Source organism: Tamandua tetradactyla, chromosome X (assembly GCF_023851605.1).
Source record: "Tamandua tetradactyla isolate mTamTet1 chromosome X, mTamTet1.pri, whole genome shotgun sequence".
Classification (NCBI taxonomy): Eukaryota; Metazoa; Chordata; class Mammalia; order Pilosa; family Myrmecophagidae; genus Tamandua; species Tamandua tetradactyla.
This window is the reverse complement of record NC_135353.1, coordinates 48,781,735-49,070,092: the sequence shown is the minus strand read 5'-3', so window position 1 is coordinate 49,070,092 and position 288,358 is coordinate 48,781,735. Positions and strand designations below refer to the sequence as shown.

The 288,358-nt window shown below is 37.6% G+C and overlaps 1 protein-coding gene, 1 non-coding gene and 1 pseudogene across 3 annotated transcripts; all 3 read left to right on the top strand.

Moving 5' to 3' along the window:
- Positions 1 to 54,048: 54,048 nt before the first annotated feature.
- Positions 54,049 to 273,036, top strand: DOCK11 (dedicator of cytokinesis 11). 2 transcript variants are annotated; one of them, XM_077146575.1, is made up of 54 exons: positions 54,049 to 54,460; positions 101,983 to 102,099; positions 102,178 to 102,267; positions 111,511 to 111,593; positions 113,379 to 113,448; positions 115,291 to 115,386; positions 141,386 to 141,520; positions 143,697 to 143,874; positions 144,264 to 144,343; positions 145,605 to 145,688; positions 149,354 to 149,494; positions 150,713 to 150,925; positions 156,159 to 156,281; positions 157,595 to 157,677; positions 159,940 to 160,062; positions 160,241 to 160,317; positions 170,133 to 170,317; positions 170,406 to 170,471; positions 172,121 to 172,213; positions 174,157 to 174,280; positions 177,640 to 177,761; positions 178,400 to 178,486; positions 179,721 to 179,810; positions 184,807 to 184,925; positions 186,457 to 186,526; positions 186,607 to 186,732; positions 187,651 to 187,722; positions 188,824 to 188,970; positions 192,568 to 192,651; positions 194,278 to 194,389; positions 194,987 to 195,025; positions 196,676 to 196,854; positions 202,003 to 202,119; positions 203,719 to 203,794; positions 204,523 to 204,632; positions 206,630 to 206,741; positions 212,373 to 212,439; positions 214,442 to 214,489; positions 216,507 to 216,649; positions 218,320 to 218,435; positions 219,840 to 219,977; positions 223,589 to 223,771; positions 227,012 to 227,125; positions 229,821 to 230,036; positions 230,123 to 230,180; positions 235,675 to 235,781; positions 252,848 to 252,970; positions 255,601 to 255,714; positions 256,255 to 256,401; positions 260,931 to 261,141; positions 261,515 to 261,705; positions 262,151 to 262,251; positions 263,665 to 263,803; positions 268,908 to 273,036. In XM_077146575.1, the coding sequence occupies exons 1-54, from the start codon at positions 54,359 to 54,361 to the stop codon at positions 269,028 to 269,030; spliced, it is 6,264 nt and encodes a 2,087-aa protein (XP_077002690.1). In that variant the 5' UTR covers positions 54,049 to 54,358; the 3' UTR covers positions 269,031 to 273,036. The 2 variants fall into 2 exon arrangements, with proteins under 2 accessions (XP_077002690.1, XP_077002691.1); XM_077146576.1 differs by lacking the exon at positions 194,987 to 195,025.
- Positions 129,788 to 129,858, top strand: TRNAG-CCC (transfer RNA glycine (anticodon CCC)). The gene has a single exon. It is a non-coding gene; the product is annotated as a tRNA-Gly (tRNA).
- On the top strand, positions 239,691 to 245,378 carry LOC143670470 (ferry endosomal RAB5 effector complex subunit 3 pseudogene; annotated as a pseudogene).
- Positions 273,037 to 288,358: the final 15,322 nt, after the last annotated feature.

Below are 288,358 nucleotides of genomic sequence, written 5' to 3'. Positions count from 1 at the left end.
CTGTATGTCTGGCAGGAAGCAAGCTTGGAATAAGAAAGGTGAGTGCAGCGAGGTCACTGGAGATGAGGCCATGTAACCTTTTAACCACTTTGGCTTTCACTGAATGAAATGAGGAGCTATTGAAGAATTTAAAACTACATATGTGACTTGCATTATGTTTCTATTGAATGTTGCTGGCATAGAAGCTATATAAAGTTATGACACTGGATGTTCTAGTTTGCTAGCTGCTGGAATGCAACACACCAGAGACGGATTGGCTTTTAATAAAAGGGGATTTATTTTGTTGGTTCTTCAGAGGAAAGGCAGCTAACTTTCCACTGAGGTTCTTTCTTACCTGGAAGGCACAGGATGGTCTCTGCTGGTCTTCTCTCCAGGCCCCTGGGTTCCAACAACTTTCCCCGGGGTGACTTCTTTCTGCATCTCCAAGGGCCTGGGCTGAGCTGCGAGTGCAGAGATGAGCAATACTGAGCTGCTAGCAGTGCTAGGTTGCAATCTCCCATTTAAGCACCAGCCAATTAAGTCAGACATCACTCATTGCAGCAGACACGCCTCCTAACTGACTGCAGATGTAATTGGCAACAGATGAGGTTCACGCACCATTGGCTTATGTCCTCAGCAACAAGACTTGGTATGCTCACCTGGCCAAGTTGACAACTGAATCTAACTAACACATGTCCACCCCTTGTCAACTTGGCAACTTCAAGCATCACCTTAAACAGATGTAAAAAATTCTCTTGCTGTGGACCTGTGAATCTCAAAACAAGTCCGGTGCCAATAAGCAAAGGAGGATATTCACACTGGATAATATTGCAACTGAGAAATTAGGAATCAAGGATTTTGATTACTGAATCATTATATAGATGTTCTTTTTTGCTTTCTGGTATGTTGGAGTAGACAGGGAAATACCTGAAATCTTTAGATTATATCCAGCTGCCACGATCTCTGTAATGTTTGTATAGCGCTTATCTTCTGCCCTTGTGATTGTAAAACCTTGTGACTAACCTTCACTTGTATTCTTTTGTCCAGTTTTTTTAACTTCAGAGTGTCATCATCACTAAAGACAGGACCTAATGTTTATTAATGAAGGGTCTTGGGTCAGTCCAGAACTAACCCACCCAAGTTCAAAGTTATCTTTTTTTTTAATTATTACTACATAGGCAGGCACCAGGAATCGAACCCGGGTCCTCTGGCATTCCAGGCAAGTGTTCTTGCCTGCTGAGCCACCGTGGCCCGCCCCAAAGTTATCTTGATAACCAAGACTGAATCTAACCAGTAGGCCTGCTTAACATGCACAATAGCTTAGACTTTAACCTACAAGTCACCTATACCTCATTCTGCCATTTTCTTACACATTTTCTCTAAGCATGTAATTGATCTCTGCATGCTTAATAATTAGATTCCCTCTAATTATATCATCTGGGGCCACTGTGCTCATTATCCTAAACCCTGCCTACCCTTTCTTTGCCTCTAATAAAAGTAACAGAATTACTGCATTTAGGGAGACAGATTTTGGGCTGATAGGCCAGCTGCTCTCCTGCTATGCACCTAGTAATAAGTTTTTTCTCTCTCTGAAACCCCAGTGTCCCAGGAATTGGTCTTTTGAGTGCATCAGACATAAGAATCCACCTCCTTTGTCTGATGGCAACATGATCAAGGGAGTGAGGGGAATAGCTAAAGAGGAGATCCAAAAATCGAGCCCTGGGGCATGCCAACAGTGATGAAAAATATTTTTAGATATAATATATATCATATATATATATATATATTCAACTTTATTGAGCTGTATTCATCCCAAGAATAGTGCACCCATTTTAGCTGTATATTTCAATGAGTTTGCAGATATTTATATCTATCTACCACCCCAGTATATTTGTTTTAATTTCAGCTTAATATGAAGAAACCATTTTGAATAGATTCATTGGAGCAAAAAGAGGGACACAAATACCCAGTGTTCTGAGTTAAATAGTGTCCCCTGAAATTCATGTCCACCTGAAACCCATGAATATGACCTTATATGGAAATGGAGTCTTGGCAGATTAACCAAATTAAGATGAAGTCGTACTGAATCAAGGTGGGCCCTAAATCCAGTATGACTGGTGTCCTTATAAGAAGGGGGAAATTTGGACACAGATACATGCTCAAAGGGTGGTCCTGTGAAGATGGAGGCAGACATTGGTTTTATGCTGCCAGAAGTCAAAGAATGTCAAGGACTGTCAGCAAATACCAGAAGCTAAAGAGCAAGGAGATATTCTTTCCTAGAGGTTTCAAAGAAAGCGTGGCCATGCTCATCTTGATTTCAAGTTTATAGCCTCCAGAATGGTGAGAACAAATTTCTGTTATTTTAAGCAATCACTTATGGTACTTTGTTATGACAACCCTAGGAAAAAAAATATACCATTTTTTTTTACAGTATTTAGGTACTCCTCTTTTAAATTAATGAACTTTATTTTTTAGAATAATTTTAGATTAATGTAAACAAATGAGCAGTTAGTAGGGAAAATTCCCACAATCTTCCTCCTCCCCTCACCCCCACTGTCCTACTTTCCTGGCAAAAGATTTTCCTATTAACATATTCTGTTAGTGCGGTACCTTTGTTCATATTGATGAAGCAATATTGATACTATAATAGTTTACATTAAGGTGCACACTATGTGTTTTACAGCTCTATGGGTTTTGACAAATGCATAATATCATGTGTCCACCATACAGTACCATACGAAATAGTTTCACTGATATAAAAGTTCTCTGCTGTTCCCATGTTAATCTTCTCTCCCTCCCCCAGCAAACCTAGCAGCCACTGATTTTCTTTTACTATTTCCATAGGTTTATCTTTTCCAGAATATCATATAGTTGGCATCATAGAGTATGTAGCTTTTTCAAAAGGTATTATTTCTCTTTAGCAATATGCAATTCAAGTTTCTCCATACATTTTTCATGACTTTATACCTTGATTCTTGTGATATTAAATAATATTACCTTCTGTGGATATACCAAAGTTTGTTAATATATTGACCTATTAAAAGACATCTTTATGGCTTCTAGTTTTCAGCAATCAGGAAATTAAGGTGCTACAAACATTCCTGTGCAGGTTTATTTTTAATTTTAGAAGTTGTGACTTTATAAAAAAATCATGCATAAAATACAGGGTTCCACTTACTACCATATAATTAATACCTTGCATTGGTGTGGTACATTGGTTAGTATTATTAACTATAGGCCATGGTTTAACTTAGGCTTCACTGTTTGTGTTGTGCAGTTCCATGGACTTTTTAAAAAGCAGTTTTATTGAGATATAGTCACATACCATATGTGCTAGTTTGAAAGGATTATGCACCATAGAAAAGCCATGTTTCAATCCTGATCCCATCATGTAGAAGCAGCTTTTCTTTTAATTTCTATTCAGCACTTCAGGTTGGAGACTTGATTAGGTTATCTCCATGGAGGTGTGACATGCCCAAAGTGGGTATTAACTTTTGATTAGATGGCTTCTATGGAGTTGTGACTCCACCCATTCCATGTGGGTCTTGATTAGTTTACTAGAATTCTTTAAAAGAGGAAGATTTTGGAGACAGTCCCTTTTTAGAGCCCAGGAGAGCCTTGAAAACCATGAGAGCCCATGCAGCCAGAGACCTTCGGATTTGAAGGGAAACATCCCCAGGGGAGTTTCATGAAGCAAGAAGCCTGGAGAGAAAGCTAGTAGACATCACCGCATTTGCCATGTGCCTTTCCAGTTGACAGAGAAACCCCGAACTCGATTGGCCTTTCTTGAGTGAAGGTAACCTCTTGTTGGTGACTTAATTTAGGCATTTTTATAGCCTTGCTTTAATTGGGACATTTTCACAGCCTTAGAACTGTAAACCAGAGACTTAATAAATTCCCCTTTTAAAAAGCTGCTATATTGCATTCCAGTAGCAATCAAACTAGAACAGCCTAAATCCAACCAAAGTGTACATACAATGGCTTTTAGTATAATCACAGAGTTGTGCATTCATCATGACAATCCATTTTAGAATGTTTATATCATTTTACTCTGAAAAGAAAAATGCTTTTCTCAGCAGTCACCTCTAAATTCCTCTATCTTTCCAGAACCCTACATAACCACTAATCCAATTCTATAACCATAAATTTATTTATATATATATTTTATATAAATGGAATCATACAATATGTAGTACTTTGTGTGTGGTTTCTTTCACCTAGAATAACAGTTTTTAAATTATTGTACTTTTTTATTGGAAAATTTGTAGATTAACAGAAAAGTGTAAAAAATATAACTTTCCCATATATCCCCTTTTTATTGACACCTTGCATTTGTGTGGTACTTCATCATAATTGATGAAAGAATATTAAAATATCACTGATAACTATACTCCATGGGTTATATTAAGTGCATTTTCCCATATACAACCCTATTAACATCTTGTAATAGCATCAAACCTTTGTTATAATACATGAAACAACATTACATTATTTGTGCTATTATCCACAGTCTATCTTCCACAACAAGATTCACATTATCGTCTAACTTTCCTTCCAGTAACATACATGACCCAAAACTTCCCCTCTCAATCAACTTGCAAACATAATTCAGTGCTACTAATTACACTCACAATAATATGCTACAATCACCACTATCCATTTCCAAACATTTACAAATAAACCAAAATAGAAATTTTGCACAATTAAACATCAACCTATTCTCTACCCTATTTTGTTCTCTAAATTATAATTCTTTGTGTTTGCTCATTATAATTAGTTCATATCATTGAAATCATACAATATCTGTCCTTTTGTGTCTGACTTACTTCAATCATCACAATGTTCTCAAGGTTCACCCATTTTGTTACATGCACTAGGACTTTATTCTTTTCTTACAAGTAATAAATTACATCATATATATATACCATGTTTTGCTTATCTATTCATTGGTTTTAGTTTGCAGAAGCTGCCAGAATGTGATATACCAGAAATGGAATGGTTTTTAAAAAGGGGAATTTATTAAGTTGTAAGTTTAAATTTCTAAGGCCATGAAAATGTCCAAATTGAGGCATCCAGGAAAAGATACTTTGGTACAAGAAGGCTTGATGATGTTTGGGATTTCTCTCTCAGCTGGAAAGGCACAAGGTGTCACCTGCTAACTTTCTCTCCATGCTTATTCAGTGGCTCCCCTGGGGCCCTGTCCATTCTTTGATTCTGTTGACTCTGGAGTTTCTAAAGCTTTTTCCAAATGGTTCCTTCTTAAAGGGCTCCTGTAAGCAACCCTGCCTTGAATGTGTGGAGACACATCTCCACAGAGACCATCTAATCAAAAGTTACCACCCACAATTGGGAGGGTATTATCTCCATGGATACAATAAAAAAGATTTCACCCAGCCATATGGAATGAGGATTAAAGGACATGGCTTTTCTGGGGTACATAATAGCTTCAAACTGGCACACTTGGGTAACTTCCATCTTTTGGCAATTGTGAGTAATGATGTTATGAACCATGGTTTACAAATGTCTGTTTGAATCCCTGCATTCAGTAGTTCTGGGTATATACCTAATAACAGGATTCCTGGATCATATTGCAATTCTATACTTAGATTCCTAAGGAATCACCAAACTGTCTTACACAGCAGCTGTACCATTTTACATTTCCACCAACAATGAATGAGTATTCCTATTTCTCCACATCCTCCCCAATACTTGTAGTTTTCTATATTTATAATAGTGGCCAATCCAGTAGGTGTGACATGAAATCTCAATGTGCTTTTTTTCAATGTAGTTTTAATTTGCATTTTCCTAACAGCTAGTGATGTTGAGAATCTTTTCATTTTTTTTTTTTTGGCCATTTGTATATTGTCTTTAAAGATATGTCTATTTAAGTCTTTTGCCCATTTTCAAATTGAGTTGTTTTAACTGTGATTCAGTTGCAGGATTTCTTTATGTATTCTAGATATTAAATGTTTATTGGATATGTGGTTTCCAAATATTTTCTCTTGTGTATATGATAGTCTTTGTGTCAGTTCACGTTATTTTGATTACTGCGGCTTTGGAATAAGTTTTAAGATCAAGGACTGTGAGTCCTCCAGTCTTCTTTTTCAAAATGACTTTGGTTATTCAGAGCACCTTAATGTATTACATAAATTTGATGATTGACTTTTCTATTTCTGCAAAGTAGGTTCTTGGAATTTTTATTGGGATTGCATTGAATTGCTAAATATCTTTGTGTACAATTGGCACCTGTGCTGATTTGAAAATATTATGTACCCCCAGAAAACCCATGATTTAATCTTGATCCAATTTTGTGGGAGCAGCCATTTCTTTTAATCCCTACTGGGTACTGTAGGTTGGAATCTTTTGATTAGATCATCTTCATGGAGATGTATCCCACCCAATTAGGGTGGGCCTTTGATTAGAAGAAGATGTGATTCCACCTTTTCCAAGTGGGTCTTGATTAGCTTAATGGAAGCTTTTAAAAGAGGAAACATTTTGGAGAAACCTCAGAAGTGACAGAAAGAACAGAAGCCTCAGAGCTGACAGAAGCTTCACAGCAGAGCTGACACAAATGTGGACATGTGGAGAACAGAGACATAGATGACTGGAGATGCTTGGAGTCCAGCAGATGTCACCATGAGTTGTTAAATAAGCCAGAACCTGGAGAGAGCCAAGGGAAGCCAAGAGATGGAAGCCAGCCCCAGAGAAGCAAAGTGAGGAGCCCCACAGGAACAGATGCTGAAGGCAGCAGAGCCCAGGAGCAGGGGACCAGCAGATGCCAGCCACATGACTGCCCAGCCTGACCCATCAGCCTTCCTTCAATTAAGGTATCTTTCCCAGGATGCCTTAATTTGTATACTTTCACTTCCTTAGAACTGTAAATTTCTAAGTTCCTGAGGTGTTCCTGACCCATCGCCTCCCTTCAATTAAGGTATCTTTCCCAGGATGCCTTAATTTGTATACTTTCACTTCCCTAGAACTGTAAACTTGGAGCTTATGAAATTCTCCTTTTTAAAAACTGTTACAGTTCTGATATACAGCATTCTGGCAGTTTGCAAATTAACACAGCATCTTAACCATATTTAGTCTTGCAAAGCATGGACACAGAATGTCCATTCATTTAGGTATTTGATTTCTATTAGTAATATTTTATACTTTTCTGCATTCAAGACCTTTGCATTGTTGGTGAGATTTCTTCCTAGATATTTGATACTTTTAGTTGCTGTTGTAAATGGATTTTTTTCTTGATTTCTTCTGATTTTGGGTCACAGATCTTGTACATTGTCACTTTGCTGAATTCATTTATTGGCTCTCAGAGCTCTCTAGTGAAATTTTCAGGATTTTCTTTACATTGTAGCATGTCCTCTTCAATTAGGGAAAGTTTTACTACTTCCTTTCCAATATCGATTACTTTAATTTCTTCTTGGTTAATTGCTCTGGCAAGGACTTTCAGTAAAAATGTTGAAAAAGAGAGGTGATAGTAGGCTTCTTTGTCTTGTTCCTAATCTTAGATGGAAAGATTTCACTCTTTCATCGTTAAGTATGATGTTTGTTGTGGGCTTTTCATATATGCCCTTTATCATTTTGAAGATATGAACAATGGAAGGTGTTTCCTTCTATTCCTAGCATTCTGAGTTTTTTTTTTTTTTTTACCAAGAAGGGGTGCTGGATTTCATCAAATGCCTTTTCTCCATCAAAGCTGACATGTCAAGTGAACTCACTGCCCTCGCCCCCCTATGTGGGGCATGATTCCCAGGGGTATAAACTTCCCAGGCAACATGGGACAGAAATCCTAGGCTGAGCTGGGACTCAACATCAAGGGATTGAGAAAAACTTCCCAACCAAAAGGGGGAAGAGAGAAATGGGACAAAATAAAGTGTCAGTGGCTGAGAGATTTCAAACAGAGTCAAGAGTTATCCTGGAGGTTATTCTTATGCATTATATAGATGTCTTTTTTTAGTTAATGGTGTATTAGAGTGGCCTGAAACTGTAGAGCTGTGTTCCATTAGTCACGTTTCTTGAAGATGATTGTATAATGATATACCTTTTGCAATGTGACTGCTTAATTATGAAAACCTTGTGTCTGATGCTCCTTTTATCTATGGTATGGGCAGATGAGTAAAAAATATGAATAAGAAATAAACAATTAATAAGGGGAACAAAGGTTAAAATACATTGAGTAGACTTAAATACTAGTGGTCAATGAGAGGGATGGGTAAGTGGTATGGCATGTATGAGTTTTTCTTTTTTATTTCCTTTGCTGGAGAGATGCAAATATTCAAAAAAGATGAACATGGTGATGACTACACAATGATGTGGTGATATTGTGAGCCATTGATAGTAACCATGTTGAGAATGTTTGTATGTCAAGAACGTTTGTTGTTTACCATAAAAACTTTTTAAAAATTACTTTATATTGACATATATATTATATATGTCAATATAAAATATATCAAAACAAAATGTGAATTATATATTCACATATCACATAGTGAACCAAAGTGTACAACCAATGGTTCACAATATCATCATATAGCTGTGTATTTATCATCACAATCGACTTTTTTTCTTTTTTGTGAAAAATAATACATAAGCAATAAATTTCAAAGCACATCACAACAGCTAGTTGTAGAATAGATTTCAGAGTTTGGTATGGGTTACAATTCCACAATTTTAGGTTTTTATTTATAGCTGCCTTAAGACTAAAAGAAATATCAATATAATGATTCAGCAATCATACTCATTTGTTAAACATTACATTCTCTATATAACTCCACCACCAACTTTCATCTTTCTCCCACTCTTTAGGGGTATTTAAGCTATACCCATTCTAACTTTTTCATTTTGGAAGGGGCTGTCAATAATATGGGATAGGGGAATGGAACTAGTTGATGCACTGGAGGCTAGAAGGAATACACACACATACATGCATACCATCACAATTGACTTTTTTTCTCTTTTCTTTAACACTTTTTATTGTGAAAACATAAGCAAAAATAAATAAATTTCCAAGTAAATTTTAAACAAGTAGTTATACAACAGATTTTAAAGTTTGGTATGGGTTACTGCTCCTCAATTTTTCATTTTTTCTTCTAGTTGCTCCAAGGCACTGGAGACCAAAGAAATATCAATATATTGATTCAGCAATCATATCATTTGTTAAATCCTATCTTCTCTATTTTACGCCTCCTTCTCTTTTTTGTGAAAAATACACATATACAGAAAAGCAATAAATTTCAAACTACATCACAGCAATTAGTGTAGAACAGATTTCATAGTTTAGTATGGGTCACAATTCCAAAATTTTAGGTTTTTACTTCCAGCTGCTCTAAGGTACTAAGAAGACTAAAAGAAATATCAATACAATGATTAAGCAATGATGTTCATTTGTTAAACCTGACCTTCTCTATATAACTCCACCATCATCTTTGATCTTTCCCCCACTCTTTAGGGGTATTTGGGCGATGACCATTCTAGCTTTTTCATATTGGAAGGGGTGTCAATAATATGGGATGGGGGGATGGAACTATGTGATGTTCTGGAAAGGCTAGCTCCTCTGCATTTCAGGACTTACCTGGTCCAGGGACCCATCTGGAGGGTGTAGGTTTCGGGAAAGTTACCATAATGCATGGAACCTTTGTAGAATCTTATATATTGCCCTAGGTGTTCCTTACAATGGGCTGGAATGGTTTTGGTTGGGATTTGGAAAGTTATGATAGGTAGCAATGTCTAGCTGAAGCTTGCATAAGAGTGACCTTCAGAGTAGCCTCTTGACTCTATTTGAACTCTCTCAGCCACTGATACCTTATTTGTTATAATTCTTTCCCACCTTTTGGTCAGAATGGCATTGTTGATACCATGGCACCAGGGGCAGACTCATCCCTGGGATTCCTCTCGCATGCCACCAGGAAGACTTTCACCCCTGGATGTCGTGTCCCATGTAGAGGAGAGGGCAATGATTTCACTTGCAGAGTTGGGCTTAGAGAGAGTGAGGCCACATCTGAACAACAAAATGGGTCCTCCAGAAGTAACTCTTAGGCATACCTATAGGCACGCTAAGTTTCTCCACTACATTCATAAGCTTCACAAGAGCAAGCCTCAAGATCAAGGGCTTGGCCTATTGATTTGGATGTCCCTAATGTTTGAAACAGTATCAGGGGTTTAGTTTACTACTGGGACATAGTAAAGTTTAATAGTTCCATAATTTTTCTCCCATTCCTCAAGGGACTTTGCAGATACTTTTTTTATTAGCTGCTTAATATATTCTAGTATGTATCCAGGCATTACATTAAGCTATACAGGATTAAAGACTCTCATTCTTATTCTGAGCTCCCTGTTTCAGTTGTTTAAATGAACTGTCTGGACAATTTGAATTAGATTATGTGTTACAGAAAATTTAGATCTTGGACAAAATAAATCTTTCTTCCTTTGGTCTCAAAGAGTAGGTGAGGTTCTAAAATATAGACAATGTCTTCCTTACCCCTGTATTCTGAATTACCTTAATCCCCCACCTGATTGGCTTCATTCTTATCTCTAAATACCAGGTTATATATATATATATATAAGAGCTTCTCAAAATCCAGAAATGATAATTACCACTCTGGACTAAATGTGACTGTTATAAGAGCTTACAATGTAGGTCCCTGTTTTCTTACAAGCATTCTATAAAAGAGAACATACAATAGTTGCTGTTTTGTTTCTGGCTGATTTTCCCTCACCAAATGTCCCACAAGTTCATTTGCAATATTGCATACCTTGAAACTTCGTTCCTTTTTGTACCACCACGATGTTCAATCATATGTATACACCATCATTCACCAATCTACTTCTCAGTCAGTGCATCCTCCAGCCACCTGCATTCATTAGGGATCATGAATAATGTCCAAAGTCCACAGTCCATCAGCATTCTCAATTTTAGACAATTTCATTGTTCCCAAGAGAAAGATAACCAATAAACACACCCTCACCAAATAGGAAATCTAAACCTCCTCTAAACTCTTGTCCCTCCCCCCATTATTTACCCCTGGTTTGCTATGGTACTGTTGATATTTACTTGTTAAACAGCCCATAGCATGCAATAGCAGTTTTCCCCCTATACCCTGAACTTAAAGACTTTTTGTACAAGAATCATACCTTTATAGTAGTTCATGCAAGAACTCATTTATATTTGTAGTGTTAATCAGTGAGGCACATGGGTCTATACAACCCCTTTCAATCATGTTCACTTTCAATATGGTAATATTACTTATAGACTCACTAGTGAACTGCCTTCACTTCTATCTATCCCCTTACATTTGACTTCAATCTCATTAGCTAACCATTCACCCATCTCTAGCTTTTATGTGTCCCTAGGTCCCCTATATTCTGCATTATAAGCCTAGAAATTTACCTTTACCATGGTCATAAAAGTGGAGTCATACAATATCTATCCTTTTGTGTCTGGCTTATTTCACTCAGCATTATGTCCTCAAGGTTCATCCATCTTGTCATGTGCTTCAGGGACATCTTTTCATTTTACTGCTGCATAATATTCTGTCATATGAACATACCACATTTTTTTAATCCACTCGTCTGTTGATGGGCACTTGGATTGTTTCCATCTTTTGGCAATTGTGAATAATACTGCTATGAACATCGATATGCAAATGTCTGTTTGTCACTGCTTTCAACTCTTCTGGGTATATACCAAGTAGTGCTATTGCCAGGTCATAGGGCAACTTGATATTTAGTTTCATAAGGAACCGCCAAATTGTCTTCCATAGCAGTTGTACCATTATACACTCCCACCAGCAGTGCATAAGTGTCCCAATTTCTCCACATTCTCTCTAACATTTGTAATTTCCTGTTTGCTTTTATAAGTGTGAGTTGGCATCTCATTGTAGTCTTGATCTGCATTTCCCTTAAAGCTAATGAAAATGAGCATCTCTTCTTGTGCTTTTGAGCCATGTGTTTATTTGCTCTTAAGAAAAATGCCTACCCATATGTTTAGCCCATTTTATAATTGGGTTGTTTGTTCTTTTGTTGCTGAGTTGTATGATTTCTTTATGCATACAGGATATCAAACGTTTGTCCGAAGTGTGATTTCCAAATATTTTCTCCCGTTGAGTTGGCTGCCTCTTCACTTTTTTGACAAAGTGTTTTGAGGTGCAGAAGCATTTGATTTTGAGTTCTCATTTAACTAATTTTTCTTTTGTTGCTTGTGCTTTGGGTGTAAAGTTTAGGAATCTACCTCCTATTACTAGGTCTTGAAGATGTTTCCCTACATTTTATTCTAGGAGTTTTATAGTACTGGTCCTTATATTTAGGTATTTTATCCACTTTGAGTTAATTTTTGTATGGGGTATAAGGTGAGGGTCTTGTTTCATTCTTTTGGCTGTCAATAGCCAGTTCTCCCATGCCCATCTATTGAAAAGGCTATTTTGTCCCAGTTCAGTGGATTTGGGGGCCTTGTCAAAAATCAGTTGACCACAGATTTAGTGGTCTATTTCTGCACTTTCTATTCAATTCCATCGGTCAGTACTTCTGTCTTTGTGCCAGTACCATGCTGTTTTGACCACTGTGGCTTTATAATAAGTTTTAAAATCAGGAAGAATTAATCCTCCCATTTCATTTTCCTTTTTTAGGATGCTTTCAGCTATTCAGCATCTCTTTCCCTAATTGACTCCTCAGTTATTTCATTGCTTGTGCATAGAAACATTACTGAATTTTTGAATATTAATTTTATAGCTCGCCACCTGTTAAATTTGTTCATTAGTTCAAGTAGCTTTGTTGTAGACTTCTCAGGATTTTCCAAGTATAGTATCATGTCATTTGCAAATAATGAAGGTTTTACTTCTTCCTTTTCTAATTGGATGCCCTTTTATTTCAGTTACCTGCCTGATTGCTCTAGGTAGAACTTCTAGTACAATGTTGAATAGTAGTGTTGACAGAGGGCATCCTTGTCTCATTCCTGTTCTTAGGGGGAAAGCTTTCATCATGTCTCAATTGATTATGATACTAGCTATGGGTTTGTCATATATGGCTTTTATCATATTGAAGAAGTTACCTTTGATTCCTGCCCTTTGAAGTGTTCTTATCAGAAAAGGATGTTGAATTTTGTTGAATGATTTTTCAGTATTAATCTAGATGATCATGTGATTTTTTCCTTTCGATTTTTTAATGTGCTGTATTACATTAATTGATTTTCTTGTATTGCACCAACCTTACATTCCTGGTATAAAGTCCACTTGGTCATGATATATAATTCTTTTAATGGTTTGTTGGATCAATTTGCTAGTATTGTGTTGAGTTTTTTGCATCTTTGTTCATTAGGGAGATTGGCCTGTAGTTTTCCTTTCTTATAGCATCTTTACCTAGTTTTGGTAATAAAGTGATGTTAGCTTCATAAAATAATTTAAGTAGTGCTCCTTTTTCCCACATTTTTTTGAAAAAGTTTGATCAGGATTGGTGTTAGTTCTTTTGGAATGTTTGATAAAATTCCCCTTTGAAGCCCTCTGGTTCTGGGCTTTTCTTTGTAGGAAGATTTTTGATGTCTGATTGAATCTCTTTACTTGCGATTGGTTTGTTGAGATCTCCTATTTCTTCTTGCATTGGTGTAGCTTGTTCATGGTGTTTCCAGGAATTTGTCCATTTCATCTAAGTTGCCTAGTTTTTGGCTTATATTTGTTCATAGTATCCTCTTATGATGTTTTTTTTATTTCTTCAGGGTCTGTGGTTATGACCTCCCTCTCATTTCTGATTTTGTTTATTTGCATCCTCTCTCATTTTTTCTTTGTCAGGCTAGCAATTTCTTCTTTGACCCACTGGTTGTTGAAGAGTGTGTTATTTAATCTCCATATATTTGTAAAAGTTCTTGTTCTTTCATGGTTATTGATTTCCAGCTTGATTCCATTGTGATCAGAGAAAGTACTTTGAATAATTTTAATGCTTTCAAATTTATGAAGATCTGTTTTGTGCCCCAGCATATGATCTACCCTGAAGAACGTTCCTGAGAAGAATGTATACCCTGGTATTTGGGGGATGTAACAACCTATATATGTCTGCTAGGTTTGTTCATTTATCAATTGTTTAAGTTCTGTTTCCTTGTTGATCCTCTCTCTGGTTTTTCTATCTATAGAAGAGAGTGTATTGAAGTGTCCTACTATTATAGTTGAAACATCTATTGCTCCCTTCAGTTTTGTTGATGTCTGTCTCATGTACTTTGGAGCTCCTTGATTGGAAGTATAAACATTTATGATTGTTATTTTTTCTTGCTGAACTGCCACTTTAGTTAATACATAGTGTACTTCCTTGTCTCTTATGATGTCTTTACATTTAAAGTCTATTTTGTCTGATATTAGTATAGCTATTCTTGGTGTTTTGATTGTTTGTTTGGTTTTTTTTCTTTCTTTTTTTTTCTTCTTTGGTTACAGTTTATGGAACATCTTTTCCATGCTTCCACTTTCAATCTATTTGTAGCCTTGTGTCTAAGATAAGTCTCTTGTAAGCAGCATATAGCTGGATTATATTTCTTTATCCTTTCTGCCAATCTATATCTTATAATTGGTAAGTTTAATCCAGTAACATTCAAAATTATTAGTGTAAAGGCGTTTCTTCAAACCACCATCTTATCCTAAGGATTTTGTCAGATCTATGTACTCGTTTCCGTATTTCTATTTGTATCCTTTAAGTTACCCTTACTAGTACTCTTCAGTTCTGTGCCCTCCTCCAGAGTTCCCTCTCTTGTCTTTTTTTTTCTGCCAGGAGAACTCCTTTTAGTATTTCTTGTAGGGCCAGTCTCTTGTTGACATATTCTTTCAAAATTGTGCATCCGTGAAAATTTTAATCTCTCTCTGTTTTGAAGGACAATTTGGCTGGGTACAGAATTTTGACTGAAAGTCTTTCTCTTTCAGAATCTTAAATATATGATAACACTACCTTCTTGCCTCCATAGTGCCAATTAAGCAGTCTGAACTCAGGCTGATGTGGTTTCCCTTGTATGTAGTAGATTGTTTCTCTCTTCCATTTTCAGGATTTTCTGCTTCTCTTCAACATTTGAGGAAGATTAGTATGTGTCTTGGGGAAGGCCTATTTGGAGTTATTTGGAGTTCATTGGGCTTCTTTGATTTGCATATTTATATCCTTTATAAGGGTTAGGAAGTTTCCCCCCATTATATTCTCAACCCATCTTTCTAGCCCTTTATGCTTCTCTTCTCCTTCTAGGATACCAATGATTCTTATATTTGTGTACTTGTTTTGACCATCATTTCCCTGAGATCCAATTCAAAGTTTTCCATCTTTTTGCCATTTGCTTTTTTGTATGTTTGAAATCAGTGTACTGTCCTCTAGTTTGCTTATTGTTTGTTCTGCCTCTTCGAAGTTGTGCATCTCTAGTATATTTTTTACTTGATCTACAGCATCTTTAATCTCTGTGATATCTGCTATTTTTCTATTTATTCTTTCAAATTCCTCTTTATGCTCTTCTAATGTCTTCTTGATCTCCTTTATGTCATTAGCCATCCCACTGATTTTATTTAGTAGAGTTATATGAACACCTTTGATTATTGTTCCAATGTCTGTGTCTCCTTTGGTGTTTTAATTTGGCCATTAGGCTGGGGTATATCTGTCTGTATCTTGATATGCTTAGGGATCTTCTGTTGCTTTCGAGACATGTAAACATCTTGATAGAGTTACTTTGGAAGTTAATTTCCTTCAGTAGTCTAAAGCTTTGTATTTGCAGGATGAATGTGGAGCAGGATGCGCAGTGTGGTACGGGGCACAACTTTGCAGTGACAGGTTGCAACGTAGTTATAGGTCTGTTTTAGAGACACTATGCTGGTGCCTGTGAGCATGGGGTACAGGTTACAGAGGTGTGGAGGTGTGGGGTGGGAGATGTGAGAGCAGAGTGCAGCTCAAGCAGACCTTGGAGCACAGGATCAGTGTGTGGCATTGGGGACACAGAAGTTGGGGGATGGTAGGAAGCAGATGGGGCTGGGTGGATGCATGAGGACTGGTGTGCAGGCAGGATGTGGGTGGGCGCCTGGATTGGGGGGGCGTGCGTATCAGGGTGTGGGGTATGGAACACAGAGGTTGGGACACAGGGAGGACAGAGCACGTGTCCTTGTGCAGGTGCGTGTCTTTGGGCAGGATGTGTCCTTGTGCAGGGGGAAATGTCCAGTTGGGCCAAGATGCAGATGCTTGAGTGCATAAGGGCAGGACAGAGGTTGTGGGGGTTGCAGGATGTGGGTTAGGGGCTGCTGATGTTGGGTGGATGGGGCCCAGGCTTGAGTATACAGGTGTGGGAGATGGGGTGAAGTTGGTACATGCATGTGCTGGGCATGGTCTATGTATCACAAATGTGCACGTGAGCACCTGCCAGGTGTGGGAGCAGGGCGCTTGTGCTGGGGTATGGGGTAAGGGTGTGCACGTATATAGGCAGGAAATTCAGGTGCAGGGGTCAAGAGGTCGGTGCACAGATACATGGGCCATGTGTGTGCACGGGTCTGGGAGGCAGGGCCCTCATGTGCACAGGTCTGGAGAGTGGGACCCTAGTGAGCAAGTGCACAGAATTCATGGGCAGTGGGCAGGAGTTCTGCCTGTGTGAGCTGGGGATGGGTGTGACCTGGATGCACAGGTCAGTGCTTTCCCAGAGCTGGGGTGTATGGCAGGGGCCAAATGCTGATGTAAGCCTGCACAGAGCTGGGGCGGGGGGCATGGCGAATTTCATGACTGTATGATCTGGGGGCGGGTGTGGTTCCGGCATGAAGGCGAGTGCCGGAAGCCCTGGATGTGCAGGCAACCACCTACAGGGGGCAGGGAGGGGGAGGTGGGGTTCGAGGGGCTGGGTGCAGGGTCGTGGGTCTCAGGAGGGGCATGATGAAACTGTGTGCTTGTGTGAATAGGTGGTTCGGGTGGGGCAGGTGGGCAAGCTGCTCAGGGCAAGGGTGTCGAGTTGGGATGCCCAGTGGTGGTGGCATTTTGAGCAGGTGGGGAGGGTGGTTATGGGCTTCAAGTGTGTGGGGTGGGGGTAGTCTTGGGGTGGGGGTGGGGCGCATGAGGGTAGCACATTCAAGGAACACGGCTTGGCTTACTTACTTGCCAAGTAAGAGATGGGGATCTCCCTGTCCATGCATCATGAGGGTTCTGGGCTTCTGTTTCCAAAGGAGTGCTTTAGGCTGTTTGCACTAGCTGAACAGTCTCCAGTTCTCTGCATCTCAATTCTTCAACTTTTCAACCAGGGCCTCCCTATGTGGTATAGAAGACTCTCCCAGGTCACTTACAGCTGGAATCACCATCTCAGTCACCTTCCTGTCACTTCTCTAGCTATTCCTTGGAGCAGGAGAAGTCAGCCTATCATATTCTGCCATCTTACCAGAACTCCAGTCATATAGTTTTTTCCCTCTAATTTTTTAATATGGTGCATTACATTAAGTGATTTTCTTTTGATGGCCCACCCTTGCATTTCTGTGATAAATCCCTCTTGATCATTTTTGCATCTATAGTCATAAGAGATATTGGTCTTTAGCTTCCTTTTTGTGTGGTATCTTTATCTCAATTTGGTATGATGGGGGTATTGGCCTTGAAGAATGAATTGGGTACTCTTGCCTGCTCTTCAAATTTTTGGAGGAGATTGAGCAGAATTGGAGTTAAGTGTTCTTGGAATGTTTGGTAGAATTCCCCTATGAAGTCATCTTATTCTGGGCTTTGTAGATTTTTTATTACTGGTTCAATCTCTTCATTAGTAATTCATTTATTGAGACCTTCCATTTCTTCTTGAGTCAAGGTCAGTTGTGTGTTTCTAAGAATTTGTCCATTGCTTCTAGGTTCTCTAATTTATTGGGTACAGTTTTTCACAGTATCTTTTTTTTTAGATGAAATGTTTTTACTTTATTTTTTATCCATTTAGCTCCAAACAGGCTTATCAATTTAATATTTCCTTTCTTCTTTCTTTGCAGCTCTTTCTGGGGAAGGCTGAAAATATTTCTTGTTCTAGTTTGCTAAAGTTGCCAGAATGCAATATACCAGAAATGGGATGGCTTTTATAAAGGGAATTTATTACAATGCAAATTTACAGTTGTAAGCCATAGAAATATCCAAACTAAGGCACCCAGAAAAAGATAACTTAGCTCCAAGGAAAGGCCAATGTCTGTCACATGGGAAGGCATGTGACTGGCATCTCCTGGCCCTTGCTTCAGATTCCATTGCTTCCAGCTTCTGACGCCAGTGGTTTCCTCTCTAAACATCTGTGGGCCTTTATTTAGCTCCTCCAGGACACAGCTCTGGGTTCTGGCTTGCTAATCATCTTATGGGAAGGCACATGGCAATGTCCGCTGGTCTCCAAACATCCCTGTCTAGGCATCTGCTTTCTCTGTCTGCTCTCCAAGCATCCCCAAGCATCACTGTCAACTCTGAAGGAACTATTCTTCAAGCATCTGCATCTGAGGTTTCTCAAAAATGTTTCCCCTTTTAAAGGACTTTAGTAAATGAATTAAGACCCACCTTGAATGGGTGGAGTCACATCTCCATCTAATCAAAATATCACACCCACACTTGGGTCTGTCACATCTCCATGGAAGTAATACAATCAAAAGGCCTCACCCACAACTGGGAGCACCACATTTCCTTGGAGATAATCTAAGCAAAAAGGTTTCCACCTGACAATATTGAATCAGGTTTAAAGGCAGTGGCTTTTTTGGGGTATACAACACTTTCAAACTAGCACAATTTCTTATAAATTATATATCATATAAAAAATTCCACTGCCTCCTGACTCTGTTTTCAAATATCCATGAGTTAATTTCTTGTATAAAAGCCAAAGCAAGAATAAGCAATAAAGAGGTAAACACCAGTGGGAAAAACATCATCAATTCATGAGTACCAGACAAGAGGAAAAATTCTTCTCTCCATCTGGGAAATTTCTACCCCAATTCCCATACACTCCTGAATTAGTGGGATTCAGACTAAAGTAAGAGAAAGGGAGGACTAGCTCTTTTATTTTCTGCCACCACAGGGAAATGGCTATGCCTTTTTTGAGGCTATAAATGACTAAGTTCTACCTGCTACTCATCAGAATAGGAGAAAAAGGTTCTCATGAAAGACAGAAGCTAGATATCATAAATGGTCATGAGATATAGTCTGCCTTGTAAAAAACAGGTACACAATAAATTTTTGGGGGGTGGGTGCATGGTCCGGGAATCGAACCCAGGTCTCCCACAAGGAAGGCAGGCATTCTAACCACTGAACTATCCGTGCACTCAATAATTTTTTGTTTAAGCAATTTCAGATTTCCATTCATGTTTTCACCCTTATTAGCCTCTTAAAATAAACATTACACATGGTAACCACAGTATCCTTTTATAGTCCTCTTTATTTCATTAGGTTTGGTAGTAATGACCACCCTTTCAGTTCTTATTTTAGTTATTTGTATCCTCTTTCTGTTTTCTTTGTCAGTCTAGCTAAAGGTTTGTCAATTTTATTGATCTTTTCAAAGGAACAACTTTTTATTTTGTTGAATTTTTTTGTTTTCTATTTCATTTATCTCTGCTCTGAACTTTGCTATTTCCTTCTTTCTGCTTGCTTTGTGTTTACTTTCCTCTTCTTTTTCTATTTCTTCCAGATTTGAAGTTAGTCCTCTGATTTGTATTTTTTCTTTTTTCTTTCTTTTTTTCAAAGGATGGGGCAGGAGATCTTCCTTCTTTGTTAATGTAAGCATTTAGAACTATAAATCATACTTTGTATGATTATATGGTATATGAATATATCAATAAAATTGCATAAAAACAGTTACAATGGAGAAATTCAGATTTAACAAATGATTAGGACTACTGACTCATGAAATCCGAATTTCTCCATTGTAAGTGTTTTTTATGCAATTTTATTGAAATACATTCACATGCCAAATAATCATAGAAAGTACACAATCATTGGCTCACAATATCATCATATAGTTGTGCATTCATCAGCACAATATATTTTAGAACATTTTCATTACTTCGAAAAATACATATAAGAATAAGAATAAAAATGACAAAGAACAACAAAACATCCTATACCATTATGCCCCTTGGATTTATTCTTTTGTCCTTATTTTCTAATTCATATGCCCATACACTGGATAAAGGCACTGTTAGTCACAAGGTTTTTAAAACATTTTTGTTTAAGTTTTTATTTCATAATCACAAACTTAGCTCTGCAAGCCAGCTTGACTTGAAAGGGGAGGATAATGTAGAACCCAAGAACTGTAGTGAGAGCACAATGATAGGATACTGAGGCAGACCAGGGGAGGTGGGTTGCTCTCCTGAGCTACAGAAGGAATGGGATGGTAGTTAAGACAAAACACAAATCAAATTTATTAGATTTGTCCACAGTCAGCAATGGTGATCTTGTTACTTGTCTTGCCATTCCTGGACCCAAAGGGCTCCATGGCTTCCACAATATTCATGCCCTCTTTCACCTTGCCAAAGACCACATGCTTGCCATCCAACACTCAGTCTTAGCAGTGCAGATGAAAAACTGGGAACCATTTGTGTTGGGTCCAGCAGTGGCCATGGACAAGATCCAAGTTCTCATCATCAAACTTCTCCTTGTAGATGGGCTTGTGACCAATGCCATTATGGCATGTGAAGTCACCAAACTGGCACATAAACCCAGGCATAATTCTGTGAATGCAGGAACCCTTATAACTGAATCCTTTCTCCCAAGTGCTCAGAGGATGAAAAGTTTCTACAGTCTTTGGAACTTTGTCTGCAAACAGCTCAAAGGAAACAGCCCAAGGGTTTGTCATCGATGAAGTCAAAGAACACAGTGAGGTTGACCACGACTGTGGGTGGGGAACTGTGGTGGTGGGCAGCAGTTTCTACAAAACTAGTCACAAAGCTTTAACAATCCAACTGTCACACTGTAAAAGCTATAGAGTTATACAACCATCATCAAGAATTAAGACTACTGGAATACTGTTCAACAGTTTCGGGTATTTTCTTCTAGCTATTAGAATACATTAGAAACTAAAAAGGAATATCTATATTATGCACAAGATTAACCACCTAGAATGATCTTGACTCTATTTGAAATCTCTTAACCACAGAAACTTTACTTTGTTTCATTTCTTTTCACCCTTTTGGTCAAGAAGCCTTTCTCAAACCCATCCCTGAGAGTTATGTCCCACATTGCCAGAGAGATTTTTACTCCTTGGAGTTATGTCTTGCATAGGGTGATGGTAGTGAGTTTATTTGCAGAATTGGCTTAGAGAAAGAGTTCACATCTGAGCAACAAAAGAGGCTCTCGATTATTGGGCTTAGCAAGCCAAAGGGCAGATTAGCGAGGTGTGGGATCTAGTTCATCCTCCAGAACAGCTACTAAATAGCCACGAATATTTGGCTGGGGCCATGTCAGTGACCAGTCACAGAGCATACCCTAGTCTGGATCAGCTGACCTGGTTGCAAGCCCCCTCCCAGAACCATGAGTACCCCAAGCCATGGTGGCCGGTGTCCCTCCCCCACAGGCTGCCTCACAGAGGGGAAAGGAAAGGGAATTTAGAGTAGCAGGGGCTGAGCACAACTAAGCTCCAATTGTGGAATTAATACACAAATTCTTACTACTAAAAATAGGCCCCCCAGCTCAGCTGAACCTTGTCAAGGCAGAGGTTGCTGATTTTTGCTGTGGTGCTGAGGGGGCAGTGCTGATGGAAAAAAGAAAAAGAAAAAAAGAAACAGAGGCTTTCTGGATGAGATAGCACATAATACCTGAAAGGGTCTGGGCCCTGAAGGAAAGGAGGGGGCACATAGGATCTGAAGGTACACAAAGCAACATACCAACTTATGCCCTTGATTGGCAAACCCAAGGAATGGGGGTACTGCTCTGAGAAGGATTTTTCTCTTTCTTTTTTGTGGATGTGTTTCTACAAGGGCTTGAATGCCTTTGGATACAGTGACAGGGCTTCTCAGGCTGCAACTGCCCCAGGCATAGGCAGAGACAAGCTTGTTTGAGAGCTTGTCTGGAGCCTGTGCCTTCCCCAGGAGAGGGGTGGGGCCCAGCTCAGGTGGAATACCTCCCTCAATGAGTTCAGACCCTAGGGTCTGGAAAAGTGAAGCAATTAAAATGAGACTACATTCTCTCCTCTGTCTTCACCACGCCCCCAGCAGGGAGAGTCTGCTGAAGTTAAAGGGACCACATGACCTTATGCTGGTGGGACCTGCAGGCAGAAAAGTGCCACATACTGTGCAGGATAGGAAAAACAGAGTCCAGAGACTTCATAGAAAAGTCTCTCAACCTGCTGGGTCTCACTCTCAGGTAAAACTGATGCAGGTGACTCTTTCCTCCTGACAGGAGGGAGGTTGACCTGGGAAAATCTGGCTGGGGTCTATGATACCTAAGTAGACCCTACTAAGGGTGGCGGTGGGGGGAAAGGCACCAGACAGGCAGGGCAAGAAACAAAAAATCTGAAAAATTCTGTTCTGTTAAACAAAACCTAAGATAGAGGTCCAGAATAAGCTGAACTGCATGTCGAAGAACAGATAGACAACAAAGTCATCCAGCAAGAAAATCCTAGGTAAAAAAAGTGAAAACAATCTCCAGAATAAGCTAATTAAGGTAATTAAATGCCTAGACGCCAGCAAAAACTAATGAATCACACTAGGAAGATTGAAGATATGGCCCTGTCAAAGGGACAAGCCAACAATTCAAATGAGATACAAGAGTTAAAACAATGAATGCAGGATGTTCAAACAGACATGGAAAACTTCATCAAAAATCAAATCAATGTGTTCATATGAAACTTAACCCCACAGGGAATAGGTCAAGCATACTTAAAATTAGGACTAAGAGTCACCCCCAGGAGAACCTGTTTTGTTGCTCAGATGTGGCCTTTCTCCCCAGCCAACACAGCAAGCAAACTCACCAACCTTCCCCTGTCTACGTGGGACATGACTCCCAGGGGTGTGGATCTTCCTGGCAACGTGGGACAGAAATCCCAGAATGAGCTGGGATTCAGCATCAAGGGATTGAGAAAAACTCTAGAATGAGCTGAGACCCAGCATCAAGAGATTGAGAAAACCTTCTCGACCAAAAGGGGGAAGAGTGAAAGAGACAAAGTGTCAATGGCTGAGGGATTCCAAACAGAGTTGAGAGGTTATCCTGGAGGTTATTCTTACACATTAAGTAGATATCACCTTGTTAACCAAGATGTAATGGAGAGGCTGGAGGGAACTGCCTGAAAACGTAGAGCTGTGTTCCAGTAGCCATGTTTCTTGATGATGATTGAATAATGATATAGCTTTCACAATGTGACTGTGTGATTGTGAAAACCTTGTGTCTGATGCTCCTTTTATCCACCTTATCAACAGATGAGTAGAACATATGGAATAAAAATAAATAATAGGGAGAACAAATGTTAAAATAAATTTAGTTTGAAATGCTAGTGATCAATGAAAGGGAGGGGTAAGGGGTATGGTATGTATAATCTTTTTTTTCTCTGTTATCTTTTTTTTCTTTTTCTGTTGTCTTTTTATTTCTTTTTCTGAATTGATGCAAATGTTCTAAGAAACGATGAATATGCAACTATGTGATGATATTGAGAATTACTGATTGTATATTTAGAACAGAATGATATGTTAATGTTTTTGTTTGTTTGTTCTTAATATTTTTAATTAATAAATAAATTTAAAAATAAAAAATAAAAAAATTAAATCAATGAATTGAGGGAGGATATAAGCAGGACAAGGAATGAACAAAAAGAAGAAATTGAAAGTCTGAAAAAACAAATTACAGAACTTATGGGGATGAAAAGCGCAGTAGAAGAGATGAAAAAAACAATGGAAACCTACAATGGTAGATTTCAAGAGGCAGAAGGTAGAATTAGTGAACTGGAGGACGGGATATCTGAAATCCGACAACCAAAAGAAAATATAGGGAAAAGAATGGAAAAATATGAGCAGAGACTCAGGGAATTGAATGACAACATGAAGTGCACAAATATACATGTTGTGGGTGTCCAAGAAGGAGAAGAGAAGGTTAAAGGAGGTGAAAAACTAATGGAGGGAATTATCACTGAAAAATTTCCCAACTCCTATGAAAGACTTAAAATTACAGATCCAAGAAGTGCAGTGTACCCCAAGTAGAACTGATCCAAATAGATGTACTCCAAGACACTTACTAATCAGAATGTCAGATGTCAAAGAAAAAGAGAGAATCTTGAAAGCAGCAAGAGAAAAGTAATCCTTCACGTAAATGGGAAGCCCAATAAGACTATGCATATATGTCGCAGCAGAAACCATGGAGGCAAGAAGACAGTGGGATGATATATTTAAATTACTAAAAGACAAAAACTGCCAACCAAGAATTCTATATCCAGCAAAATTGTCCTTCGAAAATGAAGGGGAAATTAAAACATTTTCAGTCAAAAAATCACTGAGAGAATTTGTGATCAAGAGACTAGCTCTGCAAGAAATACTAAAGGGAGCACTAAAGACTGATACAAAAAGACAGGAGAGAGAGGTGTGGAGAAGAGTGTAGAAATGAAGACTATCAGTAAAGGTAAAAGGAGGATTATTAGACGTGACATATAAAATCCTAAAAACAAAATGGTAGAAAAAATTACTGCCCATACAAAAATAACACTAAATGTTAATGGATTAAATTCCCCAATCAAAAGACATAGACTGGCAGAATGGATTGAAAAACAGGACCCATCTGTATGCTGTCTGCAGGAAATGCATCTTAGACCAAAGGATAAACATAGATTGAAAGTGAAAGGTTTGGAAAAGATATTTCATGCAAATAACAATCAGAAAGGAGCAGGAGTAGCTATATTAATATCCAACAAATTAGACTTCAAATGTAAACAATTAAAAGAAACAAAGAGGGACACTATATATTAATAAAAGGAACAATTCAACAAGAAGACATAACAATTATAAATATTTATGCACTGAGCCAGAATGCTCTAAAATACATGAAGCAAACATTGATAACACTGAAAAGAGAAAGAGCTATGTCTACCATAATAGTTGGAGATCTCAATTCCCTGCTCTCATCAATGGACAGAACATCTAAACAGAGGATCAATAAAGAAACAGAGAATTTCAATAATACAATAAAAGAGCTAGACTTAACAGACATTTATAGAACATTACACCCCACAACAGCAGGGTACACCTTTTTCTCAAGTGCTTATGGATCATTCTCAAGAATAGACCATATGCTGGGTCACAAAGCAAGTCTCAATAAATTTAAAAAGATTGAAATCATACAAAACACTTTCTCAGATCATAAAGCAATGAAGCTGGAAATCAATAATAGGCAGAGTGCCAGAAAATTCACAAATATTTAGAGGCTCAACAACACACTCTTAAACAACCAGTGGGTCAAGGAAGAAATTACAAGAAACATCAGTAAATATCTTGAGGCAATTGGAAATGAAAACACAAAATATTAAAATTTATGGGATGCAGCAAATGGTAAGAGGGAAATTTATTGCCCTAAATGCCTGTATCAAAAAAAAAGAAGAAAGGGAAAAAATCAAGGAATTAAGTGTCCACTTGGAAGAACTAAATAAAGAACAGCAAACTAACCCCAAGGCAAGCAAAAGGAAAGAAACAATGAAGATTAGAGCAGACATAAATGAAATTGAGAACATGAAAACAATCGAGAAAATCAACAAAACCATTTTGGTTCTATGAGAAAATCAATAAGATTGATCAACCCTTAGCGAGGTTAACAAAAAGAAGAAGAGAGAGGATGCAAATAAATATAATCAGAAATGGAAGAGGAGACATGACCACTGACCGCACAGCTTTAAAGTAAGTAATGAGAGGATACTATGGACAACTTTATGCTAATAAACTCGACAATGTAGATGAAATGGACAACTTTCTAGAAAAGCATGAACAACCAACATTGACCCGAGAAGAAATAGACGACCTCAACAAATCAATCACAAGTAAAGAAATTGAATCAGTCATTAAGAATCTTCCCAAAAAGAAAAGTCCAGCAACAGATGGCTTCACTGTGAATTCTACCAAACATTCCAGAAAGAATTAGTACCAATCCTGCTCAAACTCTTCAAAAAAATTGAAGAGGAGGGAAAGCTACCTAATTCATTCTTTGAAGCCAACATCACCCTCATACCAAAGCCAGACACAGATATTACAAAAAAGGAAGACTACAGACCAATTTCTCTAATGAATATACATGCAAAAATCCTCAATAAAATTCTAGCAAATCGTATCCAGCAGCACAGTAGAAGAATTACACACCATGACCAAGTAGGATTCATCCCAGGTATGCAAGGATGGTTCAACATTAGAAAATCAAGTAATGTAATACACCATACCAATAAATTAAAGCAGAAAAACCACACAATCATCTCAATTGATGCAGAAAAGGCATTTGACAAAATTCAACATCCTTTCCTGTTGAAAACACTTCAAAGGATAGGAATAGAAGGGAACTTCCTCAATATGATAAAGGAAATATTTGAAAAACCCACAGCTAATATCATCCTCAATGGGGAAAAACTGAAAACTTTCCCCAAAAGATCAGGAACAAGACAAGGATGTCCACTATCACACTGTTATTCAATGTTGTGTTGGAAGTTCTAGCCAGAGCAATTAGACAAGAAAAAGAAATACAAGGCATTAAAATTGTAAAGGAAGAAGTAAAACTCTCACTGTTTGCAGATGATATGATACTATATGTCAAAAACCCAAAAAAATCCACAGCAAAACTACTAGAGCTAATAAAGGAGTACAGCAAAGTGGCAGGTTACAAGATCAACACTCAAAAATCTGTAGTAATGTAGGAGCCAAAGGGTTAATAGAAAACCTGCGGAATTTATTGGGAGTGACTGGCTTCAAAGTGGCCTTGAGGAGGTCTGCTGCAAACAGCAAGCTCCCAGCCATGAGCCTTATTTGGGGACAAAGGGGAAGAACATGGTCTGCAAACAGACTTGCTTTGTTCCTACTTTTGCACACGAAGTATGGAATGTTCCCTTTTTGCTACCCAGATATCCAGGAGGCTAGATTGAAAGTAACAAGAGAACAAGGGAGTAATATACTGAAAAAACAGACTTGGTCAGCAAAAGAGCTATGAGAAATGTTATAAAATAAAGCAGCTGGAGCTCTTCGGGGCTGCAGTCATCTTGTCTGTCTTCTGTGTGTCTGTGTGACTCATTCCGCAGGAAGTGTCCACGTCTGTTTCTTATTTCGCAGGGGTTGCTGAAAGACTGCAACATAGTGTTTCTATACACTAGTAATGAACAATCTGGGGGGGGGGGAATCAAGAAAACAATTCCATTTACATTTTCAGTCAAAATAATAAAATATTGGGTGGGCCACAGTGGCTCAGCAGGTAGAGTTCTCACCTGCCATGCCGGAGACCCGGGTTCGATTGCTGGTGCCTGCCCATGTCAAAAAAAAAAAAAAAAAGAATAAAATATTTAGGAATAAATTTAACTAAAGAGACAAAAGACCTATACAAAGAAAACTACAAGAAATTGTTAAAAGAAGTCACAGAAGACCTAAACAAATGGAAGGGCATACTATGTTCATGGATAGGAAGACTAAATATAGTTAAGATGTCAATTCTACTCAAATTGATTTACAGATTCAATGCAATACCAGTTAAAATCCCAAAAACTTACTTTTCAGAAATAGAAAATTTATTGGAAGGGCAGGGTGCCCCAAATAGCTAAAAGTATCCTCGGAAAGAAAAATGAAGTCAGAGGTCTCACACTACCTGACTTTAAAGCGTATTACGAGGCCACAGTGGTCAAACCAGCGTGGTACTGGCATAAAGATAGATATACTGACCAATGGAATCGAATAGAGTGTTCAGATATAGACCCTCTCATCTATGGACAATTGGTCTTTGATAAGGCAGTCAAAGCAACTCACCTGGGACAGAACAGTCTCTTCAATAAAAGGAGCTTAGAGAACTGGATATCCACATGCAAAGAATGAAGAAGGATCCATATCTCACACCCTATACAAAAACTAACTCAAAATGGATCAAAGACCTAAACATTAGATCTAAGACCATAAAACTGTTAGGAGAAAATGTAGGGAAATATCTTATAATAGGAGGTGGTTTCTTAGAATTTACACCCAAATAATGAGCATTGAAGAAAGAAAGAAAGAAGTGGGAACTCCTCAAAATTAAACACTTTTGTGCATCAAAGAACTTCATCAGGAAAGTAAAAAGACAGCCTACACAATGGGTTTGGATACGATATATCAGATAAAGGTCTAGTATCCAGAATATATAAAGAGATTGTTCAACTCAACAACAAAAAGACAGACAACCCAATTACAAAACGGACAAAAGACTTGAACAGACACTTCTCAGAAGAGGAAATACATATGACCAAAAGGCACATGAAAAGATGCTCAACTTTCCTGTCTGTTAGGGAAATGCAAATCAAAGCCACAATGAGATATCATCTCACACCCACCAGAATGGCTATTATCAATAAAACAAAATGACAAGTGCTGGAGAGGATCTGGAGAAATAGGCACACTTATCCACTGTTGGTGGAATGTCAAATTGTACAGCTGCTGTGGAAGGCAGTGTGGCAGTTTCTCAGAAAGCTAAGTATAGAATTGCCATACGACCTGGCAATACAATTGCTAGGTATCTACTCAGAGGACATGAAGGGAAGGACACAAATGGACATTTGCATACCAGTGTTTATAGCAGCATTATTTACATTTGCCAAGAGATGGAAACAGCCTAACTGTCCATCAACAAACGAGAGGCTAAGCAAGCTGTGATACACTCATACAGTTGAATATTATGCAGCAGTAAGACAGAATAAAGTTATGAAGTATGCAACAACATGGATGGACCTTAAAGACATTCTGAGTGAGATTAGCCAGAACACTGTATGGTCTCACTGATATCAACTGGCATTAGTGAATAAAGTTGGAATATTTCCTTGGTAACAGAGACCATCAGGAGATAGAAATAGGGTAAGATATTGGGTGATTGGAGCTGAAGGGATACAGATTGTGCAACAGGATTGATCGTGAAAATTCAGAAATGGATAGCGCAATACTTCCTAACTGTGATACAATAATGTTAGAACACTGAATGAAGCTGAATGTGAGAATGATAGAGGGAGGAGGCCTGGGGGCATAAATGAAATCAGAAAGAAAGATAGACGATAAAGATTGAGATGGTATAATCTAGGAATGCCTAGAGTGTATAATAATAGTGACTAAATGTACAAATTTTAAAAATGTTTTTGCATCAGGAAAAACAAAGGAATGTCATTATTGCAGGGTGCTGAAAATAGATGGTAATCAATATTTTAAAATGTCACCTCATGTGTGAGACTAAAGCAAAAATGTTTGTTACAAAATTTATATTTTGACTAGTGCATTTCCTAATATAACTTATGTAGATAGTTTGATTGAACACCATAAATACTTGGAATCTCAGGTAGGACATGAGATTTTGTTGGTTTGTCCAGAGTGATGCCCCAATGAATCCCAGAGTGATTCGATCAGTGAGTGGAAAAGTATTTGCAAAGCCCCCTCTGGGGAATGGTGAGAACAGGGAGAAATTCAACTTCCCCAAGTTGAATTCTTGATATTCTCACAAGCAGTGGGGACAACCAAAACAATAAGATGAGCCCCCAATCTTTGGGTTTGTTCATATGAACTTAACCCCACAAAGGAGTGGCTAAGCCTACTTAAAATTAGGCCTAAGAGTCACCCCCCAGAGAACCTCTTTTGTTGCTCAGATGTGACCTCTCTTTCTCAGCCAACACAACAAGCAAACTCACTGCTTTCCCCCTCTCTATGTGGGACATGACTCCCAGGGGTGTGAACCTTCCTGGCAATGGGGGACAGAAATCCTAGAATGAGCTGGAACTCAGCATCAAGGGATTGAGAAAACCATCTCAACTACAAGGGGGAAGAGCAAAATGAGACAAAATAAAGTGTCAATGGCTGAGATTGCAAACAGAGTTGAGATATTATCCTGGAGTTTATTTTTATGCATTAAATAGATACCACTTGTTTAGTTGGGGTGTAATGGAGAGGCTGGAGGGAACTGCCTGGAGATGTGGAGCTGTGTTCCAGCAGCCATGCTTCTTGAGGATGGTTGTGTAATGATGTAGCTTTCACAGTGTGACTGTGTGGTTGTGAAAACCTTGTGTCTGATGCTCCTTTTGTCTAACTTGTTGACAGATGAGTAAAGCATATGGATTAAAAATAGATGAATAATAGGGGGAACAAATGTTGAAATGGGTTTGGTGGATTGAAATGCTGGTGATCGGTGAGGGGGAGGGTTAAGGGGTATGGTATGTATGAATTTTTTTCTGTTTTCTTTTTTGTTTCTCTTTCTGAATTGATGCAAATGTTCTGGGTGGTGATCATGGTGATGAATATACAACTATGTGATGATATTGTGAGTTATTGATTGTATAACAAGAACAGAATGATCAAATGGTGGGATGTTTGTGTTTGTATGTGGTTATGTATCATAAACTTAAAAAATGATAGTCTAGTACAGTTCACTGAAATAATAGCATGAAAATAATTTTGGCATTTCAGATGTTAGAAATTTATTTCCTACTGTCTTATGTGATAAACTATTGAATTTAAAGATTTTATAAAGGGCTATGTGATTTATATTTCTTACCATGTTTACATATATTTAAAAATTTTAATGTTAAAATAAAAATATATATAAGAAAAATAAATAATCAATAATAGGGGAGACAAATGTTAAAATAAGTTTAGTAGATTGAAATGCAAGTGACTGATGAAAGGGAGGGCTAAGGGGTATGGTATGTATGAATTTTTTTCTGTTTTCTTTTTATTTATTTTTCTGAATTGATGCTAATGTTCTAATAAATGATCATGATGATGAATATACAACTATGTGATGATATTGCAAGTTATTGATTATATGCCAAGAATGAAATGATCATATGGTAAGAATGTCTGTGCTTGTATGTTGTTTAAAAAAATTTAAAATTTTAAAAAAAGAAAGAGTCAACAGGAGTGATGTAGGTTGTGTTTTAACAAACCATAGCAATTAACACTGTCTAACTGAAGCTTGCATCAGAGTAGCCTACAGAAGAGCCTGTTGACTCCATTAAAAAAAAAGAAGGATATCAAATAAAATGATGATTTTCTACAGATGTGGGGAAGCTACAAAATGTCCCAGAGATGGATGGAAGATACACTGTATCTTATTTTTCAGATTTTACTCTGAAGTCATGTAAATATTTTACATAATAATTCAAAAAATTCAGCTAAGATAAAAAACCCTAAAAATGACAAGACAAAACAAAGAAATCTAACATTATATACCATTTAGGGGTTAAATAGTAAAGGAACTATTTTAAATGCTTTCCTACTACAGTACTGCAATGGATATTTCCAATAGGATAAATCATAGAACAAGATAAAATGGAATATTTGGAAAGAATATTCAGAAACAAAATAAATAATGCAAAACTAAACAAAAATATGATTACCTTTGATGCCTCAATGAACTTTATTTCAGCATGAACCAATAATAGATGAAAAATTATCAATTATAGAAAACTTCTAGCAAAATATCTAAAAAGAATGAAAATATTTCAATATTTTTAGATTGCTGTCTCAATAATCATCAATAGCTCAGAAAAATTTTCAGTGAAATGTTAACGTGGAATTTTATAATGGATGGAAAAGATTTAAAACCCTTGACCATAATGATTAAACTTACCATCAGTAATAAAAAGACAATTGTATTTTATGGACCTCTTGTGATTACGTAATAGAAAGAGCAATGTTTCTCCTGCATTCTATTCTCCTTCAAAAGAATAGAACCAGAATTCAATAAAATATTCAAAGCAAATGAGAGAGGGGAACAAGTTCCATGACTATAAGACTGTCATAAAGGTAGAAAATTTGGGAAATTATATAAGATAGAAAGCTTGTTTTTATCAATAAATGAATGAAAAGAAAATAATGCAAGGAGGGAAGTTGGTTATTTTTTAAAACACAAAAACAACTTATAGAGCAACCAAATGCGGGGCCCTTGTTTGAATTCTAATTGGGGGAAAATGTAACAAAAAAGTATATATGGTCCCACAGGAGTAATTTGAAACATGATAGTTATTTAGCACTACTGAGGAATTACTATTAATATTATATTTAAATATAACAATCAAATATTTATTCTATAAATTAAAGTCCTCATTTTATTGAGAGGCATACTGAAATAACAATCCAGCTGGGATGTGGGGAATTGTTATTGTTAGGTTGGGAGAGCTTCTATGACAAATGCAACAAGCTAGTTGGCTTGAACAACAGGAATTAATTGTCTCACAGTTTTGGTGTCTAGCAGTCCAAAAGCAAGCCTTCAACAACACCAAGCCTTCTCCCAGATCTGTAGCATTCTGGTAGTGGGATCTCTCTCCCTGAGTCTCCTCTGATTTCTTTGTCCATGTCCAATTCCTTTTGCTTATAAGAACTTAACATATTGAATTAAGATACAGCCTGCCTCAAAGAACCCATTTTCAAATGAGTTCACACTCATAAGACCAGGGTTTAGGGCTTGAACATATATATATGGGAGACATGATGCAATCTTTAACAGGTACTTTGAATGAACCAAGATTGGGCATATTTTTTATGATTTTTAAGTTAGGTAATAAATATATAAAGGACCACTAAAAAATCTATATGAGGACATTTCAATTTCTTCCACAAAGGAAGAGGAAGAGAAAGAAAAAAAAAATGAAGAATAAAAATCAAATCAAATAAAAAGAAACACCAACACCAAAGAATCCCATACCCCTTCCTTATGTCCTCTTCTTATTGACACTTAACTTTGGTATATTGCCTTTGTTACATTTACTGGAGGCATATTACAATGTTACTGTTATCTATAGACTCTAGTTTGCATTGATTGTATTTTTCCATATACCATCCCATTTTCAACACCTTGCAATGTTGACATTCATTTGTTCTCCATCATGTAAAAGCATTCTTATATTTGTACATTTAATTACCATCATTGTATACTCTAGGTTTCATTAGGTTATATAATCTCAGGCTCTATCTTTTGTCTTTCCTTGTGGTATCATACATGACCCTTACCACCTTCTTTCAACCACACTCACAGTCATCTTTGTTCAGTATACATTCAATATTATGCTGCCATATAATAAAATTGTACTATCCATTTCTGAATCTATACAATCAATCCTGTTGAACATTCTGTACTCCTTCAGCATCAAATGCCTGATTTCTATCCTCTTTTTATCTCCTGACACCTGTTTTCTCAACATTAACTTTCAAAGTTTGCTTTTTTTATGTTAGTCCATATTAATGAGACCATACAGTATAGGTCCTTTTGTTTCAGGCTAAATTCACTCAACATAATGTCTTCAAGGTTCATCCTCATTATTGCGTGCTTCATGACATTATTCTGCCTTACAACTGTGTAATATTCCAGTGTGTGTATATACCATAGCTTGTTTAGCCACTCATCCATTGATGGACATTTGGGCTGTTTCTATCTCTTGGCAATCATAAATAAAGCTGCTATAAATATTGGTGTGCAAATGTCCATTTGTGTCCTTGCCTTCAGTTCCTCTGAATATAAATCTAGTAATGGGATTACTGGATCATGTGGCAATTCTGTACTTAGCTTCCTGAGGAACTGCCAAACTGCCTTCCAGAGCAGTTGTACCATTCTACATTCCCACCAACAGTGGATAAAGGTGCCTCTTTCTCTATATCCTCTCCAGCACTTGCTGTCTTCTGTTTTTGTTTGTTTTTGATGATGACTATACTAGTAGGTGTAAGATGATATCTCATTGTGGTTTTTATTTGCATTTCCCTAACAGCCAATGAAGTTGAGCATCTTTCGTATGTTTTGGGTCATTTGTATTTCCTCTTTGCAAAAGTGTTTGTTCACATATTTTGCCCAATTTTAAATTGGGTTGTTTGTGTTTTGTTGTTGAGTTATAGGATCTCTTTATATATTATGGATATTAAATCCTTATCTGATATATGGTTTCCAAATATTGTCTCCCATTGCATAGACTGACATTATACTTTCATGAAAGTTCTTTTGTTGTACAAAAGTGTTCAATTTTGAGGAAATCCCACTTATCTATTTCTTCTTTCATTGCTCATGCTTTAGGTGTAAGGTCTAGGAAACCACCTCTTATCACAAGATCTATAAGATATTTCCCTACATTTTCTTCCAAAAATTTTATGTTTTTAGCTCTAATGTTTAGGTTTTTGATCCATTTTGAGTTAATTTTTGTATAAGGTGTGATAGAGGGTTCTTCTTTTATTCTTTTGGATATGGATATCCAGTTCTCCAAAAACCATTTATTGAAGAGACTGTTCTGTCCCAATTGAGTTGACTTGATTGCCTTATCAAAGAATCATCTGTCAATAGATGAGGTCTATTTCTGAGCACTCAATTTGATATCGCTGGCCTGTATATCTATCTTTATGCCAGTATCCTGCTGTTTTAACCAATGTAGTTTTGTAATATGGTTGACATCAGGTAGTGTGAGACCTCTCACTGCATTCCACTATCTCAATATATTTTTAGCTATTTGGGGCACCTGTCCTTCCAAATAAATTTGCTTATAGGTTTTTCTATTTCAGCAAAGTAAGTTGTTGGGATTTTAATTGGTATTGCATTTAATCTATAAATCAATTTCTGTAGAACTGACATCTTGACTATATTTATTCTTTCAATCCATGAGCACGGTATGTCCTTCCATTTATTTATGTCTACTTTCATTTCTTTTAACAATTTCTTTTAGTTTTCTGTGGATAAGTCTTTTGTAGCCTCAGTTAAATTTATTCAAATATTTTATTCTTTTGTTTGCTATTGTAAATGGAATTGTTTTCTTGATTTCTTCCTCAGATTGCTCACTACTAGTGTATAGAAATACTACTGACTTTTAGGTGTTGCTCTTGTATCCTGCCACATCGCTGTGCTCATTTATTAGCTTCTGTAACTTTGCTGTAGGTATTTTGGGATTTTTGACATCTAGTATCATGTCATCTGTAAACAGTGAAATTTTTACTTCGTTCCAATTTGGATGCCTTTTATATAAAAGTGGTGACAGTGGGCATACTTGTCTTTTTATTGATCTTAGAGCAAATGCTTTCCATCTTTCCACATTGATTATGATGTTAGCTCTGTGTTTTTCATGTATTCTCCCTTATCATGTTGTGGAAGTTCCCTTCTATTCATATACTTTGGAGTGTTTTCATCAAGAAAGGATGTTCAATTTTGTCAAATGCCTTTTCTGCATCAGTCAAGATGATCATATATTTTTTCCACTTTGTTTTATTAATGCAGTATATTACATCAATTTTTCTTGTGTTGAATCAGCCTTGCATACCTGGAATAAATCCCACTTGGTCATGGTGTATAATTCTTTTAATGTGCTGCTGGATTCAATTTACTAGTATTTTGTTGAGGATTTTTGCATCTATAATCATTAAAGAGATTGATCTGTAATTTTCTTTTCTTGTAGTATCTTTGTCCAGGCTTGGTATTAGGGTGATGTTGACTACATAGAATGATTTGGGTAGCTTTCCATCCTTGTATCAATGTGTTAAAGCTGCTGGAATGCTATATACCAGAAACAGAACAGCTTTTAAAAAGGGAATTTATTAAGTTGCTAGTTTACAGTTCTAAGGCTATAAAAATCTCCAAGCTAAGGCATCCAGAGAAAGACACCTTGGTATAAGAAAGGCCAATGGGTCCAGAACACCTCTGTCAACTGGGAAGGCATGTGGCTGGCATCTGCTGGGGTCTCTGGATTCTCAATTCAAACATCTTTCCTGGGGGCATTTTCTTTCTTCATCTCCAAAGGTCTCTGGCTGTGTGGGCTCTGACAGCACTTTTTCCAAAATGATTCCCTCTTAAAGGGCTCCAGTAAGCAACCCGACCTTGAATGGGTAGAAACACATCTCCAAGGAAGCATTAAAAAAGATCCCACCCAGCAAAATTGAATGAGGAGTAAAGAACATGACTTTTCTGGGGTACATGACAATTTCAAACCTGCACACTCCTCTTCAAGTTTTTTGAAGAATTTGAGCAGAATTGGTACTAATTCTTTCTTGAATGCTTGGTAGAATTCACATGTAAAGCCTTCTGGTCCTGGACTTTTCTATTTTGGGCACTTTTGGATGACTGATTCTGTCTCTTCACTGGTGATTGGTTTGTTGAGGTCATTTATTTCTTCTCAAGTCAATGCTGGTTGCTCATGCTTTTCAAGTAAGTTGTATATTTCATCTATGTTATCTAGTTTATTTGCATATAATTGCTCATAGTATCCTTCCCATATCTCCTTCATTCATATAGGGCCAATATTTATTTCCCCTCTCCCATTTCTGATTTTATTTATTTGCATCCTCCCCGCCCCCCGATAAGGGCCCATTGGTTTTATTGATTTTCTCAAAAGAACCAACTCCTGGTTTTCTTGATCCTCTCTAATGTCTTAATGTTCTCAATTTCATTTATTTCTGCTCTAATCTGTTATTGTTTTCCTTCTGTTTGCTTGGGGTTAGTTTGCTGTTTTTTCTCTAGTTCATCCAGGAAAACAGTTAATTCCTGAATTTTTGGTCTTTCCTCTTCTTAAATGTATGCAATAATTTCCCCTGTCAGCACCATGTTTGCTGCATGCCACAAGTTTTAATATGTTGTGTTTTCATTTTCGTTTCCCTTGAGATATTTACTGATTTCTCTTGTAATTTCTTCCTTGACCCACTGGTTGTTTAAGAGTGTGTTATTGAGCCTCCATATATTTGTGAATTTTCTGGCCTTCTGCCTGTTAATGATTTCCAACATAATGGAATGCTTCATTCTATTATAATCTGAGAAAGTGTTTTGTATATTTTCAGCCTTTTTAAGTCTTTTAAGATTTGCTTCGTGACCCAACACTTTGTCTATCCTAGAAAATGATCCATGAGCACTTGAGAAAAAAGTGTATTCTAAAAAAAAAAATGTATATCCTGTTGTTGTGGGGTGTAATGTCCTGTAAATGTCTGTTAAGTCTAGTTCATTTATTGTACTATTCTAAATCTCTGCTTTCTTATTGATTCTCTGTCTAGATATTCTATCTATTGATGAGAGTGGTGTATTTAAGTCTCCAACAGTTATTGTAAAGGTGTCTACTCCTCCCTTCAGTGTTATCAGGGTTTGCCTCATGTATTTTTGGGCACTCTGGCTCAGTGCCTAAATATTTACAGTTGTTTTATCTTCTTGAAGAATTCTCCCTTTCATAAATACATAATGTCCTCTTTTGTCTCTTTTAATTGTTTTACATTTGAAGTCTAATTTGTCTGATATTAGTATAGCTACCCCTGCTCTTTTCTGGTTGTTGTTTGTGTGAAATATCTTTTTCTAGCCTTTCACTTTCAACCTGTTTTTGCCCTTGAGTCCAATGTGTAGACAGTGTATACATGGGTCTTATTTTGTAGTCCATTCTGCCAGTCTATTCTTTTCTTAAAAATGTTTTTATTGTTAAATACAACATATATACAAAGAAAAGAAAGAAAAAGCAATGATTTCCAAAGTACACATCAACAAGTAGACACAGAACAGATTTCAGAGATGATTATGGCTTACCATTCCACTATTTCAGATTTTTCCTTCTGAAAAATTCAAGACACTGGAGGCTAGAAGAGACTGGAGGCTCTAAGACACTGGAGGCCAGAAGAAATATATATATTTTCTTTTTGTGAAAAATAACATATATACAAAAAAGCAATAAATATCAAAGCACCTAGCAACAATTAGTTGTAGAACAGATTTCAGAGTTTGGTATGAGATACAATTCCACCATTTTAGGTTTTTACTTCTAGCTGCTCTATGATACTGGGGACTAAAAAAAAATCTATATAATAATTCAGCAATCATATTCATTTGTTAAACACTACCTTCTCTGTATAACTCCACCATCACCTTTGGTCTTGCTCCCACTCTTTAGGAGTATTTGGGCTATGCCCATTCCAACTTTTTCACATTGGAAGGGGCTGTGGATAATATGGGATAGGGGGATGGAACTATTTGATGTTCTGGAGAGGCAAGCCCCTCTGCATTTCAGAACTTATCTGGTCCAGAGACCCATCTTGAGGTTGTAGGTTTCTGGAATGTTACCCTAATATATGGAACCTTTGTAGAATCTTATATATTGCCCTAGGTGTTCTCTAGGATAGGCTGGAATGGTTTTGGTTGGGGGTTGGCAAGTTATGGTAGATAGCAATGTCTAACTGAAACTTGTGTAAGAGTGACCTCCAGAGTAGCCTTTTGACTCTATTTGAACTCTCTCAGCCACTGATACCTTATTTGTTATACTTCTTTCCCCCCTTTTGGTCAGGATGGCATTGTTGATCCTACGGTGCCAGGGATGGACTCATTCCTGGAAGTCATCAGTTTATTCCTTTTGATTGGGGAGTTTAAACAATTAATGTTTAATGTTATTACTGTAAAAGCAGTAGTTTCTTCTACCATTTTGTATTTTAGATTTTATATGTCATATCTTATTTCTCTCTCATCTTTACTGATAGTCTTCATCTCTCCACTCTTTTCCAAACCTCCCTTTCCTGTCTTTTCTTATCTATCTGTGGTGCTACCTTTGGAATTTCTTGTACAGAAGTTTGCTTGTTTACATACTCTCCCAGTGTCTGTTTTCTGCAAATATTTTAAAGTCTCCCTCATTTTTTATGTTCTTTTTTTACATTTTTAATATGAAAAATAACATATGTACAAAAAACTGATAAATTTCAAACTACAATTTAACCCGTAGTTTTAGAACAAATTTCAATGTATCATTTGTTTTAAAGTTCCATTATTTCAGATGTTTGCTTCTAGCTACTCTAAGACACTGAAGACTAAAAAGAAATATCAATATAATGATTCAGTAGTCAAACTCATTTGTTAAATCCTGTCTTCTCGAATACAACTTCTCTTTCTCCTTTGATTTTCTCCCACTCTTTAGTGATATTTGGGCAATGGCCATTCTAATCTCTTCATGTTAAAGGGGGTGCCAAAACCATTGGGTGTGGGATGCAACTGGCTGATTCTCTTGGAGAAACTGGTAACTGTAGGTTTCAGGGCTTATCTGGCCTAGGAACTATCTGGAGGTTTTAGGTTTCTGAAAAATAAACTTAGTGAGTGAAATTTTTAGAGAGTCTCTGATAGAGCCCTAGGTATTCTTTAGGTTTTACAGGAATACTGTTGGCTGGGGCATGATATACCATGGCAATTAGTAGTATCTACCTGAAGCTTGTGTGAGAATAAACTCCAAAGTGAACTCTTGATAGTATTTGAAAACAGATTCCTTATTTTGTTACATTTCTTTTCCCCCTTTTGGTCACATAGGCATTGTAGATACTATGGTGCCAGAGCCAGACTCATCACTAGGAGTCATGTCCCACGTTGCCAGGGAGTCTTACATCCCTGGACATCATGTCTCACATGGGGGGAGGGTAATGACTTTACTTGCAGAGTTGGGCTTAGAGAGAGAGAAGCTACATCTGAGCAACAAAAGAGGTTCTCTGAAAGTAATTCTTAGGCATTATTATAGGGAGTCTTAGCTTCTCCATTAAGATATAAGTCTCATAAGAGCAAGTCTCAATGTCAAGGGCTTGGTCTACTAACTTGGGGGTCCCTAATGTTTGAGAGAGTATGAGGGATATCTCAGGTGGGAATGTTGAAGAGTTTCATATTTTTTCTTCAGTTCCTCAAGGGATTTTTCCAATACTTTTAACCTATCTGCCAAACATACTCTGGAATGTATCCAGGTATTACATTAAGCTATTCAGAATTGCAAGATCTCATTCCCAAATATAGGCACCATGTGTTTAGGTTGTTTAACTGAACTGGCCAGACAGGTTAAGTTAGATTTTGTGCTACAGAAAATTTAGTTTTTGCGTAATATAAACCTCTCTTCCTTTGGTCTCATATAATAGGTGAAGTGCTAAAATACGAACAATATCATCCTTTACCCTGTATTCTGATTTACCTTATTCTGAACCAGATTAGTTTTGTTCTTATCTCTAATTAAAGCCTGATCACTTTTTCATCTTCTTTAACAGTTGTATGTCGGAATGCTGACCTTCAGAGCTACAAAACTTTCCTTCTTTTTTTAGCATGGACAGGCACCAGGAATTAAACCCAGGTCTCCGGAGTACAGGCGAGAACTCTGCCTGCTGAGCCTCCATGGCCTGCCCACTTTCCCTCATTTTTAAAGGACACTTTTTCCAGATATAGAATTCTTGGTTGGCAGCGTTTCTCTTTCAGTATCTTAAATATATAATACTACTGTATTCTTGCCCCCATGAGTTCTGCTAAGAAATCCACACACTCTTTTTTTTTATATTCTTTGTGATTTTTATTTCCATGAAAAGCAAATTTCCATTGTCAGTTTAGATAGTTAAAAGTGTTTTTTAAAACTTTTTTTTATTGTATAATATAACATATATACAAAGCAAAGAAATAAAAAAGCAATAGTTTTCAAAGCACTCTTCAACAAGTGGTTACAGGACATATCTCAGAGTTTGTCATGAGCGATCCTCTCATACTTTTTCTTCTAGCTGCTCCAAAATATAGGAGGCTAGAGGGCTTAAATATTCTTTTATCATCACAATAGACTTTTTTCCTTCTTTTTGTGAAAAATAACACATATTCAGAAAAGCTACAAAATTGCAAAGCACAGCACCACAAGTAGTTGTAGAACATATTTCCGACCTTGACATGGGTTACAATTTCACAGTCTTAGATTTTTACTTCTAGCTGCTCTAAAATACTGGAGACTAGAAGAGATATCAATTTAATGATTCAGCATTCATATCCATTTGTTAAATCCTATCTTCTGTGGATAACTCCACCATCAGCTTCGATCTTTCCATATCTCTCTTTAGGGTTGTTTGTACTATGGCAATTCTAAATTTTTCACTTTGGAAGGAGCTGTCAATAATATGGGGTAGGGAGATGGAACTATCTGATGTTCTGGAGAGGCTGGGCTAGGTTTCAGGACTTATCTGGACCAGGGACCCTTCTGGAGGTTGTAGGTTTCTGGCAATTTACTCTAGTGCCTAGAACCCTTGAGGAATCTTATATATTGCTCTAGGTGTTCTTTAGGATTGGTTGGAATGGTCCTGTTTCAGGGTTGGCAGATTATGATAGACAGCAAGGTCTAACTGAAGCTTGCATAAGAGCAACCTCCAGAGTAGCCTCTAGATTCTATTTGAACTTTCTCTGCCACTGATACTTTATTAATTACACTTCTTTTCCCCCTTTTGGTCAGGATGGAATTGGTGATCCCACCTTGCCAGGTCTGGATTCATCCTTCGGAGTCATCTCCCATGTCACCAGGGAAAGTTTCACCCCTGGATGTCATGTCCCACGTAGGGGTAGGGCAATGATTTCACTTGCAGAGTTGGGCTTAGAGAGACTGAGACCACATCTGAGCAACAATAGAGGTAACTCTTAGGCATGCCTATAGATAGTGTAAGCTTCCATGCTACCTACATAAGATTCACAAGAGTAAGCATCATAATTGAGGGCATGGCCTATTGATTTGGGTGTCTCTAAAGGGGATTCCGTGATGGTAAGGTTTAATAGTTCCATATTCTTTCTCCCCTCCCTCAGGGGACTTTGCCAATACCTTTTGATTATCTGCTTAATATACTCTAGGATGTTTCCAGGCATTACAATAATCTATACAGGATTAAAGGACCTCTTTCTCATTATGTGCTCCCTCTGTTTCAATTGTTCAAATGAGATATACAGATAGATTAGATTACGTACTACAGAAATTTTCAGTCTAGATCAAATAAATCTTTCTTCCATTGGTCTCATAGAGTATGTGTGGTTCTAAAATATAAACACTGTCTTCCTTACCCATATGTTCTGAATTACTTTAACCCCAACCTGTTGGCTTCCTTCTTATCTCTAAATATCAAGTTATATATATAAAACAGCCTCTCAAAATACAGAAATACTAATCACCACTCCAGACTTAATGTATCTGCTGTAAAAGCTTACAATTTAGGCCCCTGTTTTCTTATAAACATTTTCTAAAGGTGACCATACCACTGTTGTTTTTTTATTTCTGTTTATTTTTTATACCATTTTATTCACACAACATTCAATCCATCCTAAAAGAACAATCAATGGCTCTCTTTATAAATGCATAGTTATGCATTCACTACCATAATCTATATGAGAACATTTCCATTTTCTGTGCAAAGAAGGAAGAAGAAAAATTTTTTAAAAAATGAAAATTAAAAAAGAAAAAAGAAAGAATTAAAAAAAATTTAAAGGAAAAACAACAACAACAAGAATCTCATATCCTTCCCTTATATCCCCCTCTTACTAGCATTAAGCTTTGGTATATTGCCTTTGTATAATTGATGGAAGAATATTACAATGTTACTGTAAAATATAGACCCTAGTTTGCATTGATTGTATTTTCCCACATATACCATCCCATTTTCAACACCATGCAATGGTGACATTTATTTGTTCTCCCTCATATAAAAACTTTCTTGTGTTTGTACATTTAATTACCCTCCTTGTTCAATCTAGGTTTTGCTAAGTTATACAGTCCCAGTTTTTATCCTCTGTCTTTCCTTCTACTCTTCATTACTTTTGAAAAGCTATTTCAGATCACAGGGTCCCGGCTCTGAGGCTGACCGTTTTTCCAACCCACCTCAGACAAAATCAGTGGAAGAGTCTTAAGGACTGCAAGCCTCCTCAGAGCTGCAGAGGACAGTTAGTTGAAAGACTGCATTTTCTGGGCAGGTCAAGAAAACGCATCTTTGGGGAGCCACGGAAAAAACTTCTAGAGCTCTTCTTGGCCCCTCTCTCAGCCCCTCCCCAGAGCTGTCTGGGGCTACCAGTGCTCCTTTTATGGGATTCTGGCCTTGTTCCAGCTGGGAAAGACTGACTTGGAAATCTACTCTCCAGAGTAATACCCCTCCAAGAATTTTTACCGTCCAGGCAAAATCAGCTTGAGACTATGAAAGCAGTGTAAGAAACAATTGAGGTGGTCTACATGGGACAAAGACTTATCTGCTTTAAGTCCTACAGTGGAACAATCAGGAAAGGCAGATGTTCTCTTTCCTGGGAAATAGAGAGGGCATTCAAACTTCTATAAACAGGGAGGCCCTGAAAAGACAGCAAGGACCCTGAATTTTGCATTTGCCTTTGGCTGACTTCTTGATAGGGTGGATGAACTCTGACAAAGAGTATGTGGATTTCTAAATATAAGAACTAGCACCACAAAGCTTCTAGAAGAAAATGTGGGGAAATATCTTCAAAACCTAGTAATAGGAGTTAGCTTCCTAAACTTTATACCCAAAGCATAAACAACAAAAGAAAAAACAGATAAATGGGAACTCCTCAAAATCAAGTACTTCTGTACCTCAAAAGACTTTGTCAAAAAGGTGAAGAGGCAGCCAACTCAATGGGAGAAAATAATTGGAAATCACATATCGGACAAAGTTTTATTTCCTATATATACAAAGAAATCATACAACTCAACAACCAAAGAACAAACAACCTAATTATAAAAAGGGCTAAAGATATGAATCAGCATTTTTCTGAAGAGCAAATACAGATGGCTCAAAAGCACATGAAGAGATGCTCATTTTCATTGGCTATAAGGGAAATGCAGATCAAGACTACAATGAGATACCACCTCACACCTATGAGAATGGCTGCAATTAAACAGACAGGAAACTATAAATGTTGGAGAGGATGTGGAGAAACTGGGACACTTATGCGCTGCTGGTGGGACTGAATAATGGTGCAGCCACTATGGAAGATTAGCGTTTCCTTAGGAAACTAAATATTGAATTGTCCTATGATCCAGCAATAGCACTACTTGGTATACACCCAGAAAAGCTGAAAGCAATGACACAAACAGACATTTGCACACCTATTATCACAGCAACATTATTCACGATCGCCAAAAGATGGAAACAAACCAAATGCCCATCAACAGACGAGTGGATCAACAAAATGTGGTATATACATATGATGGAATATTATGCAGTAGTAAGACAAAAAGATGTCCTGAAGCACATGACAAGATGGGTGAGCCTTGAGGACATAATGCTGAGCAAAATTAGCCAGACACAAAAGGATAAATACACAGTATGATTCCACTTTTATGACCAGCATAAAGGTATAATCAGAGACTTATAATACAGAATACAGGGGACTTAGAGATACACAGAAGCTAGAGGTGGGTGAATGGTCAGCTAATGAGGTTGAACTCCAATGTAAGGAAATAGATAGGAGCGAAGGTGATTCTATAGTGGGTCTAGAAGTAATATTACCATATTGAAGATGAACAAGATTGAAAGGGGTTCTATAGACCTACGTGTCCCAATGACTCACACTAGAAATATGAATGAGTTCTTGTAAGACTTACTTCAAAGATATGATTCTTGTATAAAGAATGTTTAAGTCCAGGGTATGGGGGGAAACTGCTATTGCATGCTATGAACTATGCTCAAAAGGAAACCATCGGAACTACCACAGCAACAGCAGGGGTAAATAACGGCGTGAGGGACAAGAGGTAAGAGTGTGTGTTTATTGGTTTTCTTTCTCTTGGGAACAATGAAATTATCTAAAATTGAGAATGTTGATGGACTGTGGACTTTGGGCCCTCTGCACGATGAATGCTGGTGGCTGCATTCATGATGAGTACATGATGAATGCCCGATGAATGCAGGTGGCTGAAGGATGCACTGACAGAAGTCGATTGGTGAGCAATGGTGTATACTTATGAACAAAGTTGTACTGCTACAAAAAGGAACAGAGTTGTGAGGCATGCAACAATGTGAATGAACATGTGGGACATTTAGTGATCTCATTGTAATCTCATTGTAAGAAGCACATGTGGTATTGGGAAATATTGTTGCCACCATCTTTGGAAAACACAATCTGTCACAGATGGCCAATGCTTGTGTGCTTACTGTACACCAGGCACTTTTTCTGATTACGTTTTCACAGTCATGCAAATGAGGTACTATTTTATTCCCACTTTGCATATGGGGAATATGACCTGCTCCATGCTTACTCTTTTAGAGAGTAGGGGAACCAGGATTTGAATTCTGTTCAGTTTGATTTTTGTACCCTAGTGTTTATCCACTATATTAACCTGCTCATGTTGCCAGGGACCTCGTAGACCTTGACCATTTGGGTTGTGTTCCTGTTAGTTCTTCGAGGTGGTCAGATACCAGAAGTTATCATAGTGCCTGGCCCATAGTAGGAGCTTAATAAATTTTTGTTCCCCTCCTTTTTTTCTCCTTACCATGACCCACACACTCAGTCTTGGTTGTATTTAATTCCATTAGATTCTCTTTCTGGTATCAGTAACAGGATGACCTTTTTATTTAATAAATGCTGATTATACTCCTACTAGGTCAGGCTCAGTGCTTTCCACCCACTTTCTCTGGCCTGTGACATGGCCCCATCTCCACAGTGATTCCTTTTCCTGTGTTTGAATTAAACTCAGTCTTGCCTTCAGTATAATGAAGCAGTCTGAACTAGAATCTAGTCACTTGATTTCTAAGGTCTGCTCCCGCTCCAAGTGTATGTCCTTTTTGTCCCCGTTCCTGCTCTGATCCTAGTTTGTGCAATTTCCTGGGCACAACCTATCGGTCCTTGAAAGTTCCTGAAGGTCTTCCTTGGCTCATCAGCTCTGCCCCAGGGACAGCTACCACTCAACTTGCTCAGTGACAGTACTCATTCCCTCTTATCAGCCTGGGCTATTTGATATCTTTATGAGTTTCCCATTCAGGAATATACATTTACAAAGGGAAAAGTAACACCCTAATGCTTTCTACAACTTTCGAAATACCTTTACATTTGTATTTTCACAAACATAACATCAGCCTCCTGTGGGAAAATGGTCATCCTTAAATCCACAAAGACTTTCTGGGTAGAGAATATTTTTTATAATACTCTTTGAAGGAGGTGAGTTTAAAAAATATAAAACAGAGTGACGTGTAGCTTTTCCAGAAATAAGAAACCTCTCATTATTCCAAGCAGTGTAATAGGCTGTCAATATATACTCAGTAAGATTTATTATGTAATTACAATAGGGATTTTAAATTTTTCAAATACTCATATATTGCATATATTATTGTATCCAGTCTTATGACATCACTATAAGTTTCATGGATGGTTGATTCACAATAAGATAAAGCAAAGTGGAGTTTCCCTTAAGGCCATTCAACTTACTTGACACTATCTGTTGCATCTAAAGACCTGAGTTCTATTCTTGGCTCTGTGAATTACCGTGTGACTTACCTCTCTCATTTTCTTCAACTGTAAAATGGGAAGCATAAATGCTGCTCTGCCTAACTCTCAAGACTGTTTTGAGGATTGAAAGAGACAATGCATAAAATGTGCCTTGGGGACTATACAGCTCTCCACAATTACACAGGCTTAGCATCCCCAACCCTATTATAAAGGCCTTGACAACACACAGAAATGGTCATGGCATCACGATTGCTCTTGCTTTATTTATCCAAGTACTAGTGAATATATTCTCTTTGGAAAAGTCTCACACAATACATTTTTATATGTTAATTCATTGCCGAATGAATCCTATGTGCAGGGCACCGATCTAGGCCTGCCCAGTTCAGTACAGTAGCCATGAATTCCATGTGACCATGGAGTCCTTGAAATGTGTCTAGTGCTAATGACGAGGTGAATTTGTAATTTTATCTACTATTAATTAATATTTATACATAAAAACTGATACTCAGTGCAGTTATTGGAAAACTTTCAAGTATGTTTGGAACAATGTGGATATGTAGATCTACTCTTTCCAACAGTAATTTTATGATATATAAATACAGATTCAAGATTTCCAAAGAAAACGTAGCATATTGTAAGGGCAAAATACATATCAGCTTTCAAAGACTTACTATGAAAAAAAACAAAGTAAAATGCTCATTATTAATTATTTACATTTCTTACATTTAAATGATAGTATTTTGGATATATTTGATTAAAGAACATATATTATTAAAATTAATTACACCTATTTCTTTTTTTTTAATTTTAATGTGGCTGCTAGTAAAGTTTAAATTACATCTGTGGCTCCTATCAGGCAGTGCTATTCTAGGCATTGAAAATACAGCACAGAACAAAGCAGACAGAAAGTCCTTTCCTCATGGAACTTAAATTTTAGTGTGGAAGACAGATGACAAGCAAGATAAATATATAAACATATATAGTACATCAAATGGTGCTAAGGGCTTTGGAGAAAAATAAAGGGTAAGTAAGATAGGGAAGGCCTCACTGAGGCCATATTGGGGAAAGGTCTGAAGGAGGTGAGGGAGTGAGCCATGACACTGTCTTTCAGATAGAGGAAGAGCAAGTGAAGAGGCCCTGATGCTGGAAAATTCCTGGCATTTCAAGAAACCACAAGGAAGCCTGCATGGCTAGCAGCTTCATGCTCATTCCTAAGATTGTGAGATTGCATAGCCTGTGAGCAAGGGGGCGGATATTAGGAGATGAGATCGGAGAGGTAATGGACAAGGGGATGTAGTGGGGCAGATCACGTAGACTGTGGTAGGCAGCTTCTGACATGGCTCCCAATGATTCCCACCACCAGGTATTAACGCCCTTGTGTAATCCCTTCACTTTGTGTGTGGGCTGGACCTAGAGAATCCTGAAAAAGTGATGGGATGTCACTTCCAAGGTTGAGTTCTAAAAGACTGTGACTTCTACTTGCTCATTTTGATGAAGCCAGCTTCCATTTTGTGAATTGCCCTAAGGAGAAACTCATGTGGCAAGGAACGAAGGGCAGCCGCTGGCCAACAGCCAGCGGGGGAACTGAGTCCCTTAATTCAACAACTATAAGAATAGGAATCCTGCCAACAGCCAATGAATGAGCTTGGAAGAAGATCCTGTCTTCCCCTGTCCCCCAGGAGAACTTTAAGATGAATGAGGCCTCGGCCAACACCTCAACTGCAGTCCTGTACGAGTCTCTGAATCAGAGGACCCAGCTAAACCATGCTCAGATTCCTGAGCCACCGATATTGTGAGATAATACATGTTGTTGTTTTAAGCCAGTATGTTTTGAGGGCATCTGGTTATTCATCAAAATATAACTAAAAGATCGGATTTTATACGTCACTGTCGTAAAACCTGGACAAAAGGGTTGATAAATCACTGGCCGGTTACAAATAGACAAATAGGACAAGGGCGAAAGCAGAGATGTCAGTGGCGAGGCCATTGAATTACGTAGACAAAAAAAGCTAGTGGCTGGCACTGGGGTGCTATTGTTAAAGATGGTGAGAATTGTTTGGATTTTGGATGTATGTTGAAGGCAGAGGCAACAGGATTTCCATGTGGCTGTGAGAGAAATAAAAGAAGCAGAGGTGACTCATAGGTTTTTGGGCTGAGCAACTACAGTTGCCATAAACCAAGATAGGGGAAACTATAGAAGGAGGTTTGGGGAGAAAGATAGGAATTAGGCTTTAGATGTGCTTAATTTGAAGTACCTATTAGACATCCAAATGATGATGTTGAATTGGATACATGAGTCTGGTGTTTGGAGCTGGAAATAAGAATTTGAGATGATAAAATGTAAAAGTCCCCTTGCTCCCCACTATTAGATCTCATTCCAGAGCCCCCCCTCCACTATTAGCTCATACATAGGAACATACATACAGACACATATTATTTTTCCAATAAATAGAATTGCTTATCAATGATCTTTCAGAGCTTTTTCCATGTAAGTACACATATATCTATCCCATTCTCTCTCTCTCTCTTTTTTTTTTTTTGTATGCTGTGTGGCGGGAGTCACATTTCATTCTTTTTCCATGTGAATATCCTGTTATTGCAGCACCATTTGTTGAATTTTTGTTTGTTTGTTTGTTTTGGGAAGTGCATGGGCTGGGAATCAAATCTGGGTCTCCCACATGGCAGGCGAGAATTCTACCATGGAACTACCCTTGCACCCCCATCCCATTCTTTTTTTCTTTGACATAGACAGGCTCTGGGAACCGAATCTGGGTCTCCGGCACAGAAGGCAAGAATTCTGCCACTTTATCCACTGTTGGTGGGACTGTCAAATGGTGCAACCACTGTGGAAGGCAGTTTGGCGGTTCCTCAAAAAGCTGAATATAGAATTGCCATGCGACCCAGCAATACCATTGCTGGGAATCTACTCAAAGGACTTAAGGGCAAAGACACAAACGGACATTTGCACACCAATGTTTATAGCAGCGTTATTTACAATTGCGAAGAGATGGAAACAGCCAAAATGTCCATCAACAGACGAGTGGCTAAACAAACTGTGGTATATACATACGATGGAATATTATGCAGCTTTAAGACAGGATAAAATTATGAAGCACGTAATAACATGGATGGACCTAGAGAACATTATGCTGAGTGAGTCTAGCCAAAAACTAAAGGACAAATACTGTATGGTCCCACTGACGTGAACCGACATTCGAGAATAAACTTGGAATATGTCATTGGTAACAGAGTCCAGCAGGAGTTAGAAACAAGGTAAGATAATGGGTAATTGGAGCTGAAGGGATACAGACTGTGCAATAGGACTAGATACAAAATCTCAAAAATGGACAGCACAATAATACGTAATTGTAAAGTAGTCATGTTAAAACACTGAATGAAGCTGCATCTGAGGTATAGGTTTTTTTGTTTGTTTGTTTGTTTTGTTTTTTTGTTTTTTTGTTTTTGTCTGTCTGGTTATTTGTTTGTCTTTTTTTTTTACTATTGTTATTACTTTTATTTTTTTTCTCTATATTAACATTCTATATCTTTTTCTGTTGTGTTGCTAGTTCTTCTAAACCGATGCAAATGTACTAAGAAACGATGATCATGCATCTATGTGATGATGTTAAGAATTACTGATTGCATATGTAGAATGGTATGATTTCTAAATGTTGGGTTAATTTCTTTTTTTTCTTTTTTTTCTGTTAATTAATAAAAAAAAAGAGTGGTTGTTAAGCTGGATTAGGTGACGACATGTCACCCATTTGGGTGGGTCTTGATAAGTTTCTGGAGTCCTATAAAAGAGGAACCATTTTGGAGAATGAAAGAGATTCAAGAAAGCAGAGAATGCTGCAGCACCAGGAAGCAGAGAGTCCACCAGCCAGCAGCCTTTGGAGACGAAGAAGGAAAACGCCTTCCTGGGAGCTTCATGAAACAGGAAGCCAGGAGAAGAAGCTAGCAAATGATGCCTTGTCTGCCATGTGTCCTTCAGATGACAGAGGAACCCTGACTGTGTTCACCATGTGCCTTTCCAGATGACAGAGGAACTCTGACTGTGTTTACCATGTGCCTTCTCACTTGAAAGAGAAACCCTGAACTTCATCGGCCTTCTTGAACCAAGGTATCTTTCCCTGGATGCCTTAGATTTGACATTTCTGTAGACTTGTTTTAATTGGGACATTTTCTCAGCCTTGGAACTGTAAACTAGCAACTGATTAAATTCCCCTTTTTAAAAGCCAAAAAAAAAAAAAGAATTCTGCCACTGAGCCACCAGTGCATGGCCCCATTCCATTTTTTTTTAACTGTCGAGAATTCTTTAGTATGAATCATGTGTTTTCACTTATTCATTCATTCACTCAGCATGTACTTTTTGAGCACCAATTATGTATCAGGCACTATCAAGAGGTTGGGGATAAAGCAGACCCTTATTGATGGACATTTCAGTTGTTTCTAATATTTTGCTATTTCACACACTGATATGATGAACATCCTTATCCATGCATCTTGGGGTACATGTGAAAGTTTTTATTTGGCATTGGTTCGTAGGCATTTAACAGATAATTTAATTTCCACATTTGTTATATAGAACCTCTTTCTATAGTTTCCCCTATCTTGGTTTATGGCAATTCTAGTTGCTCAGCCCGAAAACCTGGGACTCATCTCTGCCTCTTTTATTTCTCTCACAGCCACATCCAAATCCAACAGCAAATCCTGTTGCCTCTGCCTTCAACATACATCCAAAATCCAACCAATTCTCACCATCTCTAACAATAGCACCCCAGTGCCAGCCACTACTTACATGGAAAAAGCTCTGAAAGATCATTGATAAGCAATTCTATTTATGGGAAAAAAAATATGTGTATGTATGTATGTTCCTATATATGAGCTAATAGTGTGTGTGTGGGGGGGTGCCTCTGGAATGAGATCTAATAGTGTGGAGCGGGAGGTGCAACCACAGCGAGTTCCCACTTCTTGAAGCTGGCCCCCATCCCCGGGGTTGGCCCCGCGAGGAAGACTGAGTGGGTAAGAAAATGGTGTGCACGGAGAGGGAACCCAGGCTAGCCTCTCCGGCCAGAAAAACACGGTCGCTCCTTCAGCACCCGCGCTCTCTTCCCAGGCGGAGCACACAATAGGCAAAAATATGCCCTGTTGGGAGCTGCAAGATAGTCCCTACACTTTCCCCCTTGCTATGTGAGGTTAGTAATGTCCAAATCTTACTCATTCTCAAGTTCAGCTTAAACACCCACTCCTTAGGAAGATTTCCATAGACTCCAGTTGTTTATGAACTTGCCTGCATATTTCCCTCAAATATGGTGCTTATTGCTTACTCCTTCTATCATAAATACATTCTTTATTAGACTTTTTCCTCAATGAAAAGGGCAGTGTCTTTAATTAATCCTATATCCTCAATGCATAACACAATGCTCAATGTTTATGTAATCAACATAGAAGTCCTAAAGTGAAAAAGTGAAACCTACCATCTCAGGAATGATTGTGGAGCCTACACTATGGCCAGACGGTGTTTGCACACCATCAGTGTGACATATTCTCTCCATGGCTCACAAGGCTCTGCATAAATTGCTTGCTTCTCTGACTTCATCTCACATGAAGATGTGCCATGACTCCTGCTCTAGCCACAATGGACTTGTTTCTGTTCTTGGAGCATACCAATTCTGCTCCCAAATCCATTTAGGCTTTTGTTACTGCCATTCCTTCTTCCTGGAATGCTCTACCTCCTGATCTATGCTGGCTGCTGCTTTTAATTCAAGACTCAATTCAATTTCCACCTCCTCAAAGAGGCCTTCCTTGATCATCTATTCTAAGTAAGATCCCCAACTCCAGTTACTTTCTTATCATATCGCTTGGATTCTCCACATAGTATTTATCCCCTTCTGAAATTAATTTGTTCAATTGTCTGCACTAGAATGTAATCTCCAGGAGCAGAGGGACTTTGCCTCTCTTGTTCAATGGTGTACCTTCAGACCCTACCATAGTGCCTGCAGTAAGGATACTTTTGGTTCAAAGTAACAGAATACTTGACTAAAGGTGGCATAAACCACAAGGGTTTACTTTTATTACATAAAAAAGGGACTCAGTACAAAGCAGTACCAGGGTTACTTCGATAGTTCAATAATATCCAGACTCTGGCTTGGCTTCTCTGGGATTCTCTTGGCCTTCACTTGCAGTTGAAATATGGCTGCTAAAGGCCTCAGCATCACACAAAAAAATCATCCCTCTCAGGAAGAAATGTGGACAGTGGTCTCTCTGCGCTTGTCTTTTTATCAAGGTTGAAAATTTTTCCCAGGAGCCCTCGTCCCACACGTCCCTCTTTTATCACACTGGCCAAAACTGAGTGGGAGTCCAGGCCATCTCACTAGTAAAGGAGAATGAGGTTATCGTGATTTATTTATTAAATCAGTCATGATTCATCACCTGGAACTGGGCCAACCTTCCCTAAACCTCTTGGAGCTGCCCCATACCTGGAGCAAATCTGTGTTCTCTTAGCAAGGAAGAAACATTATGGCTGTTGTGGAGGTAACCAACAGGTCAGGCCACACAGGCATTCATGGAACAGAGGGTATGAATTCACTTACATTTTAAAACTCAACAAATTCCCTCTTTCTCTCTCTATATTCTGTCCAAGGGCAAGATATGTGATACATTGATTCTGCCTTCAGAGGCCTTCCAGGTCCCAGACCCTTGAGGAGCCTCCATCTGTGCTTTTTTGGAACTGATGTGATGGCTGCTGATGGCCTTTTCTGGGTTCACAAAGATCATCATCCATGCCCTTGTTTCCATAACAAAGTCACATATGCAGGTGTGACTGACTGCTTGGTCTTTGAAGTTGGTTTGAAAAGTGGGGAAGGCTACATGTTTCCTCAGAAATTATGAGCCATGAGCCACTTTAAAGCTCTAAACAAATGAAGAAACCAGAAGGAATACTAACCCCCCCCATCCCCGCCCGTCAGTGGAGCCACAGACTTCGCACTGGGGGGAGATTTCACAGTATCACTAGTACTTCCAGGTTCTCATTCTTATTTCTGTCTCAAGCACGTTTGTTTTACGTCTAGTTAGAAGATGTTCTTTGATTCTTGGAAAACAATTTCTTGGAAGGTGAGGATAGGGAAAGGATTAGGAAACGGAGAAACCTCTAGAAGACTGGTAAATCCTCCTGACCCCGGACTCCCCCACCCCCACCCCACCCCTTCACGCACAGTCATCGCTGAAGTAGACAACCTGCCCCAGGCTCGGGGCCCACCACTCAGTTCTCCCCCAGCCCGAGCGGGAGGTGCAACCACAGCGAGTTCCCACTTCTTGAAGCCGGACCCCCTCCCCGGGGTTGGCCCCGCGAGGAAGACCGAGTGGGTAAGAAAATGGTGTGCGCGGAGAGGGAACCCAGGCTAGCCTCTCCGGCCAGAAAAACACGGTCGCTCCTTCAGCACCCGCGCTCTCTTCCCAGGCGGAGCACACAATAGGCGGCCGCTCCACGTTGTTTCCCAGCGCCTCGTCGCCCCGGCTCTGTGGCTTGCGGGGTGGAGGACGCGAGAATTCTCCAGACACCCTGCAGGTACTGCAGCCTCTGGGGCAGGAGAGGAGCCGCGCTCTTAGAGACATTTCACCACCAGCTCCCATACACAGGCGCGCGCGAGAAAAAAAGCAGCAGCCAGCTCTCTCCTCCCGGATGCGGCTGCACCAGCAACATCAACTGCGGGCGGAGCCCAAGCGGTTGCCACTTCCCCCCTCCTCCCTCGTGACCCTCGCCCCCCCTCCAGCTCTCCCTCCCCTTCCCCCCTCCACACACCCTTCCTCTCCAGACACACCCTCCTTCTCTGGCTCCTCGCGCGGCGAGCTCTGGCCCTCCGGAGCAGAGCGGGGGTGGAGCCGGAGAGGGAGCTGCAGCCGCCGCCGCCGCCACCACCTCTGGGCAGGACAGTGAGCGTGCAAAGCGAGCGATAAAAGGAGGGAAAGGAGGAAGGAGGAGCAGCAGCAGGCGGGAGAGAGGAACAGCTTGAGCCGCGCCGCCGCCGAGTTGCGATGTGGCGGGCCCGCCAGCCTGTAAACAGAGGGAGCAGCAGTGGTCGCGGCCGTCCCGGCCCGGGGCAGTGAGGGCTCCTGCTGAGACCTCACCACCGCTGCCATGTCCGAAGTGCGCAAATTCACCAAGCGGCTCAGCAAGCCCGGCACGGCGGCCGAACTCCGCCAGAGCGTATCAGAGGCCGTGCGGGGCTCCGTGGTGCTGGTGAGTGGCCCGGGGACCCAGGCGCCCCGAGGGACGCGCTCTAGGCGGGAGCGAGGGGGATAGCTTCCCGCGCGCGGGGTCCGGGGCAGGAACTGCGCCCCAGGAGGAGGCCAGGTTCGCGGCGCGCTTTCTCTTTCTCCGCTCCAGTAAGTTTTCGCCCAGGCAGCGGCTTGCCGGGTCCGAGTCCCAGGCGCCCGCTGACAGCGCTGGGGTTTCAGGGCACGGAGGAGGTAAGCGTGGGGCTGGACGCCGACGCGCAAACAAGGGCTTGGGAGGCTGCGGGGGAAGCTGGAGCTCCGAGCCCGGGCCGGGAGTATGAGCTAATGAGCGGACCTCGCGCTGCCCTAAACTGGGCACAAAGAGCTGGGGACCAGGGCACGCCGGAGATCCCCATTCCCTCTTGTGGGCATCTGAGGCAGTCTAGGCGGAAGGATGCGATGGGTCTTTTGCACATACACACTCGCGCGCGCGCGCACATACACACACACCGTGTACACACAAAAAAGAGCCCCACCCAAAAAGCCCCGGGCGCCCAAGCTCTGGGCGGTGAGAACAGAGGAAGCAGAGCGACTTCCTCCTGCTACTGGGGAGAATGGTGATGGGTGTTGAAGGGGTGCCGCTGCTCCCATGGAGGGACTGGTTTGGAAACAACGGGGTTATGGGAGGGAGGGGGCGCGAAGCCGGCCGTCGCAGCAGAGGGTGTCCCCTGGGACCACGGTAGGCTTAGAGGAAAGGACTTGGGGCCCTGGTGGGTTGGAGGGGGACTTGGCGTGCCAGTCTGGTGATGGAAGACTTGGAGTCAGAACCCTTAGCTCAGGGCTGGGGGGTACCTTCGAAGCCGCTAGGCCTGGAGGATGGGGATTCAAAAACGCCGCTGATCCCCCTGGGAACACTCCCATTGCACCCTCAGCCTGGGGATTGTCTGACTAAGGAGGGAGGCGGACGGGTGCTAACGGGCAGTACGCCTTCGCTTGTTTTCGAGATACTCGTTGCCAGTTTCCTGGACTAAGGAACAAACCCTAAATAAGCAGTCGGCCAGTATCATTAGTGTTTGTTTTGCTAGTTTGTTTTTTTTTCCTTTATTTTGTTTTTTGTTTCTCTTCACTCCCCCTGCTTTACACTGTGTTGTTTGCTCCGTTTAAATTTCAGCGTTTAAGAGTGGGCTGTTTTTGTTAAAACAACTTGTTCTCGAAAAGGAACTTCACAGCTTTTCCTTGTAATTTTTCTCTTGATCTTGTAGAATCAGCAATAAAACCAACATTAAAGGGAGACTAGGGGCCTGCTCCCAATAGTGGAGAAAGTTGACATTAGTGAGAGTTCTGGAGGAGGAAGATCAAAGGTAAAATATGTACCTTTGAGATAAAGATCTGATCCCTAATAGCTACAACCCTGCAAAACTGAGTGATTGTAAAGAAATATCTCTATCTGGCTGGACCCTTGAGAGTCTAATCCTGCTGTTTAGCAGAGCTAAACCCACACCTTTAATGTTGTTTTAATGGACTTGGCTTATTGAGTGCTTCATTCTGATTTTGAAGCGAGGTCCTGTGGAGGTCAGATTGGAACCTGGCTTGTCATCACAGCTTGTTAAGAGAGAAAGGCAAACTGCACAGGGCATTTATACCAAGGCTCTCATCTTGGGTGATTGTTAGCAAGTGATTCTGTCTGCATAGCACAGGGAACACTTTTCTAAATTCAGGAAAAAAGAAAGCCTTCCTTGAGTCCTGGTGGCTGGCCTTCTACCACATCATGTGATGGGAGCTTTGAGGTGGACAGATGGTCTCAAGAGAATAAATAAGTCTTAGCAAACCTCCACTGGGATTTGACCAGCATTTGACCTGCCACGCTCCTCAGCGACATAAAATTAACGTTAGTATTCCTGCCAGGTTTTTGTTTTATTTTTTTATTGTGAAATATAACATATGTACAAAAAAGCCATAAATTTCCAAGTACATATTGTTTTTTTTTTTCGCATGGACAGAGCTCTGGGAATCGAACCCAGGTCTCTGACATTGCAGGTGAGAACGCTGCCACTGAGCCACCATTGCCCACCCTCCAAGTGCATTTTAACAAGTAGTTATAGAACAGATTTTAAAGTTTGGTATGGTCATAGTTCCAGAATTTTTTTGTTTTTTCTTCTAGCTGCTCCAAGACACTGGAGACAGAAATATCAATATAATGATTCAGCAGTCGTACTCATTTGTTAAATCCCATCTCCTCTGTTATACTCCTCTTTTATTCTTTTTTTTGGTGAACAAATAGCATATATACAAAAAATCAATAAATTTCAAAGTATATCACAGCAATTAATTGTAGAACAGATTTCACAGTTTGGTGTGGGTTACAATTCCACAATTTTAGGTTTTTGCTTCTGCTCTAAGATACTGAAGACTAAAAGAGGTATCAATTTAATGATTCAGCAATCATACTCATTTGTTAAACCCTGCCTTCACTGTATAACTCCACCATCACCTTTGATCTTTCTCCTAATCTTTAGAGGTATTTTGGGCTATGCCTATTCTAACTTTTCATGTTGGAAGGGTCTGTCGATAATATGGGATAGGGAAATGGAACTTGCTGATGCTCTGGAGAGGCTGCGTCCTTTCGGTTTCAGGACTTATCTGGTCCAGGGACACATCTGGAAGTTGTGGTTTTCTGGAAAGTTATCCTAGTGCATGGAACCTTTGTAGAATCTTATATAGTATCTGAGGTCTTCTTTAGGATTGCCTGCCCAGGTTTTTTAGGTTTAAAAAAGAATTCTGTGCAGCGCAGGTGCAGCTGTCCCCTCCTAACCATTGACCACAAGTGGCAAAGCTAGAAAAACTTACTGGGAAGACACTCTTTAGGAGCTACTGACAGCAGCCACTGTTCCCTTGTCAGCCTAGCCTGTTGGGGTCAAGGCCACTTATTTTTTAGTTTTTACATTATGCAGTGCAGAGGAATTAGATTTACGCATTACTTTAGTATGTAATCCACATTGAGATGTTGGGGGTGGGGTAGAACAACTTAAAAAATCAAGTCATCTAAATCAATCAATGCTGAGCTCCATCTGCTAGATGTCCTTTAATAAGTGATAAATAAGTGAATGTGGATGATTTTTTCTTTATTTTCATTATCTCCAACTTGTGTTGGGTCTTTGTATGTCAATAGGACCCCCAGAATATGCAAAAAATCAATTTTAGATAGTTCATTTCACTTTAGCTAATGCTATGCTTAAACAGTTCAGTAGATCAAGAGTTAAAGGCCCAGTCTTCAATGGAGTGTACTTTCCTAAATGACTCTCTTTCTTGGCCCCTACTTTTCTGACACAGGGCTGTTAACCAAAGCTAGCAAAGCCATGGGTGGCTGGAGAGCAAGTGAACTACGTGCAGCTGTTGCCTTAACGTGATTCTTTTCTGACTGAAGCTCTAAAGTGTTTATTAGGGACTGCTGAAGTAGGATTTTCACTGGCTGCGATTAACCTAAGACCAACATATTAGGGCTTCCATAAGAGATGGATTCATTCCTCCAGCAGGTTAAACTTTCCTGTGGTATATCTTTTACCAGAACTTGGAAAAACCACCAAGCTAAACAAATACCCGTTATTTCCTGTTTGGGATTTTTTTTTTTTTTTGGTCAATTATTCCCTTGTTGATATGTTACTAACATCATTCAGTTTTGTTCCTGGGCTATATATAGCACATAGTTGTGTATTCAAACGTCCATTCAGTTAATAATACTTCCATGAATCTATTAACTGCATATTGAAGCAGATGGAGAAAGACTGTTTCCTTGCCACATTTTCCTTCTAAGTTCGGGTTTTTTTTTTTTTTTTTTTTTAAGGGTCAGTTTTAAAACCAAGGAAAGGATTACTACAGAATTACCATTGGCAGATATTTCTTAAGAGGGGCATGGGGAGGAATATCATAACCTGAGAGTGCATGTGATTACCTGAGAAGTGTTTACAGATATTCCTATTTAAAAATGTAGAGTCTTAACATTTGTGCTAAATTCAGGATATGGTTATTTGCCTCAGGGAAAACAAACGCATTGATAAAATTGTATTAATGTCTATCCTTAAGAGAAGCCACCATGTTAGCCTGGGAAGGTCACCTAATAAATGTTTAAATATGAATTGTTACAGCCTTGGCCTCAAAGCCTTATGTGCCAAAAGATCAGGAAAGAGTTGCTAGATATTACCGGTTGTAGCCCCTTGAGGCAAGGTAATGCATGCAGAGTCCCCTGGCTGGCATTGCCCAGATTTAATATAATAACTGCGGTAGAGAAAAGCTCTCCAAAAGCCAACCATAGCTGAAAAGCATCAGCAGATGTTGACTGCCGCCACTGCCTGCCCCCTGCCCCGCCCCCCCCAAACCTGCTGCACACAATTACCTTTGTTTATGTCGCATTTAGGGAAGGATTGAAAAATGAATCAGCTGCCCTGCAGTGTCCTCCCAGGGGAATCTGTGGGAAGTACTTAATATAGGAGAAAACCCACAGCTTGATCTGTAAGGAGGCGTGAATTTCCACCGTGGAATAAAGCCAGTTTCAACTTGGGTTTCTTGAACAAGTGTTTCCAGTTCAGAGACTTAGTTGGTCTGTGAATGAACTAAGAGTCAGGAGAGTTAACCAGAATGTGGGTGTCTAAATACAAAATAGTCTCACTATTCCTATTAGCTTCTCTGGGTTAGGATGACCCAGAGTGAGCCACTGCTCAAGGATGCGTCCTAGAGACCAATGTATATTTTGCTTTGAAACCAGAGAGGCCTCTTTGCTGAACTGTCTTTAAGCAGCACACAGAATTTGTTTCCTAAGAATAACTTGTTAAAAAAAGAACTCCAAAACTTTTGGATTGATTTTTTTTTTTTTCTGTTCTAATTATCAGTAAGTCTCCTTTCTTTAAGCTTTTATTGCCTTACTACACAAGAAATGCATGTTTATTGTAGAAAAGTTAGAAAAACAGCAGAATAATCATCACCATCTCATCACCCACAGGAAGCTATGGTTAATATGATGCATATGCTTCAAGACTATTCTCTATATATGTATATACATGCACAGAAATATATGTATTGAAATACATCAAACTTTTAAAATAATTTTTCCGCTTCTCAAGATATTGTGAACATCTCTTCATGTAGACAAATTTAAATCTACGTAATCATGTTAAATGACAGCCAGAAATTCCATTAGTGTGTAGTACAGGTAATTATCCTTTATTTGATATTTTGATAGTTTCTAAATTTGTGCTGTTATAAATATGAGCTGTCCAGTACAGTTGCCACTAGCCACATGTAGCTAGTTACATTTACATATAAATTAATTTAAAATAAAAAGTCAGTGCCTTGGATACACTTGCCGCACTTCAAGTACCCAATAACCATGTGTAGCTGATGACTACCGTATTGGGCAGTTCAGACACAGGACTTTTCCATCACTGCAGCAAGTTATCTTGGGTAGTGCTGTTATAAACACTGGTTGAAGGAGCATCTTTGAGCAGGCATTTTCATACTTGCTAAATTGTCTCCTTAGGATAAATTCCTAGCAATGAAATTGTTTGCCCAAAGACTACAGACATTTTTAGTATTAAAAATTCCTATTAAAAATACTGTTAAATTGCTCTCAGGAAGTTGTTCCAATTTATTCTTTTACCAGAAGAGTAGGGGTGTTCATTTCCCCTCTCCCTTGCCAACAGTGGGTATTTATATCTTTTTCATCTTTGCAGTCTGATAGTAGATAAATGGTACATCACTGTCCTAATTTGCATTTCTTTGATTACTGTTGAACAGTTTTTTGGAGCTTGATTGCCCATTGTGTGTCTTTTGAGGATTTGAATGACACTTCTTACAGACTAGTTTCCTTGTTTGTAATTCTCTCAATAACAGTCTCTGCCCGCTAGATTCTGTTTCACTAAGTCTGGGGTGGGGCCAGGCATCTGTAGTTTTAAAAACCACCCCATTTGGGGATGCAAGGGTAGTTCTGTGGTAGAATTCTCGCCTGCCATGCAGGAGATCTGGTTCAATTCCTGGCCCATGCATCTCCCAAAGCAAACAAAGGAACCAACAGTACAAAACAAGCAAACAAACAAAAGAAAGAAAAAACAGACAAACAAAAATTCAAAAATGGTGCTGCAATTTTGGGACACTCACATGGAAGAAGAATGAAATGTGGCCCCACCAAACAGCATACAAAAACAAACAAAAAAACCCACCCCAGTTGATTCTGATGTGCACAGAACCATTAATCTAGACCAATTGCCCATTCAGGGCAGGAAGGAGCCTACATATACCTAGGAAAAATGATCATTTAGCTTCTGATTAAGCACTCCCTCCTGATAAAGACTTCTATTCAAAAACGTTCTTGAGCTGGAATTTACTCTAAGTTCTACCACAGGCTAGGCATCGCTCTGCTGCTAGGAGCCACACGGAATATGTCTGTTTCCTCTTTCACATTATAACCCTTCCAGTATTTGGGAAAAGCTACCATGCCATTTTATTGGAGGGAGAGATTTGTATGAATTTCTTTATGAAGTGCTGAGGATGTGAAATTTTTTTTTAACTTTTTATTGTGGTAGTATATATGCAAGTCAAAACTTCCCATTTTAACCTCTTTCAAGTGTACAAGTCTGTGGTATTAGTTACAGTCAACAGTATTGTGCTACTATCACCAACATCTTTTACCCCAACTTTTCATCACCTTGAACAAAAACTCTGCACCCATTATGCAATATCCCCTTACCCTTAACCCCCACCCCATCCCACCCCTGGTATCCTGTAATCTCTCTCTCTGAAGTCACATAATCTAGGTATTTCATATAAGTAAGATCATCCAATATTTGTCCTTTTGTGCCTGGCTTATTTCACTCAACATGGGGTCTTCAAAATTCATCCACGTTGTTTGTAGCATGCGTCAAAACTTCATTCCTTTTTACAGCCGAGTAATATTCCATTTGAGTATATATACCACATTTTGTTTATCTGTTCATCTGTTCATGGACTCTTGGGTTGCTTTCATTACCACGCCATTTTTAAAATTCACTCTTCACAGTGCCAAGTAGCCTTCAGTGCTGTCCTTCATACTCACATGATTTGGTTTCAAGATTCTTCACCATCATGGCCATCCTATTTGGGCTGCTTTCCAGTGATGTAAAATGTGAGAGGTGGAGTGCTGGCCCTCGAGTCAGACCAGTCCTTGAACCTGACCTCTGCCACCTGCTTGCACTGTGAGCTGAGGCAAGTGACCTGATCTCCTTTTCCTCATCTGTGAAATGGGGATAAATAGTATACCCACCCCATGGGGTTGTTATGGGGATTAAAGGTAACATGAAAAATGCCTGAAGTATAAGTAAGTAATAAAGATTAAAATGATACGGTGAAGTGAAAAACAGTACTCTAAAGAGTGAGTATTCTTTAAATGAGGCAATGACAGTGAAGATAAGGGGAAAGATGTAAGAGACATCTCAGTGTGGAAATCAACAGCATTTGGTGACCCTTGAAGGGGGAGGGGGAGAGAAGGAGGGTGGAATCAAGATGACTGAAGTTTCTCAGCTTGGGTGAACCAGAGGAAAAGCATGTTTGGTGATAGGGGAAGGGAAAAGAAAATGAGTAACCTCCACTTGAGAGTTGGCGGGGCAGAGCCAGGTTTCAGTTAAGGAAGACTGTGGAGGGAACATGTAGAGTTTTATTTTGATAAAAGACTAGGTTTCTCAAGGGCAAAGAGGAAAGTGTTTCAAGTGGGATCAGAAAAGGGAGGAAGAGCCAAAAGAGAGCCGAGGGTGAACGGACAGAGATGAGATTATACGTGAGAAAAAAACACTTATCACCTAACCCTCCTGAAAATCGGAATGCACGGTCACATGTGTAATTCACTTTGGCTTTCTCCTACTTGACGTCTGTGGACCATAAAAAGTGGCTGCTGCCTGCCAGAAATCTTGGCGCACCAATTCAGGATCCATTCTGCTTGTTCGTAGAATTCAGTTCGGAGGAGCAATTCACTTACTTGATTTTGCTCTCTCCTGAGACATAGAATTGTCAGCAAGGCATGTTGAGAATTTATGAGAGCTTTTGTTTTTCACAAAGGGGAGGCCAGAAACCACAGGAGGGAGAAGGAGGTAATGCCATTTCCCCTTTTTTGTAAATCCTAACGGTAATTTTATAGTGCATTTCTCTTTGGGATTTAGATCTCTTGGTTTCTAATCGTTATGGTCAGGAGCATAGAGAAGTCCATGGTAACACTGGCCTGTCGTTTATATCAGCCTAGAGCCAGATGCCTTTTTTATTTTGTCGGGGCCTCACCCTGGAGTCTCCCAGAAAATTAACTGGAGTGGAACAAAGGGACAGTCTTATTTAATGCCACTGCTTATGAGTGTGTACTTGTTAGAGCAGAGTGGTTTAGAATGTGGGCTCTAGAAGTGTACTGCTGAAGTTCAAAATTCAGCTTTGCTACTTACTGTGCAACTTTGGGCCAGTTATTTAACCTTCCTAGGCCTGAGCTATGATAACCCCCTCAGACTTGTTTTTTTTTTTTTTTGACATGTACAAGAATGTTCATAGAAGTTTATTTAAAACAGCCCCAAATTGCAAACAACCCCGATGCCCATCAACAGTAGAATGGAGAAATTAAGGAATGCTTGTGCAATAGAAAAATAGACACCAATAAAAGATAACTACTGTACACACAGGATAGAAGACTCTCACAAAGATAAGCAAACGAAGCCAACACTAAAGAATACATATTGTACATATGAATTTCAAGAACAGGCCAAGCTAACCCATAGTGAGAAAAGTCATCAGAAGAGGTTACCTCTGGAAGACAGGTTGATATTGACTGGCAAAGGGCATTAGGATGCATGAGAAAGACTTGGAATATTGGAAATACCTTGTATCTTGATCTGGGAGGTCAGGTATATACATATCTATATGTGTGTTTATGTGTGTGCATAGAAATTCACTGAGTTGTACACTTGAAATTTGTGTTTTTTGCTATGTATATGTTGTGCCTCAAAAAAAAATACAAAATAAGCTATTTTGAGATAAGACTCGATCTCACCCTTGTTGCTACATGGAGGGAAGAGTTGTTCTATTCTGGACCTGGATTAGTGGGAAGAAAAAAGTAAAAAACAGTTTCTGGGGAAAATGTGGTGGGCCCAAGAACTACAAAAAAATCATTTTTTAAATTTCATTCATATAATTTGTCTCTGGCAGACTTCCACACGAGTGCAGCTACAGTTTTTTGGGGAGAATTCTCATAATCCACACACTCTTTGGTACAGTTAGATAGTGAAGTTCCAGCTCATTAAGACTAAACTTAGTTCCAAAGGAAAATGAACATCTGAGTGGAGAAATTTGAAGTCACCTAGAATCTGGGGTCCACCCTCCTCCCTGGACTGCTGGAGCCAAGGCCTTGGCTGGAGGCATTGATGGGCATTCCCAGGGAGTTGGGTGTGATCTCCATCTTGCAGTGACATGTGCATTTGAGCTAAATAGGAAAACAGATGGCAAGAAAATAGATATAAAGGTATTGAATTCTGTGCAGGAAAGAGAAAGCCTTTTTTTTTTTGCTGGAGAATCTGAACATTCTCTGCAGTAAGCATGTTAGCATATCATAATAGAATATGTACTAGTGTGGGCAAAGAACCCAAGAGAAGTAATAATGAGGATCTAGTCTAAGACCAAGACAGGGCTCCCACCTGACTCCCTTTAACTAAAATTCTCCAAATTCCCTGGTGCGGTAGGATTGAGAGATCATCATCATTATAATCATCTAACTATACTAAATGTCTACATATACTTCTTACTTAGTCTGCAGTAGTCCTAGTCCTATACATATGAAGTAGTGCTCTTATTGTCCCTGTTTTAGAAAGGAGGAAACTGATGTTCACTCAGGGTCAACACAGCTAGTTAGCACTAGAGCAACCTCCTGGTTATTTATACCTGTCTGATCTGTGGCATCCCACTTGCAGCAGCTACAGTGGAGGTCCTGTCCAGTGGAGGAGCTGACACTGTCGCTGTGGCCAAGACAGGATCCTGGTACTGAGGCAAGAAGGGTAACAGGTCTGAGGGTGAAGGAATGATAATGTTTGAAGGGGAAGGTTAAGTGCATTGTAATAAGTAGTTATAGAAGAGATTTCAGAGTTTGGTGTGGGTCACAGTTCCACAATTTCAGGTTTTTCCTTCTAGCTGCCCCAAACCACTGGAGACTAAAAGAAATAACAACATAATCATTCTACCATATTCATTTGTTAAATCCTGTCTTCTCAGTTATTACTCCTCCTTCTCCTTTGATCCTTTCCCCAATCTTCAAGGATATTTGGACAATGCCCATTCTAACTTTTTCATGATGGAAAGGGGTGTTGATATTATGGGATGGGGGGTGGAACTAGTTGATGTTCTGGAGAGGCTGGCCCCTCTGGGTTTCAGGATTTACCTGTCCTGGGATTACCTGGAGGTTGTAGGTTTCTGGGAAGTAATCTTAGTAGGTGAAACTTTTGTAGAATCCTAGATAGAGCCCTAGGTGTTCTTTAGGGTCAACAGTAATGGTTTTCGTAAACCATGGTAATTAGTAATATCTAACTGAAGCTTGTGTAAGAGTAGCCTCGTCTTGATTCTGTGTGAACTCTCTCAGCCACCGACATCTTATTTTGTTCCGTTTCTTTTCCCCCTTTTGGTCTGGAAGGTGTTGTCAATCCCACTATGTGGGGGCCAGGCTCATCCCTGACAGTCACGTCCCATGTTGCCCCTCAGGCTTGTTGAAAGGCTCACATGAGTTAGTGCATGTAAAACACTTCGAGCCTGGCTTCTCATGTGGGAAGCTCTCAGTGACTGTTGGCTCTCATTATTCTTCTCAGGCCTTTATGTTGGGCAAGTGAAGTTTTGTGTATGTGTTAAAAGTCAACAGTATGGAAAGTAAGCTGGCAGAAGGGAAGCAAGTGCCGTGCTTTTTCATTTCCTTGTTCAAAATCATGCCCCAAAGGGAAAGCTGAGTGACTGAGCCAAGAATCATTCCCTTCTCACAAAAATCAGCTGGCAGACCCCTGTCCAATAGATTCTTGGTAATACTTGTTCTCAGTCTGACTTAGTCATTGAGAAAAGCTGGGTAGATGTTAAATAGGGCTGCTGGCCTTTGGCAGTTCCCGCCTTCAGACTGGTCTGACAAGTGAGTGGAAGGATAGTCTCCAAGTGGAGAGGAGTACCCAGTCCCATTACCTGGGTACCAAGCCCTCCAGCCTGGGAAACTATGCGTGTGGCCTTTGGCAGGAGCTTCCTGACCGTCTTGATTGTTCAGTGTGGTCTATGCAAAAGGAATGGGTTAGTGGAGAATTGGGTACTGTTTAGAAAAACAAGACTTCCGCACTCCTTCCTTTCCCTCTGAAAACTTTGATATTCCTTTCACTCATTAATCCCCACTTTTAAAAGTTAAATGAACATTAGAATTCAAATTCCTTTTAAAAAATCTATTCTGGAAAAATGTTCTTTTTTTTGTGGAAAATGTTAAAGCTTAAAGGCCACCTAAGAAATTAAGACACTTCTATATTGAGTTATTCTGGCTTTATGGTAGCATATGATCTATTTAGGCATATTGTGCCTAAAAGTTCCCAGCACAGTAGATACAGTGGAAAATGTGGAAAACATGCCAGCCGTTCCAGCTACACGTGGGTTACCCATTGTCTGTGCACAACCTTGCACAATCACACCTAATTTTATTGTTAATGATTTCCTGCAATTCTTCACCACCTTATTTTTATTGCTTATCAAGTTAATCGTTCATAGGAAGTTATGTGTTTGTTTACCTTTCTTGACAGCTAATGTTGGACTGCATGTGTTTCAAGCTGCTGAGAAACGTTTGAAAATATTCTGACACTTCAGCTTTCCCATGATGTTGTTGTTACCTAATGATTGAAATATTTTACTGGGTGAAATTTAACTAAGAAGTCAAGTGCTTTTCAAAGTCCCTGAGACAGAAGATCTTTATTGGAAGTGTTTCATTGAGGATCAAGCATTCATTTTCAGGAGGGTGAGGGATTCATTTGTATAGGATATCTTTGAAAAGATAGCGATCACTTGTATTTTTATAGCCCCACATCTTCTGAGGAAGTAAAGATGCAGCTTTGTCTAAGACCTCTTGTGTCCTTACACGGCCACTATTAAACATATACCACATTGTTGTAAAGAAATACTAGATCCTCTATCAGGTTCCACAATAAGTCAGAAAGGAGGGAAAAGAGGAAACTCTTCATATGATTTCCATGATGATCTCCTTTCTATTGGGAAGCAGTATTTATGTCTGAACAATCTGAGCACTCATTAGTAGGAAAGTAGGAGGTGGGGACAAAAAGAGAGGAGTGGGGTTGTTATTGCAAAACGTGGGAAAGATCAGTATAGATTTTTCCTTTCCAAAGTAAGCCTAAGGATTTTGAGAACTGTTTGCAGTTGGCCATTCATCCTTCCTTTGCTCTATGAATAAATGTATGGAAAAAAAATCACAAGACTGGCTATGCAGAGGTACCTGGAATCATTTTCATGGAACTGTTTTTATGATTTTTTTTTGTCAAGCGGGTTTAGTGCTGTCCAAAAATAACAACACATATATTTCTTTCTGTTATATTAGTAGCTGAGTTTTCTCACTTGAGAAACTGCCAACTTTTTGCCTTGCAGGACCCATTGCTACTGTGTTCATAGTATGAATAGAAGAATGCTGTTGGCGTAACCAGTTTATTTTCATGGGTCAAGAAGTTCCTAATTCATCAGTACATTAAATGGCTTCCTAGAGAACTAAGCGAGGCAATGCCACCTTCTAAAGTGTGTAACTTACTACCAAAAAAATAACTTAAGTCCTGGAAGGCTCTGAATAAAAACTTGAGCTATATCATTATTTAGAAGCTCCTGGGGGCTAATAGGTCTTCTTGTGTCTAACAGAGTGTTTATGACATGCTGTGATGCTTGTGGAGCAAATAAGGTGCTCCCTGCTAATTTGACCCCAGGGACACTTGCTCCTCTACCACTGGTGACCCAAGTGACTGCTTGAAGAGGAGCTTTGCCTCTGTCTGCCTCTTCAAACCTGTCTGGCAGAATTCACACCAGGAGAGCCAGAAGAGAATTCCATAAGGCTGTTCACTTGAATTCTATAATAACAATCCCAGCCCTCTCTCCCTGCCTCCCTCCCTTCGTCTCTGCGTGTAGCTAGAGCCACTCACATGTCCACTGCTGGCTCAGCACTGCCCCAGGCTCAGAGACCAGCCTGGGCCTAGGCACAGGGAATCAGGTCTCTTACATTCAGAGCTGGTTTTGCCTTTTTTTTTTTTAAACATGTATACAAAAAAGTCATAGAAGAGATTTCAGAGTTTGGGATGGGTTACAGCTCCACAATTTCAGGTTTTTACTTCTAGCTGCTCCAAGACACTGGAGACTAAAAGAAATAGCAATATAGTGATTTAGTAGTCAGACTCATTTGTTAAATCCTATCTTCTCTGTTATAACTCCTCCTTCTCCTTTGATCCTTCTCCCAGTCTTTAGGGGTATTTGGGCTATGCCCATTCTAACTTTATCATGTTGGAAAGGGTGTCGATAATATGGGATAGGAGAGTGGAACTAGTTGATGTTCTAGAGAGGCTGGCCCCTCTGGGTTTCAGGACTTATCTGGCCTAGGAACTCATCTGGAAGTCGTAGGTTTCGGGGAAGTAGTAATAGTGCATGAAACTTTTGTAGAATCTCAGAGAGAGGCCTAGGTGTTCTTTAGGGTTGCGGTTTGACACACCATGGTAATTAGTAATATCTAGCCAAAGCTTGCATAAAAATAGCCTCCAGAATGGCCTTTTGATTCTGTTTGAATTCTCTTAGCACTGATACCTTATTACATTTCCCCCCACCCCTTTTGTTCAGGAAAGCATTGCTGATCCCATGGTGTCAGGGCCAGGCTCATCCCTGGGAGTCATCTCCCTTTTTGCCAAAGAGACTTTTTCTCCTGGATGTCATGTCCCATATAGAGGGGAGGGTAATGATTTTACTTGCAGAGGTGGGCTTAGAGAAAGAGAGAGGCCACATCTGAGCAACAAGAGGTTTTCTGAAAGTAACTCTTAGGCATAACTATAGGTAGACTTAGCTTCTCTGCTACAGAAATAGCTTCATAAGAGCAAGCCTAAAGATCAAAAGCTTGGCCTATCAACCTGGGAGTCTCTAATGTTTGAGACAGTATCAGGGGTTTCCCCAATGGTAAAGTTTAATAGTTCCATATTTCTTCTGTGGTCCTTCAAGGGACCTTGCCAATACTGTTTAATTATCTGCCCAACATTCTCTGGGATGCATCTGGGTGTTTTATTATGCTGTACAGAATTACAAGCCCTCATTCCCATTCTGGGCTCCATGTGTTTGGTTTGTTTAAATGAGCTATCCAGGTAGGTTGAGTTAGATTATATGCTATAGAAAATTAAGGTTTTGGTAAAAATAAACTTTTCTTCATTTGGTCTCATACATTACGTAAAGTTTTAAAATACAGACAATGTCCTCCTTATTCCTGTGTTCTGATATACCTTAGTTCCAACCAGATCAGTTTCATTTTTCTCTCTATTTGAAGCTTGGTCACTTTTTTGGTTTCTTTAACTGTTGCTGTATGTAGCATTGCTGACTTTCAGAGCTGCAGAACTCCAACTCTGAGTCTTAGGTGTTGTATAGGTACCCAAAGTTTCAGGGAAATGCCAGATTATACATATATAGCACAGCATCTCAAAATCTAGAAATAACATGTATAGCTTCGTACCATATGTGACTGTTAAAAGAGCTTACAATCTGGGTCCCAATTTTCTTATAAGTATTTTCTAAAAGAGATCATGTAATATTTGTTCTTTTGTTTCTGGCTTATGGTGCACCACATAATGTCCCCCAGGTTCATTCACTTTGTTGCACACCTCACGACTTCATTCCTTTCTGTAGCCACACAATCTTTGATCATATGTACACCCCACAGTTCGCCATTCTACTTCTCAGTCAGTGCATCCTTCAGGTACCTCCATCCATTGGGTATTGTATATAATGTCCAAAGTCAACAATCCATGTCTCACAATATCCTTACGTAGTTGTATAGTCATCAACACTCCCAATTTTAGGCAATTTTTGCTCTCAAGACAAAAATAACCTATAAACACACCCTCACCAAATAAAAAAATTTAAATCTCCCTATAACTCTTGTCGTCCCCATCCCCCATTATTTACCCCTGGTATTGCAGTAGTATTGATGATGTCTTCCTGTTAAATACAGGCTATAGCTTGCAATGGTAGTTTTCCCCCATACCCCTCTGTTGTTGACTCTTTATAAAGGATTCATGCCTTTGAAGTAGTTCATGCAAGAACTTATTTATATTTGTAGTGTTGTTGGTGGGATACATGGCTCTATAAAGCCCCTTTCAAACGTGTTCACCTCAATGTGGCAGTATTACTCATAAAACCACTAATGCACTGCCGTCGCTTTTATCCATTCCCTTACATTTAAATTCAACCTCATTAGCAAATCATTCACCTGTTTCCAACTGCTGTGTATCTCTAGGTCCCTATATGCAATGTTATAAGCCCTGAGTTTACGCTTACCAAGGTCGTAATAGTGAAACCATATAGAATCTCTGCTTTTGTATCTGGTTTATTTCATTCAGCATTGTGGCCTCAAGGTTCATCCATGTTGCCGTAAGCTTCAGGACCTCATTTCATTTTACTGCTACATAATGTTCCATTATATTTATATACCATATTTTGTTTATCCACTCATCTATGGAAGGGCACTTGGATTGTTTCCATCTTTTGGCGATTGTGAATAATACTGCTATGAACATCGGTGTACAAATGTCTGTTTATGTCACTGCTTTCAGCTTTCTAGTTGTGTGGTATTGCCAGAGCATAGGGCAAACCAATATTTAGTTTTCTAAGGAATTACCAAAATGTCTTCCACAGCAGCTGTAGCAGTATATATTCCCATCAGCAGTGAATAAGTGTTCCAATTTCTCCACATCCTCTCCAACCTTTGTAGTTTCCTGTTTGTTTAATAGCAGACATTCTTATAGGTGTGAGGCTTATAGGTGTGAGGAGATATCTCATTGTAGTCTTGATTTTCATTTCCCTTAGAGCTAAAGAAAATGAGCATCTCTTGATGTGCTTAGTAGCCATCTGTAAATGTCTATTCATATCTTTAGCCCATTTCATAATTGGTTTGTTCTTTTGGTGTTGAGTTGTATAACTTCTTTATGTATACAGGATATCAAACCTTTATCCTATATGTGATTTCCAAATATTTTCCCCCATTGAGTGGCTGCCTCTTCACTTTTTTTGACAAAGTCTTTTGTGGTGTAGAAGCATTTGATTTTGAGGAGTTCCCTTAATCTATTTTTTTCTTTCATTGCCTATGCTTTGGGTGTAAAGTTTAAGAAGGTACCTCCTATTACTAGGTCTTGAAGATGTTTCCCGATATTTTCTTTTAGAAGTTTTATGGTACTAGCTCTTATATTGTCTTTGATCCATGTTGAGCTAATTTTGTATAGGGTGTAACGTAAGGGTCCTCTTTCATTCTTTTGGCTATTGGTATCCAGTTCTCCCATGCCCATTTATTGAAAAGACTGTTTTGTCCCAGTTCAGTGGATCTGGGGGCCTTGTCGCAGATCGGTTTACCATAGATTTGATGGTCTATTTTTGCACTCTCGATTCAATTGCACTGGTCAGTGCTTCTATCTTTGTGCTAGTACCATGCTTTTTTGACCACTGTGGCTTTAAATAATTTTTAAAATCAGAAAGTGTAACTCCTCCCAGTTCATTCTTCTTTTTTAGGATATTTTCAGCTATTTGAGGTCGGTTTCCCTTCCAAATGAGTTTGATAACGGACTTTTCCAAGTCTTCAAAGTAGGTTGTCAGAATTTTGATTGGTATTACATTGACTCTGTAGATCAATATGGGCAGAATTGACATCTTAACTACATTTAACCTTCCTATCCATGAGCAGGGAATGTCTTTACACCTATTTAGATCTTTCATTCCTTTTAGAAATGTTATGTAATTTTCTGTGTACCAGTCCTTTACATCCCTAGTTAAGTTCATTCCTATATACTTCATTCTTTTACTTGTTATTTTGAATGGATTTTTTCCATAGTTGCTGTTCAGGTCATTGCTTGTTTATAGAAACACTACTGATTTTTGCACTTTCGTCTTGTATCTCACCACTTAGCTGAATTTGTTATTTTCTCAAGAGGCTTTGTCATAGATTTCTCAGGATTTTCCAAGTATAGCATCATGTCATCTGCAGATAATGAAAGTTTCAGTTCTTCCTGTCCTATTTGGATGCCTTTTCTTTTTCCTGCCTGATTGCTCTAGCTAGAACTTCTAGTACAATGTTGAACAGTAGTGGTGACAGAGGGCATCTTTGTCTTGTTCCTGATCTGGTGGGGGGGGCAGGGGGCTTTCAACCTCTCGTCATTGAGTATGATGCTAGCTATGGGTTTTTCATCTATACTATTTGTTATATTGAGAAAGTTTCCTTTGATTCCTACGTTTGAAGTGTTCTTATCAGAAAAGAATGCTGAATTTTATCAAATGCTTTATCAGCATCAATTGAGATGATCATGTGATTTTTCCCTTTCAGTTTGTTAATGTGCTGTATAATATTTTCTTGTGTTGAACTGCCCTCGCATTCCTTGTATAAACCCCACTTGGTCGTGGTGTATAATGCTTTTAATTTGTAAAAGAATTTGCTAGTTTTTGTTGAAAAATTTTCCATCTATATACATTAGGGAGATTGGCCTGTAGTTTTCCTTTCTTGTAGTGTCTTTACCTGGTTTGGGTATTACAGTGATGTTGCCTTCATAAAATGAGTTAGGTAGTGTTCCTTTTTCCTCGATTTTTTGAAAGAGTTTGAGCAGGGTTGCTGTTGATTCTTTTTGGAATGTTTAATATAATTCCCCTCTGAAGCCATCTGGCCCTGGGCTTTTCTTTGTAGGAAGCTTTTTGATGACTGAATCTCTTTACTTGTGATTGGTTTGTTAAGATCTTCTATTTCTTCTCCAGTCGGTGTAACTTATCTGTGTGTTTCCAGGAATGTGTCCATTTCCTCTAAGTTGTCTAGTTTTTTGGTGTATAGTTCATAGTCTCCTCTTGTGATTTTTTCTTATTTCGTCAGGGTCCATAGTAATAACCTCCCCCTCTCATTTCTGATTTTGGTTATTTCTATCATCTCCCTTTTTTACTTTGTCAGCATAGCTAGGGGTCCTAGCTATTGATTCTTTCGTTCTCCAGTGCATTTTTTTCTGCTTTAATCTTTTGTTATTTCTCTTTTTCTATTTGCTTTGGGGTTAGTTTGCTGTTCTTTCTCAAGTTCCTCCAGGTGAGCAGTTAAGTCCTCAATTTTTGCTCTTTCTTCTTTTTAAATAAAGGCATTTAGTGCAATAAATTTCCGTCTCAGCACTGCCTTTGCTGCATCCCATAAATTCTGATATATTGATTCTTATTTTCATTTGTCTCCAGATATTCACCAATTTCTCTAGCAATTTCTGTTTTGACTGACTGATTAATAGTACGTTATTTAAACCCCATAAAATTGTGAAAATTCTGGTTCTTTGGTGGTTATTGATTTCCACCTTCGTTCTTTTGTGGTCAGAGAAAGTGCTTTGAATAATTTCAGTCTCTTTAAATTTATAAAGACCTGTTTTGTGTTCCAGCATATGATCCATCCTGGATAACTTCCATGAGCACTAGAGAAGAATGTATATCATGGTGTTTTGAGGATGTAATGATGTATTTATGTCTGTAAATCCTAATTCTATATTTCCTTGTTGATCCTCTGTCTGGTTGTTCTTTCTGTAGAGGGGAGTAGTGTATTGAAGTCTCCCACTTTTATTGTTGAGATATCTATTGCTTCCTTCAGTTTTGCCAGTGTTTGCCTCATGTACTTTGAAGCTCCTTGATTAGGAGCATAAATATTTATGATTATTATTTCTTTTTGGTGATTGTCCCTTTTATCAATATGTAGTGTACTTCCTCATCTCTTGTGACATCTTTACACTTAAAGTCTATTTTGTCTGATGTTAGTATAGCTACTCCTGCTTTCTTATGCTTACAGCTTGCAGGGAACATCTTTTCCATCCTTTCACTTTCAATTTATTTGTATCCTTGTGTCTAAGATGAGTCTCTTGTAAGCAGCATATAGATGGATTATATTTTAATCCATTCTGCCAATCTGTATCTTTTAATTGGTAAATTGAGTCCATTAAGAAAGTTATTGTTATACTGAATCTACCATCTTATCTATTGGCTTTTATTTGTCAGATCTGTATATTCCTTTCCTCTCTCTCTCTCTCTCTTTTTTTTTTTTTTTGGCATGGGCAGGCTCTGGGAATTGAACCCAGGTCTCTGGCATGGCAGGCAAGAATTCTGCCACTGAGCCACCATTGCACCGCCCTTCCTTCCTTCTCTTTTTATCCTTTAAGTTACCCTTACTGGTACTGTTCAGTTCTGTCCCCTCCTCCAGTCCTTCCTCTCCTGTCTTTTTTTTTCCCAGCTAACAGTTCTCCCTTTAGTATTTTTTCTAGTGCAGGTCTCTTGTTGACGAATACTTTCAGGAATGTTTGTCTGTGAAAATTTTAATCTCTTCCTCAGTTTTGAAGGGCTGTTTACTGGGTACAGAATTCTTGGCTGGAAGTCTTTCTTTTTCAGGATCTTAAATATATCATGGCACTGCCTTCTCACCTCCATTGTGCCAGTTGAGTAGTCTGAACTCAGTCTTATGTGGTTACCCTTGTATGTAATAGATTGTTTTTCTCTTACTGCTTTCAGGACTTTCTTCTTCTCTTCAACATTTGACAGATTGAATAGTATGTATCTTGGAGTGGCCCTATTTGGATTTATTCTATTTGGGGTTCATTGTGCTTCTTTAATTTGTACATTTGTGTCCTTTATAAGGGTTGGGAAGTTTTCCCCCATTATATCCTCAACTAAGCTTCCTAGTCCTTCACTTTTCTCTTCTCCTTCTGGGACAACAATAATTCTTCCATTTGCATGCCTCATATTGCCCATGCTTTATTTCCCTGAGTTCTAATTCCAATTTTGCCATCTTTTTTGCTGTTTGTTCTTTTGTGCATTTGAATTCAATTGTTGTGTCCTCTAATTTGCCTCTTCTTTCTTCTGCCTCTTCAAATCTGCTATTGTGTGTGTCTAGTATATTTTAAATTTTGTCTACTGTATCTGTCATCTGTGTGAGATATGCTGTTTTTCTCTTTATTCTTTTAAATGCTTGTTAATGCTCTTCATGCTCTTCAAGTGTGTTCTTGATCTCCTTTATGTCATTAGCCAACCCATTAAATTTATTTAGGAGATTTGTATGAACATCTTTCATTAGTTGTTCCAAATTCTGTGTCTCCTTTGGTGTTTTAATTTGTCATTTGGCTGGGCCCTGTCTGCCTGAGTGTTCATATGCTTTGTGATTTTCTGTTGCCTTCGAGGCTTTTGATTATCTTCACAGAGTTAATTTGAAAGTTGATTTTCATCAGTTGTCTGAGGTTCAGTATTTGTTGAAGGTCTCTTTTTGTACTTGATTTGTCAGTAATTCCCCTGCAAACCAAGGCTCAGACCTCACAGTTCTGGAGGTTGAAAGTTTCAAATGGGTTTTACTGGGCTAAAGTCAAGGTGTCTGCATGTTCCTTCTGGAGGCTCAAGGGAAGACTCCATTATCTTAGCTTTTCCAGCTTCTGGAGGCTCAGGTCTCCTTCGTTTTTCAAGTCAGCAGTGGATAGTTGAGTCTTTCTTACACTGCTTCTGTCATCACATCACTTCTCTTCTTATTCTTGCTCTCCTGCCTATGTCCATTTTTGAGATTCCTTGTGATTACCTTGGTTCTACCAGATAATTAGGATAATCAGTTCATGCTAGGGGTTGAAGAATCCTGGAATCCCAGGGTCAGGTGGCTTCCCAACATGGGTACTTACATCATGGTAGAAGAGAAACAGGGATCCGATAGACTGGCAAACTATGAGCCAGATACGGAAGTCTTGATAGAATTAGAATGAGGAAGCATAATCCCTTTTGAGCACTTTGGCTGAAAGAAAGCAATCAGGTTTGCAATCTGTAATTTCAATTTGGATATATTCTTCAATCCTTCATAATTAAAATTGTTCTCTCAGTCTGGAGTGCTTGTAGGTGGGCCACTGCTTTCAGACTTGAGTTATTTTAGAATACAAACTGGCCAGACACTTAGCTGGCATTTAGCCAGCCCAGGCCTATGGAATTTTCCACCTTCAGCTAAAGGAAAGAGTAAAGAGTTCTCTATGTATGTATCTCTGTGGGTGTGGCTGTGGATGTCTGTGGGCATACCTGTGCACACATCTGTGTGTACATTTCTCTCTCTGTCTCTCTCTGCCTGTGTGTGTGTGTCTCACACTCATTCTCGCTCTTTTATTCTCTAGCTCTCTTGCATGGTCCTCCTGCATCTTCAAGGTAATCACAGGACTCCTGCCCAGAAATGGCTTTCTAAAATACATGGTTGGAGATGCAGAGAAATGTACTGAAAAATTTCTCTGAGTTCCTTCTGGCTTATTATTTCAATTAAGAGATAAAATTGAAACTTTCCCTATCAAATCCATTCACGGCCATCTTATAGACACATACCACAAAAGCTTCCTGCTGATCACATTTACACTAGCCTTCCTCATACTGGCTGATATATTGTCCATGATGACCTGTCTGATGGCAGAGAGCTTTATTGCCCTGAATAAACATTCTATTGTAAATATGGATTGCATTTTCTAATGTTTACAGCAATTCGAATTGGCCCTGACTATATTTCTCATAGGTCCAACTTATCTTTTCTCGGGTCTTTAGGTAATTGGCCTGACTATAATGTACTAAAAATCATTATGTAAAGGGTAGAAGAAATTCTCAGATTTTGTTTAAAAATCTGTAGAGACAAAATATGTAATTAACTATCATCACTTTCTCCTATTTGAGTTTTACTTTATTTTTTAATAGGAAAACAGTTCCAATTCTCCTTATACGCCACCTCAATTTTTAAATTCAGATATCTTCAGTGTAATTATGTTAATTTTTCTAATATATTTATGGCCTACTAATCTCTACTAATTTATAAAATGTGAAAAGGTATTAACAGTAGTTTTATTTAAACCTTCCTTAGAAGCTAGCATTCATTTTATCCAAATTATAATCTTTCTCTTCAACCTGGTGTTTTTTTGTGTGTTTGTATGTGTATATATTCTTGATTTACTACTTTCTGTTTTGGGATTTTCCTTTTTCTACTGCCCTTCAGCTGAACTTCATGGTTTATGGATAATGTGTATTTATTTGATCAATGAGCTTCAAGATTATGGGTGCCTTAGAATGCTGGAATATCTGGGACTGTGGTATAACAGGAGAAAGAACAAGAAAGCAAGTGTGTTGTTAGAGAGCAAGCTGAAGAGGGAGAGGGACATGCTGAGATGTGGAAGATAGCTGCCTTGGCCAAGGGAGAAGATGGATCTTTCCTTTATTTCATGCTAAATTCCAAAATGCTTTTAGAACTGCTTGAAGATAAGCAGATGATCTATTTCCACTGTTTTTTTTTAAAGATAAATTAAGTCTAACTTGGGTAAGGTGTGGGGAGTAGGGATGGGGCAAGGTAAGACAAGAACTTAATCTGAGGGAGCTGAAGGATTAAAAGAAGGCAAAAAATGGGATTTTATTGCATTATAATAGACCAGGGGGGCAGAGATGAAAATATTAACAATATTCAATGAAGGAAGCAGCATAATTTTAACTCAGACTGGAAACCTGAGTTTTGAATTGGCCCTGACCATATTTCTCATTGGTCCAACTTATCTTTTATCAGGTCTTTGGGTAATTGGCCAAAGACCTGTTAAAAAACCTTTAGGAATTGGTGAAAACCTTTAGGAATTGATCTAGGTAAAATGGAACCATTTTGTCTCAAACTAAAGGGGTGAATAGACATTTATTCAGTGGCAGGAGGCAGTGCACACTTTAAATTTGTATAATTCAAGGCCCCAAATCAATTGATGTAAGAATTTAGGAAATACTTATACACAGTTCATTGTATATGATATTTGAAATCTGATTCTCCAACTTAGAGATCAGTGACTCAAGACCATCAGACACTTAGAAAGGCCAGTTTTCTTCTGGGGCCAAGCATGGAGGGGTTCATGTGCCAGATCTGCCTGCCCTCCCCACCTCCATCCTAGTCTCCTCTGGATCAGAAGAGTGCCAAGGGCTCACATCATACCAAATCCATATTTCTCATGGCTGCAAAATCCTGCTTGGTCAGAAAGATAGCAGTGGAGGCTGTGGTAGTTAGATTCAGGTGTCAACATGGCTAGGTGAAGGTGCCTAGTTCTGTTGCTGTGGACATGAGCCAATGGCATGTGAACCTCATCTGTTGCTGATTACATCTACAGTCGGCTAGGAGGTGTGCCTGCTGCAGTGAATGCTGTTTGATTTAATTGGCTGGTGCTTAAATGAGAGAGCTCAATGTAGCACAGCCCAAGCAGCTCAGCATACCTCGTCTCAGCGCTCGCAGCTCAGCCCAGGCCTTTGGAGATGGAGAAAGGAATCACCCTGGGGAAAGTTGTTGGAACCTAGAGGCCTGGAGAGAAGGCCAGTAGAGATTGCCCTGTGACTTCCCACATAAGAAAGAAACTCAGTTGAAAATTAGCTGCCTTTCCTCTGAAGAACTTTAGTTAACTAAATAAATCCCCTTTTATTGAAAGCCAATCCATCTCTGATGTGTTGCATTCTGGCAGCTAACAAACTAGAAGGGGTTTGCCCCTCTGAGCCCTTAACCTCTCTATGAGTGGTTCTAAGCTTCTCACTGAGTACATTCTCTCACCGCCAAGCTGCTTTCTTCCCCTTTCCACCTTCTACTACCCATATGACTGTGTGTCCCTCATTCTGGTTTTCCTCAACTGCTGCTTCTAGTGGCCATCTCTCTATACTGCCATCTTCCAGGAAAATCATCTGTATATCTGGTTCCCTAGCCTAACCCTACCACCACATAGCCAGCACCTTGGCTTCTCATTTCCACTGTGTCCTGGGGATCTTCATTCTACTGTGGGCAAACTCCTACTCTTCACATCTTATCTTTTCCTCACCTCTTGCATCCTCTCTCCTCAGCATTTGGCTAAAAATTGTTCTCCATGGAACAGAGCAATCACTTTTATTATTTTTAAACCTTTTCTTTAGCCAAGGATGGAAAATTCCAAAGGCCTGAGCTAATGATGGCTGAGTGCCTTTTCTGGAAATCCAGTGGCTTGGGTGCCAAGGGAATGTTGTGGAGCTATGTGTCTGGCAAGGTTGTCCCCTAAAATGTCCTGGCTTTGGATTTAGTTCACACTAAACGAAGGAAAAGTTCTAGCTACAGGATAATGGAATAAGCATGAAGAGTTTGAGAGATGGTATATCATAACTACAGAGCCCAATTTATGTCAATTTAATTTTTTCTACTGGGTTTAATTAGAAAAGAGTAGCCTTTGGCTTAGTAGACCTTTCAAAAGTGAAACCTTTCACATGAGTGTTAAATGAAATTCCTGCAGCTCAGTTTAATGGAGGATTTTTCTTTGTTGGGATAGTTATTTGAGGGGGTCAAGTACTTTTCAGAGTAACATGAGTGGGTCCTTTGGGAAGCAAGTGCATCTTCCCAGTTGGGATATAGATAGGGAATCCTATCTATCCTACAAGGCTCAGGTCAAATGGCCACCTCCTCCACAATCCCCCTATTTGGAGCAAATAGCTCTTACTTCTACAGGCTTATGGCCTTATACTAGTAGTTGTATTTGTTTCCTAGGGCTGCCATAACAAATTACCACAAACTTGGTTGCTTAAAACAGCAGAAGTTTATTCTCCACATTCTGGAGGCCAGAGGTCCAAAATCAGTTTCACCGGGCTGCACCCCATCTTGGAGACTCTGGGGAAGAATCTGTTCCTTGCCTCTTTCTTCTCTGATGGCTGCCGACATACCTTGGCTTTTGGCCTGTTACTTCAATTTCTGACTTCATGGTCGCGCTGCCTTCTCCTCTCTAGTCTGTGTCAAATCTTTCTAAAAGGACACTTATGATGGCGTTTAGGGCCCACCGGATAATCTATGATCATCTCCTTATCTGAAGATTCTTAATTCAATCATACCTATAAAGCCCCTTTTGCTGCCATATAAGATAATATTTGCAGTTTCCGGGGATTAAGGCGTGGACATACCTTTTGGGGGCCGTTTTTTCAGCCTACCATACGTCTTCTTCACTTTTAGAGAGGATTGATTCCATTCTGCCTCATGTTATGGTTGTTGACAGCCTTTCTTGTCCATTAGAATGTAAATGCCTTAAGGAGCTGGTAGGAGAATAGAAACTGCTAATGCTTAGTAGTCAGAGTGCCAGAAGGGCTCAGCAGTTTTGTGGACAATCTGTGTTGACTTGAACAGGCTATTTAACTTTTTGCAACCTCCTCGTGCTCATTTGTAAAATGGAAATAGTAATATCTACCTTGATGGGTCTTGTATAGTTGTTTATAATAGCATAATTTAAATAACCTCAAGTTTTGAAAGTAGGGACATATGTACATCTATATAACAGAAAATCACCCAGTCATTAAAATGAGATCTAATTTATTGCCATGGGGAAATATTTAGGTTATGAGACAATATGTAAACTATGATCCTGTGTTTTGTAAAACATGCATATGTGGTATGTGTGAATTTAGTTATTTAATCACTCTGTGCTCCAGTTACATATCTGTAAAATGGAGTCAATAGTACTGACCTCATACGGTGATTGTAAAGATTGAGTGAAATAATGTACCTGGCACATAATAAACACTGAATAAATGTTAGCTATTTGTATTATTATTACATTCAAAGAAAATATTCCAAAAGGGTTTGTGTGCAACAGATATGTATATATTAAGCTATATATAATGTGTGTGGATGTAACTTTGTTCACAGAGCTTATCTCTGGATGATGGGATTATGAGTGAGTTTTATTCTTTATACCTTCGGTTTTAAGAATATTAATTTGTTTTACTATTGAGTAGATAGTATTTTTATACTCAGAAAAATAAGCGCTCAAGACATCTTTACCTTTCAGGGTTAATTTATTAACATGACATGTAGTGTCTGTATAGTAATTAGCGCAGAGCTGGTATTATTAGGATAATAATCTCCTGTAGTCCTGAAGCTTCTTGCTCAGTGCTTTGTACATTCCAGATTATCTCTGTTGAATAAATAAAATTTTCTAATAGACATTACAGATGTCTGTTCTCATTTGCTTTCCATTTCTGTCTGCTTAAGTAGTCCCCAAATTTTTATCACAGTATGTTCTCTATAAAGTGAAGTTTTGAAGTGTGTGTGTGAGTGTGCATATATGCATATATAATACATATTTATATTTATATGTATTATTATATATACACACATACATATTACATATAAGCCTATACAGCTACATATATCTATATAATGTTTCATATAATCTTTGCAATTTTGAGAGGCAGAAAGCCCACCCAGAATTTTCTGGAATATAAATTAAAATAGGTCTCCTTTTTCTTACATGTAAAACGTGTCTCAAGTTGTTGACACTGCAGTCCTCCTTTGCTACCATTAGTAAGATGAATCATTAGAGGTACTTAAATTTCAGGTAGAGCTAATAAATGTGTTATATGCATCGATACTGCATGGATTTTTGGTCGTGATTTTCCTCATTTTGAAATACATTATCTTTATTACTAAAAACAAATCCTTGGACTTGTGGGTTTAAAAACAGAAATGGATGGGAGAATTTCTGATGAAGTAAGAACTTTGAAATGAGAGGTCTTGCCTTTGACATTTCAGATGATTGGATTACAGTGCCTGTCTTTGTAAACAGTGTCTCTTTTCCTCAGTGTACCTCTTTTTTTTTTTTTTGGTATTAGTATATGAATCTTTGAATTCATTTTTTCCTTCCTGCTTCTGTTATTCAGTCGTCTTCTTCCCACTACAGTTCTTACTCTCTTTCTTTCCAAGCCCCTCTCTGATCTTAATATTAAATGATATATATATAAATGATTTTTCATATTTAAACTGAGTTTTGGAGGCCTCTTCATAACCTTGTCAGATACATGAAATACTCTATTCTCTTTAAAAAAAAAAAACAGAAACTAAACTAAATGTAGTTCTTCTGTGTTTATGTGGCCCTTTTTCTGCTTGTCAATGTGTCCTAATCGTTTAAAAACAGTTTTTTCTTTACCCCTAGTGGTTTGAAAGGCTGTGCTCTCTCATCAACTTTTATGGCATAATTAAGCAGACTAGCAAATGTGGGTTGAACACTTTGGAGGCTTTGGATGAAAGGTGCTAGGTAAAAGCAAAGCAATTTTATAGGTAGAGTTGGAGGATTATGAGTCAGCAGTTTAAAAATTTATTCCTCACTGTGTGACCCTGGATGCAACACATGCATGAAATGGGCATGTGACCCATCTAATTAAGGCTTTGGTACAGCTGTGTAGTCTCAGTGCAGCCATACGTAAATCAAATTTGAGTAAATCAATCATTTAACAAACACCAGGTGAATCTGATTTTTAAAAATTGTGATAACATAGATAACACAAAACTTCCCATCTTTAACCATTTTTTAAATGTGTAGTTTAATGTAATTAGTTATATTTCCAGTGTTGTGCTACCATCACCATCATCCATTTCCAAGTCTTTTCCATCACCCCGAACAGAAGCTCTGTATTTATTAAGCAGTAACCCCCGCATTTCCCCAGCTCCATGCCTGCCTCTAACCTTTAATCTGCTTTCTACCTCTGAACTTGCTTAGAAATACGTGTTTTTTAAAATAAACTTTATAGGAATCCTTTGGCAAAGCAAAGAAGCCCTTTGTAATGCTAACCACTACCCCCTAATTTATATATTTTTGTAAGGTAGGATTGTATGATGTAGGTTCTTATTGCACCCAACACACCCATAACATTTAAAATCGGCGTTGTTTTAGTGCCTTAGAGAGAAGAGTCACTCTGGGAAGTTGTATTAACTCCTTCAGGCCTGAAAAAGCCATTTGGTCAGTAATTGTTTCTGGAAACTTAATAATACTCTTGTCACCTGAAAGATTGAAAAATCACCTTTGTAAATGGCTCCTTGGTCTCTGGGAGAACATGACTCATCCCTTCATTGTAACCTGAAAGCAAGCCAAGTGTCAGAAGACACTGAGAAATGGACTTGTTATACTTTTAAACATCAGTACAAGAAGTTTTAAGTATTAGGAAACCAATATGATATGGGTTAAAAGCAGATGGTTGGAGCCGCTATATTTGAATGTGGCTGAAAGGGCAAGGAGTGGACTTGCAGTCCTTTCTCAAATAGTCCTTGGGGAAATTCGTGCTGGCAGCCTTAATGGTCTTGTGCTCTGGCTGTACTCTGTGTACCATAAGTTGTCTTATTCTTTTGTCCAGTGAGCTTACCCCCCTATCCCCAACCCCATTTCTGACTGCCCTGTGTTTAAACATAGCCCTGTAATGTCTCTTCTGCCAGCTTCCCCCTTAAGCAGTCTTTGGAGCCATCTTCTGCATGTGATCAGTGAAAAGAAACTAAATGTATTAGAGTAAGTCTTGCACTCTATCTCCCACTGCAAATGCATTCCTTTCCCTCTTAAAATCCATGCTCTTGACAGTATAAGATGGGTCTGTAGAGGGTGATGTTCCTCAGGAGTGGGTCAGCCTTTGCCTTTCATTGACCTCAGTGGACGCCAGTTAATGGAAAAATTTGATCAGGGTTCACCCTATGGAATTACTGCTTAATATTGTAGATGACTCATTGGAATTAGTGTGTTAGAAAATCACTTCCAGATGTGTAGCAGAAACCTTTCCAAAAGGAAGAAATAAACTCTTGAAAACTGGGTTAGTTTACTTTTTTCTTTTTATGAACTTAGGGTCAGAATAAAATCTCCCTTTACATGGTTAGTCAGCAAAATATTTGGGGTTCTAAGTAGTATGATACAGTTCACTTACTTTTAGACGTAAATGGGGGACTGCCTTCAACTTGCCTTCTTATGCCATATCAACTTCTGCCCTCTCCATGTCTCCTGTCTTCTCACAATAATGAGTGGTCTGGAAGCCTTGCCTACTCCCTCAGGCTCTGGCCTTATTCCTTATCATTATCAGCCAACATTTATTGAGCATTCCTATGTAAAGGTACTTTGCTAGGTACTGTGAAGGATAGGAGGAATATAATCTAGTTAGAGAGCAGCAGATGTATGGTTAATATAGGAGAGTGACTGAGAATGGACATTCTGGTTGAAATGCCATTTCTAGCTGTGGAATATTGGGAGAGTGACTTAACCTTTCCAAGTCTCAATTTCTTTGTATAATGGGAGTGATGGTGATAATACCTTATCCAAAAGGTGAGTATGAGGCATAAATGGGATGATCCATGGTAACCACTTGACACCTGTTAAATAAGTGTTATCTTTATTATTCGTCTGATTTACCTCTGTATGTAGTTTGTGTGTGTGTGTGTGTGTGTGTGTGTGTGTATGTGTGTGTGTGTATGTAAAGGGGAAACCTGAGATATGAGTTGTAGACTGAGGCTTTCCAAGAAGCAACCAGGGTATTTGGTTTGTTGGGATTCTCTTCAAAATTATTTCACTCCAGCATAGAATTCACTGTCTTCTCGTATTCAATAAATTTTTAGTTTGTTCCTGTTAGAAGCAGTAATGTGTTGCCATCTCTTTGGAGGCACTAGATGACAGATCTTGCAGCTTATGCAATAGTCAGAAGGAAAGTATTTGCTAGTAGCCTAGCCTAGAGCCCGGTCAAAAACTAAATCTTCAGTAATAAGGTGTTTTTTGGTAAATACAATCTTATGTTTTCCATGCTACTTGTTTTTTCACAACTTACCTATTATTACATTATATTTGAGCAATTTTCTGTTGAGTATGTATCCTTCTCCCAGACCTCAAAAGTAACATCAATAAGTGTTTTTTTAATGATAGAACATGATGAAAGCTTTCCTAATACTTGAAAACGGCACCAGAAGAGGAAAAAAAAACATTGCCCTTCTTGGTCCATTGAGGTTTATGTCTGTTCTATTTGAAATTTTAAAAATGGTTAGCAATTTGTGAAACTACTGCAGAAGTTTCTATAGTGGTTAAGAGTGTGCACTCAGGAGTCAGACAGTCCTGACTTTGAATCCTGATTGTATAGTTTTCTGCGCTACATAACAGATCACCATAAGTTTACAGCTTAAAATAACACAATAACAAAAGTATGCACAGGTGTCAACTGGATTCTCTGCTCAGGGTTTCACAGGGCTGAAATCAAGATGTTGTCAGGAATGCATTCTCATCTGAAAGCTTAAGGTCCTTTTCCAAGTGCATTTGAGTTCTTGGCACAACTCCATTCCTGTGGTTGTAGGAGTGAGGTCCCTGTTTTCTTACTGGCTATCAGCTCCTAGAGGTCACCCTCAGGTCACAGTCGTATGGCCCTGTGGTAGTTAGATTCAGTTGTCAACTTCGCCAGGTGAAGGCACCTAGTTCTGTTGCTGTGGACATGAGCCAATGGTACGTGAACCTCATCTATTGCTGATTACATCTGCAGTTGGCTAGGAGGTGTGCCTGCTGCAATGAATGACATTTGACTTAATTGGCTGGTGCTTAAATGAGAGAGCGCAATGTAGCACAGCCCAAGCAGCTCAGCATACCTCATATCAGCACTTGCAGCTCAGCCCAGGCCTTTGGAGATGGAGAAAGGAATCACCCCGGGGAAAGTTGTTGGAACCAGAGGCCTGGAGAGAAGGCCAGCAAAGACCATCTTGTGCCTTCCCACGTAAGAAAGAACCTCAGTTGAAAGTTAGCTGCCTTTCCTCTGAAGAACTAATGAAATAAATCCCCTTTTATTAAAAGCCAATCCACTGCATTCCAGCAGCTAGCAAACTACAACAGGCTCTCTCTCATAACATTGCAGTAAACTTATTCAAAGCCAGCAGGTGAATCACTTTCTTTCAGAAAGGTCCCAGTCCCCCTTTTAGAGCTCACCTGATTAGGTCAGGCCCACCCACGGTTATGTCTCTCCTGATGAACTCAAAATCAAATTGTGGGAATGATGTCCCATAATGTTCACAGGTCCCACTTTCATTCAAGGAGAAGGGATTATACAGAGCAAGTATAATCTTAGGGGCCATCTTAAAATTCTGTCTACCACACTGACTATTGTTTACTTTGGCAAGCTGCTGAACCTCTCTTAGTCTGTTTTCCCATTGATGCAATGGGAATGACAATATTTTCTAGTTCATAGGGTTGTTGAGAGGACTGAATGAAATAGAAATAGAAATAAATGTTAGAATCATAGTGGAGAAGATATTCCTCCCCCTCCCCAACAATGAAATGGTTTTGCAAGTAGAACATATGAACATCTGCTAAAGGAGTTGAGTTTTGTGGTTTTTTCCTGATGATTTAAGTTAAAAACAAAACAAGATTTCCTAAGAACAAAGGTTATTAAAAAAAATCATAGGTCTGTACAACACAGTGAACCCTATTGTAAACAATGGACTATATAGTAACACTATATAATCATACAGTTATATTGTGCTATTAATAGTACACATATGAAAATGTTCTTTCTTGAATTGTAACAAATGTACCACATGAATGCAAAGTGTTAAGGATAGGGTGGTATGTGGGAACTATATTTTATGCATGATTTGTCTGTGAACCTATAGCTTCTCTAATAAAAAAGAATAGAGGTTATTTAACACTAGAAGTTCCTAGCCAGTTAGTTGTCTTGGAATGTCTAGGTATAGGTCTTCCTAGAGATATCCTTCTAATTTGATTCTTTGCTGAATGAGTAATGTACAGTACTGATGCTTGAGTTCATAACCTCTCCTCTGGAACTCAAGGTATGCTCCCTAGATAAGAGTAAAAGGTTTCAGATATTAATCTAGTGATGAAAAAATGGTTTGGTATATCAGTGAGCTATAATTGAGAGTACCCAACTTGTATTTTGTACAGCAGGAAATAATCAGTTTACACTGCCTGTGCTGGGTTTCTAATATCTAATATTAGCAGTGTGGCCTCATAATAGTCCTGCAATTTAGACTTAATTTATATTCAGGTAAGCTACTAAGGCATAGTCATGTAAGGGGACTTTTGAGTATGGTTCCAAGGATAACCCTAGAAGGAAATGAGTAGGGGTTGCTGTTGCTTGTTGCCTGCAGAAATTTATTATATTTCGATAATACTTGGAAAACGCCCACATACACAAATAGTTGTTTTGAAGCCCCATTTTTCAGATAGGAAGATTGGGGTGGGGGGGTGGAGAAAGGGAGAGAGGCAAAGAGGAAAGAAAAGAAACAAAGGGAAAAGAAGAGGATAGAGAGACAAGGGAATACCTAACATTTGCTGAAAGAGTCACTTCTTGGAGTTTGATTCTTTATTCTTTACTGAACTTGGATATTACTTCTCAGAATAATTAAACATTCCACTCCATTCAGTAGTGACAAATCTGTATGTTTATCTTTCATGTGAAAAGTTTGGAAGTTTGAGCGTGTAATTAAGACCCAACCCCAGAAAGGGTAGCTTGTAGAATATCAGCCTGGTGGAGCCGGGGAACCTTAAAAGCCTACGGGATCCCATGTCGCCAGTACCCCACCTACTCTCACTGGGCTCGGCTACCACACCCAGAGTTGGTTCCCTTTCTGGGACTCTCACTAGTTCACAAGTGTCCTTCCACATCAGGTGCCTCAGGAGGAGCCTAGCTGGGGGAGGCGTCACAGAATTTGTGACCTCATTGAGAAGACCTCAGTTCTAGTTCCTTTGCCCGCAAGTGGGGAAGTCTAAAAAGATGTTTATAAGGCTTTCCTTCCCATCTGTGCTTTAGGCCATCTGCCTGCTCTCTCAATATTTCTACCTGTACCACCTCTGAAAAACAAAGCTGCTGATATGCTTTTGGATTATGAAAGCAATACTTGTTTATTCTAGGAATACTCTGGGGAAAAACAGAAAAGGAAAAGGAAAAAAAAAATCACCTCTAATTCCACCACTCAGAATTTGCTCGGAACATATTTACTTTTAGCTACCTTGAACTTGTCAGTAAAAATGACAGCTACTTTCTCCCACTTCCTGTGTAGGTGGTACAATAACACCTACTTCTTCCCCGGTCAAATTTCAGCACCTTAAACAATCTGCACGCAGGAGAGCACTGAAAAAGGCCTCAGCAGAGAAGCTTAGCCGTCATGGCAGACATTCTGTCGCAAGGCATTTCCTCAGCACTTCTCAGGTTGTGGCCACATCCTGAGGCCAGTTGCTGGGAAGAATACAGGGACCTTGTTCAGCAGGCCTGGCGTCTAGGTACAGTTTGTTGAAAAGTCTGTAAAAGGGCTTTAAAGTCTTTGGTCATACCCCTGCTGCTAATCCAGCCGCACAGCAACATCACATAGGTGTTGATGGTGGGGGCGGGGGGCAGGGGTTGTTAGGCAGACTATCGCTCTTTAAGAGAAGGAGGCTTTTATCTCTTGTGTCTACTCTCAGCTGATTAGGTCAGGTCTTGTTCACTGACAGCCCAAAAGAGTTCTGGCCAAGGTTCCTGAGGGCCAGAAAGACACTGGGACTTTGCAGGTGGTTGCTTCTTACTTGATGACTACCTTACTTAAATACCGAAAGTGGCTGCTTTCAGATTGTGGTGTTTGATGACAACAGGGACAAGCCTACAACCTGACTAGAGGCTGTGGCTTCTGTAATAGGTATTGTTATGTTCCTGAGATCTGGAAAACTTCCTGGCCTTGGCCTGGATTGCTGCCCCAGAGAAACCTCTGAGTGGTCAGAGGAAAGAAGAAAAAGCTCAGTGGTTTAGCAAAGATGGGGTGACTGATAGTGAATTGAAGTGCTTAGCAGCATCTCTGTCTTGAATTCTGGAGAGAGATTTAATTTGCTTTCCTGCTTGAAGATGGGATGTTATTTAAATGCAGGATGAAAATTGCGTTGGAGAGAGTTGGAGTTAAATAGCAAGAAATCGTTCTGTCATTACTTCTTCTACCTATACATATATAAAGCAGAGAAGCAATCATTTTGTTTTGCCAGAATTATCTTGGTTCTGAAATATGTAACCAGTGGTGATGGAGAAATTACACTGATTTTCCTCCCTGAGTATATAAAAATTCCACATGCAAGCAAGTGTTGTCCATTGAATAGTCTCCCAGCATGGGAGGCCACATACTCCCTAAGGTTCTCGTTGCTGAAAACAGGGAATTTCCTTTGGAATGAGTTTGAGTTAACTGAGATGGCCAGGGCTTTTACTATATAGTCACATCTCATGTACTGTATGTATTTTTTATCATTATATGAGTTTCTGCATTTTAGTAATAAAGAAAAATGATGATTTTTTAAAAACTTGACTTCAGTGGTTTAATTCATTTCTCCATGTCTGTAATTATATCAGTGATAATATTTGCCCATTTTTGGAGTTGAAATAGGTCCAGTCATCTCAAGCTAGCAGATTCTCTTAGTCTGAGGCTTCATGTAACCTATCGAAATGTTAAGTCTTTTTTTTTAACTCTTTAATAGTATAATATAACCTATATACAAAGTAAAGAAAGGAAAAAGCAATAGTATTCAAAGCACTATTCAATAAGTAGTTACAGGACAGATCCTAGACTTTGTCATGGGCTACCATTCCATCATCTCAGATTTTTCCTTCTAGCTACTCCAGAATATAGGAGGTAGAAGGAATATATATTTTTTAATCATCACAATCAACTTTTTTTGAGTGTGAAAAATACCATATATACAAAAAAGCAATGATTCCAAAGCACAGCACAATTAGTTGTAAGACAGATATCAGGGTTTGGTATGGGTTACAATTCCACAATTTTAAGTTTTTAATGCTACCTGCTCCAAGATACTGGAGATTAAAAGAAATATCAGTATAATGATTCAGCAGGCATACTTGTTTGTTAAACCCTAACATCTTTGCATAGCTCCACCATCACTTGATCTTTCTATCCCACTCTTTAGGGGTATTTAGGCTATGGCTATTCTAACATTTTCATGCTGGAAGGTGCTGTCAGTATTATGGGGTAGGGAGATGGAACTAGCTGATGTTCTGGAGAGGTTGGGCCCTCTAGGTTTCAGGACTTAACTGGTCCGGGGACCCATCTGGAGGTTGTATGAACTCCTGAGACTTTTAAAGCACCTTTTGTGAGAACTTGGATAAGAATTTCTGTCTTTTACTTTTGGAACAGTGTGTCATACACATAGCAAGTGCTCAATAAATATTTTTTGGTGGATGTGTCTTTGATAGCAGAGAGATTTTTGAACACTGGTCCCAAAGTCCTTATACTCTGAAGTTTCTGTGTTAATTGAAACACTAAGTGTCACAGATCAACTTAAGTGAATCCAATTCGGAAAAAGAAAAATAATAGAAAAGGGATAGAGGAACATCAAAATGTTAACCATGGTCATCTATAGATGGTGGGATTCTAAGTGATTTTATTTTCTTTATGTTTTTGGATTAAAAATTCTTCAATATATGTACATGTATTGGTTTTATAAGTACGCAAAACCAATAATCATAGAAAAATAATGTAGCTTCTTTATATGAAGCTAGCAATGCAGTAGAGCTTAACCTTTCTTAGGTCACTGGGATTCTGGAAAGCTCTGGACACTTTTCCTAGAGAGGTGTACATATAACATTTTCCATATAGCCTTCAGAGTCTTACAGATCCCATAACCCATCCAGAAATCTTGTAAGACCCAGGATTTTAGGAATTAAGAAAAGTGATACCCAAAATGGGGTTGGCTGCCAAATAAATGTGGAAGAATGTAGAGATAGTGTATATTTGCATCAGTGTGGTGGTATCTAATTCAGTCGCACAGCCCTTGTATCAGGCTGGGGAAATCATTCAGGATGCCGTCGTAAGAGGTTTTTCCACTTGTGAAAGCTCTAGCGTCCTGTTCTTTCATAGTCCATAGCACAGCAAGCTGATTAGGAATAAGTAAAAGCATTAAGGGCAAGGCTGAAAGCCCAGCTGAGCCTGGATCTTGTGGATGTGTAAATGAAGCACCTGAGCATCCCATTGGGATTTTCTCCAGCAGCAGCGGCAGCAAAACTGGAAACCTCTTGGAGCAGCAGCAGCGAAAAATGAGCAGGGGTTGATCCAGGGAAATGGCAGTGAACGTGGTTCAAAATGGGGAATTAGTGTGAGGGCTATTGGCCATCAGGTTGAGGTAGAATTGAAAATGAAAGCAAGACAGGAATCGGCTGACATATTGAGGGAGTGGGCAAGAGTTATATTAGTCTAGCCAAAAAATGTACTGGAGAGAATGTGAAGAGGTTCTTTTCCAGGAAAGACATAAGTGTTGCCATTATGAAAATGAGCTGACTGAGCCAGATGCCATAAGTAGAGCCCTGGAAGGTAGGATTCTTCTGGGCATGTGCAACACTGCATGTACTTTGGAGTACTTTTAAGAGAGGAAATAAGAAAATGTACCTGTGGACAAATTTAGTACGCAGACTAAATGTGAGGCCACGGGAGGGAGCTACAGAGAGCAAGAGGTTGCTTAGAGGAAAGTTTGGCAGTGGCATAACTATGTCCAGCATGAATGGAGTAGTGCTTGAGTCATCAACTTTCAGGTCTAATAGTGTCCATCTTCACATGATTTTCTACCTCCCGATACTTTTTGTCTCTTTGTGTTTGTGTGCCTTGTTCTGTGAAGACTTCATATGTTGCACTGTGAATTTACCAAAAGATAAATTAATGATAAATTAATGGTTATTAAAGTGTTCAGTAGCAGTGCTCCTTTGGACAACTTCCCCAATATGTATATTTCAATGAGTGTTTTATAGATGTGGTCATCTTGAAACCCTCTCAAGAGGCAGAAATCTTAATGCTGAGAGTTACGAAGATATTGACAATGAAGTTATAGTTTGCTCATTCAGTCATTCAACATCAAATTTTGAGGATCTGGGGACAGAGCAGTGAACAAGAGAAAGACTCTGCAGTCACAGAGCTTCATGTAGTTGGGGAAGGACAGAAAAAGAAACTGACATCAGTACCTTGTGATAAGTGTAGGATTTGGAAGAAAAGACAGCTTAAAGCACTGGGGTTGAGGGAGTGGTCATTTCTACCTGGATAGGCCAGGCAGCTTCTTGGAATCTTGGGAGATGGGAAGGAAACTAGGCAGAGGGGTCAGGATGAACAAAATTGGGATAACAAGGACCCATCAGGAGCAATGCTGATGGGTCCTGGTTGGAAGGCACTGGCTGCTGGCTGAAGGTGGAGGCCAGATCACAAAGGGTTTCGTAGGCTTTGCTGAACAGATTGGATTTTATTCAGCGGGCTCTGGTGGGGTTTAAACAAGGAATGCTGTGATCCGACTTATGTATCACCCAAAGTTTAACCATTTTGAATCAAATTAGACATTGGGAAAGCAATGGGAACAAATTAAGTGCAGATCGGCAGCTGATCTTTTCAAAATGAAATGTTCAGGCTAATTCTGTCTCACAAGGAAGGCACAAGCATTCTCTACCTCTTTTTAAAGAATGGCTCTTTAAATAAATAGGGCTAGCACTTTATTTTCCTCAATTGTTTTGTATGCAGTTCTGACTACTTTTCCATAATTTGGTGTATTGCTCCTGGAAAATATAAACAATAGGGTACATTTTCAGCCTATGCTGTCATTTTATAGATTAATTTCCATTAGTGCTGTAGTGTCTGACCTTCTGGCTTTGAGTGCGTAAATATGAGTAAAACATCTGTTCATGTCATTCCCCCACTTAAAAACCTCTGCTGGCTCTCCATCATCTATCTCTAGGAAGCAACCTAAACTCATTGCCTTGGCATACGTGGCGCTCCATAACTGTGTCTTTCCAGCTCCTCCCTGCCATTTCTCCTTATCCTGTACATCCCCAGACTGGCTGACCACATGCTTCTATTCCTCCATGCTGATACTTATGCTCTCTTCTTTACTTGTAATGCCTTTTTATTCACCTTGCCCACTATGGGAATTTTTATTCAGTCTTTCCAGACTCAACTCAAATGCTGCCTCCTCTCTGAGCCTTCCTTACCTGATGTCCACATTGTTCTGTGTCCTCTATCTTAGCCCTTACTCTGCTGAGTTTTAGCTCTCTCTTTAGGGGCCTGTCTTTCCCTTTCTCCAAGGACTGGGTCCATGTCTTGTCCATCTTTGTTGCACCCCCTGCCTGACACCTGGCTTGATGATCAGTGAATATATAGAATTAAACCGTGTGCTGTTGTACAGTTCGTATTTCTGAAGAGCCCTCAGGGAATGGCAGAGCAGCAGGTCTTACTATTATACTAGGCCAGACTGGAAGTTGTGGCTATAGGGTAGGATTCTTGGGCTTTGAAATCTTACCTTTTTAGTGAGGAGCAGCATGGTTTCTGTACTGGGAACATAGAGTCTTTTTAGGGATAAGGAAGTAAAACCAAGTAGGTTATTTTTCTCTTTTTTTAAATGGCTTTATTAAGATATAAATTCACATACATACAGTTCACCTGTTTAAGGCGTACAACTCAGTGGCTTTTAAGTATAATCACATAGTTGCACATCCATTACCACAGTCAATTTTAGAACATTTTCATCACCTCGAGGTTGTTTATTTAAGATTTTCAAAACACTTTCGTAGGGGTCCACCCCTAAGATTTCTTTCTTTCAAATGGTCTCTCTGGTGATAGGGGGTTTTGTCATGGTGAGAGTACTAGCTTAAAGAAAGAAACAAAGACTGTAGATGGGCCAGACATTTTTATTTTTGGAGGAAGATGTGTAAAAAAGATAAATACCCAAGTGATGATTGTCTAAGGGATGCTGGTCTTATTTAACATCCTTTCTAGTGATAGAGGGAGGATAAAACTATAGGAGCTGTAACACAGTGAGACCCTATCAGGCTGTATATGTGGACAGGAAAGCAAGAGATGAGCAAGAGATAAGTAGATAGGATTTGAGAAAATAATTAAAATGTATTAATGAGATAACAGGCTCTGAGTTTAATTGTAACCTTCTAAAGCAACCTAGGAGTAATTGTAGACTGGTCACTGAGGATACTTTGCTCAAGGCGTTTTAGGGCCAATAGGATAGGAAAATGTGAGACATATTCAATAGAATCCTACCTCACCTCAACCTCCAGAAAATGGAACCTAGCTGAAGAAGGTGTACCTATTTAAATATGACTGGGATATATAGGATAAATTTGAGTTAGGTTTGCCACATTCTGGAATATTATACCAAGAAGTAGGGTGTCTTCTGACTTTTTAAAGATGTAAACTTAAAAGATAAATAACTATCACATTGTTTATATTAAAGGCTTTTAAAATGTATTACCTCATTAAGTGTTACAGGCTGAAAATACTAGTGTATATATTAATATATATATTTATACATAGTAGAAATATTGCTTCATTATCAGGAGCAAATAAATGGGCTGAGTAGACTACTTTAGAGATTACAGAGCTTTTGTAATTTGAATAGGTTTATATTGCTGTGTTCAAATGATCCAGACAAGACCTTTATGTTTATATGTTTGCATTGAATGTAAGTAATTTAACGGGTTAAATCTACCTACCTTTGGAACATCTGTGCACTTTAATTTACATTTTGTTCTGCTTGAATTGCAAGGTATGTTATGGTTCTGTTTATAAAATTCAGGAAATCAATGAGATTTCATTTCTTGTTACAAGTTTACAAGATTCAAGTCAGGTTAAAAATCAGTTGATGGGCACAGAGTGGGTGCAATTTCTACCTGCATGAAAGAATTATTTGCAGTAATTCCGAATGTCTATGTGAACTTGTTAAATTCTTTGATTTGTTAGAAAGTCATTACATATTACCAAGGCACATATAGAGAGAGAGAGGAGAGAGAGAGAGAGAAAGGAAGGGAGAGAGTCAACTATATATATATAGTTAATAATGGTGTGCCATAGAATATAAACAATGCTCTTCTAGTTTTGAAAAGGTACTTTGCCATTCTCTCAATTAATTCAAGCCATTCTTTTCACTTTCTTCCTCTTTTTGTCTTACCTTTGAGTCATTCAAATTCTCATTAGCACAGAGTGAGCACAAAGCAAGGAGGAATTGAATTCAAATAATCTTTTCTACCTGTCAGTCAGCATGGTGAGTGAAGTTATAATTATTGTTTAAAATGAAGTTTTGGCGTATAGACTTCATCAAAATTCTGTTTGTTCATTTTCAGATTATGTACATTATTTGCATAATATTTGAGTTGACTGTGTTGAAAAAGATTTGTTAATGGGTTTTGAACCAATCATATAACATATGTAGAGACTTTTTACTTTTAAAAATAGAGTTTATAGGTTCTCAAGCTCATGGAAGAGCAAAATAATGTTGTATTTAAAATGATTTCTTCCCTTTTCTAAAGCTCTAAAAGGGGGAAAAATGGGTTTTATTTCTCCCCAATGTTTTTTATTTTAGATTTAATAGCTTTAAAACCTTATTTTACTGAAACTTAGAGCAGGAAGTTGTTCCTCAATTATGGAATCTGAAAATGTTAATGCTTTGCTCTCTCTCTCCTCGTGTGCTGCCATTTTGGCTGGGAAGGTGTAAGTGTGTAAGATCAGTCTCTTTGTATTCATTCAGCTGGTTTTCCTTCACGCACCACAAAGCTTCTGGCTTTGTAGTTCTCACGGTTCTCTTCTAGGTTCTGTGGAGGATACGGAGATGAATTAGACACAGTTCCTTGACAATATCTTACTGGTGTTTTTTGTTTTGTTTTGTTTTGTAATTTGATTCTTACCCACTTGAAGTTGGATCTGCCAACTCCTTTTCCCAAAGTAAAAGACCTAGGGTGCTAATCCCTGCTCTTTGATGGCAAATGCTAAATTGGAAGCAACAGCTTAAAAGCACAAACTTCTTTATCCAATTACCCTCCAAGCTCCTTAAACCAGCCAAGCTCAGCATTATCAGGGCAATAAGAAGGCATGGTCTCACTTTGGTAAAAATGATAGTACAGTTTGAGTAAGTTTTAGTAGATCCTAGAAGCACTTTATAATGTAAATCCATCCAAGGGAAAACAAATCGCTATAGGAGCATGGGAAGGGAAATGTTTTGTTTTGGTTAAGTTCGATACACAAAGGTTTATGTGTCCTAATAGGTCTGGAGTTCATTAGGTTTGAATCCCAGTTCTGCTACTACAGTCTGAGCTTCGGTTTCCTCATTTGTAAAATAGACATAATTAAAGAACCTCCCTTGCAGAGTTTTGTGTGTGTGTGTGAGAATTAAATGAAGAAATAGATGTAAAATGTTTAGCTTGGTATATAGTAATGCTTAGTGTAAATGGGAAGAGAATAAATACAAAACACTTCTCAATCTCCAGGTGTTTACATTCTTGCTGAGGACCAAGCAGACCGGTCACCCACAAAACTGGTTAGTGCCAGTGCAAGGCTATGAGTAAATGCCACATTTAAGGGCTGTCGATGAGAGGGATGGGGAGGTCAGGGTATCACAGGAATACCCTGTTAGGAATAAGCATAACCCAGTGATTTTGTACAAAGTGTGTTCTTCCTTGAGCTCTTTGCTTTAAGAAAGGTCTGTATTGAATGCAGTTTTTCTTTGGGTTTCCGTGCCAAAATTTGCCCTGAAAACAAATCTTTAAAAAACTATAGTCGGGTCTACATTGTCAGGTAGCCCACCCTCCTCTAGCATCATCATCAGATTACATGAATTCAAAGTTCCTTTAGTTCTTGCAGTTCCATTTGGGGAAGAGGGAAATAAGTGACCTGGTGAAAGATTAGTCATGCAATGTAGAAAAGACAGGGCCATAACAAAGTCAGATACTCTATATAAACCTTCTGAAACATTTCCTTTATAGCTATGGTTCCTTTGTTGCCATGCCTTGTAGGTCCCCTTCTAGAAACCTGTAGTTTACCATAGTGATGTTTCTCAGTTCTGTTTATCACAACACAAATTTCACTGCTCCTTACCCTCATCCATGACTCTCAACAGTTGCCTAGTCTCTGATCTTAGAGAATTTATGAATAAAAATAGGAGACAATATTAAAATAAAATAAATAAAATAAAAATAGGAGGACATATAATACTAAAAATCTTATAATTGACAGCAATGTGAATAGATGGCTTACATACTTTAGTGAGCAAGAATCACACATATAATCACTTTGTTGGAAGAAAATGTGGCCCTCAGAGGGTATGTTAGGTGCACAGAAGCCAAATGGGGCTTTGAGTTATGATAGCTTCTGTGGTTACCTCGAATGTCTAGGGTTTATCTACCTCCCCCATTAGACTATGAGCTTCATGATGGCAGGGTCAGTTTCTTCTTCATCTTTGCCTTCCCAGGTACTAGCATAGGGTCTGACTGTTAGCAGGGGCTCCATAAGTGTGTCATACACAGAACTCACCTTTTTTGCATGCTGTCAGAGAAATTTCATAGCCCCAGTGGCCACTCTGAGTATTAATTGTTGTTTTTTTTTTTTTTAAAGCTATTTGCTGTGGAAAAAGTTCTACAAACTGACTTAAATGCCTAGGGGTCTGGAGAAATTTCCAAGTGAGGAGGGTAGAGAAATGAAAGGAAGAAGAGACTCACTGAGTCACCCCTCCTTTTGGGTGTGATATTTCTTTCCACTTCTCTTCCACTACCAGTGCAAATATTTTCAATTAAAAATGTTTAGGTGCCATTGAAACTGTAGTCTGACCAAAGCACTATGATGATGAGTTTCTAACTTTTGGTTCAATAATTCTGTTTCTTGCACCAGTTGTTGCCATGTTCCCTCTTACACTGAAACTTAATTTGGAGGAGGAGGTGGTAGTGGTAGTGGTGGTGGTGCAGGGATATTTTTTAATTGGTCCTGTGCCCGCTGTTAAGCCTTCTGCCTTCGTTCTGGTTTCCCTCCCCGGTGTGGTACAAGAGAGTCAATGAAGCTACTGTTCGCTTTTGACTTGCAGAAGAGACATTCTTTGAATTCTTAAGGAGAACTAGTTTCTAAAGTAAAAGATTTACTGGTAAACTAATGACCTTTGGTGTAATATATAAGCAGAAGTAACTGGGCTGATCTTGTGTAGTTTATGGAGAAATAATTATGCAGTTATTATTGCCTTTTAAATGAAAATGAAATTATATGGTTAAGTTTTTAATGCTAGTACAGACTTGCTAGGAATGTGGGCTTTTAAATACATTAATGGTTTGATGGTTGAATATACACATTCATATACAAATTTACACATTTATTTTAGAAATCACAAGCATGGTATTATTCTTATATGTGGAGATGCTGAAAGATCAGTCATCCTATGCAGGGGCTGTAGAGGAACCGCTACAAAATCATAAAGTCAAAGTATTTGATTCTGTTGGTGAGTCTCAGGATGTTTTGTTTTTTGGACCAAGAAGCAGATTGTAACAGAATCTTTACTAATGAGCTTCCTTTTTAAACTCCTCTACCACTTCCTCCTGCATTAGAAATTCTACGTCGTGAAATCATGCATTTCTTTAGAGTTTTTGGGTTTACACATGAAGTCCATTTAGATTTCATCCTTAATGGCCTGAGTAAGCATAGAAGAGTGTACTTACTGGGTCCCACACTGTAGAACAAAGAGTGACATTTTTATTTTATTTTAATAAGTGTTAGGAAAATGCAGATTTATTTTCATTTTGGGGGGTTAGAGAAAGTTTCCTTTTCAATAAATGCATTTAAACGAAGAAGAGACTTGATTTGAAGAAAATTGTGAAGTGAATGATTGTGCAGAAGGTCCAGCAAAAATCATGAAGATTCTGTGTGAATAAGCAAGTTTGGGGCAATGCTGGTAATAGAAAGAAAAGGACTAGGAGTGGGAAGACTTGGGTTTTAAATCCTGATTTGCTATTAGATATAGACAAATGAACTTGAGCCCTCTGAGCCATTTTGTTCAGGTGTACAATTGAAAGATGGTATTTTCCTTGCCTACTTGACAGATTTTTGATGAAAAAAATCTGGATAGAATGCATATGAAAGTGTTGTTTTTTTTTAAGACTATAAAGTGCTCTTCCAAATGAAACAACAACAAAAATACTAATAACATCACTTCCAAGTTATTTCCATACTGAGAAAGAGATCAGTGAATGAGAACTTTCAAAGGCAAACTGTTTGGTTTTTTTTTTCCTTTGTGAAAACTGAAAGGGTTCCAAATTTAGGTTGACGGTTTTGCTGTCACTGCTTAGGAAGAGAAGACTGAAACATATGCTTGCTTCGCACCAGATTGCATAAATGCTTTTGCCTTTTACTTAACGCTGCCACAGAACTGCATAGAATTAGATAGTGGAAACTTGGTATTGTCTGAATAATGTTTATAAAGTATTGTTTGTGTTAACTCAGGCTTCTTGAATTATAAAAGGTACCTTTACAGAAGTCAATCAGTGCATCAACTGGCAGGAAAGATAAATCACAAACCTGAGAAAGAGAGACCCTTTTTCTTGTGATAGAAACTATATTTAGAGTGACTGTATAAGTCTAAAAATACCATAACACTAAACAGGAAACTTAGATAAGGAATATGTTCTAGATCACTGGGCAGAGCCATCACTTAAATCATGATCATTCACAAACTCAAAGGTTTTCCTTAACCTTGCACCAGCAGAGTTAAAACTGAATTCTAAATTATTTTGTGTAGCGGGGGGGCTTGGTGCATGTTCTGGTATTCGAGACCGGGTCTCCCACATGGAAAGCAAGATTCTACCGCTGAACCATCCGTGCACCCAAAGCAGAATTCTATTGGAATAGAAATGTAGGGTTTATTTCTTTGGGCTGACTCTTACTGCAGTTCTTTCTCTTCCATTACCAGTTTGAATATTGCTTTTAATGCCCAGGACAGGGTTGTTGAAGAAAATTGTGGCAGAAAGGGTAGCTTAGTCCCTTTTCTTCTTTTTTACAGCAATGAAGGCTGATTCACAGGCTTACGTCTGTCATTTAGGGGAAGCTTAGTATGACGCACGAGAGCCACCCCAGCTTTCTCTGGTGCACAGCTACCCCTGAAAATGGAATTAGGAAGAAGACTCAGGAAAGCTTAGTTGATCAATTTTAAATGTAAAGTGAAAGCTTGTTTTCTGTAGCATGAATATAGGTTTCTCAAAGCACATGGGGAGCTGTAAGTTTTATTTTCTGAAGACATATACTGTACATTTAAACAGGTGACTTATTATGATCTGTGCTTTTCCATATTAATTTAACAGTTGCATTAGAAAGTAGAAGGAGTTTTTGCTTTTTTGTTTTTCAAAATTACTTGAAGGTACTCAGAAAGTTATTGTACAAAAAGTTAACAGTTGCTAATTCAACAAGTTAAACATTGAGATTTGAGGGTCTGTTTTTACAGTCTGTATTAGGATAATAAATACTTTTAAGTTCTTTTCAGTGCCTAAGGCTAGCTTTCATGAATGGGGTTTTATTCATTTAATTTTTCTAAGAAATTAATCTCAAAGTCAAGGTGTTAGACCTGGAAGATGTAGTCACAGTTTCCTTTTGCTTGGGTCCATAAAAGCAAGGGATTTAACTTTCCTATTAGAAAAATCTCTGAGTTCCTGAAATGGGAGATTTTTCTTCTGTTTCAACTCATTTTGTATTAGTATTCACAGGCATGAGTGGAATGATCTGCTTAATTGGATCTCATTGAAATATTCTTCCAATAAGCATACGGCTACAGATGCAAATTTTATTTTCCTCCTTTAACTTTAAAAAAGCTTCATATTGCAGTAACATGTATATAAGTCAGAATTTGCCATTTCAGCCACATAGGCACAATTTGATGGTATTAATTACATTTGCAATATTGTGCAAACATGACCAACATCCATTACCTAAACTTTTTCATCACCTCAAACAGAATATAAATCAAGTTTTAAGATATTAAAAAAAAACAAATAATAGGGGGAACAAAGGTTAAAATATATTGAGTAGATGGAAATATTAGTGGTCAATGAGAGGGAGGGGTAAGGGATATGAGATGTATGGGTTTTTGCTTTTTTCGTTTTTATTTCTTTTGCTGGAGTGACGCAAATGTTCAAAAAATTGATCATGGTGATGAATACACAACTATGTAATGATATTGCGAGCCACTGATTGTATACCATGTATGGAATGTCTGTATGTTAAGAATGTTCGTGTTTGAATGCTGTTTTATCAATAAAAATATTTTAAAAAGTTATAACTTTGTTGGTGTCTTTTAGACTTGTCAAATGCTAATTCTCATTGATTAAAATGGTTTACTTTAATCTTTCTACGTAATCTTATAGAAGAAACTTTGCAATGCCTTTGAAATATGTTGCTAAAGCTGTGGCCTATTGTATGGATACAGTATATAGGATACTGCCACAACAACTATGTACACAAATATGATATAAACTTGATTCTAAGTTCTAATATGTGTTAAATTTGTTTTCACCATACAATTTTTATTATAAAATTATTTTTTAAAATTTAGTTTAAGTAAAACAATATTATTAGAAATCACTAATAAATACCCATCTTGGTTGAGATAAGTATGTTGAAACATGGCACCAGTTAAATCTGAAGGTCTCAAAGTTCATTTAGCAATTAGTGATTGGGTGCTGACTGTGTGCCAGGAACTGTTTTGGGTGCTGGTGTTAGCAGTAAAAATCCCTGCCGTCAAATAGAGAAGTAAAATATATATCATATCAGGTAGTCGTATAAGAAGTTCAATGAAGGAGAAAAGGTGGGAAGGTGGGTGGTGGGATCCTATTCCAAGGTCAGTGCCTCGCAAGTTGGTATTTTCATGTATTTCTCAGGGGAGGAAAGGCTGTGTGATATGTAAAGAGCAGAGCATTTGCAGTCACAGACCCGAGTTTGAATTCTAGTTCTGAAGGTGAGCCAGCTACTTAACTGGAAGGCTGCTTCCTCATCTGTAAAATTGGGGTAATGATTAAACCTGTATCATAGTTATTATTAATATAGCATGAGACCATGTACAGAAAGCACTTAGCATAGTGCCTGGCATATAGAATGAGCTCAATAAATTCTATTATCACTCTTATTAAGTCACATCCTGGATGTCTCTGTGTCATTGACCCTGCTTCTTATACCCTTAGCCTCAGTGTGAGCCCTTCTATTTAGTGGCTAGGTCGTCTGGAAACCCAACAAGGGTCCATTGTCTTTGCTGCCTGGAACCTCACTCTTTCATGCCTTACTCATTGGAGCAGGCATCTCCAGTACCCATACTTTCCCCAACTGTGCTGGTGTTTGATGTATCCTTTGGAAAGTGTGCCTGGTACAGAGTAGACATTTAAATGCTGATCTTTTCTCTCTTTCAGCTATCTGGTGAATAGTGCATTTTCAGTAAATACAAATGGACAGTCTTCTAAATATGCCACTTTTTGGTTTACTTTAATTAAATGAATGTTTAGAAAGGCACATGGATAAGCAGAGTGGAGTCTATGTGTGTGTGCATGTGTGCATTTAATGTGTGTGTCTAGGTATGGAGAATATTTCCCTTGTAAAAGCATCTCCTTTAGGTCCTTATCACTATTCCCTTCTTTTGTGAAAGAATTTATCTTTAGTCAATAGAGACATTTTTCTATTGTGTGTCTGACTGTAACTTTTTTTTCTCTCTTGTAAAGGAAAAGACCAAAGTTGTTGAGCCCCTGGACTATGAGAATGTTGTCACTCAAAGAAAAACCCAGATTTACAGTGACCCACTCAGAGACTTGCTTATGTTTCCAATGGAAGATATATCTGTGAGTTCAGAAGCACTTCTTTAAAGAACTGAATTTAGTAAGTCAGTTCTTACCACAAGAATGTTCTCTGTCTTTTAGATCTCAGTGATAAATCGCCAACGCAGAACGGTGCAGTCCACAGTACCAGAAGATGCTGAAAAAAGAGCCCAGAGTTTGTTTGTCAAAGAGGTAAGTGGCTCAAGTGCCACAGAAGGACATTAATCATGCATTTTATATATTTTTAATTTGGTGTAAATGGAAAACAGAGTTACAATAACTCAACCAACTAACAAGTCTATAAAATGTGATAAAGAGGATACAGCTTAAATATTTTTCACAAATAGATTGTTTAGTCTTTTGCTTTCCGATTTGAGTACGCTCAGGATGTGGAGTCAGGGTTTACAGAAGGGCATATGAATTGAAATTTATTGCGGCCAATTGGTTGAAAGAGGACACAGTTATTCCCGAAAGGAAGAACCCATTACCAGCATTTCCCAAATGATTTTCAAAAGTCTGTCAAGGCGTTTTGATCCCACAAACTCCATACTCCACAACAGTCAGAATAATCTTTTAAAAAGGCATGTTCGACCCACCCCGAACAAGATGGTGGAGTGACATATTGTAGGGCTCTATCCTTCCCCCAGAAAACTGTGAACAAGCAGGAAGAACTGACAGAAACAGCTTTCTCAGAGCTCCAGGAAAGAGTTAAAGGGTTGCAGGAGCAGGTCAAGTGCCTCAAGAAAAAGGCAACTTAAAAGTGGTAGGGGGCAGGCCACCATGGCTTAGCAGGCAGAGTTCTCACCTGCCATGTCAGAGACCCAGGTTCAATTTCCGGTGCCTGCCCATGTAAAAAAAAAAAAAAAAATAGTAGTAAGATCCAGAATTCTCACCTGCCATGCCGGAGACCCAGGTTCGAGTCTCAGTGCCTGTCCATGCAAAAAAAAAGTAGTAGGATCTTGTGGTACCCTGGCTGACCCTGCCCCTCTCCATCCCTTCCTGTCTCCTTACTGGCCTGGTGTGGAGCCCAATGCATGTCTCTGGTCCCAGTTCTGGAGGGAACAGAGAAACCCTCCTGCACATGCTGGGAGTATGTATATCTGTGCAGTCTATCTGGTGGCAACTGGTAGGATCGAAACAGGATGCTTTTCACAGGCTTACAATCTTAGAATTTGCCCTGCACGTAGAGGTGGCTCAGAGAGTTCTCCTGTGGGAGAGCAGTCAAATCACAGCTGACTGGGGCAAAAGTTTGCTGGCTATGGGACATACAGTATAGTGCCTGGAACTATGAGGAAGCACTTTCCTAGGGTAGAAGGGACACACATGGGCCCAAGACAAGATGCAAGCAAAGAAAAGACCTGGGAGGACCCTATACTTTGACCTCAAGCTAATATTGTCTAAACTCACTGTTTGACTAAGCTCTGAGGGAGATAGCATAGGCCGATCTGCAAAGACTGAGAAAGTTGTTTTCTCCCTCCCTTTTTATTATTAGTTCCTGGCATTCAAGGAAAGCTCTGTTATAACACCAGATTGTTGCAAGCTTAAGGAGTCTAAATTCCAGCAATAACACATTAAAATATCAGAATGTCCCGGTTTCAACAAAAGATTATAAAATATAATCTGCCAATTTATCAGGCTTTTAATAAGTAGATGTATGTGTACTTTTCTATATTTCTTTTTTTTCACATTTGTCAGTGCCCAGCTGCATTAAAGTTTTTTTAATTTATTTATTTATTAATTAAAAAATTAACAACAAACAAAAACATTAACATATGATCATTCCATTCTACATATATAATCAGTAATTCACAATATCATCACATAGTTGCATATTCATCATTTCTTAGAACATTTGCATCAATTCAGAAAAAGAAATAAAAATACAACAGAAAAAGAAATAAAATGATAACAGAAGAAAAAAGATTATATATACCATACCCCTTACCCCTTGCTTTCATTGATCACTAGCATTTCAAACTAAATTTATTTTAACATTTGTTCCCCCTATTATTTATTTTTATTCCATATGTTCTACTCGTCTGTTTATAAGGTAGATAAAAGGAGCATCAGACACAAGGTTTTCACAATCACACGGTCACATTGTGAAAGCTATATCATTATTCAATCATCATCAAGAAACACGGCTACTGGAACACAGCTCTACGTTTTCAGGCAGTTCCCTCTAGCCTCTCCATTACATCTTGGTTAACAAGGTGATATCTACTTAATGTGTAAGAATAACCTCCAGGATAACCTCTTGACTCTGTTTGGAATCTCTCAGCCATTGACACTTTGTCTCATTTCACTCTTCCCCCTTGTGGTCGAGAAGGTTTTCTCAATCCCTCGATGCTGGGTCTCAGCTCATTCTAGAGTTTTTCTCAGTCCTTTGATGCTGAATCTCAGCTTATTCTAGGATTTCTGTCCCATGTTGCCAGGAAGGTTCACACCCCTGGGAGTTATGTCCCTCACAGACAGGGGGAGGGTGGTGAGTTTGCTTGTTGTGTTGGCTGGAGAGAGAGGCCACATCTGAGCAACAAAAGAGGCTCTCTTGGGGCTGACTCTTAGGCCTAAATTTTAAGTAGGCTTCACCTATACTTTGTGGAGTTAAGTTTCACATGAACAAACCCCAAGACTGGGAACTCAGCCTATAGTTTTGTTGTCCACACTACTTGTGAGAATATCAAGAATTCAACTTGGGGAAGTTGAATTTCTCCCCGCTGTCACCATTCCCTGAAGGGGACTTTGCAAATACTTTTCCACTCACTGATCAAATCACTCTGGGATTCATCGGGGCATCACCTGGACAGACCAACAAAATCTCATGTCCTACCCAAGATTCCAAGTACTTGTGGTGTTCAATCAAGCTATCTACATAAGTTATATTAGGAAATGCACTAGTCAAAATATAAATTTTGTACCAAATAAACATTATTTGCTTTAGTCTCACACATAAGGTGACATTTTAAAATATTAATTACCATCTATTTTCAGCACCCTGCAGTAATGACATTCCTTTGTTCTTCTTCATGAAAAAACATTTTTAAAATTTGTACATTTAGTCACTATTATTATACACTCTAGGCATTCCTAGATTATACCATCTCAATCTTTAACATCTATCTTTCTTTCTGATTTCATTTATGTCCCCAGCCCTCTTCCCTCTATCATTCTACATGCAGCTTCATTCAGTGTTTTAAAATGATTGTATTACAGTTAGGTAATATTGTGCTGTCCATTTCTGAGTTTTTATATTCAGTCCTGTTGCACAATCTGTATTCCTTCAGCTCCAATTACCCAATATCTTACCCTATTTCTATCTCCTGATGGTCTCTGTTACCAACGAAATATTCCAAGTTTGTTCACTAATGTCAGTTCATATCAGTGAAACCCTACAGTATCTGTCCTTTTGTTTTTGGCTAATCTCACTCACCATAATGTCCTCAAGGTCCATCCATGTTGTTACATACTACATAACTTTATTCTGTCTTAAAGCTGCATAATAGTCCCTGTATGTATATACCACAGTTTGTTTAGCCACTCATCTGTTGATGGACATTTTGGCTGTTTCCATCTCTTTGCAGTTATACATAATGCTGACATAAACATTGGTGTGCAAATGTCCATTTGTGTCCTTGCCCTCATGTCCTCTGAGTAGATACCTATCAATGGTATTGCCAGGTCATATGGCAATTCTATATTTAGATTTTTGAGGAACCACCAAACTGCCTTCCACAGCGGTTGCACCATTTGACATTCCCACCAACAGTGGATAAGTGTGCCTCTTTCTCCACATCCTCTCCAGCACTTGTCATTTTCTGATTTGTTGATAATGGCCATTCTGGTGGGTGTGAGATGATATCTCGTTGTGGTTTTGCTTTGCATTTCTCTAATGGCCAGGGAAGTTGAGCATCTCTTCACCTGCCTTTTGGCCATTTGTATTTCCTCTTCTGAGAAGTGTCTGTTCAAGTCTTTTACCCATTTTGTAATTGGATTGGCTGTCTTTTTGTTGTTGAGTTGAACAATCTCTTTATAAATTATGGATACTAGACCTTTATCTGATATGTTGTTTCCAAATATTGTCTCCCATTGTGTAGGCTGTCTTTTTACTTTCTTGATGAAGTTCTTTGATGTGCAAAAATGATTAATTTTGATGAGTTCCCATTTAGTCATTTCTTTCTTCAGTGCTCTTGCTTTGGGTGTAAGGTCTATAAAACCACCTCCAATTATAAGATTTGTAAGATGTTTCCCTGTATTTTCTTCTAATAGTTTTATGGTCTTGGACCTAATATTTAGGTCTTTAATCCATTTTGAGTTAACTTTTGTATAGGGTGTGAAGTATGGGTCCTCTTTCATTGTTTTGCATATGGATATCCAGTTCTCTACGCACCATTTATTGAAGAGACTGTTCTGTCCCAGGTGAGTTGGCTTGACTGCCTTATCAAAGATCAATTGTCCATAGATGAGAGGGTCTATATCTGAACACTCTATTCGATTCCATTGGTCAATATATCTATCCTTATGCCAGTACCATGCTGTTTTGACCACTGTAGCTTCATAATATGCCTTAAAGTCAGGTAGCATGAGACCTCTGACTTCATTTTTTTTCCTCAGGATACTTTTAGCTATTTGGGGTACCCTGCCTTTCCAGAAAAATTTGGTTGTTGGTTTTTCTATTTCTGAAAAGTAAGTTGTTGGGATTTTGATTGGTGTTGCATTAAATCTGTAAATCAATTTAGGTAGAATTGATGTCTTAACTATATTTAGTCTTCCAATCCATGAACATGGTATGCCCTTCCATCTATTTAGGTAGGTCTTCTGTGATTTCTTTTAACATTTTCTTGTAATTTTCTTTGTATAGGTCTTTTGTCTCTTTAGTTAAATTTATTTTAAATGTTTTATTCTTTTGGTTGTAAATATAAATGGAATTCGTTTCTTGATTTCCCCCTCAGATTGTTCATTACTAGTGTATAGAAACACTACAGATTTTTGAATGTTGATCTTGTAACCTGCCACTTTGCTGAACTCCTTTATTAGCTCTAATAGTTTTGCTGTGGATCTTTGGGGGGTTTCGACATAACTATCATATCATTTGCAAACAGTGAGAGTTTTACTTCTTCCTTTCCAATTTTGATGCCTTGCATGTCTTTTTCTTGTCTAATTCCTCTGGCTAGAACTTCCAATACAATGTTCAATAATAGTGGTAATAGTGGACATCCTTGGCTTGTTCCTGATCTTAGGGGGAAGGTTTTCAGTTTTTCCCCATTGAGGATGATATTTCTGTGGGTTTTTCAAATATTTCCTTTATCATGTCGAGGAAGTTCCCTTCTATTCCTATCCTTTGAAGTGTTTTCAGCAGGAAAGGATATTGAATTTTGTCAAATGCCTTTTCTGCATCAATCAAGATGATCATAAAAAAAAAGATGATCATGTGGTTTTTCTGCTTTGATTTCTTGGTATGGTGTATTACAGTAATTGATTTTCTTATGTTGAACCATCCTTGCATACCTGGGATGAATCCTACTTGGTCATGATGTATAATTCTTTTTATGTGCTGCTGGATTCGATTTGCTAGAATTTTGTTGAGGATTTTTACATCTATAGTCATTAGAGAGATTGGTCTGTAGTTTTCTTTTTTGTAGTATCTGTGTCTGGCTTGTTATGAGGGTGATGTTGGCTTCGTAGAATGAGTTAGGTAGCTTTCCCTCCTCTTCAATTTTTAGGAAGAGTTTGAGCAGGATTCATACTAATTCTTTCGTGAATGTTTGGTAGAATTCACATGTGAAGCCATTTGGTCCTGGACTTTTCTTTTTGGGAAGCTTCTTAATGACTGATTCAATTTCTTTATTTGTGATTGGTTTGTTGAGGTTGTCTATTTCTTCTTCAGTCAAAGTTGTTTGTTCATGCCTTTCTAGAAAGTTGTCCATTACATCTACATTGTTGTATTTATTAATATAAAGTTGTTGATAGTATCCTGTCATTAGTTCCCTTATTTCTGTGGGGTCAGTGGTTGTGTGTCCTCTTCCATTTCTGATCTTACTTATTTGCATCATCTCTCTTCTTTTTGTCAGTCTTGCTAAGGGCCCATCAATCTTATTGATTTTCTCATAGAACCTGCTTCTGGTTTTATTGATTTTCTCAATTGTTTTCATGTTCTCAGTTTCATTTATTTCTGCTCTAATCTTTGTTATTTCTTTCCTTTTGCTTGCTTTGGGATTAGTTTGCTGTTCTTTCTCTAGTTCTTCCAAGTGGACAGTTAATTCCTCGATTTTTTTGCCCTTTCTTCTTTTTTTTTCCTTTCTTCTTTTTTGACATAGGCATTTAGGGCAATAAATTTCCCTCTTAGCACAGCCTTTGCTGCATCCCATAAGTTTTGATATGTTGTGTTTTCATTTTCATTTGCCTCAAGATATTTAAGGATTTCTCTTGTAATTTCTTCTTTGACCCACTGGTTGGTTAAGAGTGTGTTGTTGAGCCTCCACATATTTGTGAATTTTCTGGCAGTCTGCCTATTATTGATTTTCAACTTCATTCCTTTATGATCCGAGAAAGTGTTTTGTATGATTTCAATTTTTTTTTAATTTATTGAGACTTGCTTTGTGACCCAGCATATGGTCTATCTTTGAGAATGATCTATGAGCACTTGAGAAAAAGGTGTATCCTGCTGTTGTCGGGTGTAATGTTCTATCAATGTCTGTTAAGTCTAGCTCATTTATTGTATTATTCAAATTCTCTGTTTCTTTGCTGATCCTCTGTCTAGATGTTCTCTCCATTGATGAGAGTGGTGAATTGAAGTCTCCAACTATTATGGTAGATGTGTCTATTTCTCTTTTCAGTGTTTGCCACATGTATTTTGGAGCATTCTGGTTCGGTGCATAAATATTTATGATTGTTATGTCTTCATGCTGAATTGTTCCTTTTATTAATACATAGTATCCTTCTTTGTCTCTTTAGCTAATTTGAAGTCTAATTTCTTGGATATTAGTGTAGCTATTCCTGCTCTTTTCTGATAGTTATTTGCATGAAATATCTTTTCCCAACCTATGTTTATCTTTGGGTCTAACATTTGTTTCCTGTAGACAGCATATAAATGGATCCTGTTTTTTAATCCATTCTGCCAGTCTGTGTGTTTTTATTGGGGAGTTTAATCCATTAACATTTAGTGTTATTACTGTACGGGTAGTACTTTCTTCTGCCATTTTGCCTTTTGGATTTTATATGTCATGTCTAATTTTCCTTCTTTTTACCTTTACTCATAGTCTTCATTTCTACACTCTTCTCCACACCTCTCTCTTCTGTCTTTTTGTATCTGTCTCTAGTGCTCCCTTTAGTATTTCTTGCAGAGCTGGTCTCTTGGTCACAAATTCTCTCAGTGATTTTTTTGTCTGAAAATGTTTTAATTTCTCCCTTATTTTTGAAGGACAGTTTTGCTGGATATAGAATTCGTGGTTGGCAATTTTTCTCTTTTAGTAATTTGAATATATCATCCCACTGTCTTCTTACCTCCATGGTTTCTGCTGAGAAATCTACCCATAGTCTTAGTGGGCTTTCCTTGTATGTGATGGAATGGTTTTCTCTTGCTGCTTTCAAGATTCTCTCTTTCTCTTTGACCTCTGATATTCTGATTAGTAAGTTTCTTGGAGTACGTCTATTTGGATCTATTCTCTTTGGGGTTTGCTGCATTTCTTGGATGTGTAATTTTAAGTCTTTCATAAGAGTTGGGAAATTTTCAGTGATAATTTCCTCCATTAGTTCTTCTCCTCCTTTTCCATCCTCTTCTACTTCTGCGACTCCCACAACTCACATATCTGTGTTCTTCATGTTGTCATTCAGTTCCTGAGTCCCTGCTTGTATTTTTCCATTCTTTTCCCTATATTTTCTTTTTCTTGATGGATTTCAGATGTCCCGCCCTCCGTTTCACTAATCCTATCTTCTGCCTCTCGAAATCTACCATTGTAGGTTTCCGTTGTTTTTTTTTCATCTCTTCTACTGTGTCTTTCATTCCCATAAGTTCTGTGATTTTTTTTCAGACTTTTGATTTCTTCTTTTTGTTCATTCCTTGCCTTCTTTATATCCTCCATCAATTCATTGATTTGGTTTTTGATGAGGTTTTCCATGTCTGTTCGCATATTCTGAATTAATTGTTTCAGCTCCTGTATCTCATTTGAATTTTTGGTTTGTTCCTTTGACTGGGCCGTGTCTTCAATTTTCCTAGTGTGATTTGTTATTTTTTGCTGGCGTCTAGACATTTAATTCCCTTAATTAATTTATTCTGGAGATTGCTTTCACTTCTTTTACCTAAGGTTTTCTTGCTGGATGAATTTGTTGTCTTTGTGTTCTTTGACATTCAGTTCAGCCTTCTCTGGACATCTAGCTCAGGTTTTGTTTAACAGAGGAGAATTTTTCAGTTCTTGTTTCTTGCCCTGCTTGTATGGTGCCTCCCCCCCCCCCCCGCCCCCCCCTTAGGAGTGTCTACGTAGGTATTATAGACCCCAGCCGGATTTTCCCAGATCAAACTGGCCTACTATCAGGGGGAAGGAGTCACCTGTGTCAGTTTTCCCTGTGGATGAGACCCAGCAGGTTGAAAGACTTTCCTGTGAAGTCTCTGAACTCTGTTTTTCTTATCCTGCCCTGTAGGTGGCACTTGTCTGACTGCAGGTCCCACCAGCATAAGATGATGCGGTACCTTTAAGTTTGGCAGACTCTCCCAGCTGGGGGCGTAGTGGAGACGGAGGAGAGGTTGTAGGCTGGTTTTAATGGCTTCAATACTAAGCCCTGGGGTCTGAATTCCTTGAGGGAGGGATTCCACCTGAGTTGGGCTTCACCCCTCCCCTGGGGAAGGCCCAGGCTTCAGACAGGTCCTCAAATGGGCTTGTTTCTGCCTATGCCTGGGGCAGTTGCAGCCTGAGAAGCCCTGCCACTGTATCCAAAGGCAGTCAAGCCTTTGTAGAAACACAGCCACAAAAACCTCTGTTTCTTTTCTTTTTTTCTTTTTCTGTCAGCCCTGCCCCCTTGGCACGGGGGCAAAAATGAGCGACCTCCGCTTTGACCAGGTTCACCTGAGCTGGGGGCCTATTTTTAGTAGTCAGAATTTGTTAATTAATTCCACAATTGGCGTTTGGTTGGGCTCAGACCCTGCTGCTGGTAAAGTCCCTTTCCTTTCCCCTCTGGGAAGCAGCCTGTGAGGGAAGGGTGCCGGCTGCTGTGCCTTGGGGAACTCACCGTTCTGGGGGGGGCCCACAGCCGGTCCAGCTGGTCCAGAGTGGGGTACGCTGTGTGTCCAGTCACTAATGTGGCTGCAGGAGCTGTTCTGTACGGTTTCTGGTTATTTAGTAATTGGTCTGGAAGACGAACTAAAATGCACACATTACTAAGCTGCCATCTTCAAAATCTCTTCTTTTTCTGTATTTCTAATTAAAGATTCCCATTTTTTTTCAGTGTATTAAAACCTACAGCACAGATTGGCATGTGGTGAACTACAAGTATGAAGACTTCTCTGGGGATTTTCGAATGTTGCCGTGGTAAGTTTAGAATTCAAAGGAAACATTCAAGAGGGGAATTATTAGACTTCTACTCTTTTTGCCACTTTGAAATCCCTCAGTTATAATTTATAATAAAGCAAAACTCAAATAACCACCATCCTTGGTAAATGCAGTATTTTGGTTAACTTAATATATTTTAGCTGGCTCATTGAAATTCTTTCCAAAATATATGTTTCTTTTTGGCTTTGGTACATCTACCTTAGCAATGAAATAATCTTTCTTTGATTCTAGATAATGTAGTATCCATTTTCTAGTGGTATCAATGAAAAAGGTAGAAGATACTAGGTTCAATTTGATGATGCTAGGACATCCTTTGAAAAAAATTTTTAGCAATTCTCATAGTAGCTTGTCTTATTGTTACTTATCACTTTCTCCTGAATTTTGAATGCTGAAAACAAATCTCAATAACTGGCAGTTCTGGCACAATAACTGCCAATAAGTTGAGTCCTCAAAGTATGCCTGCAGTCAGCCTTCATGTGGCCTGCCATTCATTTTTCATGGTCTGCTGTTCTAGAAACTGGGTTAATAATCTGCATCACACTTTTCAGGGGCAAATAATAATGTTAAATGCCTCCTACTTCCAGCATGGTCTTTCACCACTCAGAGATATAGCAATAATTACATGTAAATTTGATCTTTGCATCAGCTTGGAGGACTCTTTATTTTTTTTAGATTTGTTGTTTTAATCCTTTTGACTTGTCATATTTTTGCCCCTTTTTCCTTTTGTAGTAAGATAAGCATCAAGCTGTTAGATATGATCCTGTCGTTGACTCATCTTGATGATAGAATTGATTATATTTAATATGTCATTTCCTGTTGTTTTTCATTTAGAACATTGGTTTTCAGGCCCACAAGAACATGTTTGCAAAAGTGTGTCTCTCTAGCCGGCCATGGTGGCTCAGTGGCAGAGTTCTCACCTGCCGTGCTGGAGACCTGGGTTCAATTTGTGGTGCCTGCCCATGCGGAAAGAAAAAAAAAAAGTGTGTCTCTCTCAGTTGGGTTGGAGGACTGCTGTGAGCACTCAGGCCTAGGAACTTGACTGTAGGGTTTCAGTTCTACTTTCTGTTGCAAATTAGCCTGATGACCTTGGGCCAGTTTTGAAACTCACTTTTCTCATCTATAATACTGCTAACCTCACAGGGTATCATGTGGAATGCTTTAGAAAGAATAGTGAAGAAATAGAAAATTGTACAGCCTTTTATAGTTTTCAAAGCCCTACAGAAAACTGAATCCTAAAGAGCCAAGGTGATGAGTCCAAGGTCATATGGAAAACAAATGGGAGAGCCAGAATTGCACTATGCTGCTTTATGACATAGGGAAAGATAGCATACTGTTCTGCCACAGCTAAAAACTATGTCACATATTCCTTAGCAAATTCTACATTCCCTCAGTAGGCACTGAGTACCTGGGCTGAGTTATTTCTTTGCTGCTGACTACACATGTAGGAGTCCTTATATAAAAACTAATGTAAGTTTGGGTGGTGCAATGGTAGCTCAGTGGCAGAATTCTTGCCTGCCATGCCAGAGATCCGGGTTTGATTCCTGAAGACTGCCCATGCCAAAAAACAAAACAAAACAAAAAAACAAAAAAAAGTGATGTAAGTTTAATCATAGGAGAGAAGCTGAGTTTGGAAAGAAGAAAAGGATTTCTCATTATGAGTTGGCATTTTCTTTGTTGTGAAAGAAAGAATCGTTGTCTACTCATCTTGCATTGCTTTTTATCTATTCGGCTCAGTGTCTAAGACAATTCTCTTGCATTTTTCAGCAAATCTCTGAGACCAGAAAAGATTCCCAATCATGTATTTGAGATTGATGAGGACTGTGAGAAAGATGAGGTAAGGGTGGAGGCAATTGCACTGGTTTCTTCAAGGTCATTTCTGCAGAGAGAGATTTTCAAGGGAATTCCTTAAGATATAATGAGGAAAAGAATTGTTTTTGAATGATCTGTGGCTGGCTTTCAAACTGTTTAAAATTTTTTTTTAAACATTGCATTTCCAAATGAGATTTAGTAAAATAAGTGAAACAGGTTTTGATTTGGTTATAAAACGTGTTTCCTTCACCTGTGGGACATGCTTGTGGAGCTGCATTGCCTATGTAGGTCATGTGATTTGGTGATTCATCTTTGCGCTCCTGCCTGATTGATCACTCTTGGGCACAGATGTCCCAGATTCTTGTCACATATTGAGGGGTACTTTGTTTACATAATGCAGAAGGTCTTCCTTTATTACTCAGCAGATACTGAGTGCCTACTGTGTGCATAACACAGAGCCTTTCATTCTACAGTCAACAATTTCAGGTGTAATCTTCAGGGAGAAGGGGGACTTTATAGTTTAATTAGGAAATGGGGCAGAGCCTGTGTTCTAGTTTGCTAGCTGCCGGAATGCAACACACCAGAGACGGATTGGCTTTTAATAAAAGGGGATTTATTTTGTTGGTTCTTCAGAGGAAAGGCAGCTAACTTTCCACTGAGGTCCTTTCTTACGTGAAAGGCACAGGATAGTCTCTGCTGGTCTTCTCTCCAGGCCCCTGGGTTCCAACAACTTTCCCCGGGGTGACTTCTTTCTGCATCTCCAAAGGCCTGGGCTGAGCTGCAAGTGCTGAGATGAGGAATGCCGAACTGCTTAGGCTGTGCTACATTGCACTGTCTCATTTAAGCACCAGCCAATTAAGTCAAACGTCAGTCATTGCAGCAGACACGCCTCCTAGCTGACTGCAGATGTAATTGGCAACAGATGAGGTTCACGTACCGTTGGCTTATGTCCGCAGCAACAAGACTAGGTATGCTCACCTGGCCAAGCTGACAACTGAATCTAACTATCACATGTCCACCCCTTGTCAACTTGGCAACTTCTAGCATCACCTTAAACAGGTGCAAAAACTTCTCTTCTTGCTGTGGGCCTGTGACTCTCAAAACAAGTTATCTGATACCAATATGCAAAGGAGGATAAACACTGGATCCATAGGGAGAAACTGGAAGGAGAACCTGCAGGCAAACACCATTGGATTTCAAAGTCTGAAAGTCATTCATGCTTCGGCTTTAGAAAGTGGCAGTCCCACCCCTTCCAAGGGACCATGCAGTGGCCCGCCTCTTTCCAGATCAACCTCGGGGAACATCAAGGAGACCACCTCTTGGCTCCACTCTCTCCAGGCATCAGGGCCACCCCTGGGCTCTCTGCCATTTCTGGGGCACACGCTCAACCCCTCCACATGGTGGCAGCCAGGCTCTCCCAGTCCCCCAAGGAGCGTGCTACGCCTTTTCCAAGGCCCGAGACTGCACACCTCTTCCACTGCAATGAGAGGGGAAACTCATCCTCGCCCTTCAGGGTAAACTCACCCTCTCCATGTATATGGGTGGGTCCACTCTCCTGGCCGAGGTTTTTTGGCTTCAGACCCGAGCTTCCATGGTTCTCACTCTGCAAACTCCATTTTTTTCCCTTTTGTGTCCTCCTTTGTCAAGATTGGTAGTAGTTCCATTTACACCAACAGTCTCTTCAAACACTCCAGGACTTCGTCATCAATCTCTTCACAGTTCCTCCAAAGTCTTCCCCTTAGCCATCCAAAACACCGTCCAACAGATCTGGTATTTGCAAACTGCAGGGTTCTGTGCTCACCCCCCACCCTCAAAGTCTGATTGGATGTCTGACTGGTTGTTATTTTATTGTTTTGCTCTGTTTCAGGACTCATCTTCTTTGTGTTCTCAGAAGGGTGGTGTGATTAAACAAGGCTGGTTACATAAAGCAAATGTAAATAGCACCATCACGGTTACCATGAAGGTAAGAAGTAGCTATTTTATCATTTCATTATTTTAAGGATAATGTCACAAGTAGCTTGTCTCAAAATAATATTTTTTTTAGAATGAGCTCTAGCAAAAAAAAAGCGTCTTCTCTAATAAGAGTATTCTTACAGATGTGTGAAATTTTAAAAATCCAAAACCTCAGAATAAATTAGGAAGTACAACTTTTAGGGAAATGTAATTACAGCCTTTGGACTAAGGAAGTTTAAAATAGGAGGCTGTCAACTGTTAGAAAAGCTGAAAAAGTAATCAGGCTTCGTCTAGAAATATGAACAAAGCTGATCTGGATAGGACCAAGGTAAATCAGAATAGAGGATAAAGGATGATATGGTCCATATTTAAAAACTTCAATTTCTGTGCAAGATGAAAGGGAGGGATGTTTATTTGGGGCAAAATTTATATTTTGGGTAACGCATTATCTAATTTAACTTGTGTGGTCAGTTTACTTGAACACCATAATTACATGGAATCTTGAATAGGGCGTGAGACTTGTTGGTTTGTACAGGTTAGTGTGATGCCCTGATATATCCCAGAGTAACTTGGGCAGAGAATAAAAAAGTATTTGCGAAGTCACCTCTGGGGGACTGGGGAGAAAGGAGGAAATATTCAACTTCCCCATCTGGGGAATTCCTGATATTCTCGCAAGCAGTGGGAACAACCAATTCAAAGATTGAGGCTGGGCCCTCAATCTTGGGGTGTGCCTGTGCTGGTTTGAAAGGATGTATGGACCCTAGAAAAGCCATGTTTTAGTCATAATCCCATTTCATAAAGGCAGAATAATCCCTACTCAATACTGTATGTTTGAAACTAATCAGATCATCTCCCTGGAGATGTGATTTAATCAAGAGTGGTTGTTAAGCTGGATTAGGTGACGACATGTCTCTGCCCATTTGGGTGGGTCTTGACAAGTTTCTGGAGTCCTATAAAAGAGGAAACATTTTGGATCATGAAAGATGCAGAGAGAGCAGAGCAGAATGACATAGCCACAAGAAGCAGAGTCCGCCAGCCAGCGACCTTTGGAGATGAAGAAGGAAAACGCCTACCAGGGAGCTTCATGAAACCAGAAACCAGGAGAGAAACCTAGCAGATGACACCGTGTTTGCCATGTGCCCTTCCAGCCAAGACAGAAGCCCTGACTGTGTTCACCATGTACTTTCTCACTTGAGAGAGAAACCCTGAACTTCACTGGCCTTCTTGCACCAAGGTATCTTTCCCTGGATGCCTTAGATTGGACGTTTCTATAGACTTGTTTAATTGGGACATTTTCTCAGCCTTAGAACTGTACACTAGCAACTTATTAAATTCCCCTTTTTTAAAACCATTCCATTTCTGGTATATTGCATTCCAGCAGTTAGCAAACTAAAACAGTGCCCCAGTGAAGCTTATTCCTGCAAAGGAGAGGCTAAGCCTACTGATAATTATGCCTAAGAGTCACCCCCCAGGAAACCTCTTTTGTTGCTCAGATGTGGCCTCTTTCTCTAAGCCAAGTTGGCAGGTGATGGCACTGCTCTCCCCTCTACATGGAACATGATCTCCAGGGTTGTAAATCTCCCTAGCAATGTGGGACCTGACTCCCATAGATGAGCTGGAACCCAGCATTGGAATTGACCAAAGGGGGGAAGAGAGAAGTAAGACAAAATAAAGTTTCAGTGGCTGAGAGTTTTCAAATAGAGTCAGGGTGGGGGGGGGCTATTTTTATGTATTATATAGAATACACTTTTTACTTTATGGTGTATTGGAGTGGTTAGAGGGAAGTACCTGAAACTGTTGAGCCGTGTTCCAGTAGCCTAAATTCTTTTTTTTTTCACAATCACACAGTCACATTATGAAAGTTATATCATTATACAATCATCTTCAAGAAACATGGCTACTAGAACACAGCTCTACATTTTCAGGCAGTTCCCTCCAGCCTTTACGCCTTGACTAAAAAGGTGATATCTATTTAATGGATAAGAATAACCTCCAGGATACCGTCTTGACTCTGTTTGGAATCTCTCAGCCATTGACAATTTGTTTTGTCTCATTTCACTCTTCCCCCTTTCAGTCGAGGTTTTCTCAATCCCTTGGTGCTAAGTCCCAGCTCATTCTAGGATTTCTGTCCCCCATTGCCAGGAAGGTCCACACCCCTGGGAGTCATGTCCCATGTAGAGAGGGGGAGGGCAGTGAGTTTGCTTGTTGTGTTGGCTGAGAGAGTGGGGCCACGTCTGAGCAACAAAAGAGGTTCTCTTGTGGGTGACTCTTAGGCCTGATTTTAAGTAGGCTTAGCCTATCCTTTGTGGGTTAAGTTTCATGTGAACAAACCCCAACATTAGGGGCTCGGCCTATTGCTTTGGTTGTCCCCACTCAGTAGCCTAGGTTCTTGAAGATGATTGTATAAACATGTAACTTTTACAGTGTGATTGTATGGTTCTGAAAACCTTGTGTCTCAAGCTCCTTTTATCTAGGGTATGGACAGATGAGTAAAAAATATCGATAATAAATAAGTAATAGGGGGAAAAAAGAGCAAATTGGGTAGATGGAAATACTAGTGATCAATGAGAGGGGGGGGTGAGGGGTATGGTATGTATGAGGTTTTTCTTTTTTGTTTCTTTTTTCTGGAGTGATGCATATGTTCTAAAAATGAGCATGGTGAAGAATACACAACTATGTGATGATATTGTGAGCCACTGATTTTATTCTAATCAGTGGACTGTATGTGTATGGATATTTCTGAATAAAATCTTTTTGTAAAGGGTGGTGTGACGGTGGCTCAGTGGCAGAATTCTTGTCTGCTATACCATAGATGTAGGTTCGATTCCCCGTGCCTGACCAAGCAAAAAATTTAATTAATTAATAAAAAATAAAAAGTTCATGGAACATTTGGCAGTCAATAAATATTAGATGCTATGAGTTAAAAAAAAGGCTGTCAGTTAAATGAAGAAACTATTTCTGAAAAAAAATGGGGGATTATCAAAGGTTACTGAATAAGAAAGGAATATAATGAGTGGAAGGGTAAAGGGTATCTCATTTATTCAGTAACTAATAATTAGGTATCTATTATGTGCTGGTCCCTATGGGGAAATATATCAATATCTAAGGTGGGGTCCCTGGTTGCCAGTAGCCTCCAGTCAAGAGAAGAAATAGGTCAAATTAGCTTCTGTTCAAGCAATCCCCTTACTTCTTTCAGAATAGCCTAGCTACAAAGTCTTGTATTTGGCAAGAATAGTGAGTTTGCCTAAGGGGTTTATGCAAGGCAAAAGGAGAAACATAGAAAGTGATAAAATTGTGCAGGACCTTGGATGCCTTAGACATAAGATTAACTTTTGTTTGGGAGGCCGTGAAAAGCCATTAAAATCCAAAGAGAAAAAATAAGCTATGTTAGGATTCTGAAAAGAAAATCAAATTATTCTCTGAAACCGAATATATCAGATATTCAGTATAAGCTGATATGTTTCTCTGAGGATGACTCACCCTTGCATTAAATATTAAAGGTCATTCTATTTTTCACATAGCATGCAAGCAGAATCCATGAATGTCTATCAAGGAGAGATTCAAATTTTAAATTCATTTAATATTTTGCCCGCTGCTTTCCCTTTATTTCGTTCTGACCTGTTCTCACTTTCATTTGCAAGTCCTGAAAATAGTGAGTCCAATTTGTATATTTGGCTGTGTCTCCGACATCTAAGCATGGATCTCAGCATGTGATGATAATAAGATAAATCATTTATTGAGAACTTAGCATGCACCAGGCAGCACACTACATGTTTCATATTCTGAATCGTATTTAATTCTCTAGGAAACTCTGAGATAGGTCTGGTTGTTATTCGTAGTTTAGAGAAATGGAAATGAGGCACAGAGAAGTTCAAAGACTAACCCAAGGTTAAATAGCTACAAATTTTTGGAGGTGTGATTTGAACTTAAGCAGGCTGCTACCACAGCCTATGCTCTTAACCAGTCCGCTATAGGTACTCACTGGTGAGCAGTGTGACTCAAGTCTTTATATTTTAATGTATCTACCATCAGAGAGATGAGGTTCAAAAATTCATGTGTGAAGGTTCTAATTTTGTGCAGATTATCAGAAAATGGTTCTATAGATTTGATTCCATTCCTTCCCCCTAACATTCTCAAAATATTAAAATGTTCTACCCAGATTTAAGCTTTAGGCCCAACATTAAGCAGATATAATGTATGGAAATTTGAATTGATGAAACAAGACATTAAGGAATTAATATCTTTGCAAAACAATTCACCACAGGATTAGTGAAATTCTCTAATGCCTTTAAATGTAGTTTGCTTTATATGAAACTTTTCCAGGAGCCCATATATTATAAATCAAAATATAGTTACTTGTAAAAAATGACTGCTTTAGGTTCTCTTTCATAATTTTGTTAAATTCAGATTGATCTGTAGTATAGTATAGTAGGCAGAATAATGACCCCCAAATGTATCCATATCCTACTCCTTGGAAGCTGTACATATATTATCTTAAATGGCAAAGGGGAATTAAAATTGCCAATCAGCAGATAGGGAGATTGTCCTGGATTATCCAGGTGGCTCCAATGAAATCACAAGTGTCTTTAAAACTGGAAGAGTGAAGCGTCCCCACTCAGATCAAGATGGCAGAGTGAGAAGCTTCAGGGTTCCAGCCCCCACAGAATCTTTGAACAACCAGCAAGAACTTGCAGAAACATCTTTCTCAAAGTTCTACAAAACAGTTAAAGGCCTGCAGTAACAGGGTAAGTCCTGAATCAAGTAACAGGTTATTTAAAAGGGGTAGGATCTCATAGCAGTCTGACTGGCTCCTCTTCCACCACTCACCTGCTTGGCATGCAGCTACTCCCCACTCCCACACCCCCACCAGTGTGGATCCCTAGTTCTGGTTCCAAAGGGAGCAGAGTAACCCTTGTTCACTTACTCGTAGCATGTATGTCTGGCCCAATCTGGTGGTGGCCTGTGGGACTTGCCATCACAGAACTTACCCTGCATTTAGAAGGCAGCTCCTGGAATTCTCCTACAGAACGTTTTGGGAGAGCAATCAAATTGTATTGCCTAGTGCAAGGGATTGATGGCTCTAAGACATACAGTACAGTGCCCAGGATAGTAAGGAAACTGTTCCCCAGAGAAGAGGGAACATTCATACCCGTGTAAATAGGGAAATTCCTGGGGCCAACCGTGCATGCCCAAGACAAGATGCATGCACAGAAAAGACTAGGAAGACCCGTATGCTTTGTTCTAGAGTTATTTTCTTTCCTGGACCGTGCACCCTCCCAAAAAAATGTGGTAGAATTATTTTCTCAATTATTGTGTGGATAACCTCTGAAGGAGAGCACACACACAGGTCAATCTGAAAAGACTGGGAAAGGTGTTTTTTGTTATTGTTGTTGTTGACTCCTGGCATTAAAGGAAAGCTCTCACAACACTAGCTGAATACAAGTTTAAGGAGCAAATGCCTCAGAGTCTAACTTCAAGTGATAACGCATTAGAATGTTTAAGTTTCGGCGAAAGATCACAAAGCATACAAAGAAAGAGAAAGCAATGACCCAGGCAAAGAAGATTAAAGTATTAGAACCCATCAATGGGGAAAATTAGATCTGGGACAGTCCAGACAAAGGCTTTTTAAAAATAGCCCTAAATATGCTTAAAAAGCTAAGGGAAAACATGGATGAGGACCCAAGGGACATCAGGAAAATGATAGAGGAACACAAAGAGAATACCACTAGAGAACTGGAAATTATGAAAAGGAAACAAGCAGAACTGAAGGCCAAAGTAACAGAAGTTAATTCCCTAGAGGGGTTCAACAGCACCTTGGAGCCAACAGAAGAAAAATTCAGTGAACTTTGAAGATAGTGCCCATGAATTGATCAGTCTGAGGAGAAGAAAGAAAAAAAGAATGAAGAAAAGTGAACAGAGCCTGAGGAACCTGTGGGACACCATCAAGCATACCAATATACACATTTTGGAAGTCTCAGAAGGAGAAGAGAGAAAGGGGCAGGGGGAATAGTCAAAGAAATAATGGTTGAAAGCTTCTAAAATTTTACAAAAGATATGAATATACATGTCCAAGATGCTCAACTATCTCCAAACAGGATAAACCCAAATGAACCCACACTACAGCATGTTATAATCAAACTGATGAATGCCAAAGATAAAGAGAGAATTCTGAAAGCCACAAGACAGAAGGAAGCAACATGCAACATACAAGGGAGTAAGTGCTGATTTCTCATCAGAAAGCATAGGGACAAGAAGGTAGTGGCAAGACACTTGAAGTACTGAGAGCAAATAATTGCCAACCAAGAATCCTATATCTGGAAAAACTACCTTTCAAAAATGAGGGAGGACAATCTTGGGGTTTGTTCATATGAAACTTAACCCTACAAAGGATAGGTCAAGCCTACTTAAAATTAAGCTTAAAATTAAGTTTAGGAGTCACCCCCAAGAGAACCTCTTTTGTTGCTCAGATGTGGCCTTTCTCTCCAGCCAACACAACAAGCAAACTCTCTTCCCTCCCCCTGTCTACGTGAGACATGACTCCCAGGGGTGTGGCCCTTCCTGGCAACGTGGGACAGAAATCCTAGAATCAGCTGAGACTCAGTATCAAGGAATTGAGAAAAACTTCTCGACCAAAAGGGAGAAGAGTGAAATGAGACAAAATAAAGTATCAGTGGCTGAGAAATTCCAAACAGAGTCAAGAGCTTATCCTGGAGGTTATTCTTATGCGTTAAATAAATTTCAGCTTGTTGGTCAAGATGTAGTGGAGAGGTTGGAGGGAAGTGCCTGAAAATGCAGAGCTGTGTTCCAGTAGCCATGTTTCTTGATGATGATTGAATAATGACACAGCTTTCACAATGTGACTGTGTGATTGTGAAAACCTTATGTCTGATGCTCCTTTTATCTACCAAGTCACCAGAGGAGTAGAACATATGGAATAAAAGTAAATAATAGGGGGAACAAATGTTAAAATAAATTTAGATTGAAATGCTAGTGATCAATGAAAGGGAGGGGTAAGGGGTATGGTATGTATGAATTTTTTTCTGTTGTCTTTTTATTTCTTTTTCTGAATTGGTGCAAATATTGTAAGAAATGATCATGATGAATATGCAACTATGATGATATTGTGAATTACTGATTATATATGTAGAATGGAATGATCACAAGTTAAGAATGTTTGTGTTTGTCTGTTGTTATATTTTTTTAAAAAATTAATTTAAAAAAAGAAAAAAATGAGGGAGCGTGTGGTGCAACAGTGACTCAGTGGCAAGAAATCTCACTTGCTGAGCCCATGCCACCCCCCCAAAAATGAGGGAGGGACTAAGACGTTCTCACATAAACAAAAGATGAGGGACTTTGTCATCACTAGAGCTGCCCTAGCAAGAAATGTCAAAGGGAGTTCTGCAGGTTGAACGAAAAGGATGCTAAACAGTTTACTGAAGCCACACAAAGAAATAAAGATCTCCAGTAAAAATAATGACATGGGTTAATAGAAATACCAGTACTATTGTACCAGTATTACTGATTTATCACTCCACTTTTTTTCTATGGCATTTAAAAGGCAAATGCATAAAATGTAAGAATAAATCATTTTATGGTCTCATAATATATAAATATGTAATTGGTGACAAGAAACTACATCAAGGCAGTAGGGGCACAGGGGTATAGGAACATTTATGGATGCTATTGAAGTTGTTGAGTTGGCATCAAAACATATGGGATTATTATAGATTTAGGATGTTAAATTTAAGCCCTATGGTAACCACAAAGAAAATATCAGAATAGGCAAACTCAGAGAAAGGGAAGAGTATAGGTTACTGGGGTGGGGGTGGGTCAAGGAGTTAAAGAGAAATGAGTGTATAGTTCCTGTTTGTGGCAAAGGGAAAGTTCTAGTAATAGATGGTGCAGAGCATACTGCAGCATTGAATATGACTAATCCCACTGAATGGTATGATTTGGAGGGGCTGAGATTGGAAGATTTATGTTGTAAATATGTTTCCATAATTTAAAAAAGAAAGAGAAACAAAAGAGATAATGACAATTAAGTGCAGTGCGTGATCCTGATTGGAATCTAAGAAAGGAAGAAAAAAGGCTCACAAGGACGTTTTTGGGATATATGAAAAAGTTGAGATATAGAATGTAAGCTTTATATCAATGTTAAATTTCTTGTCTTTGATAACTGTCCTTAAGATGATTACTAAAGTCCTTGTTTGTAGGAAATGTACATGGAAATGTTATGTGTTTAAGGAGCGCAGTAAGTGCAACCTGCTGTCAGATGTTCAAAGAATTGGTAGGTAGGTTGGCGGTAGTAGGTAGATAGGTAGATATGGCAAAGGTGACAAAATGTTAAAGTTGTTACATCTGGGTATTTGGGGGACTGGGGCTATGTTGGAGTTTACTTTATGGGATTTGTTTTATTTTTGCAACTGTCCTATACATTTGATATTTTTTTCAAAATAAAGAGTTTAAGTGCAAGAGGGAGGCAGGAAGGGAAGGTCAAAGAAAGAGATGTGACTATGAAAGAATGATTAGAGAGATGCTGTGTTGCTGGTTTTGAAGATGGAGGAAGGGAGCATGAGCCAAGGAATGTGGGTGGCCGCTAAAAGCTTGGAAATGCAAGGAAACAGATTCACCCCTGGAGCCATCATAAGGGAATGCAGCTCTGCCAATGCCATTATTTCTAATCCAGTAAGAATCACAACAGACATTTAATGCACAGAACTTTAAAATAATAAATTTGCGACGTTTTATGCCACTAAGTTTGTGGTAATTTGTTACAGCAGTCATAGGAAACTAATACAATTAGTTATTCAGAGATTGATTATTCAGTTTGTCTTTTCTGTTCCCACAGTTGCAAACTTCATAAATTCTTGAAGTAGGTAGTGGCTCTGAGGCAACCTGTTTCCAGCTAATTGTTGCTTTGTGGCCACCAAGCTAGACTTTTCGTGTTTCCTCTTTTTATCCGTAGCTGCTCATATTTTAGCTACTTGTTTTTATTCTTTTTAGTAAGATGTGGTTCACATATCATAAAAACACTTACCTCTTTTTAAAACTTTTAATCCAAACTGTAGACAAAGAAAGGAAAAGGGGAGCAAACCAAGAGGGCCATATGATGCTATGTAATCTGAAAAAAGGTAATAGGGAAGAATTTGACCTGTACAGGCCATTATGAGGTTTGGGAATTGTCTCTGGTTACTAATTTTATTTATTCCTGCTATTCGCCATCATCATGCATTTCTGGGAGTTGAATCTACATCCTATGCTCTTCTGGTTTCACCTCCTAAGCCATAACCATAGTATTGTATTTCAGGGTTTATCCCAGCTAGAATGGATAAGAGAAGAAGGTTCCGTCAGCATCTGAGGGATTTTGCCAAGATTTTCTCTTCCTGTAAGAATTATGTGTTAACTATTATTTAGGTCACCATTGTTGAAATTGTTTGAAACTTGGAATGGTTACATTTATAGTTTTTCTGTGCTCTCGCTTTCTGTGACCTATGGCCCTGTGCTGATGGCTAAAACTACCAAAGTTACTCCCCAATCTGGACCAGAAAATTGAAGTCATAATAGCCCCTGTAAATTGCCAGCAGAGTAGCCAGGAAGCTACAGTAGTAGTATCTGGGTATTAATGATGACTCATTGGCAAATCCGGCCTATAAAAGCCATGCTTCTTCCCTCCTATTGTATTTTAACCTCCTTGAGGCATATCTCTTTGGGGGTTATAGGGAATAAAACTGGACAGCTTGATGCCTTTTAGAATGAGGACTTTATTTTAAATTTTCTGAATCTTTAAAGTTACATAGAATCAGTCCTTTGGAAAGTTTGAAATGATACACAAATTTAAACTGTTTTTATAAACAAGTCTGAGTCTTTCTCCTGGACATTTTAACTGTCAGAAGTTAGGGATCTAATAGGAAGGGAGAAAAAAATATCATGAGAAGATGTCAAAAAAAAAATGGAGGAAAGACAATAAAGTACAGTTAATAAAAGGGAATCAGAAAACTCCTACTTTATAAGGTCTTTTGAGAAAGCAACCATATGGTCTATTATGTATATAAATAATGTGGCCATAGTAATTTATATATGGGCTGCTTAAGAAAGTCAAACCTCCTTAGCTAACTGCCAGAGGGTCTTGTAAGAACATGCATGCAAATCAATGGTGATGGACTCCAGAGAAAGAAAGTGGCTGGTGCAGAAACTAAGCTGAGCTCTTCATATTGGAAGATAAAGACCCCATATTTATGGAATAAAGGTTTGCATTTTCCCCAGTATTCATCTTTTCCCTCGCTCTGGTCAGTTATGAAGATATAATCTGCACCATTCTGCAGTTGTCATTATTCTCTCTGAAGTTCTTGCTGAGTATCCCCGTTGTTCACAGAAACACTTAGCCCCACAGAACCCAAATAACAGGAGAGCCACTAATAACGTGCATCACTCCCCAAGTTTCAGTTCACACTGCCTGAGGACTTCCTTTCACTGAGGATTTGCTGGCATCACCCAGCTCTTACAAAAGCTCTGTTGGTCGTCCAGGATGAGGAGAACTGTGCTGACCATTTTACTCAGAGCTTGTAATTTTCTTTATTCTTGGTGTTCATGTTAAAACAGGACAAGCCTTATCCTAGGCAAGTAATTTCCTCAATTAGTATTTTCTAGTTAATGACATCACCCCTACATTGCCGTTCTTCAAAATTCTGGAAAAATATTAGAGAGAAATTTAAGATATCATACAGGATGAATAATTTCTTACACAGAAACTCTAGCCCTCACAGAAACCTATTCATTTACAATCTCTTTCTCAAGTAGCTGCTGGAGACATCTGCTTTTTACAGCTTCTTTCCATATCAGTGAAGGAATTTAGTATGGACTAGCTATGATATTGGACATGACCTTCCTCTGGTATTTAAAACTATTTTTCCTAAGGGATGTAATGATATATGGAATAAGGAAGAATCTTATCTTGAGAGTGTTTTTTCATGGGAAAAAATAGCTGTGTGCAGATTCTTGGCCAACCCCTTAGACACCCACCTTTATGCATCTTCTTGGCTCAGTTTGGTCACATTCCTCTAGTTCTCTCCTCCCTGTTCTGAGCAATTAAACGCTGAAATGCCTTGCTTATGTTATCGGGGTTGCAAGTTCAACTGCTTGATGTATGACTCACTTCTGGTGCCCCCCCCCTTTTTTTTTCATGAAACAGAGCCATTTGTTTTATATCCAGAGTCCAGAAGTCTTACTTATTCTTTGACTCTTAAGAAGGGATTTTACCCCTCTGCAGTGGGAGAACAACAAATCAAAAGGGAATTTTACCTATGAAAGAACATATGATATTAAAATAATTGTTAGGAGCCTACGGTTGCTATTATTGGAACAAAAGGAAAAGAAAATCATTTATTTTTGATATGTTAATCCAGTAGTATTCTCTAGTGTACCAGACTGTCGAACAGCTAACAGGTTACACTCATTTATGGTAAAAGATTTTAATTTTTTTGTGTGTGTGTGAGAGTGTTTTATTTTCCCTCATTCATTGAACACCATTCAAAACTCATTTATTTGATGCTTCCTACCTGCCAGACACTATTAGGAATCAACAAATACATCACCAGATATATAATGAATACCTTGTTAGTAGAAGATTTTAGCATTGCAGAGAGTAAAGAGACATGTTCCAACACAGCTCTTGGAGGGCTTAGGTCAGGCCAGCCCCAAGACCAAAGAATAAGCTAGGCACAGAGTCAGACATGAGTTTTATTAGGACTTAGAAACAGGAGAGGGTCTCTGGTGGCAGCTGTCCAGAAAAAATGGAAATAGTGCTCTGCAAAGATGGGAATGCAAGGGGCAACTTATAAGGGTTTAGGACAAAGATATTCCATAGGGTATGTGAATAGAGTTTCAGCAGGATCTCATGACACAAGGGGTTGGAGATTTGTTATCAACAGTGATCAGGGGAGAGGAGTTTTAATGCTTTACCGGATAAGTGGTTTATGATACCACCTGTACATTCATTCCTCCTTGAGGAGATCTTGACCTTCAATTTCTGTCCCAGTCACATAGACAGCTACCTGCAGCAACTTACTCTCAATATGGAGGGGGAACCTGGGCTCTGGGTCTCCACAGAAGTGTAAGATTTGGAACTCAAAATCTATTTGGAAAGGTAAGACACAATAAAAGTAACTGTTTAAAGGTGGTACAGAGACCAAGTACTGTGTGAGTCTAGATCATCGTGGCCTGGAATCAGAGAAGGCTTCCTGAAGGAGGTAGCACCTCCAAGGAAGGGACCCAGAAAGGAAAAGGTAAGCATGGCAGGCAATATGTATAGGGAAGGCATATGAGATAAAGTTGGATAGTCATGGGGGATAAAGTTGGTTTGGTCTTTTGGTATCTCTGTGCCTCAATTTCTCCTCTATAACATGGGGTTGATAATAGTGTTGATAATACAGGGTCTTTAGGGGGATTTAAATGATATGATATGAGGAAAGCCTTTAGTTTGAGACTACAACAAAGTAAGCACTCCACAAATGTTAGCAATTATCATTTCAAATCCGGACAATAGTAGGAGAGCCTCAATGCCAAGGATGAGGCATGTGAGCCTTATCATATGGGTAATTGAGGGTCATTCGAAGTTTGAGCAGGGCTGTGATGTGCTGAAATCTGATAGAAAAAATTTGTCTGCAATAAGCAGACTGGATTGCAGACCTCTCCTACTAGATTTTGCTTCAAACTAAATAGTTAGAAAATCTCCAGTGTCTGGATATGGAGCAATTATTTAAGAAAAGCTACTTGATTTTTAACTAGTTTCCCAGAACGTGGAGCAATGTAATATACTGAAACTTCATAAGACTGTAAAATGATATGGTGGAGAGAAATGAGTGATGTATTAGGTTGCCAGCCTAATGGTAGGAGTTCTTCAGTAGGGTTATGTTCAGACATTCTGGCATAAATAATTGCAACTCAGGTTTCTGATCAGTCTTCCCCATCATTTCTTTCATCTTTACTTAGAACCACTATGACACCCTGTTTGTCTCTTGCTCTCTCGTACTCTCCTTTTCCTTGCTGGCTTTTCCATTTTCTTCTGTCTGAGACATTAGTCAAGTAAGTCTCCCCCTGCCCCATTTCAATCTTCTGAGCATACTTTTTCTGGGCTTCTGGTTCATGTAATTTAGCAGTAAATAATTATTCCCTAGATAACACACATAGGTAAGCATTCTAGAGATTCATTATATAAAATAACAAAATTTCCTATTTTGAGGATACTAGGTACTCAAACTTCCCTCCCTGCCTTTCTCCCATCTTTGGGTCAGCTGAAAGACAAAAGGCCTTTTGTTCCCATGCCAAAAAGGGCCATGTGGTAAATGTTCAAAAGATAGTCATCCAAACAACTCAAGGCCTTCAGGAGACTTGGCAGGCTCCGATCCCGGAGAATCATCTCCTCTGGCTTCCTTTCTTGTTTTCTTCTAGGTAGTTTAAGTGGGCTGCTCGTCAAGATCCGTGTTCCTCACTTTGAGTAAGGTGGAGGATTTTCAACCATCCTAGAAAAAATAAAGGAGAAGAGCAGGAAGAATATGGGCACTACAGGAAAACACCATCCTGTTGGGTGAAACTGCTGGAGAATCTGGGTGCACCATTCATTCATCATTCATTTTGCAGACTTTTAGTCCAGACACTGTTATACGTACTGGGCATATAGCAGTGGATGAAACATGGACCTTAACAGTTTAGAGGAGACAGATAGTAAGTAAGTCAACAGATAAGATATATTTGGATAGGGATAATTCTATGAAAAAAACAGGGTGCAATGGGGGCAGGTGGTCATAGAAGACCTTTCAGAGGAGAGCAAAGACTTGACAGAAGTAAGGGAATGAACTATGTAGATGTGTGAGAGAAAAGGAATCTAGGCTAAGGGGACAGGAATTGCAAAGGACCCCGAAGGAGCTTGCTTTGGGTGTTTGAGGAACTGCAGATAATCCAGTGTAGCTAGAGCAGTGTGATTGCGATCGTGTATATGGTGAGGATTTTGCATTTTGTTCTAACTCAATGGAAAGCTTCTAATTCCAGTCCTGCTGTTGACTTGCCTGTACAAATTTGAGTGCAGTCTGGCAGTTTGCTGTTATGTAAGATATAGATAATGATTCTTACCGCCAAAGGACGTTAAAAGAATTAGCTATTAGCTACAAAGGACTTGAGGCTTCAGATGAAAGGTATGATGTAGAGTAATTACCACTGTTCTATATAGTCATTATTTTAGCAGCTGTTGTCTTTTTAAAGTGGAAAATCAATGTAGACCCATACTCTAAATTGTCACCTCTTAGAAATATAAAAAATACTAGGGAAGTTGTATTTCTGATTTCCTTTTTGGTTCCATGTGAAATATTTAGGATACTGTCGTCTTCTTTAAAAGGCATCTTAAAATCTTCCCAGAGGGTGCATGGGTGGTTCAGTGGTAGAATGCTCACCTCCCATGTGGGAGACCCAGGTTCGATTCCCGGACCATGCACAAACCCACCCGCACCCCCCAAAAAAGGCTTCCCAGAAGTTGAAACCCAAACTGTATTTAGACTATTAGAAAAGATCTTAGAAATCTTACAGGCAAAGATTTATTGGGGCAAAGTCTGATTTCTATATAGAGATGACTGTTTCTCAAATCCCTTGCTGCCCAAACTGAGTGCTTCTAGCTTGTGTGAAATAGCCTTGGGGAAGGGTGGTGTCCTGCCTAGGAAGGCTGCTACGTTATTTGTTCTGTTTCAATAAAATTGTGTATAGATACTGAAAATAAATGATCTTAAAGATCATGTAGTCCGACCCCATGATTTTATAAGTGAGGAAAATGAGGAAGGTTCAGAGAGGCGCCGTTTTGAAGACAGTTTCACCGCTCCTGCAGGAAAAGCTGAATGAAAATCAAGATCTTTTGACTCTCAAACGTCTCCCTCCATTTTATTACTGTCTCCCCAGATTCATGAGCTACCTACCTGAATGTCATATTTAGTCATAATTGCGGTGTTACAGGAAGTGATTTACTAAAATGTCAGATCCCTTTCTGTTTCTATTGTAATGATGTGCTTTGCTACTATTGGACGTGGTGGCTGCCATAAAACATCTTTGCTTAGTGAGAGAGCTGTACATGAAAACAATTTAGCAGACTGTAAGTTGACTCTGTGCTACTGATGTTTTGTTCTGTATTTTCTGTTCCTCTGTCCCTCTTTGTTGCTGACTCTAGACCTTGCAAATGGATTCTACAGGTAGAACTACTGAAGCCATAGATTTGGAGGTTTAGATTTGACCATAATTCAAATTCTAATCTGGTTGTAATTTTTACATAATTCACTTTTGCCTGGAAAATATATTCTAATTTTTGCTATCCATGATTATTATAATAACTTTCTCTTTTTTTTTTTTGGCATGGGCAGGCTCCGGGGATTGAACCCGCAACTCCGGCATGGCAGGCGAGATTTCTGCCACTGAGCCACCATTTCATTGCCCTATAATAGCATTTTTCTTTTCTTTTTTAATTTGTATATTAGTGCTGTCATAGGTATAAAGAAATATGCAGAAAGTAGTGTTCCCACATACTACCTCCCACCTCCCCAACACAGAGTTTTCCATATTCTTAAACATTTTGCATTATGTGATATCTTTTTTTTTATAATTGATGAATATTATAATTGTATTATTGATTTTAATCCATAGTTCACATTAGGGCTCACTCTATGTGTTATACAGTTCTATTTGGTAACATATATAGAATGTAAAATTAATCATTGTAGCCACTTTCAAGTGTACGATTGAGTGGTGTTAATTATATTCACAATGTTATACTACCGTCACCACTATCTATGATTGAAACTTTTCCATCACCCCAAGCAGAACACTGTACCTATTGAGCAATTATTCATATAATTACTATAATGACTTTTTAAATGCAATTAGGTTGAGATATAGTCATATAGCATATAATCATCCGAAGTATACAATCTGTGGTTCATATTATCATCAATCAATTTTGGAACATTTTAATTACCCCCCAAATAAAAATAAGAATAAAAATAAAAAAGAACACAAGAACATCCCATACCCCTTATCCATCCCTATTGTTTTTATTTTCTTATGCATTTATCCATGCACTGGATAAAGGGAGTGTCAGTCACAAGATTATCACAGTCACATAATCACACCATAAAAGCTATGTAGTTATAAAATCATCTTCAAGAAACAAGGTGACTAGATTGTAGTTCAACAGTTTCAGGGATTTCCTTCTGGCTATTTTAATCCACTAAAAACTAGAAAGGGACGTCTATATAATGTATAAGAATATCCTTCTGAACGACCTCTCGACTCTATTTGAAATCTCTCAGCCACTGACACTTTATTTTGTCTTCCCTTTTGGTCAAGAAGGCTTTCTCAATCCCACAATGCCAGGGCCAGGCTCATCCTCAGGAGTCATGTGCCATGTTACCAGGGAGATTGACACCCCTGGGAGTCATGTCCCATGTAGGGGGGTGGGCAGTGAGCACACCTACAGAGCTGGCTTAGAGAGGCCACAACTGAGCAACAAAAGAGGTTCTTTGGGAGTGACTCTTAGGCATCATTATATGTAGGCTTAGCTCCTCCTTTGCAGGAAAGTTTCATAAGTGCAACCCCAAGATTGAAGATGTGGCCTATTGAATTGGCAGTCCCCATTGTTTGAGAGAATATCTGGAATTCCCCAAATGTTGAAGTTCAGTATTTCTACATTTCCCCCCAATCCTTCTAGGGGACTTTACTAATACATTTTTAATTTCTGCTCAAAATATTCTGGTATCTATCTGGGCATCACATTAATCTGTACAAACTAACAAGATCTCACTTTCTACTCAAGGTTCCTTGTAATTATAGTGTTCAAATAAACTGACCATACAGGATAAAATTGATAATATGGTTCAGAAAATACAAATTTTGCATCAAATAAACATCTCTGCCTTTGGTCTCACACAGAAGCTATTGTAAAACACAGTCAATATCATCCTTTACCCTTTAGTCTGATATACCTTAATCCTAACTAGATCAGCTTCATTCATATCTCTAATTGGAATCCGATCTCTTTTTCAGCTTTAAGTTGCTGTATTGGGTAATGCTGACTTTCATAGCTAAAGAATTCTAACTCTTAGTCTTAGATGTCATACAAATACCAGAAGTACCAGGGAAAGATGAGGTTATACACAAAGAGCTCAGAATCTCAGAATTTAGAAATAAATGACAAGTCTGGCATAGATGTGACAGCTGTAAGAGCTTACAATCTAGGTACCTTTATAATAAGCCTTCCCTTGATAAACTATGCTCTTGAATGCAATTCTCAGAGTTTACACGCTATAGTTAGACCATATTAGTGAGGCCTTAGAATAGTTGTCTTTTGTTTCTAGCTTATTTCATCAACATACTGTCCTCAAGGTTCATTCATGTACTTGCATACCTCACAACTTCATTCCTTATTGCAACTGCTCAATATTTTATTGTATGTATACATCACAGTTCACCCTTCTGTTCATCAGTTGATGTACCCTTATGCCACCTCCATCCATCGCAAATCTGGAATACTGCCGCCCTAAACACCAGTATGAAAATGTCCATTCATCCCCCTGCTTTCAGTTCTTCTACGTGTGTACCTACTAATAGGGTTGCGGGATCATATGTCAACCCTATACTTAGCCTCCTGTGGAACCACCACACTGCCCTCCAGAGGTGCTCCACCACTCTACTTCCCTAACAACAGTGAATAGGTACATCTCACTCTCTCTCCATATTTTCCCCAGCACTTACATCTTGCTTTTTATTTTTTAAACACTTTTATTCACATCCCCATACAATCCATCCTAAATAAACAATTAATGATTCCCAGTATAATCACATAGTTGTGCATTCACCATCACATTCTATTTTAGGACACTTTGATTTCTACCACAAAGAAAGAGGAAGAAAAAAATTAAAAATAAAAAGAAGAAACATCAACAACAACCCCAAGAATCCCACACTCCTTCCTTATATCCACACTTTTTGACTTTTAGCTTTGGTACATTGCCTTTGTTACACTTAATGGAAGCATAATACAATGTTACTATAACATTGTATTATGGTTTGCATTTATTGTATTTTTTCCATATGCCTTCCCATTTTCAACACCTTGCCATGTTGACATGCATTTGTTCTACCTCAGGTAAAAACTTTCTTATATTTGCACATTTAATCACTGTCACTGTCCACGCTAGGTTTCACTAAGCTATGCAGTCCCAGTTTTTATCCTCTATTTTTCCTTCTGGTGTCATACATGCCCCTTGCCTTCCTCTTTCACCCATACTCACACTCAGCTTTGTTCAGTATACTTATATTATGCTGCCATCAAATAGTAATGTGCTATCCATTTCTGAATCTATACAATCAACCCTTTTGAGCATTTTTTGCTCCTTCAGCATCAAATGCCCAACCTCTACTTCATTTCTATCTCCTGAAAACCTGTATTCTCAACTTTAACTGTCAAAGTTTGCTCATTAATGTTTGTTCATATTAATGAGACCATATGCTGTTGGTCCTTTTGTTTCTGGCTAATTTAGCTCAACATGATGTCCTCAAGTTTAATTCATGATATTTGAAACATGGTGACTTAATTCTTTCTTCATCTGCATAATATACCATTGTATGTATGTACCACAGCTTGTTTATTCACTTGTATGTTGATGGACATTTGGGCTGTTTCATCTCCTAGTAATTTTGAATAATGCTATTAATGTTGGTGTACATTTGTCCACTTGTGTCCCTGCCTTTAGTTCCTCTGAATATATACCTAGTAATGGATCATATGGCAGTTCTATACTTAGCTTCCTGAGGAACCACCAAACTGCCTTCCAGAGTGGTTGTACCATTCGACATTCCCACCAGCAGTGAATAAGTGTACCTCTTTCTCCACATTTTTTCTAGCACTATTCGTTTTCTGTTCTTTTTTTTATAATGGGCATTCTAGTAGGTTTAAGGTGATGTCTCCTTGTGGTTTTGATTTGCATTTCCCTAATAGCCAGTCAGTTGAATGTCTTTTCATATGTTTTGAGCCAGTTGTATTTCATCTTCAGAAAAGTGTCTGTCTTTGTCTTTTGCCTGTTTTAAAATTGGATTGTTTGTCTTTTTGTTATTGAGTTATAGGATCTCTTTATACTTTCTGGATTTTCCAAATATTGTCTCCCATTGCATAAGCTGCCTTTACTTTCCTGACAAAGTACTTTGATGCGGAAAACTGTTTAGTTTTGAGGAGATCCTATTTATCTGTTTCTTCTTTCATTGCTCACACTTTGAGTATAAGGTCTAGGAAACCACTGCCTATCACAAGATCTACAAGATATTTCCCTATGCTTTCTTCTATAAGTTTTATGTTCTTAGCTCTGTTGTTTAGGTCTTTGATCCATTTTGAGTTAATTTTTGTATAAGATGTGAGGTAGGGGTCCTCTTTCATTCTTTTGGATATGGCTATCCAGTTCTCCAAGCACAATTTGTTGACGAGGTTGCTCTGTCCCAGTTGAGTCAACTTGCCCACCTTATCAAGTATCATTTGTCCTCAGATGAGATGGTCTGTTTCTGAATACTCAATTCGTTCCATTGGCCCGTATATCTATCTTTATGGTAGTACCATGCTGTTTTGACCATTACTACTTTGTAATATGCTTTATGGTCAGGTACTGTGAGATCTCCCACGTCATTCCTCTTTCTCAAGATATTTTTAGCTATGTGGGTGTATTAGTCAGGGTTTTCTAGAAGAACAGAACCAACAGGAGATATCTGTAAATATGAGATTTATGAAGGTGTCTCATGCAACCTTGGGAATGGAAGAATTCAAAATCCACAGGGCAGGCTGTGAAGCTGGCAGTTCCGATGAATGGTCTTGCTAAACTCCACAGGAGAGGCCCACTGGCTGAAGAAAGAGAGAAAAAGTCTCTCTTCTCCCTCAATAGTCTTCAACTGATTGGATTATCCCATTGCGGGAGGCCTTCATTGATCGCAGATGTAATCAGTCACAGCTGCAATCAACTGGCTGTTGATTTAATTAACCAGCCTTCCAGTTTATCAACCAGCCACAAAATATCCTCACAGCAATGGTCAGGCCAGTGCTTGTCTTACCAGACACCTGGGCACATCACCTGACCGAGCTGACACCAGAACCTAACCATCACAGTCTACCCCTTGTCAACTTGGCACCTATACATATCACCTTGAAACATGCTTATTTTCCAAATAGAACACAATTGTTCACCTAAGAATACTCAACTGTCCTGTGTACAACTGGAAATGCACTACATCTCTCCAGAATAGGGAGCAAGTTTTACGTAACTTTCACACCTAAACTTCATCTCCTATAACTTAAATACCATAACATAAAGAATACAACTTACGTCACATGATAAGAGGAAAACAAGATACTTGCTTATGTACAAATACAAACATACTCATTACAAAACAGGGAGGAAATAGTCATACAATCACAGTTCTCATTTCTGCAACTGGTCATGTGGTCTTGGTTCATATTTATCACTGCTTTTTTCTGCTGCCCATTCCATGTTCCCTTTACCCTCAGTAAGCACTTTGGCTGGCCATGGTTCTTTGCCAGGTGGGGTGACCCAAACCTTCATTCTTGAAGTTTCTGGGCTATTGGCATTCCTTCTGGATTGTGTTGTTGCAGTTTTCCATTGACTTTAATCACAGGGCATGGTAGTACTAAGAGACACCCTAGGGAATCTTCTGTGTTCCCAGAAAATTCTCCTTTACTTTCATTGTGTAGTTGTAGTCCTATTTCCCCTTGATGGTCAGGATCGATCACTCCAGACAGTACAGTAATCTCCTCTCATTGATTCAGTGGCATGAGAAGCCCAACATGGGCCAGGTGGCAGTGTTATCTTCCAGTTCAATGGAATCACTGTGTCTCCTGGTAAGAACTCCTCTTTTTGGAACTGTTCTAGTTTGCTAGCTGCCAGAATGCAATATACCAGGAACAGAATGGCTTTTAAAAGGGGAAATTAATAAGTTGCTAGTTTACAGTTCTAAGGCTGAGAAAATGTCCCAATTAAAACAAGTCTATAGAAACGTCCAATCAAAGGCATCCAGGGAAAGATACCTTGGTTCAAGAAGGCCGACGAAGTTCAGGGTTTCTCTCTCAAGTGGAAGGGCGCATGGCGAACACAGTCAGAGTTTCTCTCTCATCTGGAAAGACACATGGTGAACACGGTCAGGGTTCCTCTCTCATCTGGAAGGGCACATGGCGAACACAGCATCATCTGCTAGCTACTTCTCTTGGCTTCCTGTTTCATGAAGCTACCTGGGAGGCATTTTCCTTCTTCATCTCCAAAGGTTGCTGGCTGGTAGACTCTGCTTCTCGTGGCTGCATTGTTCTGCTCTCTCAGAATCTCTCTCATTCTCCAAAATGTTTCCTCTTTCATAGGACTTCAGAAACTAATCAAGACCCACCCAAATGGGTGGAGACACGCCTCCACCTAATCCCATTTAACAGCCATTCTTCATTAAATCACATCTCCGGGGAGATGATCTGATTACAGTTTCAAACATACAATGCTGAATAGGGATTAGAAGAAATGGCTGCCTTTACAAAATGGAATTAGGATTAAAACATGGCTTTTCTAGGGTACATACATCATTTCAAACCAGCACAGGAACCAAGACCTGTAGACCAGCAGGGCTTAAGGTTTCAGAGACAGGAAGCAAATATTTTTCTACTAGATCCCTCGGGGTGATAGTGAGTGGTACCACTACCATTTCCACCCCTTGATTCCTGGACCCATGAATCCTGGCTATGCGAGAAACAGTACCATACAGTGGATGCTGATTTGGAACATACAGAGTCTCCTGGAGAACATTGCCCTAGCCTTGCAAAGCATTGCCACCTAATTGGGTCTTCAAAATACCATTCCACCATTCTGTTAACCCAGCTGCCTCTGGATGATGGGGAACATGGTAAGACCAGAGAATTCCATGAGCATATGTCCATTCCTGCCTTTCATTTGCTGTGAAGTGGGTTCCTTGATCATGGGCAATGCTATGTAGAATATTATGATGGTGGATAAGGCATTCTGTAGGTCCATGGATGGTAGTTTGGGTGGAAATACTGTGTGCAGGGAAGGCAAACCCATATCCAGAGTATGTGTCTATTCCTATTAGAACAAATTGCTGCTCCTTCCATGATGAATAGTCCAGTGTAATCAACCTGCCACCAGGTAGCAGGCTGATCACCTCCATAATGGTGCCATATCGGGGACTGAGCGTGAGTCTTATCTAGCTTCCCTTGTATGTGATGGATTGCTTTTCTCTTGCTGCTTTCAAAATTCTCTCTTTCTCTTTGACATTTGACAGTCTGGTTAGTAGCTGTCTTAGAGTATATCTATTTGGATCTGTTCTGTTTGAGTTGCACTGCACTTCTTGGATCTGTAATTTTAAGTATTTCCTAAGAGATGGGAAATTTTCAATGATTATTTCCTCCATTAGTCTTTCAGTTCTTTTTCCCTTTTCTTCTACTCTGGGATACCTGTAACACATATATTCATGTGCTTCATGTTGTCATTCAGTTCCCTGAGACCCTGCTTGTATTCTTCCATTCTTTTACCTACCTGTTCTTTTGTGTGCAGGATTCTGATGTCCTGTCCTGTAGTCCATTAATCCTTTCTTCTGCCTCATTGAATCTGCTGTTTGAAGTCTCCATTATGTTTTTCATCTCTGCTATTGTGCTTTTCATTCCCATAAGTTCTGTTGTTTGTTTTTTTAAATTTTTTGAGTTCATGACCACCTAATGTCTTGTTTATATCTTTCATCTTTTTTGCCCTATCTTCCTTGAGTATGTTGCTTTGATTTTTTTATTTGATTTAGCATATTTGTTTGAACATCTATAATTAGTTGTTTCAACTCCTCTCTCTTATTGGAAGTGTTAGTTTGTTCCTTTGACTGGGCCATATCTTCATTTTTTGTAGTGTGACTCACTATTTTTTGCTGGTGCCTGGACATCTGATTTCCTTGATTAGTTTATTTTGGAAGGCATTTTTGCTCTTTTACCTAGGGTTTTCTTGTTGATTGGTTTTGTACTCTGTCTGTTCTTTGGCATTCAATTCAACTTATTCTAGACCTCTAGCATAGCTTCTGTTTAACTGGTCAGAATTTTTTATCTCTCGTTTTTCTGGTTCTTGCCCTATCTATATGGAAACTTTCTTTAGAGGAGGATCTCCCCAGATATCATCAACCCCAATCAGATATTCCAAGACCTCAGGAGGAGGGTTATCAGTATCAAGGAGACCTAGCACTTTGTCAGAGTTTCCTGCAAAGCCTCTAGACTCTGTGCTTTTTCCTATCCTTCCCAGCAGGTGGTGCTTTTTTTTTTCTCTCCACCTGCATACAATTCTCAGCAGATCCTGCCCCTGCCAGAGGTGTGGTTGAGGCAGAGGCTGAGGTAGAAGGCAGGCTTAAGCTTTTTCTGTTTTCCAGCCCCTGGTGTCTGATGGAGGGCTGCCACTTGAGCTGTGGCCTGTCCTCCATTTTCTTGGAGAAGAGATGCCCTTTAGGGAATTATCTTCTTCACCTGACTAGTTACTTTGCCTGTCAGACATATCTTTACTCCACAGTTGTCTGTGTCAATGCTGACAATTGAAAGTGCCTGAGGCTTTCTCTTATGAGCTACTTGGAATACTCAGAAAAAAATTAAAGAAAAAAATAAGAAATCCCTTTTCAGAGCCAGTCCCTTACCATCAAATTTCTCTAGTCAAGAGCCAGAGTTGGTATCCAGCTCCATGTGCCCCTTTTCTTGGGGTACAGTCGTTTTCCAAAATTGTGATTTTGGCTGACTCCAGAAGCCTCCTTTTTTTTTTTTTTGTTCCTCAGCCCCACCTCTTCTCTGCCTGGAGAGACCTCAGGGTTACTTTGCTACTTGCTCTGGGTTTGTCTGTGCTCAGAGCTTGTTTTCAGCAGTTTAAATTTGTTAATCAAAACCACAATTGGAGCTGGGTTACCTTCCCTTGCTTCTTTTTCCCACGGGCAATTGTCTTCAACAGAGCCTGCCATGCCATTGGGGGAGGGGCACCTGCTCCCCAGTTTGCAGTCTTTACTTGCAGTTCTGAACTTGATCTTGGTCCTTCCACCTATTCTTATAAAGGGTATGATGTTTTGTCCGGTCACAGATATCCCCTAACCAGTTGTTCCAGACAGTTCCTGGCTATTTACTAGTTGGTCTAGAGGGCTAACTAAATTCCATACTTCCCTACACTGCCATCTTTTCTACCTCTGTTACAATAACTTTTTGAAAGCAATGTCTTGTACAGTGAGTGTTCAATTAATGTTTATTCATTTGAAATTAGATAAGTATGTAATTTTATGTCTTCTGTTCCCATCATTTTAATAACGGGTGTGAACCAAACAAGTGCCATGAAAACAAGCAAGCATACGTAAATATTTATCATTCTGATTAACGTTTCCCTTTATGTTAGTCTAGATTTTTTTTTTAGTTATAACTGAAGGAAACTTAAATATGGACGAATCAAATATGAGACATGATACATGTATGCTTTCTGTACTCTCACATCCTAATGCTATAACAGTTATTTGATTGGCATTGAAAAGCAAGCTGATGTTTTCTGCTTGGATTCCTTTCTGTTGTAACCACATAGTCCACATGGCCACTCCCTGAAATAGAAATTGCAGTGTTGACCAGTCTAACTTCTTAGGCTGTTCCTCACACTTGTGTATTTTTGTCATTCATTAAAAAAAAAATCAATGATATTTAATTGAGGAAAAATAACTGCAAGCATTATTTTTTTAACTGACTTTCTTAGAAAGAAACACCCCTTAACATATTTCTATATTCTGCTTATTCTTGCTTTGAGGAAACAAATTGTTGACATTTCAGGTACTTTGCCAGAAGTTAAGTAGTTTACAAGAATGATCTTGACAAATAATACTCTTTCCATAACTAAAGTGCTTAAAATAATGAGGGATCATGTAGGATAATAAAATGGGTGATTGAAAATGACAAGCTTAAATCTTAAAGCCAAGTTCTGTGACGTGTTGCATAGGAATGCTTTTCCCCAGCAATCACCAAGCACCTGTTTCCTAGTCTCTTTTCCCATTCCCATCCTAACATGATTTTAGATCCATCATCCTGGGGAATTGCAACTGGAATAAGCTCTACCTCTCATTACAACAGATCTTGACATAGCTTGCAATATGTGACTTATTGAAAGAAGCAATTGGTTCATTAGAGAGCCCCTAAAGCCCTTTTCTCATCTCTTTCTTCTGGTTCCAGGGCTCTGTTTTTTAGGGAAGAATAGTGAAGCAGCATGAATGAATCAGGCAGTCTTCTCCTTTTCCCCGTTCCTGTGGGCTTTGCTGTGAGTTGTAGTGTTGACTGCTCCCTGACTATTAAGACAGTCTAACTCCCAGTGAATAGTGTAATCCCGTTGGGCCTACGGATTCAAATCTAAGCGTCCTAAATAACTCAGCAACAACTGATAAGCAACCAGTGATTCTCAGAATTTCTTCTGTTAGTGCATTATAAGCTGCATTTTCAGAAGGTGTTCATTGGCAACAGCGTAAGTGAATAAGTTAAGATGAGCAGGTGAGATGTAACATGTGATAGAGATGTGTCATGTGAGTGCTTACTTACTTTTGAGTGCGTGGTGATGTGAACCAAATTACAAGAGTCCAGTCGTGTTTGCAATTTAATGGGAAAAGGATCCTATACTGAAATGGTCATTGATTCAGATGTCAAACTATTTTATGCACTTTAAAGTGGTGACCAAATTTTAATTATTCTTTTCTAGGTGTTTGATTAACTGGGGTAAATAATTCGACTTCAAATTCTTCATCTTAAAAAATAAGATAATTATGATTCCTAACACCTTCTCCAGTTTGTCTAAAATTGTCCAGATATAATGCCTCACAAGTCCTTTCAGCTCAAAGAGACTGTTCAAATGCTATATATATGTTTGTGACAAATGTGTCATTGGTCGTCTTTCCCCTTATAGGTATTCAAGAGACGGTATTTTTACTTAACTCAGCTTCCTGATGGTTCATATATTCTCAATTCTTATAAAGATGAGAAAAATTCAAAAGAATCTAAAGGCTGCATCTACTTGGACGCATGTATTGACGTTGTTCAGGTAGGAACATGGAGGTAATTATTCTCTTTCTCCAGGAGGATTATTGATGAGCTAATAATAGCCTCATCATTGTTTTATGTTCGTTAATGGCATCTCCATCCACACACACAAAAAATCTCATCTGTACTAAAAACCTCAATCCTCTTCAGTGCCCCACTCTTTCTCCACGCCGATACTCAACTGTTTACCAAATCTTCCGGCCTCTCGAACCTTGCCTCTCGAACCTTGTCCCTTATTTCCATTCTTATCACCCCTTTTCTGGTTCACCCTTTTGTTCTCTTACCTAAAGTGCTGCTTTCCCATTGGTTGTCCTGCTCCAGTGTTCATTGTTTACACTGTTTTCCTAAGACATAGATTGGGTCCTTCACTTCTCTACTCAAAGCCCTTTGGCTCTTGACTTATTACCTTAGGTAATTGCAGCCCCCGCCCCCATGGATTTGGTCTTACCATACTTTCTAACCTCATCCCCCCTTCCCCTATATATTCTGTGTTCTAGCCACACCAGGCTGAGTACTCTTTGGGGTTTCTCATGTATTTGGCTTTCTTTACATATTTTTTGTTGTTTGGCATATACTTTTTCCTTCTGTTCCTGTTTGGGCATTATCTTTTAAGACTCAGCTCAAATGCCACGTCTACTATATATCATCCCCCCCCCCCCGCCAACCCTCATGCCCACCAAGTGAAATTAAGCTCTGCCTCTCCTGTGCTACCACTTTGCTTTTTCCTCTAACATATAATTGAATCACACTTTAATTTATGGTTCATTCTTCATGTTCCTTTTTGGATTTCAGGGACCATATCTTATTCATTTCTTTATACCCCTATAACATCAGTGTTACACATATTGTAGGAGCTTAACAGATGTTTGTGGATTTTACTTTTTAATTCATGAGGGGGCATGAATAAAGTCAATAAGAACCACAAAGCAGAGAGACCATCTAAATAGGAAGTCAGTTGACGGAGAGATAAGAGCTATTACTACAGAGCCAGGTGGTGTGGTGGACTAGGAGGAGCTGGTCGGATGAGAAGGCAGGAGATCTTGTTTCAACATCCTTAACGAACCTGAGTCTTCATTTTCAAAATGATAAAGTGGGGATTAATAATGTCACTGAACTCTAAAATAAGATTGTCCTGAGGATCAAATGAGAAAGCACTTTAAAAATTATAGAGACCTATGGAGACTAGAAGATGTCTTCATAGATCATGTTATACATGCTTTCTTATCTTAGTGGAACAAAGAGGACACAATACAGTTTCCAGATTTTCTCAGTTAGCTCTAGTCCAGATTGATCTGTCTTTATAGTGCTCCCAGGATGTGCTTTACCCATCTGTTTATGACCCCCCATCCCAAATATTTTTAAATACATAAATCTTTAGCTGTTTGCTACAGCAGTTTAATTTCATCCTTTATTATACTTTGAAGATGAGAAAAAGGAACTTTCTTAGGGGAATTTGAATAATGACCATGTGGTAGAACATGGATTCATGAGGCCTTTCTTGACATTAGTGCTGAGGTATTTGGAAGAGGGGATGGGTGATAATATAAAATAATTTGTCGTTATGTTTGAGGAAAGGGGGAGGCTTTTGTTTTCCTTAGGTGCTAGTATTTGGCGTTGGTCAATTTTTTCCTGAGAGCCACAATTAAACATGAACCAACTGCAGTCTTTTAGCTATTATGTAGATGTCGTATTATGTATATTAAAGTGAATTATGTATCTGTAATGGATTTTATGGTATGTTATAAAGTAAGTATCAAATTTATTTCAGGTCACACTTAATCTTGTTTTTAAGAGCCAGTTTTGAGAACTATATATAAATATATAAAGAAAACTTTAAGCAGAATGAAAAAATAAAATATTCCTTTACTTCTATGGTGGCAGTTTCATCTTCTAATTGTAAAGAATGTCAAGAGGCCCTAAAATGATAATATTCAACATGTAGGATTTTATGCCAACTTTGTGCATATAGCTCTGTGCTCTGTAATAAAGGGAACAAAAAATGATGTTTGAGATTAGTGCTGAGGTATTTGAGCTTACATTTCTTGTTGAAAGAAATAATTATTTCATGAAAGCATTGATGCACATATGTGCTGAACTGAGGTGAAAAATAAGCAAACAAAATCTAATATTAAAAGATCAACTAAGCTAACTAAACACTTTTTTCTTTTTTCCTCTAGTGCCCCAAAATGCGTCGTCATGCTTTTGAACTCAAGATGTTAGATAAGTATAGCCATTATCTGGCTGCTGAAACTGAGCAGGAAATGGAGGAGTGGTTGATAACTTTGAAAAAGATTATTCAGATCAATACCGACAGTTTAGTGCAAGAGAAAAAGGAGACAGTAGAATCGGCACAAGGTCAGAATTTTTAAATGATTCATTATTGAAGTAAAGCTCTCATCTTTAATCCATGGGGATGTCCTTTGTGTAGGGTGACTATAGAGCTCTTAATCTTGAATGTTGACCTGCTTCTTCATTAAAAGTGGCTGTGGACATTGATAGATAGTTTTAAGAGTTTATGCTGCATGGGCTTTGACACATAAAATACAACCAGACTAAAACTGATAGGAAATTTATGGCAGATTTTCAAAAGTCCATTAAAGTTTTCCCTATGCATTCAAAATCAAAATTCTTTGCAATAAATCTAGTAGAGAGGACGGAGTGGGAGAGATAGTTAGGGTATTCTTCATAGGTGATTAGTAATGATCTGTAAGGTTTGGAAACATCTGCTTTTAATGAATTTTCAGATGATGAAACTAGCAGCCAGGGAAAAGCTGAGAACATCATGGCCAGTTTGGAGAGGAGTATGCATCCAGAGCTGATGAAGGTATATCTTTCTTATGGAACTTGCCTTCAACTGAGACAACACAGGATTAGCTATTAAATTTTTAATGCTGGATTCCATTTGTCAATGTCATTTCTGAGGTAAAGACCACAGTGAATTAGTGAATTGGGTTAGAGATTGTAAAAGAGAAGTTACACTCCTAAAGGCAGACTCGTAAGTGCTAGTTTCCAGTATGGAAAGCCTTTTTTTCTAGTCACCAGGAAGTCCTTCCAAGTTTTTGTGACTATTAATTTTATCAACTTCTTTTGCAATTTATAATTATTTCTATACATCACTCATAAAATAAATATTCTTTCAAAGGGTTGTTGATGCAGATCATACATGTGACATTCAATCTAATGATTTATGTAAGTTTATTTCATATGAAAATCCTGTGTTCTCTCTATATGTAAAATATATGTGTAGATATGTATGTATATGAATGATTTCATGAGATAGCGATTTTGGTGAGCAGACACAGTTTGTGCTATTTACTCTGTTCTTTGGAGTTTGAAACGAACCAATTTTGAAGTGTAGAAGTTGATTAGCATGCCTATCTTCATAGAGTCCATTTTATTTTGCAATAGATTAAAATTTATTCATTTAAACCCCTGCCTAACATATTTATGTTTTTACTTTATTCCTTTTCCTGGACTGTTGAATCAAACAAATTTAGGAGTTCCTTTTTTTTATTTTAAATTTCCCCCTCACTCAAGCTTGAAAGCTATGTTCCAGAATCTAAGAGCACACTCTGGGTCTCCTACTTAGGCTTTCTATGATTTTGGAAATTTCAGGATAATCCTTTAGTGTCATTCTAGGATTTGCAGCCCATTATGTCTTTCCTGAGGAAATCAGAAGTGTATGCAGTATTCCATGGTTATCCTCATAGATACATTGAATAGCAGTATATTCATTTTTATTTCTCTTTCATATCCAAAGTTTCTTAGATTCCCTTTTCGTACCTACTGTGTATAAAACAATATTTTGGCATTGTGAGAAAAGCACAGAAAGTACAAGAATTTGATCTTTAACTTATCCTGCATCATAGTAATGTGATACATCACTCCCTAGCCGAGGAATTATCCTTTATCCATCTTAAATACTTAGAAATAGAGAATGGTATATTTTTGAGACTATGTCAGATTCTGATTCACATAAACTATATACTGAAATGGTATGCAATTAAATGATATTCAATACTGTTTTGAAGAAATGAAGTAATATTTAGTATACTATTATGTATTCATATTTTTTTCCATTTTAGTATGGACGAGAAACTGAGCAGCTAAACAAACTCAGTAGAGGAGATGGAAGACAAAATCTCTTTTCTTTTGATTCGGAAGTTCAGGTATTAAAGATTCCTCTAATTGTCCTAGAATTGTTGCTTATTCAGAAACTACATCTGTAAAAAGTTGAATCACTGATTTTTGTACCACTAGGGAATGTAAGTTGTTTTATATTTGTTTTACTCACTTCAAACAGGCAGCTTAACAATGAGCTTTTCACTCAGAATTTCCCACATGCAAATAGTTTGGGACAGAATATATGTTTTTTCCCTCAGTTCCCTGTATTCTTTTACTTTATCTCCTAAAAATTCTTAAACTTTAAAACTCTTAGAAATGGCTTCAGCACTCTTTTAATCCACTAAAGACAACTGTGATCTCGTGGCATTGAATATCTGCAGTGTAAAGAACACCAAGCCATATGAGACATGATTATTTTCCACTTTTAAATGTGGGCCTCTAGAACTGGGATAATTTTCATGTCTGGCTTAATCCTTTTTTAAATGGAGGGTGGTGCAGGAAAGAGCTGGTTTATGTTTATATGTATATTTTAACCTCTTTCATAAGAGGTACTTTTTATACTAAGATATATCCAGTTAATATTAAGTTCATAACATTTTCTAATCAAGTCTCTGATTTGTTTAAAATAGGAAAAGTTTACAGTATAAAACTGTTAGGAACATGTTTCCTAACTGAAAATATTTCACAAGAAAATGAGATTATTTGAGGGAAGGTGGATTTTTCCCCTGTTTCCTTTTTCTACATGAGAGTCCTAATTTAAATCTTTGGTTTTTTTTGAAATAAAGAAGTATATACACCATGGTATAAGCATTATAGGTCTTTTGCCTTAATGAAAATGTATCATAAAAATTTAAAATAGTTTGGAGAAGATTAATTTTTTTTGTTGCTCTTGCATCTTTCTCTTTTGCTACAAACTATATCCTAACTTAAATTTTTTAGTTTGAAGTAGAAAAATACATTGTCTATAAGTTAAGCAAGCATTTTTCCTTAATGATATATAACATGAAAAAAATAGTAATTTGGGGAAAATGGATTTTTTTTTCATTTTCTTTTATTCCACAGCAGTGTTATATTGTTCCAGTGTAAGTTATGTGATTTAAAAAATAAGAATATAGCAGGTCTTGGAAATTTAAGTTCTAAGATTCTCATTCAGAAACGTGCTTGTTCCAGGCTTCTATGCCCTTTGATTTCTCCCAGATGATTGGGCTCTAATTGGACATACCAGGCTCTTTCATTTTATACAAAGGAGCCAATTGACTGTGGTTGAAACAAATCCAGTGGCTTTAAAAAATTGTAATGTAGTGTTTTTTGTGGTCATGGAACTGAACAGATTTTACGTTTGAGTTTTTATCAGTGAGTGAAAAATTCACATTGCAATGAAGCTTTAAGGACAGAAAATTTAATTTAATGTTGATTATGGAAGGCAGTTTTACCACCGAGAAACACATTCTATATGTGTTAAGTACCTTTCGTAGGTGAAGCGCCACCCCATAATTTCAACCTTCTCTTTTTGACTACAGTTCAGTGTTTGGAGACATGATTTCCACCACCAAACTTTAGAGAATAAAGATGCACTGGCTCAGTGGAGGGAGTGGTTCAAACTTTTAACTACTGGGGAAGGCCATGTGTTTCAACATTTGTCCTCTCAGGTCTCATATCAGGTCTCAGAAGGGAAAGGGTTTGGGGGATTGAGGTGGTTGATTCATTTCTCTTCATATTCCACTTGTCTCAGACAGAAGGGAGAAGAAGATAAAAGGGCAGAAATTAGAATTGATCTCCATGGCAATGGCCTGCCCCCACTGGCTCCATAGAGAGATAAATGTTCAGGAGGGAGCTGTCTATTTATACACATTTGTAGGCCTTTTATAGATAGACTCAGAGGAAAACAAAACTATGCTTACAGGTAATATACTTTGTTCCACACATTTGTTTTTCTTTTGTAGATAAATAGACTCAGAAAAAAATCATGCTTTGGGGTACAGATATTTAAACTCTTTTAAGGAGGATTTTTATCAGTGATATAGCCTAAGTTAGGACAGTTATAATTATCCAAGATTCTACAGGCATGAAACCTGTTTTGGCTTGATTTGTTCAGGTAACTGAAGAAAATTCTGTGTTTCTTGGCTTGATTTTTCCAGATTGGCACTATAATTCTACTAAAATTCACCCAGTCATTTCCCACCTCCCATGTCTCTGGCCTTAACAAAAGTATAGTATAGATCCTATACTTCCCCCCTCCCATTTGTGAACCTAATGTAAGTCTGTTCCAACATTTGGAATGAACAGATGAATTTAGATTGCTTGAGCCTTGTGAGCTGAGAACAAGGTTTCTAGGAGTTTCTTTGAGGAGGAAGACATTCCTTCCTCTCGAAGAGGAATTCCTTGACTCAACAATACATTTTTTAAAAATTTTATTTTGAAATACCGATACTAAAGAAAAAAATAATAAACTCTTCTGGCAGCCAGGCTATATCCCCCAGCTCTCTTAGAAGCTGAGCTCAGTGTTTTTCAGTTTCCTAAGCAGACGCCTCTCAGTCTGCTCATCATTTAAACGTAGGTGGTCCCCAGGGATCCAGCCTTGCCCACCTGCTCACCCTAGATGTCACTGACTCCAGTGTAGATCTCCAACCCAGACCTCTTCTATTTTTTCCAGCTACCTACCCACATCACCTCAAATTCAACATGTGCCAGACTGAACTCATCACCCCTACTTATACTGTTCCCCCCACCAAAATCTGCTCTTCATTTTAATTTCACAACCAAGTTCATAACATCACTATCCAATCTCACAAGTTAGACCGTTGTGTTATTCTTGATGCCTCCTTCACCAATTCCTGTCAGTGTTGCCTCCTGTATGCTCATAAAGGAAACAAAATCTCTGCCGTCGTGGAGCACACATTTTGTGGGAAGACAGACAATAAACAGCTAAATAAAACTTTAAAAAGTAACGTTAAAAACAAAAACAATGCTGGAGACCCGGGTTCGATTCCCGGTGCCTGCCTAGGCAGAAAAGCAAAAACAAAAACAAAAAAAACGAAAGGGCAATGGTGACTCAGTGGCAGAGTTCTCGCCTGGCATGCCAGAGACCCGGGTTCATTTCCCAGAGCTTGCCCATATGAAAAAAAATAGACTCAAAAAAGTAATATTAGAAAATCAGCAAAAGGAGGTGTATAGACTGTCAGGGGGTATGTGGTTTTATGTAGGGAGATAGGGAAGTTCTCTCTTTGGAAGAGACAGTTGACCAGAGACTTGAATGAAGTGAGGGAGCAAACCCTGCAGCTACCTGGAGGAACAGGGTCCCTGAGTGAGAACAGTAATTGCAAAGGCCCTGAGGTAGAAGTGTACTTGGTATGCTGGAGAAAAAACAAGGAGGCAGTATGGCTAGAACAGAGCGGGTGAGGGGAGGCAAGAATGGTAGAAGATGAAATCAGGCTTCATGGAGGTAGTCATGTCATGTAGGGATCTGTAGGTCATGGTATCATCTGGTGAGCTTTCCATTGCTTCAAGGAAACAAGGTTCTCATCATCTACCTCCAAGATTTCTGTCACTGTTTGTACCTCAGCATAAGTGTTCCCCAAAGGCTTGCTAAATGTACACCTAAAGTTCAAATGAAGAATAAACAGAGTTGGACTCTGCCATTTTTACTTATAGGTGTATATTGATATGCTTCCTATATATTTTTACACAATGATACATATCTGTTTTGTAGAGGTTGGACTTCTCAGGAATTGAACCTGATATAAAGCCATTTGAAGAAAAGTGCAACAAGCGTTTCCTGGTAAATTGCCATGATTTAACTTTCAATATCTTGGGCCAAGTTGGAGACAATGTAAAAGGACCACCTACAAATGTATGTATGACTTTTCCTTTTATCTCTTTTGAGCTAGCGCATTAAAGAAATGCCCTCCTTTTTAATGACTGAGAACTAATTTGTTGGATGAAAATTCCAGTTGTACATAGTATAATAAATTTGACATGGGAGAATTTCGTAATTTCTGTCTTTTGCCAAAGTAAGAACATATTCTCATCTTGAGAAGATTCGTGAAAGTCTTACCTTTTCAGAATAGCAGCATATAGTAGGCCCTTGATATTCAAGAGGGACATGTCCCTAGAACCTGGAAAGTCCTCACATTTCTGAATTTTAATAGAAAAAATTATTTCTTCTGTGTAATTGGATCATATCCATGAATAAGGAACACCAAAGCCATGCTGGGATGCAGATGCTGTGCATTCAGCTGTGGCTCGCTCACTGTTCTCATAGAGTGGGATTCAATTCGTTCTGTAGAGAAATTCTAATTACTACCTGTCGCGGATCATCTGAGTTGCTCAGAAAGACTTGAAACTATAAATGTTAAATCTTAAAAGGGATTCTATTTTATCTTCATCTTTAGTTTTTGGTTCTAGTTTTGTCTTTAAAAAAATATCCAGAATGATGAATGATTCCCTTACAATGGGAATGAAATACACTAACATTTGCACTAGTGTGCAAAGGGTTAATCTTTATGCCATCTGGCATGAAATTTCTTTTTGTGACCAGCTTTCAAATGCCATCTGTAGAAAGGAATCATGTCTTCCAAAACTGCTGATGGGACAAAGCTTTTGACAAGTAGTTTGGTGTTGATTGATATTAGCTTTTATGAAACGTTCAGTCCAGTAAATTGTAACATATCAAAAAATGAAGATTCATTTCTGCTGTATTATATCAGCATTTCCTTTTTACGTAAGTTTAGTATACATATGGAGAATTAAATTTTATTCATAGAACAGTTATCTTTAAATATAACTTCTGGCTTCTACTCGTTGTCTTATATTGAATTTACAACTTGTGAAATTATTTATACCTGATAAAAGTTAAAAGTTGATAAATCTGTTATTTTGGAATGCTCCTTCTTATATGCAGATGAGCTACAATGCAGTTTTACCAAGGGAAGCTAGAAAGGAGCCATAATCATTGCAGCTTGACTGATTTTAAAAAAATGACGTATTTGAAAAAAAGAGTCCCACCTCCCTCCCCCTCCCTCAGCCCCCAAAAGTCTTAGTTTAAAAATATAACTGTTTTCATTCCCAGGTTGAACCTTTTTTTATCAATCTTGCCTTATTTGATGTAAAGAACAATTGTAAGATTTCAGCTGATTTCCACATAGACCTGAATCCTCCATCTGTCCGTGAAATGCTGTGGGGTACTTCAGGCCAGCTGCCCAGCGATGGAAACCCAAAGGGCTCTTCACCGGAGTCTTTCATTCACGGAATTGCTGAATGTCAGTTACGCTACATAAAGCAGGTAAAGGATGATCATCAGCCTTTTAGCGCATTCAGAATAAGAAATGGAAGCTGCATGGATTGCTTCATAGTTTTAGAACAGTGTTTTCATGGGCATTCCTTCTTTTAGAAGGTCTGTCGATATGTATTTTTCTGGTGACTGAATTTGGAGGGAAAAAATGGAAACCAATGCTAGTAATTTATTAGTGAAGTAACATTTCCAATAGGATCATGATATGAGACCCAAAGAAAGTATTTTGTAAGATGGAATACAGATAAACATACACACCCATGTGCTTACTTCTGAGCAAGGCAATAGGTTCCCCAAGTTTGTTTTCTTGAAGTAGATTTAGCCCTGTGGTAACTCTCCCACCCCTAATTTCCATGCCCGTTATAAGTAGGTAGGGTTTTTTTGTTTTGTTTTGGTTTTTTGTATGGTGTATGGTGGGGTCACATTTCATTATTTTTTCCACGTGAGTAACCTGTTATTGCAGCACCATGTGTTGAATTTTTGTTTGTTGGTTGGTTTGTTGGGAAGTGCATGGACCATGAATTGAACTCAGGTGTCCTACATGTCTGGCGGGAATTCTACCACTGAACTACCCTTGCACCCCAGAGTAGGTAGTTTTAAAGGAGCATAAAGACTGTTTATACACCCTTGTTAAGGGATTTCAGTTGAAAAACAGCGAGAGGGAACTGCTTATGTCACAGCTGTAAAGTTACTTTGTTCTGTCCTACCTGATGCGAAGAATCCCTTTTAGAAAAACCCTACTGTTTCTTTGACATTCTGACAAGACTAGAGGCCTTAACAAGACAGAGGGAACAGAATTGCTGGTATGCCCTTTAGACTTTTGCAGCTGAAAGAAAACTAGAGCATAGTATGGAATTAAAGTGGGGGAGTGGCATAAGAACAAAGCAGCTCACATTGTAAGGAGACCTCTTCTTCCTAAAATAGAAATGTTACTTTCTCTGATTATAAAGATGAATACATAGTTATGTAAAAAATTCAAGCAACATGAAAAGTATAAAGAAGGTAAAAATCACCACCTGTAAACAATAACTATTAACATTTTGGTGAATATCTTTCTAGATATCTCTACATATAAAGACATACATTTTGTATGCTCTTAAAAGATGATATCATTCATGCTTTTTATAGCTACTTCATTTATCTTACAATGTCGCGTTTATCATCCTTTATCAATTTCTATAGATCAGCCACATCCTTATTAGTTAATATGGTATTCCATTGATTTAGCTAATTAGGGTATTTCTCATTTTGAGATATCTTAAATACTGCTGCATTGAAAATCCTTGTGCATACATTTTAGCTCGGTTGCTGGATTATCTTAGAAAAACTTCTCAACAGTGGAATTTTCAGGGTCAAAGTTTATGCTCATGGATGCAGATTGCCAAATGGTGGGGAAACTTCTTAATGCATATTATCACTCCTCTGAGGCTGTAGATCTGTAGTAGCTTTTCCCTGTTTCCCCTTGTTCCCTTGTGACCACTAATTTTGTTGTTTAGATACAGTTTTCACATATGTGAACATTCCACTAAAATAGCATATGCCTTTAAGTACAATAACATATTATGAGTATTTTGAGAACCTGCTAATGGATTATAGGTTAAAAATTTCCCCCAGAATATTAAATACAAATGATGTTATGGACAGTGATATATTTACTATATTATTTTAATATACTCAGCTGTATGTTTAATGGAACAACTGTAAATTGTGGTTGCAGATGTCATCCAATTTATAATCTAGATGAGAAAGAAAATCAGCATTTTTTTAGTATCTCCTGATACTAAAAAATGAGGAAATTGAAGCTCAGGGAGGTTAAGTAAGCTGTCCATCATTCTACGGCTGGTAGTGGTAAAGTCAGGTGGGGTTTGAACAGTGCTTTTCTGTTTGAAAGCACTGAATCAACAATATTGAAATGGAATTAAATGCTGAACTATATAACACAGTGATACTAGAGGGGAGGGATCAGTGATCAGTAGTTGACTTAGAGGACTGCACAGAAGATGTGGGAATGGAGAGGGGTCTCAAAGAAACAGATGAGAGGTGAAAAGGTGAGAAAGATGGACATAAGCACCACGTGACTTTATCACTCAGCACCCTTTTTCAGATCATTTAAAGATACCAGAAAGTAGTCTTTTTCTCAAATTCTTATCCTGTGGAGGACTTTGTTGGAGAGAAGCTAAAAGGTGGAAGGTCTGATCACTGGTTTCACCTCAGTAATTTTACAATATTTGTTGATTTCTTGCTACTGAATAACAACAATTTGAGCACATGTTGTCATTATATTTCTGTAGGTACTTAATTTGATAAGTTGTTTTAACCTTGTCACAACCTGGTAAGGTATTGGGTACTATCACTCTGCCCATTTTACAGAGGAAACTGAGGCACAGAATAGCCAAGTGACTTGCCCATGGTCACAGAGTGAGGGAAACATCCCAGTTCCCCAGTGTTCCCAGAATGGGATGTCTGGCAGCTCTGTCCCTTCCATTGAGAGGCTATGTATGTAGTGACACTATCTATAGGAAGAAGCAGCTCTTAAGGCTAGATGGATGATGACTGTTTGGAGGCTGCTCTAGGCCTACACCACCCACTTCTTAGAGTTGTTCTCCCAAGTGGCTTCCTGTGGAACAGCAGAGTGACCACAGGGAAAGAAGAAAGTAGGGTCCATCAGGTAGTGGTTTTGCCCCTCCCTGACACCAAATAGCTACTGTGATCAGTCAGTTCATTCTTAGCTGCCTGGCAGTGTGTTCCCAGATGCCCTGACAGAACTGAGTCCCTTCCTCTTCCCCCTCAGAGTCAGACTTTTTCTGATCTTAGGCTGGAGGTAGAGGGGAGCTCTTTGACTCTTGAGGGTTTGCCAGCCCATGGCTCTGTGGGCACCCAGCAAGGGGAAAGCAGTTGTTGGGATGGTAAATAAGTGAGAACACCCCCCACATCTCACCATACCCTGGGGTCTATGTATGTGCTAGACCTGGGGAGTGGATGAAGATGGCTCATTCTCTTCAGGGAGGGGCTGATGAAATGGGTAAGAGTCACTCTATTGTTCTTTTTTACTTTTTTTTTGGAGTAATGAAAATATTTAAAATAGAATGTGATGATGAATGCATAGCTATATGGTGATACTTTGAACCGTTGATTGTGCACTTTGGATGAGTATATGATATATGAATAGATAATATATCTCAATATAATTGCATTAAAAATAAAAGAGGAGGGTGCACACTCATGCATCTTTGATGGGAAAGGAGGGCTAGAAGCTAATGGAAGAAAAGGCAAAACAGCCCCAAGGGGTGTCCTCTCACATTGGAATCTCTGGTCAGTTAAAAACGAACATCTCTGTGCCTCAGATCCTCATCTGTAAAATGATGGTAATGTTAGTTCCTATATCCAAGGGCTGTTGGAGGCTCAAACAAGGTGTGACACCCCAGAGAGCGCCCAGCACGCTGTGTGCCCTCCATACAGCATGGCTGCTAGTCATAGTAGCAGTGATCAGAGACAAACAAGTGAAAATAGCAGGCTTTTACCTATTGCCAGATATTTTAAAATCATACTCATTGTTGGCATCAACATAGGGGACATGCCTAGATTACTGGGAATAGGGGATGGTAAGTGCTCAGTAAATGTCAACATTGCTATTCTAGTATTAGCCTTATCCACGTGGGACGTTGGATGAGTGGACCTCAAGGCTGAAAGCCAGTGTAGAATAGGCTCTGTGGGTCTGAAAGCCCTAGCTCCCATCCTCTCTATCTACTGAACCTCACTTTTTGAGTCTCAGTTTCTTAATCTGTAAAATGTGTATATAGCAGTACCTGCATTTGAGGGTTTCTATGAAGGCTCAATGATATGGTAAAAAGTATCCAGCGCAGCTATGTGGCAGTAAGCGTAAGATTGCACTCAAGGTGCAGTGCTCTGCATATGTTCTGCAGGGGCAGCTCAGGCAGGATTCCAGCCTCATCTCACTGCTCCAGTGGCATGTTCTTGGAAATACCAGAAGTCACACTCTGTGACTTTGAGACACTTTGATGGGCCACCCTAATAATAAACCAGGTGCCTTACGTGCATTAGTTCATTGAATGCATGTAAGTTTTGGATATAGCTAATATCATCCTCATTTCATAGATGAGACTTAAAGAGATTATGATTTGCCTGAACCCATAAATGGTGGAGCCAGAATTCGAACCCAGGAAATTTGACCCCTGAGCAGTTTTCCACTGCTTTGTTCTCATGCTTGCAGCTTGGGAATTCAAAGCTGAATCAGTCATTATCTGGGATCCTTGCAAACCATTTGACTTTGGAGAAATGACTTAGCCTCTTACACTTCTATTCTGCCCTGTCTACCCTCACGAACAAATGAGATAATGTGTCTGAAACTCTCTGAAAATTGGAAAGCACTTTATTATCACAGTTGATAACGTACCAAGTAGAAAATTAAAACTTGGTAGAGGCCCCCTGATGGATTGCTCCACTCAAATCAATTTGCATGGTACTCCTTTAAACAACCAATATACCAAAGTAGCAGGTTAGAGGATTTTGCATTTGGAAGGAGTCTGTCTGGACAGGGGATGATATGATTGTACCACAGACATTCAAATAAATTTCAGGCAACTTTGGTTGCATTGACATCAGTACCATCAAATGAAGTGTGTAGGGACAAAAGGAGTTTTGGATCTTCTGTTCCCTACCTGGACAGTGAAAGCTGCAGAACTCTTTAAATGCAGCAAAAAGATGTCTTCTATAGGTTGATTTAGCTTATATGTTATGACAGATCAGTATACTGTTTTTTTTCTTTCTTAGGTACAAATAATATTAATTAAAGGTGAGTAAAATTCTTTGGAGTTATGCACAGCTGCATTTAAAATTACATATCCAGCTCCACTTGAGATGTGCACTATTTCTGTATATGCCAATTAAGCCAAATGATGCACTGTGGCAATTAGATTAAGGAATACAACTTATAAACAGCCAAGCAGAAGAGGCTAACCAGCAATGATGACACTTGCTCTTTGGGGAGAGATAGATGTAAACTTGTTGACACAAATACCATTTTGAAAGGGACATTGGGTTTGAAAACTGCATGAAAGGAAATGTCATTTACTTCTTGGGTCTTAGGCATGATCCTAGGTTGAGTATCAATATTCTATACTAAATACCCTATTAGGAATCATTAACCAAATAATTATATGCACATGGTTAAATGAAAAAGTCTAATGGAAGAATTTTTTTCCAGGGAATTTTCTCAGTAACGAATCCACATCCTGAAATTTTTCTAGTTGCACGAATTGAGAAGGTGTTGCAGGGAAACATTACACACTGTGCAGAACCCTACATCAAAAATTCAGACCCAGTGAAGGTATTTATGCAGACTACTTCTTAATATTTCAGCTTATATGGAATATAGAATTTGCCTTTTACTGATATTTTAAATGACATTGTCAAATGACCCTTCTAGAAAAAAAAACTTATGAGCATGTTATTTATTCTGAAAATAACGTATGCTACACAAGTATGCATACTACACAAGTGTGTCATTTTTACCCCTTACATTTATGTTCTGTTTGCATGACAAACTAATTTCTGCTTGCTAATCAAAGTAAGATAAATGCTTAATCAACCCTGGATCATCAGCAAATGCCACTTTCTCCTCACTCCTAGCGCCCTGTACAACCTTGAAATGACAAAATAGATGAGATAGTGAGTGTTCTGTGAACCTAAATGTAAATTCAGTTACAAGGGCTTTCCTTTATTCTGATTTTTTTGTCTTTCCTGCTTTTTAAATGTCAAACCTTTTTCTTTCATGAAATGTCGGCTTATTAACTACTAGGGTATTTTTAAAAATTGTTTTGTTTAGTGTCCTTAAGTGACAGAATTAAAAGTTGGCAACCCTACATTGATCATCCAAACTTCTGGATCATCAAATCCAAAGGTTTGGAAGCAACTGCTCTAATCCTGTCCTCTCATTTTATAAATGAAAAGACTGAGGTCCAGAGATGGAAAGTGCTTGTGGCACAGTTCATTAGCAGCTTTCTAGCGACAGTGTATTTATGAAGAGTTGATCCGTTGTACATGGCATTTACTTTTGTATCCAAGTAATGTTCTGATGGTGTGGATAAATCCTCCAGCATCTTGTTTCCCTAGGGATGAGCATCCAGCTAGCATTTTACAGCTTGTTTAGACTCCGTAGGCAGTTTATCACCTTCATCATCTCTCAGTACCTGTGCAAACAGCAGTTCCTGCCTGCAGTAGACTAATTGCATTGATTCCTAGTGACTCGTTCCTTATCTTGGGAGTAAAAAGGTCAACTGTATCCAGAATTAACTTCTCAGAATAGAGTGTCTGCCTGGTGTGTGAAAGGATATTCGTGTTAAACTGCATAAAATTTTCCTAATAAAGGTCTTTGGTGCGAAATGTGCCCTTCATCCATTTTGTTTGTCTTCTGATATATGGATGGAGGCTCAATTAATGAGACAACAACAAAAAGCCTTTAAGAAAAGCTTAGGTCTTGGAAAGTGGGTAGCTGTTGCATGTTGTGTTGCTTTTATGCCTGTTTGTTGTTTTGCCCTCGAATATTGATGTTTTATATCGGTAAGATGGGGAATTATTGTTCTGGGTGGGTCCATGTCAATTTGAATTAATATGAGCCTTTTCTCTTATTTCTGACCTTAGACAGCCCAGAAGGTGCACAGGACAGCTAAGCAAATATGTAGCCGGCTTGGACAATACAGAATGCCTTTTGCTTGGGCTGCCAGGTTTGTACAAATATAATCCTGACCCTTCTTTTCATGCTCGTAAGTGAAATTGAGTGCTATTGCCCTGACCAGCATTCGGCAATGTTTCTGACAGGCTGGTTGTATCGTGGGACATTTGTGATTTAAGAATTTTTTTCTCGGAATTTGCTGTGCAAAGACCTCTCACTTCTTCATGTTTCTTGCTTTGGGAAAATTTTCTTCGGCTTGGGCTACTGAGCCAACTGACACCGCTTAATTTTATTGCATTGTAAAGCAGAGCTTATTTGCTAAAGTGTTAGAATTTTTTTCCAGAAAACTAGAAATTGTGGTGAATTGTGTACAATATGCCCACTCTTCGAGTTGGCTGGGTTTATGCCTTGAAAAACTGTCATAGAATAGTTCCACAAAATGCATTAAAACTTAAAAGGCAAGGAATACAGTCACTAATTCCAAGTACGTAATTAATTAATAGGTTTTCTTGCTTCCTGATGACAAATTCAGTGAACCCTTCTGGGGTGGTGTAGAAGGAAGTGTGTGTTAGGCTTGTTTATAGGTACATCCTGTACAGCTCACTGGAACTTCTGGGTAAAGGGCAACATGTTCTGAATAATCCAATCATTTAAATTCGGTGGGTGCCAGGGAGTGCCATAAGGATAGGAGATTCTAAGTTAATTAACTCTTCTGTCTGTCACTATTTATAAGCATTTCAATTTTTGGAAAGTCTCACAATGCATTGCATGTTGGTAGATGAAAAGGCACATTGTCCTTGTTTTGCAGACCAGTAAAAAAGATAACCAAGGGTAAGTCAATGGCACAAAGTAATGGAGGTTAGTATATTTAGGCATAAATAGAAGGTGGAGTAGCATTTTCTATATAAAAGCAATCTTTATGATGCTTCTGTTTGTAAAATCAGTTGCTGCTGCCGTTGTTGTTGCTGCTGTTGTTTTTTATTAATAGTTGTTAAGGGCTAACCCTACCAGGCTCTCGTGTAGGTGCTTTACGTGGGTGCTATTATCCCCATCTTGGAGATGAGGCAATTGAAGGCCAGAAGTTTATAAAAAAAATAAAATCATTACCCATGGCCACACGGCAAGTGGGAGATTGGGAATCTAAACCCACTTCACCTGCCTTCAGAGCCCACTCTGGATGGCTGTGCCATACTGTCCCCTCCCCACTTCTGGCTGTGGCAGTGGCTGCTTAATGCCATTTTGCCAGTAGAAAACTTAATTTTAAAGTCTTCAAAGTAGAAGCTTTGATCCCCAGTTCTGATGAGGAATTGCACAACCTTTTCCTTCCTAAATTGATTTGGTTGTCAGAAGTAGCAAGAACCCATTCTAAAGGGTTGGCTGGGATATCTAAAAGATATATGATGAACCCCTGTTTACTGGAAATAAAAAAAGGAAGCATGCTTAAAAATAGTAGCAATGGTTGATGCCTATAAACACATCTTCCAAGGCTCTGCCAGGGAGGATTATGTTTCTGGCTATCGCTGCTTCCAGTATCCTGGGAGCTTGGATATTACTTGCCATTTTAGCAGTAAAATAGCTACTTGAAATTGGGAGAAGGGAAAGGGGAGAGAATTATTCAAATTTTTGTTGGAAACACTACATATAAAATTTTTGTATATCAATTTTATTGGGGTATGACTTACATTTCATAAAATATATAGATTTTAAATGTTCAGTTTGGTGTAATCATGGCCAAACCAAGATTAAAAAAAAACATTTCTGTCGCCCCAGAAAATTTGTTCAAATACCTGTCCAATCAGCTATCCCATCCTACCCCCACGCAACCACCAATCTGATTATTACTATAGATGACTTATATCGCTCTAGAATTTCATATAAATGGAATCACATAGTATGAACTCTTATGTTTGGCTTCTTGAGCTCAACATGTTTGAGATTCATCCATATTGTTGCATGTATTAATAGTTTATTTTGAGTAGTAATCCTTTGAATGGATATATGTTTGTTTGTCCATTCATTCACTTGTTGATGTTGTTGATGGGCATCTTGGTTATTTCCAGTTTTCAGCTATAATACTTCTACTGTGAACCTTCATGAACAGGTCTTTCTGTGGACATAGGCTTTCATTTCTCTTGAGTAAAGATCTAGCAGTGAAATTGATACATCATAGGATAGGTATATGCTTAACTTCATGATAAATTGTCAAACTGTTTTCCAAGGTGGTTTTAGCATTTTACATTCCCACAAGCAGTAATTTTATTTTAATTTCTCAATACTTGATTTTTTGTTTTAAACCCTTCTGTTGCTGTTTTAGACCCATTTTTAAAGATACTCAAGGCTCTCTGGATCTGGAAGGGAGATGTTCTCCTTTGTATAAACAAGACAGTAGCAAACTTTCTAATGAAGATATTCTCAAGTTGCTTTCAGAATACAAGAAGTAAGTATGTAGCATTACTGCAGGAAATAAATATAATAAATGAATTATTAGTTTCTTAAAATGATGAGTCATGTATGGGAGAAGCCAAATGCTTAAAATTTTAATTTTGGGCATAGGATAATCAAAGCATTTAGTAGTCATAGTTTTTAAACCTAAAATATTCTTATTTTATACCTAGGCCAGAGAAGACCAAATTGCAGATTATTCCTGGGCAACTAAACATCACAGTAGAATGTGTTCCCATGGATTTATCAAGTAAGAACTCACATATTGCAAATAAACCTTAAGTGCTATGACTGAATCTCATTTTTTATCTCTTCGATCTTTTCTTATGGTTATTTAAATTACGGCATTTGTCAGTTTACAGAAAGTACAAAGTTCTCATATACTACACACAATTTTCCCTATTAACATTTTGCATTTCTGTGGTACCTTTGGTACAATTGATGAAACGTTGTTATATTGTTGGCTATAGTCCATAGTTTACATCAGGATTCACTCTTTGTGTTATACATTTCTATTCTGCTAATATGTATCTTTTTGTTGAGATTTACAGTGGTGATGACTATGGAGTAGGAGATGACTTGATTAAATTGGATTTATCAAATGTTGTTTCATATATAATATATGATGCTGTAGCTGTCCTCAGTCAGTTTCTCCTGCTTTTTGCCTTGGATAAGTTTCTATTTCTGTCATCAACTGAGGGATCAAAAAGGACAAGGATTTATTTTTCTGTCCAAGAGCAAGAATCTAAAATGCCAGGAGAAAAAATGGCAGAGGACACAAAAGAAAATTTGCAAGAAATAAAATGGCTAGTAAATACGTGAAAAATATGTTCAATCACATAATCCCAGTAAGGCAAATAAAACTAGATGTTTTGCTCATCTATTGAATCTACAAAAACATCTAAAGTGAAACTTCCTAATGCTGGCTAGATTTCAGCCAGGCACCATCACACATTATGAGTAGGAGTATAATTTGGCAATTGATAATCCACAGATGTCCATAACTATTCCATAGATGTCCGTAACAGTTCTAAGATTATGTCTATTTATTCATCCACTGAATAAAAATTGAGTAAACATTTATTGAGTACTTACTAGGTGTTTTGAACTTACGGAGTTTGAAGTTTAGATGGAGTGATGCAAAATAAACAAGACACAAATGAATAATTTCAGCTTGTGTTAGGGATCGGCTGCTTTTGGAAAGGTGGCCAGAGAAGGCTTCCCTTAAGCTCAGAAACTGATGGGGTAGAGGGTGCCAGCATGCAGTGATTGCAATATGCCAGCCTGAGGTCATTGCATATGTAAAGACTTCAAGGTAGGCCCATCCCCAATGAAGATGTAAGAGAAAGAAGCTCCAGGGCCCCTTCCTTCCACAGAACCTTTGAACAAACAGCAAGAACTTGAAGAAACAGCTTCCTCAAAGTTCTAGAAAATAGTTAAAAGATTGCAGTAAATGGGCAAGTACCTAATTAAGAAAAAGGCAACTTTAAAACTATAGGATCTTGTGGCACCCTCGCTGGTCCCTCTGCCAGCCCTCACCTACTGGGCATGGAGCTGGCCTGTCGTCTCAGTTCAGGTCTCTGATGCTGATTTCAGGGGAAGCAAAGGACCCTTCCTGCACACACTGGGAGCATGCATGTCTGTGCCAATCTGGTGGCAGCTCAAAGGACTGAACCAGGACATTTGTTGCAGGCTTTCCATCCCATAATTTGCCGTGTGTTTAGAAGGCAGCTCACAGGAGTTCTGTAGAACACTGTGGGAGAGCAGTCAAGTTGCAGCTGCCTGGGGCAAGGGATTACTGGACATGAGAAATATATAGGGCAATGCTGGCCCATGAGTAAACTGTCTCCTAGGGAAGTGGGAACATCTGTATCCATGTAAATGGGGGAATCCCTAGGACCACACACTCTTGCCCAAGATAAGACATGTATGTAGAAAGGATCAGGGAGGCCCCTACATTTTGGCCTTGAGCTATTTTCTAAACGCATTGTACAGATAACTTCTGAAGGAGAGGCCTCTTGCAGGCTAATATGTAAAATGTGGGAAAGGTGTCTTTTCCCCCTTTTTTTTTTTGTTAGTTCCTGGCACGCAAGTAAAATCTTTGTCATAATGCTAAGTGGAAATCAGCTTACCAAACAGATGCCTCAGAGTTCAAATTCCAGAGAAAACACATTAAACTTTCAAAATATTCATGTTTCCATAAAAGATGACGAAGTATACAAAGAAACAGGAAGTAGTGACCCATGCAAAGGAGTAGATTAAAGCATTAGAAAACATCAGTGAGGAGGACCAGACTTGGGACATACCAGAAAAAGACTAAAAAAAAAATGGTCCTAAATATGCTCAAAGAACTATAGGAAAACAGAATAAAAACTAAAGGGCTTTAGGGAAAAGAAAAATGAACACAAAGAAAAATTCAATAGAAAGAAATATGAAAAAGAATCAAAAAGAGATGTAGAATTTCCCTAGAGGAGTTCAATAACAGATTGGTCCTGGCTGAAGAAAGAATCAGTGAACTTGAAGATAAGCATTGAACCATATAGGTGAATGTGGGTAAAAAAGGAAACTTCAGGATGCATTTATTACTAGAATAAAAATTAAAAGAGAAAACAGGGCTGTACAACACAGTGAATCCCATTGTAGATGATGGACTATAATTAATAAGTACAACTATAAGAATGTTCTTTCATGAATTATATCAAATGCACTAATACTAGGTGATGGTAATACCGTGGTAAATGGGGGAAACACCTAATGTAAATAATGGACAATAGATAGAACTATTTTAATAATCTTTCATCAATTGTAACAAATATAACTACTGTTTAAAAAAGTACTGTCACTAATAGTAACAAATGTTCCACCCCAACGCAAGATTCGGTGGTGGGGTGGTGTATGGGAATTTTGCATTTTATGCAAGATTGCTTTGTTAACTCACAACTTCTCTAATAAAAAAAAAAACTAAACAGGGCGGGCCATGGTGGTTCAGTGTCTCAGCAGGCAAGAATACTTGCCTGCCATGCCACAGGACCCAGGTTTGATTCCCGGTGCCTGCCCATGTAAAAAAAAAAAAAAATTAAACAACCCAGCCTGGGCAAAGGATTACTTACTTTAAAAAATATATTAGAGCACCCTGGTGGGGAAGGAGAGTCTATATCAGAATAAGTAGAGGGGGCATTAGAATTCCTATAAGCATAATTCCTAAGACCATGAGTAAGCACAAACCCAGGCCAAGGTGCAGGCTCAGAAAAGATCGAGAGGATCCTGAACTTCACATTTGCCTCAGAATGATCTTCATAGGAAAGCTAAACACTGAAAAACAGTACCAGGGGGCAATGAAGAGCAAATTTGCAAAGACTGGGAAAGGTGTGTTCTGTTTTGGTTCATTTTTTGTTAGCTCCTCACACTCAAGGAAATCTCTGCCATATCACTAGCTGGCTACAAACTTGAGGAACATTGAGCTCAGGGACAAAATGAAAGTGTTAACACTTTAAAATATTAAAATATACAGTGTGCAATAAGAGATTATAAGACAAAGAAAACGAAATGATGGCGCATACAAAGAAACACTATAAAAATCAGAAACCATCAATGAAGACCAGATTTTGGATATACCAGACAGAGGCTTTTAAAAAATTATCCTTAGTATACTCAAGATATAAAAGAAAACGTGAAAAAAGAACTAAAGCACATCAGGTAAACAACAAATTAACAATATGAAAATCTTAATAAAGAGACAGAAATTTTAAAAGGAACCAAACAAATACTGAAGTTGATGATCTATATAACTGAAATGAAAAATACCCTATAGGGATTTCAGCAGGAGATTGGAGCCGGCAGATGAAAGATCAGTGAACTTGAGCACAAGGCAATTGAAATGAGTCAGGTTGAGGAGCAGAAGAAAAAAGAATGAAAAAATGTGAACAGATCTTAAGAGAACTGTGGGACACCATCAAGGATACCAATATAGCCATTATGGGACTCCCAGAAGAAGAAAGAGAGAAAGAGACAGAAGGAATATTCAATGAAATAATGACTGAAAATTTCCCAAATATAACAAAAGTCATGAATATGTACAGTTAAGTATCCCAATGACTGAAAATTTCCCAAATATAACAAAAGTCATGAATATGTACAGTAAAGTATCCCAATGAATCTAAAACAGAATAAACTTGAAGAGAACCATGCCCAAACCCATAGTCAACTGTTGAATGCTAAGGACAAGGAGAATGTTCTGAAAGCTGCAAGAGAAAAGTCACCTGATAAGTACAAGAATGTGCCAATTTTCACCAGAAACCATGGAGACAAGAAGGCAGTTGTCATGGTCAGGTTCATGTGTCAAATTGGCCAGGTGGTGGTATCTGTTTGTCTGGTTGGGCAAGTGCTGGCTGTCTGTTTTAATGAGGACATTTCATAGAATTAAATCATGATCACATCAGCTGCATCCATAGTTGGTTGCATTTGTAATCAGCCAAGGGGAGTGTCTTCTGCAATGAGTGATGCTTAATCTAATCACTGGAAACCTTTTAAGGAGGATTCAGAAGAGACAGGCTCTCTTTCTGCTTCGGCCAGTGAGCCTCTCCTGTGGAGTTCGTTTGGACCCTCCATTGGAATCATCAGCTTCACAGCCTGCCCTACAGATTTTGGACTCTATGGTTACATGAAACACTTTTATAAATTTTATATTTACGAATATTTCCTGTTGATTCTGTTTCTCTAGAGAACCCTAACTAATAACAGCTATATTGAAATATAAATAGTACTGAAAGAAAACAATTGCCAACTAAGAATTTTATATCCAGTGAGTTTGTCTTTCAAAAAGGACAGAGAGAGTAAGACATTCCCAGATAAACAGAAGCTGAGGGAGTTCATCAGTACTCGACTGCCCCTACAAGCAATACCAAAGGAAGTTATGCAGTCTGAAAGGAAAGGACATGAGACAGTGAATAAAAACTGCATAAAGAAATGAAGACCCTCCAGTAAAGGCAACCTGTATGGTAATTATGGATGCCAGAGCTGTTTATTGGATTTCTTGGTTTGTACCTCCACTTTTTACATCTTATAGGTTCTAAAATGCAAATGCATAAAAATTATGATAAATTTGTTGTTTTAGAATACAGTGTATAATTGGTAACAAGTGCAACAAAAAAGTGGAGGAATGGAGTAGAGGTGTAGGTACAGTGCATTGTATATACTATTGACATTAAGTTGGTACCATATAAACAACTGTGAAAGAGTTAGGATGTTAAATTTAAGACCTATGGTACCCACAAAGAAAATATCTGAAAAATATTTACAGAAGAAAATGAGAAGGGATTCAAAATGGTACACTACCCAAAAAAAGCCAAATAAATATAAAAGAAGGATTAATAGATGAATTGAGTGGTGAAAAGGTAGACTTATATAGACTGAATATCAAAATGGCTGATGACATTTTTGCATTATCAGTAAAGTTATTTTAAATGTAAATGGAATAAACTCTCTAGTCAAAAGTCAGAGATTAGTAGAATGAATTTTAAAAATGATGAATTATAATAAATGTTCCACAGTAATGTAAGATGTTAATAATAGGAAGGTATATGGGGTAAAATACACGCAATGTAAACTGTACCATAGTTAATATAGTACAGTTTTAATATTCTTACATCAATTGTAACAAAGGTACCACACTAATGCACAGTGTTAACAATAAGGGGTATAATGGAACACTGAAATTTTTACATGATTTTTCTGTAAGCCTAAAACTTTTATAAATTAAAAAAAGCCATGTTTTTAAAAAGAACACAAGGAAACAATTCACAGAGGAAAAAATATAAATTTCCAGTATACATGTTAGGTTGACTAGGGGTCAACCTCATCTTATCAAATAAATATTAATTAAAATGGATTACTATTTTTCCTTGATCAAGGTTGCAAACATTTTTTTCTATCATTATACCTGTTACTGTCTTGGGTACAGTGAAATAGGTACTCCTGTATACTGTTGGGATTCTAAATTGATGCATTATACCAGAATTTAATTTGGCAAATTATACCAAAAGCATTAAAGAGCTTATACCTTCCATTTTTGTACCCCTTTGGATTGGAAAAAAAATAAAAAGTCTAAGTAGGAAAATTGATAGATAATATCTTCAAACAATAGAAATCTATAGTGGAATAAAAATGAAAGAAGCATAGTTAAATGAGTCAAAAAAGATGAATCTAGAAATATACCTTCATGAAAACAAGTTGCAGAAAAATATATCCATTATGAAACCATTTTATAAAATCCAAAAGCAAGCAAAAGTAAATAATATATTGTTTAGAAACATAAAGCAAAGCAATAGATAAAGAAATCCCTCTACTTACTTATTAGGAGAAGCAGGGAGGTCAGCTTCAAACATGCAAATGTTTCCTCTTCCAGGTTAAGTAGTAGCTTCATGGTGGTTTTTTTTTGTGTGTGTGCTGTATGGCGGGGTCACATTTCATTCTTTTTCCATATGAGTAGCCTGTTACTGCAGCATTCATGGTGTTTTATTGTCATGCTTAATAACTTGTATGTTATGTATATTATTTTATATGTATAAAATATTTCATAATAGAAACTTTTAAAGAGGAAAAAAACATGATGCAACTTTATGCTGTTTACATGATCCTCACCTTAAATTCAAAGACAGAATGTTGAAAGTGAAAGAGACGAAAAAATATACCTTGCAAATAGTAAACAAAGTACATATATTAGATAAAATAGACTTTAAGTAAAAAATTATTATGAGGGACAAAAGCAGTCATTATGTGCTGATAAAGAGGTCAATTTAACAAGATGTAATAGTTATAAATATATATACAACTAATGGCAGAGCCATACCCAGGTATGCAAGGATTGTTCAACATAAAATCAAGTTATGTAATATGCTACATTTAATGAAATAAAGGGAAAAACCACATGATCTTCTCAGTTGACACAGAAAAGGCATTTGACAAAATTCAGCATCCTTTTTTGAAAACACTTAAACACTAGGAGTAGAAGGAAACTTCCTCAATGTAAAGGGCAAATGTAAAAACACCCACAACTAACACATTAACAGTGAGACTGAAAACTTTCTCCCAAAGATCAGAAACATGGCAAAGATTCCTGCTTTCATCACTGTTGTTCATCATTGTGCTGGAAGTTTTAGCCAGGGCAATTAGGCAAGGAAAAGAAGCAAAAAGCATCCAAATAGAGAAGAAAGAAGTAAAACTATCCCTATTCACAGGTGACATGATTCTTTATACAGAAAATCCAGAAGATTATAAAAGAAAGGTATTAGAGCTAATAAATTCAGCAAAGTGGTGGAATACGAGATCAACACACAAACATCAGCATTGTTCCTATAGCCCGGTAATGAAGAATCTGAAGAAATTTTTTAAAATCTATTTACAACAGCAGCTAAAGAGTTAATTATTTATGAATAAATTAAACCAAGGATGTAAAGGACTTGTATATAGCAATCTACAAAACATGCCTAAAAGAAACCAAAGAAGATCTAAATAAATGGGAGGACATTTGGCATTTATGAATTAGAAGATGAAATATTGTTAAGATGTCAAGTCTACTCAAAGCAATTTACAGATTCAGTGCAATCCCAGTCAAAATTCCAACAGGCTTCTCTGCAGAAAACGAATAGCCGATCTTGAAATTTATATGGAAAGATAAGGGCCCTGAATAGAGAGAACTATCTTGAACTAGAACTTGATAAAGGTGGATGGATGGAGGGGTATAGGATCACAGTATGTCTATGCTATTGAAATTAAGTTGGTATCAAAGCAAAGAAGACCGTTATAACTTGAAGATGTTATTTTAAGCCCATGTTAACCACATAGAGCTTATCAGAATATGCAAATTCATAGAGACAGAACGTGGCATACAGTTTAACAGGGGCGATGGGGAGATAAATGCGTAATGGGTGCAGGTTTTCCGCTTTGGGTGCAGGGAAGGCTAATGTATGGTGGTGATCGTAATGCAACATTGATCCCACTGAGTGGTGTGCTTGGGGGTGGTTATGATGGAAATCGTGTTTCCACAATTTATAAAAAAGAGCTGCTAAGGAAACAATGACCATTAAGTATATGTGATCATGGATGGGATCTAATAATGGGTAAGAAAGCCCCATGAGGACATAATTGGGACATATGAAAAAAATAGAATATAGACTGTGTACTTTATTTATAATCAATGTTAAATTTCTTTAACTTGATAACTGCCCTTAAGGTGATTACATAAGTGAACATCCTCATTCTTAGGAAATGTACATATATTATGTATTCAAGGAGCATGATATGTACAACCTGCTGTCAGATGTTCAGAAGCTAGATAAATTGATAGATAGATTGGCGGCAGACAGATGGAAGGAAGGCCTGGCAGATGGACTGACAGAAGGATAGGGAAACAGAATGATGCAGCAAATCTGGCAAAATATTAAAATTGGTAAATCTGGGTATTTCGGAGGGGTGAGGGTGTGTTGGGGTTTTCTGTATGGGGGTTTGAATGGTTTTTGCAACTGTCTTGTAAGTTTGATTTCAAAATAACATGTTAAGAAAAACAAAACCTGAAGTTGGGAATAAGCTTGGTTTCTTTGAAAGAAAAATTAAAAAGGAACACCAGTGTGGCTCTGGTTTAGTGGGCAATGGGGATAATAGAGAGAGAGTTTGAGGTTGGCGAAGTAAGAAGGATCAGATGGTGCAGGGAATGGTGTAAGACCCCGGGAACTTAGATTTTATTGTAAGTGCAATGAGAAGTCACTAAAAGATTGTAAATGGGGAAGTGGCATCTAATTTGCATTTTAAAACTTCTCAGAATGGAATGGATTTTTTTTTAAAGAAATAATGTGAGGGCGGGCCACGGTGGCTCAGCAGGCAAGAATGCTTGCCTGCCATGCCAGAGGACCCGGGTTCGATTCCCGGTGCCTGCCCTTGTTAAAAAAAAAAAAAAAAAAAAGAAAGAATGTGAAATGAAGACAGGAGTTTATGCTTAAAGATGTTCTTTACAGTATTATTTATATTGGGGGAAATTTGGAAGCAACCAAAGAATCTCTCTGTGTAGTTAAGCCAATTACAGTACACAGATACCATGAAACATTATGCAGCCATTAAAACTTACGTTTACATAGTTCATGAAATAAGAACGGTTAAAATATGCAAAAAATCAGGATAAAGTTCTATACATAGTAGGTTTTTTTATTATTACATAAAACATGCATAGAAAGAAGACTAGAAGAAAACATGCCAAAAAGTTAGCGGTAATTATCTCTAGGTAGTGTAATGATCGATTGTTTACTTTGTACCCCGAAATTTTCTATTACAATGTGTGTGTATGTGTATATATAATATCAGAAAAGCAATCCAACAAAAAATAGTGTGTCCTCAGGTCTGACTCTCCCTGCATCTTCCTTCTCTGGCAATTCCACTCTGCTGTAAGGGCAAGCAGTCTTTAGAGTCCCTTAAACATGTTAAAAACCTTTCCTACAGTGGCTATTTCAATAACATGCTACTAAACTTTCCTGAAGCTTTGTATTCACGTTCTGGAGTATTGAATTTATTATTGGTAACACATTTTAAGATCTGAAGTTTCAAAAGGCTTCCGTTATTTCAAAGTTACATTTATAACAGGTTAATTTTTTAAAAGCGACGCCTCATGAGTTAATTTGAAGCATAAATTTACTGTTATTTCCCTGTTACCGATAAAAATTTGCAGTGAAAGCTGAATTGCAGCCACAAGAATAAAAATGTAATGGATTTCTTTGCAGAGTTTAAATTTATCATAATTATGATGTGTTATATTTGGCAAATCACTCCACTCAGCATTAAGAATAAAATAGCAGTCCGTGCCTGATTTGAGGGGTTCTGCTAAAACCAGTATCAGGCTGTTCCATTTTGTCCTTTTAGATAAAAGTGCTTGTATGATTTTGTATCAATCACTAAGAATTTCATTTTTTAAATCAGTCTTTGAGAACAGAATCTACTTGGACACAGTATATTTTTATAAGTACAGGAATGTGTTAATGATTGTTAAATTGTATTATCTTTGCCTGTTTTTTCTTACTATAGATTGTATTACTTCTTCATATGTGCCCCTGAAGCCTTTTGAAAAGAATTGTCAAAATATTACTGTGGAGGTTGAAGAATTTGTTCCAGAAATGATAAAATACTGTTACCCGTTTACTGTTTACAAAAACCATCTGTATGTATATCCCTTGCAGTTAAAATATGATAGCCAGAAAACATTTGCCAAGGTAAATAATGTAAGCTATACATTTTTGGATATGGAATATTATTCATAATCTAATTTTATGACTCATTTTGAATAATTAATCATTTTAGGCGAGGAACATCGCTGTCTGCGTGGAATTCCGGGATTCAGATGAAAGTGATGCTAGTGCGCTAAAGGTTTGTTTATGATAGCGATAAGCATAAAATTGGCACCTGGTAGTCTCATTCTGTGCATTTAATTTGTTTAAACACCCAAAATAAAATGTATTAAAGTGACAAATGTAATATTTTCTTTTTCCACTCTTGCACACGAACTATCAGGGTTAGATAAGTAAGAATAAGTAATAAAATGAGTTGGGAGCAGATATCGCTTTAAAAGTAGCTAAGCTTCATATATCAGATTTTTGCTTTCACTCCACTTTTATTTTACATTGCTCTGACACCCATTCATAAGGTCATTTTGTCTTATGACCTGATGGTTTATAATGGTGCCATCAGGGGCCTATAAACTCCTTTCTCCTTGAAACCTCAGCAGGCTTTGAACTGACAGAAGCACAGCGTGACTGCTTGGCTCTGAGATCTGACTTCTTTTCTGTGACTGGCAAATGGGGTCTCCAAACTTGGATTAGTGATCTATGAAAAGCATCATCACAGAGTCATCTGATACATCAATCCTTAAATACCTGTCACTTCACGGTGCCTCTATGTGGTCACACTTTGTAGCTGGATTTTTCTTTTGCTCTTTAGCCCATTTGTCAAAGGCCTGAAAGAGAAATCAGAGACATCTAGTCATCACAGTGTGTTAATCTGGCTCCCCCTTCTTTAGATTGAGCTGGGAGCAGACAGATGGATGGCTAGTCTGATACCCAAACCACCTGGGGAAAGAGGCTGGAATGCCCCTGACAAAGTCATGAATGGTTAATAGCCCTGTTTTTTAAAAAGAGATTTTTTTTTCCACAGAGAAGGCCTAAAAGATTAGCAGGCTCAAATTAGTTGTATTTTCTTTGGTTCTTCCTTCAGTGGAGATGAGAACAACTGTTTCTTTTCCTCCATGCAATGTTCTTTTGTATACTTAAAGATTCTTAGGTTACCTCTCAGCAATTCCTGCAAATTGCCTTCATAACCATATTTAAGGAGAGTTGGATGCGAACTCATATGGAGTCTCAATTTCATTTCTTAGCAGGCTAAGAAGCTCGCTCTGAAGCAACAGAGTGAGGTAATTAGTACCTTGGCTTGCTGACTCCATATTCGTTGTTGAGGCCTAGGGAAGTGAAAAATTCAAGCTAGAAATGAAATTGGATCTTCCCATGGAGTTGTAGAAAGGATTACATTTATTATATTGGTGTAACAGAAAGCTGGTGATTTTTTTTAGCATGTGGCTCATAAAGGGAGAGAACAGTAAGCTATCTACTGAATAATAGGCATTCAGTTTTTAATTCCTATAGGCAAATGTTTCTGACCGGCTGAAGGTGATCCCTCTCATACTATGAAATGCAAAATGCATGAATGAAGCAAGCTTTACACCCAGGTATTGAGAGTGTTTTCCTTTTGAATGATTAAAAGTGTTCACCTTCTTACTGTCAACTAGTATGGAATTGCATTTCTTTGGCCAGAAATTAAGAAGCATCTGCACAGCCAAGTTACGCATTATCTGGAGTGGTGTCTAAAGTAGCTATATAAATGATTCTGAGTTTATAGGCTCATGGTGAGAGCCAGTTGGACTTGGCTATGGCCCTGTACTCACAGATGCCTCTAACTGTATGTGGTTCCTATCATCATATTTAAAGACCTGCATTTAGAGTGGTGACTCTTTCCTTCTTTTGCAGTACATTTATGGAAAACCTGCGGGATCTGTTTTTACCACAAATGCTTATGCTGTTGTCTCGCATCACAACCAAAATCCAGAGTTCTACGATGAGGTAAAAACACATTATTCTGACATTTATAAAATGCAGTGGTTGCCATTCTTTTTCTCCTCAGTTCATCTCCATTATTTCATCTACACTTTAAATCCCTGAATGTTTTGTTCCATGAAAACGGAAAACATCACATCAAAATGGAAGGTCACTGCTGCTTGGTGCCTTTGACAACAGTGGAAGATATGCCCACAAATGTAAGGGAATCCCTGACTTGAGATAAAGTGAGAAACAAACACCAGACTTAGAAGTAGAATTCTAACCCTCACTTTGACAGTCAGCTCTGCAACGTTGAGCAACTCACTACCCCTTTTAGAGCTTCCATTTTCTCAACTTTAAAATAAGAAACTTAGAGATTTTCTGAAGGCCTTACTAGTGCTTTCCCCATGTGGTTGTGTGTAGTGGAGTGCAACCTCTCCACCAGTGAAATGCTTTGCTAGATGCATTGGCACAGTTAAGCCACTAGAATTCCACTGGCTGCACAAAACCCCTCGGTGCAAAGTTGACAAAGGTCTCTCAGTTTCTGTGCCTCCCTTCAGAGTCTGCTCTGTCCTGCTGACCCTGTCTCTGCCTTTTTCTTTCTTCCCAGTTCTCTGTCTCTACATCTCTGTATACTTCTGAGAATCTTTCTTAATGTCTCCGTCACAGCCACTTCTAGTCTATATCCAACTCTGTAGACTGCTTTTGATTCCTGCATGTCTCCATGGAGCCAGGATGTACATCCTGGGCCTGGCGCTCTGCTGTTTCTGTTTCTCAGTCCTCAAGTCTCCCTTCCTGGCTTTTTCTAAAAACATTCCCCATGCTGTCACAATTTCTCCAGGTCCATCTGCTGTTGTATGGAGGTCTTAGGCTTCACTCATTCCTTTCTCAATCCAGTGTCCATAGTTTCAGGAGATGGGCAGTAGTGGTGCCTTGCATTTTTGCCACCCAGGGAGGAAGTATATTTATGTGCAGCAGAGCATTAAGATAGCCAGATGGTCTGGATGGCCATATTCGGTAGTGAAATATACCTACAACAGAAATTAGTTTATCAACCCAAAACCATGCCTTGTGTGAATGATAGTTGGGCCAGATGTTCATCACCAAACTGTTCATTTGTCCATCTCTATAAATCAACACCAGTGACTACAGAAAACTTCATCAAATAGTAAGCAATCCCACTGTTCTTAGGATGCCTAAAATGAACAAACTTTTCAATTATTCACTCTATATATTGACCAGGAGAGAGTATGTATGTTTGCATGCACATGCATTATGATCAATATCTGTAATCAGTAATTTGTCTCTTACATCTTGGAGGTATGATAAGCATTTATTTGGGTTCTCATTGGAAGATTACTTGAGATACTTTAATATAAGCATTAATTTTTAGTACTAAATTCATGTATCATGAGTGAGAAATTTTATCTCTTTATTCAAGCACAAAGTCTTATTTCTTCTAGAGAAAGTTATCTGAACTGTAATTTGTGGAAATCATAATACCATAGTGACTTTTTTGCAAGTTTATTTCTAAAGGCTTAGAGTTTTTTTCATGCAAAACAGCAGTGACTCAGAAAAAAATATAGCCTTTCAAATTCAGTGCACCTTTTAAATAGATTGGCATTCATTGACTCAGAGTGAGTTACACCCAATCCTTGGGCTGTGAGATATGGTTTTGATCCAGTATTTTAGGAAATACTGCTGCAAAGTTGGATCTCATAGAATCCATTGGACTTTCCATCCAACAGTAAAAAATCAGCCTTCAACTTGGGAGAATATTGTTGTCAAATGAATACTGACCAAAAAGCATTTGGAATATATTTTTTAAATATATATTATTTGGCCATTTGGCCTGTCACTTATTCTTGGAAAAGTATGATAAAACTGAACTAAATGTCTGAGAGTCAGGCTTGACAATTAAAACAAAAGAAAACAAAATGCTATGTGTACTTTTGCTCTCATTTCAGATTAAAATTGAGCTTCCCATTCACCTTCATCAAAAGCATCATTTGCTTTTCACTTTTTATCATGTAAGTTGTGAAATTAACACAAAGGGAACAACCAAAAAGCAGGACACAGTGGAAACTCCAGGTATGTGTGCTCTTTATGTCTCTCTCTACAGCTATTTGAAATAGAATTGTCTACAATGTAACTTCTTTTCATCAAGCTACAGAGCACTTCTTTCACTCACCAAAAAGTACATTTTTGAGTTACAATGTTCATTGGTTAAAGATGAAGGGTATGTTCATTTTATTATCATTTCTCCAAATACCATTGTCCAAATGTCTGCCAGTGTGCTTAGACTACTATAAGTAACATAAAGTAATAGTGCCATTCTCAGAGAGAAACGCATATTACGATGCAACATTTTTGTTATTTCTCTTATGTTGAGTGGCCCAGCAACCAGAATTTTCCAGCTCTGCTTACTGATGAAGAGGGAACTGAGCCCAGAGCTAGGGACATCTGTGAGCCCAAGGGAGGTTCGGGCTGCTTGGTTCTAATGAGAATAAAACAGATTTGACAAACTTGAATAAGCTTTATTAGTGAAGCCACAGGCATGGTCTCATTCACCAAGGGCTTTAGATGGACTGTTGGGAAGCATCCTTAGGAGAACCTAGAAGGCCCTGTGTCATACCCAGTACATAAATGTCAGCATGCCCTGGTATTCAGATCCAGGCTAGTCTGGCTCAGTCTTGCATTCATTCATTCAGCAAATATTTCTGCATAGTTATTATGTGTAAGACATTGTAGTAGGTACTCTGGAGAATACACTGGCAAATCAAACACAGATCTCATTTTCAGTGACCATATGATCTAAGAGGGGAAGTGAGGCTTTCATAAATAATTAATACAAGACAGAAAGTGGTTGTTACCAAGAAAGTGGTGTAATGTGAATTCAGAGAAGAGAGAGTTATTGCTCAGCTGGTGGAGGTGGGGAGTGGCTAGGAATCAGGAAAGTCTTCCATGTTGAGATGGTATTTGAACCAGACCTTAAAGGGAGGGGATGAGTTTGAGAATGCTATGATGGCAGAAAGGTGACTCCAGAGTATTGAGGGGCATGTAAAGGGAAGGGAGTACCAAGTCATCAAGTATGACTAAGAGCACAAGGTGCTTGATGGGGAAATCATGGGACATCAGTTGAAAAGTTGAAGTCAGAACATGGAAGCCCTTGAATGCCAGGCTGTGGATTTGATTTGCTTTTACTGGTCAGCAGTATAGAACTACCGATGGGTTATAAACACCACTAAGAGCTGTTTTTCAGGAAAATCAGTCAGGCAACAATATAATGGGCAAGGTGAGTTGGAACAGGAAAAGACTGAAAGAAGAAGCACCAATTAAGGGGTTACTTCGAAGGTTCAGGAAAAGAAGGGCCACACCATGGTGGTAACAGGGCCAGGGAGCAGGGTGGAGAAAAAGGGAATTGCAGAAGAGTACAGTTTGACCTGGCAAATGATTGGGTATCAGACAATTCAGAATTAGCACTGAAGTTTCAAAACTGGGTGATTGGAAAGAAGGTATTGCCAGTAGCAGAATTGTGTGTGCAGATGGTAGGTTTTGGACTAATGTAGAGTTTGAGGTGCTAGTGAGACATCTGACTGACCCCCAGGAGGCAGCAGAACTGAATATTAGAAAATTGCCCTTGTGTATAGCATGGTCTGGTTTTGTATCCCTGTAGACGTTACGATTAGTTCAAAGAAGGAACTAGGAGGGTTGAGAAGAAAACGTAGAACAATGAGAACCCATGACAGTGTACCTCTTGGGGTAAATTATTGATTTCCTTATCTAAATCCTAGACACAAGTGGGTAAGATGCCCAATGAAGCATGAGACAGCTATGCTGTGTATCACTCATCACTTTTAACTGTCCATCCTTTAAGTGGCTTCACATCTTTGAGCCAGATGGTATGCCTGACATTGTACTTTTACAGCTTCCAAGTGCTCTGTATGAGTTTTCGCTAAAGGACACACTTGGCCATACTCTGATTAATTCACAGTGTAAGAATGTTGCCTAAGAAATTCCTTAGAGAGAGAAAGTAGATTAGGGGCAGGGAGAAAGGGGAATGACTTCTACTGGGCATGGGGTTTCTTTTGGGGATGATGAGAAAGTTTTGGAGTTACTGGTGACAGATGCACAACTCCACAAATATACTAAAAGCCATGGAATTATACCCTTTAAATAGTTGAATTGTGTGGTATGTGAATTCTATCTCAATAAAAAGTTGAGGAAAAACATTGCTTAAGTACAAGAAATGTATTTTCCTATTTTCTGGGCTGGAAACCTGTTTTCCTGTGTCAGATTTTCAGTGTAACTACTTTGACAGAATCATTATAATGGTTCTTCTGCTCTTGTTACTCTCCTATGCTTTTTAGAAAAGAAAATGTCTGGGTAAATCATTCAGAAGTTGTGCTAGTAAAGATGCCCTTCCAAGCATATTTCAATCTGAGACAGCCATTTAGTCTACTCAGAAAAAGCAACATTTTAGTCTTCTTCTAAGACTTAAAGCATTTGCCAAATTAAACATGTGAATGAAAACATTCTAACCACATTTGTGTTGATTTCTGTGTTCACAGTATAAATACTTGACACGCACACTCACGCAAAATTTTAAAGAATCAGAAAACAGTGGCTTTAGAAAGTGCTCTACGGCCAACACCCTTTCTCCTTTCCAAAACTTAGTCCAGAGCAAGTTTTTTTACAGCTGAGTTATAAACATTTGAAACCCAAAGTAATCTCTATAATGGAAATACTGACACTGCTTCACTTGAGCAGTACACATGGCTCTGGCTTTTTTAGCTAGAACATGATGTGTTTCTAATAGAAAGCCAAGAGGCTCTTTTGGGTAGAACTGTTAACAAATGTACAGATTGGGGAAAATCTCTCCATGGATTCAACTCATAAATACAATGTCCTGGCTGTATTCTCCTACTATCCCTCTTTCTTCTGTAATCAGGAAAACTCTCCCCAATTTAATCATTAATTCTTACTGCCTTGTGTAAGTCTAGAATGTAATCTTAACTTGCAACCTTAATATCCTCTTGTCCTAGAGTTGCCATAAAAAATTTGAGAATTTAGTGATTGCTCTCTGAGAGACTCTGGATGAGAGTAAATAGTCCCAAAGTACAAAGCTAATTATATTGATACACTTTTTAGTTTTTAAAGTGTTTTCAAATATTATCTCACTTGGGTCTTTCAGTAACTCGATTAGATAGAAAGATTGTGTATTGTTATTCCCATTTATAGTCAAGGAAATGGAGTAAGTAGCTTGCTAGCGGCCAGACTGGGATTAGGAAACATTCTAAATCCATTGTTCCTTCTTCATTATGCAGATGCCAATACCTGGGCTCCCACTTACAGATCCCACCACCCTGCCCTGCTCCCCAGCATCAGACATTTGTGTAGCCAATTGCATTTACTATTTCATTTCTCATTGTTGGTTGTTGTCTTGGCAGTTGGCTTTGCCTGGGTACCTTTGCTGAAGGATGGTAGAATCATCACATTTGAGCAGCAGCTGCCCGTTTCAGCCAATCTTCCCCCAGGCTACTTGAATCTTAATGATGCAGAATCAAGAAGGGTAGGAAAATATATCTGCATTTGTTGAAGTAATCACAATTAAAGGTTTAAAAACTGGAATTCTGTTGGTCTGGTTGATAATTTGCTAATTTACAACAGTGCTACTCAAAGTGTGGTCGGAGGTGCTAGTCCACAATGTAGACAAATGTGGAAAACAGAGTGTAAAAATGTTTAGAAGGGTGGAACAGTGGTGGCTCAGTGGCAGAGTTTTCACCTGCCGTGCTGGAGACCCAGGTTTGATTCCTGGAGCCTGCCCATGCTAAAAAAAAAAAAAAAAAGTTTATAGCAGTTTAAGAAAGTCATTTTACATCTGTTGATTCTAAAAATAATTTTTGAATTGGGGCTCAAATTTTGTGTGTCATTTAAAAAACTGTCATTGTTTTTAAAATTCATTCATTCAGTAATGCATTTTTATTGTAACTTACAAAAGTGTCATGCCACAAAGAATTAGAAATTAAAAATGATTTAGGATACCTTTATTTTGAATGCAGTTTATTTTCTCCAACAATTACCTTTGCATGCAACTCACCCTTCATTTCTGAGGGAAAAAAATGTAGAAATGCATAAATATGCGTATATGTTGTCCATTTATCCATTGCTATGTTGACAGAAAGTCATGTCTATATTTTCTATTCACAGCAGTCTAATGTGGATATTAAGTGGGTAGATGGTGCAAAGCCTTTGTTAAAGATTAAAAGCCACTTAGAGTCTACCATTTACTCTCAAGTAAGTTGTATTATCTGAATTTGTCAAATTTAATACTTCAATGTATTTCTTGATTAAAGTAGACTATATTTATAGCTTTTACAGTATGACTGTGAAAACCTTGTGACTATTGCTCCTTTTATCCAGGGTGTGGACAGAGGAGTAAAAAAATAAAAAGAATACAAAATAAACAAATAATAGGGTGAGATAAAGGGTAAAAATTGGGTAGATTGAAATACTGTGGGTTAAATGAGAGGGAGGATTAAGGAGTATGGGATGTGTGAGTTCTTTTTTTTTTTCTTTTTATTTCTTTTTCTGGAGTGATGCATATATTCTAAAAATGATTATGGTGATGAATACACAACTATGTAATGATATTGTGAGCCATTGATTGTATAATATGGCTTGACTGTATGTATGTGAATGTTTCTCAATAAAAATATAAGAAAAATAGACTACATTTGATTCCTATAGTTTTAGAGACGTTGTAGCATGAAATACTTTCTAATTAGTAATAACATTCTTACTAATACCTCAAATTTAAAATAATTCTCAAATTACAATATCCTTTGATTACCGGGATTTTCAGCCTTCAAAAATTCTGAAAGGAATATGGAGGCTATTATCACCATTTATGGATGAAGAAACAGAGATTGGGTGACTTATCCAGGGTCACACAGGTAATAATTAATAGAAACCAAGTCAGAATCCAAATTTCACTTTTCTAATTCCTGATATAATCCATGCTGTCCCCAAAAGCAGTGTATGTAGAAACCATATAGGATCATTGGACTCAGTTAACCGTGAAGGGCCTTGGTAAAATTGAGCATTGAATGGCTGAGGTGATTGTTCTGGTCATTCCCTGCTGCTATCTTTTCTTCACCTGTCAGAACTTTATTCCTACTGATTTCATTAAATAAAATAGAAGCTGCCCAACTGGTCTGATTTATACCCTTCTTCATAGAATACAATAGTCAAAAAAGATGTTAAATAGCACATTTGACTAGTTGGGTATAAATTGTAGCCTACCCAGTGTGCTTTAGATACATGCCAAATTTACCTGATTTTGCTGCTTTGTGTGCTGGTTAAGAGCTTTGGGACATGGACACATCCATTGGTAGCCACAGCTGCTGAATCTGGGCATTGAAATGCCTGAGAGATAGGTTTGCAAGATGTGGAAGGAGGGGAGAGGTAGAGAGCTGAATTTGAGGGTAATGAATCAAATTTCATGTGGTCGTTTCCATCTGTTTTCCAGGATCTGCATGTGCACAAATTCTTCCATCATTGCCAGCTGATTCAGTCAGGCTCTAAAGAAGTTCCAGGGGAGCTCATTAAATATTTAAAGGTAAATGCAAAGCAGCTTTCTGTGAAAGGTTTGCTTTTCATGTCTTTCTATTGCCACATTTTGATGTGGGAAAAAATCTGAGTAACACTTTAAAATACTTTTGGCTATGTATCCTCAGCAGAACACTTTCTGTTACGTACTTTTCCATCAAGTGGCTGTTGGAGAGCAGACATCAGAGTTACTGCATTAGGAAGGAAATGTTATAGCCAGGATTCGACATCATATTTTTAAAAGATCTCTTGAAAATGTTTGCTTCAGTTTCATAAATTGATTTTTCAGGTCTTTTCATTCCTGCTGACTGCACAGTAAAGGCGGAAAGTACAGTGGGGGGAAAAGGCCAGGAGAAAAGGAATCACTTTTGCTTGGAATAAAATGTGAAATGGTTCCTGTGTTCCATGAGTGAAAGATTACCACAAGGGTCGGCTAAAGAGAGAAATAAAAATATTTTCTGCATCTTGCATGGTGGAGAGTCTTGAGGAACACCCTAGTTTATCAAATGTCTAAAGAACCTGAGACTGTTTATTCCCTGCATGCTAGGACTAAAGTGTATATCCTAGGACCCTGCTGATAGTGACTTCCTTCTATTGGTTGCTCTTTTAGTGAATTAGCCATGGCACATCTGAGGAATTTTGACTTCAAATGGAGTTTCTACAGGATGTCCCTTCTGACGTATGCTATTACTTAATGGTATTCGCAGGCACCAAAAATGTCCATTTCTTTCGGGGAGGTAGTATGGCATGAAATAAAATGTATGGGTTTGGAATCATCAACTGAGTTTGGGTTCCAAACCTATCACTAGCTCTGTGATTGACCTTGAACCGAGTTACTTAATTTCTCTGAGCCTTTGTTTCTTCACCTTTCTAATGAAGATGATAATAATAATAATAATAATAATAATAATAATAATACCCATCCTGTAGGGCAGTTGTGAGGATTAAACGAGAAAGTATCTGCCATATAGTAATCATCCATTCATTCAACACTTACATATCGAGCAGTTCCAACGATGCAGGCATTGTTCTAAGTATTCGGGATATGAGTGAAGAAAAGAAACAATCTCCCTGTTGTCAAGGAGCCTCCCTTCTTCTGGGAGCAGATATAGTATAAGCAAATAAATGACTAAATATGTGGTGTGTCAGGTAGTAATAAGTGTTATGAAGAAAAAACAGTGGTGGGAATAGGGAGTGATAAAGGGCTCCTGTTTTATATAGAGGGGTCAGAGACGATCTTTCTGGTAAGGGGACATTTGAGCGGAGACCTAAGGGAAAGGAAGGAGCCATCCATGTGGATTTCTGTGGGAAGAGTTGTGGGACAGCAAGTACTAAGGCCCTGAGGAGCTTGGTTGGTGTGTTCAACAAATGGCAAGAATTCCAGTGTGGCTGATGAACAGAGTCATAGGATGTTACATTAGAAAAGTAGCTGAGGAGCTAGTCAGGTAAGGCCTCATAAGCCATAGTAAGGAGTTTGACTTGTATTCCGAGATTGGAAGCCTTGCAGGGAGGAATGATATGACCTGACCTTGATTTTAAAAGTATCACTCTGCCTACCATATAAAAAATACAGTTAGAAGGCAAGGGTGAAAGCAGGAAGATGGTCATTAAATGGTGGCTATTGCTATTAATTAGCATTAAGAAGTATACTTGTCATCTAACTTTCAAATCCTTCCTTCAGTAGTGGCTAAGAGAACTCCAGTTTTATATATATGTATGTATGTGTATGTATGTGTATGCATATATATGTGTGTGTGTGTGTATATATATATATAAATGCTTTGTCTATTAAAGTCATTGACTTTTTCAGTGAAGAAGGTTTATAAAAAATTTTAATAGGATGGAATGGAATAGAACCATTTTCATGAATTAGTACTATTAAAATGGAAAAAATATATTATAATTATCTTTTTAAGGGTGTGGATTTTATGATACTCTTATGACCTACATTTGCCCTCTAGTGGCTGTTAGTGAAATGCCATGTGAATGCAGAAACAGCCAAGATCTGGTATGGAATGTTAGTACAGAAAGGGATTCTAGAGTTCTTTTTATAAATGACAAAACTGAAGCCCTAGAAGATGTGACTTAACTGTAGTCATTCATCTGATTAGTTGCAGAACTGAGCCAAATTCGTCCCACATTCTTTCTACCAAGCCTTGTTGTCTCTTTTTCTCTGTACATGACATTGTTTCATCAACACATTGAACATCTGTTTGTTGAGCTCTTATATATTTAATATTTTCTTAAATGTCATGGGGCCTGCAGAGATTAACTTAGCATCATTTTCGGTAGGGCTCTTACAACTTGGTTGGAGAGACAAGATATATATGAATTCATAAGACAGCAATACAATTAATGTTCCCCAAACAACATGTGATTAAATGTCAGATGCATGATGCAGACTAAGTGCTAAGGTTTCAGTGAATTGAAGAACCACTGTCGTCTAGAAGGCACCTAGCTTTATCTTACCTTTTGGTTCCTTATTTTGTTCATTTATTCAGTCATGCATCAAATGTTTATTGGATACTGTTCTGGGTCCTGGGAATATAATGGGGAGCAATTCAGACAACATACCTGCTCTAGTTGGGGTAGACAGATAATAAACAAGTAATTTTAGATAGTAACAAGTGCCGTGAAGAAAATAGAACAGGTTGATGGGATCTAACTTGACTGGAAGTGCATTCTAGATAGAGTTGTCAGGGAAGACAGGTTTGAAGAGATGACATTGAAGATGAAAAGAAAGCAGTGATAGGAAGACAGCCATGATATTCAAGCTGTGTAGAAGCATGACAGAATATTGCCGCAGGTGCAAACATCTTGAGATGGCATGCTTAAAGGTCAGGAAAAAATAAAAGATGGTGTAGTTAGAGCAGAGTGAGCAGTGAGGGCGGCGGTGGCATGAGATGAGTTTATAAAGATAGGCAAGGTACATGTAAGCACGGGAAGTCTTTGACGGTTCTTTCATTGTTGCTGGTTTGGTTTGTTTTTAATAAGAGGAAATGCCATTATCTAATTTGCATTTCACAAAACATTCTGGCAGCTGTGTTGAGAATAAATTACAGAAGAGCAATTCTGGTAGCAGGGAGATCAATTCTGCATAAAATGCCCATCTCTCTTTTCTAACCTCATTATCCTACTTAACATTTAACCTTCCTCTCTGAAGCATTATCTGCCATCCTCTACCCACTCTCAGCCTTAGTTGTTTCTTCCCTTCTGCATTTTGTGTATACCACTGTTGTACTATTTACTGTATGTATTGGAATGATTTAGTTCCATGTCATCTTCCATAGACTGTGAACTGCTTGGTGGTAGGAACCATGTCCTTTTGATATGCTTGGCACATTGGCAATTCATTCAGTACACCTTTGTTGGAAGAGTGAGTGAATGTTCTCACCGAAGTGGAGGTTTGAACTTAACTTGGAAGGATGACTGGGATTTGGCAAAGAAAATCTTGACCAAAAGCACAAATGCAGAAAGATTTGGATGTATTCAAAGGGCAGTGACCATACCAGTTTGGCCTTGGGAAAGAACAATGATGAGAGTTCAGGTTGAAAATGTAGGTTGTATCATAAGTAACTTAATTTCCTAGGTCAGGATTTTTCCACCTTCATACTGCTGACATTTGGGGTACGATAATTCTTTGTTGTGGGGGTCTGTCATGTGCATTGTGGGATATTTGGCAGCAGCACTGAACTCTACCAGTAGCAAACCTCCCTCCCTGCTCATCCCCCACCCCCACGAAAGTCTGCCCCAAATGGCTCCAGACATTGTCAAATGTCCCCTGGGAGGGCGGGAGCAAAATAGCTTCCAGTTAAGAACCACAGTCCAAGGTAATAGGTAGGTAACAAACCAATCTTGGTGGGAGGTGGCCTAATGTAACCAGTATTTGAAGAATATTAATTTGTAAGTGAGAGTAGGATGTATTGGGGGTAAAGAGAAACTACATAGACCTGACAGAAAATTGTTATACTATTTTGGTTATGGATAAGAAGTTCATGAAAAGGGGCGAACGACAGTGAGGATGGAAGAAAAGGAGGCAAAAGGAAAGGGACAATTTGAAGGCCAGGCCATGAATTCCTTGAACTAGAGTCATTGCCTTAGGCATCTGTTTGAAGACAAGCTGCACAGAAATCTAATAGGATGATTTGGACATCAGCGATATAGAGTGCTGAAAAAGGGTAGTGGGAAAGGATGGAAAGTTGGGGCAAAGGTAAGGGAGACTGTGAGGAATAAATTGTGAGCTCCTTAAGAACAGAGACTTGTTTAGTCCATCTCTATTAGCACTGCACATTGAAAGTATAGAAGGCACTCACTCAGCAAGGTTGATTTGTTTCTTTTTTACTTTGGTTGGCTGTTTGATTACATGAGTGAGTAAATACATGAATGGGGAGAGAAGAGGTAATTTTTGAAATAAATTTTGTTCTTTGTATCATTTCTGTGTATATATGAGCACAATTTTCCTTTTTGTTGTTACTAACACACTTATCATTAGAGACAATGTTAAAAGTTTGAAATGTTGTGATATGAAGATGTTAGGGTGGAACACTGCTTTGGTTTTGTAGCTTGAAAGCCAGTTATAAAGAACTGTTCTTTATTGAGTTCTGCTTAACTTCTCACTAGATTAACTGATGCTCCACTTTTTCTCCATAAAAATACTGAATTCCGTGGGCTAGTAGGCTTGTTTCCAGTACTGCCAAGCATAACTTTCTCCCCACAATGGAGTGTTTATTTACTAAGATTCAGGTATCTTTATTCCCAAACTTATTTATCCCAGTTGTACTTGTTATCTTAAGTAAAGGATTTAATTAAATATGAAATAAACTAAGAAAATCCGAGTGCAAAATGAATAAAATAATTAACAAAACAAAGTTTCCTGTCCCATGAAACTCACATTCTAGGGAGCCTGTATTGTTGTGACTATATTTTACTTGATTTTTTATTGCGCTTCACATTTGCAAATTATATCATCTTTGTTTGTTTTCATAACTAATAATGACTTATTTTAGTGTTTGCATGCCATGGAGATCCAAGTCATGATACAGTTTCTACCTGTAATTCTTATGCAACTCTTCCGAGTTCTCACAAATATGACCCATGAAGATGACGTTCCTATCAACTGCACTATGTGAGTTTTGTTACATAAAGAAGCAAATTTTGTTTTCTTTTGCATTTCTTCATTTTAAAGATCAATTTATCTTCCAAATGATAACCCCCAAAGTTAGAAATACAATTTCAGCTTTCTCTAGTTTGATGCTTCTCAGACTGGGGGACTTGTATCCCCAGGAATAGATGGTATCACAAGCCACAGTATAAAGTTGACGTATTTTCCTCCCCCAGGGGTTCTAAAATTTTCTGCACATTAGAATCACTTGGGAAGTTTTGAGAATGTCTATGCCAAGACCACATTTCATACCAAATAAATCATAATCTCAGGCATCTTTTTTTTTTTAATGTTTCCCAGGTGATTTCATGATGTGACAGTGTTTGAGAACCATTGCCCTAGACCAGCGCTACGTGGTAGAACTTTCTGCAATGATGGAAATGTTCTCTGTGCTCTTCAATATGGGAACCACTAGCCACATGTGGCTATTGAGCACTTGAAATGGGCCTAGTACAACTTAGGAAGCAAATTTTAAATTACACTTAATTTTAATTAATTTAAACTCGAGATAGCTACATGTAACTAGTGGCTCTCACATTGATCAGAACAGCCCTATGTCATTATTTTTTTGTTTGAGAGAATAAGGGAGCATTCTATTTATATGAAAACAAGCATGGATATATTTTAAGATTAGAATGTAAAAGGCACCTGAATTTTGAAATGAATACAGGAGACTTCAAAGAACTGATGAACTCAGTTCTGAAGATTTCTGGCTTTTCTGCATCTGCTGTTGCCACAGCCTCTCTCACCAGATCTCAACCTACACACAGTTCCATACCATTTTCTTTCCTCTGCCGTTGGGAGTAATCTGGTTGAAAAATCTAGGAAGCATTATTCTAGTCCAGTGGTTCACAAAGTGTGGGCTTCCAAACCAGCACAGTGTGTCACCTGGAAACTTACTCAAAATGCCAGTAATTGAACATCACCCCAGACCTACAAAGTCGGTTAAGCAGTCTGTTAAGAGGCACCTATCTCCAGGTGATTCTGATACGTTAAAGTTTGAGAACCACTGTTAGTCACTTAACTTTAAAACTTTCTATGAGTGTTATATTTACCTACAATTGTAGTTCATATCATTGTACCTGTCCTGTGTCTCCCTTCCTTTTTCCCCCATCTGTTGACATACTTGCCATTTTAGCTTTGTATTCTCCTTTTATTCTCAGTAGAAGGGATTTCAATATGTACTTTTTGAAATATTTTTACCACAAATTAGCTATGGCTATACTTAAAATGTATGCAGATTTTAGAAAGAAGATGAAACAATCTGGGTATAGATTACCCAGAATAAAGTATGTTAGATGTTACCCGGAATAAAGTATGTTAGACGCTGAAATCTTGGTTATACCCAAACTACCATGACACCAATGCAGTCATCCAGACTTTTAATATTCAGGCAGTGTTAAATACTTAGGGTTAGAAGTGCTCTTTATTTAACAGTCAAACTATGGTAATTAATTGTAGCGTGATATGCTGACTTTTGTGAATGTTGTTTCAGGGTTCTCTTACATATTGTATCAAAGTGCCATGAAGAAGGCTTGGATAATTATTTAAGGTCCTTCATAAAGGTATGTGGAGTAAGCTTTCTTTCTGAGCAACTTATATTATGTGACAATTTTGTCTCACGGTTCATTTTCTTTGTTTGTAGTATAGCTTCCGACCTGAAAAACCAAGCGCTCCTCAGGCCCAGCTGATACATGAAACCCTAGCTACCACGATGATAGCAATATTGAAGCAGTCTGCAGACTTTTTAGCAATCAACAAACTGCTAAAGGTAAGGAAACAGAACAAACCAGGGAACATGTCCTTTTCCCTGAAGTTCTCCACCCAGCCTTTACCACCCTTCCCATACCCTTCTCCCAACCCAATGTGTTGTGGAAGGAATTTTGGATCAGACAGACCTGATCCTGTATCCACCACGCACTTTGGGCCGGTTATTGAGCCTTGCTGCGGAATTCCTCATTTCTAAAATATAAATAGGGTGGGCCATGATGGCTCAGTGGCAGAGTTCTCGCCTGCCATGGCCAGAGACCCAGGTTCGATTCCCAGAGCCTGCCCATGCAAAAAAAAAACACTAGTAAAATATAAGTAAAGCATTTAACACAACATTTCTGACACCTGATAAGCATTCAATAAATGATAGTGCTTATTACTGTCAAAATTTTTATTATATTTCTTACTACTGGTAGAATTTCAGTTGTCTTAAGATAAAACTTCTTGAGGCTTCCCTGTGCCCTTCAAATTACCCTGTGTGGACAAACACATACACATTGGCTCCAATGTCATATCAAGGGCAGGGATAGGCCCACCACTGAGTGCAGGCAGTAATGATACTGTCTGTACAAAATTTTAAAACAATAATAAAATCAGCTAAAAGTTGGTCTGCTCTTTATTATCACCATGTGTATGAGAAATTCTAAGCAATGCCAGCAACAAAATACCCCTACTCGTGGGGGTGGGTATTCCCATCATACCTTTTGTGTATTACCAGTTGGCCCTGAGGCAAAATATTGCCTTTTTTTTCCCCCAAAATAACAATTTGGAAGTACTCTGTAGAACTTTGATAGTGAGTTGGGCTCATTTGAAGTTATTAAAGTTCAGAGACAAGATCTGTATTGATTTGTCATACTTTGCTAAGCTTCAAAGATTTGGGTAACTAGTAAAAATTGATTTTTATCTATTTTTATTTTAGTACTCATGGTTTTTCTTTGAAATTATTGCAAAGTCGATGGCCACGTACTTGTTGGAAGAGAACAAAATTAAGGTAAGTAGACTCAAGAATCATATATAACATAAGCAAAGAAAGCTACTTTTACTCATGGATAGCCATGATATGCAAATCTTCTTTTATATTTAAGGGCTCTTTGCCCTTAGCTTTTTCAACTTTGCTTACAAAAAAAAATGAATGTATTGTATAAATCTGAGGTCTTGACAGTTCATGTGTTTTCTACTGATCTGTAGAGACGCTTCTAACTGTAAAATTATTTGCCACCAAAACTTACTACTTTTGAAGCTTGGCCTTTGAGTTACAGTTTTAAAATGTCTATGTTGAAAATAGCCATTTGGAAGTAGAACAAGTACCAAATCAGAAATAACTTTTCTCTTAGAAAGGTCTAAGTAATATACAAAATTAAAAGCCCTTTATATAATAAATGTGTCCCTGATATGTGGTATGTACATTTAGTTGTTTTTTTCAAGTTGTTTTAAAGATACAAAGACATTTTCTTAATTGAAGGAATCTTAAAACTAAGACCTGTGAAGTGAGAAACATTTACCTCATATTTATCTTTTTTAACGTTTTTTATTGTGGAATATATATACAAAAAAGCAATAAATTTCCAAGTATATTTGAACAAGTAGTTATAAAACATATTTTAAAGCTTGGTATGGGTTACAGTTCCATATATTTATCTTTTTTAATCAATTTTCATAGAATTGATTTAACTGAAATTGAGATGCATGTGTCAGGAAAACCATGGAATGAAAAACTGGCATGTTTCTGCATCTTAGGAACGTAGTATTCCAAAGTTGGGTTAGAATGACCCATTTTTGCTGTTAATTTCAATCAGTTATTTTATTAGTGGTCCAGATAGTTCCTGTAATGATCCAGTGCCATTTTTTAAGTTGGGAGAAAGATTATACTCCAGTTAAAAAACATATTTATATATAGAACAAGGTGGTACAATGGTGGCTCAGTGACAGAATTCTCACCTGCCATACTGGAGACCCGGGTTCAATTCCCAGAGCCTGCCCATGCCAAAAAAATCTCTATATATTTATGTATAGGACGTGTTTAGAGATAAACATGGCAGTTGATTTACACCTTTTAGAATTATGACTTTTTTCTATGCCTATTTAATTTAAGCTTCCCAGAGGCCAGAGGTTCCCTGAGGCATACCATCATGTCTTACATTCACTGCTTCTTGCAATAATTCCACATGTGACAATTCGATACGGAGAGATTCCTGATGAGTCCAGAAATGTCAACTATAGTTTGGCTAGCTTTCTGAAGGTGAGTTAAACGCAGCCTGAACATGGTAATGAGCTAATCTTCACTGATATTTTCTTTGGTTTTGATTACCTGCTTTCTAGAAACTCAGGTCTTTATAAAGCTGGTGGACAAGTGCTTTTGATTGAATTCATCCTTCTGAGTTTGATTGATTTTCTTCCCTCCCTGAAATGACTAATTAATTAAATCAGAAGTCCCATACAGGTGGCTTGGCCAACAGACATGTTTTGTTTGTTTTACACAATGTTTTAAAAAGTATTTTAATTTGAATGCCTTAGGATGAGGCATGTACTTTCTAGCTTACCACAGTGCACTCCTTAGTATACCTTTAAAGCTCTTTATATATTTAAGTCGTTTCTCTGGCCCCTCTGGAACTTTGAGTTTGCAGCTCTTAAACTAAAACAACCTGTTCACTGATCAACTACAGTATACGTGTAGTTAATATATGTAAATAAAAACGGTACAAATTTTGATCAATGAGGTTATTGTGTTTGTGAAATGCCAGAAATCCTTAGGTTTTATGAAAGACATTTATTATTGCTATTTTTTGCTCTTATCAGTATGCAAGGGGAAAACAACAATATTTGATTTGTTGCAGAGAGCAGGCATGGGTTTGTAACACAAGTAGTTTTTACTTGCTTATTTCCATTCCCCTCTTCTCACAGCTCTTCATATCTAGCAACCTTATATTTAGAACCTCAATTCATCCAAGCATACTCTTTAACACACTCTTGTTCTTTAATTAAAAACTCACACATAGGTTTCTGACTTTTCTTTGCCAGAATTAAAAGAAATATTTAGCACTATTACATAAGCTGTTTTGTGTATTTAAAAACTAAACATCAAAATATCTTTTCTTTTTTTTTTTTTTACTTTTCATTGTGGTGACATATGTGTATATATATAATATATATATAACTCAATTTACCCTTTTAACCACTTTGGAGTGCTACATATCTTTTTAAATTAAAATAAGGATAAGATTATCTGAAATGTAAAATCTCAATTTCTTTAATGGAGTATGAATTTGAAGTTTACTATGTAAAGGGAATAGAACATAGTTAATTTAATAGTAGTATTCTTCTTAATTCAAGTCCACAATCATTTGTCTATCTTCTATGTGGGGATTCAAAGATGTGAGAGTCACATTCCAATCATATCCAAGATAAAATATGATAACTGTTATACCAAAACTAAAATAGGAAAACAGGAAAGGGAGGGATTATGACAAATAAGTAAGAATAGACTAGAAGAATTAAAAGTTCCCCAAGAGGTGTGGACCTTCCTGGCAACGTGGGACAGAAATCCTAGAATGAGCTGGGACTCGGCATCAAGGGATTGAGAAAATCTTCTCGACCAAAAGGGAGAAGAGTGAAATGAGACAAAGTATCAGTGGCTGAGAGATTCCAAACAGAGTCGAGAGGTTATCCTGGAGGTTATTCTTACGCATTAAGTAGATATCACCTTGTTATTCAAGATGTAATGGAGAGGCTGAGGGAACTGCCTGAAAATGTGGAGCTGTCTTCCAGTAGCCATGTTTCTTGATGATGATTGAACAATGATACAGCTGTCACAGTGTGACTGTGTCATTGTGAAAACCTTGTGTCTGATGCTCCTTTTATCTACCTTGTCAACAGATGAGTAGAACATATGGAATAAAAATAAATAATAGGGGAAACAAATGTTAAAATAAATTTAGTAGATTGAAATGCTAGTGATCAATGAAAGGGAGGGGCAAGGGGTATGGTACGTATGAATTTTTTCTGTTGTCTTTTTATTTCTTTTTCTGAATTGATGCAAATGTTCTAAGAAATGATCATGATGATGAATATGCAACTATGTGATGATATTGTGAGTTACTGATTATATATGTAGAATGGAATGATCATATGGTAAGAATGTTTGTGTTTGTATGTTGGTATTTTAATAAATAAAATAAATTAATAAAAAAATTTTTTTTTAAATAAAGCAATAAAAAAAAAAAGGTTCCCAAGATAAGGTCGAGGGTGTTACAGGCAGAGTCCATGGGCAAAAATGAGATATGTGTGTTCAGGAATCGTTTAGGGACACAAGAGAAGGTGCTGCATAGAGTTTAGAATATGTGAAAGTACAGCTGGAAATGCCATCTGGTTATGGAAGGCCTTGAATGCCAGGCTAAGGAGTTCAGTTTTTCATCTGTATACAATGGAGTATCCCAAATATTTCTGCGGATAATTCTATTTCTGGTATGGCGGTTGAAGTGAGGACGACCCAGAGTTAGGACAATGATCTTTCAGGTACAACTCTTCTCTAGCCTTCCCTGCAGCACTGATCACCCCTTCTCTTGTTCACCCCACCTTTAAATAGTTCTCTGATTCTTCTTATTGTACTCTATTTTGATTGTTCATTTGCTTTCCCTGCTGGACAAGAATAAGAACCATGTCTTACTCATCTTTGTATTTCTCTAGAATGTAATGAATTGTGTCAAGCACAGTAGATGTTCCAAATGTTTTTGGATGAGTACATAAATGAATATAAGCCTACCTTAGTAATCCAGTTGAGAAAAGAGGAGGGTCTCACCTAGGGCAGTGTCAATGGCTGTTCAAGAGAGAGGATGAGACGTGAGATTCATACAACTGTTTAATCAAATATCAAGTTCCTTCTGTTTCACTGGAATACACTAGGCCCTATGGAGACTACAAAGAAAAAGAGTTCCTTTTGTCCTATCTAGGTGAGGACAGAGGAAAAAATGATAATTAAAATACAATCTAGTGTAGAATAAAGTGCTTAAAGGAACCTGTGGAGCAAAGTGTTTAAAGAAGAAGGGATTTCGGCAGAATCTTGAAGAATGGACAGGATTAGATATTAGCAATAGGTCTGGCATGAGCAGACCCCAGAGGAGGGAACATAAAGGCTTCTTGAGGGGATAATAAGATGAGTGGTTTTTGGGAAATAAAGCTGAAAAATCAGGTTAGGACAAGATGGTGAGTGTCCTTGAATGCCAAACTAAGTGGTTTGAAATTATATAAGTGACAGTAGGGAAATGTTGAAAGTTTTTTGGGTAGAAGAATGACATAATGAGGCTAGGACTTAGAGATTAATCCAGAAGTAGTTAGATGAATGGAGAGAATAGAGGCATGAAGGCCCAGTTAGGAGGCTAACTGCAATTGTTCAGTTGCAAGGTAGTAAGGGCCTTAAATAGAAGAATGACAGCAAGCAAATATGTATAACATTCACAGAGGAAGAATGTTTTAATAGGCCTAGACTTCAAGGACATGATAAAGAAAATACCCTTTTGATCTGAATTATTTAACAAGGCAAGCCACACTTTCAATAGCTAACTTACAGCCGTATACTTCATTTCGGGCTTTGAGGGTTAACCAAAATGAGGGTATTTCTGGGAATGTATTTCTTGTTATGAAAATTGCATAGTTGAGTCCCAGTTCCAACAATGCTGCCCCTTAACTCTTTCCTTAAGGTTATCTGAAGCTCTGAAACGATTATTCCATTATCTGTAAAATGGGAATGGTCATCCCCTTAGTGTGGAACAGTTTATATTTTATGCTTGGCAGACTTTTAGAATTATACAACTAACAGTTCATTTTTATTTGTTTTCTGTAGCGCTGTTTGACACTAATGGACAGAGGATTTGTTTTCAATTTGATAAATGACTATGTATCTGGATTCAGCCCCAAAGATCCTAAGGTAAGTTAAAGGCATAACTGTAGTGGATGTGAGACATTAGAGTATGAGACCAAGGGTGACATTTGTTCTTCTCAGGAGGCTCTGCAACTGCTGTTTTTATTAGATATAGTGAATATAGCTATACCATGAAACAGAGAATATTGGCTAGTGTTTTAGGGGTCCCCCGGACCACTCATAGGAATCAATGTATAGTCCTATTCATAGCTAAGATTCATTACAATGACAGTGAAGATATTCAGCCAGATCAGTAAGTTGAAAATACATCAAGGACAAGCTTCAGTTAGGCATTGCTACTTATCATAACCTGCCAAAAGTCCAACCAGGTCCTTTCCAGCCAAACCTAAAGAACACCTAGGGCAATATATAAGATTCCACAAAGGTTCTATGCACTAGAGCAACTTTCCAGGAACCTACAACCTTCAGATGGGTCCCTGGTCCATATAAGTTCTGAAACCTAGCTGAGCCTCTCTAGAATATCAGATAGTTCCATCTCCTTACCCCATATTAGTGATAGACCCTTCCAATATAAAAAATTTAGAATTGCCATAGCCCGAACAACCTGAAAGAGAGGTATGGAAAGATTAAAGGTGATGTTCGAATTATACATAGAAGATAGGACTTAAAAAATGAATATGAATGCTGAATCATTACATTGATATCTCTTTTAGTCTCCCATATTTTATAGCAACTAGAAGTAAAAACCTAAAATTGTGAAATTGTAACCCATGTCAAAGTCTGAAATATGTTCTACAACTAATTGTGTGTGCTGTGCTTAGTAATTTATTGCTTTTTTGTGTATATGTTATTTTTCACAAAAAAGAAAGAAAAAAAGTCGATTGTGGTGATAAAAAAATATTTAAGCCTTCTAGCCTCCTATATTCTGGAGCAGCTAGAAGGAAAAATCTGAGAGGATCGTATGGTAGCCCATGACAAACTGTGGGTTCTGTCCTGTAATAACTTGTTGAAGAGTGCTTTGAAAACTATTGCTTTTTTTTATTTCTTTGCTTTGTATATATATTATACCATACAATAAAAAAAGTTAAAAAAAGAAAATACATCAAGCAGAGTCTGTAGAAATTCATGTGCAAGCTTCCTAAACTCTCTCCCTCCTGTGAAAGCTCACACAGAGCACACCTTCCCTCTAAGCAGTGAAAATGCAGTCACATGTGTGCAGTGTTCTTGTTCAGGAAAGTCCACTTGAGACTCAGAGTTTAGAGTTTTTATTGGAGGCTGATCAGGTATTAAGAGGCTAGTCAAAATTCCTGACTCTCAGAAGGCAAACAGGTGTTTATCATAAAATCGCATTATTTGTACAAATAGTCTAAGCAGGCTGGCACAGCAGGCACAACCTTATCATGTATGGAACATTTCAAAATCCAATTTCCCAGATGCCTGCCAACCTTGTCAGCAAGCCATTTTAAGGATAGCAGTCTCAGGCCTGCTATGTTAACTCCCTCCTGCACAGATCATGCCTCAAGGTATGCTTAGAATACTAAACACTTCTGCTGTGAAAATTAATGATATGTATTAAATTATTAAAATATGCATTACTCTGTAATCATAATCATACTCATAATCATAAATGCCTACTAAATATGAATTAATGTATGATTTCTTTCCATTTAGATCCTGGCTGAATATAAATTTGAATTTTTGCAAACAATTTGCAACCACGAACATTACATTCCTCTGAATTTGCCAATGGCATTTGCAAAACCTAAACTTCAGAGAGTTCAAGGTATGTATTTGCATGTTTCATTAGTTGGAATTTTTTTTCTCCTTTTTTGCTAGTTCTAGTTTAGTATAAAGTTTTCTAGTTAAACCAGTCAACTCGAAAGTAGCCTCAGAATTTTTACTATCTGAAGATAAGGCTCCTTAATGGTATCGTGTATTTTCTTCATAGGGGGAGTGAGATTTTTTTTGAGGGGGGGAAGGGCGCATGGTCTGGGTTTTGAACCTGGGTCTCCTGCATGGAAGGCAAGCATTCTACCACTGAACCACCCGTGTACCTGAGAGATTTTATAGTATGAAAAAATTGGGTCTATTACGTAGAAGGCTACTTAAACACAGATGTCAGGTACTGTTAAAATTGCTTTCTGTAATAGTGTTTAGAATCTTATGTGAGACTAAATTAAGGGGAAAAATACATTTCTGCTGAAAGGAGCACTGAAAGAGAATTATAAAGGCAGAGTAAAATACTACCATATATGTATTAAATTTATGAAATGCCTTCGGTTATCTCCATTGCTAGTTTTATTGACTGCTTTGTTGTGTAGCACTATTCTTATGTTACTATGTTTTTTATTTGTCCCTTTTCTTTTCATATATTAATTAGATTTTTTTTCATTTGCGGTGGACCGTTTGACTTCAGTAGGTAGGTTTAACTCGGTTCACTCTAAACTAGTTTGTTTTCTTTAAAAACAATTGATTTGATGAATGGTTAAGGTGGTTGGGGATTTTGTTTGCTTTTCAAATCCTCCCTAGCCGAATGAGGCTTTAGTTAATGTACCCAGAAAACCTACAAGGTGGTATGTTTCTTTACTTTTAAAATAAGATTGAGTGTTGCTATCAGGATCAAGTTTAAAATATCCATCCTCAGAAAATAGGTTCCTGCTGCAAGCCAGCATGAGAGCAAGAGGTGAAAATTAGAGGGTTTCTGCTCTTTAAGTATGTGCCATCTCTCACAGGCTTGCCTCCCTTCTCTCTGACTGTATTTAATGATTATTTGGCCACCATTTGAAGGTGTGGATAAAACCACCTGGTTGGATTTATTTTCAAAGCTTTGAGGTTAAAAAAAAAATCCATTACCATTTGCAAAATCTACCCAGATAAGGCCACCTCAGTTAGTCAGTATTGACCTTTGTGCATAGAGCATGATTGGGATCCACAAAAGAGTATGACCAATGTCAAGAAGAAAATCTCCTGTCTTGGTCCTTAGAGAAGTATCTGCTTGAGCAGTGGTTCTAATGGTGGAATCACAGTCAGTGAAAATGGAGGAAAAAAAAATACTTAAAAACCGAAGCACCCCTTTTCAACCACTCCCATATTAGATTCTGAGAAAGAATAGCTCACATACTTCTCCAATACTTACTGATAGCTAAGAGGAATGCAGGGACAAGAAGAGATGTAAACAGACAGATCCCCAGGATTTAGGATTAAATCTAACTGTTCAACAAGCATTTATCAAGCCCATACTGTATTCATAACATTCATTATATTAAGAGCTGAAGAGGCCACAAAAGAAATAGAAACGTATCTTTCAACTTTATGGCCTAGCTAATGATAAAGTAGGGGAGGAAAAATAAAGATAGTAGAATCAATAAAATTCATCACAGTCCCTTCTAAAAATAATTATAAGGCAAGTTCCAACCAGGATATTACCAACTAGGATTTAAAAAGGAATGAGAGTCTAAAAGGGAGTGAAAGGCATAGTTTGAAGTGGTGATTTTATGAAATAAAATATTTGTATGTGCATGGTGATGAAGTGGAGTGCGATGAGGCTGATTTTCTTAGTGTTCTTATATCCCATGTATATATTCAGGCCAATATTTAACTTCTACTAAAACAATCAATATTTAATGATGTTAGAGTGATTCGGTTGTCTAGATTCTCTTCCTTTTCCAACTTTACCAGAATAAACAGATAAGTAAATGAAATATTCTATAGAACTATTCATATTCATAGTTGTAACCTAATCTCTTGAGATACAAAAAAAAGTATGAAGACATTGCCAAATATAGAATTCTTTAGTTCTAAATTCAATCCTGAGAATTTTAAGAGCTAAAAAGAATCTTGGAATTATCTTACTGACTGAAATGATCAATTCTATTATCTAGCCCTAATTATGAGTATGCCTGTGTTACAGAAATTTGCATGCTCAGTCTATATGATAAAGGAATTATTCAAATTCATTAATAATAAAATTATAATTCTTGATAGCATGATCATATATTTTAAAATTAAATGTACATTAAAAGTAACTTGGGAATTTTATAAATGGGTTTTAAATTTCATTGTACTGCAGATTCAAATCTTGAATACAGTTTATCAGATGATTATTGCAAGCATCACTTCTTGGTCGGTCTACTTCTGAGGGAAACCTCCATTGCTCTTCAAGACAATTATGAGATCAGATATACAGCTATCTCGGTCATAAAGAATCTTTTGATAAAACATGCATTTGACACTAGATACCAGCACAAGGTAAGGGGGTCCATGTGGTCATCAGTATCACATTATTAAATTTCTACTAAAATTTTAAATTAAAGATGAAGTTTGCAGTAAGGACCATAAAGTGAGCACTGATGGAAACTTATTTTTACACATAAGATTTGTTTCAGTTTCAAATCATTAGGTTTTAAAAATGCTGTTCGGTTAACTGTTGAAGAAAAATACTGGTTTCTCAAATTACATTTAAATAACAACATAATTGCTTCATGATTTATTCATAAATCATTTAAGGTTGCAGCCACACATGCTCTCTCAAATTTATACCTTAATTTGGGCTGACTGCTAAAGTACCCTATTATAGTAGCTTCATCTTTTTAACCAAACCCTAAATAAATACAATAGTGTTTATTTCTAAGTGGTTAATAAGAAGGCATGTTAATTATGCCATATAAAAAATATAGTAATATAAAGTTTCTCTTTTTACTGAAAAAATGTTGATGCTAATGATGTTACTGTCAGTAGTTTTGGAGGTGGCTGTAAACCTTACACCCATGTGTAAAGGCCACAGCATAGTTCTCATTTGCTGTACTTTTAACATATATTCAAATCATATTGACATTATATTCTAGGGACTGAAAAAGTAGACTTCAAACTATGTGGATTTGGAATAGCCTAACTTTATTAGTATCAAATAACTCAAGGATACATCATGTTGTTTCCTTATTAATAATTTGCCCCTTTGTTTTTAAATTCAAATATAAAGAAATCATGTCATTTATCATTGTAGTCACTTTGGAAAGCTGACTTGGAGATGGATTTTATTCTTTTCTATAGTAATCCCATTTGTCCTTTATAAATAGAAAATGTCTGCCAGCTATATCTATTCATACTTCTTTGATTACAAAAATATTTTACTTAAGAACCTTACTAGTTTGCTTCATGTGATTCTACCCTAAAGTAGATCTAAGATGTAATTTTTTTGCTTACTGCAGTTAGTGTTATTTTTGTCCTGTTATAGCTATAGCTACTAACATATCTCTACTTAGTATAATTTTTCCATTTTTGCAGTTTCTTTTTTGAGAATGCTGATATTGACGTAACACAAGTTAGTCAGTACAATGTATCTGTAAAAGATGTCTTAAAAATCATTCAGTCCGACTAAGCTTGGTCAAATCTTTTAAAATGCCAGTTACTGCTGGGTTCTGGTTAACTGCTGCTTATACCTAGTAGTAAAGAGAAGGGTTTTATGCAATGTAGAGGAGTATGCCTTTACCTGTGATTTCAAAGGGTTCACAGAAAAATACGAAATGAACTTCCCCTCGCTGAAGCAAGTTGTATTTTTCTTTTCTCCCCAACTTTCAGATGAAAGTAAAGGATAAATGGGATTTCACCATGTGTTACATAAAGGTGAAGTTTAAAATATTTTATATCACAAATTTGGATATTACTTTTTTAATTCTGAAAGCAATATGTATATACGCTTACACACACAGCTACTGTTATTTTTAATAAGTTAGAACCTAGACATGTTAAAGTTTTAGACTATGGGAAAGATTGAAATGTCAAGCCTCATTACCTTTACAATGACTTCTAAAGCCTTTTCCTCTTTGTTTAAAAGTATGGGTTCAGAAGGGAGCTTTAAGCCCCCATAATTTCCATCAGGTCCCCAAAGTGACCCCAAATTAAAGTACAGTTAGGTAAAAGAAAAGGAAGAAGAAGAATGCTTGCTATGGAAAGGATCGCTTTGAGATTAGACTTCTACCCCTCTTTCAACCAGATAGCCACTCCTAATCCCCTCTTCCAATGAAATTCTGGAGATATCACCGAATTATGCCCTATTCATTAAAAAGCTTTGGGAGCTTTTGAAACTTGTTATAATTACCATGACATATCTTTATTAATCAGAACAAGACTGTCCAATGTCTGACATTTGTCCTGGAGTCTATATCAGTTCCTATACCTGCTACAGTGATGTTGACACTTAAGAGAATTACAGTTTCTGCTTCTCATTGGGCTGTAGGCAAATCCCTTTTCTTTTTAATATTTTTTTTAAGTAATACACACATGGTGAAAAACAAAAATCAAAATGTGTCCCTCCCATTCCTTAACTCCATCCCTCAATTAATCTCTCCAGAAGAAGCTACTGTTATCAATTTACTATGTAAATTCAATTTTATGCATGCACAAGCCTATTTTAATGTACATGTATTAGAATCCATTATGCATTATTGTTTTTTCACTTAACAATATAGCCTGAAGATTAGAACACTCAATTTTTAAAAAATGGATGCATAGTATTCCATCATATGGTTATACCTTATTTTATGTATCCAACAAGCTTTCAATTAGTAGATATTTACATTATTTTCTGTCTGTTGTGCAGGCAAACTTTAATATATTCTGCAATGACTTTTCCTGGTTCCTATTTACCAGAGAGAATTATAGAATCTTCTTCTCTAGAGATCACTCATGATCAGAACTAAAATGGACTCCAATCTAGAAGCCATAATATTAATAATAGCTAAAATTTATTGAAGATACTCTGTGTGCCAGAAACTGCATTAAATACTTTACATGAGTTACTATTATTAGTATTATTTCCGTTTTACCAAAGAGAAAACCATGGTTAAAAAAACTCTCAAAATCGGCTACCGCTTTGTACATCTTCAGGTTCCTTATTTTCTATTTACTCCATGGAATTATGCAATAAAGTGACCATGCACATCACAAACTCTCCATACCAACTTTAATAATCTTTCAATATTCAGATGAAATGAAAAACTAGTTTCCTTTCCAATATGGCAGTCTTCCCATTTGCTTCTCTCTGCCCTTTATCGCCTACATTAGAATCCTGCCTTGATTTAGACTTTGCAACTTGGATGACTTTTCTGTTCACCTAGAAATTTAATAATCTGTGGAACACTAATTTTGAATTTCCTAACCATAATTTAATGTAAACATACATTCTCGCTCTATTAGAATAGCCAAGAGAATTACTTTTTAAGGTAGGATTTGTTTTCAGGAGCTTATTGAAAACAAGTGCTTTGCAATCCTCAAAAACTAAACATCTGTAAGATTCTAGATGTTACTAACTACATCTGTGTAATATGGTTTCTGTAGAAAGGTCCTTTAGCTGAACTACATACTCTTGAAAGAACTTGGAGTGTCTGAGAAGAAGCTAAAAAACTAACATTTTTCAGGGATGTATGTTAGGGACATTCCTCCCTTGAGCAAGAAACTGGACTAGATCAGTGTGCATGAGATTGTCTTGGGGAGATACCTGCACCCCAGCCCAGACCTACTGAATCAGAAATCTCCTGGAGATAGACACAATTATTGTTGGAGTTATATATAAGAAGTCTGTTATCAAGGGTTCTTGAAATTCTTAAAAGAAGAAATACAGTGGCCAATTAACATATGAAAATTATTCAATCTCAAGAATAAAAAATGCAAATTAAAACAGCAATGAGATACTATTAATCTTCTCTGTTCTGTATATTGATGATTGTGCCATAGAGGCTTTATCTAAGTCTCCAAACAAACCTCACAAAGTCCTGAAATATGGAAGGCAACCCTTGTACCATCACAACCATTGTTTTCTCTGATCTGAGTATCTGTATTGTTTTAGTTTCCTGGCTGCTAAAGTACATATCATGCAATGGGTTGGTTTAAACGATGGGAATTTCTTGACTCACAGTTTTGAGGCTAGGAGAAGTCCCAAACCAAGGTATCATCAAGATGATGCTTTCTCTTAGAAGCCTGTGGCATTCTGGGGCTGGATTCTGAAATCCTTGGTCCTTGGCTTTTCTGTCATGTGGCAAATGCACTTGATGGCCTTTCTTGGCTTCTTGGTCTTATTGACTTCCAGCTTTTGGCTGCTCCCTCTGACTTCCTCTCTATGACCTTTCCTATGAGGCCTTTCTGTAATAGGTTTAAGACCCATCCTGATTCAACTGGAGAAACCTCATCAAGAAATCCTGTTTATAAAAGTTCATACCCATACAGATGGGTTAAGTTTAAGGTCATGTTTTTATGGTGTACATAACTCCAAGCCACCGCATATACACATCTGGTGAAGGATGTCTGTAACTGAGGAAAGCAATAAATACATTTGTATAAGAGGTTCTGCGTTAATTAATACCACCTGTGGCCAGTTTTATTCCTATCATTATAAGCATATGAATCTCCCAAGTCTTATAATTGATTTTTAGGAGACAGTTGTGGTTTGGAGCTATATACTCCAGAAAAATATGTTCTTTAACATAATCCATTCCTGTGGGTATGAGCCCATTGTACATAGGACCTTTTTATGAGGCTGCTTCAGTAAAGGCATTGGCCCACCTTAATCAGGATGGGTCTTAATCTTATACCTGGAGTTCTTTATAAGCAGAATGAAATTTAGACACAGAGAAAATATGCTAATGGAAGCAAGAAACTGAAGGTCAACCGAACCCAATGGGAAAGGAGAGGCTGCTGTGCACATATAAGAAGATCCCAGGAGCAAAGATCACCAGCAGCCAGCCCCAGAACGCCAGTCTTCAGGAAGAAAAGATTGCTTTAATGACACCCTGATTTGGGCTTTTTCCTAGCCTCAAAACCGTGAGCTAATAAATTCCCATTGTTTCAGCCACCCGATTGCATGGTATGTGCTTGAGCAGCCAATAAAACAGGAACCAAGATCATGTTATTTTAATTGTAGCTTTAATCAAAGCAAAAGATGTTTTTAAAACAGTTATTTGCTGCACTTGTTTTTTTTTTTTTTTTTAACTCCTGTTCATTCATTCAACTAATGTGTATTGACCATCTGCTATGCGGCAGGCACTGGGGATACAGCAAGTAAACAAGGCAGATGTGGTCTTTGCTTTCATAAAGCTCAACCCTCACTGGAATTAAAGAGCAGGACTAATAATAATACTGCCTTATAAGTCAACTGCTATAAAAAAAGAAACACATTTTACCTTATGCAGTTATATTTGAGGGATGTGATTTGACTCTGCATCATCTATAAATCTAAATACCAACAAAGTTCTCTGACAGTTTTGAGACTGCAAGTATATGTAGACTCATACTTCACTAATTTGTTGTGAATATTAGCCAGCTTTTAATCTTTACATTGATATATGGAACCAACTCTGCTTATTTTTTATATATGTGTATTAACTTTTGCTAATTATTTTCCAGAACCAACAAGCCAAAATAGCACAGTTGTACCTCCCATTTGTTGGACTGCTTTTGGAAAATATACAGCGATTAGCAGGTCGAGATACATTGTATTCTTGTGCGGCCATGCCGAATTCTGTAAGTGGTAATGTGTTTCTGTTGGAATATTGCTAGTTTATCTTGTTTTATCAAATATACTTGGAATTGGAGTCAAATGCTATCAGTCTTAAAGCTTTCAATCTTAATAGTTCATTTTTTTTAATAGCTCATTTTTTACTCCATTTTTACATTTGCGGTTTCTCCTAGAGCAGCACTTCTCAACTTTAATGTCCACATGAATTACTCGGGGATTTGGTGAAAATAAAGATCCTAATTGAGTAGGTCTGGGGCGGGGCTTGAGATTCTGCATTTCTAAAGAGATTTTGACTGTCTCTGGTCCAGGGACTACATTTTGAATAGCAAGGGCCTAGAGAACATCAAGAATCCCTTTTATCTGTTATATACTTTCATATAATTATTCAGTTTGAAAACTGAACAAAAATTTCTTAACTTTCACAATGTTAGGCACCAGGGACTAAACTGCATTCAAACTATTCCTTTACTTCTCCCCTTCCTTGGCAGCTTCTTTTCAGCACTTCTTGGTGAGTCACTTTTAGCTCATCACAATTGGTCTGTATTTGTTTTCTCCCCTTAGAATCTTAGAGGTGGAAGGAACTTTGGAGGTGATCGGTCTCCCACTTGGCAAAGCAGCCATTTCCCATTGTAATAATTAAAACATTCTTTCTCACATTAAGACCTAAAAGTTCAGTGATTCGTATCTGCCGGTCCTAGCTTTACAGGTATCTCTGTGTATCTAGAGATATATAGAACACTTGTGTTCCTACCTCTGTATGCTACCCCTTCAATTTGTGCCTTCTAAATTTTTTTCAGGCCACATATCTCCACTTCATTATCTTTCATTCCAAACCCTTTATTTTGTTGGTTTCCTTCTTCTGTATATGCTCCAGTTTACCAATGACCTTCTTAAAATGTGCACAGAATTGTACCCTTTATATATTGTCTGCCCAGTAGAACTGTTAACTCTTGCAACACCCCCTGCCTGACTGTGTTCTGTAACTCCTGCAACACCTCCTGCCACATCACATTGTTGGATGGTAGATTAAACTGTCCTATGTAGTTTGCTCTGAGAACTCCCCTGGTGAAATTCCCTGGGTTCTCAAGAAAGCTATTTTCAAGTTTGCCTGATGGCTTGCTTGTATGGGACTCCCGATCCTAAAGTCAACTAGGTATGGGTGCTGCAGTACCAACCTTGGTCAGGCTGGTCTTCACAGTAACTCATGCTTGTGCTTACTCTTACATTTGACTGTGAGATTGGAAATATTTCATTTATCTGTTCCTTCTTTTGAGCTCAAGTTCCCCTAGGGCCTCTTCTGGTCACACCCCTACTTCTAGCATTGCCCCTGGTTCCAAGGAGAACTGAACCATGTTTAGACTGCACTGGTTGGCTTTTACTGGCCATCTAGAGTTATGTCCTTGGCCAGAGACTATGGTGGCAACAGCATGGTTGTACCCAATTTTTAAAGAGAGATGTCAACTAAACACCAAGCACTGATACCTGATATAGACTTTCTGTGAGCTTTGTTTGAAATCAACATCCCATTTCATTCTGTTAATTCAGATTTCTTATCCTAATAAACAGATTTGTTTAAATGACACAGGTATCATATTGTGTTACAGGCATCCAGGGATGAGTTTGCATGTGGCTTTGCTTCACCTACAAGTAGAGGGAGTCTGAGCACTGAGAAAGACACTGGTAATTAAGCCCTTTAAAAGAGTTACACTTTGCATGGGTGTTTAGAAATATACCCTCTGCTGCTCTGTACATTTAAAGTATTTCATAATAAAGTCTATAGTATGTAAAATTTGCATGATTTCTACAGAAATTTAGTTAAAATATGGCTGACTTTATGCCTCATTTCTCTTCTTAGGTTTCCTTGTCTAAGCTTGTTTAAAATGTAGCTTGGTATAATGGAAAACCACTGGTTTCAAATCTCTTATTTGTCACCAATCTTGGTCAAGATGCTTCTCTTTTCTTGGCCTGAGTTTCCTTATCTAGTAAATTATCTCTTAAATTATGCAGCTATATTATATGACATCCAAGGAATTTCTTGCAGTTTTATACACAGTGAAGTATTTTGAGATGTGAAAAATGGTGTATAAGTATTTTGAGATGTGAAAAATGGCTTACCCTTTATTTAGCTTTTTATGGTATTTTGATATAATATATAAATTTCACATTTTATATGACTGAGATCCATCTCTAAAATATGTCCTTACTTAAATTAACCCAGGACTTATTTCATTTTGCTAGAATATTCTTTAATGCTTTCCTGAATGCATTCCCATAATTTTCTGATAGGAAAATATTATTTCATAGCTAATGACTCAGATATGTAGAAGCATAAAAAACCCGGGGTTTACTTTAAAAAATATTTTTGACAGTTCCTCCTGTTGCTAACAAGGACTTGGCTTTTTTCCAAGCTTATGGATCATTTCAAAATGGACATGGAATTAAGAGGGAAGATTCAAGAGGTTCCCTCATTCCTGAAGGAGCAACAGGATTTCCAGATCAGGGCAACACTGGTGAAAATGTAAGAACCTGAGTATAGAATAACCCAAGTGATGGGTTAGGCTACAACAGTCTGTGTGTGTGTGTGTGTGTGTATGTGTGTGAAAGTGAATATTTAGAATAAGTCACAAAATAAAAAAAATTTTAAACCTGACAAGTATATGCATCTCAAATTCCAGGAAAATAGCATAATATTTTAATTAACTGTCTAATAAACTTCTGTAAGGCATTTTTTTTACTCCATACATTTTTGGCTATGCTGTTTTTTAAAATACAGTTTTATTGAGATATATTCCCACACCAGAAAGCCATCTGAAGTATACGATCACTGACTTACAGTATCAACACGTAGAACAATCTCTTTTTATATGCAAACAAGAGGCTCTCTACTCTCCTATAATCGATCCTGAATCTGTAAAAAGCATCCGGTAATTCTTGAATGTTTTAGCATTTCCTTCCTATCCTGGCAGCTGTTTCTTGGCTATATTAAACCATTCATAGGGAATAAAGCATTATATTCAAGAGTTCTCCTTTAATTCCCCAGGACACTGTAAAATGTTCTAGAGAGGGAAGTTTCTAGTTTAAAATAGCTAACAAATCTCATCCTAGCGGGATTAATTCGGCCTCTCATTCTTCTGTAACATAGTAATGATATTAACTTGGAAGAAAAAGTTTTAAGTTCTTAAATCGATGGTCTTAGTGTCCCAGCAAGAGTTAATCAGAATATATTCTCCAACATTTCCATCCAGTTGTTTCAAAACTAACATTAAGGTTTTGGGTGTATCTGCCTTGAGGCAGAGATACCTCTTTTTTAGATCAGCAAAGCCTTACCACATTGCTATGTAAAATCTGTCATATAAAATTAGCGTGAGAAGGGTGCCTAAAAATAAGTAACCCCAACTCTCAGTCTATAAATGAAATATGGAATTGTGACAGGAAAGCCACACAGTTGCAGGACCAGACTAGAACCCAGATTTTCTAATTCCAGCATTCTCCTTCCTTTGTCATAGTGCTTAGCATACATCACAATCACGTGGAGGGCATCCTAAAACTAGTCTAAGTTCTCGGTGAGACCTATGCCGCTGATCAGGGACCAACTCCTTGAGAACCGTTGGACTAGAGTATATGTCCTTGAGCCTTTGGTAAATAATAATTATTAACAAAGTTTCCTATTTCATACCATTCACAATTATGGCAAGAGACACTGTCATTAGTAAAGCAGATAAAGGTCAGAGCAGTTAAATGACTTGCTGGTAGTCACACAGATAGTAAGCAGTGATAACCTAGATCTGTTCTGCTCCAAGTGAAAGCTCTTTCCTTCCACCTTAGTAAATGTGTATCCCCAGTTTAACTTAACTGTTAAGTACTGGTTTTTAACGAGGGTAAATTTGGTAAATTCTTTGGATTACTGTTACTCTAATCATATAAATCTCCAAATAAGTCAGACCTCATCATGCTTAACTTCTGACATTTTAATAAAAATCATTAAATAATAGTAACATCACTACTTTGTAGTGGCTCTATTTTTGAAGTATTACCAGGTCCTTCCTAGGGTAATTATCGTATTGCAATATTGGCCCATTTTTCAAATTGATTTTCTGACCTATAATTTGGTGGTTGGATTTTTATAAACTAAGGAGAGACTCAACGAAAGAGTTGAAAATGTATCCTATACTTTCACGTACCTTAACTAAGTTCCTCCTCCATGCAAAAGCTATTTTTCCTTTAATAGCTGCACATGATTATTTAAAATTGTTACTACTAAAGCACAGGGCATTTGGAAATGAAACCTGTATTTTGAAAACCGCAAGGTAATTTCCAGTGGTGTTGCTACTAGGTGCAATAGCAATAAAGATTCAGCCCATTTGCCTTCCAAGTGTGATGTAAATTTTAGATTTATGCTTAGAATTTTCCCAAACAGGACTAATGGTTTACCAAAAAAAAGTTATTGAGTAAAAGGCCATGGAAAATTGTAGCACTGACATCATTTCACAAAAGTGCCCTGTTTTTATATTACAGACCCGACAGAGTTCTACAAGGAGTAGTGTATCCCAGTATAACCGTCTGGATCAGTATGAAATCAGAAACCTCCTGATGTGCTACCTGTATATTGTAAAAATGATTTCTGAAGGTTAGTTGCCAACATATTAAGCATAAAGTCTACTAGACTACCCTTAAAGCTTCCTGGGTTCATGCAACCAATAGCTGACCATGTTCTGCATATAGAACACATGCACATTAGAAACCTCTTTGAAGATTCTAACTTTAAAATGTTCCCGTATTTTAACTGAAAATAGATAAATCTCAGTTGTTCGGTATTGATTCTTTGAAATAATTTTAACCTAATTTCTAAAATGAGACAACAGTTTAAAAAAATACTAAATATTTTTTCATGCAGAGTATATAATGATTTAAAACGACCAATGTAAACAATAACAAGAATTCTTATTTAATACGTTGACTTTTATTTGACCCAGGATTTGAAAAATCAGAAGCAAAACAAACAGGAAGGATTCTCGAAGGGTAGGGAAAATCAATGTGATCTTTACAGTAACACAGTTATGGTATTGTGTGCTAACTGGTAGCTGGTGGTATCAGGTTCCTTGTCAGGCTCTGTTTGTCTCCTTGGTGTCAAGACTGTGTATCATTTATTAGTGCTACCAGTACCTCTTTACATTATCTGATGGAATACAGCCAAAGGATTTTTATAACTCCATGTCCTCTGGAAGTAAAATCAGAGAGTTAACCAGCTTATTCCCAAATACCACATTTATTTACGCAATTCCCTCCCTGCCCTTCCTTTCCTTAATATTTTTGCTCAAAAAATGTATACAAGTATAAGGAACATAAAGGCACCTGGGTTCTGATTCATAATAGTAATTACTATTATTTATTTTCTATTTTTTTATTTTTAATAAATATTGCTTTGAATCCTTTTTGTAATAATAATACAGTATGTAAAAATATAAAATAAGTTGATAGTTAACGAGCTAGGTAAGCATTAAAATAAATCAGTAGCTAAATAAGAGCAATAAATCCTAATGCATTAATAAAACAGTAGAAAAATAACTGGAATATCATAAGTTCTAGTAATATGTGTTTTGGAATAAAAGTCAGATATTATATTGAGGCTATGTGAGGGTCCTCCATGTTTTGGGAAAGAAATAACTAAAGGAGATAATTTTCAATCCTGGTGGTATTTCAACCAGGAAATAATGGATCAGTTGACAGCTACAGGCACATATCACTGTTTTTGTTGTCCCACAAGACTGAAAGTGGGGGATCTCAGAAAGTGACAGCAGATGTGCATGGCATGGGGTTTCTTTTAAGGGTGATGGAAATGTTGCAAAATAAACTTACGGTGATGGCTTCACAACTCGATGAATATACTATAAACTACTGAATTCTTCAGTCTTTGAATTTTATGGAATATGAATTCTCTCAATAAATTTGTTTTTTCATTTAAAAAAAGACCCAAGAAACACATTAAAAAAATAAAAACATATTTAAAAAGTAAATAAATAAATAAATAAAAACACATTTAAAATTAAATAAAAACACATTAAAAATTAAATACAAAATAAATAAAAACACATTAAAAAAAAAAGAGCAGGCCCCAGTGGCTCAGCAGGCAGAGTTCTCGCCTGCCATGCCAGAGACTCAGGTTCGATTCCTGGTGCCTGCCCATGCAAAAAAAAAAAAAAAAAAAAAAAAAAAAAAAAAAAAAAAGTGGCCGAATACCACCACAACCTAGGGAAAGCAGGAAGGGAGAAATGCATTGCTGACTATTTCTCCCCTCCTCCACTCCTGTATACACACAAACACACACATACTATGCTAACCAGTGACAAGTCACTGGCTCCTTTTTTAAAATACCACAGATACAACCATTACTGTTTTACTTCTGTGGAGCTTTTTTAGTTCCTCCTCTTCTTGTAAATGACATTGCTCGTGGTGATACTCTCTGCCAAACATTTGGCCTATGTTAATTAGATTTTTCTTCTACTCTTGCTTCTGATTTTTCAAAGCACAAATTTTCAATAACCAGTAGATAGTCTGTGTCACATCTCTTAATTCTTTGTATGAAGTGCTGTAAATAGTATCTGTAAGGTCATATTCATTTTATTCTGAGAAATGTCTGCTTCTGGAGCTATACTCAATGGATGTATTCTAGTTACTTGTCTCGTCCGGTAAGTATTTTATTTCAGTCACTCTGTATGGGTTTAAATATTGAACTCATACAAGTCCACACCCTTCAGATCCTCTCTTGACTTTCTTTTTTATTGAATTATAAACAGCAGCAACTTTAACATCAACAACACCTCTACACTTTATATGGAAGTAGAGGGATTCTGGAGGCTGAATTTTCTTCGGTATTGGTAGTTGTACTTTTTTAATTGGCAGTAATTCACTATCTCAAAGTCTGAGTCACTTGCCTAATTTTTAAAGGCCTTTTTGCCTTGTATATAATATCTTCAAAAAGGAATTAGTCAGGAGTTACGAGTTACAGTCTGAATTGATAGCAACTGTCCTCTTGAAAAGTCATTTTCCTTTCAAGAGAGATGATGAAGGGAAGCTACTTCCTCTTTTTTTCTGACAGCACCCTGACTTTTCTCTTCAGTGTAGACCCCACAACAGAATTCTCAGTATCAGCTTGAGGTTTATTATCACCATACCATGTGCCTGTGGATTCCTCAGTATTCCTCTTCAAAGCACTCTGCTTATTCAAAGGTGTCTGGTCAGTATCATCTCTAACTTCAAAACCAATGTTGTAATGAGCAAATGGTCTTTTCCCAGTAGATCTTAAGTTCTGGTCAACAGGAAATACATTTAATGGAAGCCTTTCCTTTTTCTGTGTACCAGAGGGAAGTGTGTTTCTGTTATAGCCAGGCACATTTTCTTCTGAAGTTTCAGGTTCTACCTGAGTAGTCAGTTTATCTCCTGTAGAAATACTGGGAAGGTTACAAGTGAAGTCAAGGTAAGTTTGAAGCTTTTGTGTGGAGGTCTTTTGTGTCAAGGTCTTTATTTCATGTTTTCGCTGGCCAACCTTGTCTTCAGGAGCATTTGAGACAAACTTCTTTCGAGATGTTAAAGGAAAGCCCTGTATCTGGTTGACACTGTCTCCTGTGGTAGGTTTGTTGCCATTAGAGGAAATTTTCTCAAAGGAGGTCTCTGGCACCTCAAAGAGGTCCTGACTAGAGAATGGAGGTGTAATCTTTGAACTTTGTTGCGGTTCCTTTCTTCCTTTAAATTTCATCAATTCAGCATGTGATTGCTTTGGCAATATGATAGGCTTAGGCATCTGAGTTCCCTGTATGGGCTTCCCAGTGGAAAAAGCTGGCACAGCCCTTTGAGAAGAAGGAATAAAGTCACCGTCACTGTCAGTAAAAGAAGCACGAATCTTTTCCCGATTTGATCTTAGTCTTGCCAAAAGCTTCTTATTTTCTTCTCTTAATTTATTCCTTTCTGCAGTGAGTTCAGCAATAAAATTAAGATTTTTTTGTTGGATAGTATAAAATTCTTGCTGTAGAGTATTCCTGTATGTTTCATTCATTAAACAGCGGTCACATGTTTTTGCCCTTAACTGACCTCTCAAATCATTAATGGTTTCACTAAGAATTTTCTGTTGTTCAGCCAACTGCTTCATTTTGGCTGTCGAGCCTGTCCATCTTCCGTCTGCCAATCGCTCTTTCCTCATACTGGTTAATTTCGCCTGTAAACGGCGTAGCTCTTTATCATGGAGCTCTTTCAGTGTTAGCCATGTTTTCTTAAAATCGCCAGATGACAAATCACATACACTAAACTGCAATTTATCTCCTTCTGGAGGCTTCTTACTGCCTCCTCTGTCTCCCCCACCCATATTTCCTGCCAGCATCATGTTTCACTGATTTGGAACCGGTTGGGACAGGCTCTGGATGCCACCGAGAAAATGGCGGAAAGAGCGGCTGACTGAATCGGCTGTGGCAGGGATAAACCCTTCCACCCCTTTCACAGACCTTCTGCAAAGCTGCTTCAGGACTCGCGGAGGATGGGGTGGGGGCGGGTGGGGCTTAAGTGATAGAAAGAAAAAGGTCTGGCCTGACTTTTCCGGAGGAAGAGCCGGTTAAATCTGGCAGGAGAGGGAAGCCAACGCCTGTAGACAATGGCGCCGACAAGCCACGCTCTGAAGAGGCCGGAAACCCGGTGCCTTCTGGGTTCTAAACAGTAAGGTACATGAAGGCATGGGGGTGGGGGGTGGGGAGGACTAGAAGTCACCTCTGGCTTAACTTTTTAAAATCTATTTGACATTATTTTAGCATTTTAATTTTTGATAAGTATTTATAGTCATAAAGACCTATTAATATTCCTGGTCTCATAAAAGCAATTTGAAGTAGCTAAGTCGAAGTCCACCCGCCCCACCCCCCCGCCTGCTGCATAGCTGACATGGTCTTGTCTTCCATCTCTAGCTTACAGCTTCTACTCTAGCTTGATTGGAAATTGAATTATTTGCCTACTTTTATAAAACCCACATGTGGTTTTGTGTTTTTTTTTGTTTTACGTTTAGAGAAGGGTCTGCTTGGTACCAGTAGCTGTAGCAGGGTAAAACAGGAATGGAAAGTTGAGTAGTGGCAATGTATATTTTTTCTTTTTTTAGTCTCAGAAAGTAGGTGTGTTGGAAATAAAGAAATATGTAAAAACAGTCTATGTGATAACATTTAAGGGATGTTTGTGTCAGAAATAGTTATTCCTACTATGTTATAACTTTTACTCAGTATTTGTTTTGCCATATCATATTATCTGACACACAGGTTATTTTAACACCTTCATTCAGAAAGGCTTCCCTGATAAGTCCCAGTCTCAAGAAATAGTTAAAACTAAATAAATTCAAGTAGGCAAGCAGACATCCAACTGCACATAAGAAATTCTTTTAAAGCGTGTATTTATTAAGTGTGGTAATAATGCTTAGCTTTCCAACGATTTTATGGAAAAAAATAGAAAAATATTAAGAAAGCATGAAATTCACTTAGAAGGCAAAATTATGTACATACACGTACTGATCTTCAGAAAGATTTTTTAAATCCTTAGACCTCATCAGTTTGTCAGGTCTGAATTTTTTCCAAAGGCCTGTGGAAAAACAGCGTGGTCCCATATTTAATATACTTTTCAGCTACACATTTATCTTTGTTACACAGTAACCATGTACCGATAATACCTCCCAATATAGGGACACCTATTGTATGCAATTTGTGCCAGGCTTTCAGAGTTTATAATCAAAAGGCAAAAACGGCAGGAAAATAAAAATTATCTGGTTTGCCTCCGAAGCATAAGTCCTTAAACTTTTGGTTCACAAATCCCTGTGAATAGCAGACAGAGCCACTTGATCCTTTCCTTAGAAAAATACACGTAAACACACAATCAATAAAATTTCAGGGACTTCATTTAACAACCCAGGTCTAAAGTAATAATGCAACGACTTCCCTTTCTCTGTCTTCAGGGATGATATGAAGATTGAAATAAGCCATCCAAGAGACATTTATAAAGTAAATAGAAAGAATTGTTAATGCTTAAATTATTACAGATCAAATGTATATGTAGGTATATGTGGAATTTATTCAAAATGACAGTGTATGTATTGGGCAGTGGGACAGGAATGGAGGGTATAAAGGAAGCAAGATTGGCTGTGAGTTCATGGTTTTTGAGACTGAGTTGTGGGTGCTTGGGGGTTCGCAATGCTATTTGCTCTGATTATTTCAAGTTCTGACACTATTTATTTAATTTTCAGATACTCTTTTAACTTACTGGAATAAGGTATCTCCTCAGGAGCTCATAAACATTCTTGTACTTCTAGAGTAAGTAATATTAACTTTATTTTCATGAACTTCCCATTATTTTGTGGTCGCTTAATTTCCAAATACCAGAAAATATTTTCTTTTTTTTCAACAGCTTATTTACTAAGAATGTAAAAAATGCTAAATTTTTTATAATGCAGAAGCTGGCATACATGCTTTTCACATGTAAATGAAAGAAAAACAGGCAGATAACATACTTGTGATATTATAGAAAACTCTAGTAAATGATAAACCATTTTTACAGCCTGGCAGGAGTGTTTCTGCGATCTGAAAACAGTTCTGGTATCAGTTCCCAAATCATGCATTTCGAGCAGATGTTGAGTTAATAGAGTAGCTTAAATTATTGAAGTTAAGAGTTTATACATTTATGTAAAGCTGAGCAGTTCTACCCACTCAAAAATGCATGTGGAGTTGGTTCTTTTTATTCATGGTAGTTATTTTCTATAAGGTAACCATGAATACTGAATTAGCAAATTATGAACCATTGCACCTAGGAGAAATATAGGGCCTCTGGTCACAGCTTTTTCATCAACTGATCAGTAGGTAATCTTGTTTAGCATTAGCTTCTTTTTAAAGACACTTTATTTAATGTATATTGTTGATTCGTTAACATTGAATTCATGTCTAACTCATGCCTGAATGAAGCTTATCTAGTGCACATATTTTCTCTGTAAGTCACATTGCAACCTTCTTGCACTTAGAAACACTAGACGGTACATTAACAGCTACTCTTGGGGAGCATTTTAAACAGTGAAATCTGCAACAAGAGAGCACAAAAATTCAGGAAACATGACACTAAATAGACTGTGAAAAATAATACTTGTTTACAGTATGAGAGCTGAAACAAGAAGGTTGATTGCACCTTGTTTGACATCACCTGGGAATATGTACATGCATCAGGCCACTTAAATTTTTCACTATTCTGTACATGTCTGTGGATGACCACAAAAGCACTACAAGTATTGATTTGGGGTTACAAATGTTAGTGAGTAGGTAAGTTCACAAATATGGAATCTGCAGATAGTGAGGCTCGACTATATATGTACATATATATCCATTCCAGGGAGTTTGGAAGAAAACCTAATCTGGAGGAAGGAAGTTGTCCTGTACAGTGTGCTGAGCTATTTTACATAATTATTTTAAAAGCTAAAAGAAAAATTGGACTAAGAATGAAATGTAAGAATTGTTTACACATATGATATTACATATGCATATCTACCAAAAGGAAAGGAAATGAGGGTAATCAATACATAAAGATTTAATTAAAGTTTTTTAATATTTGCAGAGAATATCAGTAGACTAAACAATAGGATATAAGATTTTTTAAAGAAAATTATTGCAATTATACTGAAATATTATTCATAATTATACTGAAAATATGTGATGTTGGAGATTTGCTTTAAAAAATTATAGAAATTAGGGGAAAGCAAATGGGAGAGCAGGTGACCTGGTTGGGATAGAGTTTAAGCAAGAATGGCCATGAGTTGATAATCGTTGAGGCTAGTAGCTAATGGGTATGTGGGGATTTCTTATACTATCCTACCTACTTTTTGTATGTTTATAAGATTTTTGATAATAGAAAGCATTTTAATGCCATTAGAAAAAATATTGCAGTTGCCTCAAATTTTAGGGTATGGGAACCTTTTTTAGGTATTATGACTATGCTTGAGACCTTTGCTATATATTGGATGAAAAAGGATGCTTAGCATTGACAGTTTTTTAAAAATCTGTACCTAGAATGGTATATGAAAACATATTTTTTCTAGCGCTGATACAATTGTAGCAAATAAATAAATGTAGGAAGATATAATATAGGAAATCTGCAAGTAGTTATATGCACATACATTTCTGTATGCCAAAATATATATTATTGTGATATATAATATTGTAATAATGTTGTAATATGGTTTCAATGGGCCATTCTTTGTCATTTATGACTTTTCAAATAGTACTTGCTAAACTGCAGAGTATAATATTAACATGCTGTTGTTTTTCTTTCTAGAGTATGTTTGTTTCACTTTAGATATATGGGGAAAAGAAACATAGCAAGGTAATTTCCATAGCACTACCATTTCCATTTTTCCTTCTCTTCCAGCAGAGGGCAATCTTCATCATGCCATGTAAAAACCCAGATTAATTTTGAGCTAACATAACACACCCATGTTTTAATTTGCTAATGCTTCCAGAATGTAGTATACCAGAAATGGGTTAACTTTTATAAAGGGGGTTTATTCAGTTACAAACTTACAGTTTTGAGGCCATAAATATCCAAACTAAGGCATCCAGAGAAAGATACCTTGACTCAAAAAAGGCCAGTGGCTTCCAGAACACCTCTGTTAGCTGAAAAAGCATGTGGCTGATGTCTGCTGGTCCTTTGGTTTCTGGTTTCAAGCACCTTCCCCAAGGACATTTTTTTTCTGCATCTCCAAACATCTCTGTGTTGGCTCTGAGCTTTTTCCGAAATGGTTTCCTCTTAAAGAACTCCTGTAAGAGGATTAAGGCCTACCTTGAATGGGCAGAGATGAGTCTTCATGGAAACCACCTTATCAAAAGGTCCCACCCTAAACAAGAGGACTACCTCCACAAGATTGGATTAGGAAAAAGAATATGGCTTTTCTGGGGTACATAACAGTTTTAAACCAGCACAACCCACCATTTATTTAACATGTCCCAACACAATAAAGTTAAAATTAAACTAATATGGGGTGCACAGTTGGTTCAGTGGTAGAATGCTTGCCTTCCATGCAAGAGACCCGAGTTACATTCCCAGACCATGCACAAAAAAAAGAAAATGAAACTAATGTATACTGATATATAGTTTCCAGAGGGTAATGGTTAGACTGATGTATAGTTTATCTCTTGGGAGATCTCACTAATCCTAGAACAGATGCTCATCTTTCCTAAAGGATGAGGGAAAGTGGTAGATCCAGTAAAAGGCAGAAAATCATAAAGTAAGGACTACTGTAAGGTCTGTACTTTTGTCTATACTCTATCAATATTCACCTCAAAAATCTCGCCTTAAAAATATTCACCTCAGGGTGGACAGTGGTGGCGCAGTGGCAGAGTTCTCTCCTGCCATACCAGATACCTGGGTTTGATTCCCAGTGCCAGCCTATGTTAAATATATATATATATATATACACTTCAAAAATCCCCAAAAGTAATTGGAAGATATATTATCTAGTATCTATTTCTTCTTTTTGTTCTTTAAGTCCTAGTGAATAAGAACCTAAAAAAGTGTTTGAGGAACCCTAAGGCCCAAGATTACTCACTTATTTAAATAAGATGTATTTAAGGGGGAGAATTAGTCATTAAATTAATTCAAATATAGTTGTTTTTTTTGAAGTTAAGATTCCATGGCACTTTGAAAATTTAAAGAGGCTAGTTGGATTAGGTTTGTTGTTTCTCTAGAACATTCTGTAATATATAATAGGTGGTTCAAGTGAATTTTCACTGTTTTTCCTCATCTTTTGGAACCAGTATGATTGTTTCCACCATGACTTTTAGCTTCTAGAATTCTGCTAACGGTACCACAGTGTTTAGTAGCAGATAGACAGACTTTCTCTTCCTTAGTTCACATATGACCCGTTGTAATTTTCTAAATGAAGCTTTAGCATTAAAGAAAAATTTGCAAATCTTAGAACTAAACATGACAGCAGAGTCAAAAATTTTTTGTCCAAATTTAACATAAGCCCAGAGACATTAGATTGGCACACCTGTTTGAGAGCATCTAACTACAGGCATTTTGTCTCTCTCACTATCTTCTCTGACACTTGCCCTTCCTCACCTCTAATTAAAAGGTTGAATGTGTTAGCCAACCAGCTCTGATGTTCTTAGGAGAAGGAAGTGGGAACCTCTTTGTAAGTTCTTTAATAATATTCTTATAATATATGCTGTTTTAAAGATGAATTTCCAGGAGGCCTCATTTAATCCAAGTAATAACTGGCAGAATATTGAGCATAGTACCATGATTATGTGGAAACCCAATTATTTTTTAGTAAAAGAGAATCTAACATTGAGATATATTATTAGAGCACTCCAACTCCTAACTTTAGTATTCATTTTAGGGTACATGATGCCTGGCTGTCTAAACACTTTGGAATAGACCGAAAATCACAAACCATGCCAGCTCTTCGAAACAGATCAGGAGTAATGCAGGCCCGTCTTCAGCATCTTAGTAGCCTGGAAAGTTCATTTACACTTAATCACAGTAAGTGAAAATGTGTGTAGTGTACCCATTTGGAATAGCTGTGAAGTCCAGGTTTAAAATCACCAATAAGAACTGACTTCATATGAATGGATATATTTGCATATCTCTGCTATGTATTTATATAAAATCATTTCGTCATACATGATGTATTAGGGTTCTCTAGGGAGACAGGACCAACAGGAGATATTTGTAAATATTATGAGGTTTTTATAAAAATTATCTCACACGGGGATGCACAAGACCAAATTCTGTAGGGCAGGCTGCAAACTGGGAACTCTGATGAAGGTTTTCAGTGAGTCCCCAGGAGAAGCTGGCTGGCTAGAGATGGAAATTCTCTCTTCTGGCTGCTGAAATCATCACTTCTCCTTTTAAAGCCTTTAACTGATTGGATGAGACGTTTCTCATTGTTGAAGGCAATCTCCTCAATTGATTGTAGATGTAATCAGCCGTAGAAGCAATCAATTTAATGATGATTTTAATCCATGAAATAGCCATCAGGCCAGTGCTTGCTTAACCAAACACTATAATCTGGCCAAGTTGGCACATGAACATAATCATCACACATGACTATATAACGATTAAATATGGATGGGTTTTTCAGCAATTTTAGGTAATGGTGGTTTTTACTTAGTTCAGTATTACAGAAATTAAAGTTCTTTTCATTAAATTTCTGTCTTCATCATGTGAATTTATTTTGGACATCCTTCATTCCTACTATTAAACTTTAATGCAAACAATGGCATGCTTAATATGAAAGCATATATAATATTTGTTTAGAATTACTATTGTTCGTTCACTGATTAGGAGATTACACATCCTGAGCTGACTGCAGAAATCAATGAACTTTAAATACTATTTCGGCAAAGGTGTATTTCAGGAAGGTTGAAATATTGACAAGGCAAATAGGACAAGGAGAGAAACCTTGCCAAGCTGGGAAAACCATAGGTTTATATAAATGGCCACTCTCCTCTGAAGAGTAAATATTAATAAAAACTCAGAGTGAGAAAATTTAGTTTTCATACAGTCCTTTGGATGTTACAGAGAAGGAAGCCAACAAAACTGGCTTTGTGGTGGGAGCTGATAACAGCAACATCTTCAGCAAATGAACCCTGAACTAACAGACTCAAGATCTTTTAAAAGTTGCAAGTTTTAAAGCCTTCAGCTCTGTTCTTGTCTCTTATAAAAGCATTATGAACCTACTTCCTTCATTGGCTCAGATACTTTATTTTTACAAACAAACCTCATATCATTGACATAATTGAAAATATCTGACCATGGGGCGCTACTTTATATAGTTTAGCTGTATTTCTATGGTTTTATTAGTTTTGCACACATAACTAGTGGCAAGCCTAAACGGCTTCACACATTATTTCCTAGTTACATCACCATAATTCATTACCAAAATATTGTCTCTAAGGAAGTGGGTACCTAATTAGTGCTGTAGAACTTTGATACAGAGCTGAAGTGAAAATTCATGGAATCGATTAACCAAGACCATCTTTGATTAAGGAACAAATATAGTAAAACTCATTAGAGCTGCAGATTTTGAGGGTTTCCTTTCTTTTTGCTTGACTCTTTCTGAGTCTTTGGAGAAAAAATAATCATTCAGAATGGTTATGTGAATCTCTTGTTTTGGGTAAAGTTTGAATTTACTTTTGTTTAAATCTTAGGTTCTGCAACAACTGAAGCAGACATTTTCCACCAGGCACTTCTCGAAGGCAATATTGCCACTGAAGTTTCCCTAACAGTACTGGATACCATATCATTTTTCACTCAGTGCTTCAAGGTAAAAATGAAGAGTAAGAATTCATTCGATATCATTGCTAAGAAAACATTATATAAAAATTAACTAAAAAAAAACAAAAGAAAAAAATTAACTAGTCAGAAGCAAAACGGTATAGTGAAATAACCTTGGATGAGCAGTCAGGAGACTTAGAGGGCAGACCTAGTTTGAAAGTCACTGACACCCACCTGGCCTCATCCATAAAGTGAGGAATTGGACAAATTTACCCCCAAGCTCCCTTCTACCTCTTTAATTCTCTATATATTTTTTCTATTTAAAAACATTTTGCTTTCAGATTTCCAATAATTTTTAGCCCAACTTTTGATTGGATCAGTTCTCAAGAGCCTGTTATTAGGAAATGTCCTGTCACATTCGATGATGCCCAGGCAGACAGGCTGGCTGGGCCCGCTAGTCAGGCACTTAATTTATTTTCAGATATTGTCTCTCAGTGCAAGTCATCATTAACATAATGATAAATAAATGAAAATATGGTAAAAGCAATCATCTTGCACAGTTGTTGAAGAGAAAAAATGAAATAGTAGATGTGAGAGTGCTTTGAAAAGTAAAAACTATATGACTAATGTAAGATAGCATTAGTAAGAGAACTCAAAGATGAAAAATCTTGCTTGCTTTCTGCATAAGTCATACAAATAATTCACCCTCCTTCTCTATGTAATTCAGTTAATTGTTTCACCCTCCAGATTTACTATGGAAATCTTGCCTATGCATTTCAAAGAGGCTTATAATAGAAAATCAAGTTAAATACTAATAAAAATAGATGCAGAATCCCCTTATGAAGTATTATTTGTTTCTATTATGTCTTTCTTTGTAAGAAGGATTTAAACAATTTAGCATAGTGCATTGAATTGTAATACCTGTTATTATCTCTACTCATAAGAGGTTTAGTTTGTCACCAATGGCTAACTATATCTTCTACTAACCATAATTTTAAAAGTAAATTATCTAATAGACTTTTAAAATAGAATTGATATTTTGCTTAACTCTTAAACATTGGTCTCCCTCAGTGAAATATAAAAGCTAGTTGTCTTGTACCCATTTTTAGTTTACTGGTTCTTAATTGAGAAGAAAAATGGTTAGATTAGTGGTAAATACTCTTCCCATACCAGTTTTGTATTTGTTGTGTTGCATTGGAAAAATATTTTTCATCTGCTTAGAACAATGGCATCAAACATTCTAGATATATTTATATAGTATTTTGAGATTTGAGATATCCAAGTTGAAAGACAGTGAAAATATTTTAAAATCTTATTAAAAGCCTTTATTTTTCTGAAGCGTCCAAGCAGTGGTTTGATAAACAGGTACTGGTGAAGTCAGTTCTCTGATTGTAGCTTATGGGAAATATAAGCTAAGTCTTTCTGCAAAATGTATTTTTTTCATGTTTTGTAGAACCAACTTTTAAATAATGATGGACACAACCCATTAATGAAAAAAGTATTTGATATTCATCTTGCTTTTCTTAAAAATGGACAATCTGAAGTGTCACTGAAACATGTGTTTGCCTCTCTAAGAGCTTTCATTAGTAAGGTAAGGAAAGAAGCTTTATAGCTCAACTTCAGGACAAAAAGGAAAGAAAAGGGGAGAGGAGAGAGGATTATAATGAGTGACAGCTACAAACCTCAAATGATGAAGCCATAAGTACTGCCTTTGTAAATATAGATACAGACCAGAAAAACGCATAAAGAAAGCCTGACCATGAAAATCCTCAAGTCAGAACCTGCTTTTTATTTTACCCTGCCATACCTTCCCTTTCCCAGTAGTTTCCTTTGAAGAGTGTCATCTTCTTTCTTTTTTTTCAATCAATGTCATTTTCAAATTACCAACTTTGTCCGTTTTTCTTCTATTTTGCTTCTTTTAAAAGTCTTATCAAACTGAAGGAAATAAGCTGTAAGTACACTCTTATAGGCACTTTGAAAGCATGAACCAAGATCTATAACCCCAGGGTCTTGTGTAAAATCTTACAAATTGTAGAATCCTTCCTTTCAGTGCTAATTGTATCTGAGACCCTAAATTTTCAGGCCTCGGATACAATTAAAATTAAAAGCCTCATACTTGGCTTTTAAGAGTAAATATGACTGAAAGAGATGTCAAAGTCTTACTTCTGGTCTGTTTTGGTGGCTTTAAAACTTAAGAATAGACATGATAAACCAAAATGGCATTAAAATTATAGAAATGCAAGTCTAGGCCTTCCACTCTGGTGTATATAACTTTAATAAGACAAAGAAATTAGATTAATTGATTTCTCTAATAGGATAGATAAGCATGGAGAACTTTTCTGTCATTATTTATATGGTAGCCTACTACATTTAATTGATAGAGGAACTAGGTGAATTTGAAACTTTTATTGCCATCCTTTAATAAAACTTGCAAATAATTTAATAAAACTTTCAAGTAACTGAGTTCAATACAAGGATATTGTAAGAAACTAAGGGAAAAAGATTCAGAAATAATTTAACAGTTACTGGGTACTTACCAGTGTGTGAGAAATATAGTCCCTTAGGGCTTATTGTCCAGTAGAGGGAGACACACACACACACATACACGTACCATTAGGATAAAAGAAGTCTATACGGAGAGCTGGGTGTGAGCAGGAGAAGGAGGAAAAATGTTACGATTTAGCAAAATTTTCATAAGGTTTGTCTTTAGTGTGTAAAACATAACTATTTGTCAGACACTTTGAGTAGAAGAATCAGCTTAAGAAAGTCATGGAGATATAGCCCATTCAAGTCCTTCTATAAATCTGGAGCTATGATTTAGTATGAATTAAACAAGAGATAACACTGAAGAGGAAAATAAAGGACCAAATCATTGTATACTCTTCTTGAAAGCTGAGCTTCACCTTTTTTTTCCCTCTTTTGTTCCTGCTTATTTTGAGCTTCATCTTTTAAGTGTCAGGGAGCCATGGAAGTGTTTTAAGCAGGGAAATAACAATTAGGTTTGCATAAAAGAGAGTTGTGTGGGTGGTAGGAAGGGGGCAACTCTTTCAAAGTAGTGTGGAGGATGGATTGGTGGCAAGAGTGAAGACAGAGAGAATATTAAGAAGACTTGTTGCATGCCATAGGCTAGATAAGAGATGAGGGCCTGAAGTAAGGCAATCACGGTGGAAATGGAAAGTCAATGGCAAATACAAGACGTGTTAAGGAAATAGAATATATAGGATTTGGTCATTGATTCACTGATTGGATGGTGGGGTGTGAAGACTGATGTAGTCTTTTTTTCCCTGTGTTTCACCTTTGGGATACAAGTTAATTAGTTCATTTTTGGGGACCTTTTAAATTTAAGCTGACTACGGGACATCCAGTGAGAACTGTTAGATTAGATGGTTGGATATAGAGATCTTTGCTCTAGAGAGAGATCTGGGTTGGAGAGTTAGATTTGAGATCATTTCCCCCATTCATTCATGCTGTATTTATTGAGCACCTTCTCTGTGTCAGGTACTGTGCTAGGTACTGGAGATATGATGGTGTGGGTACAAAACGAAAACAAGCATAAGCTCTTCCCTCATGATGCTTTCAGTCTAGTGGATGGAGACAAAAAATTTAAAAGTACATAAAATAATTATTAATTCTAAGTTCTAGGAAGGAAACAAACAAGGAGCTGAGATAGAATATAGTGATTTGCGTGGGGGGTACCTTACTTTATATAGGTTTGTGACTTTTAAAATAATATGATTTTCCTAAAATATGAAAAGGGGCCAACTACTCAGAGAGCTGGCAGAAAAAGCACTCTAGGGACATGCATATGCAGATGACCTGAGTTGGGAAAGAGTTTGGAATGGTCTGGGTAGTAAAAGGCCAGTATAGCTGGAGCTTAGCAGACTAGGGAGAGCATTAGCATATGAGTGAAGATGGAAACCATGGGAGTGGTTTAATTTCCCTTGGAGAGTATGTAGGGTAAGAAAAGTTCAAGGCAGAACCTTGGAGAAAAACAATATAGGATGGGTTGGAAGAGGAATCCATAGAGGATGTGAGAGGGAACAGTCACAGAGATAGAAAGAAAGGCAAGAAAGAAGATTATGGAAGCCAAGGGAGCTTCAATGGTGTCATGAGGTATAGAGTAGTCAAATAAGATAAGGGCGAAAGGGGTCCATTGGAATTGGAAATTAGGGGGTCATTGGTGACCTTGACCATTGCTAACTCAGAGAAGTGATGTGGGTAGAAGACTGAATGTAGTACATTAACTCCAATATAATTATTCTCTCCATTAATCCTTTATTTTCATACTGGAGTATCTTGCTCAGCAAGAGTTGGTTTAAGGTGGTGAAACTATTGATGAGATTTCCTAATTGTCAATTAGAAAACGTTTATTAAATATTCATTATATGCATAGCATTGCACTTGGTGTTTAAGCGAGATAAAGAGAAGGTAGATTCCTGTAACTTGGGTTTAAATTCAAGGTTCCCAACAAATGCTTTTGAAAGGATTCCCCTCCACCTTCCCACTCCATGAAAAATATTCATTGTATACCCTGAAGCAGCTTGTTACTTGACTGATCCTGTAACATGGTAGAGATTGCAACAAGCCTATGTTATATATATAGTTTATCTTCCACAATGCAGACTGAATACATTCTCAAAGTAACAGGCCACTTGGCTGTTTCCAGGAATAGGTAGAAAAGTCATAGTCTTTTCCATGCCAAAATGTATTTTAATGAATGCTGTTGATGAGTGGGGGATATGTGTATGTGTACAGTTCATCTCTATCCCATTTGTTAAAAGATCAGCAAGGTTCACTTGCTGAATAGGTTCCAGCAATGATTTTCTCGGTACTTGGAAGTTCAAAACATAAGGAACTGCTTAAATAGAAAACAAGAGTATGTAATACAAATTATCCCTTCCATTTTTAAGGCGCGATTCAAGATCTGTCCTTCATTCATCATTTCAGTCATTTCTTCATTTAGTATATCTTATGAGAATCAACTTATCATCTGTTGCAGACCATCCTGAGCTCTTCTCAAATCTATAGCATTTGTAGTCAGTACCTCATGTTTAGTAATAACTTGTATACACTTTTGAATTGTTCTGTCATTGGCACATGCTGGTCTTGTTTTAAACTAGTGTGAGTTTTGGACACTTGGTATTTGATTGATTTTTATGATTGGGTTTTCAGATGCTTATTTATGTTTTCCCTGTACTTTAGTTTCCCTCAGCTTTTTTCAAAGGAAGGGTAAACATGTGTGCTGCATTTTGCTATGAGGTTTTAAAGTGCTGTACCTCAAAGATCAGCTCAACTAGGAATGAAGCATCTGCACTTCTGTATCTTTTGATGAGAAACAACTTTGAGTATACCAAAAGGAAAACCTTTTTGAGGACACACTTGCAGGTCAGTGAAAATCAGAGTTCCTCTTTTTCTTTCTTCATTTCAGTCTTTAACTTCTTGATCAAGATCTGACTGTCCTGTCCAGTATTAGCTCCATGTAGCCATTTGGCACTTGAAATGTGGCTGATTGGAATTGAGATGTGCTATAAATATATACACATTAACTTTTGAAGACCTAATACAAAAAAATGTAATGTATTAGGTGCACGGGTGGTTCAGTGGTAGAATGCATGCCTTCCATGCGGGAGACCCGGGTTCAATTCCCAGACCATGCACCTAAAAAAATAAATTAAATAAAATTTTAGAAAAGTAAAATATCTCAATTGTTTTCTTTTTTCTTTTATTTTGTTTTAATGGTTTTATATTGATTAAATGTAGAAATGATATTTTGAATATATTGGATTAAAGAAAGTATATTAAAATTAATTTCACCTGTGTCTTTTTGCTTTTTAATGTGGTTATCAGATAATTAACATTATATATGTGTGGGTTCTGTCCTGTAACCACTTGTTGAAGAGTGCTTTGAAAACTATTGCTTTTTTATTTCTTTGCTTTGTATATATGTTATACTATACAATAAAAAAATTTATATATATAGTTTGCATCATATTTCTAGTAGACAGTGCTGCTCCTGAGCATAGGTGTTAAGAGGGTGGGCTCTAGTTCAGATTCCAGCACTACTGCACGTTGTGTAACCTTGAGCAAGTTAACTTCTCAGTGCCTTGGTTTCTTCATATGTAGAAACCTACCTCATAGGGTGGTTTGTGGGAATTAAATGAGATGATAGTAGCAAAATACTTACTAGATATTATTATTACCTAACAAGTAATACAGCTTGTGTTTTTCATGCTCCAGTATGTCCAATTATTTAAAAATGAGAGAACTTAAATTGGTAGAAAGCATGTACCTTTTGTATAAGCAGAACTACCTGGGCTTAAATTTTATCATAGGATGGCTACTTACTGTGTGATCTAAGACAAGTTTCTCAATCTGTCTGAACCGATTTCCTCATCTGTAAAATGAAGCCAAGTGTATTTCACCTTGCAGAGTAATCATGAGGGCTAAAAATAAATTGTGTGTAGTACCTGACACAGTGCCTAGTACATCATAGACACTTATTTCATGCTAGCTACTCAAAAGCTCCATATTTTTTGCTTGTCTGATGAAACAGCTCTGAACCAAACCACAATTGGGAATTCTTGACTCAGTAGGCTTCTTTGTGATATGGGAAATTTGGGTCATATTTATATCTTCACGGCCATGATCTATACCATTGGAGTTTTACTGAAGACTAGGTTATTAATAGGGAAGCCACCATAAGAAGTTTTATTTTAAATGGTTATTAGTAACATGAACATCTGATAGGAGTATATGCTTCCTGTAAAAACCTGCTGTCTAGTTATTTTTTGGGAGCCAGGAGTCAGCATTGCACATTAGGTCATTTGATAGAAGGGATCATTTGAATGCTACTTCCTCCCAAAACACTTTTTCAGTTACTGTGCCAATATGCCTGAAGTTCCGCATTAGGATCCTTCCTCTGGTTCAAAGCATCAATTCTCTCAAATCCCTTATTAAAATATAAATGAGTTAATATGTATGACAGCAGAACAGTGTCAAGCACATAGTAAGTTCTCAATAAGGGTTGAGTATGATTATGATCTCTTTAATCCTCATGAACTCTAAAGTAGGTATTGCTGTCTTCCCTGTTTTACAAGTGAGGAAAATGAGACAGAAGGGCTAAATAACTTACCCAAAACCACCCAATGAATAAGTGATAGAGCCAAGATTTGAATCTAAGGCACTTTGACTCTAGAGCCTGCACCCTAGCTACTGCTGTTTCCTGCTTCTCATAATCAGCATGAAGCATCCAGCCATTAATATCTGTTCTACTTTGCAAGCTGCCAGAATGTGGTATACCAGAAATGGAATGGCTTTTAAAAGGGGAAATTTATTAATTTGCAAGTTTACATGTTTTAAGGCTGTGAAAATGTCCCAATTAAAGCAAGGCTATAGAAATGTCCAATCTAAGGCATCCAGGGAAAGATACCTTAGTTCAAGAAGGTGAGATCTGCTAGCTTTCTCTCCAGGCTTCTTGTTTCACGACAATCCGCTAGGGGCATTTTCCTTCTTCATCTCCAAAGGTCTCTGGCTGCGTTGGCTCTGTAGCTTTTTCCAAAGTGGTTCCCTCTTAAAGGGCTCCATTAAGCAATCCCACCTTGAATGGGTAGAGACACATCTCTATGGAAACTATCTAATCAAAAGTTACCACTCACAATTGAGTGGGTCATGTTCTGCATGGATAATACTCTCACCCAGCAATATTGAATAAGGATTAAAGGACGTGGCTTTTCTAGGGTACACAACAGATTCAAACTGGCACATCTCAGCATGAGTTGTTTAGACATTCATTCAGGGGAGCTCTGAGGCATTAAAACACGAAGGCCATTGCTGAGCCTGCTGTCTAAACTTGGTAGGCCCTGGTCAAAACAAAGAAGAGAGCCCTGAAGCTCTGAACTTAGGAGTCTAACACACAAAAAGTGAAAAGAAGTAAGAAGTCATCAACAAAAAATATCTTTTATTCCCAACTTTGCTCTGGTTAACACCTAGCAAAGCATATTCAAAGTAGAGACCTGGCTGCCTTTGGTTCAGTTTACTAAAATTTTTTTCAACATTTTTTTTATTGTGAAATACAGCATATATACAAAAAAAGCAATAAATTTCCAAGTACATTTTAGCAAGTAGTTATAGAACAGATTTTAAAGTTTGGTATGGGTTACAGTTCCATAATTTTTCATTTTTTCTTCTAGCTGCTCCAAGACACTGGAGATCAACAGAAATATCAATATAATGATTCAGCAGTTGTACTTATTTGTTAACTCCTATTTTCTCTGTTATACTTCCTTCTCGTTTTTTCTTTTTTGTGAAAAATAACGTATATACAAAAAAGCAAGTTTACTATTTTTGAAAACAGTTTAAGATTTAGCTGTGCTATGAATGCTGAAAAACTGTTCACTCCTAACCAAGAAAGGTCCGGATAAAATTTGAAATTGGGACTTTTGAAGTTGCTCTTTCAGTAGAAGAATTTAAACTCCTCATGTATGAGGAAAATAGGTTTTGATTAAACAATGTAGAACTTTTAAATGAAGCGTTTCACATGAGTGCTTCTGTATTTATGTAATGATGTAAATAAGCAGCATTTGTCCAAAAGCCATATAGAAAACAGTGTTTCTTTCTTCCCCACAGATCATAATTGCTGTAAGCCAGCTGATAGCTGATGTAGCACTAAGTGGAGGATCAAGATTTCAGGAGTCTTTATTCATTATCAATAATTTTGCAAATAGTGACAGGCCAATGAAGGTACGTTCTAACTTCGAGTACTAAATTAGAACCATCTTTACTATCGGAGAAGTTAACAGTTCTAGAATTAAAGTCTCATTGTATTCACAACTTTTGATGGTACACGTCGTATAGAAGGTGAGCTGTGTAAGTCAAAGGCTTTGTCTTGTACACCACTGTTTCTCTAGTACCTAGAACACTGTTCAATGTGAATTAGATGACTGGATGCTTATATGCAGTTATTATAGCTATTAGGATCAGAATTTTTCTGGACCTTTTCTAAACTTGCTCAAAAAATCAATAGGTCTTTTCTTTCTTTAACAGTTGTAAAAAATGTTTATTATTGGCTAATTAAGCACTGAGTTTTAAATGTCCCCAAATCTCATTTTGTAGAGTAGCTAACAGCTACCTTATCCATTGCCAACAAATTAGGAATGGCACAGAAGGGATTCATTATATGACAATTTTGTTAGTTGTGAGTTACAGAAATAATCTGTTAACTAATCGTGGGATTCCATAGATACTTATTGGCAGATCTAAGCCAGTAAAATTTGAAAAAAAATTGAAAGTTTGTAGTCATAGCATACTTGATATTTGGAACGTGTAGAATCTATGTACCAAAAAAATTCTCATGGAAACATTAGACTGAAAAAGAAAAAGAAAAAAACAACACTGAATAGTGCCAGCCAACCTCATGCTGGGAAAGTTTGCTTTTCAGCCAGTTCTACTGTTTCCCCAAGGGGTCAATATATGCTCCAAATAATCCCTTGAGCATAGAAACAATTTAGGCCATTTATGTTCTTTTACATATACTATGAGTTTATTTTAGCAAATGTTTCCATCCTCAATGCCATGTTATATAGGTGGATTAGCAACTTTTTCAAAGTAAATAGGCTTTGTGTTGGCTCTCCTGAATAGGAAATCTTTTCATGGCTCATTTCTGAAATGACCTAGTTTTATTCTTTTAGGGCAGTCATTACCGAATAACCCTATTACAGCAAGGTATGCTTTTCCCCCAGCAAAAGGAATCACTATTAATATGCAAAACAGAACTTTAGGTATAATAATTATTTTTAAAAAGGGTAGAGAAGGATGTTTTTAAAACCGGTAATTCTGCATTATATAGATATCCCCTTTTTAGTTTAAGGTATATTACAGTGGCTAGAGGGTAATGCCTGAAACTGTAGAGCTGTGTTCCAGTAGCCATGTTTCTTGAAGATGAATGTATAATGATATAGCTTTTGCAGTGTAACTATGTGATTATGAAAACCTTGTGTCTGAGGACCCTTTTATCTATGGTATGGACAGATGAGTAAAAAATATGGATTTAAAATAAATAAATGGGGGAACAAATGTTAAAACAAATTGAGTAGATTGAAATACTAGTCAATGGAAAGGAGTAGTAAGGGGTATAGAAAAACAATAGAGGGAACAAAGGTTAAAATATATTGGGTAGATGGTCAGTGAGGGAGGGGTAAGGGATATGTGTGTATGAGTTTTTCTTTTTCTGGAATGATGTAAATGTTCTAAAAAAATGATCATGGTGATGAATGTACTACTATGTCGATGATATTGTGAGCCATTGACTGTACACCATGTACGGAATGTTTGTATGTTAAGAATGTTTGTGTTGTATGTTGTTTATCTATAAAAATATTTAAAAAAAAAAAGTAATTCCATGTTTGATTATATTCACGTTGAAGAGCTCCCTAGGGGGTGCAATGGTGTTTCAGTGGCAGAATTTTTGCCTGTCGTGCCAGAAACTTGGGTTCGATTCCCAGAGCCTGCCCAAGCCAAAAAAAAAAAAAAAAAAAAATGAAAAAAGAAAAAGCTCCCTAAACCCTGTTCCTCTTCGTTTCTCATCTTCCCTCAATTATACAGATAATTGTGATTACTCCAGTGAGGCTTAAAGGAATGACGTGACTCTTTAAATAATTTCTGGATAAAGAGGAAACTTTAATTTAGTGTTTTAGGGATCAGAAACAATCCTTATAAAGTGATTCATAAACTCTCATTTGCAGAAATGGAAATTTTTTTTTCACGGGCAGGCACCAGGAATCGAACCCGGGTCTCCAGAATGGCAGGCGAGGACTCTGCCTGCTGAGCCACCATGGCCCACCCAGAAATGGAAATTTTTGCAGTCTGTTTTTCACCTTAATATGCGTGGCAGTTGGTGAATGGGATAGATATGCCTGTCAGTGTACAAGAGTGGCTAAGAGCATTAACTCTGGAGCCAGACTGCCTGGTTATGAATCCTGTCTCTACAATTTCCTGGCTGTGAGACCTTGGCCAAGCTAATTAATTACTCTGTCTCTCAGTTTTCCCATTGGTAAAACAAATTGTAATAGTTCTTAACTCATAGGAGTGTTGTAAAAATTAAGATAAAACGTGAAGAACACCCAGACCAGTGCCTGGGTGTACAAAATAAGCTGTCAGTAATTTTTAGTTTCCATTATCAGTCTATACAGTAATAGGAAATATAGATTACTCCTATAGCTATGGAATTCACAGGCTGGGATTTGAAGCCAGGCAGTCTGGCTCCAGAGTCCATACTTTTATGTATTTTGAATATTCTGCCCTCATTCTGCCCATATGTAGCATCTAGCAACAGAACAAGGAGTAAAAATCATATTATGTTCCTACAATTAGATGCCAAGGATTACAGGTCTGCAATAATCTTGTTAAATGTGTTTTTGTTTGTTTGTTTCAAAATTAGGCAACTGCTTTTCCCACAGAAGTCAAAGACTTGACCAAGAGGATCCGAACCGTTCTTATGGCCACTGCTCAAATGAAGGAGCATGAGAAAGACCCTGAAATGCTAATTGACCTCCAGTATAGCTTAGCCAAGTCCTATGCAAGCACTCCAGAGCTGAGGAAAACTTGGCTCGATAGCATGGCCAAAATCCACATAAAAAATGGAGATTTTTCAGAGGTAACTACCTAAAGTTTTGTTCTAAACACAGCCCTCAAAACTCTTGAGCACATTCTGACAAGTCTCTCTTCGTAATTCTTTTCCAGGCTGCAATGTGTTATGTCCATGTAGCAGCTCTGGTTGCAGAATTCCTTCATCGAAAAAGTAAGATATTTCTGGTCTTAGAGTGGGGATAATTTCAGTTGGCACAATAATTTTTATCTTTGTGGTCTGCACCTATGAATGTGATGTAATTGAGCTCTGAAAAATATGTTCACCACATTCACTGTTAAGCAGAAGTTGTTTTAAAAAGAAGGCTGAAGTGTTCATTTTGCCTTTTGCTTTTGTTAGTGGTTACAAGGATAAGTTATATAGTACAAGGCCAGGCCTGGTAGCCAATGTTTATTTTCTAAGATTTTCTCCCTGGAAGACTGCCACAGATTAAATTCTTCTCAGGGCTCATGAGAAGTTCACAATAATACAAATCACTTATTTCCTCCTGGTCTGACTCTACTTTAATTGCTCCTAGACCATGTCTCTACAGCTACTTTAGTGCAACAATACCTGGATATTAAAAGGGAGTTATGCTCTCGAAGGGCCACAGGATCCAGCAACTCTAATTCAGGATACAGCCTGTAAGCTTCCCTTTCCAAAAACAATATTGTTGGCTACTGTAGCTACTCAGATAGTAAAACAGTTAAGTTAGGTTTAAAAGTTTGTTTGGCAGTGGAGATTTCAATCAAAAATTGTCCTACTATCTGCCACAATGTCCAAGCTACTTCCTTTAAGGCAGTCGAACTTGTAACACTAGGCAAAATGAAACCAACTTGCAGGCCTAATATGACTCTGGCCTTTGCTTTGGGAATGCAGTCATGTTTTGTTTTGTTTTGTTTTGTTTTGTTTTAATTCCAGAATTCCTACAGTTAACTATGGAGCTTTAATTTGCCTAAGGCTCTGTGTTTAATTGCCTCATATAATACCACCCATATGGAGAGAATCTTTTTCTAAAAATCTTTCTAAAAAGATTCTTCCCATACATGATATCTTGATTTAAATGTAGATTCGGTTTGCTAATATTTTAAAATAATAGATTCAGTTTGGTACTGAAATTCTTTTAACCACTCTATGTGTTTGAGATTGGTATATTCTAGGTTTTTCCTTTTAGTACGTATTGATTTTAAAATGAAGAAATATTAATGATCAAAATAAGGCCCTGTTTCTGGTTTTGTTTTGATCATTGGTATGTCTATGAAACTACAGTAGAAATGAATTTTGAAGTTGCATACCTGCAAATATGAGAACTTTCACCACAGTACTAAATACAATTTTAGGTGTGTCTTTTAGGGAACTTACATTCATATTATTGAGTCTTTCTAATTACTAGACATCTGAAATAAGAGTTTTATGTCCACTAACTATAAAACTGTATCCTTTATATTTTGAAAATAGTCACCTATATTAAAAATATTTCCTTAGCATTTTTAGTGTTTTTCACAAGTACAAAGACCTTAACACTAAGTAAAAATTGAGGATTATTTATTTCCTGTATCACTCATTAAGTTTAGAAATATAATCCAGGATCTGGCAAAACAGCAATTAAAACAGAATTTAAATCTTGCTATGTTACTTTTTGGCATCAGCAAGAGGCAGCTAACCTAAACATCAAACACTGTGACATACTGCAACAAGTGGGAATAGGGTTTTTAAATAGTCATTTAAAATATTTATTTCAATACCCTTAAGGTTTTTTGGAATATATCCTTCATAGAAATAAAAGAGCCATTCTCTAAGGAGAAAGAAATGTTGTTTTTTGCATTTTAAAGAATAAATAATGGTAATGTAAGAGAAGTTTGCATATTTATTTATAGGTGCCACCAATTTTAAAACCTGGAAAATTCTACTTTCCTAAGCTAGAAAACCTTTTATAAAATGGTAGCAGGAAGAAAAAAAAACAGCCTCAATGATCCAAAGCACTTTCTTTTGTTAATTAGCTGGTTAAACTATGATAGTTATATTACCAAAGACTATTGACTTAAAACACAAACAGATTAAAAGCTTGAACTGCTAACTTGCCATTCAATGTGAGAACTCTACAGTTCCACCAGAATTAGTGGGGTTTTAAAAATTGTATACAAGGCCTGGATGTTTACAGAGTACATAAAATACATTTGAGTACAGAACTGAAAAAAAAAGTTTTATTTACACTTAGGACTAACAGTTTTAACAAAGATAATCAGGCAACTCCAGAATCTTTTTTCTATCAAGGGTCATTTCATAATGATGACAAAGAAAGAAGAATTAATCTAGAGGACATTTCAAATATTTGACATAGCAATTGCCTGCTTTCTGCTTTCTCAGATTTCTAAGCTATTTCTCTTGAAGGCCATTATAAAACTTTTTTTTTTTTTTACATGGGCAGGCACCAGGAATCGAACCCGGGTCCTTGGGCATGGCAGGCAAGCACTCTTACCTGCTGAGCCACCGTGGCCCGCCCTATAAAACTTTTTTTTATCAAGATGGACTAAAATTCTTATCAGCTGACATATTGGAGGCAGATGTTCTGCTGTTTCAGAGCTTTTAAGAAAAACATCAGTTTGTCCCATTGGGTAGTTGTCTAACCAGGCTAGGCTTTGGGCCCCTGTCCCACAGGAGAGATTGTACAACACCACGAGGGTCAGTTCTAGATTCTTTTCTTCATTGTTTCAGGCACTGAGCTGAGAAGGAAAGGGAAGGCAATATCCGGTTCTTTCTGTCCCTGCCCTCACCCTCAAACTTCTTCCATATAGCTTCAGCTCTTGCTGTTTCTACCAAAGAGACTGTAAGGATTTTCGTTGTCTTTCCTTTACCTAAGTCACCTCTTAAGTGGTTATTCTTGGATGTCAGTGATTCTTTCCACTCCAAAAAATATAAAATGAAAAAAACACCTCTGATTGCCTTATTTCTATTTTGTCTGAGAACTTCGAAATTTCTAGGCTCCATTCCCTAGAGGCTAGATGTTTATGTATTTCTCTTTCTTCTCCCTTTTCCTGAGAGAGGGCACAACTGTTTTTTCCCTAGGGAAGACAAGAGTCAAATCTCCACATTCTTCCTCCACCACATAGCATCCAAGCTTCAGCAAAGCCTGGGGCGTTCAGGGCTCCCCTATCAACCCAGAAAAAGGAATTTCCTTTCCCATAGAGTCTGGTATTTTTAATTCCTTATAGGGTAATGTTGCTCCCTTTCCCAAGTCTTTATACCCAGGATTTGATATCTTAAATTTTGCAAGGCTTTTTATTCCCCTGTTCCTTCCCAATCTGTCTTTTCTGCCCTTGCCCTTCCCTCAGGACTCTTACCTCTTATGCTTCTTCTGAAATAAGATGTCACCATGTGGCTTTATCAAGGGTTGAACTGATTCCCCATCCTCCACTAACCCCCAGTCTTTTGACAGGATGACTTACGCTCTCAGTAGTAGCCTCTGCTTGGGCAGTACCAACTTCTGTCCATAGTATCTTTCTCTCCCCAGGACAGAAGTCAGGAATAGAGACATTACAGCTATGAGGGGCAAGGTCAGGGATCCAGATCAAATACCAGACTAATAGCAAACTCTCCAGGATCACCTCATACAGGGCTACATGAGAACCCTCAAGCTGAAACCCCCCTTGGTTGGGATATGCACACTGGCCAGTTCTAGACTCAGAAACTTGTTTCATCTTGTATTAGTTAGGTTGAGAGATCATCTTTGCCAGGTGATGGTGCCAGGTTGTTCTGTTGCTATGGCCTTAAGTCATCAGCATGTGAATTTCATCTATGGCTGATTACATCTCCAGTCAGCTAAGGGGAGTGCCTTCTGCCATGAGTGAGGTTGAATTTAATTAGTTGGAGGCTTAAAAGGAGGAGTCCAGAAGAGAAAGAAGTAGCTCAGTACATCTCAGCTCAGAGCTCAGAGCCAACACAGACCCAGACATTTGGAGATGCAGAAAGGAGACACCCCGGGGAAAGCTGTTTGACCCCTGAAGCCAGGAGAGAAGGCCAGAGATGTCACCATGTGCCTTCCCATGTGACAGAGAAACTCAGAGAAAAACCAGCTGCCTTTCCTCCAAGGAACTGTAAATGTGTAACTAAATAAATCCCCTTTATAAAAGCCAATCCATCTCTCATGTACTGCATTCTGGCAGACTTATCAAACTAAAACACATCTGAAAATCTTTCCAGCACCAAGGAGAATCAGAATTTGTCTTAAACATTTTAAAGAACCCCGCAATCAATAAGGTCCTCATATTATTGCATAATTTGGTGGTTGTTGTTAACTTAAGCAAACAAGGGAAGGATATAGTCTTCCTCTAGGTAGATGCCATCAAGATATGTCATCAGACATATGAATCAAGATAATACATTTAACATCACAGAATAGTGAACTCTGAGACTGAAGCTTCCTTCCTCAACCCATTAATCTCAGATACTTAGTTATGAGTAGGTCATTATTTCTAATCATTACTATTAGAGACGTTGTAAGACAATAGATTTTATCACCTATTTGTTTCCTTTGTGACCAGGTACTATCAGAGGGAAACCTTTTCACTGGCTAACAGATTCTGTTATAAGGAGGTTGAATTTTCCTTGAATAACCGCACACTTAAATAAGGGGGAAGGTAACCACAGCAGGAATGCTTGGATATGTTCCCTTGTCCAAAATCTGTATGGCAACCACATGGCCTTCCACATCTAGATTAATGCTTGACAGTAACAATTTGGTGTGCGGTTCTGCTACAGCTGTTCTCAGCTTGAGCTCACTTCCTGCTTCCCAGGGGCCCATCTGCAGAGTGATTTACCATTCCAGCTGGCAGCAGTTATTCTATTCTATCTTGGGAAAACTGCTTTATTTATCAGTAGATTGTTTGGTAATAATAATTCATTGAGTACTTCTTACATGCTAAGGCTCTCTTCTAAACACTTTACATTTCATTTAATCTTCCCAAGGTAGCTATTATCCCTATTCCCTATTTCCCAGATGATGCAACATTTTGTAGTCTCAGAGAGATAAACATGCCCCAAATCACGCAACTAGTGATAGAGCTGGGTCTGTCTAACAGGTCCAAAATCACACAGCTAGTGATAGAGCTGGGTCTAACTCCAAAAGTTATGATTCTTCTAATGTCCTATCCTGTTTCTCTAAGGATGTTTCATCAGGAGTATCTGTTTTATTTCCTGCCTTTCTTACAAATGCTAGGCTAGACCTCCTCCAACAACTCAATTCTCTTTCCAATTCTCCAGTGAAATTAGGAACTGGAGATGATTACAGAAGATCATTCAGTGATTACCTGAAGATTACATGCTCCTTCTTGTTTAGGTGATAAACTGCAAGCATGCACAGGGTCAAAGTATTGATGAAATTCTTAGAATTGTACTAGAGAACTATCTGTACTGGCCATTGAAGATGATGCATTGTCAGATTGAAACTTACTCTAAGTGACTTGAGCTCATTTTTTTGGGAAGACTGGTAGAATGTATAGTAGATGGAATTGTAAAAATATTCTATTTGTAACTGAAAATTACACTTGTGACTTTGATCCTTACAAAAATATCTTCTTTTATTTTTAAGGATAACCAAGCCTTGTAAGGCTATCTGTTATTTACAAAACACTTTTTAATAAATCTACTCCACTGCCTATTATTCACACAGAATTATTCTCTAATGGATGTTCAGCCTTCAAGAAAATTACTCCCAATATAGATGAAGAAGGGGCAATGAAAGAAGATGCTGGAATGATGGATGTCCATTATAGTGAAGTAAGATTCTAGAGTCTACATTGCCAGTTATATAAATTTTACTTAAAATTTATTTGTATTAAAAATGTTACAGCTCACTTAATTTTTGAGGTAACTGAGAGTTAATGCACTTTAGGAATTAAAACTTCCCAGGGCAAAGATGGGTCTCTGTAGAATGTAAGGCCCTGTCTTTTGAACTGTTCCCATTGTCTGCCGTTAGAAAGGTAGCATTTCCCATCCTCAAATTACCATCCCAGTAACTAGATGAGGATCAATATACTTTGGAAAATTCCCCATAAAAAAGTAGAGTTGACATTGTCCTTTACTTCAGCTAAGCAGAGTACACATAAAAGTATAAAAAATTTGAAAATCTCTGCTCTGATTTCATATGGATAGAAAACAGCTTCAACTGTCAATCAGTCAACAAAGATTTGTTGAGCACTGACTTACGAGCAAGGCTCTATAGTTGGTGATATAGGAGCTATAAAATAATTAGATATGGCTGGTCCCTGATCTCCAAGGTTTACTTAAAGAGATAATACACTTACACGAAATGGAAAAATGCAAGACAGTGCCATTTGAGTGATACAGACAGTATGTACCATGCAAAGCCAAAGGTGAGAGAGATTCTTTGTTGAAGTAAGACAAAGAAGGTATGATTAGAGAGGGGCTTGAAGAATGAGGACTCCCTGAAGGCACTGTAGAAGATAAGAAAATCCAAGAGGTGGGAAAAGTGTAAGGCATGTTTGCAATGCAATAAGTGCATCCTTTTGACTGTATCTGTGGGTTCACATAGAGAAGAGTAGTAATTGAGGTCAGATTTTGAGAAAATTTGGATGTTTGGGCTTTATTCAGTGGAATGTTGAATTGCTGTCAAAGGTTTTTGAGCAGGATAATGACAAGAGAGAGGAAAGCAAGGAAGAGGGAAGGTTAATTTGTAATGTGGAAAATGTATGGGAGGTAGATGGATGGGTGTTGGAGGCAGAAGTTGGAGAAAAGGGCTGTCCTAAGAGTCTAGACATGAGGCAGTCAGAACCTAAACCAGGATAGTGACAGATTCAGGAATATCTCTGAAGAAAAGAAGAGAACTTCCTGACTATGAGAAGGGAAAAGTAAAAGGTGGTTCTGAGATTTCTAGTTTGGATATTATGGAAAAGAATGACACGCAGATGGTTTTGCGAGAAAGATGATGAATTCAGTTTTAGGTATGCACTGAATTTGAAAAGAAAGAATAGTGGAATGGAAGTAACCATCAGGACATTAGACATGCAGAACTGAATCTAAGGTAAGAAATCAGGTTAGAAATCATATCCATGTATTAAGCAAAGCACGGTGAATATAGGAGGGATATATCCAATATAATATATAATAAGTAAAGACCAGAGAACAAAAGACTAAACCATGGAAAATCCACAAAGAGTAGAAGAAAAAAAAAGAAAAAAGCAGAGATTTTGAAGAGGTTGTAGTCCCATAGAAATAAGTTTTTTTAGAATTATATTAAAAACATAAGTAATCAGGTTAAAGTTACAGTGACATGCTTAATATTTTATGAATTGATTTTTAAAATACAAGCAAATATCAAGTTAGTGCTGGTTTATTTAGCTAAAAAGATTAGCCTGGAAAGTTGACCTGCTATTTCTACAGAGGTCTCTCTCCTCTTCAGTAAAATAAGGACAATAATATTATGCTAGTCATTTCACAATATATGTATATATTCCCTTTTTAAGTCATTATCATTGACCTTCTTGGCATTGAGGCATCTTAAAGGCAAGTTGATACCCTTTTAGTCCCAGGATCTAGAAAGGTGGATACTTAATAGATGTTTGCTGAATTAATTGGTCATAACAGAGAATCAAGATACCTGAATTTCAATCCCAGCTCAATTTTTGACTTTGCTGGGTCTTGAATCAACTTGATTAATTTCTCAGAGACTACCAGTTTTATAGGCCGATGGCAGAAAGTTTCAGAAGATTTTGTGAGAGATGGTAAATAAGTGCATTCAACACAACTGAAATTATATCCTTGCCTTCCAAATGGCACCTTCAAATTATTCATAAAAGTGGCCTTGAGCCTGACCCTTTCTTATATTCTCAATTGAAACATAACTTTTCTTATTAATCAAGAACTATAATCAGTTTTTTATGTACACCCACTACTTTTCTGCTCTACGAAATGACATTGTGTGTTTCAGTTTATATAATAAGGCTAGCTCCTTCTGCTGTAGCCTATGAAAAAAAACTGACACTGATTTACAAGTTACATCAATATGAAAATCGCAATTTGCTGCCCATTTAGTGACCGTATTTAAATGTATGAATTAAAATATTGATGATGACATTTAATTTGATTTTAAAAATGTATTCTTGACTTTTTATTTGCAAGTTTTTAAAGCTATAACTAACATAAAAATAAAACACACATCTTAAGTTAACAGTTTGATGAATTTTGACAATTATATATACTACCTGAAACAAATTATCAGTTCTTCCAGAAAGTTCCTTTGTGTCCATTTCCTGTCAGTCTCCCCACCCCTACTGCTTGATTTCTATCACATGGATTATTTTTACCCGTACTTTGATGTCATAGAAATTGAATCTTTTAGTACATACCTTTTTGCATCTGGCTTCTTTTGCTTAACCTAACGGTTTTGAGATTCATTCATGTTGTTCATTTTCATTACTAAATGATATTCCATCTTATTACTATATAAATAGTTTATACTCCTATATAAACATTCTTATCTGTGAATTTTAAGAGTGGAATTTCTGGACCCTTGGAAGATATATGTTAAACTTTATAAGAAATTGCCAAAATGTTTTTCAAGGTGGTTGGACCAGTTTACACTCACTCCAGCAAGGGAGGAGAGTTCTGCTTGCTCTGCATCTTCACCATCATCTAATGTTGTTAGTCTTTTAATTTTTCCTATTTAGCCATTCTGTATGAATGTAATATGAAGCAGTATATCATAAGTATTGTTTGCATTTCCCTAATGACTAATGATGTTGAACACTTTTTCATGTGCCCTTTAATCTTCCATATATCTTCTTTTTTGGAAAGTTTGTTCAAGTCTTTTGCCCATTTAAAAAAATGGATTATTCATCTTTATTTTGTTTTGTGGGGGAGTTCTTTCTATACTCTAGATACAAGTCCTTTGTCGGATATATGCACTGCAAATATCTTTACCAGTCATGGCTTATCCATTCATTTTGTGAATGAATTCTTTTGATGAGCACAAAGTTTTGATAAGTCCCTTTAAAGTGCTAAAGTAAATAAGAAGCTATAATTGTTGAATCTATTTGAAATTTTGAAAATTGCTTTAAAATTATATATATGTTATGCAAAACATCACAGCTGGTACAAAACTGCCTGTATAAGAACAGTGCCGATGAACAGTATTCTTTGAAAAATAATTTGAAATGCTGCCACTACATCATAAGGCAAACTTAGACAAGGGTGTTGATGGTATACAGGTAGTTAACAAACAAGCTGAATATTTAAGAATTCAAGCATTTAGTTTTTTTCTGTCTCTATTAATTTGTTTATTTTAGACATTTTATATAATATAGTGGAATCATACAATATTTGTCCTTTTGTGTCTGGCTTATTTCACCTAGCTCAGTGTTTTCAAGGCTCATTTATGTTGCAGCATGTATTAGAACTTCATCTTTTTTTATAGCCAAATAATGTATGGATAGACCACATTTTGTTTATCCATTCATCTGCCCATGGAGCTTGTGTTGTTTTGCTTTTTTGATTATATATTTTATATTGATATATATTATATATTCACATGCCATGTAGTCATCCAAAGTATACAATCCGTGGTTCACAATATCATGATATAGCTGTGCATTTATCATCACAATTGACTTCAGGGAACCCACTGGTTGTTCACTGTTCATGGAAAATAAAGGACAAGGCTGGGCATGATAAATTATAAGATTATAGAAGTATCAGCCCAATATTGCAAGCCTTGTATGCCAAGTGAAGGATAGGGAACCATCACCAGGTTTAAAGAAGGGGAGAGTGACATGGTCAGTTTTACATTTTAATCAGATCACTCTGACAGATGTATAGGGAATAGATTTGAAAGTGTCCAGGTAGAGGCAGGAAAATGAGTTAGAAAAAATAATAAAAACTTGAACCTTAGCAATGAGAGTAGAAATGGAGATGAAAGGTCAGCTTTGAGACATTTTTAGGATGGAAAATTGGCAGGACTTTGATAATGAACTGATTAGATGGGTGAAGAAAAAGTTAAAGTCAAAACTGCTCTTAGTTTCCTAGCTAAAATTTTATAGGGTGTTGCCACTGGCTGGATATAAGACAGTGAAAAACTGGTTTGGGAAGAAGATGAGTTCAAAATTATTTGATGTATATAGAGGAAGGGTTTTTAGCACTCAGTTCTATAGGTCTGAAGCATATCTCTTTAAGATAGAAACAATCTGTTAAGACTTATGTATAGCATCAATAATTGATGAGAGATGATGGTGTGTGGAATATTTTTTTATTGCAGCTTACAATTCTACAGGGTCAGATATCTCACTCTCGAGCTATTACCCTATCATTCTCACTAACTTTAAACTAACAGTCGGGGAGGTGGGGCAAGATGGCAGCAGAGTGAAGTGTGGAATTTAGTTCATCCTCCAGAGTAGCTAGTAAATAGCCAATAACTGTATGGAACAACTGTTGGGGGGTACATTATGACCACACACATGGTGCAACATCTGAATTGGGTGAAACGGCTGAGATCCAACATAGAACTGAAGGTCTCCCAAGCCCCAGAGGCCAGCGCTCCTCCCCCACAGTTACAGCAAGCTGGTTCTACAAGGGAAAAGGAAACACAAAGAAGCAAAGAAGGTAGCTCAATTGCTTAATGAATTAACAAATACTGACTGCTGAAAATAGGCCCAAGCAGAGATAAACCTGGAATAAGCACTGAAGGAACCAGGAGTTTTCACTCTGGCAGAGAGAGGGCAAGGCTAATGGAAAAAAAAAAACACAGGGGCTTTTTGAGTTGGACAGCACAAAATACTGAAAAACTATGGGCCCTGAGAAAAGGGGACACATAGAGCCTGGGGACACATAGAGCTATGTACCAACTCCAGCTGTTGATTGGCAATCCCGGAGAGTGGGAGTCCAACTCTGAAAAGGTTTTTCTTTTGTCTCTCTTTTTTTTTTTAACTTCCTAACAGCTCAGTAGATAGAACTGCAAGCACTCTCAAGCTTTAGCACTGCCTCAGGCAAGGGCAGAACTCAGGCATGTGTGAGAGACAAAATAAATAGGTGAATGGGGACAATTGCCTAAAGGTTGTATCCCCCACAAGAAAAAGAGGTTGGTGTCCAGGTCAAGTTGCTACTCTCCTTCAGGGAATTCAGGCCCCAGGGGCTGAAAAACAGAAGCAACCTAAGCCCACCCTCAACCTCACCCTCTGTCTCAACCACACCACTGGCAGGGAGAGGCTGCTGAAATTAAAAGCACCACATCACTTTGTACCGGGGAAGCTGCGGGCACAAGAATGCCACATGCTGGGCAGGATAAGAAAAGCACAGAGTCTAGAGGCTTCATAGGAAAGTCTGACAACCTCAGGGAAACTTGATACTGGCTACTCTCCCCTCCTGAGACATGGGCCTGTCAGGTCTGGGAAAATCTGACTAGGGTCAATCATATCTGAGGAGACCCTCCTCAATAAAAGGGTTCCATATATGCAGGGCAAGAAACAAAAAAAAGAGCAGAAAAATGCTGATAAGTTAAACAGAACCTTTGCTAGAGATCTAGAATAAGCTGAAGTGAATGTCAAAGAACAGAAGGAGAACAAAGCCATTTAGCAAGGAAATCCTTGGTAAAAGAGTGAGAATGATTTCCAGGATAAGCTAATTAAAGAAATCAAATGCCTAGATGCCAGCAAAAAATAATGAGTCATACTAGGAAAATCAAAGATATGGCCCAGTCAAAGGAAAAAAAAACATTTCAAGTGACATACAGGAGTTGAAGCAACTAATTCAGGATGTTCAAACTGTCATGCAAAATCTCATCAAAAATCAAAACGACAAGTTTGCACTTTGCCCTTGCACTTTCGTGATGACAATGACTTTTGCACCGTCTCTGAAATACACAATAACAGTAGAAATGCACCTTCCTAATTGAGGCAGGAAGAAACAAGGGACTCTTAGATTGATGGACTTTGCATCGAGTACCAGGGAAGAGGTGGTGTGGGTGAATCTGCTGATGGATCTGCCAGATGTAAAAATGAGTAGGTAAATCAGTTGATATCCTTAGTACCAAGGCTTGTGGACCACACGGGGTGTGCCATCCGCTCAAGACTTTGGAACTAGATGACTTCTAGAGAAACTTGCCAAAGGTGAAGAAAAACAGAGAAAGATTCTACAACAGAGAGAGGGAATTCATATATAAATTCAAAGTAGGAAGTCAGTGCTTCGAGTTGAGGGTGCCCCTCCAATTTTCCGTTCAAGAGAATGCCAGTCATTTGCATGGACGTCTGAGTTTGATGCACAATTTACCCTGCTTTATAGAAAATGACTTAAAAGAAGCTCTGAGACAGTTTAGAGAAGAAGAATCCTTCAGACACTATGATAGAGATGCTTAAGTGTCACTGGAAGCTCTGAAATCAGGTGAAGTAGATTTACATCAGTTGACAAATACATGGGCCAAAGCTTATGCTGAGACAAGGTATTGAAATGGAAAAAGTGATACAAGAATTGGGAAAGTCACTGACAGATCAGGATGTAAATTCATTGGCTGCTCAGCATTTTGAATCCCAGCAAGACTTAGAGAATAAGTGGATGAATGAATTAAAACAATCAGCTCCAATCCAAAAGCAAGAGTATCAGGAATGTATGATAAAACTTTATCAAAATTTAAAAAACCCCAATAACAGCTCCCTCAGTGAGGAAATTAAAGTTCAGCCAAGTCAATTCAGAAAATCTGTAGAAGCAAATGGAAGGATTTATGAGGTACAGAGAAAGAAGAAAGTTTTACCATTCTCTTAGGAGCTCAGTTGAAGATTATGCATAATTTGAGATTGCTGAGAGCAAATATGTTACACTTCTGTAAACATAAAAGAAATCATCAAAGTGATGTAAAACTCCATTAGCTCCAAACAGCACTATCACTTTATTCCACATCTCTGTGTGGCTTGGTTTTACTAGTAGATAATTGAATCAATTCATACAGCAGTATTAAAAGACATTTTCCTACAGTTTGCTAAGAATGCACTGACTTCCATTTTCTCCCAATTGAAGAGCAACCAGGAGTTGTCTGGCAGGTGATACTTTATGCTACAACCCAGCACAGGAATAAGTTGAAAGAATTAGATGATTCCGGAAACCGAAATGGAGGAAGTGATGATAAGACTAAGAATTCTGATAGAAACTACTTAAATATTTTGCCTGGAGAATTTTACATTACACTGCATTCTCATCTCTCAGAAATCCATGTTGCTTTCCATCTGTGTGTAGATGACAATGAAATCAGAAAATATCACTGCTCATGATCCTGCCATTATGGAGCTCCGAAATATACTCAAGGTTTTCTGTTTACCTGTGACACAACAATAAGTATTCCTCTCTTGGTGCATGATATGTCAGAGGAAATGACTATATCCTGGTGCTTAAGGAGAGCAGAACTTGTGTTTAAATGTGTCAAAGGTTTCATGATGAAAATGGCTTCATGGGATGGAAGAATTTCTAGGACAGTGCAGTTTCTGGTACCATAAAACATTCTGAAGAAATGTTTTATCAACTTAGTAACATGCTCCCCCAAATCTTCCATGTATCATCAACACTCACTCTGACATCCAAGCACTAAATGCTGATAGATTGACAAGCTGGTGTAAGAGGATTGTTCATCTGTAATAATTGAGCTCTGTTGGGACTCTGTCAAGCAAAAGATGCCCAGAAAAAAGAACCTAAAACCCCAGTCAAGTCAAATCATTATACATGTCTGTTAAACATTTCAAAAATGTGTATATTGCACAAACTAGTGATCAGCCCCTTAACTTACAGTCTTAATATTTCCTGATGAAAGTGTATCTCTTTTTTTCTGCATTTATGGTCTATTTATGAATATTGGTAAGTTAAAACTTCCCTTCTTTCACACATGGACACTTCATATAGGAAACCATTCACTACATTTTCATGGAGATGTTGGATTTTTTCAAAAGACTTGAATCATATCAGATCCATGCTAGGCGTAGTTGAACATACAGATAAAGTCTTCCTTTTGCCATATTTACCAAATGAAATTGAGAAAGCACTGAAAAATACATTGTAAGTATGGCGTTCTTGTGAAAATTTTTTGTAGTACCACAAATATAAGAGACAAATAAAATGTGCTGTCTTTAAAAAAAAATCAAATCAACAAGTTGAGGGAAGATACAGCAAAAGAGATGAAGGATCTAAAGAAGATATTGGGTGAACATAAAGAAGAACTCGAACGTTTGAAAAAACAAATCATAGACCTTATGGGAATGAAATGCACAATAGAAGAGATGAAAAAACAATAGAGATCTACAACAGTAGATTTGAAGAGACAGATAAAAAGTTCAGTGGACAAAAAGGACAGGACATATGAAATCCTACACACAAAAGAAGCAAGAGGGGAAAGGATGGAAAATATGAGCAGAGTCTCAGGGAATTGAATGACAATATGAAACACACAACTATACTTTTTATGGATGCCTCAGAAGGACAAGAAAAGTGAAAAGGAACAGAAAGACTAATGGAGGAAATAATCACTGAAAATTTCCCATCTCTACTGAAAGACATAAAATTATAGATCCAAGAAATGCAGCATACCCCTAACAGAATAGATCCAAATAGACCTCATCCAAGACACTTACTAATCAGATTGTCAAATGTCAAGACAAAGAGAATTTTGATAGCAGCAAGAGAAAAGCAATCCATTATACAAGGGAAGCTCAATAAGACTATGGTGTGGATTACTCAGCACAAACCAATGGAGGCAAGAAGCCATTGGAATGATATATTTAAGATTTCTGAAAGAGAAAAACTGCCAACCAAGAATTCTATACCCAGCAAAACTGTCCTTCATAAACAAGGGAGAAATTAAAATATTTTGAGACAGTTACTGAGAGAATTTGTGACTAACAGACCAGCTCAACATGAAGTACTAAAGGGAGCACTACAGGCAGTTAGGAAAAGACAGTGGAGAGATGTCTGGAAAAGTGTGGAAATGAAGACTCGCAGTAAAGGTAAGAGAAAAAAATAGATATGATATATAAAATCCACAAACAAAATGGTAAAGAAGAAAGTACTGCCTTTACATTAATAACATAAAAATGTTAGTATAAGAAACTCCCCAATCAAAAGACATAGATTTCAGAATGAATTAAAAAACAGGACCCATTTATATGCTGTCTAGAAGTAACTCATTTTACACCCAAGGACAAAAACAGATTGAAAGTGAAAGGTTAGAAAAAGATATTCCATGCAAACAACCACCAGAAAAGAGTAGTAGTAGCTCCACTAATATCTGATGAATTAGACTTCAAATGTAAAATAATAAAGAGACAAAGAAGGGCATTATGTATTAATAAAAGAACAATTCAATAAGAATATATATCAATCATAAATATTTATGCACCAAGCCACAGTGCTCCAAAACACATGAGGCAAACATTGAAAACACTGGAGGGAGAAGTAGACACCTCTACAGTAATAGTTGGAGATGTCAATTCCCCACTCTCATCAATGGATAGAACATCTAGACAGAGAATCAATAAGGAAACAGAGATTTTGAATAACAATAAATGAACTAGACTTAACAGACACTTACAGAACATTACACTTCACAACAGCAGGATACACATTTTTCTTAAGTGCTCATGGATCATTCTCAAGGAAAGACCATATGCTGGGTCACAAAGCAAGTCTCAATAAATTTTAAAAGATTGATATTGTACAAAACACTTTCGCAGATCATAATGGAAATAAATTGGAAATCAGTATCAGGCAGAGGGCCAGAAAATTCAAAGATATGTAGAAGCTAAACAATACACTCTTAAACAACAAGTGGGTCAGGGAAGAAATTACAAGAGAAATCAGTAAATATCTCGAGGCAAATGAAAATGAAAATACAAAGTATCAAAGCTTATGGGATGGGCAGTGCGATGGTGGCTCAGTGGCAGAATTCTTGCCTGCCATGCCGGAGTCCTGGGTTCTATTCCTGATGCCTGCCCATGCAAAAAAAAAGAACTTATGGGATGCAGCAAAGGTGGTGCTGAGTGTGAAATTTATCACCCTAAATGCCTATATTAAAAAAAGAAGAAAGAGAAAAATAATCTAGGAATTAACTGTTGACCTGGTAGAATTAGAGAAAGAATAGCAAACTAACCCCAAAGCAAAAAAAGGGAGGGGGGTGTGAAATGAAGATCAGAGCAGAAATAAATGAAATTGAGTATATGAAAACAATCGAGAAAATTAACAAAACCAAAAGTTGGTTCTTTGAGAAAATCCATAAAATCGATGAACCCTTAGCTAGGCTGACAAAAAAAAAAAAAAAAAAAGAGTGAGAGAGGATGCTAATAAATAAAATCATAAATTGAGGAGAGCACATAACCACTGACCTTACAGAAATAAAGGAGACAATGAGAGGATACTATGAGCAACTATATGCTAACTATATGCCTTCCTAGGAAGGCATGAACAACCTCGAGAAGAAGTGACTTGCGAAGAAATAGATGACTTCAACAAACCAGTCACAAGAAAAGATTGAGTCAATCATCAAGAAGCTCCCAAAAAGGAGAAGTCCAGGACCAGATGGCTTCATATATGAATTCTACCCAACATTCAAGAAAGAATTAATACCAATCCTACTTAAACTCTTCAAAAAAATTGAAGAGGAGGGAAAGCAACCTAACTCATTCTATGAAGCCAGCATCACCCTAATATCAATGCCAGGCAAAGATCCTACAGGAAAAGAAAATTAGACACCAATTTTTTTAATGAATATAGATGCAAAAATTCTTAACAAAATCCTTGCAAATTGAATCCAGCAGCACATTAAAAAAATTATACACCATGACCAAGTAGGATTTATTCCAGGTATGCAAAGCTGGTTCAACACAAGTAAAATTAATGTAATACATCACATCAGTAAATCAAAGCGGAAAAACCCCTTGACCATCTTGATTAATGCAGAAAAGGAATTTGACAAAATTCAACATCCTTTCTTGATGAAAACACTTTAAAGGATATGAATAGAAGGAACTTCCTCAAAATGATAAAGGGAATGGATGAAAAACCCACAGCTAACATCATACTCAATAGGGAAAGACTGAAAACTTTCCCTCGGAGATCAGGAACAAGACACCTATCTTGTCACCATTGTTATTCAACATTGTGCTGGAAGTTCTAGCCAGAGAAATTAAACAAGAAAAAGAAATCAAAGGCATCCAAATTGGAAAGGAAGAAGTAAAACTCTCACTTTTGTAATGATACGATACTATATGTTGAAAATCCCAAAAAATCTCCAGCAAAGCTACTAGAGCTAATAAATGAGTAAAGCGTAGTGGCATGATACAGGATCAACACCAAAAAATCAGTAGTGTTTCTATACACTAGTAGTGAGCAATCTGAAGAGGAAACCAAGAAAGAAATCCATTTACAATTGCAATCAAAAGAATAAAATATTTACAAATAAATTTAACCAAGGCCACAAAAGACCTATACACAGAAAACTACGAGAAATTGCTAAAAGAAATCAAAGGAAACATAAATAGATGGAAAGAGACTGTGTTCATGAATTGGAAGACTAAATATAGTCAAGTTGTCAGTTCTACCCAAATTGATTTATAGACTCAATGCAATACCAGGTAAAATTCCAGTTACTTTCTCTGCAGAAATAGAAAAATAATAACCAAATTTTCTTGGAAAGGCAAAGTGCCCCGAATAGCTAAAATATCTTGAGAAAGAAAAATGAAATGGGAGCTCTCACACTACCTGACTTGAAAGCACATTACAAAGCTACAGTGGTCAAAACAGCATGGTACTGGCATAAATATAGGTATACTAACTGTTCTAGTTTGCTAGCTGCTGGAATGCAACACACCAGAGACAGATTGGCTTTTAATAAAAGGAGATTTATTTTGTTGGTTCTTCAGAGGAAAGGCAGCTAACTTTCCACTGAGATTCTTTCTTACGTGGGAAGGCACAGGATGGTCACTGCTGGTCTTCTCTCTAGGCCTCTGGGTTCCAGCATCTTTCCCTGGGGTGATTCCTTTCTGTACCTCCAAAGGCCTGGGCTGAGCCGCAAGTACTGAGATGAGGAATGCCAAGCTGCTTAGGCTGCGCTACATTGTGCTCTCTCATTTAAGCACCAGCCAATTAAGTCAAATGTCATTCATTGCAGCAGGCCCGCCTCCTAGCCGACTGCAGATGTAATTAACAAAGGTTCATGTACTATTGGCTCCTGTCCGCAGCAACAAAACTAGGTGCCTTCACCTGGCCAAGTTGACAACTGAATCTAACTACCACACTGACCAACTGAATCGAATTCAGTGTTCAGAAATAGATCATCTCCCTGTGGACAATGGATCTTTGACAAGGTTGTCAAACCAACCCAACTGGGACAGAGCAGCCTCCTTAAGAAATGGTGTTTGGAGAACTGGATCTCCATATGCAAAAGAATGAAAGAGGATGCATATTTCATACCCTATACAAAAATGAACTAATAATGAATCAAAGACCTAAACATTGGAGCTAAGACCATAAAACTTTTAGAAGAAAATGTAGGGAAGTTTTCTGGTTTGTAAAAGTTGCCGGAATGTGATATACAAGAAACAGAACAGTTTTTAAAAGGGGAGTTTATTAAATTGCAGTTTTACAGTTCTAAGGCCATGAAAATGTCCAAATTAACATATCCAGGGAAAGATATCTTGGTTGAAGAAGACTAATGATATTCAGGGTTTCTCTCTCAGCTGAAACGGCACATGGCGACATCTGCTGGCTTTGTCTCCAGGCTTCTTCAGCAGCTTCCCCAGGGGCATTTTCTTTCTTTATCTCCAACATTCCCTGGCTGTGAGGGCTCTGGTGGCTCTAGATCTTTTTCCAAAATGGTTCCCTCTTAAAGAACTCCAGTAAGCAACCTCACCTTGCATAGGTGGAGACACATCTCTGTGGAAACCATCTAACAAAAATTACCGCCCACCAGTGGGTGGGTCACAACTCCATGGAAACAATCATAAAGATCCTACCCAGCAATATTGAATGAGAATTAAAATACATAGCTTTTCTGGGGAACATAATAACTTCAAACAGGCACAGGAAGTATCGAAAGTCTTGATAGGAGGTGGTTTCCTAGACCTTACACCCAAAACATGAGCACTGAAAAAGAAATTGGAGAAGTGGAATCTCCTCAAAATTAAATACTTTTGTGCATCAAAGAACTCTGTCAGCGAAGTAAAAAGGCAGCCTATGCAATGGGAGATAACATTTGGGAACCACATATCAGATAATGGTTTAATATCCAGAATATAGAAAGAGATTCTACAACTCAATAACAAATAAACAACCCAATCAAAAAATGGGCAGAAGACATGAACAGACACTTTTTAGAAGAGGAAATTACAAATGGCTAAAAAGCATTTGAAAAGATGCTCAACTTCCCTGGCTATTAGGGAAATGCAAATCAAACACAATGAGATATCATCTCACACCCACTAGAATGGCCATTATCAAAAGAACAGAATATGACGTGCTGGAGAGAACGTGGAGAAAGAGGCACACTTATCCACTGTTGATGGGAATGTAAAATGTTGCAACCGCTGTGGAAGGCAGCATGGTGGTTCCTCAAGAAGCTATGTATAGAATTGCTATATGAGCCAACAATCCCATTGCTAGATATATATTCAGAAGAAATGAAGGTAAGGACACAAGTGGACATTTACACACCAATGTTTATAGCAGAATTATTCACAACTGCCAAGAGATGGAAACAGCCCAAATGTCCATCAGCGGACGAGTAGCTAAACAAGTTGTGGTATATACATATAATAGAATATTATGTACCCATAAGACAGAATAAAATCATGAAGCATGTAACAACGTGGGTGAACCTTGAGGATATTATGCTGAGTGAAATTAGACTGAAACAAAAAGATAAATACTGTATGGTCTCACTAATATTAACTAACATTAACGAGTGAACCTGGAGAGTTAAGGTTAAGGATACAGGTTATCAGGAGATAGAGAGTAGAGATTGGGCATTTAGTGCTGAAGGAGTGCAGAATGCACAACAGGACTGATTATAAAGATACAGAAATGGATAGCATAATCTCTCTGATGGTAGCACAATAATATAAGTACATTGAATGAAGCTGAATGTGAGTATGGTTGAGGGAGACGAGCTGGGGGCACATATGACAACAGAAGGAAAGAGGGTAAAGACTGTGATGATATGACTTAGGAATGTGTAAAGTGGACAGTGATGGTGATTAACTGTACTAATACAAGAATGTTTTTGCATGAGGAAGAATAAATACATGTTAATGTTGCAAGGTGTTGAAAATGAAATGTTATAGAGGAAAAAATACAATCAATGTAAATTAGGGTCTATAGTCAACAGTAACATTGTAATATGCTTCCACTGAATCCACAAAGGCATTATGCCAAAACTAAATGTCAACAAGCGGTGGATATGGGGGAGCGATATGTGATCTTTTGCAGAAAACAGGAAATGTCTTCATATCGATTGTGGTGACAAAGGCATGGCTATGTGGCCATACCAGGAACCATTGATTTTTTCTTAGTTTGGATTGTGTGATGTGCAAATAAAACTGTTTAAATATGAACAAAGAGAAACAAGTGCTAGAGAAAATGTGGAGAGGGAGATGTACCTATTTACTCTTGGTAGGGAAGCAGAGTGGTACAGCCCCTCTGGAGGAGCCTAGAGTTGGGGTTGCCAAATGATCCTGCAACCTTGTTGCTAAGTATATACCCGGAGAAACTGAAAGCAGGGACACGAATGGACATTTGCACACTGGTGTTTATGGCAGCAGTGTTCATGATTTACAATAGAAGGAGGTGGCCTAAGGATACAATCACTGAGGAATGGAAAGGGGAACTGTGGTGTATACGTAAGATGGACTACTGAGGAGCTGCAAGGAGGAATGAAGTTGTGAGACATGAACTAGGTGAATGAACCTTGAGGGCAGTAAGTTGAATGAAATGTCAGAAACAAAAAGACAAATATTATCATACCTCGCTTATATGGACTAACTATAATATAGAAATTCAGAGAATTGAAGTCAACAGCATAGCATGGGTTATCATGTTGGGGCCTATTGTAAAGGTTCCTAGATTGTAAGCTCTTAGAGCAGTCACATCTATTCTGAAGTTATAACTGTTATTTCTAAATTCTGAGATACTGAGCTCATTGTATATAACCTGGTTGTTCCCTGGAACTTTGGGTATTTGTGTGACACCTGAGACTCAGAGTTAAAGCTTTGAAGCTATGAAAGTCAGCATTACCCCATACAGGAACTTTTTAAAAAGTTGAAAATGTGATGAGATTTTGAGTAGAGATATAAGTGAAGCTGATCTGGATAGGACTAAGGTAGAGCAGAATACAGGGTAAAGGATGATATGGTCCATATTTTAAAACTTCAACTTCTCTGTAGGAAAAGATGTTTATTGGGTGCAAAATTTATATTTTGGGTAGCACATTATCTACTTTAACTTGTATGGACGTTTTATCCAAACACCATAATTACATAGAATCTTGAATAGGGTGGGAGATTTTGTTGGTTTGTATAGATTAGTGTGATGCCCCAATGCATCACAGAGTAATTTGGGCAGAGAATAAGAGTTCCTCACAGAGAAGCTCTTTGTTTTGCTCAGATGTTTTCTCTCTCTCTAAGCCAGCTTGGCAGGTGAACATGAATCCCAGGGTGTAAATCCCCCTGACAATGTGGGACAGAACTCCTGGGATGAGCCAGGACCTGGCATCACAGGATTGAGAGAGCCTTCCTAACCAAAACGGGGAAGAGAGAAATGAGACAAAATAAAATTTCAGTAGCTGAGAGATTTCAAACAGAGTCAAGATGTTATCCTGGAGGTTATTCTTACACATTATATAGATATCCCTTTTTAGTTTATGGTGTATTGGAGTGGCCGGAATGGCCGGAGAAAAGTACCTAAAACTGTAGAGCTGTGTTCCAGTAGCCTTGATTCTTAAAGATGTTTGTATAACTATATAGCTTTACCATGTGACTGTGCGATTGTGAAGATCTTATGTCTGATGCTCCTATTAACCAGGGTATGGATAGATAAGTAAAAAAAAAAATAAGGACAAAAAATAAATTAATAATAGGGGGCAGATAAGAGGTAAAAAAGAATTGAGTAGACTGAAATGCGAGTGGTCAATGAGATGGACAGTAAAGGGTGTGGGATGTATTCATTTTTTTCTGTTTTCATTTTATTTCTTTTCTGAAGTGATGCAGATGTTCTAAAAAATGATCATGGTGATGAGTGCACAGCTATGATGATATTGTGAGCCATTGGTTGTATATTTTGGATGGCCTCTATGCGAAGTTATCTTAATGATTTTTTAAAAACTAACAGGAAAGAAGCATTCTTACCAAATAACATTTTAGTCAACACCAAATCACACAACAGCTTTAAAAGTTGTCACATTATCTACAGACTTCTCATATGTAAATAAAATTTCAATGTAAAGGGAAAATAATGAGAATTTACAGGCTTAGTAGATTTACCCTGTTAGACATTTTCAGATGTCCTTAGTTTGGACCAAACAATATATATTCCCTTTGAAAATTATTTGTTCTCACCATTTGCAAGTACAATGGACATGTTCATTACCCAAAACAAAATATATAGATATAGTTAATTATTGTCAACATTTATTTCATATTTTTAAGAATGGTCTGTATTTCAAATATTTCATTTAGTAAATATGGTCCCACAAGTATGCCCCTCCTATGCATTTTGTTAAATTTAGGATATTGGTCTTTGACTTAAAATGGTTAAAATTTTATTTATGTAAAACTAAAACGATTTCTAATTCTTGACTGGGTTTTCTCTTAATGCAGGAAGTTTTACTGGAATTGTTAGAGCAGTGTGTAGATGGCTTATGGAAAGCAGAACGTTACGAAGTAATTTCTGAGATTTCCAAGTTGATCATTCCAATTTATGAGAAACGTCGTGAATTTGAGGTAGGAAATTTAAATATTTTAATCGTTGGCTGTTTTAGTTTCCTGGCTGCTCAAAGCAAATACTATGAAATGGGTCAGATTAAACAATGGGAATTTATTCACAGTTTTGAAGGTGGAAAAATATCCAAATCATATATTTTAATCGTTGGCTGTTTTAGTTTCCTGGCTGCTCAAAGTAAATACTATGAAATGGGTCAGATTAAACAATGGGAATTTATTTACAGTTTTGAAGGTGGAAAAATATCCAAATCAGAGCCTCATCGAGGAGATGCTTTCTTCCCAGAGACCCGTTGCCAGTGATCCTTGGCTACTCTGTCACAAGGCAAAGCACATGGCGGCATCTGCTGGTCTCTCCCTTCTCTTCTGGGTTTCGTTAATTTCAGCTTCTTGCTTCCATGGCTTTCTGTTTGTCTGGATTTCATTCTCTTATAAAAGATTCCAGTAATCAGATTGGGACCTAGCCTGATTGGTCTGGGCCACACCTTAATTGATGTAACCTCATTTAAAGATCCTACTTACAATGGGTCCACACCCACAGGGATGGATTAGATTAAAGAATATGTTTCTCTGGGGAACATAAAGCTTCAAATCACCACGCTGGCCAATGCATTTTATTTTGGTAGTGGATAGACAAGTAATATAGTTACATTACTATCACCCACTATGTTTTCTGAAGAGTAGAAAATTCATTATGACATATTTTATCATAGAATATATATTTAACATGGTATATCATTTTGACACATTCGTACAATTCGAAAGTTATGGTCCTGACGAATGCAATTAAATCCTGAGATTAGAATCCTATGTTCGATTTATATAAATTTTCCAAATGAAATTAAGGGTAAAATATAAATTGAAATTTAGATTAAACCAGCGGTTTTCTGAACATTTTCATTCAGCAACCTCTCTTCTCTCATGTAAAAGCATTAATGTTATCTTCACTTTAAAAAGATGTTGAATTTCCATATTGTCCAGGGAAGAGGCATAGACATAATTCTGATCTTTACATTTCAGTGAGGAGACTAAAGGCGCTGGGATATGACAATGGGGAAGTGATGAGATGTCTGTTATGAGGAATTTTTTCAATATTGGCCTTCCAGATAAAACTGTTAAAAAAGGGTAATTACAAAGTGTAATAGTAACTGAACATCTGTTGCCACCAGCACTGAACAAAATTTTATATATTCAAATTGTCTGCATCCATATCAAAATTACTACCCTCTACTGTGTGGAAAGGAGTGATTTAGGATTCAAGGCATTTAAGAAAAAAAGCAAAACAATTTATCCTTAAGTAAAACAGACAGTGTTTCATTGATGAAGACATTTTCAAGAGTGAAAACCAAATTCACTTAATACTATCTGGATTATGTTCTAATCTGTGCTCCAAACTGTCTCTGATCAAACTCACTTTTTCTTCCTAGGTTCTGGGTCTTCCTCTCTTTGCCATACTTTTGGGTATATGGGGCATGCTGAAAAAACCATAGTGGAGGTCAAGTGATTACGCTAAACTGAGCATTAAATAATAAAGTTGAAGTCATATAGGTGGCAAAGAATAGCTTAAGAGAATGGCCATTACCCCTTCTGTCAAAAGATTATATCCTAAGAACTTTTGTGAGGTTTTTCAAAATAAAGGCCCCATTTTCTGACTCAGATTGACAATCAGGCTATTAGAACCCAGGGGTGTTTGCTACTCAACCAACCAATGATAGACGAGAAAAATATATATATCATCTCTTTACATTAGAGGAAACTGATATTTTCTAAAGGGGACCCATTCCTATTTCCAGTTGGAGTGTAAGGATCTTTGCAGATATCCCAGCATTCTGCTTGAGATGAAATAATTGTTTCTAGGATGCCAATGTTTGATTTTTCTGCGTGTCTCTATGGGATGGGCTAAAGAGTGTCAAGATAAAAGTAAGGAAAATTTCCCCTGGAATTGAATTTATACACAGGGAGGTAATAATATGTGGATGGGATTTTGGAGAAAGAACTTTTGCTTCTTTGCTCCTTTTTACCGGGTGTGCAGAAGAATATATTCTTTGAAATGACTATGAACTTGTATGAAAGCAGTCCTCACTGAGGTTTACACTATTACTTATTTTTATATCTGTATTTAGTTTTCACTTTCAAAAGATTTTGCACAGATTATCTACCCTCATCTCCCTCTAGGCACCAAGAAAGCATTTGTTTCCCTTTTGGTTACAATAAATCAAACATTTAAAAATAGTAGTCAGGGGTGGGCCACAGTGGCTCAGCAGAGTTCCTACCTGCCATGCCAGAGGACCCGGGTTTGATTCCCGGTGCCTACCCATGTAAAAAAATAAATAAATAAAAATAGTAGTCAGTAACTCAATATTTTAAAAGCATGATTGCCATTAAGATGTGAATGAAATGAAGCATTATATTTAGAAACACAGTGTTATAATTTTAAGCTCTACCCTTAAACCTAAGGTTGTTCAGGACTCTTGTCTAATGGTGACAATAGTCAGGAAGGCCATGGGGAAATGACCCTATCAAAACCATTTTGCAAAGGATACATTAGTGCTTTTTTTCCTTGTGCATTCATCTTGAAACCATTTAGTAATTAACCGAAAGACAAAGCTAATTCATATATTATCATTTTTCAGAAACTTACTCAAGTATATAGAACTCTTCATGGAGCTTACACAAAAATCCTGGAGGTTATGCACACCAAAAAAAGACTTTTAGGCACTTTCTTCAGAGTTGCCTTTTATGGCCAAGTGAGTATGCTCTAATTCATAAAGTTGTTTTTCTTTTTAAACATTCACCTTTGAATTGTTAGATTACTACAGCAGCAGTTATTGGTTGTAGATTTCTGTCTAGATAGAGTGCCTGTCACAACAGCAGAGAGCCTCTTTTGTAAGTGTAAAGTTCACTTTGTTTCCCATATCTAAACCAGTTAGGTCAGAGTACAACATAGGAGATTTGAATTTTTCTGTTTCATTTTCCATTAAGCTTATTAAAGTATAAATATTTAATCAAGTGGTTAGAGCTTTCAAATAAACAGGTAAGTATACAGGGGAATGAAGGAAATCTAGTATGGAAATATTTAGGCCAGTAATATGTTCATATTTTTGTAAATTTTAAAATTCTCATTTATTTGAAGCTAAAAAGTTGACTATATGCATGTGGCTTTTGGTAATATTTTCTTATTTAAAATCAACTTCAAATATATTATTGCAAGTTATTTAGGTATATTTTCTTTAATTGCTCTTTGCTCATGCTTTTTACAAATTATTATCTTTTTAACTTTACAATAGTCCTTTTTTGAAGAAGAGGATGGAAAGGAGTATATCTATAAAGAGCCAAAGCTTACAGGTCTCTCCGAGATTTCCCTGAGACTTGTTAAACTTTATGGTGAAAAATTTGGTACTGAGAATGTCAAAATAATTCAAGATTCAGACAAGGTAACACATGCCCTGCATTTTGAAGTGTCTGTTTGTTTGTTCTAAGCATGGTACATTGTTCTTTTTCCCAGAAATAGAGCCTTTCCAGATAGTGAAAGAAAAGACAGGGACTTGGGAGTCAGAGAGACCAGGGTTCAAATCTCCATTCTCTGCCACTCACTAGCTGTGTGACCATGGGGAAGTTACTTATCCTCTCTGTGCCTCATTTTTCTCATTAGTAAAATGGAGATCATATAAACATTTAACTCATGGAGTTGCTGTATGGATTAAATGAGTTAATGTATGGAAGGTGATTAGTTGAGTTCGTGGGACATAGAAAGCGTACTTTTTATTAATAGAAGCTAGCATAGATTAGTTATTATTGTAAATGCTTTTGTACATCATGTTTCTCGATTACATGCTTCATGATTAAAATCAGCTCGAGGCACACATTTTATCCTAAGATATCCTTAGTTCAGTAATATCAACTGTAGTTAAATCTGCAGTGAACTAGGTTTAGATGAGATGGCTTGGGCTTTGCTCTAAAGATTATCATCCTATTAGGCCCTGCCATGGCAGGATGGGAAAGGTTCCAGAAAGAGGAGCTCTTACCTAGGAAACGCACAGTTTTCTGTAGAGAGAATTTTGAGAAAGTACAGTTGGAATACCTGACTGCCCTTAGTTGCCATGGGTGTGCCTAGGATGAGACATGATTTGTAAGGTAGGAAGGTCCTATACCATTTAGGATTTGTAGGCTACAGCAATATTTACTGAGTGACTATAGTGTCCATAGTGCTATGAAAAGCACTCAAAGGCTAGCAGGCTATATTGCTAGAGTGAAAAGCCTGTGGCAACGATAAAGACATTTCAGTGTCTAGCCTGAAAATAATCTCTTCGCTTTGTGGACTTACAAATATCTCTTGGAAACAGTTTTATTTTGAACACACACTTATAACATTCAAAAATAGATTTGCTCTGTTTGGGGTGATGGAAAAGTTTGGGCAATGAATGATGATGGTGGAAGCACAACTTTGTGAATATGATTAACACCACTGAATTGTATATTTTAAAGTGGATAAAATAGAAAATTTTGGGATGTATATAAGTTATCAGGAAAAATAACAACAACAACAACATAGAACTGTATAACACAAAAGAATGAACCCTAATGTAAAACTATGGGCTATAGTATTATCATAATAGTATTTCATCAGTTATAACAAAGGCACCACACTACTGCAAATTATTAATAATAGGGAAAACTGTATGTGGGTGGCAGTGTATAAAAAGTCTGTACTCTTAGGCATGATTTTTCTGTAAATGTAAAACTGCTCTAATAAGAAAATAAAAAATAGATTTGCTAGTAGGTTCAGAACTCACTAATATGTGGCCAAATCTCCCTACTTTTTATCAGTTTCGCTATTTTGTGCTATTTTATGGAATTAAGACAACAGATTATCTTAGACCTGTGCCCACGCTATAAATTACTGTAAATGGAAGGTAATGGAAAGCCAGGATTTCTGAACATTATTCAATTTTCTAATTTATTCTGTCACTGCAAACCTGGCCAAAGAGTGCTGGATTCCTGACATTATTCATTATGTACCATACTTTAGTCATTCTCCATAGCCACAGCCATAATAAGCAGATAGTACCTTTAAAAATACTTTTTTTTTAATGTGTGAAAGTAAAAATTAAAAACACTCTTATCTTGCCAAAAAGCAAAGTCTACTTAAAGGCATAGACAATCTGAAGAGAGTTTGGCAGTATCTACCAATATTTTAAATGTACATGTCCTTGAACCCAGCAATTTCACATTTAAGAGTTTGTCTTACAGATATACACACACAAAGATGTACATATAAAGATGTTCACTATTGCAAAGTTTGTATTGCAAAAACCTGGAAACAACCCAAACTTTCAAAATGGTTAAGTAAATGGCAATGGTACCCACATAATGGATATAGTCACTTAGACATTTTATAAAGTGATATATTTTTGAGTATTGATATGAACATTTCAAGATATACTACTAAGGGAAAAAAGGCAAGGTACAAAGATAGTATGCATAGTCTGATCACATTTATGTAAAAACTGATAGGCACATGTTCTCACTTATATATGCATAGGAAATTTCTGGGATAATACATACAAAATTGATAGCCATGGTTACCCTTTAAGGAATAGGACTAGAATCTTAGGTAGGAAGAAATAATTTTTTACTTTTCATGTATACTTGTTTTTGTACTGTTTGAATGTTTTGCCTTATTTCTTTTTTATGCTTTGCTTTAGCCAAATTATCTCAACTATCTCCTGAGGCCTCTGTGGAGAAATCAGCTTTTTAATGGAAGAGAAAATAATGTTAAGGTTTCTAGAGATAGGCTTGTACATTTCCCAGTGAGAACAAGTAGAATGGACTTAGAGAAGTTAAAAGATGCTAAGAAACATTCTGTTCCCCCATTATTCTCCTGTATATGTGGAGAGATAAAAAAGGACACAGGAATGTTTCTTGGGATGTTTTGCTTCTTTTTATTTCTTTTTTGTTTGTTTCTTTTCTACACTAAACACAAAAAGGCCTATCATAAATTGCAATGATATTGGAGTCCCTTTTGAGACCAAGGTACAAGTCAGATTTAATTGGGAGAACGTTAAAAAAGAGGGTTCTGAGCGTAGTCTGGAGTTAACAGGGAAGACCGTTCAAGAGAAAGTTATTAGAGCCCAAAGATCAAAGCTCCAACAGGGCAGGGACAATTCAGGGATTTACCTCCCATGGTACAACCTCTTAACATGGAATTTAGACTATTCCTGAAATGGTTTCAGTCAATAACTACAGATACACTTGTGTGTCTCTGGAATAGAATCATAATGCTTCCCTATGGTCCTTTTCCTCCATACTGTAGGATAAGATTAAGAAAATGCAGTCAAGAATACTTACCCTCACAATGTTAAACACTGCTGATAGATGTACAAATTGGTAAACTTTCCCATAGGATAATTTATATTGGAATCCTTACAAACATGCAAATCCATTAGCTAAGCAACTTCTCCAGGACTTTATCCTAAAGAAAAAGTCAGAGAAAATGCATATAGCTTTAAATACAAGGGTGGTTATCAGGACATTATTTACAATAACAAAAAATTGGAGAACAATCTATCTACTAATGAGAGGAATGGTTCAATAAATCATGTTTATCCGTGTAGCTATTAAAAGGCATGATAATGACTATAATATAGAGCTATAATAACTAATGTATTTTTAAAGAATCATATTATGAAAAATGCTCCGCATGATCCCAATTTTGTAAATATATGCATAGGAAAAAAGATTAGAATGAAATAGATGAAACTGAAAAATAGTCACTGTTCTTTTACAGATTTTATTTTCTTCATACATTTCTTGAGTCTCAAAATAGGTTTCTGTAATTTCTTAATAAAGTTTCTGTAATTCTTTATAATGAGAACAATATCTTTGATTAAATAAAGAACAGGTTTAATATCAAAAATATATGAAGAAACTCCTACAACACAACAACAAAAAGGTGAATAACCTGATTTAAAAACGGGCCAAGGGAAAAAAAACAAAAAATTTTTTAAAAAAATGGGCCAAGGACTTGAATAGACATTCCTCCAAAGTAGATGTCCATTAGCCAACAAGCACATGAAAAGATGCTGAACATCATTAGCTATTAGGGAAATGCAATCAAAATCACAGTGGGATGCCACTTCACATCCAGTAGGATAGCTTCTGTTAAAAAAAGATAGACTTGCTGGCAAGGGTGTGAAGAAATTCAAACCCTCATGCATTGTTGGTAGGAATGTATAATGGTACAACTGCTGTGGAAAGCAGTCTGGTGGTTCTTCAAAAAGTTCAACAGAATTACCATGTGACCCAGCAATGCCACTTCTGGGTATATACCAAAAATAATTGAGAAAAGGGACTCAAACAGATACCTGTACACGAACGTTGATAGCAATTTTATTTACAATAAACAAAAAAAGGTGGAAGCAACCCAAGTAACCATCAATGATGAATGGATAAACAAAATGTGGTATATACATGCAATGAAATATCATTCAACCATAAAGTTCAGTTACATACTACAATGTGGATGACCCTTGAGATTATTATGCTGAATAAAATAAACCAGACACAAAAGAATGAGTGTAGAATGATTCCACTTACATGAAATATCTAGAATAAGCAAATTCATAGAGACAAAGTAGATTAGATAATATAGGGGATGGGAAATTATAGTTTAATAGGTATAGTGTCTGGGGTGATGAAAAAGTTTTGGTAATGAGTGGTGGTAAAGGTTGTACAATATTGTGAATATAATACCATTTAATTATATACTTAAATGTGGTTAAAATGGGAACTTTTATATGTTACCACAAGAAATTTTTAAAAAATAAAGTACTCACCCCTCCAGGTGTGTGTTCAGTTTAGAACACAATCATAATGACTATGTTCCTAAATGGCTCTCAAATGAGTTAGTGGCTTACCTTATCCCCTTTTCTTTTCCATTGCATTAAAAACATCTGTTTTGTAGGTAAATACCAAAGAGCTTGATCCAAAATATGCTCATATCCAAGTCACTTATGTGAAACCCTACTTTGATGACAAAGAACTCACAGAAAGAAAGACTGAATTTGAAAGAAATCATAATATCAACAGATTTGTTTTTGAGGCTCCTTATACTTTGTCAGGCAAAAAGCAAGGCTGTATAGAAGAACAGTGCAAGCGCCGAACTATCTTGACTAGTAAGTAGGACTCTGCATGTTAACTTCTTATTTGACTTGTTCCTTCTTGATACACAAAAGTAGCAGCTGGCTAGCAGGAAAATGTAACTGAAATTTTACTCATTCTTTGAGCTGCTGTTCAGTTTCTAGTTTACACAAACCTGTCCAATGTGATAAACCATAGTTTTCCTAAATGTAATCATGTTTGCTCAGAGGTATCTCATGAAGAGAATTTCTCTCTTAATCCTGTAGTAGTAAAGTACCATATGGTACCCTAAGGCATCTTGCAGACAAAGCATGGGGAGAATTAAACACAATGGATTGTTTTTCCTTTACTTTGGCTGTTTTAACAAATTATTTTTATGATAGTTGATCATTCTTAATATTTTAATAGCTTCAAACTCATTTCCATACGTGAAGAAGAGGATCCCTATAAACTATGAACAGCAGATTAATTTAAAACCTATTGATGTTGCTACTGATGAAATAAAAGATAAAACTGCAGAGCTGCAAAAGCTTTGCTCCTCTGCCGATGTGGACATGATTCAGCTCCAACTTAAATTGCAGGGCTGTGTTTCTGTGCAGGTACGTTGGTAACCAAACATGAATTAAATGTTTCTTAATGTTTCTCTTTCTTACATAAAGGTACAGAACAAACATTGATTGTAATTGTGTATTATACTCTGGTAATATTTTTGATCGACTTAATAAAGAAATTGCATTTAAATTAATTCTTATAAATTTTGTGTTATATCAGCTGACTTGGCATTAATTGCAGTGATTGTAGCCAAGTCCCATATTTACATATCAAAAATCATTAGCTGAGTTAGTAGAATATTGTCTTTACTGGTTATTTGCTTTAGATAATGATTTTTCAATAAACTTGTAGTAAGAAAAATAAACATTTCTCAAATACGTATTTTTAATATATTTTGGGGTTTTTTCCCTAAAAAGGAGAGATGCAAAAACCTACTTATTAATTATATTCTGACAACTCTCTCATATTTATTTTTCTCCTTTTGTAATTTAGGTCAATGCTGGTCCATTAGCTTATGCAAGGGCTTTCTTAAATGACTGTCAAGCCAGCAAGTATCCACCTAAGAAAGTAAATGAGTTGAAGGATATGTTTAGGTAAGTGCTTTGTAGTTTTCAGAGTAGACCCCTATTTTTTTGCTCAAATTTTCTTCTTAAAAATAGGCAAAAGTTTTCCCCAAATAATACTTCTCCCAAAAGAGATACTCTTCAAAAACTCTGTTCTTTTCAATATCTAAGTGGCCTCCTATTAATACTTTAAGTAGTGAGGAAATGTGTGATCTCTTGCATGCTGTGGAATATTAATGTTCTTATGGTCCAAGAGATTGAATATGCCAAAGTACCTTATTATTTTGCATATTTTATGCCACAACCACAAGCCAACATTCATTAAGTGATTTCCTTCATTGCCTGATTGACCGCATGTTATTTCATTTCAGATCATTTAGGGTAGGAATGAAAGTGGGGCTGGGGATGGTTGCTAGCTCCTTTAGTGTGTCCTTACTTCCAGTTGGATTCTGTCAGTCTAGGATTTACAATATCTTCAGTGGACAGCTCTGTAAGCTAGGGTATGCTGTGACAGTAGGTGAGCTGGAGGGTTTCACACCAACTCTATATTCCTTCATCCTGGAAATGACATGTATCCCTTCTGCTCAAAGCCATGCTCAGACACATGACCCTACTTAGCTGCACAGAGACTGAGATATATGGGGAATCACATGAGCATATCTGTAGGTCATGCATTAGAAAAATTATGTTTTGAAAATATTCTGTATTCAGAATCGGAGAGACAGAGAGTTGACTGAATTAGACTAAGGAGATACATATCACCTATCTGCTCATTTGCCCCTAACTAAATTCCATTTATTTTTCCTGTCTGCATATTTTTAGCTTTTCCAGGTTACATAGTAACCCATTATCATTCATTCACCAATATTTATTAATGCCTGGCATGTACAAAAGGCTCTGCTGGTTGCTGTGACAAGGATACAAAACAAATGGGCAGTGAAATACTTTGTCCCCTAGGACCTAGACTCTAATTGTGGCATTAACTATAAATACACAAAATTATGAAAAATACTTTTTTGATGGATCGTCAACTTCTCTGCCCCCACTCTTATGAGCCCAAATCACACACTATACACCTATAACACCCAGCAATACACTAGGTACATAGTAAACCCAAAATAAAATTTTTAATGAATGGCTCATTATATACAGCTGCAAATTAATATAGCACAAATTTAGTTGATAAAATACAAAGTAAAGGGCTGAGCAAAGAGGCTTTCTAGAGTATGTGTTTTGAGCCAGATCTGAAGGAGGTAAGAAACCAAAGGGTGGAGATGGAAAAGAAAGAAGGTATTTCAGGCTTAGGAAGTGGTGTTCGCAAAGGCACGGTGAGAAAGTATAGGATTCTAGTCTACCTTCTAGGCAAGTGATTGTTATCAAATTGATTATTAGTGAAACTTTGTAGTAATGAATAATAAAACCTTTATCTGTGTTCATCCACAGGAAATTCATACAAGCTTGCAGCATTGCACTTGAACTAAATGAACGGCTAATTAAAGAAGATCAAATTGAGTACCATGAAGGCCTAAAGTCAAATTTCAGAGACATGGTAAAAGAATTATCTGACATTATCCATGAGCAGGCAAGTATTAGGATGGTTGAGATGAAAATATGATCTAGGGTCCCTAAAGCATTGCTTAGTAAATCCATTAGTTTGAAATGCATTGCCTTAAAGTTACTCAGTCTATATTTTAATATTTGCTCATTTTATCTTTAATCACTTGAATGATACAATACAAATTGAACTTGAAGCAATTATCCAGAGCAATTATCAATAATAAACTATGCTATTCTTTGTGCCATAATGTCACTAGAAACACTGGATGAGTAAGGCTGAACTGAACATAGATAAGAGCCTCTCAAGAAGGGTCCTAAAGAAGTAAAAATAATTGGCTCAGTAGCTAAGTCCCTAAATGAGTATCCCTTTCTTGGCTGTAAGAAACTAGATGCTGTCATTTAGGTGACATCCTGACTGATTTCCAAAATTTGAACGATTGTCTTCATATCCATACTGCCTGCAAAACTCTATTTCCATAAAACTTCTTAACACTTTAATCTGCAATTGGGTGTTAATGACAATTACAGCTAATTTAGCAAAATACAACCTGGGAAAATAAGCAAAGAACTGATCCTCACAACCAAATTATATCATAATTAAGTAGTTTTAACTTTTATATACCTACTGACCTTTAGAAAACCCAGGTACTCCTGGATCATCCTGGTAAACTTCATTTCTATATTAGGATCCTGAAATTTGTATTCGCAACCACTCTATATATGGATTGCCACTTAATTATTTTAATATTTTAAACATGTTTGTAAAAGTCCCAGCGTGATGGTCCCTCAGTGACTATTAAGCTTATCATAAAGTCTCCTTTTCTTACTAATGAAAACACCTAATAAGATAAAAGTTTGCTTCAGGAACACTTCAAATGGTTGAGTTTAAAGAAATTAAAGAATTTTAAAAAGAAACCAGGTGAACCACAGTCCTTTAGAGAACAGGTTCTTAAAACTGATTCCTGAAAAAAGAGCCTCCTTAGTTGTGATATCTGCCTATCAGTGATTGATTAAAGACTCACTTCAATCCCCTGTGTAAGACTCACAAAAAAAGTACATCCAAATAGGCAGAACTTCAGTGTAATGAGCAGGAAAAGAAGAGGAGGGATGCTTCTGAGAAAGCAAAAGCTAGTTGACACTGAATCGAATGGTATCTCTCTGAATGTATTTTGTATGTTTTTTACTTAGAGCTGTGGGAAATGTAGTTTCAATTAGCATATGGTTGCATTGAGTGATCGGGAGTCTCATTTTCCAAAGAGTGTCATCTTCTCAGATTGAAGAAATCCAGTCATTCAGCCTTTCATTATCCCGTCTGCTTAATGAAACTAATTGTCCCAGTCCCCTTCTTGCCCATTCTCAGGGCTGAGTACCTGGGAATCTTGTGTGCTGGAAAAGTCTGGAGTCAGCAGTCTGTGTCTTTCTTTTGTGATCTTTACTCCTATTAGCCCACTTCGAAGTCAGTTCAGATGGCTCCAAGGCATCCTTCTGCTGCTAAGTTTCCATGGGTCCATGTTTTCCTCCTTCCCAAAGCAGCCAGGTGATGAGGCCTAGGAGGGTAGGAAACCATTCCACTTCCTTTATTGTCTATCTCAAGCTCAACCCATGAGTACAATGGGGGTATAACTCTCTTTGACGTCACTGTTCTGCAGTATATTTTTCTTAGACTACAGAATTTGTTCCTTGAATCTGCTTCATGGGATTTTGTTCCTTGTAATGTATCAGCAAAAAAAAAAAAAAGTATCAACAAAAAAAAATTCCCCTTTGCAAAAGATAAAAAACAATGCTATACATTGTTTTAAGGCAGTGTGTACTATATTACAGTTATTTAATTTGCATGCAGCTGTGTGACCTAGCCTTGAACTCTAAATTATTCAAATTGAGAGCAGTTATTCATTGTACTGTTTATTACTGTAACCAAGATATTTAGAGCAGTCATTTTATAAAGTTTTATTTCCTAAACAATGGTTTTTATAAATCTGTTGTCATATTTCCCACCTGTTGTATCAGTTAATTCCCATAAACCATGGCTACTTAATTTCATTCTAGAAACTGATATTCAGATCCTTGATATGAAAACTAACCAAGAAAATCATAGTTCCTATTGGTTTATATTTAGTAAGCTTTCTGTCATAATGTAACATTCAGATGTACCTTATTTGGGGCAAATGTTGTCTTTATAGTGAATTATCGTGTATCAGTATTTTCCATTAGATTCTCTAAATAAACCATTTTTTAGTAATACACTTCAGGGAGACATTATTTCCCAACGGAAAATGTAGTAATACCTCAAAATAAGACAAAATGTAAATTATTGAAATATGAAATATACTATTGGGTTCCATAAGTGATTGCTTGACAAAAATATATGGCCTGGATATTCCTTGGCTTTTTTTTTTTTTTTTGCTTCTTGGCTCACTGTTTCAGAGGACAGAAAGCTTGTTTCCTTCCCAGGTTTGGTATCTTCTGTTCGCTGGCAATCTCTAGGGTTCCTTAGTTTTTCTGTTGCTTGGCAATGTACAGGGAGGCATCTTCTCTTTTCTATTCCAGTGTCCTTGTTTCTGCCATGGCTTCTCTCTCCATGTCCAGTTTCCTTTCTTTGCTTATACGAACTTCAGTCATATTGGGTTAAGGCCCACCCTCATCCAATTGGGGCACACCTTAACTAGTAACATCTTCTAAGGTCTTGTTTACAAATGGTTTCACAGCCACATGGATGGATTTAAGTTAAGAACATGCTTTTCTGGTGTACATAACTCCAAGCCACTATAATGCTTAACAAGCAAATGTGTAAACTAATACTTATATTTTATTTTTTACAATCACAATTGACTTTTGTGGTAGTTAGATTCAGTTGTCAACTTGGCCAGCTGAAGGTGCCTAGTTCTGTTGCTGTGGACATGAGCCAATGGCATGTGAAGCTCATCTGTCACTGATTACATCTACATTCGGCTAGGAGGCGTGCAGTGAATGATGTTTGATTTACCTGGCTGGTGCTTAAATGAGAGAGCTCAGTGCAGCACAGCCAAGAACCTCAGCATGCCTCACCTCAGCACTAGCAGCTCAGCCCAGGCCTTTGGAGATGCAGAAAGGAATCACCCTGGGGAAAGTTGTTGGAACCCAGAGGCTTGGAGAGAAGGCCAGCAGAGATTGCCCTGTGTCTTCCCACATAAGAAAGAACCTCAGTTGAAAGTTGGCTGCCTTTCCTCTGACAAACTATTCGTTTTTAACGAAATAAATCCCCTTTTATTAAAAGCCAATCCATCTCTGGTGTGTTGCATTCCAGCAGCTAACAAACTACAACAACTTTTTTTCTTTTTTGTGAAAAATAACATATATACAAAAAAAGCAATGAATTTCAAAGCACATTGCAACAATAGTTGCAGAACAGATTTCAGAGTTTGGTATGGGTTACAGCTCGACAGTTTTAGGTTTTTACTTGTAGTTGCTCCCAGACACTGGGGATTAAAAGAAATATCAATATAGTGATATTTTAACATACTCATTTGTTAAACCCTACCGTCTTTGTATAACTCCACCATCACCTTTGATCTTTCTCCCACTCTTTAGGGGTATTTGGGCCATGCCCATTCTAACTTTTTCATGTTGGAAGGGGCTGTCAATATATGGAATGGGGGGAATGGAACTAGTTGATATTCTAGAGAGGCTGGTCCCTCTAGGTTTCAAGACTTATCTTGTCCAGGGACCCACCTCGAGGTTCTGTTACCCTAGTGCATGGGACCTTTATAGAATCTTATATAATACCCTAGGTGTTCTTTAGGATTGGCAGGAATGGTTTTGGCTGGGGTTTAGCAAGTTATGATAGGTAGCAATGTCTTACTGAAGCTTGTGTAAGAGTGACCTCCAGAGTATCCTCATGACTCTATTTGAACTCTCTCAGCCACTGATAACCTTATTTGTTGCATTTCTTTTCCCCCTTTTGGTCAGGATGGCATTTTTGATCCCATGGTGCCAGGGCCAGGCTCATCCCTGGGAATTATCTCCCACAAACTTGGTCTTTTTAAATGTAATATGTTATAGTGTCCAAAAGTAAATGGTCCTTTTTAACAATTCTTCAACCTTTTGACTTTATTAAAACAGGATTTTTCTCTATTAATTGCACATTTCTTAGTTGGTGTGGCCTCTGTAAAGGTCTGTTTATGTTCTGTAATTTCATCACAATGAGGACCCTATTTGCTTGTCACACCAGACAGGTGTGGATAATCAATTAGTTATCTCTTAAACCTCTACTATGATTTTGGATCAATATCAGGAATTATGATATTTGTAAGAATTGTCTCTATTATGGATTCCCCTTCAACCTTATGATTTGTAGCAACACAAATGATATGACTAAGTAGCGCCACCATATACTAATTTCCAGGCTTGATACTTGATGCTAAAGTTTCAGAGCTAATTTGAGAACCACATATTGAGGGCATGAGACGTAAGCTGGACCTTCTAGTAAAGAGGTTGAATGAAATGTGCATGTTATTCTTTTTTCTCTAGCCCAAGCATAAATTCTCTGTTGCTTTTGATCTCACTATAATGGAGAATTTTTTTCATACTGATAGTAATATGAATATATATGTTTATGTACTTATGGAAACATAATATTTGTATTTTATATTTATGATGTTCTTTTCCAAGAAAAAATGTGTTTCAATTAGCTTATATAATAATAGTGTGTCTTAAAAATATGCACTTAAAATTTTATCTTCATTTAACGTTATTTCTAAGTCTCCAAGGAAAGGACATGGATATCTGCATGTTTGCAAGCCCCACAGGTGACTTTGAGAAGAATCCACTGTTTAGAACTCTTGTCAAGACTGTCTGTTTTAAAAAAAATTATTTTAAAGATTCTTACTTTCTATTGAATTTTGCATTTTAAATTGTTTTGTTTTTCTTGAAAAGTAACCTGATCTTTTTTGCTTTTTTGATATGCTGCCTTTATAATACAGCTTTGAAGACTTAAGTCGGTAATGTTATTCTTTGCTCTTTCTGCTTTATGTCATTTTAAATAGCCAAGTGTCAGTGATATATTGAAATGTGTCTGTAATTTCATTTACACATTCTTTTTTGGCAGTGGCTATTTTGCTTCATGATAAACATGCAGATTTCTTTTGTTTTAGATATTGCAAGAAGACACAATGCATTCTCCCTGGATGAGCAACACATTACATGTATTTTGTGCAATTAGTGGTACATCAAGCGACAGAGGTTATGGTTCCCCAAGATATGCTGCTGAAGTATGAGGACATGGCAGATGCAAAATGACAAGACTGACCTTTCTCAGGAATATTCGGAGCTGTGCAAATATTAAAATTTAAAGATTTGATGTACATGGAGTGTTATCTCCTGACACCAAAATTTTCATGCTTTCAAACAGGGTGCTTACATATTTGTAAATATTTAAGCAACTTGAAAGTGCCTGGAAAATTGCACCACTGTGCTTGGTTTGTACTTTTTTTAGGTAAATCTATATACTGAAAAGTAAAGCTCAAAAACGTTAATTCAATTTGCTTAATTATTGCTTAAAATAGTGGTACTATGTAAAGTTGTACAATGAAACTCAATAAAAGGTAAAACTTATTCATAATTAGAAATGAAGGAAATAATACTTTGAACTTAGCCTTTTTCTTAAAGAAGCTCAATTTGTTATCATACTACTCCTTGAAGAAAAATATTGATAAGATTTCCATAAAACATGAGAGATAATTTGAATTCTTACCTATTATTAGTCAAGTCTGGCACTAAAAGAACCAAAGGCATTATTTAACAAGGACATTTTCAGAAGGAAAGGTTGTACATGGAAATACCTAGTTTGCTGTTGCTTGAAGTTTTGATCTGATGATGCTAGGTAATTGAGTTAGTCTCTTTTCCTTGTAAAGAGATGAGGAATTCATATGTGGCCTAGGTTTCCCTAGCAAGCAGCATTTGTTGCCAAGCCAGAATGTCTGGGGCTATCCATAAAGCTAAACAAAACATTTCTGACAATTTGTAGTCAGTACGTTCTATGTAACTGCAAAGCTTTAGTAACAGAGTCTAAGATGGGCATTTGGTAATGATAATTTTCCTCAGTTACAGGATCAACAAGCTAAATTTGATAGGACTTGGTGGTTGCAGTATGCCTTGGATCAGATACGTAACCACCCTAAACAGATTTAGAAACTCCTATCTAGGGATTACATTTCCATCTAAGAAGAAACTTCAAATTATGTAAATAATTCAGGAGAAACCCAGGTGAGGGAACTGATTTTAGCTTAAATTTAACATATCATTTTGGCTGCCTTCCATGTAAACTGAGTTCTGGGTTTATTTTCCTTTTGCAGTTTAGCCTATTTACAGCCAAAAAAAAAAAAAAAGAAGCACTGACATAAAGGAATTACGTGGAGCCTTGGCTTTTTAAATTCTTTATGATCAAGTAAATGTTAGAGATAGGCTCCTTGGCTTGACCATTCTTCTTTACATATTTTTTTACTCACCTTACAGAAAATGTTTATTCGTGCCATATAGCCAACAGTGCTTACACAAGTGTGCAGTGATGTCCTGTGCTCCCATCTGGTGTGTTAGCTGAAGCTTTCAAAGCTTTACTTCTTTTATCAGCACTCCTGACTTTAAAAACGATGAGGCCCATCAAACTCATTCCTGCCCAAATCTCCTAGTAGACTTGGGTTTAGTAGGGCTTCATGGACAGCCAAACACTTTTAATAATGCTTTGAAGCACCTTGGTGCAGGACAAGTGGCTCAGGGCAGACCAAGAATCCATGGCCAATAGCTCCAAAAGGTCACCTGGTATGCTTCATGTATCATTTTTAAGCCTTTGGGGGAGCATGAAATTATTTATTGAAAAACAGTTTATCTTATTAGGGTGTGCAGAAGTATTTCAGAGGCAGTTTATAATTCTGTAATATCTTGGAGTTAATTTTACCTTTAAAATGACTATTTTGACATGTATATATAAGGAACCTCGTTCCTCAAGTGAATGCTGCCATCTGAGAGTGAGGCCTTTTGGGGAAACTGAGATGCTCTTTTGTCAATAACAGGTAAATATCACATCCCCCAGCACTGTGGGTAATTCTTCCAAAAGTATAATAAATGGGCCCTGTCCTCAAGGAGCTTGCAATCTAGTTGTGCAAAACACACACGGAATTACATAACAGAAGAATTAACAATATCAGACATGAAAAGTTCTATATGAATATTGACAAACGAATGACACTGTCCATAATTCTTAATCACATTCAAGGAAGGATCAATGTGAATTGTATTGTTCAGGGAGGGCTTTATGGACAAAAGTAAACATGTAGCCAAACTTTCAATGATGGGAGAAGATTCTAGGCAGGAGGAGCATCATAAACAAAGGTGTAAAGAGAATTAGCAGAATTTCAGGGGATAACCAAGAAGCCAGTTTTGTTCAAATGAGTGGTAGATGATAAATCTAGAAAGGAAGTTTGGGGCCAGATTTTGGAAAAGAATGCCAGGTTAGTAATATTTAGAGTATACTCAGTAAGCATAGGGGAGCCAGACAAGGTTTTTAAACAGAGACTACTTGATTAAATGCTATTTTTTAGGAAGTTAACATTTTATACTACTGGCAGATGTATTTGAGATAGAAAGAGATGGAAACAGGGAAACCAATTTAGACAACCATTGGAATGACCTAATTATGAGTCCATAAAATCCTGAAATCAAATTATATGAATAGGAGTGGAGAAGAAAGGAAAAGTACAAGAAACATATGGAAAGAATGAACAGCACTCATTGGATGGATATGGAGAAAAAAGGAAAAGTTAAAAATAAGTCTTCTTCCCGTGGCCAGTTCTCAGTGGCATGGCACAGTTTCACTAGTTTTATTTTGTCAGCTTTTGGACTAAGAGCAGCAAGCTATGAAGAACAAGGTGGAGGACCCGGGTTTGATTCCTGATGCCTGCCCGTGTTAAAAAAAAAAAAAGAAAAAGAACAAGGTGGGTTAGACTAGAGAGAGCCAGGCAAATGTGTTTCAAAACACTGTGTGTACTAGGTATTATCATTTATGTACTTTAATGATTTCATGAAGTGATTTGGCCTCTAAAATTAATTCACATCGCAGAGTACATTTCTGCTATTCTAATTATTTTGTAATTACGCTTCAGTCCAATTTCCCTTGGAAACCATTGTTTTGATAGTTTTCGGACATACTTTGAAATGTTGATTGTCACCACTGTAGCATTGGTTTATCACTATAGTAATAAACCATAGAGAAAAATAAGTAATCTCATGCAAATTTTCATAGTAACCAGTTGTCACCAGTTCTGTAGCATCATGTCTATAGATGGGATTGTTACTCTTCCCATATTTACATAATTTGACTGAATATGTAAATATTGCAAGCATCTTTTTAAAAATGAAATAGAAAGCAGCAGTGGTAGCAACAGCCTTGAAACCATGACCAATGTAACATGGAACTAGAGATGACTCACTGGTTAATTAGTAAACTAAAAAGGTCATAAGAAGAAGAACCCAAGCGTTTTTATAAATATTAGTTTTATCTGAGATGAAAAATCTGAGCCAAGTATTAGAATTATAAGACTTTCCAAACTCTTCAAAATATTAATGATTGTATATATATTTCAGGCTTCTGATCCACAAAATGTTGGCCTACTTTCACAACACTAGTTTGGCTATCAAAACATAGAGGGAAAGGTATAGATTAAAACTTGGTTGGGGGTGGAGAGAAGGTTTGTATAAGAAGGCTATTTACCTATCCTGGGACTTGGCCCATAACAGTGTTTTGTACCTGGTTGCAGTTAATGATAAATGCTTTTTTTAGTCCCTAAATATATAATGGTCACTCTTATAAGAAAAGTGAATGATGCTTATCCAACTCCTGAATGAAGCTGTGACTGAATTCAAAGATTTTTACCTCTATATGGCATTTTAATACTTTTTCCAACATGCTTTATTTTCCTTCATTTTTAACAGTTTTTTTAGCCACAATTCACCCATGTAAAATGTACAATTCAATGGTTTTTAACATATTCAGAGTTTTGTAACCATCACTACAATTTTAGAACATTTTTACCATCCCCCAAAGAAACCCTGTATGCATTAGCAGTCACTCCCAATTCTACCCTCTCCCTCAAACCAACTCCCAGTCCTAGGCATAAAACTAATCTACATTCTCTCTCCAGATTTGCCTATTCTGGACATTCCGTGTAAATGGAATAATACAATATGTGGCCTTTTGTGACTGACTTCTTGCTTTTAGCCTAATGTTTTCAAAACCATTCATGTTGTAGCATGAATCAGTACTTCATTTTTATGGCTACATAATATTCCATTATATTTTATCCATTCATCAGTTTAATGGACATTTGAGTTTATTTCTACCTTCTGACTATTTTGAATAATGCTGCTATGAACAGTCATATGTAAGTTTTGTGTGGATATATGGGTTTTTGTTTTTGTTTTCTGCTGTGGCAGAGCCGCATTTCATTACTTTTCCGTGTGAGTATCCCGTTATTGCATTTGTTGAATTTTTGTTTGTTTGCTTGCTTGTTTGTTTTGTTTTTGGGAAGTGCATGGGCCGGGAATTGAACCTGGGTCGCCAGCATGACAAGCTGGACATGTTTTTAATTCTCTTAATATCTAGAAGTGGAATTATTGGGTCATATGATAACTCTACTTTTTGAGGAGCTGCCAAACTTTAACATATAGGCTGTATCATTTTACATTCCCACCAGCAGTGTATGATGGTTCCAATTTTTCCACATCATGACCTGCACTTACTTTCAGTTTTCTCATTAGAGCCATCATAATGGGTATTAAGTGGTATCTTGTGGTTTGTGCTTTTGATTTGCATTTACCTGATGGCTAATGATGTTGAGCACCTTTTCATGTGCTTATTAGCTATTCTTGTACATTTTGGGAATATATGTTCAAATATTTTTCATGTTTTAAAATTTGATTGTCTCTTATTATTGAGCTATAATTCTTTATATATATTCTGGATTCACGTCCAGTTTTACATATATATATATATGTAAATATATGTATATATATATATGTTTTACAAATATTTTCTCCAATTCTATAAGTTGTCTTCATTTTCTCAGTGGTATCCCTTGAAGCACAAAAAATTTGGTTTCTTTTTAATTTTGATGAAGTCTGGTTTGTTTTATTTTATCACTTGTGCTTTAGTGTCATATCTAAGAAGGCTTTGCCAAATCCAAGTCCACAAATATTTACACCAATGCTTGCTTCTAAGAGTTTTATACTTTTAGGCCTTACTATTAGGTGTTTGATCCATTTTAAGTTAATTTTGTATGATATGATGTAGCGGTCCTATTTTATTCTTTTGCATGTGGATGTCCAGTTGCCCCTACATCATTTGTTGAAAAGACTTTTCTTTCCACTATTGAATCATTCTGGCATTCATATCAGAAATCAGTTGACCATATAAAACTTTTTTGATGTAGAGAGATGGCAGAATAGAAAGCTCCAGGAGTCAGTCCCTCTACCAGAACAGCTATTAAACAGGCAGAAACTGTCTTGAATTAACTATTTCAAAACTCTGAAGTCTGGTAGAATACTGAACAGCATCCAGGGAAGAGGAAGAGTAAGAGGCTGATAAATTACTGTAAATACCAGTAAATTGCTCTTTCTGTGCATCAGTTACTATCACCCAGCCCCCCACTCTCACAGAAGAGAACAGTGGGATCCAGCCTCTGACATAGCTTGCTGGTGCCAGAAAGGGAACATAAAAATCTACTTCCACAAAATTTGGGTTGGACATAGGCTAATCAGTGACGACAGCTTTTGATTATAGCCATTTTGTATCCCTGGGGGTTTGACTCTGAGGATGGCGATTGTTCCTACCCATCCCCAAACAAAGGCAATGGAGGAGACTTAAGGACCTTAGTCTTCCTTAGCTGCGGAGGACAATGGAAGGGCTGCATTTTCTGTACAGGTCAAGAAAACATAGCTTTGGGAAGCCACAAAAGAAGTTTCTGGCTCTTTTCCTGGCCACTCCCTCATCCCCTCTCCAAGGCAGTTAGGAGTACTGGGCCATCTACTTTCTGGGACTCTGGCCCAATACAGGCTGAGAAAGACTGACTTGGAAAACTCCCCTCTGATGTGCCCCCCCTGCCAAAATTTGCCCTACAGTCAAAAGTGGCTTGAGACAAAGAAAGCACTGTTAGACAAAATTGAGGCAGATGGCCTGTGGCAAATGCTTGCTTTCTTTGAGTTTATTTTGAGATCTGTCTTCTGAGAAACAAAAGGGGCATTCAGACACCTAAGAAATTAGCAAGCACAAGCCCAGGACAAGACACAGGCCCAGAAAAAGACAGGAAAGACTCTGCACTTAGCATTCACCTAGGGTGAACATTCCTCATAGAAAAGCTGACACTGGAAAAAAACCTGTCATATCATTAGCTGGTTGCAAACACAAGAAACAGACATCTCAGGGAATAAGTCCCAGACTTAACATTTTAAAACATTAACATTTAAAAGATTGCAAGACAATGAATCAAGAAATGATGGCCCAGGGTGGCCATGGTGGCTCAGCAGCAAGAATGCTTGCCTGCCATGCCAGAGACCCAGGTTCGATTCCCGGTGCCTGCCCATGTAAAATAAAAAAAAGAAATGATGGTCCATCCAAGGGAAGAGGATAAACATCCAGAAAGCATCCATGAAGAAGACCAGATTGTGGACACACTGGGCAAATAATTTTTTTTAAATCGATATGTTCAAAGAGATGAAAGAAAATACAGAGAAAGAATTAAAGGATATGAGGAAAACAATGAACAGCAATATGACCATCTCAGCGAAGAGGTAGAAATTTTAAATAAGGAACCACCATAACAAGTGGACTTAAAGACCACAATAACTAAAATGAAAAATTCCCAGGAAGGTTTCAACAGCAGATTGGACCTGGCAGAAGAAAGAATCAGCGATCTTGGTGGTAAGACAAATGAAAGGAGTCAGGCTGAGGATCAGAGGGAATTATAAAGAAGAATTATGAAAACTGGGAATAGCCTGAGACTCCTGGGAAACCATAAAGTGTACCAATATATGGATTATGGGGGTCACATAAGGACATGAGAGAAAGGCACAAAGGGAATATTTTTTTAAATGACAGAAAACTCCCAAACTTAGCAAATATGTGAATATGCATACCCAAAAAGCACAGAGAAAACCAAACAGCATAAACTTGAAGAATAATCTGACCCACCACATACTGATCAAACTATTGAATGCAAAGGACATGGAGAAATTTCTGAAAGCTTGCAAGAGCAAAGCAATGTGTATGTACAAGGGAGTCCCAATTAGATTAAGTTCTGATTTCTCAATAGATACCCAGGAGACTGAAGGTAGTGGGTTTAAATCTGTTAAGTGCTGGAAAAAAAAATTGCCAACCAAGAATTTTATATTTGGTGACGTTTCTTTCAAAAATGAAGGAGAGGGCAGGCCACGGTGTCTCAGCAGGCAGAGTTCTCTCACCTGCCATACCAGAGACCTGGGTTTGATTCCCAGTACCTGGCCATGCCAAAAAAAAAAAAAAAATTAAGAAGAAATTAAGACATTCCCAGATAAACAAAAGATGAGGGACTTCATCACCATCAGATCTGCCCTACAAGTAATGCTAAAGGGAGTTACTCAGACAGAAAGAAATGGACATTAGATAGTGGTTCAAAGTGGTATAAAGAAATAAAGCCTGACAGTAAAGGTAACCATTGGAGTAATTATAAATACCAGTACTATTATATTTTTGGTATGTAACTCCACATATTTCTTCCTACAGGTGTTAAAATGCAAAAGCATATATAGTGATGAAAAATCTATGGTTTCGAACATACAGTGTACAAAGATATTTTTAACAAGTACCAGTAGAGTATAGCAACAGTGGATGTAAATCAGTTATGATTGTTATATATTTAGGATGTTAAATGTTAACCCCATGTTAACCACAAGAAAAATTTATGAAAATATATCTAGATAAATATGAGAAAGGACTCACATTGGTACAATACATAAAAAATCAAAGATGAAAGTAGGCATTAATGGAAGTATTGAGAGACAAAATGATATAAGAATTACAAAGACTAAATAGCAAAATGGCAGAGGAAAGTCCTTCATTATCAGTACCGACTTTAAATGTAAGTGGATTCAACTCTCCAGTCAAAAGGCAGAGATTTGTAGAATATGGAAAAGCGTGATCCAACTATATGCTGTCTACAAAGGACTGACTTTAAATTCAAAGATATAAGTAAGTTGAAAATGAAAAGAGGGAGAAAAGTATACATGCAAGTAGTAATTAAAAGACAGCTGGGATAGCTATACTAATATCAGATAAAATAGGCTTTAAGTGAAAATAAGTTATGAGGGATAAAGGCAGTCATCATATACTGATTTAGAGGCTAATTCAACAAGAAGATGTAACAATTATGTTTTTATGCACCTAACAGCAGAGCCCTAAAATATATGAAGCAAATACAGACATATTTGAAGGGAGGAATTGATGGTTCTACATTAATAGTAGAAGGCTTGCATACACCACTTTCAATAATGGATAGAACATCTAGTCAGAAGATCTATAAGGAAATATGACTTGAATGATATTCTAAAACAACTAGACCTAAAGGACATTGATAGATCACCTAACAACAACAGAATACCTATTTTCTTCAGGTACATGTGGATTATTCTTCAGTATAGACAACATCTCAGGTCACAAAACAAGTCCCAATAAATTCAAAAGTATTGAAAAATCATACAATGTCTCTTCTTGGGGTGCAAGTGAATGAAGCTAGAAATCACTAAGAATGGGAGAAATGGAAAATTCACAAATATTTCAAAACTAAGCAGTGTACTTTTAACCAATGGGTTAGAGGAAATAAGGGAAATTAGGAAATATCTTGAGGTAAATGAAAATACAACATACCAAAAATTATGGGATGCAGCAAAGGCAATGCTAACGGGAAATTATACATTAAACGGGAAATGCTTACATTAAAAAAGAAAGGTTTCACATCAGAGACCAAATCTCAAAACTGAAAGAACTAGAAAAACTAGAGCAGATTTAACCCAAAGGAAGTAGCAGGAAGGAAATAAAGATTAGAGCAAAGAAATAGAGAACAGAAAAACAATAGAGAAAATCAACAAAACCAAAGTCAGTCCTTGGAAAAGATAAATAAAATCAACAAACCTAAGCTAGACTGATGAAGCAAAAAAGGATACAAATAATGAAAACCAGAAATTTCCGAAGTTCCAAAAAAATTGAAGAGGAGAGAACACTCCCTAATTCATTCTATAAGATCCACATCACCCTCATACCAAAGCCAGATAAAGACACCAAAAGAAAATTACAGACCAATATCTCCTATGAATATAGAAGCAAAAATCCTCAACAAAATACTAGCAAACTAAATCCAAAATCACATTTAAAGAAATACACCATGATCAAGTGGGCTTTATCCCAGGTATGTAGGTTGTTTCAACTTAAGAAAATCATTGATAATGTAGTGCACTACATTAACAAAATGGGGAAAAGCACATTGTCTCAACTGATGCAGAAAAAGAATTTGACAAAAATCCAAAATCCCTTCTAGATATAATCACTTGGAAAACTTGGAAGAGAAGGAAGATTCCTCACCAAGGTAAAAGGCATATATTAAAATGCTTAGCTAACATCCTACTTAATTGTGAAAGACTGAAAGCCTTCCCTCAGGAACAAGACAAATGCTGTCCACCATCATCACTTATTCAACATTGTACTGGAATTTCCAGCCAGAGCAATAAGGCAGAAAAGGGAATAAAAGACATCCAAATTGGAAAGGAATAAGTATAATCATTTCTATTTGTAGATGGCATGATCCTATATACAGGAAATACTGAAAAATCCACAATGAAATTCCTAGAGCTAATAAGTGAGTTCAGCAAAGTGACAGGGTATAAGATCCGACACCCAAAATCGGTAGTGTTTATATACACTAGTAATGAACAATCAGAAATAGAAATTATATAAAAAATTCCATTTACTATAGCAACTAAAACAATCAAATATCTAGGGATAAATCTAACCAAGTATGTAAAGGATGTACACATTGTGAACTAGAAAACATTTCTAAAAGAAATCAAAGAAGACCTAGATAAATGGACATTCTGTGTTCATAGATTGGAAGACTAAATATGATTAAGATGTCAATTGTACTCAAAGCGATTTACAGATTCAATGCAATCCCAATCAAAATTACAAGAGCCTTCTTTGCAAAAATGGGAAAGCCAATCACCAAATTTATATGGAAGCATAAGAGGTTCTCAATAGTAAAAGCCATCTTGAAATAGATGATCAAAGTTCAAGGACTCACATTTCCTGATCTTAAAACTTACTCCAAAGTCACAGTAATCAAACAGCAAGGTGCTGGCACAAGGACAGACATATAGACCATTGGACCTGAATTGAGAGCTCAGAAATGAACCCTCACATTTATGGCCAACTTATTTTTGACAAGAGGGAAAAGACCATTCAATTAGAAAATAATAGTCTCTTCAACAAATGAGTATGGGAAAACTGGATCTCCTTTTGCAAAATATTGAAAGTGGTCCCCTACCTTACACAATATACAAAAATCAACTCAAAATGAATCAAAGACCTCCATATAATAGCCAGAACTATCAAACTCCTAGAAGGAAACAGATAGGCATCTTCAGGAACTTGTGTTTGTTAGTGGATTCTCAGACTGTATACCCAAAGCCCCAGCAACAAAAGAAAATCTAGACAGAGTCTATCCCATATTATCAACAGCCCCTTCCAACATGAAAATGGTAGAATGGGCTTAGCCCAAATACCCCTAAAGAGAGGGAGAAAGATCAAAGTTAATGGTGGAGTTATATAGAAAAGGTCGGGTTTAACACATGAGTATGAGTGCTGAATCATTATACAGAAATTTCTTTTAGCCTCCAATACCTTAGAGCAGCTAGAAATAAAAATCTAAATTTATGGAACTGTAACCAATACCAAACTCTGAAATCTGTTCTAGAACTAATTGTTGTGATGTACAGTGAAATTTATTGCTTTTATGTATATATGTTATTTAAAGAGAAGGAGGAGTATAACAGAGAAGATAGGATTTAACAAATGAATAAAACTGCTGAATCGTTATATTGATATTCTGTTGGTCTCCAGTGTCTTGGAGCAGCTAGAAGAAAAAATGAATAATCATGGAACTGTGACCCACACTAAACTTTTAAAATCTGTTCTATAATTAATTGTTAAAATGTATTTGGAAATTTATTGCCTTTTGTATATATGTTATATTTCACAATAAAGAAAAGTTAAAAAAAATAGAAGAGCAAACTGAATGCAAAATGTGCAGAAGGAAGGAAACAACAAAGATTAGAGCAGAGATCATTGAAATAGAGAATAAAAAAAAAGCAATAGAATCAGCAAAACCAAAGTTGGTCCTTTGAAAAGATCAATAAGATAGACAAACTTAAAAAAGAAAAGCTAAATAAATGGGAACTCATCAAAACTAAAAATGTTTATGCCTTGTAGGGCATCATGAAAGTCAATAGGCAATCTACACAATGGGAGAAAATATTTGGAAACCACATATCTGATAAAGATTTAATATCCAGAATGTATGAAAAAAAATCCTTTACCTCAACAACAAAAAGACAAACAACCCAATTTGAAAGTGGGCAAAAGACTCGAATAGACATTTATCCATAGAAGATATACAAATGGCAAAAAAACACATGAAAACATACTTTACATCATTAGACATTAAGGAAATACAAATAAAAACCATAGTGAGATACCATTTCACACCCACTAGAATGACTGCTATTAAAAAAACTACAGGTGTTGCAGAGGATGTAGAGAAATAGGAATACTCATTCATTGCTGTTGGGAATGTAAAATGGTGCAACTACTGTGGAAGACAGTTTGGAAGTTCCTTAGAAAACTCGGTGTAGAATTACCATATGATCCAACATTCCCATTACTAGGTATATACCCAAAAGAATTGAAAGAAGGGACTAGAACAGATATTTACACACCAATGTTTATAGTGGCATTGTTCCCAATTGCCAAAAGATGGAAGCAACCAATTGTCCATCAACTGATAAATGAATAAAAATGTGGTATATACATACAATAGAACATTATTCAACACAACAACACAGATGAACCTTGAAGACGTCATATTGAGTGAAATAAGGGAGACGCAAAAGGACAAATATTGTAAGATGTCACTGATATAAAACAATTAGAATAAGCAAATGCATAGAGTCAGAATCTAGAACATAGGTTACCAGGGAATGCAGTTAGGGTAAGGAATAGGGAGTTAAAGCTTAAAATGTATAGTTTCTATCTAGGATGATGAAAAATTTTGGTAATGAATGGCAATGATAGTAGCACAACATTATGAATGTGATTAACAGCACTGAATTATATATTTGAATGTGGCTAAAGGGGAATTTTAGGTTGTATATATGTTACTAAATTTTAAAATTTTTAAAAATCAATGGAACTGCACAACACAGTGAACTCCTACATTAAACCATGGACTAGAGTTAACAGTACAATTATAAAAATGTGTTTTCTTCAGTTGTGACAAATGTATCATACAAATGAAAGGTGTTAATAATAGGGTTGTATGAGGGAATCCTATATTTTATGCATGATTGTTCTGTAAATCCACTTCTGTAATAAAAAAAAATTAATATCTCTTCCTTGAGGGAAAGACCTACAATGAAGCATTTTCCAAAGAGATTTAACCAAACACAGCATTTTCTTTAGGGTTTTTCCTATTTCCTTGCCTTTTTTTTAAATGAAAAATAAAATAAATCCAAAACTTTAAAAACGATCAATTGACCATATATGTATGGGTTTATTTCTGGACTCTCCTTTCTATTCCATTAGCTTTTATTTCTGTACTTATAACCGTACCACCTTCTCTGGATTCCTGTTGCTCTGTAAGTTTTGAAATCTGAAAGTATGAGTCCCCCAACTTTATTCCTCATTTTCAAGATTGTTTTTGTCCATTTGGGGACACTTACATTTCCATATGAATTTTAGGAGTACCTTGTCAATTCCTTTATAAAAAAAAGGTAGCTGGGATTTTGATGAGGAATGCTATAGATCAACTTGTGGCACATTGCCATCTTAACAATGTTAAGTCCTCTAATCCATGAACATGGGTTGTCTTTCCATTTATTTAGTTCTTGTTTAATTTCTTTCAACAATACTTTGAAGTTTTCAGTGTATAACTTTTGTACCTCTTTTGTTAAATTTATTACAATTATTATTTTTGATGCTATTGTAAATGGAATTGTTTCCTTAATTTCAGTTTCGGATTGCTCATTGCTTGTTTGTGGAAATACAACTGACTTTTGTATATAAATATTGTACCTGATACCTTGCTCCATTCGCTTATTAGTTCTTATAGTTTTTTTGTGCATTTTTTAGTGTTTTCCAAATATAAGATCATATCTTCTGCAAATAGAGATAATTTACTTTTCTTTCTTACCTAGAACCTGGCTAGAACTTCCAGTATAATGTTGAATAGTAATGGTGAGCGCAAACATTCATGTTTTGTTTTCAATCTTTGGGAAAAAATTATGGTTTTAGCTGTGGCATTTTTCGAGATGTTTTTTATCAGGTTAAGGAAGTTCCCTCCAACACACTTTTACACCTATTTTCTGACTCAGTTCTTCTAATAACCAAATGATCCCTATATAACATGTAGGGAAATGGATGTACAAATGGTTAAATGTATCCAAGGTACACATCAAATTAGAGATGAAGCCAAGGTCTCCTTCCAATCCTCAGCACTTTCAAAGATTCTAAACTATTTCCTGTGGTCTCCTGCTGGAACTTCCTGCAACTTTCTAGAAAGACTTTTTAAAAGGTTTCTTTCTTATACTTGTTTACTAAATCTCCAAAAGATAGAGTCCATTTCTGATTTGCTCACCTCTGCTCCCCCCACACGAGAAAGGGCTTGGTACAGATTAAGTGCTTAAACAGTCTCAAGGAAACAAAGCCAGTTTAGATAAATATGCTTCTGGGACCGTTATTACATGCAAGGCAATATGAGAAGAAATCCCAGCCTTTAAAGAGATTGTGATTGGGGGAGATAAGACATTCACATAAAAAAAGTGATACAAATTGGTTTGAGAATATCAAATCAATGGTAACAAGAAGTACTTGAAAGTTCAGAGCCTTTCTAGAGGTGGACCCCAAAAAAAGGCTTCATGAAGAAGATGGGGCATCAACAGAGCCCTTGAAAGATGGATAGGAACTAGTGGGTGTGTGTTGAGGAAGTACCTTAGGCAGTTTCTAACAGGAAGTTTAAAACTGTTAAAAAAAATTAGCTTCATTTTAATTGTTACGTGAACTCTGACCATTAAATCAATCACTTCTACAAGGGACATTAAAAAGCAAAAATAATAAAGTGCATATAAAAGCAGGTAACTTTTATGATCTAGATTTTTCTCAAACATGTGCTCCTTTATCCCAGTTTGGCCTTAGACTCTGAAGTAAATCAGGCTTTTTCTTTATACTTCCCTTTTTTTTTTTTTTAGCTTTTACTTTTTGTCCAAAAATTTACACTCAGTTTAGCTTCACTCCTCTGATAGAAAACTTTTCCAGCCAACCTCAGTCCATATCTGATCTGCAAGTCCTGTTCTTTATCTCCTACTCTTTTGTAATAATCACTGTTTCAGTAGGTATGAGAGTCTTAGAGACTCTGGACTTCTCATCCTACATGCTAACTGCATGTGTCTCTATAGAAAACCAGTGGAAGCTACTGTATGAGCTTCTGGGAATTGTGGTCCTTTCATTCATCATACACACACTTTGAGCCAGTTATATGTATGATCAAGACAGTATAAAGATAGGCAGATATGCAGATGAGACAAAGATAGTCTTTTCTGTTATTGAGTGGACTGAGTCTTTAAAATTGTTTCCTTGAAGGAAACATCTCATGCCTCTAATAGATATGAATAATAGCACCTAGGACTAATATATTTGGACATTTAATATATTGATCGAGAAGCAAAAACAAAGCCAATATAGGTTTAGAGTCATGTTTAATACAAAGCTGACCAATTCCTGTGAGTCGGGATTTGATATCCCTCCATAGCCACTGTAATAGCATGCTTACAGTGCTTTGCCCTCCCTCCCCACCCCAAACAAAATCTAGACACAATGAGAGAGGATGAGAGAGGAAAAATGGACAAAATTATCCCTATCAGGATAAGCACAATAGAAATAAAAGATTTCTAAATGGAAACTTCACAGCAAAATGTAGAGGTAACACCAAAGAGACACAAGATCAGCTGAAAACAGTTCAAGTCACATGTAGGAAATCATTGTTATGGAAATAACTGGATATTTACACAGAATGTCTTGTGTTTGTGAAAGTAAGGTAACTCATCACCACCATCATCTCTTCCTTTGTTATTGAAACAAATCTGGACATTTTATCCCCAGAAGGAGACTCTGCAGGAGGGGATTTTCCAACACTGTCTCCATTGGTTTAATCATTCTATGATTTTTCTCATTTCTATTAGAAGTGCCACCACCATTATGGCCCCCAGAGGTATATAGTTTCATCTTTTTCTTCTAGTTAAGACTCTTTGGAGAAGCAGTCTAGTTAGGGATCCCTGTATCTTATCCAGGGCTTTGGCTTTCCTCCCTCTAATGATTATTCCCATTTTAAAAGCTTTAACATTCTTTCTATATAGCACAATTGTGAAGAGCACAGACTCCGAAGCCAGGTTGCTTGGGTCAAAATCCCAGCTCTGTTATTTAGTAAGCTGTTGGGACTTTGGGCACATTATTTAACCCCTCTGTACCTTCATTTCCTCCTCTCTAAAATGGAAGTATTAATTATACCTACCTCCTAAAAGTTATTGTAAGGATTCAAACATAAAACATAAAGAACAATGCCTGGCATATCCATATAAATGTTACATTTATATAAGTGTTAACTATAACTTATCTTTCCCCAAAGCAGAGGAGAATTTTGCCAGGTGCCACACGCACTCTCTCTCAGCCCATTCCTCCATCCCAGATGGAAGTGGGGCAGGGGCAATGGATGGGTCAAGGTTGAGCCATGTCATCTGTGGCCCCTCTAGTTCTCAGCAAATAATGGAGATTAATGCTCCACGCAGGGATGATATTTCCCACGTTATGGGCACCAACAAATATGTACATGTGCTGACAGTAAGAAACCAGTGCTGCCATACAACTGCACTTAGGATGAACATCAGTCGCACCCCTGTGTCTGTCTTCCTAAACAAAAGCCAGTCCTTTATAGCTTCCATTCACATCCAAGGATTAACCAGAGGTCCTATGTGCCTCCTAACTGTAGATCCTCTCTGCTCTCTGACACCTCTTCACTTCCCTTCCATTACCAGAACTATACTGAAGTAATTTTTGATGAGTGCTTGAACTGGTGGGCCTTCCCCCTAAGTATTCCCTCAATACTTGTCTATCAAATTTTTCTTCAATTGAAGAACATAAATTGTCCTTTAATTGAATTCAATTTATACCTCTCATTTGGATTTTTACTATCAATAGTTGTTCTACAGCTCTCTTGAAAGAGATCAAAAAGATTTTCAGAGTTTCCATTCCTTATCTCCTACCCTTTTCTCTAGCTATAGCTGTAGAAATCTTTTAGGGGAAACTTTGCCCAATAAATCTTTTTTTTTTTTTTTTTTACTTTTTATTTTTAAACAATTTCAACCTTACAGGACAGTTGGAAAAATAATACAAAATTATTACAGAGGACTCGATTATGCCCCTGTGCCAGTTTGAATCTGTTGTGTATCCCAGAAAAGACAAGTTCTTTAATCCTCATTCAGTATTGCTGGGTGGTAGCTTTTTGATTGTTTCCATGGAGATGTGATTCACCCAAATGTGGGTGGTAACTTTTGATTAGATGGTTTCCATGAAGATGTGTCTCCACCCATTCAAGGTGGGGTTGCTTACTGGAGCCTTTTAAGAGGGATCCATTTTGGAAAAAGCATAAGAGCCACAAGAGCGCATACAGCCAAAGACCTTTGGAGAGAAGGAAAATGCCCCCAGGGAAGGCTTTATAAAACAAGAAGCCTGGAGAGAAAGCCAGCAGACATTGCCATGTTCGCCATGTGCCTTTCCAATTGAGAGAGAAACCCTGAATTTCACCGGCCTTCTTGAACCAAGGTATCTTTCTTGGATGCCTTAGATTGGACATTTCTACAGCTTTGCTTTAAGTTGGACATTTTCACAGCCTTAGAACACGTAAACTTGCAACTTAATAAATTCCCCTTTTAAAAAGCCACTCCATTTCTGGTATATCGCATTCCAGCAGCTTACAAACTAAAACAGAATTTGGCACCAGAGAAGTGGGTGTTGCTGTGATTTGCAAATACCAAACATATTGGAACTGCTTTTAAATGGATAAGGGGAAGCTTCTGGAAGAGTTGTGAGGAGATTGCTAGAGAAGGCCTAGAATTCTTTGAAGAGACTGTTAGTAAAATGTGGACTCTAAAAATACCTCTGACAAAGGTCTAGGCAGAAATGAGGCATGTGTTATTGCAAACTGGAAGGAAGGTGACCTTGTTTTAAAATGGCACATAATCTAGCAAAATTGAGCAGTGGCTTTGGCTGGAAGGCAGATTTTAAAAGCCATGAGCTTGGATATTTAGCAGAAGAGTTCCAAATTAAATGTGGAAAGTGCAGCCTGTTTTCTCCTCGCAGCTTATAGTGAAATGCAACCAGAAGGAGATAAGCTAAGAACTAAACTCTTGGGTATAAAGAAACCAGAAACTGATGGTTGGAAAATTCTGGGCTTCCAGAAAAGGAGACCCCAGAGAATGGTGCCCCATGTGAGGATTTAACTAAAACATGGAACTAATCAGCTATTTCAGAAAAAGGCAGAATTGGAGATGGAGGTATCCAGGAAAGATCTGTGGAAACTCCTTCTGTCTGAATGGCATGATCCTTGCCTACTACATAGAAAGCCAACAAGAGTTTGTGGGAGCTGCATAAAATGGAACCACTGCCAGTCTGGACTCAAAGGAAGAGGAAGGGGACAAATTGAAGGAAAAATCATTTCAGAGGCAGAGCCATGGAAGCTAAGGTCTGAAGTCAAGATACCTCGGGCCAGGAGAGCGGACCCACCCATGCATGTGGAGAGTGAGTTTGCCTGGAAGGCAGAAAGTGGGCCTTCGACCTCATTACAGTTGAAGAGTTGCACTACCTCAGGCCTTAGAGAGGGTGGAGCATGTTCCTTCAAGATTGGGGAGAGCCTGGCTTCGACCACACAGAGGGGTTGAGTGTGTGCCCTGGAGGTGGCAGAGAACATGGTGCAGTCCCGATGTTGGAGAGGGTGGAGCCAAGAAAATGATTATGTCCTTTGCACAAAACATTTTCATTTTGACTTCCAGGTCAAGATGGCAGCTTAACAACGTGCGCATTTAAGTTCGTCCTCCAGAACAACTACTAAATAACCAGAAACAGTACAGAACAGCTCCCGGAGCCACGATAGTGACTGGACACACAGTGAACCCCAGTCTGGACCAGCGGGACGGCTGCGAGCACCCCCAGAACTGTGAGTTCCCAAAGCTGTGGCGGCCAGTGCCCCTCCCCCACAGGCCGCTTCCCACAGGGGAAAGGAAAGGACTTTACTGGCATCAGGGACTGGGCACAATCAAATGCCAATTGTGGAACTAATTAACAAATTCTGACTACTAAAAATAGGCCCCTAGCTTAGGTGAACCTGATCAAAGCGGAGGTTGCTCATTTTTGCCCCAGCGCCAAGGGGGCAGGACTGACAGAAAAAGGGGGAAAAAAAAGAAGGAAACAGGGGTTTTTGTGGCTGTGTATCTACAAACGCTTGACTGCCTCTGGATACAGCGGCAGGACTTTTCAGGCTGCAACTGCCCCAGGCATAGGCAGAAGCTCTTTTGGGGGCTTATCTGGAGCCTGTGCCTTCCCCAGGGGAGGAGTGAAGCCCCACCCACGTGGAATCCCTCCATCAAGGAATTCAGACACCAGAGCTTGCTAATTTGAAGCCATTAAAACCAGCCTACAACCTCTCCTCCGTTTCCACCACGCCCCCAGCTGGGAAAGTCTGCCAAAGTTAAAGGTACCACATCATCTTATGCTGGTGAGATGTGCATTCAGATAAGCGCCACATACTGGGCAGGATAAGAAAAACAGAGTCCAGAGACTTCACAGGAAAGTCTTTCAACCTGCTGGGTCTCATGCTCAGGGAAAACCGATGCAGGTGACTCTTTCCTCCTGATAGGAGGCCAGTTTGGTCTGGGAAAATCTGGCTGGGGTCTATAATATCTAAGCAGACCCTCCTAAGTGTGTGTGGGGGAAAGGTACCACACAAGCAGGGCAAGAAACAAGAAAACAAGAACTGAAAAATTCTCCTCTGTTAAACAAAACCTAAGCTAGAGGTCCAGATAAAGCTGAACGGAATGTCAAAGAACAGATAGACAACAAATTCACCCAGCAAGAAAACCCTAGATAAAAGAAGTGAGAGCAATCTCCAGAATAAACTAATTAAGGTAATTAAATGCTTAGACGCCAACAAAA

What these genes read in the sequence shown, in the direction of transcription:
- DOCK11 (XM_077146575.1), top strand. Translation starts at nt 54,359, where the DNA reads ATGTCCGAAGTGCGCAAATTCACCAAGCGGCTCAGCAAGCCCGGCACG. An exon ending in ATAGTGACAGGCCAATGAAG is followed by an intron (nt 227,126 to 229,820) that starts GTACGTTCTAAC and finishes TTTCAAAATTAG; the next exon opens with GCAACTGCTTTTCCCACAGA. An exon ending in CTGACATTATCCATGAGCAG is followed by an intron (nt 263,804 to 268,907) that starts GCAAGTATTAGG and finishes CTTTTGTTTTAG; the next exon opens with ATATTGCAAGAAGACACAAT.